Genomic DNA, 231,331 nt, shown 5'->3' on the forward strand with positions numbered 1-231,331 from the left:
AAACAGTAGATATTTCAAATTGTTACACAAACAGGGTTTCACTGTATTAACACTTAAGATGATTAATTACTGGAGATTGATTTGTTTGTTTGTTTGTTTTTATTTGTTTGCTGTTTAACGCGCATTCAGCAGTATTTCAGCTATATGACTGCGGTCTGTAAATAATCGAGTCTGGACCAGACAATCCAGTGATTGAATAAATCCAATATACTACTGAATTCAAACAGACTTTCATGGGACCGACAGACCAATGTTGTCATGGAGAGGAACATATTAACCTTGTCTGCTTCCTCTAAAGAAATAACAGAAGAATAAATGTTATTTCTGTCATCATGCTATGGTCACACTTCATCTACACTGCATGAGCTACGTTTCAAAGTATGGAAATCAAAAGTTGGAAGAAGAAATGCTCTCTTATCTATGAAGATCATGTCATTGCCACCTACTCAGAAGGCATTTGAACAGAATGCATTGAGGGCTCATATGTAAACCTGCATCTGGAAACATGCTTTAGATGAAGACCCTCGGACTCTAGATCCTCTCAAGCATGGCTGGATGAAAGACACCCTCAACCAGACTTTGCTTCCAGTGCTGCTGCCACCAGGAACGCCATCAGCTCCTGACTACATTCTCAAACTGTTGAAATGTAGCTGTGAAAACTGTGCCTCGGCAAAGTGTGGATGTGCTGTTGCTCGACTTCCATGTACAATGTTCTTTCCATGTACAATGTTCTGTGAATGTGAAGGATGTGATGATTGCTATAACCACCACACCAGAACTGCACAGAGAGTGTTAGATGAATGTGACTGATGTGACTGATCTGATGTGTCAACAGACTCAAACAAAGTAACATATAATCCATAAATCAAACAATTCAGTCATGGGATATATTATTTCCAACTTGTGCATTATATTTATATATTCATTGAAACAATAAATTAAAATACTTTTATGGATATTGTCAAAGCACTCTTTTATCCATACAATTTATTAGTAAACATCTGAAAGGTTCTCTTAAAAAAGGTTTACTTATCCTATTTTAGAGATATAAATCCAAGTAATTATTTCTTAATTCGTATTAGAACTTTCAAAATCAAATAATTGTTTTTTATCAACCGTAATACATTGATAATTCACAATTCAACAGTAACATGGTATGGTTTACATTTCGTCTGGATAAAAGAGGTCTAGAAAATCATAATTCCCTATGTTTTATTACTTAAAAGAACTTCTACCACTTGTCTGACCAAAAGTTTTAAACATATATGTTGTATATCAAGTGTATTTAACATTTATATACTCTGAAAAGTTCATTATGTGTCTACAAAAATGAAGCCGAATATAAAAATTGGGCCAATTTTTATAAATCTTTTTTTTCAAAAGCCCTCAAGGGTTCCAAAGTGGCATCCATTAGTTTTTTCATATGCAATGTCTGAACAAATGAAATCATGCAAAAACAACTGTGGGACCTAAATTGAAAGGTCATGTCAACATTCTGCTGGACTATATGTGATTCCGTGGCAGATTCAGACAGACCCATGGTGTTGAGTGGATTCCAAACTGATTTCATTTCCTTGTGTTAAATGTGTATGCAATGATTTCAGCTGTATGTGCAAATATGAGATAGCAGGCTTTTCAAAAGAGGTGGTGCGCACTATCCGAGTATAGTAGGTAGGTCCTACTGTTGCAGTGGCACTCCATAAAAAACCATACAGCGACCAAGTCAGGGATGTCAGTATTTCACTTCTTTCTCATATGAGATATCAAGATTTTGTACAGCCTCTTTAAGTACGTCAGTAAAATGTACAAGCTGTAAACACAGTTACCTGTCTGTAAATAATGATGACTCCCTGAATACAATCCAACCTCAGCAATGTCAGACAAGTCCAATTTATTTACAGGGGACTAAATCTGCTATTCTCAACATTTTCATGTTGATTATCTGCAACTTTTCTCCCAATCCTGATTGTCATACCTCTCCCCCTTTTGGATTCGATAGTTCGACCATAGCATTCATCTGCACTGTCCAGCTACATCTATGGGCTGCAACTTGCAGGGGGGGCGGTCGGGTAGCCTAGTGGTTAAAGCGTTCGCTCGTCACGCAGAACACCCGGGTTCGATTCCCGACATGGGTACAATGTGTGAAGCCCATTTCTGGTGTCCCCCGCCGTGATATTTCTGGAATATTGCTAAAAGCGGCGTTAAACCATACTCACTCACTCACTCAACTCGCAGGACACTTCCCTCTCAAAAATAACGTCCTCCAATTTACGATTCATCTCGTAGCTAACTTATATATCATGGTACAATCTCATGTCCCAGCGCACTCAGGCATACAAAAAAGTACAAATAGAAAGAGAATGTTTGAGAATTTATTTTATGTACAATATCCTTGGTTTATGTACATATCATACAGCTGGAGTTGCCTCCCTCCCTCACATAACAATAAGTACACTCTTGTTCAGTCCTCAAGAATTGCCATTTTCTTCAATTTTAACTTCTTGGGGTTTTTCCCAGTCTTCATCATTTGAATCTTCCTCTTTCTTGACTCTTTCCTCACTTCGTATTTCCTAATCTTCTTCCTGGCAGCAACGTCTGGTCTCGACACAGCCTGTGAACACACACATACAGTGTGAACATGACACATAAAGTGTGAACAGGACAAATATAGTGGGAACAGGACACATATAGTGTGAACAGGACAAATATAGTGGGAACAGGACACATATATTGTGAACAGGACACACACAGACTGAACAGGACAAATAGAGTGAACATGACACATACAGCGTAAACAGGACACATATAGTGTGAACATGACACATAGAGTGAACATGACACATAAAAAATGAACATGACACATATAGACTGAACAGGACATATATAGTGTGAACATGACACATAGAGTGAACATGACACGTAAAAAATGAACATGACACATATAGACTGAACATAACACATATAGAGTGAACAGGACATATATAGTGTGAACATGACACATAGAGTGAACATGACACATATAGAATGAACATGACACATATAGACTGATCATGACATATATAGAGTGAACAGGACACATAGAGTGGACATGACACATATAGAGTGAAAATGACACATATAGAGTGAACATGACACATATAGAGTGAACAGGACACATATGTAGTGTGAACAGGACACAGAGTGAACACACACATACAGAGTCAGGACACATATAGAGTGGACAGGACACATACAGAGTGAACATGACACATACAGAGTGAACACACACAAACAGAGTGAACAGGACACACAGTGTGAACAGGACACATATAGAGTGAACAGGACACATATAGTGTGAACAGGACATAGAGTGAACATACATACAGAGTGAACAGGACACATATAGAGTGAACACACATATAGAGTGAACACACACATACAGAGTGAACAGGACACATAGTGTAAACAGGACACATACAGAGTGAACAGGACACATATAGAGTGAACAGGACACATATAGCGTGAACAGGACATAGAGTGAACACACATACAGAGTGAACAGGACACATATAGAGTGAACACACATATATAGTGAACAGGACACATATAGAGTGAACAGGACACATACAGAGTGAAATGGACACATATAGAGTGAACACAAATATAGAGTGAACACATACAGAGTGAACAGGACACATACAGAGTGAACAGGACACATATAGAGTGAACACACATATAGAGTGAACACACATATATAGTGAACAGGACACATATAGAGTGAACATGACACATACACAGTGAAATGGACACATATAGAGTGAACACAAATATAGAGTGAACACACATACAGAGTGAACACACATATAGAGTGAACAGGACACATACAGAGTGAACAGGACACATATAGAGTGAACACACATATAGAGTGAACACACATATAGAGTGAACAGGACACATATAGAGTGAACAGGACACATATAGAGTGAACACATATAGAGTGAACAGGACACATACAGAGTGAACAGGACACATATAGAGTGAACACATGTAGAGTGAACACACATACAGAGTCAGGACACATATCTGAGTGAACACACATATAGAGTGAACAGGACACATACAGAGTGAACAGGACACATATACAGTGAACACACATATAGAGTGAACAGGACACATACAGAGTGAACAGGACACATATAGAGTGAACATACATATAGAGCGAACAGGACACATACAGAGTGAACAGGACACATATAGAGTGAACACAAATATAGAGTGAACAGGACACATACAGAGTGAACAGGACACATATCGAGTGAACACAAATATAGAGTGAACACACATACAGAGTCAGGACACATATAGAGTGAACACACATATAGAGTGAACAGGACACATACAGAGTGAACAGAACACATATAGTGTGAACAGGACAAATATAGAGTGAACACACAGAGTCAGGACACATATAGTGTGAACAGGACATATATAGAGTGAACACACACATAAAGAGTCAGGACACATATAGTGTGAACATGACACATATAGAGTGAACATGACACATACAGAAAGAACACACGCATACAGAGTGAACAGGACACATATAGTGTGAACAGGACATATATAGAGTGAACACACACATACAGAGTCAGGACACATACAGAGTGAACAGGACACATATAGAGTGAACATGACACATATAGAGTGAACACACATACAGAGTCAGGACACATATAGAGTGAACAGGACACATATTGAGTGAACATGACAAATTTAGATTGAACATGACACATATAGTGTGAACAGGACACATATAGTGTGAACACACACATACAGAGTCAGGACACATATAGAGTGAACAGGACACATACAGAGTGAACAGAACACATATAGTGTGAACATGACACATATAGTGTGAACAGGACACAGAGTGAACATGACACATATTGTTTGTTTGTTCCCACTCCTTGATCCAGGTAGTCGCCTCTTACGACAAGCATAGTTTACTGAGTGAAGACCTTTTCTTCACAGGTCAACACACATAACGAGTGAACATGATACATATAGAGTGAGGTGAGTTGAAATTGTGTTTATGGGTTTAAGGCGTGCATGCGTACGTGCATGCGTGTGTCAGTATACTGACTCCAAGCCAACCAGTCCTTGTTTTAGCCCCTTAATGTTGAGCGCCAGACAGGGTAACAACAAGAACTAGGACACACACATCTTTCGGTATGACACGGTCAAGCATCAAGATACCATACCTTGCACTCTCCGGGCGGATGCTCTACCACTAAACCACGGAACGTGTCTGACACCCTTTAGACTATTGTTAAAAGTATATCTCACCTCAACAGCTTTCATGCGTTTCTTCCCTGCTCGCTTCTCAGCCCTGGTCTGCTGCACTGTGGCGTACACCTGGGAGAACACCTCCACTCCCACCAGCCTCTTCAGCAGATCCATCACTTCCTGGGCCAGAGTCTTCAGGCTCGAGTCTGGAGCATAATCATCACAATAATAAGTGGCTGGCGTCTCGTACATTATCATCACAATAATAGGTGGCTGGCGTCTCCTACAGAATCATCACAATAACAGGTGGCTGGTGTCTCGTACATAATCATCACAATAATAAGTGGCTGGTGTCTCGTACATTATCATCACAATAATAGGTGGCTGGCATCTCGTACATAATCATCACAATAATAAGTGGCTGGTGTCTCGTACATTATCATCACAATAATAAGTGGCTGGCATCTCGTACACAATCATCACAATAATAAGTGGCTGGCGTCTCGTACATAATCATCACAATAACAGGTGGCTGGCGTCTCGTACAGAATCATCACAATAATAGGTGGCTGACGTCTCGTACACAATCATCACAATAATAAGTGGCTGGCGTCTCGTACATAATCATCACAATAACAGGTGGCTGGTGTCTCGTACATAATCATCACAATAATAAGTGGCTGGCGTCTCATATATAATCATCACAATAACAGGTGGCTGGTGTCTCGTACATAATCATCACAATAATAAGTGGCTGGTGTCTCGTACATAATCATCACAATAATAAGTGGCTGGCGTCTCGTACATAATCATCACAATAATAAGTGGCTGACGTCTCGTACATAATCATCACAATAATAAGTGGCTGGCGTCTCGTACATAATCATCACAATAATAAGTGGCTGGCGTCTCGTACATAATCATCACAATAACAGGTGGCTGACGTCTCGTACATAATCATCACAATAATAAGTGGCTGGCGTCTCGTACACAATCATCACAATAATAGGTGGCTGACGTCTCGTACATAATCATCACAATAACAGGTGGCTGGCGTCTCGTACAGAATCATCACAATAATAGGTGGCTGACGTCTCGTACACAATCATCACAATAATAGGTGGCTGGCGTCTCGTACAGAATCATCACAATAAAAGATGGCTGGCGTCTCATATATAATCATCACAATAATAAGTGGCTGGCGTCTCGTACATAATCATCACAATAATAGGTGGCTGGCGTCTCGTACATAATCATCACAATAATAGGTGGCTGACGTCTCGTACACAATCATCACAATAATAAGTGGCTGACGTCTCGTACATAATCATCACAATAATAAGTGGCTGGCGTCTCGTACATAATCATCACAATAACAGGTGGCTGGTGTCTTGTACATAATCATCACAATAATAGGTGGCTGACGTCTCGTACACAATCATCACAATAACAGGTGGCTGGTGTCTCGTACATAATCATCACAATAATAAGTGGCTGACGTCTCGTACATAACCATCACAATAATAAGTGGCTGACGTCTCGTACATAATCATCACAATAATAAGTGGCTGGCGTCTCGTACATAATCATCACAATAATAAGTGGCTGACGTCTCGTACATAATCATCACAATAATAAGTGGCTGGCGTCTCGTACATAATCATCACAATAATAGGTGGCTGACGTCTCGTACACAATCATCACAATAATAAGTGGCTGACGTCTCGTACATAATCATCACAATAATAAGTGGCTGGCGTCTCGTACACAATCATCACAATAATAAGTGGCTGACGTCTCGTACATAACCATCACAATAATAAGTGGCTGGCGTCTCGTACATAACCATCACAATAATAGGTGGCTGGCGTCTCGTACATAATCATCACAATAATAGGTGGCTGGCGTCTCGTACATAATCATCACAATAATAGGTGGCTGACGTCTCGTACACAATCATCACAATAATAGGTGGCTGGCGTCTCGTACAGAATCATCACAATAAAAGATGGCTGGCGTCTCATATATAATCATCACAATAATAGGTGGCTGACGTCTCGTACACAATCATCACAATAATAAGTGGCTGGCGTCTCGTACATAATCATCACAATAATAGGTGACTGGCGTCTCGTACCCAATCATCACAATAATAGGTGGCTGGCGTCTCGTACATAATCATCACAATAATAAGTGGCTGGCGTCTCGTACACAATCATCACAATAATAAGTGGCTGGCGTCTCGTACATAATCATCACAATAATAAGTGGCTGGCGTCTCGTACATAATCATCACAATAATAGGTGGCTGACGTCTCGTACAGAATCATCACAATAATAGGTGGCTGGCGTCTCGTACATAATCATCACAATAATAAGTGGCTGGCATCTCGTACACAATCATCACAATAATAAGTGGCTGGCATCTCGTACATAATCATCACAATAATAAGTGGCTGACGTCTCGTACATAATCATCACAATAATAGGTGGCTGACGTCTCGTACATAATCATCACAATAATAAGTGGCTGGCGTCTCGTACCCAATCATCACAATAATAAGTGGCTGGCGTCTCGTACAGAATCATCACAATAATAAGTGGTTGGCGTCTCCTACAGAATCATCACAATAATAGGTGGCTGGCATCTCGTACATTATCATCACAATAATAAGTGGCTGGCGTCTCGTACATAATCATCACAATAAAAGATGGTTGGCGTCTCGTATATAATCATCACAATAATAGGTGGCTGGCGTCTCGTACACAATCATCACAATAATAGGTGGCTGACGTCTCGTACACAATCATCACAATAATAAGTGGCTGGCGTCTCGTACACAATCATCACAATAATAGGTGGCTGATGTCTCGTACACAATCATCACAATAATAAGTGGCTGGCGTCTCGTACATAATGATCACAATAATAAGTGGCTGGCGTCTCGTACACAATCATCACAATAATAGGTGGCTGACGTCTCGTACACAATCATCACAATAATAAGTGGCTGGCGTCTCGTACATAATCATCACAATAATAAGTGGCTGGCGTCTCGTACACAATCATCACAATAATAGGTGGCTGACGTCTCGTACAGAATCATCACAATAATAAGTGGCTGGCGTCTCGTACATAATCATCACAATAATAAGTGGCTGGCATCTCGTACATAATCATCACAATAATAAGTGGCTGACGTCTCGTACACAATCATCACAATAATAAGTGGCTGACGTCTCGTACATAATCATCACAATAATAAGTGGCTGGCGTCTCGTACATAATCATCACAATAATAAGTGGCTGACGTCTCGTACACAATCATCACAATAATAAGTGGCTGACGTCTCGTACATAATCATCACAATAATAAGTGGCTGGCGTCTCGTACATAATCATCACAATAATAAGTGGCTGACGTCTCGTACACAATCATCACAATAATAAGTGGCTGGCGTCTCGTACATAATCATCACAATAATAAGTGGCTGACGTCTCGTACACAATCATCACAATAATAAGTGGCTGGCGTCTCGTACATAATCATCACAATAATAAGTGGCTGGCGTCTCGTACACAATCATCACAATAACAGGTGGCTGACGTCTCGTACACAATCATCACAATAACAGGTGGCTGGTGTCTCGTACACAATCATCACAATAATAAGTGGCTGGCGTCTCGTACATAATCATCACAATAATAAGTGGCTGGCGTCTCGTACACAATCATCACAATAATAGGTGACTGGCGTCTCGTACCCAATCATCACAATAATAGGTGGCTGACGTCTCGTACACAATCATCACAATAATAAGTGGCTGGCATCTCGTACACAATCATCACAATAATAAGTGGCTGGCGTCTCGTACATAATCATCACAATAATAAGTGGCTGGCGTCTCGTACACAATCATCACAATAACAGGTGGCTGACGTCTCGTACACAATCATCACAATAACAGGTGGCTGGTGTCTCGTACACAATCATCACAATAATAAGTGGCTGGCGTCTCGTACATAATCATCACAATAATAAGTGGCTGGCGTCTCGTACACAATCATCACAATAATAAGTGGCTGGCGTCTCGTACATAATCATCACAATAATAGGTGACTGGCGTCTCGTACCCAATCATCACAATAATAGGTGGCTGACGTCTCGTACACAATCATCACAATAATAAGTGGCTGGCATCTCGTACACAATCATCACAATAATAAGTGGCTGGCGTCTCGTACATAATCATCACAATAATAAGTGGCTGGCGTCTCGTACACAATCATCACAATAATAGGTGGCTGACGTCTCGTACACAATCATCACAATAATAAGTGGCTGGCGTCTCGTACACAATCATCACAATAATAAGTGGCTGACGTCTCGTACACAATCATCACAATAATAAGTGGCTGGCGTCTCGTACACAATCATCACAATAATAGGTGGCTGACGTCTCGTACACAATCATCACAATAATAAGTGGCTGGCGTCTCGTACATAATCATCACAATAATAAGTGGCTGGCGTCTCGTACACAATCATCACAATAATAGGTGGCTGACGTCTCGTACATAACCATCACAATAATAAGTGGCTGGCGTCTCGTACATAACCATCACAATAATAAGTGGCTGGCGTCTCGTACATAACCATCACAATAATAAGTGGCTGGCGTCTCGTACATAACCATCACAATAATAGGTGGCTGGCGTCTCGTACACAATCATCACAATAATAGGTGGCTGGTGTCTCGTACATAATCATAGTGGCTGGAGGAAGTGATAAATGAAAGTAAATAACAATCACAATGACAATAGACAATGGATTTTCTACTTGATTAACAAACTACTTGTCAAGGAGAAAAGAGTGCATCTTGATGTCAGTCTAATGTGTACTGATACATATACACTTTGTAATTTTCTGAAATAATTGGTAATCTTTATTAGCATGATATACTGTGTGGTGTACTTATGCATTGATTGCTTTAAAACAAACACCTAAAAATTAATAAACCTTCCCTCACAAGCAAAAACAAGGGGTTCAGTTAGTTATTAACTGGTTGTGGCAAGGTAAAATAACAAAACAATTACTGGCAATATAGTTTACAAAATTCGAAATACATTTCACTTAATTGTACATGTCATAATGATTATGCCAAATGTGTAATGGTTGGCAACTATTCCTTTAATGGGGGCGGTCGGGTAGCCTAGTGGTTAAAGCGTTCGCTCGTCACGCCGAAGACCTGGTTTCGATTCCCGACATGGGTACAATGTGTGAAGCCCATTTCTGGTGTCCACCGCCGTGATATTGCTGGGATATTGCTAAAAGCGGCGTAAAACATACTCACTCACTCACTTAATGTACCAGTGAGTGAGTATGGTTTTAGTAATATTCCAGCAATATCACTGTGGGGGACACCAGAAATGGGTTCACACATATACACATGTGGAGAATCGAAACCAGGTCTTTGGCATGACAAGCAAATGCTTTAACCACTAGACTACCCCAACGCCTCCAATGTACCTTGGAAGAATCTAAACTTGAAATTTGGTTATCCATTACTTGGAAACAAAGAGAACACCTCCGAACTGACCTGCATTGGCCTGAGTTGTCATCTCCCTGTGCAGCGCGGGCATGACAATACGCAGGATGTCCTGTAACCCAGACTTGTCCTGTTCCAGACACACCGCCGCCAGCCACTTGAAGATCCCCTCTCTCTGTCAAACCGATAACACTACATGACAGGAGGTTGACGAGATCCACTTCTAAACAGCTCATGATCAAACCACAATTTTTATATCCATGAAACTTGTTTTCATTTAAGAACTGACTTCAATATTTTTTTGCATTTATGGAGGTAAAAACAGCAATAACTTCACGGACTGATTATTTTAGCATTAAGACAAAACACGAAAGAACAATATGAAGTCAGTTACATCATTCACTGCAATGATGGACACGAGCCCCACCCACCCACTCTATTATCACCTATTAAGGAAACAGTAGTCCTGTAGTGGGCGTGGCCTCATTCTTTTTGTGAATGGAAAATTGTATTCATACGTGGTGTCGAAAGCTGCATTGAGTAAAATTAATTTCCCAAATGACATTATATGATAACGTGATTAGGACCCTTGTGTGTTTCTGTGCCGTAAATAGTACCAATGAAAGCCCACATAATATAATTTTTATTCCTAATGCTGGTATGATATTTACGATGCTAAGACACATCCAACTAATAATTTCTATATTTCTATACATGCATACAGAGAGATGATTTCATACACAAATTGCAAAAGAGTTCTTCATTGGATTTGTAGCTGATCCACAAACAAGGAACTGGTCATTCATTAAAAGGGGGTGGGTGGGGAGGGGAGGGTGAAGGGTAAGATTGGTGCTCAGGACAACCCCATATTTTGTTAAAACAAATTGTTAAAAATGTTAGCTACTAAAATACATCATGACTAATTTCTTTTAAAAAGCTGCATTTTGTAATTCAATAAATACCTTTAAATTGTATGTTTCACTATGTTATTACTTTTTTTAAGAGACACTTCTTTCTTTGAGAACCAGGCCTGTTCCAGACTAAGAAGAACTCCCTGAATCGTGTCCAATGTAACCCTGTACAATGTGTTGAAAACAGCAAGCCTCCTTGTGGGTTTGTACAAGTAAGGTCTACACAATAGGACCATAGAGGGTGGCGTCGTGGACTAACCCTTATAAATGACCAGTCTGTAATTCCAAACTATTGTCTTTTTGTTTGTTTGTTGTTTAATGCTGCACTTGGCAATATTACCACTATGGCATCAGTCAGTCAATAATCGAGTCTGAACCGGAAAATCCAGGGATTGACATCATGAGCATCAATCTCAACAATTGGGATATGATTACATGCATCAACCAAGTCACCGAGCCTGACCACCCGATCCCGTTAGTCGCCTCTTATGGCAAGCATGGGTTGCTGAAGACCTATTCTCTACCCGGATCTTCATTGGTCAAAACTATTGTCAGAAACCAAGCAAACAACCTATTAAATAATAACTGTGTCAAACTGTCAAAAGAAGGTTTAATGCTGGAACATTTAAGGTCAAAGTTCAACACACATCCTTGACCCTCACCTTCAAAGTGACCTTGGTGTTGTTAATGGCCTCATGGTGAGCTTCCCGCACCATACGCTTGATGATCCACTTGACTGACAGCCCTTGCTTGACCTTGGTGGACCCCCCAGATTCCTCAGGCTCTTCCTCCAGGCCTGCTGGGTCTTCCTCAGAGGAAGGCAGGAGTTTGATGACTTTCCCAACATACAGCATGTTCTTCACAATCTGCAAGGAGAAGGCAACAAGCAAATACTTAATTACTTCAGATGTTTTATATATTTTTGTTTGTTTTAACTTTAACACCATAATACTATGTGATTTCCATGTACAATAAACTGCTGACCTGAACTACTGACGGACTGACCATTATAACAAACTAATTTTTTAATCCCGGCCATTTGTTGTACATTAGCTTTATAAATGCTTATAACAAACTACGGTTATTACGAATTAAAATTAGTGGTCCCTTTGAGTTTGTACTAACCGTAGTTTACTGTATGTTGTTCTGAGAGTTTTGTTTTTGTTTATATTATTGTTTTGATGCCACACTCAGGAACGTGCTAGCGACATGGCAGCAGCCTAATCATAATCATTACGGCAAGCATGGGTTGCTGAAAACCTATATACCAGGATCATCACGGGTAGTTTGAGGTTCTGATAAAATGTTATCAACAAAATCATCACGCCTGACCACTGCACATCTTGAGTTGCCTCGTATGACCACCATAGGTTGTTTGCTTACATCTCATTATCTATACTAGATACAAGACCTGGGATTTCCTTCACTTCTCATTCAAACAAACATGTACCTGGTTGATGAGATCTTCTGTGAGATGATCGGACTGTAGTTGAGTGATGAAAGACTGAGTGAGTCCCCTCATCTGAAAGACAAGTAACATTCACATAACAGCAACAATACGTCATTCAGTATAGCTGCAACTTACTACATCACACAATCTGTGATTAAAACATTGTGGCCTATACAACCAGTTTGTTTGTTTGTTACGGAGCTATATTTTGTCTAACGAGTCTATACATAATCCAATCAAAATCATGTAATGAAATTGACATCTGGTTCGTAAACTGCCTTGCTGATTTTGGTCAATTATAATATTAGCAAAGCATGCGTACCGCCAACTCGGCATCAACAGAAATTTCATGTTTTAAATCAAGGTGCTCAAATGATTTGTTGCCCTTCGCAAAGTAAGAAACTTTTTATCAGAATATAAATTTTGGTTACCAAACAGATGGTCTTGAGTGGATGCTGCCATTTTGTTTGAAGCAAATGCAAGAGATATGAGAGGTGGTTGGTCAATAGGAGGGACATAGAAGGGACATTACTAGTAATAGCAACTGGTGGTGCTACGATCAAGCCCCAAAATTCCAGCCATGTTCAGCAAGGGTGGAAACTGGACTCAAATAGTCAGTTAACTCCCTTGCCTGGGAAAGATGTTCATTGTGTACCAAATATGTTCTTCCCAGGAACCGAAAGAGGTAGATCCTCTACCGGGCACTATGGTTAATCATCTCGTGTTCCCAAGACTCTCACCTTCTGCCTGGTATCAGTCAGCAGGTAGTCCTCCGACTGACCACTCTCCAGAAGGCTCTGGACATCATCTAGTGGCCACGCTGAGAACAGTTGACCGAACAGCTGGCAGGCGGTCAGTCGACACCAGGCATGGGGGTACAGTAGGTGGTGCTGGACATGCTCTGAAACACACAGCTTGCATATACACTGGCTATACCATGTCTGTCGCCAGAGCTAAAACGTAAACAGTATATCACTGCAGTAGGTGGTACTGGTTTGTTTGTTTGTTTGTTTGTTTTTCAATGCCACACTCAGCAATATTCCAGCTATATGAAGGTGACTGTAAATAATCGAGTCTGGACCAGACAATCCAGTGATTGATATCACGAGCATTGATCCACGAATTGGGATACGATGACATGCACCAACCAAGTCAGTGAACTTGACCACCCGATCCCGTTTGTCGCCTGTTAGGACAAGCATGGGTTGCTGAAGACCAATCCAATCCTAGATCTTCATGGGTCCGGTCCTGGACATGCTCTGAAACAAACATCTCGCACATACACTGGCTGTACCATGTCTGTCTCCAGTGAGTACAACGTGAAGATCATATCACTGCAGCCCAGTTAGTGGGTTGGTCTTAGCATTGATGAGCGAGTGAGTGAATTTTACCTATCTCTGCAGTCAGCAATATTCAGGCCACATCACTGCAACCTGTCTGTAAATAATCAAGCCTTGACCAGACAAAACTAGTGGTTGATATCATGAGCAACAATCGACAAGGTCATAGAATCTGACCACTGAATTCATTACGTCTCTAATGACAACTCTAGGTCACAAGGGATCAATGCCCTGTTCCACAAATTGATCTTAGCGCTAAGATGATCGTAACTCACATAAGACATGAATTGCTCAGGTCACTTTGTGGAACTAGACCCAGTCTTAACCTAGGTGGGTGAGTGAATGGAGTTTAATGCCGCATTGAACAGTATTCTAGTTATATCACGGCGCATCAGTTTACTGTGGGAGCAAAATCCAATGTAATGCAGGCCTCAGGCATTTACCACTTTGGTGAAACCCACAAGAATTGGTATGGTGCTGACAAACCGAGAAACATAATCGGGCAAACCGGGATTCAAACCCACAATCCTGGGTTTCTGGCAGGCCACAGGGACAATTCTGCACAGCGAATTACGTGGCCTTGGATGACTGGGCCACCTGTGCTAACATTCTAACATGGAATCTCCACAGGGAGACACAGAAGAACCTGTTTGAGTTACCCCATATTGTGTTCATGTCTTCTGTGTATTTCTTGTTGCGGAGGATGTGACAGTTGTTCAGGAGTTTGGAGATGTTGACGAGGAGGCTGTACAGACAGTGGTCCAGCTCGAACTCCCTGTCACCTTCTTTCTGTGGAACATAGTATATATGTCAAGTCATAAATAAACCATTAATAATCCCTAATTAATAATGGGATAATAACTGAATCTTGTTTACTTGTGCACCTATACATGCTTAAAATAACATGGACTGACTGAGTCATCTCCAGAGCCTCCTCTCTGCATGTGACATCCGTGCAGAACCTACCTCCACGTATCTGTCAGGGTCAGTGACATCCGTGCAGAACCTACCTCCACGTATCTGTCAGGGTCAGTGACATCCGTGCAGAACCTACCTCCACGTATCTGTCAGGGTCAGTGACATCCGTGCAGAACCTACCTCCTAGTATCTGTCAGGGTCAGTGACATCCGTGCAGAACCTACCTCCACGTATTTGTCAGGGTCAGTGACATCCGTGCAGAACCCTACCTCCACGTATCTGTCAGGGTCAGTGACATCCGTGCAGAGCCTACCTCCACGTATCTGTCAGGGTCAGTGACATCCGTGCAGAGCCTACCTCCACGTATCTGTCAGGGTCAGTGACATCTGTGCAGAGCCTACCTCCACGTATCTGTCAGGGTCAGTGACATGCGTGCAGAGCCTACCTCCACGTATCTGTCAGGGTCAGTGACATCCGTGCAGAACCTACCTCCACGTATCTGTCAGGGTCAGTGACATCCGTGCAGAACCTACCTCCACGTATCTGTCAGGGTCAGTGACATCTGTGCAGAACCTACCTCCACGTATCTGTCAGGGTCAGCTTGCTGTTGTATCAGAGGCAGGACATCCGCCAGTCGATGTTCAAAGTTGGTCTTCTCCACCTCCACAAACAACCCACAAACTTGAGATGCCAGAGTCTGATGAATCACCTGAAACACCATCCATACTCATCATCTGTAAACATCATCAGCAGACAGCCCTCAAACAACACTGTCCAACAACACTGTCCAACAACACCTTGCAAAAGCACCATTCATAAACATCACCAATAGACATCCCTCAAACAACACTGTCCATCACCACCTTGCAATAAGTTCATTCAATGACCTACCTTCTTATCCTTTATCCAGTTGGTCACAATAGAAAACAGCACATCTCGAGTAGCTGCATCCACCTGAGAATCAACAAGTCAATTAACATAACTGACATTTTCTCAACCCCTCGGGGACTCAGGTTTAGAATTGGTCCCAAGCTACCTCTGACTGTCATACAAGATGACTTAGAAGTTTGTTTGTTTGTTGTTTAACGATGCTCTCAGGAATGTTCCAGCAAAATGACAGCGGTCTGTAAATAATCAAGTCTGGACCAGACATACCAGTGATGAACATCATGAGCATCAATCTACACAATTGGGATACGATGACGTGCATGAACCAAGTCAGAGAGTCTGACCACCTGATCCTGTTAGTCGCCTCTTACAACAAGCAAAGTCACCTTTTACAAAACCTATTCTACCCCAGATCTACACAGATGGTGACTTAAATGAATCAGGTGGTCAGACTGGTGACTTGGTTGCTTGGAATCAAAGTAACATTGACTCATCGGTCATGATAGTGATCACTGCCCTTTTCTGAGCCAAACTTGGTTAATTACAGGCAGCCATCATACTGAATAGCGCTAAGTGCATCATTAAAAGAAAAAAACATATCAAAGGCAATCTAAAACATACAAAAAAGACTTGCTGAGGAATAACAAGAAGTTTGGTAGTGTTCAAAGTTTTACATCTATGCTAAATATGCTGCAGTTTAACATGAACACCCCACTAAGACACAGTACACTGACTCCGAATCGACCAGTCCTTGTTTTAGCCCCTTAAAGCCAAGGGCCAGGCAGGGTAACAACAAGTACCATCTTTTAATTTCTTTTGGTATGACACGGCCGGGGATCAAACCCTGGACCTTCCACTTTCCAGCCACTAGACAACGGAGGCGATCTCCTCATAAAGAAGAAGTCGACATCCTTAAATTCTCTTCCTAAGGATGAACATTATTATGTTGGGTTAAACATGTGACTTGTGTCACCTTTTCCAGCAGGGCCTTGATGGCCAGGGCAGTCAGCTTGCGGCACTTCTGGGACTCGTCGTTCATCAGGCTGGCCGTCATTGGCACGAAGAACAAGCCAGCAAACTGGATCAGCACTTTCTGTAGGATGTGAAAGTGAGAGAGTGAACTAGACAGAGACATATAGAGTTTACCCCTTCTGCTGCCATTGTTCACAACATCAAGTGGCAGACATGTACAAGGGATGAAGTCCATGTAAACTTGCTTTGCAGTGAGCAACTTACTGAACACTGTCTCTATCTCACATGTTCAGCAACAACTAATTAACCAAAATTTTGTTTGTTTGTTTGTTTGTTTGTTGTTTAACGTCACACTCAGCAATATTCCAGCTATATGATGGCAGTCCGTAAATACTTGAGTGTGGACCAGACAATCCAGTGATTGAAATCATGAGCATTGATCCTCGCAATTGGATACCATGACATGCATCAAGAAAGTCAGCAAGTCTGACCACTCGATCTCGTTAGTCACCTTTTACGACAGGCATAGTCACCTTTTACGGCAAGCTTGGGTTGCTGAAGACCTATTCTACCTAGGTCTTCATGGGTCTCCAATCTATGCTGACTTCAAGATTAAAGTGTTTATACATCCAGAAACAGTGCTTCTGTATTTATTCCTGCTAGGGATTCAAAGACGTCTCCCCAGGGAGGTGGAAGAAGTCTGTCAGTGTTAACATCTCGTTTACATCTCATTTGAACAACGATGAACATCAAAAAGTGTCTTTCATATGCGTAAGAACATTAGTTTCACAGTCTTGTGAACAGCCTCTCGTCCATTAGAAAATCCGTATATTGTGCAAACTTGGAATGCTGAACTCAGTGTAGTAATGGAGCAACTCACCACTGGGAAGTTGGAGAATATTGTCGCCAGCATCTCCAGCGCCGAGACTCGACCCTCCTCAAGGTCATAGGTCAGCTGGGTCACATAGTACTCCATGTGTTTAGCGAGCGTGGTGTTCTTCTGGGGGTAGTCCAACAGGTACTGCAGGAACACCTGTATTCAACAAACATTGCAGCAGAAGCTCAACACTGTTTAGTCATACATTCAGACTTGTTTGTGTGTTTGTTGTTTACGCCACACTCAGCAATATTACACCTACATGACAGCAGTCATAATCGAGTCTGGACAAGACAATCCAGTGATTGACATCATGAGCATCAATCTATGCTACTGAGACATGATGACATGTATCAACCATGAAAGCGAGCCTGACCACCCGCTCCCATTAGTCGCCTCTTACAACAAGCATGGTGAGTGAGTGAGTTTGATTTTACGCCGCTTTTAGCAATGTTCCAGCAATATAGTCAGGGGACACCACAAATGGGCTTCACACATTGTACCCATGTTGGGAATCGAACCCAGGTCTTCAGCGTGACAAGCGAACGCTGTAACCACTAGGCTACTTAACCGCCCCTCAACAAGCATGTGTTTTTGTAGATCAATTCTAACCTAGATGTTCACAGGTTACATACTGATTTGTTTGTTAGTTGCTATGCACTTCCTCACTGCAGCCCTTAAACTCTTGGCCACACACACCATGAGTTAGTAAGTATGGATTTATGCCGACTTTAGAAATATTCCAGCAATATCACAGTGGGGACCTCAGAAATGGGCTTCACACATAGTACCCATCTGAGGAATCGAACCCGGGTCTTTGGCGTGACGTGCGAATGCTTTAACCGCTAGGCTACCCGACCGCCCCAGACACGCCATGAGCATGATCATACACAACCAAGTCACTGAGCCTGACCACCATATGCAATTTAGGAAGCAGTTAAGTGTCCAGTTGAATAAAAATCTCAATTCCTTAAGTTTGGGGTGGTTATCTATTCAACAAAATAAAAATTTCAGTTTTTTAAACAGTTCAAGTTAAAACCAACACCTACCTGTCTACAGTGTAGTCTGACATGGCCGGCCGAGCTGGTGATGGACAATTCCCGAACTCTCTCCATCAAGTCATGCAGCTCTTTCACTTTCAACTTCCGGGACAAGATTGCCTGAAGACAAGACAGTCATTACATTTGAATATAAATAATAGTTGTTTCAATTGTTTCGGAAACATTCATTGACAAAAGCACTACTGTATCTAACCATTTGTGAATTTTGTTTGAATGTTATACAAGAGTCATCACGGAAATGGCTACTTATACCCTACTCTTGGTTCATTTCCATTGGATACCTTCAGTTCAGTGAAGACAAAAATAATGCAGTTCAGAATTTTTCAATATCCCCAGTCATCAAAAGGCACCACTAGACTTATCTGCGTAGCAAAAGTATCAACAAGCAATATTCCATGATGCAATAGTCAATACTGGGATACAAGGATGTGGTACAACCAAGTCAGCAAGCCTGATCACCCCATCGCATCAGTCATCTCGAACAACAAGCATGGGTTGCCGAAGACAAAACAAATATTGGTGAATAATCGTATCATTAGTGAATTACAAAGAAAGACTTGTGAGCATTTGTACCAAATGGCTGGATGATCTCAGAAAATCCAATGACATTGAGTGAATGTTCTGCCTACCCGGAGCAGGTTGAAGCCGGTGCTCTGTCTGGTGTTATCCAGCAGATCCTCCTCACAGAATGTCAGTAGAACTTGCAGCTGCTCTGTTTCCACCTGGTAGAAGTCCACGTCTCTCACCAACACCGTCACCGCCTACACAGACAACTGCAGCTGTCAGCCATCACGCTACATCATGCTACATCACATACAGACATCTTAAGGTGATGTCTGCCTCAAACACTGCAACATCCCTTGGTCACAGACAACTACAGCTGTCAGCCATCACGCTACACCACGCTACACCACATACAGACATCTCAAGGTGATTTCTGCCTCAAACACCGCAAAATCCCTTGGTCACAGACAACTAGAGCTGTCAACCATCACGCTACATCATGATACACTACATACAGACATCTTAAGGTGATGTCTGCCTCAAATACAACACCACTTGGTCACAGACAACTACAGATGTCAGCCATCACGCTACATCATGATACACTACATACAGACATTTTAAGGTGATGTCTGCCTCAAACACTGCAATATCCCTTGGTCATCGATGCCAATGTGCCTGTTCCTACCATTCCCTTTATAAAACAAGAAGATGACAAATCCAAAAGGCCCCCCAAAATATTAAAGAGAAATCTTCTGACTGTAACCTCAAGTTCACTTTGATGATGGCATGTGCATGTGTACCATCAATTGGGCGTCGACAGGTGTTTTCCCAATCTTTTTAATGATTTTAATCAATGTGCTCAAGTAACTTGATTCATTTTATGGAGTAAGACCTGTTTTATTATAATACATCTTGAATATTATTCAGATTGTCTTGACTGGGCACCGTCACTTTGTTTGAAGCGAATGCAAGTGATATGAGAGGTGGAATCTGATTGGTCATTAAGAGGGACATAGGAGGGACTTAACTTGTAATGCCCCCTGGCCGCAACGACTGAGCCACGAAATTTCAGCCTAGTTTGGCAAGGGTTGAAACTTGACTTTTATTGTCAGTTACCTCCCTTGCCTGGGAAGATGCTGGTGAAGGGTCAAGCAGTTGCCATGAAATGCTCTCACGACAAACGATAAAGAAGTTGTTCTCCATTAAAAGTTCCATTTCATCATGTTTACTGACTCCTAAATGCAAATCAAATTCATTTCTCTACACCCAACCCACTCCCCTTGCCAAGCCAGTTGTTTGATCCTACCTTGAAGCACATGATGACCAGCTCCTGGTTATCTCCCCTTGCTGCTCCAGCCGAGGCATAGTTGCTAAGCAACAGGAACATCCCTTGGGATATCTTGCTGATGTTGTTCTTCAGCGCAGGCAGAGGAAATCTCAGCATGAAAGAAAAGCATCGCAGAGCCAGGGAATTCACCTGAAATTGAGACAGATAGATATTACAATTCTGAGAGTTAATTTCTTTAAAGCAAAGAAATTACACACAATAATTGTGTTATTTGTGATATAAAATTTTATAAAAATGAACGACTTTATATTCACTTTCACAAACAAAGCATTAAGAAATTTTAAAGTGTTTTTACGAGTAGTACTCCTAAAAGATAAGGCAGTAGGAAAAGTCTTTCATTCTGCAGCTAAATCACAGCGACCAGATAGTCATAAAACCTGGAACAGGTGAGGTGAATGAGGTTTAAGGTCGTGTTTAAGGTCGTGTCCAAGATGATTGCACTTGTATAGCTACGTGCATGCAAGTGTGTGTGGGGCCGCTTGTACTAGTCTAGACTGATGCCGATTTATAGTGCCAGTCCATTGAGATACCATGCTGCAGTTTAACATGAATACACCACTCAGACACAGTATACTCCAAGCTGACCAGTCTTGTTTTAGCACTGAGCGCCAGACAGGGTAACAACAAGTACCATCTTTTAACATCTTTGGGTATGACGCAGCCAGGGTTTGAACCTGGACCAGCCACACCAGTGGTTGGTAACACGTCCCAGTTACACCAACAGGTCAGGTGACCAACCTTGACATGCTTGGAGTAGAGGCAGCGACAGAGGGGCTCCACCAGGGGGTCCATCAGCTGCCGGTGCTCGTAGTTGGAGGGCAGCAGGTGCGACCTCTTCAGACACATGTGTAACACCTGCAGACAACACCACAGCATCAGCTTACTGTTATACATCTGTTCACAGTAACAGGCCAGGAATACTGAAATGTCAACATCTTTAACACAGATACTTATTTGTTTGTTTAATTGTTGTTAAATGCCGCACTGAGCAATATTCCAACTACATGACGGTGGTCTGTACAAAATTGAGTCTGGACCAGACAATCCAGTGATTGACATCATGAACTTCGTTCTATGCAATTGCGATTCGATGTCGTGCATCAAGCAAGTCAGCAAGCATGACACATGATCCCATTAATCGCCTCTTGCGACAAGCATAGTCGCCTTTTACAGCAAGCATGAGTTGCTGTAGACCTATTCTACCCTGGATCTTCAGAGATACTTAAACATGAGACGAACCAATAGCTGGTCTCTATAAAAAGTCACATCATCTCAAATAATTTAAAATCATTCTTATCACACTGGAAACTAGAGTCATCAAAATCATTGGTTCATAAGAAATACTGAATTGAAAGAAGAAAACTAACTTTGTTTGACGTGTTGGTTGCCATCAGTTCGAATGATTAAGAATTGTGGACATGGAGCATCTATCCCTGGACTTTCCATTGTCAAAGTGTGAGGTTTTGGGACCTGGCTATACTGACCTGGAACCTCAGGGGGTTAAGGGGGTTTAAGAAAGATAAAAGGATTCGTACCTGGGCCCCAAATGCAACCATGACATGCATGTTGGTCTTGCGATGTATTTTTGGCTTCTCTCCTCCACGAGGGAGAGTTGACGGCAGGAGGAGGCAACTTTCAGGTCTTTTGCCACGCTGCGACTCTTTAGCCGTCTCAGATCCATCCTCTCTGATGGCAGGTAAAAAGCATAGCATGTCGTTAATAATACTTGTACCAGAAAACAGTATTTCTGTAGAGTTGCAATTTATAGGCTTTCATCGGCCCATGGGTCTGATCTGATTCATTTGTGAAATGTAAGAGTAGCAAGGGAGTAACAGATCCCAGCCTTGGTCAGACAAGGGTACAGCAATGACTGGTTCAACTGTCTAATCCACACATGGATCCACTCTTCTCACACACGGATCCACTCTTCTCACACACGGATCCACTCTTCTCACACATGGATCCACTCTTCTTACACACGGATACACTCTTCTCACATATGGATCCTCTCTTCTCACACATGGATCCACTCTTCTCACACACGGATCCACTCTTCTCACACATGGATCCACTCTTCTTACACACGGATCCACTCTTTTCACACGCGGATCCACTCTTCTCACACGCGCATCCACTCTTCTCACACATGGATTCACTCTTCTCACACATGCATCCACTCTTCTCACACATGCATCCACTTTTCTCACACTTTCATCCACTCTTCTCACACACGGATCCACTATTCTCACACACGGATCTACTCTTCTCACACACGGATCCACTCTTCTCACACACGGATCCACTCTTCTCACACACGGATCCACTCTTCTCACACACGGATCCACTCTTCTCACACACGGTTCCACTCATCTCACACATGCATCCACTCTACGTCCACTAAGCATCAGCTGCCTCACCTCCTCTTCTCCTCCACCTCCTCCATGTTGTCCACAATGAGTCCATGCAGCAGGGTCATGCGCACCTCCGTGGTGAGTCCGGTGTTCTCCATCAGACCACTGGTCATCCTGCGAAACACTTCCTCCACCTTCTGGGATGTCTTCTGACTGTGTGTGCTCTCAAGCAGCTGAAATGAGCAGTAACAAGAGAACTGGTTCCACTAAAAGAATTTAGAGAGATTTTACTTCTTTCAAAATCCATTTATCTTTTCCTTCATATTTCCAAGGCATTATTGTCCCAGGCAGAAGTGTATATTAAGATCATTTAGATGAAACATATTTTATTGTCCAAAACATCAATGGGATTAGGCACAAGTGCTACACTTCCTGCCGCCTCCTCCTATAGATCATACCTTGCTATACACAAGCACACTAGTACTGTATTCTATTTAAGAAATAAATGTCTCACGGTTGTTGTTTATCGTACAAGAGAACACTGCAGGGAGAATAAATCATGAAGGGCGCATAAACAATGACCATGAGTCGTTTATTTCTTGTATGAGATATCAACATTTTGTTCAGCCTTTTCAAGGATGTCAATAGAATGCTCGAGCTTTAAAAACATTTACATGTATGTAAATAATGATGACTCCCTGAATACAATCCGACCTTGGCAATGTTGAGCAAGTCCTTTTTTATATACAGTGGGGTTATGTTTTGTGTTTTCAAAATTATCATGTTGATTATCTGCAACTTTTCTCCCAAAAATGATTGTCATATCTCGCCCACGTTTGCATGCGTTCTTTCAATCATAGCATATATCTGCTTGGCACAGCTACTTCTACGGGAAACCACTCACTTGACACTTCTCTTTCAAAATTAATATCATCCAATTTACGTCATCAAGTTGCTAGCATATGTTCAAATCCTCTGAAAGGACGTCATGACAGAACAATGTTTTATTGTGTAATAAACCAAGCTTCGTTCTTTATTGTTCTTTGCAATTTATCGCGAAGCTATCTTATATATCATAAGTATCCCATGATACAGACAAGCACACTAGTGATGTAATGTAGCCCTTTATTGTGGACTGACTCTCACCTGTTTCAGGGGAGATATAAGGGTGTGGACAGATCCAACCCCGACATACTTGGCTACAATCTCGTACGAATCATAGCTCTTTGTCTCCTTGGCTTCCATGAGTTTTTTGGTGATGCCCTCAACATCCTTCTCCTCCGCTACTGTGCCGAACAACTCCTCCTTGAACACCTGAATAAACACAGCCGATGAAATATTTCCTTCCTCCAGATGCATCAGTTAAAGGTGGACCCAACCCCAGACATTCACCTGAAACTGCCTAATTGATTCTAGCTATCCTACAACCTTCTAGATCAATCTAGCACCACTTGCCTGCCATACAGATCCTACCCCTGCACTCTTTTCCACATACCAAAATCTAAGTCAGTCAATGAATTTAAACGGGAATTAGGCTTGGCCAGTTTGCCTTCATTGCCTTTCTTTCAACTCAGTTTCGGATGTATATCAATTACTCAGTTATTGGCTACCTTGGGGCCGGTAGGGTAGCCTAGTGGTTAAAGCGTTCATTCATCATGTCGAAGACCCAGGTTCGATTCCCGACATGGGTACAATGTGTGAAGTCCATTTCTGGTGTCCCCTGCTGTGATATTGCTGGAATATTGCTAAAAGCAGCGTAAAACCATGCTCACTCAATATTGTCTACCTTAATAACAATTGTTACACTATCAAAAACTTGGTCAAAAAGGACTTTGACAAAGTTTTTGTACAATTTTTTAAGCTTTTTACAGATTGGGCTCATAGACAAGGTCAACAAAGGCTAAGACACCAATACATTATTGGTGGATCTCTTTTCACATAAGTTATTGCTGGATGTTTTTTAACAGACATTATTCGATAGATACATTCAATTTTTTTCACAATCTGGGCTTATAGACAAGATCAGCAAAAGGCTAAGACACAAATTATCAATAAGTTATTGCTGGATTTCTTTTCACATACAAATTTAGGAAATCAATTCACAATGCTTGTTACCAGTTAACAGGACGTTTAAGAGTCACATCATGTGTGACAATATCTCAAATTCATGTGTGAAGAAACTGACCTCTGAGAGGTTATGTAGAGCAGGGTCAAGGTCACCCGGGTTGAGCTGCGGCTGGATGTTGATGAGGAGCCTGTTGACGGAGAATCCCAGGACATGGAGCTGCAGGCAGAGGTAATATGATATCATGACAGGGGTGAACATAAGTGGTTGTCATTAGTAAAACAAGCTGGCTCTGTTGCTCACCTGAATTAGGAAGACACATGCATGAAATACTCAGATCCCCCACCAATATGACATGACCGGTTGTGTGGAGCACTACCGCCATTTTCAATCTAAGTCAAAGTAACTTGAAAAATATGTTTTTCAAAAATTCCAAACTATCAAAAGGCACCAGTTCACCATGAGACCTATATATGTGCCAAGTTTGGTTAAGGTATCTCCATGATTTTTTAGTTCTGCTCCAGAAACGAAACATGACAGACAGAAGGATGGAAGGACGGACAGACGGACAAACGGACATCACCCATTCCTATATCCCCCTTCCACTTTGTTGCAGGGGAATTTAATGGCGACCAAGCTTAAAGTTGGATTGGAATTCTGTGTGCAAATTCTTGCGACACCATAGGTGGGATCATTCATATAAAGTTTCAGTGACATAGGTCTTGTAGTTTCAGAGATTTATAAAATGCAGCAACACTAGAAAAGCAGGGCTATGTGAAGGTCAAAAGTTTGTAGCATGCTCGAAATCAATATTACAATATGCCCCAAATCATAACATGTCATATCTTATTCTGCATACCACACACATCCTGTCATATCCTGTTCTGCATAACACATGCTTGCTTCAAATAATATTTCACAATCACACAGCACACAGAAAATGTAATGAGTGAAAGGCAAAAATGACACTTTCAACATGGCCACCATTCAATGTCAGAGAGAAATTCTATGAGCAGGTTTTAGAGAACCATTGCTGGGGTCATTCATACAAAGTTTGGGGCAGTGGGGTAGCCAAGCGGTTAAAGTGTTCGCGTGTCACGCTGAAGACCCGGTTCGATTCCCCACATTGGTGTGTGAAGCCCATTTCTGGTGGCCCCCGTCGTGATATTGCTGGAATATTGCTAAAAGCGGCGTAAAACCAAACTCACTCACTCACTCACTCATACAAAGTTTAAGCTCCATAGAACTTGTAGTTCCACAGGACATAAGCTAAAATGAGTTTAATTCAGGTGAGCTAAAATTTACATTTTCAATGTCTCAGATATGTTTAAAGTTGGATCACATTTGTGTGAGCAAGTTTTCAAGACGCCATAGCAGAGATCATTCATACACAGATTCAGATCAATAGATCTTTTAGTTAAGAAATGTAGAAAAGAAAAAGCTCACAAAGGTCAGACTACGACAACGCACAGTGCAATAAGCTCACCTGACTAAATAAAAGAACCCAACAAACAAATAATGTGAATGGAAAGTGATATAACTATGACATTCTAAGCTAAAAACGTAGGATACAAGCAGGAAAATAGAATAACATAAAATCTAAATATTTTACCTATCAAACATGTCAAAAGAACTTAATAAACGCTGAATTCTTTCATATTACTATAGTAAATCCGTCACGGTAGGTCAGGGCATTTGAAACTTCACTTTAGACAACCAGCAGTAAGGGACTCTTTATTCCTAAATGTTACAGGTTAGATACAGCTGGTTTTAATAGAGCAAGTCCATGGATTGGGGTATACATTTACACAAGCACAGCCAGACTATCACTCTACTCATGACGTAACTCAAACCACCTCGATCTTCAACATACCTGATAGCCTCTTGTGAGAGCTTCTCTCATTTCCTTCACAATGAAGTTGAAGTAGCGCAGACCTAGCGATTGACTGATACGGACGAGGGTGTCACGGGACGTCTCTCTAACTTCACGGGATCGTGACTTCAAGAAGCTGCACACCTTCATCAATATGCTGGAATAGTCAGTGAGTGAGGGGGTTATATAAATAAAGCAACACTTTCCATATCTCATAGAGATGTCTGCATAAAGCAGAGTCGATTGCACAAATCCTCTTTTATCATGAGCATGTGTTTATGAATCACTATCACGTGTTTGCAAAAAGGTGAGCGTGCCCTGCCCCAACGGTGGCACCCGTCACAAACACATACAAAGGCAAGTCAATTGTTCACCTGAAAAAACCTGGGTTCATATGGTAACACACTGGGTCAGATAAGTATCACTTATATATTACTCAAAAGAAGTTAAGGCTAAAAGAAAATAATAGTCTTCGTTCTCAGGCAAGACCACATCATCATAAAGTTCATTGCACGTTTTTGTTTCAATTTTTAAAAAAAAAATTGCATTGTGTTTAAGGATTAGGATTTTTATATTTTTTTGAAAATGGAAACAAAAACAAAATGTGTGGCTGACTTTATGATGATGCAGGTGGTGCCTGAGAACTAAGACTATTATTTTCTTTAGCCTAAAGAAAACCCTCTTTTTTCAGATGACTATAGTTAATCTGTCATGACCATGCCAGATCAACTCTCGTCTTCTGAAAAAATCAGGGGTTCTTTAACTTCTTTTGAGTAGTATATTTTGAGCAGGTCGACCAGTAGTGAAATAATTGATCAATGTGTGGGTAGGTTTACATATTGCCACTGAGGTGTCAGGGGTGTATCTAGACCTGCTGAGAGGCTAACGTGTGAGTCAAATGTCATTAACACTTCCAAAGTTTGAATTGCACATTTGTCAAGTCCTGTTATTTCAGTAGTGAGGCATGTTATCGCTGTGCAGAGGTGGCCTGCATTTCCCTGACAACAGGGCCAATGAATACAAACAGGCTTTGATGTACTCTCCGGCACAGTGGTGACTCAGCATAACACCACTGCCACAGGCTAATATGAATATCACTTGACCAGACTTTTCTCTTGTTTGAAAACAAACACGCTTTTTCAGAAATCAGTATAGAACGGACTAAAGCAAGTATTTGAGGGCGCTTTGCATATTGTTTTGCATAATTATATAGATATGCTACTACAACTGTGACAGTGAGTTGCATGACAATATATATTTATACATCAAAGTGACCGTATCGCTAGCTCTCCGTTGGGCTTTGATGACAGCACGTGGAGCCGCACAACCAATGTAAACAAAGAATAAATATGCAAAAACAAGTAGATTTTCACGTATTAGGATACTTTTTAATGAATACTTTGACATTTGTTTATGAAAATGTGTAGACTTGGCGCTGGCCTGTGGGAGAGGTACTATGCTGGCTGGCTGCCGGCCGCAAGGAACTCTGAGTAGGAGAGTGGCTTTAATGTATTGCTTTACATTTTTGTATTGACTGAAATATCTAAATACCCCTGAATTTCAGGAAAAAAAACTTTTAAGGAAATCCAAATTTTGAACAAAATCGTTTTTTTCCAATTTATCTGCCAAGGGGGCTTAGTTTGAACCCTAGATAGATCCTGCATGTCCAAACACTGTCAACAGGTTGAACACTGCCAGGTTTACATGCTATCCTTGTCTACCCATTCCATCACAAGTTGATATCTTCTGGAAGGGTTTCTGTCAGACAAGCAGCGATCCAAACGAAGCCCAGTCACCACACCTGACCACCCAATCTGTACAATAGTCAGCTGCTACAGGAAACTTAGATCTTGGGAACCTATTCTGATCTGAAAGTGAGTGAGTGACTGAGTGAGTGAGGGAGGGAGGGAGCTAGCATGTTTTTTATGCAGCTTTTAGCAATATTCCAGCAATATCATGGCGGGGGACACCTGAAATGGGCTTCACACATTGTAAACTTTGGTTTACAGATGTCTTCTGGTAAGAAATGTTCCTGATTCAGCATGACCACTTTCATAGACTACCTCACATGTACTCACCCTGGCAGCTTGTGTCGGAGTGCCCCTCGAGGCAGTGTCTGCAGCAGCTTGATCATGGCCAGGGCGATCGGCACCCGCAGAATCTCATGGTCATCTGCGAACTTCGACCTCACAGACTTGTGTTCCTCCTCCCGGTTGATCTGAAACCAGGAATCAGTTTGTTTGTTTGCTTGTTTGTTTGTTTACTGCTGCATTCAGCAGCATTCCTGCTGTATGATGGAGGCCTGAAGATAATCAAGTCTGGACCAGACAATCCAGTGATTTATATTATGAGCATCAATCCACACCTACAGGATATGATGATGCATCAACCAGCTCACACAGCCTGACCACTCCATCCATCAAGTTGCTCCTTATGACCTGCATAGTTGCTGGGGAGCTATTCTAGCCCAGAATCCCCCCAAACCAGGAATCAAACAGTCCCTGTACAATGTCACAATTAATGGAGGCATGGAGTTGGCTGGTTATCAAAAGCAAGTACCTCCAGCAAAAGTATCTTAAGCTTCTGATTCTCTATCTCCTCAACTCCTGAGTGTGATTGAGTGAGCTGGGTTTTAACGCCGCTTTGAACAGTATTCGGAGCGAACCGAACCGAAACCACGAACATAGATTTCTGGCACGCCCAAGGGACGCAACTCTGGACAGTGAATTGCAGCCCCTTAGACGACTGGGCCACCTGTGCCCCTTTCAAACTCCTGACCTTAAAACTTAAATCTCAATCGCTTACACCCAACTCCTGTGCTATTAGTCATGTCAGATGTCATAAATGAAAAACTAAAAATATTGTTTATAATGCAATCAATATCTTAATCCATAGAATGTAGTTTATAAATTGAGAACACAAACATGTTGAATGCTTCATGACTTGATTACTAACTGGGAATACATCCAAGCTAAACATTCCTACCTTCTGAGTGAGAAGTTTATGAAGTTCTGGAATGAGAATCTTTAGTACATAGGTATGGATTTTGGTGGACAGTTTAGCTGAACAGAGTTGTCTCCCATCACTGGTAAACTGAGCCTCCTCCTGGTCGACAGGAGAACTCTCTGCTGTCTCCATGGCAACTGGTGCTGCTGCTGCATCTACAGAGTCAGTTCCTGGTTTGTCAGCCTCCTCTGCAACACAGAATTAAGGATGCGACAGTTAGAGGATGAATGTGTCTCTCTTTCTTCATGGCACAAATTAATTTGGTTTACCATGCTATGTCAGACACTGCAGTGTCCCCATGTACCAATAATTAACAGTTTTTTACCGGTAAATTAAGTCTTGGACCGGTATGTCAGGTGACTGCCTGTCCTTGTGGACGGACAAATAAGGTGCCTTCTAAATCTTTGTTGTTTAACAAAACATCGGCGATATACGTATAAGTATATTTTTCGAACGAAGACAGCTTGTCTGTTATCAGGGTTTTCCCTTGTCTATTTGTAGAGGAAGGAAATAACATTTCACTTTGCTTCGAGGTTAAATATATATTTGTAGCGACTTTGTTTCAAAATATTATAACAAAGAGAAAATTGAGACTGAAGTTTGTGTGAATGACGTGTAGATCTAACAACCTTACTCCGGAGATGATGAAATTGCACTGAACATGATGTTGAAAGAATTAAAACCAGGTAAGTTTCATAAAAAGATTGTTGTTGAAAGTTGACACTGAAAAAAACTAGGTGGGACTGGTAATTTTTAGAGTTGCCAGTACACCAGGACTGTCAGTTTCAAAAGCCAGTGGGAACACCGCACTGACAACTCAGTCATTTTAACTATTTGAGTATCTGTGACTGAGTGAATGTTGTTTAATGCTGGGGTTAACATTAATGTGAATAATCATGTCTGGACCAGGCTGACAGCATGAGCAACAAGCCATGTCTTCGGCCATGATGACATGCCATCAGCAAAGTCTCAGACCAAACCAACCAATCTCAATATCTGTCAACTTTTACAACAAGCATGATTTGACTGTTTGTCCATTAAATCACCACTTAAAACCAGCACACGAACCCGGAATCCAAACAGGCTCCGCCCCACTATAAAGTCAACAACAATGATAGCAGTTTGTAGGTTTTTTGTTTTTTTGTTGAACGCCTTACTCAACAATATTCCTGCTATATGAAGGCTGACAGTCAATAACAGACTCCGGACCAGACAATCCAGTGATCAATATTGTGAGCAATGATCCACTCTGTCAGCATACTAGAACACATCATCAACATGCGTACTTGGACACATCAAACAAGTCACGGAGCCACATCACCTGATCCAGTAAGTCACTTCTTACAACCAGCACAGGTTGTTGTGGACCTATTATACTCTCAAATCACCACCGAGAAAACAAGCATGATTACTGGGGTCCTACTTTCAACACAAATCCCACGAGATAGCTTCACCATCAAGTGAGACATTAATGTTTTTATCGTCAAGGGAGAATCAACATAAATATTTTGTATTTCGGAACATTTACCTGAAAAAGTTAATCATGTTAACAAATGGCCATGAACTATTCAAGACATATCAAGGAACATTGTTTTCAGACTACGCTAAACAACTCAAGACTTGAAATGTATTGCAACCACCAAGAATCTGATGTCATAAAATGGAACAATTCTTTTTTAATTGTTCGTATTTGATTCAGGTGTGTCCCTGGTATGATGCATATCAACATCTGATCAATCTTGATGTATGAATATACGGGTGAATAGACATACCGTTATTTTGCTAATCAACAGAAGTTTAGAACCATCTGATTCTTTCATGTCACTATAGTTCATCTGTCATGCCATGATTAGAAATATGGAAGAATTAGGTGGTACTTAACTTCTTTAGAGTAGTATATTTATGCACTCCATCTATATGATGGTGGTCTGTAAACAGTCAAGACTGGACATGACAATCCAGTGACTGCCATCACAAGCATCAATCTACGAAATTGTGTTTGAATGACATGCATCAACCAACTCAGCGAGGCTGACCACCTGATCCCTTTTTAGGGACAGTCTCACCCACCTGTGCTGTGGTCGTGGTCGTGGTCGTGGTCGTCCTTCTCATCTGTCTTCACCCCTGCTGCTTCCACTAGTTTGGGGGCAGTGCTGGTGAACAGCTCACTCTTGCCGATGTCGAAGTGGAACGAGTTCAATACGGCAACCACAACCCTGAAATGGAAGATTGTTCATCATTGGAAGGCCAGAGTGCGAACTTTTTCAAGGTGTAGATAATTTACTGTGTAAAATCCTCGTGGATAGGTGATAAAAAATGAAGAAGAAATTTCAGAAGAATTGTTTTGTTATTATTTATAAAACGTTGTCATAAGAGCAGTATTTGGTTTCTGTTTAAAATACCGGTATTATAAGTTTTGTCTCATTGTTTCAACTATTGTAACCTGCATTGAGTGCTTGAGTGAGTGAGTTGGGTTTAACGCTGCTTTTAACAGTATTCCAGTTATATCACGGCGTCTCAGCTTAATGTTGGAGTTACGCCCGAAGTAATGCAGGTGTCAGACGTTTACCACTTTGGTGAAACCCACGAGCACGGGTATGGTGCTGACAAATCTTGAAATATTATAAGGATTCGAACCCTCAATCATAGGTTCTGTTCTGGTGTGTCCAATGGATGCAACTCTGCATAGCATATTGCCTGAACAACTTTATGAAAAGATTACGCTGCAGCGGTCAATTTGAATATTTGCATAACTCTCCCACTTCTTGATGCTGACAGTAGGGATTTCTGATCTATGTATGAACATTCTCGAGCAATTGGGACAACACATATTGTATGATTATTTACCTGACAAGTAGTTTCTGATTTTCAAGTTTCTTTGGTAGGAGAGACAGGTAGAAGCGGAGTTGCTGTAGATACTGTGGCCATGGTAAGAGTTTACACAAGACAGCTATGAGGTCAATGGCTGCCTCTTTCAGACCTTGGATCTTGAGGTAGGCAGGGTCAAGGACAACCATGGAGGTCAGAGGCAGGAAATAGGAGGTCAGGTGTTCACGTCGAAGAGTGGTTGTCTCCAGGAAGGTTGTCAGTTTCCGCATCGCCTTCACCCGCCTGTGGATCTGGAGAAATGAGTGAGTGGATGAGCACCGGGGTTTGCAGTAATGGAGAGAGTGAGATGGTGGAGAGAGTGAGATGGTGGAGAGAGTGAGACAGGTGGAGAGAGTGAGATGGTGGAGAGAGTGAGGTGGGTGGAGAGAGTGAGATAGGTGGAGAGAGTGAGATGGTGGAGAGAGTGAGGTGGTGGAGAGAGTGAGGTGGGTGGAGAGAGTGAGATGGTGGAGAGAGTGAGGTGGGTGGAGAGAGTGAGATGGTGGAGAGAGTGAGGTGGTGGAGAGAGTGAGGTGGTGGAGAGAGTGAGGTGGGTGGAGAGAGTGAGATGGTGGAGAGAGTGAGGTGGGTGGAGAGAGTGAGATGGTGGAGAGAGTGAGGTGGGTGGAGAGAGTGAGATGGTGGAGAGAGTGAGGTGGTGGAGAGAGTGAGATGGTGGAGAGAGTGAGGTGGTGGAGAGAGTGAGGTGGTGGAGAGAGTGAGGTGGTGGAGAGAGTGAGGTGGTGGAGAGAGTGAGATGGTGGAGAGAGTGAGATAGGTGGAGAGAGTGAGGTGGTGGAGAGAGTGAGGTGGTGGAGAGAGTGAGATGGTGGAGAGAGTGAGGTGGGTGGAGAGAGTGAGATGGTGGAGAGAGTGAGGTGGTGGAGAGAGTGAGGTGGTGGAGAGAGTGAGGTGGGTGGAGAGAGTGAGATGGTGGAGAGAGTGAGGTGGGTGGAGAGAGTGAGATGGTGGAGAGAGTGAGGTGGTGGAGAGAGTGAGGTGGTGGAGAGAGTGAGGTGGGTGGAGAGAGTGAGATGGTGGAGAGAGTGAGGTGGGTGGAGAGAGTGAGATGGTGGAGAGAGTGAGGTGGGTGGAGAGAGTGAGGTGGGTGGAGAGAGTGAGATGGTGGAGAGAGTGAGGTGGTGGAGAGAGTGAGGTGGTGGAGAGAGTGAGGTGGGTGGAGAGAGTGAGATGGTGGAGAGAGTGAGGTGGGTGGAGAGAGTGAGATGGTGGAGAGAGTGAGGTGGGTGGAGAGAGTGAGATGGTGGAGAGAGTGAGGTGGTGGAGAGAGTGAGGTGGTGGAGAGAGTGAGGTGGGTGGAGAGAGTGAGATGGTGGAGAGAGTGAGGTGGGTGGAGAGAGTGAGGTGGGTGGAGAGAGTGAGGTGGTGGAGAGAGTGAGGTGGTGGAGAGAGTGAGGTGGGTGGAGAGAGTGAGATGGTGGAGAGAGTGAGGTGGGTGGAGAGAGTGAGATGATGGAGAGAGTGAGGTGGTGGAGAGAGTGAGGTGGTGGAGAGAGTGAGATGGTGGAGAGAGTGAAATGGGTGGATAGGTCAATGGGTGAGGGAGGAGTCTCTTCAGGAATGTTTGTTTGTTTGTTGCTAAACGCTCTTACGACAAGCATGGGTTGTTTAAGACCAATTCTAACCCAGAATCTTCACCTCTGAATGAGTGAATGGATGGGTGGGTGGGTGGGTGGTTGATTCAGTTAGTGAGTGAGCGTAAAAGATGGAGTTGTTTAGGAGTGAGTGAGTGAGTATGGTTTTACGCCGCTTTTAGCAATATTCCAGCAATATCACGGCGGGGGACACCAGAAATGGGCTTCACACATTGTACCCATGTCGGGAATCAAACCCGGGTCTTCGGCGTGACGAGCGAACGCTTTAACCACTAGGCTACCCGACCGCCCCAGTTGTTTAGGAAGAAAGGTTGGGGTCTTTCAGTCAATGAGGGGGTAGAGGAATGATTGAGTGAGTGAGTGAGTGAGTGAGTGAGTGAGTGAGTGAGTGAGCGTAAAAGATGGAGTTGTTTAGGAAGAAAGGTGGGGGTCTTTGAGTCAAGGAGGGGGTAGAGGCATGATTGAGAGAGTGAAGGAAGGAGAAGTGGGTGAGTGGGGAAGGTGTGAGGGAGGGGACAGCCAAGGGAATGAAGAAATATAAGAATGGGTATGGTATTGAACATTCTCACCTGGATATGTTTGATGTTCTCGTAGAAGTCGTAATCAATCTCTTTATCACTGAGACCGATGAGACCCTCGAAGGTAGGGTGGTCCGGAAACGCTCGCACCAAGACCCCCAGCAGAGTGAGAAACTCATGTCTCACATTCTGTAACCAAGAACGATGTATGAACATAGTAACATGCTTCCATGTACATCAACCATAATCGAAAAGATTCAGTTTCATTAACATTTGAACTTAGCTTGTTCTCTACCACTATTTCTCTTGACGACAAAATTACTTGGTATGTAGTGTGGTTTTAATAAGTGACCACCTTTGTCAATTTTCGAAGCACGTGGGCACTTATGGTGACCATGGTCTGTCTGTCAGGGAATATTCCTTATATCTGCCTCACAATTACTGTCTGAAATATTTACTGAAAGTGTAACTCGTCAACTGACCTCTGACTTGTCATAGAGTCCTGACTTGACCATAGGCAGCACTCCCTGAGTGACCACTTCACGAAACACATCTTGATTGAAGTCAGTCTTCGTCAGTTGTGTAACGATGGTTATCAGACAAAATGTTGAGTTGTCCCGTAGAGACATATCTTCCACCTGGACAAGCAAAGGGAGGTCACTGTTAGTACATGTTACATATGTTCCATCCAACAGGAGTGAGTGAGTTGGGTTTAACGTCACTTTTAACAGTATTCCAGTTATATTACGGTGTGTCAGCTTAATGTGGGAGGATAGCCCGAAGTGATGCAGGTCTCAGACGTTTACCACTTCCGTGAAACCCACGCGCACGGGTATGGTGCTGAGAAACCTAGAAACAAAATCGGGCGAAATTGGATTCAAACCAATAATCATAGGTTTCTTTCCGAAGGGACGCAACTTAGCACAGTGAATTGCAGCACCTAAGAAGACTGGGCCACCCGTGCTCCCCCATCCAACAGGAAGGATACCTGATACATACTAAAGTAGTGTGCGTAGATCGATGCTCATGATGTCCAACAAACAACATATATATACAATTATATACCGCAGGTATCCAGGTACCAATATCTGCTCAAATGCGGTTTTATTTGTTCCCCAACCAGTGGATCCGTTCGCATTCCAGTTATCATTCTCAACTCCCTGGGGAGTATACAACCCAAGCTGCCAAGGGGCGCTAGAAGGTTTTAACATTCGACCTCACATATCAGGTACCCATTCCCTGCTGGGTAAACTCAGGCACATTTTAACTAAGTCACTTGCCCAGAGTGACACCACAAGTTTTGACACTTGTGTTTCGGGGGTATGTAAGTATTTGTGTTTCCACCATCTGCTCATCTTCCATTGGATGAGTTGGTTCTTGTGAGTGCACAAAATGTATACATGTACAGTACACTAAGGGTGGTGACAACACTGTAAAGACCTGTAAACATTGTTGGTCCCAAGGCTGAATAACAACCCGGTCACTAGCTGGATATGATCTCAGCACCTGGCGCTTGCTAGCCTAGTGCTTTTGACCGCTTGCCTACTCCGTCCCCATGGGAAACATGCTACAGGTTGCCATCAAACACTTATTGCATGTACTGCTTTATCCCAAATCGAGGCTTACATTCTGATGCTATCTGCAGCATGAGAGGTGTTTTCTACCCAGAAGTACTTGCATCCTATATATAAAAAATTAAAAGTCTTGGTGCTCAGGCACCACCCGCATCATCAGAAAGTCTGCCGCACTTTTTGTTTTTATTTCCATTTTTAATTTTTTGTTTAAAATGCTTATACTAAAAAAACATGCGATCCAATAGAGCAGCGCAGCTCATGTCATGGTCATGGCGGCAATAGGAGTTTGTATGCTTGATTATGTAGGGAGGCCTTTCTCAGGTGGATGGTACACATCTACATACTAGTTTGAACAAGCAACAAAAACAAAACACCGCCTGCCCATCTGCACTTTGCAAAATGCAGTGCCTGCATGCGAACTAATTCTTTCCTTTTCTTAAGCGTGATGAAAAGATCACCTTGAGGATGAAGTGACAACAGTTGTGCATGACAGGGATGAGAGCGTTGACATCGATACTGGTCATCCCGCGGACTGTGTCGTTGAACTTGTTGAAGGCCTCCAGACGTACATCGTAGTTGGGTTCCTCCGCCCGGCGTGGGTTCCAGGCGTTCAGCTGCAAGTGAACAATCAGTCATCTTTCAGAGGGAACAGTGTTACATGAGTGGGAGTGTGTGCTGCAATCTCAAATATGACGGACATTGTTAAATGGGATTCAAGCCCAAAAATCTTCTGGATTACTTGATGCAAAGGAAAATTTTTGGGATATGAGTGAGTGAGTGAGTTGGGTTTAATGCCTCTTTTATCAGTATTACAGTTATATCGCGGCGTGTCAGCTTAATGTGGGAGGAAAGCCCGAAGTGATGCATGTCTCCGACGTTAACCACTTCGGTGTAAAACCCACGAGCACGGGTATGGTGCTGACAAATCTAGAAACATAATCGGGGCGAAGCAGTATTCGAACCCACAATCATAGGTTTCTGGCGGGCCCAAGGGACGCAACTCTGCACAGTGAATTGACAGATCAAGGATCATCATCAGGGCAGAACTGGAATTTGAACTCATTACCATGAGTTCCAGCAACTTAGATGGCTGGGCCACCTGTGCACTTCACATCTTCCTGAGGCAAGGGAAATAACTGACTTTAAAAGTTTAGTTTTCATCCTTGATGAACTGTGCTGGAATTATAGAGATTATGGAGTTATATTTTGGCTGGACTAACGAGTCTATGCATAGTCCAATCAAAATCCTGTAACTATATCAACATTCGGTTCATAAACAACATCGCAACTGCCTTGCCGAATTCGTTCAATTGCAGTATTTGCAGAATATGTGTACAATCAACTGGGCGTTGACACATTTATTCCAAATCTTTTCATGTTCTTAATCAAGGTGTTCGAGTGATTTGATGCACTTCACGAGATGAACCCTGTTTTATTATCAATCAGATTGTCTTGACTGGATGCCGCCATTTTGTTTGAAGCAAGTGCAAGTGATATGAGAGATGGAATCTGATTGGTCAGTAGTGGGGACATAGAAGGGACACAACTCGTAACAGCCAAAGGTGGTGCTACGACTGGGCCACGAAATTCCAGTTCGGCAAGTTTGGAACCTGGACTCTTAAAGTCCCTTGCCTCTGGAAGATGTGCACCTCATGGACAGATCCACAGCCCTCCACTGAGAACATCTTTCACTGAACAAATAGCATTTAATTTTGAAGTTAGAAGTAACTGACAAATCTTCCACATCCCTGATGCCATTACCTGATGCCATTAAAAAACGACTATGCGTGTTGTAAGAGGCGACTAACAGGATCGGGTGGTCAGGCTCACTGACTTGGTTGATACATGTCATTGCGTGGATCGATGCTAAAGATGTCAATCACTGGATTGTCTGGTCCAGACTTGATTATTTACAGACACCGTCATATAGCTGGAATATTGCTGAGTGCGGTGTTAAACAATAAACAAACCAACCAACCTATTCTGAGACAGGTTATTGTCAAGTGTCATTCTCACCTTCTCAACAACCAGGGATATATCTCTGTACTCCGGGCACTTCTCCCCGATTGTCTGAAACAACCACCAATGTGTACACACTTCAAAACATGCAAACAAACAAACATGAAATAATAAGCTGAATTTAGCTGTTTGCTGTATTTCTGTGCTGTCCCATCAAGAATCATCTGTAACCATGGTAATACAAAGAAGAAGTCTTAACATGCTGCAAGCTAAACACATGTGACACTACTCAGCATCATAACATCACAGAGCAAGGACTTCTACAATCATCACTGAACTGGTCATGCTAAGATCATCAGGATCTCTACTCATATTACCCGTAAATAGTAAAAGATTATCAGGTTCTCTACTCATATTAAATGCTAAGATTATCAGGATCTCTATTCATATTACATGCTAAGATCATCAGGATTTCTACTCATATTACATCTTAAGATCATCAGGATCTCTACTCATATTAAATGCTAAGATTATCAGGTTCTCTACTCATATTAAACGCTAAGATTATCAGGATCTCTACTCATACTACATGCTAAGATCATCAGGATTTCTACTCATATTACATCTTAAGATCATCAGGATCTCTACTCATATTAAATGCTAAGATTATCAGGTTCTCTACTCATATTAAACGCTAAGATTATCAGGATCTCTACTCATATTACATGCTAAGATCATCAGGATTTCTACTCATATTACATCTTAAGATCATCAGGATCTCTACTCATATTACATGCTAAGATTATCAGGTTCTCTACTCATATTAAATGCTAAGATTATCAGGTTCTCTACTCATATTAAATGCTAAGATCATCAGGATCTCCACTCATATTAAATGCTAAGATCATCAGGATCTCTACTCATATTACATGCTAAGATCATCAGGATCTCTACTCATATTAAATGCTAAGATTATCAGGATATCTACTCATATTACATGCTAAGATCATCAGGATCTCTACTCATATTACATGCTAAGATTATCAGGTTCTCTACTCATATTAAATGCTAAGATCATCAGGATATCTACTCATATTAAATGCTAAGATCATCAGCATCTCTACTCATATTACATGCTAAGATCATCAGGATATCTACTCATATTACATGCTAAGATCACCATGATATCTACTCATATTACATAACTCTGGGAGTTACCTTGAGTATTGTACACAGCTGGCTCCTGGACTGTCGGTTACACAGGACAGAGAACAGTTTGGCCACCGGTCTGTAAACACAGACAACAATAACACAATCCTGTCGGTTCATGTTAACACATTGTAGTATAACTCCCTTACCATCATGACACAGGTACAAGAAGACACAGGTACTTCTAATAGAAGCTACACAAATGGATACAAACATTGATTGAAGTCACTTTTCTACTTGTAATGCATCTGTTTTATTTGTTTTACAATGATTTGGTTCAGTAAACAGATGGAGAATGTCACAGAATGTCACCATCATACACAAGTAATGTATATTATCATGAGTATGCGGACCATCCCCATCACTTACTTTACTCATTAAGTATTATTAATAAAAAAACACATATGCTACCGCCTGTAATTTGGCATTACATATAAATAGCATGATAGATAAGCCCATAACTAGCCAAGTACAGCACACACAGACTCCAGTATGATAAGGACTTGTTTCATGACCAATAAAACTAGAACTCAAAACGCTAAACCTCTTTTCTAGTTCAGCACATGAAACCCCCTCCCCTACCTCCAGTTGTTAAAGTGTTTTGTTTGTCTGTTTGTTCTTTAACGCCACACTCAGCAATATTCCAGCTATATGATGGCGGTCTGTAAATAAGTCTGGGTCAGACAACCCTGTGATTGACATCATGAGCATCGATCCACGCAATTGGAAGACGATGATATGCATCAACCAATTCAGCAAGCACGCCCACCCAATCCAATTAGTTGCCTCTTACGACAAGCATAGTCGACTTTTACGTCAACAATGGGTTGCTGAAGACCTATTCTACCCCAAATCATCACGGGTCTTGTTGAAGGGAGGGTATATAACAACCATTACCTGTAGAATTCCCTTGGAGACTGAAGCACCTTGGTCAGGTTGACAATACTGTGGAGGACATTCTCTTCAACATCCTTGCAAAAGAATTTCATATTTTAACTCCACAATTGATAAGTAATTCGGTGAAATGTATTGAACCAATCCCTAGTCCTTTTTATATATTACCGATTTTGACGTAATAAGCGCCCCGCTCTAATAAGCGCCCACGGCGATATTTGCTAATATATTGGCTTGTGAACAATCCCAATTAGCACCCCTTCTGATTGATCAATGTACACAAGACTTATTTATTCGCGTATAATACCAATCTTGTGTTATATGCAACCTTAATTATGGGCAATAAAATTCTGGAAAAATATATCTGTCATACATGAACATTTCAGGCTGTCAGCTTAAACCACGAAATTTATCTTTCAACTCTGTTTTTTTTTCACTAAAATAATATTCTAATAAGAGCCCCCTATTTTTAATTTTGAGAGCGCCCTGGGCGCTTATTACGTCGAATACGGTATGCAGATTCTTTTTTTTCTCATTTACCCAACAGCTGTTTCACATATAAGTCAAGCTTCACTATACACAAGCATAGTGTCACAGTTTCTCACACACAATTCTAGTTTCTCACACACAATTCTAGTTTCTCACAAACAATTCTAGTTTCTCACACACAATTCTAGTTTCTCACACACAATTCTAGTTTCTCACACACAATTCTAGTTTCTCACACACAATTCTAGTTTCTCACAAACAATTCTAGTTTCTCACAAACAATTCTAGTTTCTCACACACAATTCTAGTTCCTCACACACAATTCTAGTTCCTCACACACAATTCTAGTTTCTCACACACAATTCTAGTTCCTCACACACAATTCTAGTTTCTCACACACAATTCTAGTTCCTCACACACAATTCTAGTTTCACACACACAATTCTAGTTCCTCACACACAATTCTAGTTTCACACACACAATTCTAGTTCCTCACACACAATTCTAGTTTCACACACAAGTCAATTCTAGTTTCTCACAATTCTAGTTTCTCACACAAGTCAATTCTAGTTTCTCACAATTCTCACACACAATTCTCGTTTCACACACAAGTCTAGTTTCTCAGAATTCTCATTTCTGAGCCACAATACATGTACTAGTTTCACACACAATTATAGCCTCTCACACAAGTTAAGCTTCACACACACACACACACACACACACACATACATACACACACACACACACACACACACACACATCCAGTGAGTGAGGGCTGAGTATTCACCATGGTCCGCTTGACCTTCTGGTCCAGGAAGGGGAGAAGCATGGAGCAGAGGAGTGTGCACTGGTCATTGGACGTCACGTGGCAGCTCACTCTGAGAACAAAACACATCACACTGCCAGTGAATGAGGTCTTTAACCACTCATAGTCATCAAGCAGCCATTACATGCCATGTGACAAAATTTGGATAAACATTTTATGTTTTCCATCTGTAAAAAAACTAGACTATATCCTGCCAAGACAATTAAACTATAAATCCATAAAGGAAACTGTCAAAGAGCCGACAAACAGCTGCATAAAACTTAAATAAAATAAGAAACTATTACTGAAAAAGAAAACATGATATTTGAACAGGGTACAGGAACCAAATATAATATTGTGTAAGCTAAGTGCATAAACCTCAAGTTAATACAAAAAGTGAGATTTCCTCCAATGACACTTTGCCTCTCAACCTACTTGGCTAGCATCTTGAGTTCGGTGACAAAGCCTTGCTTCCTGTTGGAGAGAGCAGAACCCAAGGACTGTACGGACTTCTTGAGAAACACCAGCACATCCGGGATGAAGGGGCGGAGCAGACCAACTCCACACTCGCTGCCAGCTACATCACCAACAGATTCAGTCAATACCCTCATACATCGAGGTTGTAGATGAGAAACATTACTTACCCGGCAACTCTTTCATCTTGAAAGAAATGTTGCTGCAGTAATGAAATTCTTCAATCATATTCTTATTACAAATTAAAAAAAAGTATTTAATATTGTGGGGAAGGTTTCATCAGTCTTAGGACTGGATCATATCTTGCCGACCCCACCATTCTATGTAACATTTTTTCATGCCCCCTCCCGAAAATAAAAGACCAGTCCCTAAATAATGTTCAAATTAATAACTGTTACATTTGAAAAAATAGCACAGCCATTTTTTCATCCCATCCATATAGTTGTAATAAAGTGGCAAACCCCTCTTTCGCTTTTTCATGATCCCCGTTAATCTCACCCTCTATAATAAATGCCACGTCCCCAAGCCAGTGGTTAACGTTGTGAGCACCATACCATGCTGTATGGGTGTGATGACAATCAACCCAAAAACGGAGCCTGACCACCCAATCCAAAATATTTGCCTTTTTCAGCAAGCAACAGAGTACCCTGGGGCTATCATATCCTTGTTCTCACCTTTCCTCTGTGGAATGAAATAATCATTTCGTTCTTGTTGTGATCTAAATCCTGTTTGATTTAGCAGACAAGCAAAGATTTGTTTCAATGTAATGAATCACATCTCCAAGGACTTCCTATTGGCCTAACCCTTATTCCTCAATACCAATCGGACATAAATATGTGAAACTGAAATAAATGTCTGACAAGATGGCTATAGTCTATAAACACTTTGAAATCCTTCAAAATTATATCAGAACACTTTACCTTGTTTGCCTGACAGAAAGTTTTCCCTGTCAACCTCAGAGAGGTTCTTTAGCATTATCTCCCCTTCTTCACTCTCCTCCAAGGAGAGAAGATTGTCCACCATCTCCAGAATGAGGCTGGACACTTTTGAAGTACATCCCTTAGCGTTGAGAAGTGAAAACACAGCAGACAGGGGAGTTAACTCTGGTGCTTCTTTGGTTGGCATTGCCAGCAGATGGAAATATCTGAAGTACATGGGAACATTAGACATGTTATGTGACAAGGTGTTATGTGACAAGGTGTTATGGAGACATTTATCATGACAGTCCGCATATCCATCTATATGTACTCAAGCAGGAGGCAGAGAGACATGTCTCTCTTACGTGCAGTGACTTCACATAATGCTTGATTCTATACAGTCTGTGCCAAAGACTGTTGAGTCCACCAGCTCAAACTTAGCTCTTAGGCTAAAAATAAAATAGTCTTGGTTCTCAGGCACTGCCCGCATCATCATAAAGTCTGCCATATGTTTTGTTTTCATTTCCATTTTCAATTTTTTTTTAAAAATCTTACCTATTCCATGTCTCAAACACACGACTCCGGCAAAGAAATGCTACAATACTTAAGAACAAGATATCCCTGAAATTATTGTTAACAGAATTTGGTTACATACTTGCTTGAAAAATGAACCAAAACAAAAAAAACACTGCCCGCCCGCACTATATTTTCAAAAAACATTGCCTGAGAACCAATTCTTATATTTTTTTAAGCCTTAGCATCATTTTCAGTACATTTTAGTGTTATCATATGGAGTTTTACCAGCTGATCTTACTGGACCAAACAGAATTTTATTCGATACTGGTTTTGGACAAGTGGCTAAAGTCGCAGACTGTCAGTATTACCAAAATGCTTCAGGGTCAAACATCTCATTGAATATATAATGAATAGGAGACTCATGATGAATTCCTTTCTTCAAATTTTGGCCTGAGAATGATTTTATGAATAGAAGTATTAAAATGACTTGATAAGCCTAGAAAATGTCATTTTAATGATAACAATTGCAACAATTGAGTCAAATGTCGACATATGAAACCAAATTTCAGCTTAAATAAATGTGATTAAAGAACAAGATTTGCTGGACTGGACAAAAAACAAAAGCTTCTGTTAATATCCTGATTATCATCCCACATCACATGGGAGATTTGTGACAAAGGGAATTTCATAATAGATGTGGATGAAAGTTTTAGGGGTAGAGATCCGAGGTTTGTCGCAGTAGTTCCGCTTGTGTACGTGTGGTGTGATATGTACGAGGGGTGCCCTACCTGATGTGTCTGGTCCACACACTGAACAGCTTGAGCAGGGGCGTGGCAGAGTAGACCCCCTCAGTGACCAGTCTGTCCAGCTGAAACAGGTCAACAGGTGGTCAGCAAGACAACAGAAGTAGAAACAAGTCGTGACCAGAAACATAAATATCGTGTTTCCATGGCTTTACACAAAAGAGCAAATTGGGGCGAAATTGAAAATAGTCAGTCTTCCTGCTCATTAGAGAAAATATAAGCTTGTAAAGATTGCCTGGGCGACCATCACAGTCCTTGATTCTCTGTAGGCAATAGACATTTCCAGATGACCTGTTGAATAACAGCATTACATGCTGCTTTGTAGATCTGCGACTGTACCTTTAGTTTTGTCTTTCGCCACTGCCGTTACGCAATACGACATTGTGTTTCAGCAAGAGCAACTTTTTCGTAATACCAGGGAGTTGCTGGTCTACTAGGAATCTACTTTTGGACCACTGGTGCCTGTTGATCTGGTAGTTTGGTAAGGGAAGAGTTGTAAATTTGACAGATTTTGTCAATGTCATTTGATGAATATGAAGGCAGACCTCATTCTTCTAAGTCATTTGCAAATGCTGACATGTCCACATTCTTGATGTTGTAACACTGAACAGTGACCTTGTTCCGTGCAAGGTCATTCAGGGAAAGCTTAGTGAGTACCATGTCGTGGTCAGGAGGGCTGGCTATCAATACAGATCGTAGAGATCGATAATCGTTAACTAAATATCAATCAATTATCGATTAATAGCAGAGAAGTAACTTTGAGCACAAATTTTGAAAGAAATCAACATATTTCACTCCACTGGTGAGTGATGGCACATTTATGCAGGGATTACTTTATGGACATTTGAGATATTACAAAGACAGTTATTTTCCATCTTCAGCAACTGACATTATTGACAATAACATGTCTGTTTGGGTAAATCTAAACTTTATTTCATCACAATAGTTTATGTAAGATATTATGATATTGCACTCTATCTTAGTCACTACCCAGTCAGTTATGTGACCAGGCCGATGAGTGGGACTTCTGATGTGCAGATGTAGTCCATGTGACGTTAATGTTTGTACTTTCTTGACTTCTGTTTTCTCACATTCGTTGTAAAGTCACCAAGAAGAAGTAATTTGGCTTGTGCATAGTTTTCTAGCAGTTGAATAAAATCGGAATAAAATTAGGTTAACAGATTTGATTGCTTTTGATAGGGGTGGTCCTCTACCGATCTCATACATAAGCCGAGGTATTAACTTGGTCCTTGAAACATGTATCAAAATATTATGTGCGGTAGATAAGATGGACGTCTCATGTTTAAAGTGTTTAATTGTATATCTGGACTCAAGTTTGTAATCTACATAATCTATTTAATTAATTTCAATGAAACTTTCATTCAAGAATATTTACACTAATTTTGGTGGCCATGCAGTACTTCTGTTAGCCCCATTCCAGAATGTCTGCTATACCAACTCACCTTTATTTACAGCAACCACGATCATATAACCGCTATTGGCACCTTTAAACGAACCTTAGATGACAGAAAATGGATACATATATATCATAAGTGCCATACTTTGACTCTTAAAAAGTAGTATTTGTTGTAGTTTGAAATGTCAAAATATAGACCAGCAAATCTGATGCTGACACTGTCGCAGGAGAAATTCTGAATTCCATCAGTTCCAAAGACTGACACTGTGACGTAGGACCTACCTGTGGGGAGACAACTGCCTCAAACACGGCCTCAACCTCCCGACCAGTGAAGGCATACTTCTCAAACTCCTCAAAGAACTGAAACAAAACAAACAGCCTTAACAGCCAGACCCAGATCTTCATGGGTCTCCGCATCAGGGACATAGTGAGTAGAAAAATGAACATGAATACATTTAGAAAGCTGAAATCAGGTAGAATTAAAAAACAACTGGTTCTTTCATCTCATTGGACTAAAATTTGATCAGAGTACACCTAGGTAACCTTTTGTGAAGTCTGTCAGATCTTGACAGAGGGTATTGAACCTCAGTTAAAAACTTTCTAATGGTGGGTCTGAAAAAAAGCACACACCTCCAGCACTGCCAGTTTGACCGTCTGCCGGATGGTCTTGAGAGCAGTGACAGCACCAGGCCGCAGCTGGTCGCGCAGCTCAAAACAGGAGTTGCAGGTGGCCGCCAGCCCTAGCAGGATCCGCAGGAGTGATGGCAGGAAGTCATCCAGTAGGTGGCGCAGTTTCCCGATCACAACCATCACCGTGTGTAGCACTCTGCAGCAGGATGGACAGACAGAGTCACGCAGTGAAACAAATGTAGTGAGTGAGTGAGTTGGGTTTTAACACCGCTTTGAACAGTATTCCAGTTATATCACGGCATGTCAGCTTAATGTGGGAGGAAAGCCCGAAGTGATGCAGGTCTCAGACGTTTACCACTTTGGTGACACCCACGAGCACGGATATGGTGCTGACAAACCTAGAAACATAATCGGGTCAAACTGGAATTCAAACCCACAATCATAGGTTTCTCATCCGCCCAAAGGACACAACTCTGCACAGTGAACTGCGACGCTTAAGACCACTGGGCCACCCATGCCCCCGAAACACATATACCAAGTGGTCGATAGTGTTCATTAAGAAACAGTATTTGCTGTATTGCTACAGGGAGACAAGTGGTCAATTCTTTTTAGGTTCAAATTCATTCAAAATTAACTACTCAGGTTATAAGTAGTTCATCATTAAAGTGAGTGAGTGAGTGAGTTGGGTTTAAAGCCACTTTTAACAGTATTCCAGTTATATCACGACGTGTCAGCTTAATGTCGGAGGAAAACCTGAAGAGATGAAAGGTCTCAGACATTTACCACTTTAGTGAAACCCACAGGTATGGTGCTGACAAAACTAGAAACATAATCAGGGCAAAACAGGATTCAAATCAATGATCACAGGTTTCTGGCGTGCACAAGGGATGCAACTCTGCATGGCAAATCGCTGCACCTCAGATGACTGGGCTATCCATCTCCAATATCGTTAAAGAAGCCATTGACGCCCTCAAGGCAAGGGCACCACAGATTTATTCCAAGAGACTCATGGGGAAGTAGGAGGAATATGAGTTCATAATATGACGAATAAAATATACCATTATTACTATTGGCAATCCAGCATTCAACTTGTGAAATCCTCATGTGATTAGCTGGGCTACCATGAACTTTTACTTTTCCAGTACAATAATCCAGGACATCTTTATTTAGAAGCAGAACCTCACTCACCCTCTCATTCTCCTCAGGGGAAATATGCTCTCTACATCTAGGGTCTCTGACACCTTCTTTATCATGGCCACGGGGTCATCTGTAAAACATACACACAGAAACTTTGTTAGCTTTGACATAATTAGTAATAACCACACAAGAGGAATTTTACAAATGTTTCAAAATATTTTCCCAAACGTTTTGTAAATAAGGACATTCATGGAAAAGAAAAAAAAGGTGTGAAAGGACTAAAAATTTAGTTTCCAATATTGAAGCTGTTTCATCATACATGTTGAGATCATACACGTCACTTGAACTGAACAAACTTTGTAAAGGGGGACTGTGTCGAGCAGTCTTTATATTCCAATCTTTGTGATGAGTGCCATGTATGCAATTGAGACTCTTTCTCTGTGAAACTAACGGTAGAGCAATCACAAGCTGTTAAACATAATATGTGTGTGTGAGTTGGGTTTAACGCAGCTTTTAACAGTATTCCAGTTATATTGCGGCGTGTCAGCTTAATGTGGGAGGAAAACCCCAAGTGATGCAGGTCTGAGACGTTTACCACTTTGGTGAAACCCACGAGCACGGGTATGGTGCTGACAAAAATAGAAACATAATCGGGGCGAATCGGGATTCGAACCCACAATCATAGGTTTCTGGCGTGCCCAAGGGACGCGACTCTGCACAGCGAATCGCGGCGCCTTAGACGACTGGGCCACCCGTGCCACCCGTTAAACATAATAAAAGTAGATTTAACATACAAAATACTATTTGAATGACTCAAAGGATTGAGGCAACTTGTGCAAATTCACTTGGAACCTGTACAATCATCACTGGTGATTGGAGCTATTTCAATTACAAATGCCATATTTGAAATTTCCTCCTATAGATTTCATGAGCGTTAGAGAGCATGTGTCATGGGAGACAAGATTAGTTTGTGAAGACAGCAAACGATAATATGCTGTTAAACCCATAGTATGACATTAACTTCAAAGCCTACATTCTTGGTATTATCATTTGCTGGTTAGTTCCTTAACATCAATCAGATGATCAGATAGTTTTATACGTTTATCTAAATAACTTTTGCAAGGGCTGCAGTAAAACAATTCCCAATCGGAGATTTTTTACCCAACTCTTGAGGCCGCTAGCGGGTATCCGGGTAGGATGGGGTAGTAGAGTGTTGGGTATCCGGATAGCAAATTTGGATTTGTCCCAGCCCTACAGTCACATTAATATGGTGACACATTAAATTCATGATTTACAGTACATCGTTAGATGATACATAGATTTCAGATGAATGAGAGTCCACTACTACGACTTACCCTGTACAAAGTTGAGTAGGGGTTGGAACACTAGGTCAAGGAAGACCTTGAGTTCTGTTGTGCTGCACCCAGCCAGGAAGCGGAACACTACGGCACGTCGGACATTACTCTTGGCCTTCCCTGTCGTCTCCTTGCCGATACGGCTCTGCATCCTCCCATACAGGACCCTGCATAATACAACATTCAACATCTCATATTCCTCCTCTACCCAACCCATCACAAAACACAATAAACCTGGCCTGATCACAGTATTGATACATTGCAATTGTCACTGCTCCAGTGACAACTGACAATATATCAATGACGCAAGTAATATAGAGATTCTAGACAGATCTCCATATGGAGAATTTAGATAATATATTGAATATCATTAAGTTGGGTGAGGTGAGGTGAAAGAGGGCTTAACATTGTGTTCAAGATTATTGCACTTCTATAGCCATGTGTATGCACATACCATGCCGCAGTTTAACATGAATACCTCACTCAGACACAGTATACTGACTCTGAGCTGACCAGTCCTTGTTTTGGCCCCTTAATGCCGAGTGGCAGGTTAACAACAAGTACTATCTTTTCGTATGACGCATCTTTAGGCGGACGCTCTACCTCTAGACCACAGAGGCGGTGAAAGTGAGTTTGGGCTAGGTCGCTTTCAACATTATTCTTGGAAGTTAGTATCAAAGATTTCTGTCATGTTTAAGCAGCACAACTGTACACAGCCGCCACTGATCAAAAACATTTTCCTTGTAGTTTAATGCTCCTTAGCGATATTCCAGCAAAATGACAGCACCTTGAAAATAATAGAGTCTGGACCTGACAATCCAGTGATTGATATTATGAACCATGCCATGGGATACGATGACATACAGTCAACCAAGTCGGCACCCAATCCCTCGTCATGTAGCCGGAATATTGCTATACTGAGTATGGCAACAACAAACAAACAAACATTCCACCCTTTTGTCAGGGGATGCACTGTGTCCAGGAATATAAAATACCACAGGTTGCTACAAACAACCTACCCCATAAGCACAGGCAGGATGTTCTGTCGGTGTTCCGATTTGATCTGTGTGTTGTCGGGGTCGATGCTGAATGCTATTATTTCCTCCTTAAATGTCTTGTCATCGAGCAGACGTGAAAAGTTCTCTCTGAAACACGGAACCATTTCTGTGTTAATGATTTTGTATAACACATATATTCACATCATTTAACATTTTAGTTACACCTCTGATTTTGATGCTGTTGGTAAAAACCTTGAAACATTTCAACCACATTGTCATTCATTTCAACACTTTCTTTAAATTTCAAGAGAAAAATTAAAAAATGTTCAAAAGATAAAACAAAACACAAAAAAACAATGACTGTGTGTCAAATGAAACCTGTGAATGCATTCTCATTAGTTGTCCCAATCTTTGAAATTTGGCACTTCTGGCATTGCATAGTAGGCTCCAAACACAGTCCTGAATCATTAAGGTATCGTAATGAATGACTGGCCAAATGCTTGTAAATTATTCACATCGCACTTCCTCTTAAAAAGATCTGTTCATAAATACAACAATTTTTATACACTTGAGACAAGACTCAATATTGTGTACTTTGCCTTACAACGCTAAGTGATGAATGTCACGTGTATTTGTGAATATCAACATAAGGGTAGAATGACCATTCACAATGCTGATTGGTGATGTGAAGCCTGACTATGACATCACAGTGCTTCCTTGTTGAGAAAAATACAACATGATGTCATCTATTGTTCATGACATCACAAACTGATTACATTACATCGGAACAATATGCTACTTTCAGGGAAGTTCTCCGTAGGGTTGACATGTTTTTTCTTCATTTTCTCGTTTAAAAAGTCAGTGAGTAATATATAGAATATCCAGCAAGGGTGGAGGAATTATGGATTATCTTCCCCAGTGTATGAAAGATGTCCCTCGGCAAAGGTTCACATCTTCCCAAGGCAAGGGTGTTAACTCACTGTAAAAGTCAAGTTTCCACTCTTGCCGAACTAGGCTGCAATTATGGAGTTATATTTTAGCTGGACTGACGAGTTTATGCATAGTCCAATCAAAATCGCGTAAGAAAATTGACATCCGGTTTGTGAACAACATGGATTTCAACATGCACATTTCGGTTGCAAAAAATATAAACTGTCAATTGGGCATTGTCCGATATTTTTTCAAATCTTTACACGCTTTTAATCAAGGTGCTCACATGATTTGAAGCACTTCGCAAGGTAAGACCTGTTTTATTATATATCTTGATCATCGATCAGATCGTCTTGACTGGGCGCCACCATTTTCTTTGAAGCAAATGCATGTGATATGAGAGGTGGAATGTGATTGGTCAGTAGGAGGGAGATAGAAGGGGCATAACTCGCATTAGCCACAGGTGGCGCTACGATCAAACCTAGAAATTCCAGCCAAGGGTGGAAACAGGACTTTTAGAGTCAGTCTCAGGAAGATGAAGGTTTCGGATTTTCACCATCTATTTACTCAGGACATAATCTGTAATTCCTCGTAGCTTGTTTGTTATTCTCCAGATCTCCCCTCCTCCTCCCCGGTCCCGTCCCCCGTTGCCATGGTCACCTACCTGTATGGGTTGAGGTACTTGTGGTTGTAGGTGAGAACACAACTGAAGGCAGCTTTCTGTACAGACAGATCCTTGTGGTGGAGCAGCTGAAGACAAAAACATCACACTGATTCCATGCACCACACACTGGGTACGATGACAAACACACTGCTACAACATGCATGAGATCGAGGGGACTCGTTTGCCATGACATTCACAAGGGTTTGTTCAGATAGGAGGTAAGAGCCCTGTTTCAAACCACCGCTTCTTATAATACTGATCTGATTCTAGGGTGGAAGTAGGTCCAGCATGGAGACACCCACCTCCTGGTAGATCTTCCTCAGTTCCTGGTCTTTATGGAGGGACTTGGGACTTTTGAACTTGGAGAAAACATGCAGGTGCGACAGCAGTGATCTGAAACAATCACAGAATGCAGAGATGGTTTCAGATTAATTCATCGTCATAATGCTGCAAGATGTTAGTCTTGGAGGGGCTTACAAACTGAATGATTAACTTTGACTTATTGAGGTGAGGGGAAATGGGTTTGAACGTGTCGTCCAAGATTATTGCACTTCTATAGCAACACATGTCTGTGTGTGTGTGTCTGCTTGTACTAGTCCAATGCCGATTTATAGTGCTAGCCCACTGAGATACCATGTCAGTTTAACATGGATACCCCACTCAAACACGATATACGGACTCCGAGCCAACCAGTCCTTGTTTTAGCCCCTTAATGCTGAGCACCAGACAAGGTAGCAACAAACACCATCTTTTTTACGTCTTTTGGTATGCCACAGCTGGGAATCCCAGACCTTCCTATCTCGAGGGGGACGCTCTACCACTAGACTTACGGAATAATCCCCTTCCGTCTCTTTTTCTTCTTCTTGGAATATTTGCCCCTTGGTTGGTCGGAAGGTTCATCTTTCGGCTCATCCTCCTCATCTTCATCTTCAAACTCTGACTGGTCAGCGTGGCCATGTTTGATGGAGATGTCTTCTGTAGGGGCGGAGTTCATGTCTCGCCTATGGTACTCCTCACTGGCCACAAGTGGAAACGTATGGATTTATATCAATGTGACTGACAGCATGTTTCTTATGAAATTAAAGTAGATGACAACATTATTTACACACTAATACAGTTTGGAAAAATGACTTATCTACGTGAGTGAGTGAGTGAGTGAGTGAGTGAGTGAGTGAGTGAGTGAGTGAGTGAGTGAGTGAGTGAGTGAGTGAGTGAGTGAGTGAGTGAGTGAGTGAGTGAGTGAGTGAGTGAGGTGTAATGCCACATTGAACAGTATTCCAGTTATATTGGTGTGTCTCCTCATGTGGGAGGAAAAACCAAGTGACGCAGGTTTCCAGCACACTAAAGGGACATAACTCTGTACAGTGAATTGTGGCACTTTCAATAGATGGGCAACTTGCAGCGCTTAAACTCCCCCTCCCACTATCAAAAATCTAACATTAGTATTCATGGTAATCAAAAACAATTGCCAATAGAAAAAATATTAATTCTAATCTTGTCAAATAATTTTCTGCAATAGCCTTACTTAAATAATACAAAATAATGACGTCATTGGTCTTGTCTTTCCCTCACCTAAGAAACTTTAAGAAGATGGGCACAACCAGCTTCCCCCTGGCCTCGCACTTGTCTGGGAACAGTTCCATCGACCGCCACAGCTGCAGCCTCATGTTGATGTGGTCCGGCGCCGCACCAGTGCTGTTACTCTGGTGTCTATGGCAACTGGTGTATATTTCACTCACAGCTGTCACATCACCTGTCATACTGACATCCCCTGTGACTGACTGACTAGATACCACTGCACTGTCTTTCTCTAGAAAACAAATAAGTGATCATATTGAAGGTAACAGCAAGGAAATTAGTTTCAAAACTATTTAAATATCTAACTAAATGTGAGTGTTTGTTTATCAAAAACTACTTTGTTAAAAAAGTGGGTGACCAAAACTTTGTCATTATTGAAATGGAAGAGTGTGTATTTATTGGGAAAGAGTTTTTCACCAGTACTTCAACAAGGGTTGATTTAACTGCTGGACTGTTGGCCTGTGGCCAGTTAAAATTACAAAGGGCTTGCTGAAACAAAAAGTAGATCGCTCATCTGTCGCTAGTCAAAATTTCACCCCTTCTCCACGTATGTTTAATTTATTAAATTGGATCATCTCAGTAGAATGACAACTGGCTGCCATTTTGTAATATGTACAACAACTACTTTGTTTTCTCATAAATCGCCACAAAATTAGGCAAATAGAAAGCCAAGATTTAATCTCAGAGTGCAGGTAAGAACGATTGCAGCCTCCACCATTTAGTTGTTGGCCAGTTAGTTTGGAGAAGGGCCAGTAACTTTCAAAAGGTGTAAGCCCTGCAAAACTACCCCTGCCTCAAGCATGCCATCAGAATGTGATCAGTGCCTAAAGTGACGCAGCTTGAAGACATTTACATGAAACTGGCAGAGGTATGGAATTTAGAAACAAATTTACAGCCAATCTCAACCAAGAACCACAACTCCACACCACATGTCAAAGCTGAGCACCTTCACCAACAAGCCACCAATGCCTCCAACATGAAGAAGTCTAACTACAGTAAACTATGTTTATAATGAACACGCTTATAACGAACTGACGACAAACAAATTGTTATTTTGGTCCCGGCCATCTGCTGTATATATACTTATAATGAAGTATGGTTATAACAAACTAAACTTAGTGGACTCTTTGAGTTTGTTATAACCGTAGTTTACTGAACATGTGAGTGACGAGTTTAACAACTAACAAACAGCTCAAACAAACTTTGTCATGATTCAAAAATACTGCGGTTGAAATACATACAAGTGTGAAGGGTCTTACGCCACTTTTAGCCATATTCCAAAAACAAGTGACACCAGGCACGGGTTTCACACATTGTACGCATGTGGGGAATCAAACACCATTGAACACAGGCCTTTGGTGTGACAGGCAAACATTTTACCACTGGGTATCCCATCTCCCCTTATTGTATTGAGACCCGTGAAGATTCCGGGGTAGAATAGGTCTTCAGCAACCCATGCTTGACGTAAAAAGTGACTATGCTTGTCGTAAAAGGCGACTAACGGGATCGGGTGGTCAGGTTCGCTGACTTGGTTGATGCATGTCATCGATCCCAATTGCGTGGATTGATGCTCATGACATTAATCGCTGGATTGCCTGGTCCAGACTCGATTATTGACATACAGACCGCTGTCATATAGCTGTAATATTGCCGAGTGCGGCATTAAACAACAAACAAACATATTGTATGAACATGACAGTCTTGGTTTACAATGTGTAAGTATGCTGTCTACCTGCTCGCTCTGCTGCAATTTTGAGCTGGTCCCCCATGACTGACCAGAAGACATCCTGCTCCATTCCCACGGCGTAACTCTTGACCAGCTCCCGGACTGGCTCCCACATCAGCTTGAAGTTGACGTACAGACTGCCCAGCAGGTAGTACAGGGGCACCTGAAGCAGAGACACCTACTGTAACCATGGTAACATAGGTACATACAGATTACACACCATGTAGTACAGAGGCACCTGAAACAGAGACACCTACTGTAACCATGGTAACACAGAGACATACAGACTACACACCATGTAGTACAGAGGCACCTGAAACAGAGACACCTACTGTAACCATGGTAACACAGAGACATACAGACTACACACCGTGTAGTACAGGGGAACCTGAAACAGACACCTACTGTACCCATGGTAACACAGAGACATACAGATTACACACCATGTAGTACAGGGGCACCTGAAACAGAGACACCTACTGTAACCATGGTAACACAGGGACATACAGACTACACACCATGTAGTACAGGGGCACCTGAAACAGAGACACCTACTGTAACCATGGTAACACAGAGACATACAGATTACACACCATGTACCACAATGTACAGGGGGACCTACTGTAACCATGGTAACACAGGGACATACAGACTGCCCAGCAGGTAGTACAGAGGCACCTGAAGCAGAGACACATACTGTAACCATGGTAACGCATAGAGACATTTTTGGCTAGAAGTCAGCAGTCCCATTAACTTGGAGACATATTAATTTCCAGATTTACGGTAGTACAGGGGCACCTGAAGCACAGACACCTACTGTAACCATGGTAACACATAGAAACATACAGACTGCCCATTAGGTTGTACAGGGGCACCTAAATCAGAGACACCTACTGTAACCATGGTAACACAAAGAAACATACAGACTGCCCACTAGGTTGTACAGGGGAACCTAAATCAGAGACACCTACTGTAACCATGGTAACACACAAAGCTTGGAGAACAGGAGAAGTGAATATTAGAATTTCAATATTTCACCGTCTACATCATCTCTACTTCTGGGTACTTCTGTCCATTCAGTCTGTATAAGTAAAACAAATGAAGTAGACTGTCTCTGTCCAATCATGCCCCTCTATCAGACAGATGTGTGATCTAGTGGTTCACTCACCTTTTCAAAAGGCCCGATGGGGATGTTTGTCTGTACAAGCTTGTAGTCCAGCTTCTGCAGATGTCGGAGTCTGTCTCTGTAGTTGTAGACGTTGATGTCCACTCTCTCCGCAGCCTGACAGATGTCAAACACTCCCAACTGCTCTGTCTCCTGAAAACAATTAACTGGATGACAACTGTGAACTTATTACACAAGCAGATATCTTTAACTAAGGTCCTACTCCTTACATGGGCCAGTAAGTGAGTGAGTGCGGGTTAGTATCAAAGGCATCGCTTAGCTCAGGAAACAGGAAGTTATCATGAGTCGCAGAATTTATTTCTTTGTTTGTTTGTTTGTTTGTTTGTCTGTTGTTTAACGCCGCACTCAGCAATATTCCACCTATATGACGACGGTGTGTAAATAATTGAGTCTGGACCAGACAATCCAGTGATTGATATCATGAGCATCGATCCACGCAATTTGGATCAATCATGCATCAACCAAGTCAGCGAGCCTGACCACCCGATCCCGTTAATCGCCTCGTACGACAAGCATAGTCGCCTTTTACGGCAAGCATGGGTTGCTGAAGACCTATTCTACCCCGGAATCTTCATCGGTCAGCATTTCTTTGAGCGTCACAATTCAAAGCGTCATGACTTTTAACTGATATGACAAAAAAAACACACTATCATGACAGGGATGACAGGGATGAGGATCACAGTGCGATGAAGATCCAGGCCTGAATAGGTCTTCAGCAACCCATGATTGCCGTAACCGGCAACTATGTTTGTCGTGGGATTGGGTGGTCAGGCTCACTGACTTAATTGATGAATGTCATAGTATCCCAACTGTGTGGATGGATGCTTATGATGTCAATCCCTGAATAGTCTGGTCCGAACGCGATTATTTACAAACCACTGTCATATAGATGGAATATTGCCGAGTGCTGCGTTAAACAACAAACAGACAGACAAACAAGCTGTTACCATCTCAAGTGAGCAGCAATGACGTACCTTTTCTTCAACAGGAGGCAAATCTACAGGAAACAGTGAGAGGGTGTGCAGCGAGAGGAGACGCACCTGAAATACAGCCAGAATATAGGGGTCACTTCATGAAACAAACAGACTTGTAACTTGCTTACGGCCTCTGTCTGAGCAACTCTAGTCATGTAGATGCTTATGAAAGAAATCTTCTATACTGAGAGACTGCAATGGTCTAGCGGATGAAGCACCTGTCAAGGGATATCGTCCAAACAAATGGGTTCTTTACTAACCAATTTCGAATGGAAGTAGGGTATTTCCGCTTTAAATATATTCAAGAAAAAAGTTAACGTGTACACTTAGCCAAAACATACTGCAACAAGTCCTGTATTCAATCAAATGATGAAATAACGTGCTTAGATTTGCATAAGTAGGCAGGCGACAGGGTATGTGGATTACGAGATTTACCGATGCCGTGATAACATGGAGTCAGACAATGAACTGATTCTTACTTGACTTGACCATGATGCCAGATTGACTTGTAGCAAGGGAAGTAACTCCAACAGACATTCCTGTGACACAATGTCATCCCGAAGGTCAAGGGCACATTGACTCAAATACAAGTTGACCATTTTGAGAACATTCCCATGGTTTGGGTGTTTCCTGGAAAAGAGGAATGGTCATTCATTTTCAAACATCACAAATCAAAGTGTGTGTCCACAAACCTGTTGATTGTTCTTGAGCCAATTATATGTCATCTTTCCACAGCATTGATAGTTTCATTTCCTTCAACTTTCTTCAGAATTGTTTCGCGTAAACAAAAACCAACCAAAACAAATACTGTTAATCTTGAAATTAACGCAAGTGTGAATTAAATGTGAGAAATGCAAGTGGTCTTTGTTCGCATTAATGAAACTTTGCATTTATTTCTTCAAAATGTATTCAAACACTTAACTGGATACATTTTAACTTTGGGTTATTTTTCAATTAAGAACTGTAAGTGAATTAATTAACTAAATGTGTGGAGACTTACAGTTGGAGGATGGATGAACATAGCCAAGATTTGGAGTGTGGAGTTTTGGAAGTAGAGCACTTGTTTTAAATATATTAGAAGTTTATACAATTGCCAACCAAGGGAAGGACAAGTGAATCCTGACTTCCGTCACAAGATGTAAGCTAGAGTACTTCTGTAATGCAGACATCATATATGCCTATGGACAATGATGGAACATTTATATCAGTCACCTTGTTTGTTTGGATAGATATGTATCATTCCACTGGGGATAAGGTGGGGGGTGGCACAATTTTGGCTGGGGGTCAAAAGTCGTACTAATTTGGAGACGTGTTAATTTCAAGATTTACAGTATTCCACAATAGTAGTAATCTCAGCACATCCTTTTGGGTGCAGATGTACACAGAAATGATGGGGTGAATCAAATATCTTCAACATATACTACTCAAAAAGTGTGCATCTATTGAAAGAACCATAGACATTATTGTGGGAAGACATGTTTAATGAACCAAAGTCATGTGTCACACAATGCCAACAAACTCCATGTGACCAATCATCAGTCAGATCACCTGCCACAAAAATATTTATTGTTAAAAAAAACATTGCTGCAATTAGGAGAAACCTGTCTTCACGCTGTGTCGCGGACGCTGTCGACAACCTGCATGTCGGTGGGTAGCTGATCCAAACGTCTGGTATCGATTCCATGCCCTGCTGATCACACTGTGACTGACACGTTTGTAATGTGACGTTTGTGTTGACCCAGTTTCAAGCATGCCTATGCATCTGCCTAACTCGGTCGTCAAACGACATCTTTGACACCGAGAGGCATAAATGCATTCAATTGTTGCAATCCTCAGTTGCAAATGTTATTGTGCTCTCTGATAATGATGTGAAACAATTCTGTCACGATACATCCAAACAGGTTTTCAAATACCTTGTGCACATTGTGCCCATAACTGGCATGCATCTCCGTTTATCATGAAATTGTGGACCTATAGGGTACCCAATCATTGTGCACTGGGATATTTCAATCCTTATGTCTTGGATAATTTTTTGATATTATTAAAACTTGATCCTCAACAAACTGGGAGTAGTATATATCTAGCATACATATCGCCATTCTGAACTGCCCATTCACGTTTGTTTTCGAGAAATCAGATATGCTGCTTTAAATGCTGGCTTGTACCGATAATTTACATGCCTCAAAGCTGATAGGCTGAATAGAAAGTTCACCTGATGAGACAGCTGATGGAGAGGCTGTCAGATATTGACACACAGAGCTGTTTTCATTAGAGTAAAGATCTGATTTTAATGAGATTTGTGAAATCTCTATCAGAAATGAATGAGCAAGTGAGAAAGAGCCATATCGCTACTGATAAAGTGTCAACCTTAACTCCCCCCCCCCCCCCCCCCCCCCCCCACCTCAACCAGGGCCCCCGTCAACAGCCCCCCCCACCACACCACAACCAGTGATCTTGGTTATAACACTGTTGTCTGTCATTGGTAGTCTGGAGGTTACGATGACTTTGTGGTACAGGGCCAACCAGGGCCCGCCCCTCAACCAGGGCACCCCTCAACACACACCACCACCACCCAACCAGGGCACCCCTCAACACACACCACCACCCTCAACCAGGGCACCCCTCAACACACACCACCACCACCCAACCAGGGCACCCCTCAACACCCACCACCACCACCCAACCAGGGCACCCCTCAACACACACCACCATCCCCCAACCAGGGCACCCCTCAACACACACCACCACCACCACCCAACCAGGGCACCCCTCAACACACACCACCACCACCCAACCAGGGCACCCCTCAACACACACCACCATCCCCCAACCAGGGCACCCCCTCCACCAGGGCACCCCACCCCCTCCACCAGTGATATTGGTTAGAAGACTGGTGGTTGTCAATGGTACTGTGTGGTGGTAACAATGGGATTCTGGACCAAGACCAAGGTCACTCATGTTGCTAAACCCACCTGAGTAGAGTCTTCAAGTCTTCCCACGAGAGCCAAGTATAAATCTCTGAGTCTTCATTCATGAGTATCATTGTCATTATAACTTGTTCCATGACAAAAAGTAAGTTATCTGGAATAGAGGCAAAGACAGTTTATATAGTCAGTATCAAACTGCACTTTACATCCATCTTTGTTATCAAACTGCAGGATTACTGTAAATCGAGAAATTAATGTGTCTCCTAAAGAATGCCACCACAGGCCCATAGCCAAAAATGTGACTCAATACGAATGCGACACCCCCTTCTCTCAAGCATCAGCGGATTTATATCTCAAGAAAATGTCCTCTGTCAGGTTTACAGGAGAATCCTCACCTTAATCCAACCTTACATCAAACCAATCACACACCAAATAGCAGCGATCATTAGCGCTGAGTAGAGTACTTTCACTAAAATAATACATGCTCGCTGGCTCGTATCGGCCTATGATGCAAACACAAAGAACAAAAACACTGTATTGCGTGGGTGGTGTCTGCCTGGACTCGCAGTTGTAATCAGTGATGACACAAGCAGTGACAACTCACAAGATGTAATTAGTGTTTGAATGACATTGTTAATATACTTGTTACCAGTGCTGCTCAATAAACAGTGGTGTGGAATACCGAGTTGTTTGTTTTCAGCGTATGTCAAAGTTGGTATTTCTGCTATCAAAATTGTCTTCTCGTTGATATAAATGCGATGTTTAATAATGCAAGCAAAGACCACTCACATTTTTTGCATTTAATTCATGCTTTGCATTTCAAGATTTACAGTATTTACTTATATCTTTGTTAGTTGCATTCATATTAGTACAAGGTTTGGTGGTTACATTCACTGGTGCTATTCTGGTGAGCGAAAAAACATGTATGGAGCTAATAAGGAAATAAAAATTGTACTGATGATATTTTAAAAAAAGGAGGCAATTATCAGTAATTTATTCTATTAAATTATAAAATGTTTCACAATATGGTTCATTTGCAATACTTGCAGTAAACAATTACAATCAACTTTACATACCGGTAAAAACACATTATTGACCCTTGAAACTAGAATTGTGGCAGTTAGCTAGAACGGTGCCGGCTCCTCAAGTGACATCTCCAGGTAGTCTACTTACTACTACAGGCGGAGTCATCATCTTCGGCAGCCTCTCTCTTCAGCAGCATTGACCACACCATCCTCATCTTCTCCACAGCAGCATCTCGGTCCACTGGTCTGTTCACAGCAGGTAAACATCATCATAATAGTTTAGCATACATACAGAGTAAAAAAAAGTTCATTTGCTTGTTGTTTAATGTTTGTGTTTGTTTAATGCCGCACTCAGCAATATTCCATCTATCTGACAGCAGTCTGTAAATAATCAAGTCTTGACCAGACAATCCAGTGATTGATATCATGAGCATCAACCAATACAATTGGGATATGATGACCCACATCAATCAAGGGTATGATGATGCATAATTAACCAAGTCACGGAGCCTGACCCCCTGATCAGAATCCCCGTGGGGTTAAAGACAAGGCATAATCAGCACCCATACTCAATCTCATTAAAATCAGATCTTAGTTTTCGCTACCGCTAAACAAAGATCTGAGGACATCCCATTATGGGTCACGTCAGAACGACCTTTCGCAAATTTTGACCGACCAATGAAATAACTGACAAGAAATCGACATTAGCCAATCAAAAGGCAGCTTTCTCGAGCTTTACGACACTAGTTTCAAACTGGCGACTACACTTAGAAACATATTTTGACGTATTCTCGATTAAAAAAATTAAAACTGATAAGAAGAACATTCTGGAATGGCTTATAGATGGCCTAGTTTGTATGGATATAATCATAAAACCCGCAACTCTCGTTCTGAATACCCTCTGTTAAATATTTTGTGGTTGCATGGTTTGAAAACACATTACGACTGTCATTTTCATGATCTGGTAAGCGACGCACTGATTGGTTGGATGAAAGGTCGTTCTGACGTGACCCTGAATGGGATGTCCTCAGATCTTGTTTAGCGATAGCGAGAACAAAGATCTGATTTTAATGAGATTGCACACATACTGCACCACCAACACTGTTAGATATGTGATCACTACAAAGGTTCATTCCACCAATAACAAGGACATATTTTACCACACCTACATGTTTGGACAGGTTACAACAACAAAAGCAAAAGTAAGGTTAAAATGTGTAAAGGAAAACTGGTTTTCAGGAAGAAATTGTCTAACATTTGAACAAGGGCAAGTCTTTCTCTCTCCCCACGTCACCTAGTGTGACAAGTTTAAAAAGCATTTTCATGCAGTTAACAGTTACTAGGATGAACATTAGACTGTTCTCATATTTTCAGTTGTATTCCATGTTTGTTTGTTTGTAACTTAACGTCACACTCCAGCTTTAAGATGGTGGCATGTAAATAATCCAGTGATTGATATTATGAGCACGGGGTATAATGACATGCAATCAGCAAGGTCACCAAGCCTGACTACTAAGGCCCTGTCCCACAGACATCGTAGCACTACAGTTGTAAGCCTGTGCACTACAATCGCTTTATGGAAAGGACCCCAGGGCCCACTTGGCCAAAGCAATCTTAGCGCTAAGACTATCGTAAGCCTATGTTAAAGTATGGGAGTTACGATTATCTCAGCGCTCAGATCACTTTGTGCAAGTGGACCATGATTCATAAGTCACCTCCTATGACCAGCACTTACGTCTTGGGACCTATTCAAACCCAGAATCCCAAGAACCATGTTTATGAAACTTTGGGTTGGTAGAACTTCAAATTTAAAACCATGCTAATCTGAGATTGTTGTCCTTCCTACCTGCAGTGTGGCAGACAGACTTGTGCAGCCCACAACTTGGCCAGTGAGCTGGTGTCCGACGTCTCATCAAGACTTGTCTCCAGCATGGACAACAAGTACTCCTGGAAACACAGCTTCTTACGACTGGAAGAAATCACATGAATCTTACAGACTACTAAACACACATTAATTCATAGCTGTCCTGAAAAATCTCTTTTGGGTCACAAAAAATATGTGTAAACATGGTGATACTGGCCAAAACTTTTCCTGTGTGTCTGAACTGAACTGAACTTTATTAACACTCAGGCTACTGTCAGCGGCTTCAGAAATTATTTCAACAATATAATACATAAAAATATGGAATAGATACAAAAACATCTTTGCCAAGCATGCAATTCATAATATATAGATTCACTAGGGTAGCAATATGTGTGCAATTCAATAAGAGGACTGGACAGGTGTTACTGGACAGGTTTAAACAATGACATGATGATTTACAGAATTTAGGACAATTTTCTCAAGGTTCCTTATCATGAATTTTTGAAAAGTACATTCATTTTATACATTTTGGGTTCGATGTAGTAGAATCTGTGTCAAAATTGTGTCAAGATAGACGCTGTTTCAGTTGGCACTGTACAGGTGAGCTATCAAGCATCTGGACAAGTGCGTTCCCTGTCCTCAGCCCCGCCTCCATCTGCACGACAGACACGGGTCCCTGGGTTGTCGGCACACTAGCGACGCTCACAGGAACATCGCCAGCACTGAGTGCGCAAGGATGATGTCATCACTGGACAGGGAAATCTCGGCACATAAAACTGGGAGAGAGAAGACCTGTACTAGATCTTATATTACGATCAGTATGCTAACTTGCCAAGTCAGACATCGGGGAATATACTGTAACCATAGTAGACAACACTAACATCAAACTCCATGCTTCAACTATACTAATTAAATCACTATGACTGCGCCAAAATTTTTAAGTCTACAAGCCAGAACTGTCATTTTCAGATTCTAATGTTAAATTGAGTATTATTAGCTGAGCTGACTAAACCGAAAACAGAATTTTACTTGACTTTTTTTAACAATCCGATTGTAGAACTACAACTAGCTTAAGTCTATATTAAAGTATGGGATATACGATCGTCTTAGTGCTACGATCGCTTTGAGGAACAAAACCCTGAAGATAACCATTAGGAATGTTCATATATAATTAAAGGGAGACTAGTATACACCTGTTGTCTGCGCATCCAGACATTTGTTGATCTCGACAATTTTTACTGGTTAACAACAGCGTTTTGATTAACACTGCATATTTTTTACCTGATCATTTTTAGAGGAAGTGTTTTGATTTTCTATTTGGTAATTATTCTTGTGTGAATTCAAAGCTGTCCTCAGCCCCGCCTCCATCTACACGACAGACACGGGTCCCTAGGTTGTCGGCACACTAGCGACGTTCACAGGGACATCGCCAGCACTGAGTGCGCAAGGATGATGTCATCACTGGACAGGGAAATCTCGGCACATAAAACTGGGAGGAGAGAAGACTTGTACTGAAACTACATCTTGTTTTACAATCAGGATGCTAACTTGCCAAGTCAGACATGTATATTGATCCTATATATGTCAGGTTATACCCTTAAATTTTGTTACTCATCAAGGAATATACTGTAGCTATAGCAGAGAACACTAACATCAAACTCCATGCTTCAACAATCTTAATGAAATCACTATGACTGCGCCAGACTGTTTTAGTCTACAAGCCAGAACTGTCATTTTCAGATTCTAATGTTAAATGGAGTATTATTAGCTGGGCTGACTAAACCAAACAGAATTTTACTTGACTTTTAGAACAATCCGATTGTAGCACTACAACTAGCTTAAGTCTATATTAAAGTATGGGATATACGATCCTCTTAGTGCTACGATCGCTTTCAGGAACGAAACCCTGAAGATAACCATTAGGAATGTTTCTATACAACTAAAGGGAAACTAGTATACACCTGTTGTCTGCGCATCCAGACATTTGTTGATCTCGACAATTTTACTGGTTAACAACAGCGTTTTGATTAACACTACATATTTTTCATCTGATCATTTTTAGAGGTGGTGTTTTCATTTTCTCTTTGGAAATTATTCTTGTGTGAATTCAAAGCTGTCCTCAGCCCCGCCTCCATCAACACGACAGACACGGGTCCCTAGGTTGTCGGCACACTAGCGACGCTCACAGGAACATCGCCAGCACTGAGTGCGCAAGGATGATGTCATCACTGGACAGGGAAATCTCGAGCAGAGAGTGGGCTGAGTAGAACTTAAGCCCACTTACAGCAATATTAATAACATCAGCAATTTAGCAATATAGAAATATTAATAACTTCAGGTATTAGAAATGACAAGAATGGGCTTCATATACTGTTCTCATGTGGGGAATCAAAATTAGGCCAAACTGGACCAGAGAAAGCTTTAACCACAAAGCTATCAAACTGCCCTATAAAGGGGGATCTCACCTTTTCCCTCCAGCCCCGAAATCCAGTGTGACTGGTTTGAATCCCGACAGGTGAGAACCATCCACAGGAGCCTTGACCTTGTGTAGCACCAGGTCTGTGACCAGAGCCAGCAGCGTGTCCTTCACCTCTGACCCTTCACATCCAATGTGGGTCTGGATGTAACTGAGCAGGTTGGGCAAGACGTCCTGGAGTCAGGAAACAGATTACTCAATGGACAACAGAGCTGAGTATCGCCTGCTATCTTGCAATACGATTCGTATTGAAATACAGACTGACGGTACGACTGGCATCACGATACACCACATCAAATAGTAAGAAATAACGAAATCACTGAAATACAGCTCTAAAACCTCTTTCTTCATACATTTATTGTTATCTCAAAAACTTTAACAAACCACGGGAACAAAACAGTCTTGAATGAAGGGATCGTTATTAAATGTAACAGTTAGTCAGCCCACCCTCAATGACCACGTCCTTGTGTTCTGCCATGCTTAGACGTGGCACTACGCTACTTCTGCCAATATGAGAGGTAAGTTTACGCTTTAACTGCCGTAAGTATAGAAATTAGTTTAGTCGTAGGTCCTATACTTACGACAGTTATAGCAGATGACTGGTGTGTAGGAGTTTCTATAGGCGTAGGATTACGACCACTTTGTGAAACAGGCTTGTTTGTTGTTTAATGCCACACTCAGCAGTATTCCAGCTATACGACATTGGTCTGTAAGTAATTGAGTCTGGACCGGACAATCCAGTGATTGATGTCATGAGCATCGATCCACGCAAATGGGATACAATGACATGAATCAGCCAAGTCAGCGTGCCTGACCACCCGATCCCAATAGTTGTCTCTTACGACAAGCTGAAGATCTATTCTACCCCGGATCTGCACAGGTGTGATATCAGTAGAACTTAAGCGGTACCTTGTCAAACATGAAGAGGTCATACAACGACTTGGTGAACACACTCAGATCCTTCACAGGAAACTTCCGGATGTACACCTGGGGGAGATGAAGATACAGATGACATTCAACATTCATCTTGTCATCATTAGGAGGCAAAGTACCCAAGAATTCAAAATCATTTTCAAATGCCTAAATGTTTCATACATGTTACTCAAAGAAGTAAAAGAACACCCAATTTTTTTCATAGTTAGAACACCTGAATTTTTCTTATTACTACATTTAATCTGTCATAGTAATATGAACATGAGGAAAGAATTGGGCATTCTTTAACTTCTGTTGGGTAGTATAGAACATAGAACTTCATATTTTTTTACAATGCTTTAGATGATGGGATATGATGTGAAATAATAATATCATCATTATCTGTTGTAAAACAGCCACAGAGGACATTGTCTGACTTATCCATATTCCACTGAAGTGACTTTGCAGTAACCAAGGTTACTCCATCCCATCAGCCTACCAACATCCCATCCATTTGAATCCCACACTGTAACTAGACACTGCAAACAAACCCTAGGATTTGTCCCAAGGACTTGTCCTAAGGATTCACCCCAATGATTCGTCCCAAGGCTTTATCCCCGTCATCATTTGTCACCCTTGTTTGTGGTTTTGGTGAATCTCTGTACATGTTACTCTCAGCTACAGTGTTCCCGTTTACTGGTAATTACCGTTTTTTGTTACCGGTAAAATTAGGCTTGGATCAGTAATTCAAGTGACTGCCAGTCCCTGTTGACTGGCAAATATAATCACTTATAAATCTATGTTGTTGACCCAACAGGGTTTCTCAGTGTCTATTTTTAGTGCAAGGAAATAACATTTCGGTTCCTTCAAGGTTAAATACATATCTGTAGCAACAGCCTCAAAATCTCAACAAGAAGAGAAACCTGTGACTGAACTTTGTGTGAATGATAGTAGATCTAGCTAAGTTACTTCAGAGATGACGTCATTGCACTGAACATGATGTTGTAAGAATTAAAACCAGGTAATTTTCATTCATGTTTTTATTTGATGTAAGTTGGAATAGACAAAAATTATGGAGGACTGGTAATATTTTTAAGAGTTACCAGTCCACTAGGACTATTAGTTTCAAAAGACTGCAGGAACACTAAGCTATATAACCATGTCCTAATAAATTGTTGATCAGTCATTTCATTTTACCAGTATCTGTGCCAAAATGTCAACTTAAAAGAAGTTTACATCGATAAATCAACACTGTCTCCATCGTGATGTTGTCCTTCACCAACAGTACCTGTGCAAGGATCTTGGCTGTGACTCCCATAGTCAATCGGTCACTCAGATTGACCAGGATACTTGACACAGCAGTTAGCAGGGGCTGACCAACACACTCCGGCTGGACAGACGTCTTCAGTAGCACAGTCAAAACCTGCAGAGGTTCAACACAAACAATAAAGCTGAAGGCTTCTTGTTAAAAAGCAGTTATCAGTTTCTAAGAACATGTTTTTTTCAAAGATTTTAACACACATTCATGCCCTTCTAGCTCATATAACTGAAAGTGTAAGTGTGAAAGTTACCTACCTTCACCTTTGTAACCACATTTTGCAAAATATTGTTAATCATTTGAAATAGCCCAAAAGCTCTCAGAAATGTTCAAGATGTCAACAATACATATGGTCTTGTAAAATGTTTTTACAATATTATAGTGAGTGGGTTGGGTTTCACGCTGCTTTTAACAGTATTCCAGTTCTATCACGGCGTGTCAGCTTAATGTGCGAGTAAAGCCCGAAGTGATGCAGGCCTCAGACGTTTACCACTTCAGTGAAACCCACAAGCATGGGTATGGTGCTGACAAACCTAGAAACATAATCTGGGCGAACCAGGATTCGAACCCACAATCATAGCTTTCTGGCATGCTCAAGGGACGCAACTATGCACAGCAAATCGCGGTGCCTAAGACGACTGGGCCACCCATGCCGCCTTTCAATAGTTGTAGTACGAAATGTACATGGGGTTTAATGTGTCCCGTGTTAGGTTTTATGCCACAAGCCGGAGGCAAGTTGTATAAAACCAAACAATGGACACATAAAACCCCATGTACCCCGAGTGATCCTGCTACAACGAATTTATCTTACTGACATGATTTAATAACATTGTAAAAGAATTCAAATTCCAAAATTGATAGAAAACAGCTGTCTGAGCCGATTGAGCAAAGGTTAGCTTGCGCTAGGTTATGTGACTTTCACTGACACTGGCTTTTTGCTTTGAATAGGGGTATAAGGGATTTATTCTGTCTCTCAGAAATACACATGCAGCCTGACTTGCTCCTGGAGAGGAATTTATTCCCCTCCAAGGAGGCTTACACAGTATTTTATCAAGATCACGAGGAACAATCAGATCTCATCATTCTGACATGGCGGTATGATAATGTTTTTTAAAGCACAGGTGACAAGCTTTCGTGACGCTTTTCCCCCTGATGCACCATGTCTGAAAATATGACCACATACATACATGCATTTTAGCTGAATCTGTTAACAGGTATGTGGTTAAAGTTACATCAAACAATATAACCATAGTAATCCACACGTTCACCTCTGCTACTCGTGATGCATCACAGACAAGCGCCCCCTGGTGGTGGTCGAGCCAGACAGACGTCACACGCAGCAGCCGACACAATTGCTCAGCCTTCACCTTCTGCTTTTGACCTTTCACCTTGACACACTCTTTCTGAAGGTGTGCAAGGCAGTCCTGGAGGAGAGTGAAAACAAAAGTGAGACGTGAGGGGACGAGTATGGTGCTGACAAACCTAGAAACATAATCGGGACAAACCAGGATTCAAACCCACAATTACAGGTTTCAGGTTGCCCAAGGGAGGCAACTGTGCATCGCAAATTGCACGACCTTTGACAACTGGGCTACCAGTGCCCCCTCACCTCTTATGACATGCATGACAAGCAATAGACAGCTGGACCCACTTACACAAGGAGATCTTAGGGCTAAGATGATCGTAACTCCCATGCTTTAACCTAGGCTTAGAATAGTTGTAGTGCAAAGATCCCTTTGTGCAAGTAGACCCTGGTGAGAGGAAATTATTGCAAACTGCTCCTTGTGATATCTTCTGTCAGTAACCTGTATTGTGGTGTTAACAGAACTTGATGCTTGGGGTATATAAAACTCAGATTGCAGTCAGGAATGTAATAGTTAGAGCTTTTCTACATGCAAAGTTTGTTTGTTTGTTGTTTAACGCTGCACTCTGCAATATTCCAGCTATATGACAGCAGTCTGTAAATAATCGAGTCTGGACCAGACAATCCAGTGATGGACATCATGAGCATCGATCCACGCAATTGGGGAAAGGGCCTCCCTACAAAGATGTATTCATTGATGAGTGAAATACTGGAATACAGTATTTAAATACTTTTAAGGATTTTTAAGTTTTTCTTAAAAATGGAAATAAAACGAAACAAGCTGCCAACTTTATGATGATGGGGGCGGTGCCTGAGAACCAAGACTATTATTTTTATTAGCCTTACATGTAAAACATGTTATTTAGACACAAAAATTTATATCAATGTATAAGTGTGGCCTGACTGAGACAATCACATGCATTCTGCCTCACTCACCAGTAGGACACTCCACAACGGGGCGATGTGATCTCTGTTGGTGTGGTCAGCACAGGACTTCATCATCTGGATGAGGGACTTTTCCACCAGTTGCCATGGTAACTTGTTGGTGGAATCAGACTTTTCCATTGGCCCTAGCTTTGACAGAATGACTGGGAAAATCTGCAAAGTAAATAAATTGACAGTCTTTTCGTGTTAGATTTCCATGAGAATCTGATTTAATGATTAGAATCCTAGAACAAAACTTCACACAGTTGCTGAGAACTGAAAGCTGTTGGTTGAACAAATGTTGTTCTACATCGCAGTAAGCAATATTTTAGCTATATAACCGTGGCCTGTACACAATCAAGCCTCAGCTCCTATAGCAAGCCAGAGACAGGTGATACTGTTTGTTTGTTTGTTGCTTGACACTGTGCTCAGCAATATTCCAGCTATATGATGACGGTCTGTAAATAATCGAGTCTTGACCAGACAGTCCAGTGATTGACATCATGAGCATCGATCCACACAACTGGCATACAATGACATGCATCAACCAAGTCAGCAAGCCCTACCAGATGATCCCATTAGTCGCCTCTTACAACAAACAGCTAGCTTGAGTTGCTGAAGATTCTAAAATGGTCTGCCCAGGAATCATCACTAGTTTATAGTCTGAGAATGAGAATGACCAATGTACCAATAATCCAATGAGATTGATCAACATATCAACATCCCAATGATAATGAATAAAATGAATACAGACGTTTGAGAATAATTAAAGTACCAAGCTATAACCTTCTTAGGCTTGTGACTTGAGCATGCTGAGAATGATCAAAATTACTATAACCCTATTGGACTGATTAAACAATACAGCCCTATGAGAAGGATCAAAGTACTTATAGCAAGACAAGAAAAAGCAAAGTACCAATAGCTATACAAAAATGATCAAAATAACTATAACCCTATGAAAATGATCAAATTACATATAGCCAGCCCTATAAGAAGGATCAAAGTACCAATAGCAAAACAAGAATGATCAAAATCACTATAACCCTATTGGACTGATTAAACAATACAGCCCTATGAGAAGGATCAAAGTATCTATAGCTATACAAGAATGATCAAAATAACTATAACCCAATGAGAATGGTCAAAATACATATAGCCCAATGAGAAGGATAAAAGTACATATAGCCCTACGAGAAGGATCAAAGTACATATAGCCCTACGAGAAGGATCAAAGTACATATAGCCCTATGAGAAGGATCAAAGTACATATAGCCCTATGAGAAGGATCAAAGTACATATAGCCATATGAGAAGGATCAAAGTACATATAGCCCTATGAGAAGGATCAAAGTACATATAGCCCTATGAGAAGGATCAAAGTACATATAGCCCAATGAGAAGGATTCAAAGTACTCATAACTCTATGAGAAGGATCAAAGTACATATAGCCCAATGAGAAGGATCAAAGTACCCATAGCCCAATGAGAAGGATCAAATTACCCATAGCTCGAGTAGTGTGATCAAACAACCTAAAGCTACTGTATCATGTGTATAACAACTGAACAAGATTCAATCTCATTAAACTCTGATCATATGGTACTTGGCACTGATCACAGGACATCCACATGCAGGACACGTCAAAACAACTTTTCATCAAAGCATGTTTTCTAATCACGCAACCTCAAAAATGTTAACAAGCAACAGTACCAGTCTGTATAACTGATTCCAAATACTAGACATTATCTCTCTTTCATTTCAGTGGGATAAACATTTAAGGAAACTTTCCATAGCCATACAGTGAGAATGAACCATATTGAAACCTGGTACCCACAGCCTCGCGACAACAACGATCAAAGTACTCATAACTCTATGAGAGGGATCAAAGTACCCCTAGCACTAGGAAACAACAGTCAGCTACTGTGTGTAACAAGTGACTTTTATTGAGACCTACCTTTTCTGTTGTGCTGTGGAATTGTTTCTTCACTCCTTTGATCATTTCAAACAGCAGCTGGCCGACCCCTTCAGCTGTCTGATGGACAGATATTGACATGCTATAGACATCAATACTCTTACAAAGAAAGTATGAACATATCAACACAATCAACTAAACACCAAAACAACATGATATCAAATACTCTTAGGCATGTTCACTGACCAAACATCATGGGTTTGTTGCATACACTACACTTCTCCATCAACCTGGAATACATATGGCCATGTGTAGTGTAACAGTGATGTGCCTACTTTCAGAGAGCTGATCAAAGGAGGCCAGGTGTAACCACAGACGTCCAATGAGCCTTACACCATGTATGAATGAACTTGGTGCAACCCCCACCGCTGCCTGATATTACAGTAAACTGCAGGGCAGACGCCTGCAATGTTATAGCACATGCCGCAGATGAACTAGTGCGAGGTGCATGATTTGTGTGATGGAATCTGTGAGTAAATTTGTCTGGATTCCCTCTCAGTGGAAACGTCGATGTCTTGATCCATTTGGTGGAATTAGAGACAACATCATAAAGCAGCCATGTGCATTCACTGGAGATTGAAGAACGTTTTGTTTGATTTTTGTTTGTTGTTTAACGCCGCACTCAGCAACATTCCAGCTATATGACGGCAGTCTGTAAATAATCGGGTCTGGACCAGACAATCCAGTGATTGACATAATGATCATCAATCAACACAATTGGGATACATGACATAGATCAAACATGGGAAGTCTGACTACACGATCCCTTCAGTCGCCTCTTACGACAAGCATGGGTTGCTGAAGACCGATTCTAACCCAGGTCTTCATGGGGGGAAACAAGCATAGGTTGCTGAAGACCGATTCTAACCCAGGTCTTCATGGGGGGGAGACAAGCATGGGTTGCTGAAGACCGATTCTAACCCAGGTCTTCATGGGGGGAGACAAGCATGGGTTACTGAAGACCAATTCTAACCCAGGTCTTCATGGGGGGAGACAAGCATGGGTTGCTGAAGACCTATTCTAACCCAGGTCTTCATGGGGGGAGACAAGCATGGGTTACTGAAGACCAATTCTAACCCAGGTCTTCATGGGGGGAGACAAGCATGGGTTGCTGAAGACCAATTCTAACCCAGGTCTTCATGGCGGGAGACAAGCATGGGTTGCTGAAGACCAATTCTAACCCAGGTCTTCATGGGTGGAGACAAGCATGGGTTGCTGAAGACCAATTCTAACCCAGGTCTTCATGGGGGAGACAAGCATGGGTTGCTGAAGACCAATTCTAACCCAGGTCTTCATGGGGGGAGACAAGCATGGGTTGCTGAAGACCGATTCTAACCCAGGTCTTCATGGGGGGAGACAAGCATGGGTTGGAGAAGACCAATTCTGACCCAGGTCTTCATGGAGGGGAGACAAGCATGGGTTGGAGAAGACCAATTCTAACCCAGGTCTTCATGGCGGGAGACAAGCATGGGTTGCTGAAGACCGATTCTAACCCAGGTCTTCATGGGGGGAGACAAGCATGGGTTGCTGAAGACCAATTCTAACTCAGGTCTTCATGGGGGGAGACAAGCATGGGTTGCTGAAGACCAATTCTAACCCAGGTCTTCTAGTGAGGAGACAAGCATGGGTTGGAGAAGACCAATTCTAACCCAGGTCTTCATGGGGGAGACAAGCATGGGTTGCTTAAGCCCAATTCTAACCCAGGTCTTCATGGGAGGAGACAAGCATGGGTTGCTTAAGACCAATTCTAACCCAGGTCTTCATGGGGGGAGACAGGCATGGGTTGCTGAAGACCGATTCTAACCCAGATGTTCACAGGGGGATGGAGGAACACAGCATGTACAAAAGTCATGAAGCACTGGAGATGTAACATGTTTTGGATTATGTTTTGTAACCGTGGCAACAAGACTCACATCAGGGTGTTCCTCAAGTGTAGAAAACAGGAAATCCAGGAAACCGCTGTGATCTTTCACCTGCAGCAGAATCAAGTGAAATCATGATAATGCAGACCTGAAACATTTCACAAACCTTTTACTCAAACCTCCCTTGACAGATATCCTCTATTTATACCTATAGTCATGTTAATCTGACATGGTTAGTTGCAGATGATTATGTAGGATTAACAAGTATGTTGGATAAACGAAATTAAGTTGTATCAATGTTCGCGTTCAAAAATCGGACAACTACACAATAGATAATAACACAAACACGTAATAAAAAAATGAAAAATGAAATATTCATATTGTTGTTAGATTGGGGAGATGACCGTGGAGTACGCTGATCACTGTGTCGGATTAACGAGACTGATGAATGAGTTATTTCGGTAATTAATGGCAAATTAGGTGTGTTGGAGTCGGAGTGCAAGACTGTCAGATTAATGGGTCAAAACAGCACTGATCTAATTGGTTCCCATCATTTGTGTCCGATAAAACCGATTGTCAGATAAATGAGACTTGACTGTATAGTGTTATGCATACATTAATAAATAAATTCCAATATAACAAAAAATCCACAGCACTGTACCAAGCCTGACAACCTGATTCATTAAGTCGCCCCTTACAATTTTGTAGAATTTTCCTATTCGGAATATTCTATAAGTAATACGTTACCACTGTTATACCGAGGCTGTTGTCTCCCACAACTGCTGCTATAGCGAAATCTACCACAGAGATCTCAATTACCTCATGCAGCACGTGCGTAGCCACCTAGCTGCCATGTGACACCCTTCACTCTTGTCTCCTGCGAGAGCAAGTGCTCGGGGGACGGACGGGCGGGCAGCAGCCCAGTGGTAACGTATTACTTATAGAATATTCCAAATAGGAAAATTCTACAAATTACATTAAGTAATACGTTACCACTGTTATACCGAGGCTGACTACCACAGTAGGCGGTGGGGAGCACCTACAACCCGAATCCTGACTGCTAGCGTTCCTTCCGACCAGCGGAAGTAAACACCAAGGCGGAAGCACTCGATGCGCATGCACCTAGCTAGGCGTTACCCTATAGGAATACCAAAGCACTGTCAAGCGCATACCGTAAGGCTCAATCGTCATTGCCAAAACGATTGGTGACTCCAAACGGCCCCACTGGATAGGTATTTCATCGCCGCAGCGGATGAGAACACTGTATCCGCGTGAGCTTAATCTTAGATCAGGTTAAACAGTCGAAAAGAGGGAAATTAATTTCCTTCAGACCGTATATCCCAGAGCAAGCCTACTTAAAGTATGCATTAGGCGCGTGACCTAATTCCAGTATTCGTAAGCATGTATCACAAGGTTGGAATACACGACAGACAATTAAATGAATAATTGTCAAAATACAAATAAAGATAAAACACACAAAAAGCCGCCTCACCTGTGGTGTGAGTGCGCTGGTTTGCAGGACCCCCACTCCTGTACCCACGGCGTGGGAACATTGGAGACGACCCAGATTGACCACCGTGCAAGGACTGACGACTGCGGAGTTTGGAATTGCGCTGGACACACCCCCTAGATGACCGCTTGTGCCGCGATCAGCGGCCCAAGACGGTGCACCCCCTCCACGTCTTCATCAGAAACCTTTCTGAGGTAATGATTGGCAAAAACCGAGTCAGAACGCCAGTAACAACCTCGTAATATTCTGTGAACAGAGATATTCGAGTGTAGGGCAAATGTTGCCGCTAGCGCCCTGATCTCGTGCGGGTTTGACCCCGCTACCGGTAACCCCCGAGACCGGTACGCCAGATTGATGACAGAACGAAGCCACAACGCAATCGAGTTGCGAGTTATGTCAACCGTGCGATTAGGGTTACACGATATGAACAGACGGTCACGCCCTTGTCTACGTTCATTCGAAGCCTTAAGATAATACTTAAGGGCCCTAACCGGACACAGCGCTCTGTCCTCAGTATCAGCAGGATGTAAGATTTCTTTGAGGGATCTTACAGTGAATTCTCTCTCCGTTTGCCCGACTCTCTGATTCTTGGCGACGAAGCCCATGAGCAGGCCCAGGCGGACCGCTCCTTCGTCACCCCTATCGAATCGTACCTTGGCGACATCGAGTGCATGAATTTCGGATACACGTGCCGCCGTGGCAAAGGAGAGGAGAAATGCTGTTTTCCAAGTCACATGCCGGAACGAAGCACTATGCAAGGGTTCATACGGAGCTTCCGTAAGTGATTGCAACACTAGGGAAAGATCCCAGGCCGGTGCCCGAAGGCGGCCCTTCTTAAGATCGTGCTGTTTGAAACCCTTGATAATACCCCGTATCACCGGCTCTTTGGAGAGACTGGTACCCATAGCAACGTCCCGTACCGTAGCAACGGACGAAACATAGTTGGCAATGGAACCCCCGGAGAGTTTCCGGGTCTCTCGCAAGTGAGACATGAAACGAGCAATATCCTGCACAGATACCTTATCTGGCGAAGGAATGTGATGTTTACAACACCACTTCGTGAAAATAACCCAACGTGCATTATACACCTTCTGGGTAGAATCACGATGCATACTAACGTATGCCCGAGACGCCCGGCGAGAAAAACCTTTACTCCTCAGACGCTCGGTGACAACATCCACGCGTGCAGATTGAACTGCCCTGCGTTTGGATGAAACTGACGGGTGTGAGGGTGGATCAAGAGATCCGGTCTCACAGGCAGTGGGAGTGGCGACTGCGTGACCTGGGTCAGCAAGTCGGGGTACCACGATCTGTTCGGCCACATGGGCGCGATCAGTAACATTCGACAGCGAACTCCTCGAAGCCGGCTTAGAATGTGTGGTATCAACGCTGTCGGCGGGTAAGCATAAGCGTCCAAGCCCGTCCAGTCTAACGCGAGAGCATCGTGATCGATGGCCCTCGGGTCCGGGACTGGTGATACAAACAACGGGAGTTGATTGTTGAACCGTGTTGCGAACAGGTCGACCATCGGACGACCCAAACGTTCGCACAGCCACTGAAACACTACTGGGTTCAGCATCCACTCTGTGGGGCTCGGATCCTGAGGCCTCGATAGAGCATCGGCCAGTACGTTCCGCACACCTGGGATGTGACGGGCGCGTATCTGGCACGGGACACTGTCCACCAGAGCGTAAAACTCGAACGTGAGATCGAGTAGCGAGTGACTGTGGGTTCCCCCCAGTTTGTTCACATAGGACACTACCGTCGTGTTGTCGGTCGCCAGCATGAGCCGGGCGTCGACGAGACGATGCTTCCAGTGATTGACTGCGTTGATCACTGCCTTGAACTCGAGACAATTGATGTGAAGACCTAGTTCGTCTACGCACCACAGCCCCGAGCTCACCTCCCCCTCTAGATGGGCGCCCCAGCCCACTAGAGAGGCGTCTGTATACAGGTTCAACGTGGCCCGGTAGGGCCGCATAGAGACTCCTGATAAGACATTGTAAGGGAGCGTCCACCACTCCAGATGCGGTCGGAGCCGATCCGGGAGGGCGACGGTCGCACTGTTCACCTCCGTTGCTAACAACTGGATTAAAAACCGTTGCAGCGGGCGGAGTTGGAGACGACCCCGTTCGGTGCAGTCCTGGGCTGATACAAGTAGCCCTAACAGCTGTTCCCAAAAGTGAACAGTCTGTTGCACCGCTAAGACTTTGGCAATCATCGCCTGAATTTTGTGCCACCGGTCTGGGGGGACAAATAGGCGATGGGACACCGTGTTGAACCGACCTCCGATGAACTGCAAGTTCTGAGAAGGGGTTAACTCGCTCTTGGGGAGATTGACAATCCACCCCAATTGCTCCAAGAGCCGACGTGCGAAAACGAGATGGCGTGACAGGGTGTCCGTCATTCGATTTGCTACTAGCGAGTCGTCCAGGTACGCGAAGTACCGGACACCCCTCCGGTGGAGGAACCCCACTATGGGGGTGGTTAACCGGGTGAACAGCCAGGGAGCGGATGAAAGACCGAATGGGAGTACAACCCACTCGTAGTGCCTGCCTTGAAAGACAAACCTGAGATACTTGTGATGATCCGAGTGAATCGGAACATGCAGATAAGCATCCTTCAGGTCGATCGAAGCTAGCCAGTCGGCCGGCATGATCAGTGCTTTCAGGTCCGTCAAGCTCAACATTCTGAACTTGGGCGGCTTGCGCAGGTAGAACTCGTTGAACGATTTCAAGTTGTGAATCATTCTGAGTTCGGCACTGTCCTTCTTGGGAACGAGAAATATCCTGGAGTAAAACCCCGGTGTTATTTCTGGTAGAGCTAACTCCCGAACTGCCCTCTTCTCCACCAACCTGCCGATGGCATCGGCGAGGAAGGGAAGATCGGTTTCCGAATAGAAACCTGCCGACGGGGCAACGGTGAGCGGCGGATTCGCTTTGAGATCGAGCCGATAGCCGTACCGAATCGTGTTGACCACCCACGGGTCGTCGAACACTTGTTCCCAATTCTCCCAATAAGTCTGGAGTCTGGCTCCCACTGGGGACAGAGAGGGGGGCCGGACGGGCTGCGGCAGGCGCAACTGTCCAGGGCCAAGTGACTCGGGTTCGCCTACGGGCCAACCGAAGTTGGCGCTGTCGGCATACGAACCCCTCCAATGAGAGTCACCTGGAGGGGCCCTTGCCGTCCTTAGACGACTTGGGCTTCCCCCAGTTCCCCTTCTTCCCGCGAAAGGGCTGCTGAGAACCCTTACCGGAGCCCTCAGAGCGGGGCTTCTTCCCGGAGGAAGAAGGACCCGACCCCTTAGGCCTGCCGGACGCAGCATCCTGGGGCGCGCTCCGCTTCGGAGCGGCACCCAGGCGCCTATGCAAGGACCCCACAAGATCCAGTGTGTGCCGAGAGGCATCGGCAGACACAGCGGCCTGTTGTTCCTTCAGAACCCCAGGGATCTTGTTATTAAACAGGGTCCGAGCAGACCAAGGCTGCGAAAGGAGCACCTCCTGATTGGCAGCGTCCAACCCTGAAGCAGCCAGATACGACTGGCGCCGAAGAAAATGGCACGTGCCGGAAACAAAGGCCGAAGCCCCGGCAACGTACTCCAGGGAAGCATTCAAACCGAGCAAGCAGTTGTAAATGCGCTGGTCTCGGTCCGTAGGAGAACCTTCGACCAGACTGGCCGCTGCAGCCAGGTATGTGTCTCCGTGAGACAATGCCAGCATGGAGTGTCGAGCGAGGGTGTCCAGCTGTTGCAAGGTACCTTGTGGTACCGTGGCAACCGGTGGGGCACGGACCCCCAAACGCTCCACATGGGCTTCCGCAGAAGGACCAGCCTCGGGAAAGGCAAGGTCATGTACTGGGAAAGACCCTTTTCTCCACGACGGGGGAGGTAACGGGAGACCCCGACCGGAGGCAGCCGTGAAGGCCTTCTCCAAAGAAGGCTTAATCCCGCGCAGCAAGGTTGATGCCGGGGAAAGCCTTGTCGGACGTCTCGTCGTATACCTCGGAGGAACCCACGGAACCGTGGATTCCCCGCGGTATCGGCAGGGGCTTTGGCATGTCCTCGAAGAGGTCATACACCATGGCCACGCGGTCCTTAACCGATAGCGGAAGCAACGGTTCGGGGGAAGGACCGGTAACCACGGCAGCCGCCGCCGTACCGGTGGACCCCGCGTCCGAACCCGCGGCCACCGAAGAGGCCGGGGACGGAACAGCCAGCGGCCTATCTTGCGATAAGGCCGCCAGCTTGGAGTCCACAAGTTTCGACAACAATGCGGCGACGGAATCCCCAGACAGCCCGAGGGCCGCAAGGGGATCCGCCGCAGCCGAGGAGGTGGTACCCGCACGGGGACCCCGACCGGACGAACCGGCCACCACAGGGGTGGAGACGGACTGTACGTACAGCCGGTACCGCTCAAACTCCGCAGGCCCCAGACCTTCACACAGGGTGCACCGGGTGTCCCCGCAAGGAACCCTGCACCGCGGGCAACGATCGTGGGGATCCCGGGACGACAAAAACTTTCTGCACACCCCACAACTCCGAGGAGCAGGGGTAGAGGGGGTGGATACTGGGGACATATCCATGTCAGACATTGATTGTTTGCTATAAACAAAGAACAAAACATGGTTACAACGCACGCACCACAATGATTCACAAACGAGCATTTTCACAAGAAAATAAACGAGCAATGTGAACATATAACATACACATATAACTTTTATTAAAGAAATAAGTTATGTTAACCCCCAAAACATACAAGAACAGGGGAAACGTAAAACACAACGTGCATACGCGAACCCCGCAAGTATATAGAAAAAAGGGCGGGAAAAATTTTCCGTTTGGCGGGAAAATTATAACCAAGCGTAGCTACCGCAACGCCCCATAAAAGCACAGTTTATTAGAGAATAAACTATAATAAATATCACCAAATCTTCAGGAACGCTTCAGCAGGAGAAAACACGTCTTGCTTAGCAGACGAAAGAGACAAGAGTGAAGGGTGTCACATGGCAGCTAGGTGGCTACGCACGTGCTGCATGAGGTAATTGAGATCTCTGTGGTAGATTTCGCTATAGCAGCAGTTGTGGGAGACAACAGCCTCGGTATAACAGTGGTAACGTATTACTTAATGTAATAGCTGGGGACAAATTCAAACCAATAATCGACACAGCGTTCAAAAGAATTTCAAAGACTACTATTTTGCAACATGGTAACAGTATTCTTACTGTTGAACAAATATTTGTGCCGTTCATTTGGATTTGGCTCTGTACACCTTTAACACTGATTAACAAGTTAGAATTGATGAAGACATACCTCATGTGTTTTAAATGAGTTTTACACATAATCTTTATCTCCTGACAAATGAATGATCAGTAGATGTTTAATGTTTATACTGCATAATACATACATACATACATACATACATACATACATACATACATACATACATACATACATACATACATACATACATACATACATACATACATACATACATACATACATACATGACGCATATAACGAACTTACTTTTTGGTCCCGACTATTTGCTGTAGTTATGCTGTATATATGCTTATAACGAACTACGGTTATAACGAACTAAAATTAGTAGTCCCTTTGAGTTCGTTATAACCGTACTTTACTGTACATTACTTCATGAAAACACGCCATCAGGCACTCTTTGTTACCTTTCTCATAAGAAACGCGAAACTCTCTGCGGCGAACTTCCTGATGTATTCCTTGTAGTGTGCAGCAAGCAGGGCCGAGAACAGCCTGCAGGGGAGACAACTCATCACATGAATGCTATAAAATCAGTTTGAGATATCACCAAGCACGTTTAGCAATATCAATGCTCTTTACTTAGGTAATCCTGAAGTCCTTTTTGATGAACACTGCCCACAGCATTATTCCAGCTATATGATGGCAGCCTGTAAATAATCTAATATGTGCCAGACAATCCAGTGACTGATATCATGAGCACAATCCACGTCATCAGGGTACAGTGTCGCATTCTACCGAGTTTGACCACCTGATCCACTAAGTTGCCTCATACGACCACCATAGGTTGCCTGAGGCCTGTTCTAACACTGAGTCTTCACACAGTCTTTTACAGTTGTAAAAATTTGCCCTATATGAAAGTTTCTGTTAGCTTGGAGAGTCTAGTACCCACTTAACCTAAAAAGCATGTTAGACTATGTGTCATTCAACATGTTCAAAGTAAAATTATGTGAATTGGGATTTATAATTTCACCATTTTTTTTGTGTACAGTTTTTCCAGAGCTTGACTCAAGGCATCTTGCTTTGAGCACAAGAAGTGTGTCACATGCTTCAACGAAATCCTTTTCATATAGACTGTACCGGCTGCAACTTGCAATGTGTCGTCTTTATGATAATGATGACTCCATAAGAAAAATCTGTCACCATGCACACCATAATTCTTCCTCCACTATTCTCCATCCCCATCCCTTAAAGCGTTAGCTCGTCACGCCGAAGGCCCGGGTTCGATTCCCGACATGGGTACAATGTGTGAAGCCCATTTCTGGTGTCCCCCACCGTGATATTGCTGGAATATTGGCAAAAGCAGCGTGAAACCGAACTCACTCATTCACTCCATCCCCATCCCATTACACTCAAGGCCCCTTTACTATGAATGCGCTTCCCACTTCTCCCCCAACCCTCTGCCATCATTCCCATTCCATTCTTTCCACCCCTTCCCCCTCACTTGTACCCAACCCTCCACCCTCTCTCCTCTGCCAAACCCATCTCCTGATTCTGAAATTGTCTCTGGTATTCTTCTTAAAAAAAGATACTATCAGAAGTTTACCCATAAACCTCCTTGATGTCCTTCGCCAGGTACCGCCAGAGAAACTTGAAGAGGTAGGCGAGGCAGGTGAAGAGTTTCTCCAGGACATCCACATCCTTGCTGATGGAGTTGAGCAGCTGGACAAGGATGTGGAACAAGTCATGGAAGTGCTTGTAGAAGTCGGCCTGGAGATCTCGCGCCAGCTGCACCACAAGGCTGAGAAAGAAAGAGGCAGGGATGATAAGATGAGGTGAAATGGGGTTTAACATCATGTAAATCAGGCAGCCCAGGCCTAATGCACATTTCTTAATGCAAGCCCACTGCGCCATGCCACAGTTTTGAAATGAATACCCCACTCAGACACAGTATACCAACTCTGAGCTGACCAGTTCTTGTTATTGCCCCTTAATGCCGAGCACCAGGCAGGGTAACAACAAGTACCATATTTTGGTATGATGTGGCCGAGGATCAAAGTATCGATCTACCACTCTTGCACAGATGATTAGATGGTAGCAAAGCCACAATGAAATAACCAGTACCATGTTTTTTTAATCATGACAGTTATATTCATCAAAATATTGAATAATAACTTGATGCACAAAAAGAAACCCCCCACAAATATGCTTTTTGAAAGAGTCACACTATTCATCATATATGCTTGGTTGGTTTGTTTGTTGTTTAACGCCGCATTCAGCAATGTTCCAGCTATATGACGGCGGTCTGTAAATAATCGAGTCTGGACCAGACAATCCAGTGATTGACATCATGAGCATCGATCCACACAATTGGGATCGATGACATGCGTCAACCAAGTCAGCGCCTCTTCCACCTGATCCCGTTAGTCGCCTCTTCCACCCGATTCCGTTAGTCGCCTCTTATATGCATAACCAAGTGTGGTGAGACACCAGGATTCACATTTTGTAAATGTTTCAATGAAACTGACTGTATCCCTCAGGCACACTAGATCCTGCAGGCTACAGGAAGGGTGTTGAGTCACTAAACTGTCAGACCATGTAGTTGAGGTATAAGTATAAAATTAAAATACATTAGAGATAGCATTATCCTGTGTTATGTTCAGCACAGAGAGCTTACTCTAGTAGCGGTTCATATGCCATTGTGTTTGGAACCAGCAAATGTTTCTTCAGAGCTTCAACAATGGATTCCTGAAAGAAAATAACGATGTTGTCAAAACATAGTTTTGAATTTCACACAGTATAATGCAGCAAGATATTGCAATGACCATATGCACTGACGCATCTTAATCCTGCTTCATAGTTCGTACCTTAAACAAGGGCAACAGACTACATGCACTACCAGCTTTCAAACACATTTCCTGAGCACTGCTGAGAACCTATCACTCTTTATCATTCAAGGTCTAACATATATGTTTATTTCCAAAGGCCCAATACAATTCCACACATATAAAAACATTAATCACAGATATAAGACAGCTATGCGATAAATCGTGTGGTTTACTTAAACATTGTTCTATCATGACGTTTTATCAGCATCCCTAAAGAGGCTGCGCCCCTCATGGTTTATACTCCCTGCAGTGTTTTATTGTACAAAAAACAACTCCCAGTCGTTTTTTTCTTATGTATATAGGAACGTATAGTGTTCCCCCATCCCTGACCCAACCAGTAAATTGTTTAATGTCTAATTCTTCTTTTTATGTTGATGACACTTTCCAGGTTACTATGTTAACTTCCTAGATAGAATTAATCACACATTTATGTAGATTCCATTCCAAAGATCTACAAATCAAGTTTCATTGGCATTATTTCAAGTTCGTTACCGTCCAAGTAAACATGATGGACAATACTATAGAATACACCAGGGTTTTCTTTTACTACAAGGAAATATGAGGAAATATTTCATAATTACTCTGAGAACATGACCTTTATATTTCTTGTCAAGAGTGTTGTACAATAAATGCTGCATAATACACACCTCATTGTGGACTAGCTGTGGGAAGGTGTGAACTTTCTCTGATATTTCTTGCTGAAAATTGTCTGCAAACAAAACAGAAACTTTAAGATGAAACTGTAAATCATCTATGGAGGTGTACTGGTAGATTTACATCATGAAGATAGTAGAAATGAGTGAAAAATATATTTTTGGTCATGCATTGGTGTATTTTCTCAACATATAACCAAGAGATTTAAATAAATCACCTGTTTTCATCGATTCAGCTGTACTACTGTGCTTGATCATACCATCAGTCCCAAACTTTCAATGGTTAGAAATTTTAGAAAAAAGACTCATTGTCACTTACATGAACATTCCCATTAACTTTCAAAACAACAATTTAAACGTTACACTTTTCTTTTCAAGTTGCCTTGGACTCCATCATCGATTTCACCAAATTCAGTCTACCCAAAAGAACTCACTGAAGTGTTCTGTACAGTTCATGTCACTCCAACTGAGTAGTGCTTCCCCAAAATATGTGGACTGGTCCTGCAAATACAATTATGGAAGCTTACACATGTAATATATACTACATACATAAAACACATCCATGTACAACAGATACGGTTCAAACATAAGCTAACTTCTAATTGTTTACTTTGGCATATTACAACAATAATCAATGAATGCAGTTTTAACAATCAATAGTGTATCAGGGTTTTTGAGATTTTTGTTAGAAAGATTGCACTAGATTGTTAATGGCAAATAGCTCTTAAAGGTATCATGCTCCAGTAGCAAATACTGAAAAATACATAAATCCTGTCCTACTGCAAACAGTAGCTATTCTACACCAAGTGCATCACCTCACACAGCTTAGTATGTTGTTATACATGGTGACATGTCACAAAATCTCATTAAAATCAGATCTTAGTTCTCCCTATTGCTAAACAAAGATCTGAGGACATCCCATTACGGGTCACGTCAGAACAACCTTTTATCCGACCAATCAAAGTGTCGCTTACCAGATCATGAAAGTGACAGTCGGAACGTTTTTCTTGAACCACGCAACCTCGAAAATGTTAATACGGGGTATTCTGAACGAAAGTTACGACCCGCCCGACTGATTCCGTCAAAATTATCGCCTATCTCTCACTTCCGTGGGATAAACATTTGAACGGAGGAGGCATTGCACAGTACGTTAGAAGAACTGCCATGCAATCTCAACCATATATTAGACATTCCGAAATGTTCGTTTGTACAGTTTTCAAAATTTAACCGAGAAGTGTGTCAACATATCTTTCAAGCATAGTCTGCAATGGAAGTCGCCAGGTTGAAACGAGTGCCGTAAATCTTGAGAAAGCTGCTTTCTTATTGGCTGATGTCAACTTCTTGTTAGACATTTCAGTGGTCGGTCAAAGTTTGCAAAAAGTCGTTCTGACGTGACCCGTAATGGGATGTCCTCGTATCTTTGTTCAGCGGCAGCGAGAACTTAGATTTGATTTTAATGAGATTGCATGTCACATAGATCGATGGTTGCAGGTCTCTCATTAAGTAACAAATAAAATAACTTAACCAAATATCAATATGTGTCAAAAGTATTGAGATACAATTCAGGGACTCATCTGGACCCATTCACAAGTCCACAACAAATGTCAGCTATCTGATGAGATTGGCTAACTTCCTAAGCTGGAACTAAACAATTCCCAATTTATGATGATATTCTTTTAACTGATGCGATGGGGTTTTACTGCTTAGTTCTACATATTACATTTAAATGCACTGAATGCAATGTAAAAATACCTCTGAATTTAAGAAAATAAGAATGTTAAAAAAATGCCAGTTTTGAGTCCAAAAACATACTTTAATCCGAATGTGGATGCCAAGGGCACCCAGCATGGAATTCTCGACCAATCACTCATCACCTTATGCTGCCACACACCAAAATGATGAATACTCAGATACTATGATGTTTTGTTGCGCTCCTGGCAATCAGATGATATGTATTGAAAATATGTTTGAAACTTGTTGATATGTACATGATGAAAAGAAACATCTATGTGTATAAAACTTACCTCAACATCATCATCATGGTGTCTAATTTTGTGAATGACATCAATGTTAACTGCAGCAATTCGTTCTGCAAAAGTCTGAAACTAAAAAAACACACAATATCTTTGAACATGTTGAAAACATAAATCAAATTTACCATATTTACTGTTTGTATGCAAACAGTATCATATGCAGTGATTAGTTATTACAAACAATGGAATTAAGTGAGTGAGTGAGTGAGTGAGTATGGTTTTACGCCACTTTTAGCAATATTCCAGCAATATCACGGCGGGGGACACCAGAAATGAGCTTCACACATTGTACCCATGTCGGGAATCGAACCCGGGTCTTCGGCGTGACGAGCGAACGCTTTAACCACTAGGCTACCCGACCGCCCCCAATGGAATTAAGACCAAACATGATACTTACCATGCTAATAATAGTAATACCTGGGGTGTTTTGCAAGTTGATTGTATAACAACAAATTAACGAATATATTGATAAATGATTAGATATTTTAAAATATGATGCTGAAATGTAACATGATGTAAAGAAATATATATTTGACATGCTAAGAATTTACTTCATTTTTTTTGTTGAGTTTATGGAGTGTAAACATAAACATGATAAGAACTGATGCAAACCTTGCTGACAGAGCTTGTAAAAGTCACTTAGTCAGTGTAAACTCAGCGACAGATGACATTACGAAGGAAGGAATCATAGCTATACATGTACATGTCCCGTGAAGATCCGGGTTAGAATAGGTCTTCAGCAACCCATGCTTGACGAAAAAGGTGACTATGCTCGTCGTAAGAGGCGACTAAAGGGATCTGGTGGTCAGGCTCGCTGACTTTGTTGATGCATGTCATCTAATCCCAATTACGTGGATCGATGCTCATGATGTCAATCACTGGATTGTCTGGTCAAGATTTGATTATTTACAGACCGCCATCATATAGCTGGAATATTGCTGAGTGCGGCGTTAAACATGTTAAACAAGAAACAAACAAACAAAACATGTACATGTATTACTATTGTATAGTATCAGATCAGTGGATGTCGGGTAATAATAGATAGTAGTACATATAGCTACAATATTTATCTACAGCAGATATATCTATATGATAGGAATCTAGAGCTATCAATTGTTATTTGTTCCTCATGAGTGAATGTGGTTATTTCAAGTCACAAGAATTCGTACCAGCAGGGAATTGATTGTCTTAACCCATTTATCCTAGGGTCTATTATATCACAGACATACTGGTAACCCACCAGCTCAGACAGCTGTACATAAAGGGTCAATTATTCGAAACCGGGCTGAATATTACAAACGACATTTGGGGTTTGATATCCCCATCTGCGGACATCCTCTACCTCCACAACTGCACGCTGTCAAATATTTAGAACAGATTTGAATGGTTTTGTTGTGAATAAAGTTTCGTCATATCTTTCAGTCAAGTAATTTATCAACCGGAACTTACTCTGAAGTCATTCTCAGACTGGTGGTGCGAAGATTTAACCATTTCGGATATATCTTCTAGGTATTTCTCTCTACCTAACTGTGTGTATACATTTCCAAACACGTGTGGACATTGCGGAAGTAAACTAGCGCCACCTATATCCACATTTCTCATTACCTCCCCTGTTACGATGCATTCGGATTTTGAGACACGTTCAATCCTTAGCGATGTTCCGATTGTTTCTAGCCTATGAAAAGAATTACTGGATTTAATTTCTTATCCAAGCTTGAGTCGGAACACTGCGTGTGTTAGAGACCCAAAGACTCAAAACATTCAATGACGTTTGTCGAAGATGTGTCACCTAAATCATCCAAATCTACTCCGTATAAAATATTGTATTATACAATTCGACATAACTCCTTTACAAGAATCATAGTCACAGGAAATACAGTTGAAACGCTCGCACGGAGACTTGATAACAATTAAGTACATTTTTGTCTTCGGCTGTCCCGTACACACGTAAAACTATTAATTTGCTTACTTACACACGGATATTTCCGAGCCGTCCTGGCATTTAAATACAAAAATATATGTGACAATTATAGGATATTATTACGAACATTACTGGTTATTTACTTCATAACGTATCAACAAGAACACTGACTTTATAAACACACACACACACACACACACACACACACACACACACACACACACACACAAAAGGATTTTTTTACTTTTGTGAAAATGGACGAACAGTGAAGCCAACACAGACTTATATGTGCGCTTCTTCGAGGTTTCTGAACGTAGACATCAGTTTTATGCTCTCGTTGTTTCAAATACCAAATGTCTGTTGTGTTGAGGTAAACAATCTATAAATGACACATTTTAGACAACGATATGACGTTTACCGTACGTTGAAATGCAGATTATGTGCTAAACGCATTCACGTTTCATTTTGGAGATATTGATTGTGCCAGCAAACTTATGTACATTCGTAGTGACAACAAGATGTAACATGCTATTTATTATTAAACATACTTTATTGTCTAAAAAGACAAAGAGATTGGGCACAAGTGCAACACTTATTACCGCCTTCTCCGTATATACAGTTAATCATAATATTGCATAATGGATATGAACAATTTACAATTGAAGCTTGACATTGTGAAAACATAGTGCGCAATATATATATATATATTTACAGTGCTCATATGAAGGATATGTACAATGTGCTGGAAAGTGAAAACAGTGTGTATCTCATCCATATGCAAATATTATACATTTTAGGGTTTAAATATAGATTTAACAATATTAATTATTAACAATTTGGAAACAATGATATGCTAGCTACTGAATCTGTTAGTCGTTTCTATAAATTTGTGTACAGACAAGAATATTTTTGTATTCAGAAAAACATTTAGGTTTGGGTCACCAAAAAGAATACTGTGTAGAGTTTTTTGGCCTCCAAGATTATCGATAGCTGTCAGTAACTGGATGTTCAGTGTTTGTCTTTGTTTATAATGGTGTTATTACGGCTGTCTAAAAACGTCATGTGTTTGGTCATATGATGACAAAACTTCCAAATATATGTGTACAAATAAGCTAATTTAAGTATATACACTCGTAGACATCCCTTCTGATTGATCTATTTTAGTCGATACCAGTTAAGGAAATGCCGTGTTGTTTAAAGCCCGATTTCGTCCATAGTATCGTGTAATAAATGTCATATATATAGAATTCTGTACTTTCCCTAAGTATGAAGTAGAATACCTTTGAATTCTGATCTTATATCTGTCAGTGGCACATAATATTTTACAAAGGAAAGAATGTCATTCCCTAACACAGTAAGTGGTTCCACGTGAATGTTCTATTTACCGATGTATGGGGGCGGTTGGGTAGCCTAGTGGTTAAAGCGTCCGCTCGTCACGCTGAAGACCCTGGTTCGATTTCCCACATGGGTACAATGTGTGAAGCCCATTTCTGGTGTCCTCCGCCGTGATGTTGCTGGAATATTGCTAAAAGCGGCGTAAAACCATACTCACTCACTCATTCACAATTTACCGATATGAGAAGTAATGTGCGCACCAACCAATGTTGCGGTCGCTGTCATCAGACAACTTCTTGGTTGGGAATTCGGTATCGTTGGTTGGTTTCAATTCCACACATGGATTTAATATATCAATGCAATGCTCGGGTCATAGACGATTCATTCACAAGGGACTGGCAACCTTCCATTCCTCGTAGACCTGCAGAACAAACAGGAGCCACAGAGTAGCACGATGTGACCGACTGTCGACCATGTTTATACATATTCTAGTTGTTTTCGGATTAAATTAGTAATAAAGTTGTTACTGTGAGGTTTAGTCAGAAATGTACAATTTAGTTTGACCGACGCATCTGTGATAACGGTGTTGACGTCATACCAATCAACGTGACGCTCCCGGCCTTGATGTACGGCACCCAGCTGGCGGAGGAAGGAGTGATCACGTGCTGTATACGGGGCTTTGATTACCAAAAGTTCTTCGAAATTTGGCAGTGGCCAAAGATAAAAATGGAAGTGGCGGTGAGGATATCAGAAAGTAGATTTGTACATTTCATGTCACCAGTACATCGTCCACGTGGCTCACTTTGAGTGGCTACTTTTATATGGCTAATGACCGGTGCTTGCCCCGAGAGGCGAATTACATGTGGATTGGGTGGCAACATTGTGTAACCTGCTTGATTGTCATGACACGTTACTCTGAAGCTACCATATTTCCAAATTAGATATTTTATTTATTGTTGTTCATCGCTGCACTCAGCAAAATTCCAGCTGTATGACGGCGGTCTCTGAGTAATGGAATCTGGACCCCACAATCCTGTGATTGATATCATGAGCATCGATCCAATGTATCAACCAAGTCAGCTCGAAGTTAAAGGTATATTATTGTAGATTTAAACATATCAGTTTATACACAACAAGGTATATCAAAAGAGGTACCTGTCTTTAGCCGATCACAAAATTCTCTGAAGTAATGGTTGACAGCAAATACCTTTTTTACCAGGATTTTGGACACGGTGACATCCTAGACCCAGTTCCATGGGAAGGTGGTTCAAAAAATGTATTGCATTTAAATATTCTTTCGATGTCTTTAACAACTTTAATTATTTATCAAGGAGAGGACGTTATCTTTGAGATAATTGTGAATTTCTCTATGAGTGATTTCCGCCGCTTTTAGCAATATTCAAAGGATATAACGGCGCTTCACACATTGTACCTATGTGGGGAATAGAATTGCCATGCCATCTACTCCCGCAAGAGTGTGTGAGTATGGTTTTACGCGGCTTTTAGCAATATTCCAGCAATATCACGGCGGGGGACACCAGAAATGGGCATCAGACATTGTACCCATGTCCGGAATCGAAACCGGGTCTTCGGCGTGACGAGCGAGGTAGGCATTTGTTTTTGTCTTATTTGGTTTTTTTTTTAATAAATTTTCTTTCCTTACCTTTTGTATGTTTTATGGTTTCTCAAAATCTTAGATATTTTTCCTGGAACGATAGTGAATCGGGTTTTAGTTTCGGATTGATCAGGAGCAGTCGCTTTGATCTGTGTCAGCGGCCACATCTGAGCAGGGTGCGACATTGTTTTCAATGGTGCTAGATTCCTGTCATTTCCGAAAACAAGGCATCAAAGTCAATATCGCTCAATAAATCAATTTCGTTCACCTCAGTAATTTTACAGAATTCATTTTCTTCACTTCCGTTATTAGTATTGATAGATCAAGCCATTCCATATTCAAATCACCGTAGGGACAGTCCATTTTGTTTCATCTAGAAGCTAGACGACATTAAACACCAGAACCAAAGCATTTATTTAATTTTAAGTCAGATGAAATGTTACAAGACCAGGAAAAATACTAAATTATTTATATTCCTGATAAATTCAGGGATTAAAAAGAAAACAGAAAAACGAGTTTATTGTGAACACCGATCGAGAATTCGGGGAAAGTAGTTCCGGCAAAAGTTCACACAATCAATTTCACAAAAAAACTGTTCACATCGTGTGAACTTTTCAGTCCGTTCACAGGGGTGCGAACTCCAAATATCAGATCACGTGTCTACCCATTCAGCCAATCAGCATGAAAGAAACAGTGTAAACTTTAAAGTATGAAATTATTAAACCATGAACAAATATACAAATTGATTAGCTGAGCAACTGTATAACAGTTATCACAAAAGATAGCTAAGACAACATTTTGACAAGACAATCAGCAAGACCATAGACAGCTAGTTAAGCTGGATGTGACCAGTTAACACCTGGGAGTTAATTAGCTCAACGCTCGACTGCATGAGTGAGTGAGTGAGTATGGTTTTACGCCGCTTTTAGCAATATTCCAGCAACATCACGGCGGGGGACACCAGAAATGGGCTTCACACATTGTACCCATGTCGGGAATAGAACCCGAATGTTCAGCGTGACGATCGAACGCTTTAACCACTAGGCTATCCGACCGCCCCTCGACTGCATGAATAACCTCGGCCTGGTTAGACAGGGAGAAATGGGCACTGCGGACCTATCTCTGAACTATATCTCTTATGTCACGCGTAAATACATGCAAGTTTAGCCTTACAGGCTATAGCCGCTTGGACTAAAAAAAGGAAACACTTGACTTCCAGAAGATACATGAACTTAACCAACAGAGGATCTAGACTCACAACAATAAAAAGATACTTGACCTGAAGAGTAACTTGACTTACAACCATAAACAGATACTTGACCTAAACTAGGCAATCCCGTGAAAATTAGTTATCAATTATAAGATATAATACCCTATCCAATATATCTAGCTCAGTAACACCAAGAGTAAGTCAGTACAAGGTCAAAACTGACCCATAATTACCAAATGGCGAAACTTAGTTCGAAGGATCACTCAGTAACAGAGCGACCGTGAAAGGTCTAGCGACCCCTTGCAATGGTTACGCTCGAAAGCATTGAGGTTCTGAAAACAGGACGCGCGGACCTCGGAGACGACAAATGGCTATAAATACAAGTGAACTGTCTACATAGTACGAGTTTATCTCGCTTCTGCGTGAAAATCAAAAATTACTGAAACACTTTCGATACATGAATATGCATGCATACATACATGAAATAACATATAATAACTCAATACATGATAAAAGTATGAGATTAAACTTCTAGGGAAGAACATTTACAGACAAAAAAATCTCTAACAATATCTCGTAAGAGGCGACTAACGGATCGGGTGGTCAGCCTCGCTGACATGGTTGATGCATGTCATCGTATTCCAATTGATGCTCATGATGTCAATTACTAGATCGTCTGGTCCAGATTGGATTATTTACAGACCTACGTCATATAGCTGCAATATTGCAGAATGCGGCGTTAAACAATATACAAATAAACACACAAACAAACAATCAAACAATACCCAAATGAGCATAAAGACACCGAGCTATGGTGAGCGACGCAACAGTTACGAGTCGGTTGGCTCTTTGATCACAGGACCGTGACGAGCTTGGTTTTACGATCTGGTGACACAGACAGACAGACAGACAGACAGACAGACAGACAGATTGTTTATTTGAGTCAGAGACACAGAGATATGGCTATCTGAATTAATGGGCACATGATGTCAGTGTTTGTACTAATATCTATACGAAAACATGCAAATTACTTTCTCAACTTCCCCTTTAATGGCCTCTGATAAGAACTAATAAATCTGAGAGAACTTGTAGTTCAGATAATCCAGGCATGAGATGGGTTCATATTTGTCTGAACCATCCAGACATTTAATGATGGTGGCATCATCTGGGTTGATAAAAAACGCAAGAGACTGTCGTGTCTGATGTTTCTTTAGTTCCGATTCAGGAATCAGGACCCGGTGTTTCTGAAAATCACAAACATTCATGACATACACAGAAAAAACGATCGTTTAGCGATTAAACGGTAAACTAAACGGCAAAATGTCTCCACTTTTAAAACGCGTTTAGCGTTTTGTTTCTGAACACTACTTGTTAGTTTCTAAACACCAACGTTTAGGTTTCTAAATATGCATGTTTAGTTACTAAACACCTTGTATTAAACACTATGCGTTTAGAAAACTAAACGCTGAAATGTCTCCACTTTTAAAACGCGTTTAGCGTTTAGGCCCGTTTAATGCCTAAACGGTCGCCTGTTTAACTGAATTAATATACTTGACACACTTGTGAACACTTAGCCTTCCGGATGGCTCCACTCTGAAGAGCAAGCGCATTGGTCAAGTCCATTCAAATACTGTTGATACTGTCAACAGTATTCAACCAGCATTGTCATGCAATATAAGGTATATGATGTACGCCCGGTCCTCCAGCGCCTACCAGGGGCACGGGTGGCCCAGTCGTCTAAGGCGCCGTGATTCGCTGTGCAGAGTTGCGTCCCTTGGGCACGCAAGCAACCTATGATTGTTGGTTCGAATCCCGGTTCCCGATTATGTTTCCAGGTTTGTCCGCACCATACCCGTGCTCGTGGGTATCACCGAAGTGGTAAACGTCTGAGACCTGCATCACATCAGGCTTTCCTCCCACATTAAGCCGACACGCCGCGATATGACTGGAATACTGTTAAAAGCGGCGTTAAACACAACTTACTCATTTACTCTACTGCCTGCCTGTTTGTGTTGGTATGCTGGTGCTAACCTATACTTGGAAGTACTTCATTCAAAGCGGAGGTCACTTCTTAAAATAATTTATGATGTCAGTTGTCCAAGGTTTTACATGGACTCAAACAAAAAGTGGTCTCGACAGATCCGATACCTAATACAATATACCTTAAAACAGATGATATGCCTCAAAGGATTTTTTGTTGTTGTTGTTGTTGTTGTTGTTGTTCAGATATTGATGCATAAAAGTGGTTTCAAATACCCACTTCACCCGCTACATAGCACGAAATACCCACTTCACCCGCTATATATACTGAACCGCAAAAGAAACGCCACCCCAAATAACACTGCATGATGATATGTGATTTAAACATCTAGGTCATTTTTGTCAAAGTTTCTAATATGTAACATTACCTTGTCCGGAAAAATGAAATTTGATGATAAAAAAAACAAACGCATCACGACAACGGCCATGGTAACCCGATGCACGTGAGTTCCGTGCAAATTGAAATGCACATGCGTTCCCCCATTTCTTGCCCCATAAAAATCCACCCAGATCGGATAACATTCATTGCTACCACATACCAAGATTGACAAGAAATCAAGGACACCAAGCCCTGAACGATTGCAAGCTGGACAAACCGCCCGGCAAGTAGCCAATGCATTTCCCCGTAAGGACCTTATACAGGCTCCAGCAACGGTACCAGACCACCAACACTACTGATGACCAACCACATGGTGGAAGACCAAGGGTCACCACCCGACGTCAGGATCGTCAGATTTTGCGACAGCATCTTCAAAATCGCCTTGTTACTGCTGCGGAAACTGCTCGACAGACCATGGGGACACACCAGCGACACATTAGTGCGGACACCGTGCGTCGACGATTGACCAGCAGACACAACAAGTGTTGTGGCATTGTGGCACGGCGTCATCGCCGGGACCGTCTTCAGCGGGCAACACAACACCAGCATTGGCGCCACCAGCTGTGGAAAAGAGTCCTCTTATCAGACGAGAGCCCTTATTTTTATCTCAACAGCAGATGGCAGAGAGAGAGTCTGACGCCGCCGTGGGGAACGTTATTCGGATGCTTGTGTTGTCGAGAGAGACTCGTGGGGTGGTCCGAGCATCAGGGTGTGGGGTGGAATTGGTCTTGCACAGAGGGTCGGCCCTATGGTCTTCCAGAACGTTGGTCCGGTGAGAAGCAATGGTGTCACAGCAGCTGGGTACATTGATCAAGTCTTGAGACCACACGCAATACCTCATTTGGCACGTGGGACGAGATTCAAAGAAGGCTGAATGACGTCCGACCAAGGCCGACAACTGCAGCTGAACTGCGACAGGCGTTCCTCAGAGTGTGCCTATGGCTTTCAAGTGCCTATGGCTTTAATCAACCGCCTCATCCATTCCATGTATCGACGTTGCACGGCAGTCATCAATGCACATGACGGACACACGAGTTACTGACTTGTGATGCCATTTTCTCAGAGACGAGTGTTGTGTAACAGTAAAAGTTTCACTTTAAGAACATTTGACACTTTAACTTCAACCTTGATGATCAGTTTTGCCAAATTTCATCTTTTTAATATCCCTCAAAGTATGTTTACAGTGTTGCGACAAATAAGGTTTCTCATATATCCATCCATGGTGACGTTTCTTTTGCGGTTCAGCATATTTTAAACACGAAATACCCACTTCACCCGCTATATATTTTAAACACGAAATACGCATTTCAACCGCTATATATTTTAAACACGAAATACGCATTTCACCCGCTATATATTTTAAACAAGAAATACCCCCTTCACACCTATATATTTTAAACACGAAATACCCACTTCAACCCTATATATTTTAAACACGAAATACCCACTTCGAGCCTATAGATTTTAAACACGAAATACCAAATTCACCCCTATACATTTTAAACACGAAATACCCACTTCACCCCTATATATTTTAAACACGAAATACCCACATCACCCCTATATATTTTAAAAACGAAATACCCACTTCACCCCTATATATTTTAAACACGGAATACCAAATTCACCCCTATATATTTTAAAAACGAAATACCAAATTCACCCGCTAAAACAACTTGATGTATGACGACATTGAATAGCATCTTCATTTTGAATAAATATTCTCAACAAAATTTACAACAGAGAATTTTCTAATGGTATCTGGAAACCTTTTCAATAACATTTCATATCATTGTAAATTATCAAAAGCGTATTTCGAGAAGAAACTATTGTTACTCGCTCCTGACTTTGTACATGTTTTCCAACTTAAATTACTTGTCGAATCACCAATGAGAACGGGAACTGTATCGTTGGCTTACTGCTGCTCTGAGTTTATCTCCAGTCCATCGCTGCATGAGGTCACCAATGTTAACCACGATGGCGCCGGGCACAGGCTGGGCCGGAACATACACGTCGTCAGTATTCATCACCTGAAACATGTCATACCACATACATGTCATCCGTATTCATCACCTGAAACATGTCATACCACATTCACGTCGTCAGTATTCATCACCTGAAACATGTCATACCACATACATGTCATCCGTATTCATCACCTGAAACATGTCATACCACATTCACGTCGTCAGTATTCATCACCTGAAACATGTCATGCCACATACATGTCGTCAGTATTCATCACCTTAAACATGTCATACCACATTCATGCTGTCAGTGTTCATGACCTGAAACATGTCATACCACATACATATCATCAGTATTCACCACCTGAAACATGTCATCAGTATTCATCACCTGAAACATGTCATCAGTATTCATCACCTGAAATATGTCATACCACATTCACGTCGTCAGTATTCATTTCCTGAAACATGTCATACCACATTCACGTCGTCAGTATCAACATAGTGAGACAACTTCAGCTTTTAAGTCATATATCAATGACATTTTGGATGGTGACAAGGGCATTTGAACTTCATTATGACTAAAACACATTTCGAAAGTATAGACATGTGAACACATATTTTCAAAATGGTGAAAAATAAACATAACAAGATCCTTCATTTAATTCTGTCATGTCATTTTTTCGTTTCCGTCTAGTCCTGAAACTCAATGAAACTGAAACTAACCTCTAAGCCCCCAACGTCATCTTGGAATAGCAGTGTCAGTGTGCCATAGTCCGAGTGTTCTCCACAGCGAACTTGACCTGGCTTCACGGCTGTAACAGCAGATAAATTCATTCATTTGTTCTTATTTCATTCATTCGTTCATTTATCATAAGGAAAACCCCACGCCCATCCCCCCCCCCCCCCCCCCCCCCCCCCCCACACACACACCCCAACACCCCACCCCGTGTGTGCTCTGGTCTCAATATTCGAACAGGAATATAAAATGGCCAACATAGCTCACTTCCGGCCAGAGGGGGGTAGTAGAGGCTTCTGAGCGTGGTGATGTTCCCCTTGTTTCCTATCAGACTGTGACACTCTCGAAGGAAGTTGCGATCCTGAAACACAGGACACTGGCAGCCTCAAACACAGAAACAACCTCTTGTGTGAGTGAGTTACAAACACAGCACATTATTGTCACGAAGCATGGAAATATATACATGTGCATCGTGTGTCTTTCAAAAAGCAGCAACATCCGAATTGCTTCCTCTTTTGAGGTTTCCTAAGTACAAGCCAGCGTTTACAGTTTAGCCATCAGCCATCTTGACTGATCACCCTGTCTTCTTCTTCAGTCACTCCGTGATATAACTGGAATACTGTTAAAAGCGGCGTTAAACCCAACTCGCTCACATTCTTAATTGCGAGCGCCAGGCAGGGAAACAACAATTAACAAATACCACCTTGACACTAATGACAAGCATGGATACTTGCGTGTATAGGTAATTTGCCACGTGTGTGTGTGTGTGTGCGTGTGTGCGTGCGTGCGTGTGTGAGTGCGTGTGCGTCTGCATGTGTGTATGTGTTCAACAAATTTTATAATTTAACTTAACTTTAATCATTGCATGGTATATGTCTTAATTTATCTTGTCCGGAACATGACGTAATACATATGATTATATATCTAGTGTCTCGTAAGCCATACCTGGTCGGATGTTATATTTTATTGTTTGTGTACATGTATTGGTCTGAAGTGTATATAACATGTGAAACTATTATAAACATTATTCTGTCTCTCTAACGACCAATTTGCCCTATGAAGCTATCATTAAGGTCAGGCAAGAAGATTGAGGCCAATCGACAGAATACCATAACTACAGCTTCTGCCCCTTTTCACTACGACCACGAATATCCCGAATCGGAAACTTTCGAAATTCGTGATGATTCGGCCAATAATGCAAACTTTCCTGGCTAATCGGGTTGAAAAATATGAATAATGCCAGGAATTGGTTAAGAAACATGTACGAATTACAAGATTCATGTACGGATCATGCACGAATTGTAAGAATCACCTACGACTAAGTTATGAATATGCATATGCCGAATGTTGTTCTTACTTAATTCTTACATGATTCGTAGTTGACTCGGGACATTTGTGGCTGTTTCGGGATGTTTTCGGGTTGAAGACAAGAAATTTTGGGAGCCACGAATCGATAAGAATAGCCATGAATGCAAAAGAATCGATTACGAAGCTGTTACGGAACATAAGAATTAATTACGAATGGATTACGATACAGCCACGGAATTGCAATTCGGGGACCCTTCCACGAAAGTCTTTGACAAACAAAAACGTTCTTGCCGATTCGACTAACTCCGGCGAACTGTACGAATGTTTGGGAATTTCCTATTCGGGGTGATTCGGGATATTCGTGGTCGTAATGAAATGGGGGAACAAAACAGCACGTCACCACAAGAATCAACATCCAAGGTCCTGTCTGAAGTTTGAGGTCGATAGACAGGACATCATGGACCCGCTCTGTCAGCGGTTTATACCTGCAGTTTCCAACAACACACCAACATTCACCCCATGAAGCTACTAACAAGGTCCTACCTGAAGTTTGAGGCCGATAGACAGGACATCAAGGAATCGCTCTGTCAGCCTTTTGCATTCGTCAAAGAAAGAGAAGAAAGTTGACTTAAATTGGGGAACATCCGCCGGCCACGCCTGTAATAGACCAACATTATATTGTTGTCACCTGGCAACTGGACAAGACTTAATTACTTGCTTTCTTGTATTTGACTTGGTATGATTTGTACGTAAAGACTGCGCCAACACGCTGACATTTACCAAAAGATTCAACTCTAAAGCTTGATGAAAGGATGCATATTTGCCATTCATGTTCGTCCCACCCGACTGCTAGTGGTTCCTTGGGCTGAACACACTGAAACATGGCAGGTTTTGTTTGTTTGTTTGTTGTTAAACGCCGCAATCAGCAATATTCCAGCTATATGACGGCGGTCTGTAAATAATCGAGTCTGGACCAGACAATCCAGTGATTGACATCATGAGCATCGATCCACGCAATTGGGATCGATGACATGTATCAACCAAGTCAGCGAGCCTGACCACCCGATCCCGTTAGTCGCCTTTTACGACAAGCATAGTCGCCTTTTACGGCAAGCATGCATACGACCTATTCTACCCCGGAATCGTCACGGGTCGAAATATGGCAGGTAGTGCCGAGCATTAACATAAAAATATTCCCGCTGATAAATTAGTGAGTGGTTTGGTTCACGAAGCAGGAAGCGATGTGGCAGCTATATCACAGCAGCCTGTAAATAACTGATGGAAACAAGTGACCGAAAGCATGAGCACACACGCACTACATCGGTGTACGATAACATGCAATCAGCCGAGTCTCCGAACCTGACCATCCGATCTTTTATAGGCACCTGCACCTCTTCGACAAGCATATTGGGATTCAGGTTTATCCTGAAGGTAAACAATTACAATACCCCATCATCTTTTGGTGTAAAGTTGAACGCTTCCTTGAGGTCTGCAGACTGTCGCTCGGGATTCAACCTTTGGGGAAATACAAAAGAAGATTGAAACAAACGTTTAGAGACAGTGAGGATTTCAGGATGCAGGAAGAAAGCCTGAAGTGACGAAGTTTACCACCAAGGTGAGTGAGTGAGTGAGTGAGTTTGGTTTAACGCCGCTTTTAACAGTATTCCAGTTATATCACGGCGTGTCAGCTTAATGTGGGAGGAAAGCCCGAAGTGATGCAGGTCTCAGACGTTTACCACTTCGGTGAAACCCACGAGCACGGGTATGGTGCTGACAAACCTAGAAACATAATCGGGGCGAACCGGGATTCGAACCCACAATCATAGGTTTCTGGCGTGCCTAAGGGACGCAACTCTGCACAGCGAATCGCGGCGCCTTAGATGACTGGGCCACCCGTGCCCCCACCACCAAGGTGAAACCCATGAGCACGAGAATTGTTGTGACATTAGGATCAGACCCTCAACCAGCGGATCCTGACACGACCAAGGGATGCAACTCGGACAACACTTAAGTTCACTGGGCCACACGTGAGTAGCATAAATATTAAATGTTTGAGTGAGTGCATGTTGGTTTACATATAAGTATCAATATTCATCTACGCCATGGTTGCCTGTAACTAATCCAGTCCAGATCAGACAGACCCAGAGCAATAGAACTATTCATTCAACTACTGACAACCCACTCTCGTATATTCTCGTAGAACAGGGAATAATGTACAGCGAGAGCATAAATTCATATCGAGCAAAACAAGGCCCAAGTACTTGCACGCCCGTACGTGTGCAAAAATACAAAATTATCATAACACTCAAAACAAATTCAAAACACTGGATATATATATATATATACATATATCGGTGTTTACCTTGACATCAAAACGTCACACCTAACTGGAGTGTTAGTAGCAAATTAGATCCACTCCACGTGCTTAAGTTGCCTCAGAGACGTTTCACTGGTGTTCCAGTCACGGGCGTGATTTCTTTTCCAACAGGGGTGCAGAAATCGGACAAATATTGTCATGTACTTGTTAGGAACAGAGACAGTTATATTCTGTCTGCGTTTGTACGAAAGTGTTATGAGAGGCATTTAGAAGTTGGGAGTACTAAGAAAGGATAAGATATATGGAGGAACAATTTCATGATTACAATTAGGAGCTTCACCGGTCAATATGTTTTACCCTTCTGTGCTTCTCCACTCCAGAGTAACTGCATCTTAAACTACTCAACTGTATAAACACAGCCTCCTATCCCATAAATACTTGTCAACCATACTCTGTACATCACTTGCTTGATAACGGTGTTAGAACCTACACATAAAGGTCGCTCCCAACTGTAATATAAAAGTTGTTCATCGATATATCTTATCCTTACTTACGTTTCAGTGACTTTATCCGAAGGCAGAGAAGAAGAGAGCCCCCCATCTTCCCGAGGCAAGTGAGTTAACTGACTATAAAAGTCCAGTTTCCACCCTTGCCGAACTAGGCTGGTATTATGGAGTTACATTTTGGCTGGACTAACGAGTCTATGCATAGTCCAATCAAAATCGCGCACCGAAATCGAATTTCCGTTCGAAAATTGTCATGCAGATTTCGGCCAACTGCAGGATTTGCAAAGCATGTGCACCGCTAACTCGTTGTCAACATATATTTTCCAAATCATTTCATGTTTTTAATCAAGGTGCTCACGTGATTTGATGCGATGTAAGATTCGCGATTGTGTGTTTTATCACAATATAGATCTTGATTATAGTTCAGATCGTCATGACTGGGCGCCACCGTTTTGTTTGAAGCAAATGCAAGTGATACGAGAGGTTGAATCTGATTGGTCAATAGGAGAGGCATAGAAAGGACATAACTCGTAAAAGCCACCAGTGGCGCTACGATCGAACCCAGGAATTCCAACCTAGATCGGCAAGGGTGGAAACTGGACTTTCAAGTCAGTTAACTCTCTTGCCTCGGGAGGATGAGAGGCCCCGAGGCCTTGGGAGATCTAGTGGCTTTCCCGAAACAGGGAATTGTTAGCAGCTATATAATCCTTTTAATTATCATTGTTGAATTTTGAAACTATCATCTACTTACATACTTGAATGTATGAAATATGCCGTAGTGGCATAGTAACCACTAAACACAGATATTACCTTGGCAACTCACGTTTCGCTCTCTAAGGCAACATAGCCATGATAATGTTTACCCTGGACTCGAGCACACTTCCTCTTCTCCTCCACAGGTTGATCAAAGAAGGACTTGGACGCCGTGAACATGTCATCCACCTGGAATAACAACAGTACAATAACCCTCCATGGCTCACCAAGTGACACTGTGAACATGTCATCCACCTGGAATAACAACAGTACAATAACCCTCCATGGCTCACCGAGTGACACTGTGAACATGCCATCCACCTGGAATGACAATAGTACAATAACCCTCCATGGCTCACCGAGTGACACTGTGAACATGTCATCCACCTGGAATAACAATAATATATTGTGAATTAAAATGACATTGCTACGATACAAACTCTAAAAAATATGTTTGTTAATGTTTTTATCCGGTATAGTAAAAACGGAAAGGAATTTAAGGGTATTTGAGATGACAAACACGAACCAAGATCAGCGCGAGCCCACTCATCACGATTAAGGGACATAACACTGCAGAGAAAAGAGCGATACCTCAGACAAGTGGCCAATCTCATTAAACTCAGATATTTTACTCCCATAGGATTCTCTCTGGGTGAAGATTGGCAACACCGCCAGAGAAGGTAGGGGTATCGCGTCAGTTTTGAGTGACCAACAATGAACGATTCACATTTCAACCTAATATGGCAATAATATTTTGATATTGTCCCTGACCCATATACAAACATGATATGTCGTTACCTTCCTTTGCTCAACGCCATGATTGATCAGGTACACAAAGCCAATTGTACTGAAGGCATCATATATCTCCCTGGCCGTTGTCTCCAAAACTTCACTCGCCACGGATGTAGGGTCCGCTACATTCAGTCCGTACTTCTGGAAATCAACAACTGGAATAGCAGACGCCGCCATTGTTACATATTATAGGTCACGAATCGATGATGTCACATGGTTATATGTGTGTGGTGTGACAAAAGAGGTTGAGCATGTAACTTGAGTATAGAGCGACTGGATGAGAACGGCGGCTCTGTCGTCAACCTATACTTGTTAGTGTGCCATATATGAAATAGGTGAGGTGAAATGGGGTTTAACGTCGCGTCCAAGATTATTGCACTTATATAGCGACGTGCATGTACGTGTGTGTTTGTGTGGCTGCTTGTACTAGTCCGGACTGATGCCGATTTATAGTGCTAGCTCACTGAGATACCATGCCGCAGTTTAACATGAATACCCCACTCAGATACAGTATACTGACTCCGAGCCGACCAATCCTTGTTTTAGCCCCTTAATGCCGAGCGCCAGACAGGGTAACCACAAATACCATCTTTTAACGTCTTATGGTATGGGGCGGTCGGGGATAGAACTCAGGACCAGACGATCTACCACTAGACCACTGAGGCTGTCGATATTATATAGGAGAATATATGAAATAACCGACAGCTGAGCTTACTACGCTTTATAATCAGCATGCTTGATGAGTATTTGGATTATAATAAAAGTAACGGAGCCTTTTCCAGAATTATAAGAACCATCTACAAAAACAGAGTGCATTGTACGATTCCGACTCTTTCATAAGCATGTATTAATGAACCAATATCACATTATAATGGTACCAGGTGTTCGCGACGTTATGATCTATATTCCCGGTATGTTGGTACAAAGAAATATTGTCTAAGTTTAGAATATTTGAGGTCTACACGATTCCTCAGTTGTATCATGATCAATGAAAGTTTTCACTTTCAGCCAACAATTCTTTCGAGTAAACGTTTACCTCAAAATAAAATAAATGTTCGCTTACTCATGAATGTACAGTAGCATCAAGTATTATAGAAGCAATATCCGCTTCTCGGAAATGAATACTATTGAAGATATCACACCTTCATGATATTATACACCGATGGCTGTGTCAACAAAGGCAACTTGTGGTACTATTCTGCGTCCATCTATTAAATTTTCTTTAGCTAAAACTGGTGATAAATTAAAAGCTACTAGTCCTGACTATTCTGCAAAATTCTAAAAGATTACTACTCATTTTTAGTTCGAATAAATGAAATTTGGATTTGTATACAGGCATGATTGTTTATGCGAAATATCGCTCCAGGAAAACAATAGCTGGAAAATAAATATGTTATTGGTAAACATGATTACATTACCATTCATACAATCCAATCCGCAGATGTGGTTTGTGGTGGCTGGAAAAGAACTATTGATATTTCAAATTCGAATTAAAGGTCACGTAACTAACTAAAGGCCTCCGATTGAGAGTGAAGGTGTGTTGATCTTTGAAATTTGGACCCTTAAACACAAAGACCAAGGTTTATTTATGCCATCCGTTCGCTTCGTCAACGCCAGACAATAACCAGTCTCGATTAAATGCAGAAGCTGATTCCATGGGGTGTGATTGTTGATTCCATGGGGTGTGATTGTTGATTCCATGGGGTGTGATTGTTGATTCCATGGGGTGTGATTGTTGATTCCATGGGGTGTGATTGTTGATTCAATGGGGTGTGATTGTTGATTCCATGGGGTGTGATTGTTGATTCAATGGGGTGTGATTGTTGATTCCATGGGGCGTGAGGGACCGCCCCTATGATATTCAGGGGTTATTAAAAAAAACGAAAAAAATAAATTAGGCTTCCGACCTTTAAACAAGACATTGCCTGCCACATAAATTACATTGTTGCAAGGTGTTATCCTTTTAAAAGTATCAGGCTCATAATTGTTTAAACAAATATCTTGTTTCGCAGCTGTAGCTGATATCTAATATCTAATGGCCATACAAATCGAAAACTGTGCTTTTATATAATAGAGGGATGTCTCACATACCAAGAAGCAGTGGATGTACTGAGAGAAGGTGTGAAGCACATCCACTGCTTCTTGGTGTGTCAGACATCCCTTATATGCAGCACAGTTTTCACAACACCTTCTCTCAGTACATCCACTGCTTCTTGGTATGTGAGACATCCCTTATATGCAGCACAGTTTTCACAACACCTTCTCTCAGTACATCCACTGCTTCTTGGTATGTGAGACATCCCTTATATGCAGCACAGTTTTCACAATACGTTCTCTCAGTACATCCGCTGCTTCTCGGTATGTGAGACATCCCTTATATACAGCACAGTTTTCACTACACCTTCTCTCAGTACATCCACTGCTTCTTGGTATGTGAGACATCCCTTATATGCAGCACAGTTTTCACAACACCTTATCTCAGTACATCCACTGCTTCTTGGTATGTGAGACAGCCCTTATATACAGCACAGTTTTTACAACACGTCCTCTCAGTACATCAACTGCTTCTTGGTGTGTGTGACATCCCTTATATGCAGCACAGTTTTCACAACACCTTCTCTCAGTACATCCACTGCTTCTTGGTATGTGAGACATCCCTTATATGCAGCACAGTTTTCACAATATGTTCTCTCAGTACATCCACTGCTTCTTGGTATGTGAGACATCCCTTATATACAGCACAGTTTTCACTACACCTTCTCTCAGTACATCCACTGCTTCTTGGTATGTGAGACATCCCTTATATGCAGCACAGTTTTCACAAAACGTTCTCTCAGTACATCCACTGCTTCTTGGTATGTGAGACATCACTTATATGCAGCACAGTTTTCACTACACGTCCTCTCAGTACATCAACTGCTTCTTGGTGTGTGAGACATCCCTTATATGCAGCACAATTTTCACAACACCTTCTCTCAGTACATCCACTGCTTCTTGGTATGTGAGACATCCCTTATATACAGCACAGTTTTCACTACACCTTCTCTCAGTACATCCACTGCTTCTTGGTATGTGAGACATCCCTTATATGCAGCACAGTTTTCACAAAACGTTCTCTCAGTACATCCACTGCTTCTTGGTATGTGAGACATCCCTTATATGCAGCACAATTTTCACAACACCTTCTCTCAGTACATCCACTGCTTCTTGGTTTGTGAGACATCCCTTATATGCAGCACAGTTTTCACAAAACGTTCTCTCAGTACATCCACTGCTTCTTGGTATGTGAGACATCACTTATATGCAGCACAGTTTTCACTACACGTCCTCTCAGTACATCCACTGCTTCTTGGTGTGTGAGACATCCCTTATATGCAGCACAATTTTCACAACACCTTCTCTCAGTACATCCACTGCTTCTTGGTATGTGAGACATCCCTTATATACAGCACAGTTTTCACAACACCTTCTCTCAGTACATCCACTGCTTCTTGGTATGTGAGACATCCCTTATATACAGCACAGTTTTCACAACACCTTATCTCAGTACATCCACTGCTTCTTGGTATGTGAGACATCCCTTATATGCAGCACAGTTTTCACAAAACGTTCTCTCAGTACATCCACTGCTTCTTGGTATGTGAGACATCCCTTATATACAGCACAGTTTTCACTACACGTCCTCTCAGTACATCAACTGCTTCTTGGTGTGTGTGACATCCCTTATATGCAGCACAGTTTTCACAACACCTTCTCTCAGTACATCCACTGCTTCTTGGTATGTGAGACATCCCTTATATGCAGCACAGTTTTCACAACACCTTCTCTCAGTACATCCACTGCTTCTTGGTATGTGAGACATCCCTTATATACAGCACAGATTTCACTGACCAGCTCCCAACATCCCTATGGCTTGGTTCCTCAGTGCGTTGCTTAACCATGGCATCGTGAATATGCATGATACCCTGCCCGCACTGTATTTTTTAATAGGGTCCAAGTCCCCATTTTGTACGTGCATCATGACTTTTTTCTTCCTGATTTCCCACATTTCACTTTCATGGTTGCGTTTTAGTCGTCGAGCCACTGCGTTCATGTCAGTTGGGATTCAAACTCAAACATTTGATGTTCGCCATTGCTCCGTATACCCCTTCACTTCATATCGGTTGTTGGACACACAGACACAGATAACGCCGACTTTTAGCATGATAATGGGTGTGCGTTTTTAATGCCTCTCAGTATATAACAGTGATATCGTTAGAGGTTTATAAAGTCAGTTGACGTCCTTGCCTCTGGAAGATGTACCTATTCTAGCTACCACAGATAATCATATTTTCTGATTACAATAGCTAAACTGACGTCCAAAAGAAACTTTACCAACTGAAAATATAAATTTCAGACAAAGTATAAATTTTGTTTCGATGAAGTCTATCTAAAACACATAACCGAAATACAACAATAGTGTATGCAGAAAATGTTAATCGTCTGTAACATGTTTGCGAGATAACACGCGAAAAAGTAAAAAACACGTGCACCACGGACAACTGCAAATGTACGTGCGGGTAAGGGTATAAAACGATTGCAACGGCAAGTCAGACATCCACAGGGATAAAAAAACGCAAAAGAAATGCCACGACTCACAGTCGAACAACGTGAACAAGCCTTGGGCATGGTACAGACGGGAGCCACCCACGCCCATATTGCACGAACCTTCGGTTGCTCCCGTGTTGCCGTTACCAACTTGATGCAACGTTACAGACAGACAGGGCGGACCGCTGACAGGCCAAGAACAGGCAGACCCAGGGTGACCACGCCCCATGATGACCGGTACTTGCGTACCTTGCACCTCCGAAATCACTTCCTGACTGTGACGTCATCGGCGACAAATGCCTTAGGTCACAGGGTTAGTCGACAGACAGTGGACAGGAGACTCAGGGCTCATGGAATCAGGGCTTTTAGACCATACAGAGGACAGCTATTGACAGCGCAACATCGTCGTCTGCGATTGAGATGGGCCCGGACTGTACGACGTTGGCAACGACGTGACTGGCACCGCTGGTCATCGTTGACGGAAACTTGACAGCTCAGCGTTACATGGATAACATTCTTCGTCCAGTTGTCCTACCAATTCTGAAACAGCAGCCACGTGGTGTCATTTATCAGCATGACAACGCTAGAGTCCATACAGCCAGAATTGTCACTAACTTCCTCGCAGCCAACAACGTCAACGCCCTGCCGTGGCCTGCACGCTCACCCAACATGTCCCCCATAGAACACCTCTGGGACTTGATGGATCGTCGTGTTCGACAACGACCACACTCTCCATCCAACCGGAAAGAACTGATCTTGGCTCTCCAAGAAGAATGGCGTCAAATCCAACGTGACCTCATCAGACGACTGACTTTTTCTGTGCGTCGAAGAGTTTTTGCGTGTATTGAGGCATTTGGTGGTCACACACGCTACTAATGACTTGTTATTGAACGTGAGCGATTGTTTATGTACTCTGCCTATTGTCAACGATTCTGAAAGCTCGAGTTTTGTACCACACCCAACTTTGGGGCGCTCTGACGTCATTCTCGGTCGTGGTATGATTGTCATTTTCAGTGTTGATCATGTTGATATATTGATCTTGTCAATACACTTTACTTCATGCATGTATGTTTTGATGTTTTTGAGCAAGAGTGATTTCAAACTCTGGTAAAGTTTCTTTTGGACGTCAGTTTATAAAATTGTTATTGTGAACATTAGTAACGGTATCTCGACAGAATTGCATAATTTAGTTTGACCGAGGCATTGGTGATAAAGGTGTTTACAAATGAGATTTAGTATGAAGAAGAATTGCTGGCCAAATGCGTGTATGCCACGGTTATATAACTGGTACGTGCTGACATGACCGTACATACAGATCAAGGTTTTAACGTCTTAAGTGTGTTTGCCTAACTCTATCTGACCAGCACAAGAGATACTGGTCCTGGACTATGTCCGAAACACGGTATCAAGGTGACCCATTGGTTTTCAACATTTTTATGGTTTCAAAATTACATCAAATTTATCATAATTTACGAATTGAAACGGGTAAAAAACGAAGGCATTGTCAGAAATGAGAGATTATGTCCATATTATATATCGGGTTACATTGAGGATGAGGGGGTGAGGGAGAGGTGTAGCGTATTGGTTAAATCGTTTGCTCGTCACGCCGAAGGCCCGGGTTCGATTCCCCACATTGGTACAATAAGTGAAACCCATTTCTGGTGTTCTGATATTGCTGGAATATTGCTAAAAGCGGCATTCACATGAGGATGAGTATAAGCTCATGCGTGTCTGCACAGTATACTCGGACGAAAGACAAAAGTATATGCTTTAAAACATGTAACTATGCCATCATTGAATATGTTTAATATATTAAAGTCAACTAAGTTTAATATATAGTATTCATGATATCGGCTTGTATTTCTGTAATTCAAAAAGTTATTATGGTGTACAGATGTTACTGTGGACCATATCCCTGTATATATATATATGGGCCGATGTCCCACTCTCGGATAAATGAGGATTTATTGTTCTCAGTTTGACAAGCCCTGTGTGGCAATGACATGTAGACACACGCAGTCTTTCCTACCATCAGTTACACCTTAATTAAGGTACACGGGTGCATAGAAGGGATGAGGTCCTTCTTACAGGGCTTCGTCTTGATATTGTGGAGTCAATGAACATATTATCAATACTGGACATCTCCCAAATTGACAGGTTGTAAAAAAAACCCATTCCCCATCTTTCTTCGTGGTAACCAATGACGTCACAATTGTCTGCAAAGGTTTGTGATACAATTTCATTGCAGCGATATCGCCCAAGCGATATCTCCTGTTTCATTGCAGCGATATCGCCCAAGCGATATCTCCTGTGGAGGCCAGTTTTGGATGATAGATTGGGGGCATATATTTTTATTTACTGACCAATTATTTACAGACCAATAACGAGTTCCTGTGGTCACAAGAGGGCCAATGAATAATACGGACAAAAAAACAAACCCATTTATGTTGCTGTGAATAATACATGCTTACACAATTTCCTTTAATTATAGATAATATACGAACTATCTAAAAACTGTATACATGTCTTGGATTAGGCGATGCACACGACACGGAGTACCCACACGAGGCAGGCCCAATCAGTTTTTACGGCTGGGCTCCGTCTCCACGCACATATGACACCGCGCACAGAGATCAAGAGCAGACAGCGGAGGTCCAGGTTGTCAAGATGACAGATGCTGTTATTCCCATCGTGGACTTCGGAACGTACGGGTTGCATGTCGCTAATCCAGGTTCAGTGAAAAGAGAAGTTTTAGAAGATACAGCTACGGAGATATGCAGTGCTCTCAGCACTATTGGATTTGTTTACCTGATTAATCATGGTATTGAACAGAGCAAAGTAAGTCATGCACTCACGTAAGGTTGAGCATAATATTTAGTTTACGAAAATGTGCGCTCTGATACAGCAAGTTTTACAATATTGTTCTGTGCATGAACATCCTTTAGTTGTGTGGGATGTTGTCCGTCTCTCTGCTAGCGATCGACCAGTCATGGCCGAGGTGGTACATATACTGACCACCAAAAGAAATGCGAACCATAGAAACATAGAAAGAAGTATAGTATGTTGAGAAGGGTGCAGGCTAAAACGGGCACCTCAGCAAAACGTCACCGATCTCTCTGGCGAAAACAGCATTGCATTTGGCGAAAACGGTTACTATATGTCGGGCGAAAACGGCACCTCTATTTTTAATAATGATAAGAACGATTTTTGTAGTAATATATATGGTTTATTTACATGGTCACAGTTATCACATGATACAGCATGTTGTTGTTTTCTTACATTCTTCTCGCATGCAACGCATCGAAAGGCCATTGTGAATAATTGTGATCTGACAGGAGCATGTTAGGCCTCTTAAATACAGTTTCAGCTTAAATTGAGTAAAGCTACTTAAAACTTCAAAGTGTATTGTGTTTTCACAATAAGTTAACTGCATGTGATTTCCATGCTCTATACATTAGGGATGTCCCGATTCACCGATTGTACCGATGCATCGGTAGATAATTCTCCCGATACGATATACATGTAAATTTATATCGATACAAAATTTTATTGAAATCGGTATACATTTGTTCACATATTGATAGATTTTTCTTTTCGAATCAAAATGTCATCATATATTCTGAATTTGACACATACGAAAACTTGTTAGTGTCTGACACTAAAAAATTGTTTGAATAAACAGAATCAACCTTTTCTCAGTATTATTATATTACAAAATAATCTACTGATAGTGTTTCAAACACATAATTGTGAATGTGATATGTAATTAAAAAGTTTGCTTCCAAATGTACGCATAAAAGGTCGGTATTTCTGTATCAAGATACATATCGTATCTTGACCTCAAAATCGAGATACGTATCATATGGTACCTGTATCATGAGACCCCTACTATACATGATAATCCTGCACGTGATAAATGGTGCATTTTGAGTCATGGATCTATGACGTCATGTGATGCATTCATGAATGTCGGTTCATACGACATGACAGTATGTTCGTTTGTGCACCAAACCAATCTAATATCTCTTAAATGGAGTGATTCTGTATATATTAACCGGGGGCACGGGTGGCCCAGTCGTCTAAGGCGCTGCAATTCACTGTGCAGATTTGTGTCCCTTGGCCTATGATTGCGGGTTCAAATCCTGGTTTGCCCCAATTATGTTTCTAGGTTTGTCAGGGCCATGCCCATGCTCATGGGTTTCACCGAAGTGGTAAACGGCTGAAACCTGCATCACATATCAGGCTTTCCTCCCACATTAAGCTGAGACGCTGTGATATAACTGGAATAATGTTAAAAGCGGCGTTTAACGCAACTCACTCCCTGGCTAATATATAAACCAACATGTATGGTATTCGCATTTATTTTGTTGATGAATATATTTAATTTACTTACAAATTGTCCCTAATGAGTTCTTGTGCCCAGCCACCACACAAAACACTTTCGGACCATGTCAATGAAGAGGACAATAAATAATTTTATTAGGTCAGAAGTCAAGATTACTAGATAAGAACTGCTTACTAAAGTGTTTGGTAACATTCCGTCTTAAATAGGGCTGGGACGAGTCCAAATATATTATCGGGTACCCACCCCACTATGCCTTGACCCTACCCTGGTACCCGCTATAGGCCTAAAGAGATCAGCACAAACTGTGTGATTGGGAAATGTTTGACCGTAGCCCTGGCGAAATGTAATTAGGTACAATCATGAATTCATGTATACAACGATAGGTTATGCATACACTGAAAAGTTTTATCTTTAACTGAAGACTGAAGTTTTATCTTTATTCAAACATGTAAAATTCAGAAGGAATAGGAGCATTGTCAGGAAGAAATGTGAACATAAGTGACTTGTTGCGTAACCATAGAGTTTTGGTTAATTTTTGTCATTAAACAATATATTACTTGACTAACCACGGGTTCGGGTAGTCCTGTGGGTATCTTTGGATCATAGGTTTTCGGACATCATACACTTTTGGACAGCCATGTTTATCGAGATTACTTGTGCTATTACAGGGGTGTAGCATTACACAGACATTGTAAATACTCAGATGATGACTTGTTTTAAAGAGAAAGTTGTCTTCTAAAAGTGTATGAGATGTGTTTCAGTTGTTAATGTGATTAGAAAGAAAACTATGAATGTTTCTTAAGCGTCTGAAAACCCATAATATGGGGATACCCAGGTCCTACTCAGTACCCAGCTGACCCGAGTAACCGAGTTACCCGTCCCAGCCCTAGTCCTAAAGTAGTCATGTTTACATCACTAGACTTGGTATACAGCATCATATTGGCTTTAAAAAAATAGACATTATTATATGAGCATGTGTGTCATACTAATTTTATGAAACAAGTGTCAGAATTCTTGTATTTCCTGAGGGTATGCTTGAATTCTTACACAAGTTTCATCAAATTAATATGACTATGGGAGTGTCATGATTTTTATATTACCGAGTATTTCATATTCCTTTTGAGATGTTTAAGAAAAATGTACTGATCACAACCACCATCTTAGAAAACCACAATTGTTGAATGACATCAACTGTCTTCGGCTAATATGTTGTTAGTGTGACGTCGTTCCCACTTTACGTCACTATAACGTTTAAGGACGTCAACAATGCTGTCAGGATGACGTAAACAATACACTGGTGCACATGAACATGATGAAGTGATATTTGCACAAGTTCACATACAACTTTTATGAATTAGGTTATTTCTGACCTGGTGGGTAATCACTTCCTATATGCAAAAGTTTTGGTTCAAATTAGTTGATAGGCGAGGAATATCCTAGTGGTTAAAGTGTTCGCTCGTCACACCTAAGACCTAGGTTAGATTCTCCACATGGGTTACAATGTGTGAAGCCCATTTCTGGTGTCCCCTGCAGTGATATTGCTGGAATATTGCTAAAAGTGGCGTAAAACCACACTCACTCACTCAAATTAGTTGATAGACGGGGCTGGTTCCGTATTCCCCAGTGTATCAATCATTTCCAGTCTCTAAATGTTTGTCTCAGTCTTGTGGTTAAAGCGTTCTCTCGTCAAACCAAAGGTCCTGATTCCTCACATGGGTTACAATGTGGGAAGCTCATTCCTGGTGTCCCTTGCCGTGATATTGCTGGAATAAGCATTGTGAAACCTCACTCACTCACTCACTCACTCTCTCACTCAACTTTCAGATTGATGATATGTTCCAATCATCTAAAAACTTTTTTACTCAACCACTGGAAGTGAAAGAAACATGTGCTCGAGACAAAAGTGTTGGCAATCATGGATGGGTCGGTTTGGAGGTAGAAAAGTAAGTATGACAACAAATAATGCCTTAGTGACTGACCATGTGATATTCTTTTATTAATTTTTCTTTTAAACATTTTCGGGAACAGTATATTTATTTCGATAGAATCCTAGGCACCCACACCAGAATATGATATGGTTGGCCCCTAGGCAAAACTACAAATTTGCGTGTTTCCAGCTTCCTAACCCTAATTTGGAGTACCAGACACCATAACGTTTTTTTCTCAAGATGGCTTTTCCGTGTTTTGTTGCCACTGGTGTATGTTTATTTTTATTTGTTTGTTTGTTGTTTAACGCCGCACTTAGGAATGTTCCAGCTATATGACGGCGATCTGTAAATAATCGAGTCTGGACCAGACAATCCAGTGATTGACATCATGAGCATGGATATACACAATGGGGATACAATGACATGCATCAGCCATGTGACTGAGCCTGATACCCGATCATGTACAACAAGGGGTTGCTGAAGGTCAGTTGTGACCCGGATCTTATTCAACAGGCTGCCACTGGTGTACATTTGTTGAGTTTCACTGTGGATAAACCTATCGTTAACTTCAATGTCGACACTTTCCTGGAATTTATGAGCAGGCATTGATTAATATAGTGGAAATTGCCATGTTTGAAACAGAACAAAAGGTAGTTTTTTTATAAACTGTGGATAAACCTAGTGTTATCTTCAATTTCGACACTTAACTGGAATTTATGAACAGGCGTTAATTGATATAGTGCAAATTGCCCTTTTTTATACAGAACAAAGGGTAATTTTTTAATATTTATAACGAGCTACATAACCTATTTTTGAATGGGCTGAACAGGAAACGCATATACACTTGTGTTTTGCTTCATTTAGTCTGGTGAGTGAATGAGATGCATTTTGCGACTTTCTCCAATATGTTCTGCAGGCAAGGCAAGTTTCAACATGCTCATGACAGTAACTTACGGAATGCAGACATAAGTTTATGTAGGTGTCAACCAGTGACCTTATAAGACCACAGCTCATTGATCTGCTTATGCAATATTGGTGCATGGGTAACGGATCTCAGTCTCAGTGAACCGACATGGGACTTCATCAGTGTGGCCTGGCATATCAGACAATGATTACCTCTCAGCATCAGTTTCTTGTTGCAAAGTTTGGATATTTGTTCACCTGGACATGTTGAGAGGTTTGTGGTGGTTTTAGCAAGGGTTCAGCATGTTCAGTGAATGTGTCTGTGTATGTTTGTGTTAGTTTTGTCTGTTGATTCTGTCTGTATGTTAGTGTAAGTTGTGTTTGTATGTTTGTGTGAGTTGTGTTTGTATGTGTGTGAGTTGTGTCTGTTGATTCTGTCTGTATGTAAGTTTGTGTGTGTTGTGTTTGTATGTCTGTGAGTGCTTGCGTCTGTTAATTCTCTCTTTATGTTTGTGTGAGCTGTGTTTGTATGTCTGTTAGTGCTTGTGTCTATTGATTCTGTCTGTCTGTATGTTTGTGTGTGTTGTGTTTGTATGTCTGTGAGTGCTAGTGTCTGTTGATTCTGTCTGTCTGTATGTTTGCGTGTGTTGTGTTTGTATGTCTGTGAGTGCTTGCGTCTATTGATTCTGTCTGTATGTATGTTTGTGTGAGTTGTGTTTGTATATCTGTGAGTGCTTGTGTCTGTTGATTCTGTCTGTATGTTTGTGTGTGTTGTGTTTGTATATCTGTGAGTGCTTGCGTCTGTTGATTCTGTCTGTATGTATGTTTGTGTGAGTTGTGTTTGTATATCTGTAAGTGCTTGTGTCTGTTGATTCTGTCTGTATGTATGTTTGTGTGTGTTGTGTTTGTATATCTGTGTGTGCTTGCGTCTGTTGATTCTGTCTGTATGTTTGTGTGTGTTGTGTTTGTATATCTGTGAGTGCTTGCGTCTGTTGATTCTGTCTGTATGTTTGTGTGAGCTGTGTTTGTATGTCTGTGAGTGCTTGCGTCTGTTGATTCAGTCTGTATGTTTGTGTGTGTTGTGTTTGTATGTCTGTGAGTGCTTGCGTCTGTTGATTCTGTCTGTATGTTTGTGTGAGCTGTGTTTGTATGTTTGCGTGTGTTTGTATGTTTGTGAGAACTTGTGTCTGTTGATTCTGTCTGTATGTTAGTGTGTGTTGTGTTTGGATGTTTGTGTGAGTTGTGTCTGTTGATTCTGTCTGTATGTTTGTGTGTGTTGTGTTTGTATGTCTGTGAGAACTTGTGTCTGTTGATTCTGTCTGTACGTTTGTGTGTGTTATGTTTGTATGTCTGAGTGCTTGTGTCTGTTGATTCTGTCTGTATGTTTGTGTGAGCTGTGTTTGTATGTCTGTGAGTGCTTGTGTCTGTTGATTCTGTATGTTTGTGTGAGCTGTGTTTGTATGTCTGAGTGCTTGTGTGTTGATTCTGTCTGTATGTTTGTGTGTGTTGTGTTTGTATGTCTGTGAGTGCTTGTGTCTGTTGATTCTGTCTGTATGTTTGTGTGAGATGTGTTTGTATGTCTGTGAGTGCTAGTGTCTGTTGATTCTGTCTGTCTGTATGCTTGTGTGAGCTGTGTTTGTATGTCTGTGAGTGCTAGTGTCTGTTGATTCTGTCTGTATGTTTGTGTGAGTTGTGTTTGTATGTCTGTGAGAATTGTGTCTATTGATTCTGTCTGTCTGTATGTTTGCGTGTGTTGTGTTTGTATGTCTGTGAGTGCTAGTGTCTGTTGATTCTGTCTGTATGTTTGTGTGAGTTGTGTTTGTATGTCTGTGAGAATTGTGTCTATTGATTCTGTCTGTCTGTATGTTTGCGTGTGTTGTGTTTGTATGTCTGTGAGTGCTTGTGTCTGTTGATTCTGTCTGTCTGTATGTTTGCGTGTGTTGTGTTTGTATGTCTGTGAGTGTTAGTGTCTATTGATTCTGTCTGTATGTTTTTGTGAGTTGTGTTTGTATGTCTGTGAGTGCTTGTGTCTGTTGATTCTGTCTGTCTGTATGTTTGTGTGAGTTGTGTTTGTATGTCTGTGAGAACTGCGTCTATTGATTCTGTCTGTATGCTAGTGTGAGCTGTGTTAGGATATTTGTAAGTGCTTGTGTCTGTTGATTTGATATCCACATTATTAACTTCACAGACAGCATATTTTGTCATTTACACACAAAGAAATATTGAAAATACTAGGAAATAAAGCACTCGGTTCCAAATTAAAATAAGCGGTATCTGTAATCTACAATCCATTGGGACTTCATCAAATTTCAGTTTATCTCCTAAATGACCGTATTGTATGTGGAGACAGGATCCCAAATATACTCTGACCTAGTTCGCTGATGTTGGATGACACATGTTTGTGGTATCTCCAATCAGAAATGTTGAATTCAAAGGTGTCAGGTGTCTCTTGTAGCAGTCTGACATGTTGAGCCAGCCAGCCACTACTCAGGTTACTGGTGAAGCTGTTGATTATTACCTACACTCTACCTTCACTGTGTACATGGTGCTAGATAGCCATGGAGATCCGGGGTAGAATAGATCTTCACTAACCAAAGCTTGCCGTATAAAGAAGTGACTGTGCTTGTCGTAAGAGGCAACTAACAGAATCGTGTTGTCAGGCTCACTGACCTGGTTTATGTGTGTCATCATATTCCAATTGCATAGACCAATGCTCATGGTCCCAATTGCGTGGATCGGTGCTCATGATATCAATCACTGGATTGTCTGGTCCAGACTCGATTATTTACAGACCGTAGTCATATAGCTGGAATATTGTAAGTGCTGCATTAAACAAACAAACAAACAAACAAAAAACAAATAGTGGTATTATTTACAGGCTGAACCCAGACAGACCGGCAGGGGACCTGAAAGAAGCTTTCAACTTTTCACCACATGAGGATGGGGTGAGGATACATGTTCATGATGGGTCTGTTTAAAGTGAACATTCATGTAATGTATATTTCTAGCACAAGAAGCTTCAAGTTACTGGATCTTTGATTGACTGAAGTTTCAGTGTGTCGTGGGGAGGGGTGGGTTGGCATGCTTCAATGTGAATGATTGAGACAGTGAGTTTGATTTGTGCTGCTTTGCATAAGATTTTAGTAACATGCTTACATTGTCAGAAATAACTGCCCCTCTGCCTGCCTGTGGCTGGTAACTATTGTGTCAGGCTGCATGAGTGAGTGAGTGAGTATGATTCTACGTTGCTTTCCAGCAATATCACGGCGGGGGACACCAGAAATTGGCTTCCCACATTGTATCCATATCGGGAATCGAACCCGGGTCTTCGGCGTGACGAGCGAATGCTTTACCCACTAGGCTACCCGACCGTCTTCAGGCTGCATGAAATTTTCCTCCAACTGTGGGCAGATGATTTTAAGACTACTTTTGTATTCAGTATTATTATAACTCCTTGTAGATTCTCAAGTAATTGTTTGCATTATTTCTGCTGAATCAAGACATGATTTGTCTCTTAGTTTTTGTGATTTTTTAATATTTATGATGCCTTAACGCAGGCAGGTATTTTTGAAGATGAGCAGGCAACACTTATAGATCACCTGCCCAACTGTCTTGTTGGGTTTTAAAATTATTTTGAACACTGCATAGTTACAGCATGGTGTGCCAGCTTGATGTCTGGGAAAAGTGATGAGGTGTTCGATGTTTACCTCTATGTTTAAACCCACAAAACACGGTATGGTGCTGAAACACCTAGAGACAATGACAATTAGAGACAATGTCAGGGTAAACCTGGGATTCAAACGTAGGATCATGGGTTTCTTGCCTGGGTCGCACCTCTGCACAATAAATTGTGGCGCCTTGGACATGTTCGACGACTGGGCCACAGTGCACCAGAGGGAATGTTTCTGCGTATCAGAGGGCATGTTTCAGTCTAACAGAGGGTATGTTTCAGTGTATCAGAGGGTATGTTTCAGTGTATCAGAGGGTATGTTTCAGTGTATCAGAGGGTATTTTTCAGTGTATCAGAGGGTGTGTTTCAGTGTATCAGACGGTATGTTTCAGTCTATCAGACGGTATGTTTCAGTGTATCAGAGGGTATGTTTCAGTGTATCAGAGGGTATGTTTCAGTCTATCAGACGGTATGTTTCAGTCTATCAGAGGGTATGTTTCAGTGTATTAGACGGTATGTCTCAGTCTATCAGAGGGTATGTTTCAGTGTATCAGAGGGTAGGTTTCAGTGTAACAGAGGGTAGGTTTCAGTGTATCAGAGGGTAGGTTTCAGTGTATCAGAGGGTATGTTTCAGTCTATCAGACGGTATGTTTCAGTGTATCAGAGGGTGTGTTTCAGTCTATCAGACGGTATGTTTCAGTGTATCATAGGCTGTATGTTAATGATTCATTGGCTAATGTTTCAATATTTCATGGGCCATGTTTCAATGTGTCAGAGAATAAATGCTTCAATGTTTCAGGAGGTGTGTTTTAATGTTTCAGTCCTGGCCATCAGATACCTTCAGGTCAACCTTTTTCACCTTCTTCAATGAGTGTAAGCAGTTGACCATGCGAGTTCTGGACATGTTGTCCATTGGTCTCCAGCTGGAGGTGTGTATGTGTCATGTAAACTGGAGGTGTGTATGTGTCATGTATGTACTGACATGTTGTCCATTGGTCTCCAACTGGAGGTGTGTATGTGCCATGTAAACTGGAGGTGTGTATGTGCCATGTAAACTGGAGGTGTGTATGTGTCATGTAAAATAGAGGTATGTATGTGCCATGTAAACTGGAGGTGTGTATGTGCCATGTAACCTGGAGGTGTGTATGTGCCATGTAAACTGGAGGTGTGTATGTGTCATGTAAACTGGAGGTGTGTATGTGCCATGTAACCTGGAGGTGTGTATGTGCCATGTAAACTGGAGGTGTGTATGTGTCATGTAAACTGGAGGTGTGTATGTGCCATGTAAACTGGAGGTGTGTATGTGTCATGTAAACTGGAGGTGTGTATGTGTCATGTAAACTGGAGGTGTGTATGTGCCATGTTTGTACTGACAAGTTGTCCATTGGTTTCCAACTGGAGGTGTGTATGTGCCATGTAAACTTGAGTTGTGTATGTGCCATGTAAACTGGAGGTGTGTATGTGCCATGCCATGTCTGTGTTTCATGAGGATATAATTCGGTTTTTCCACATGTTTCATGATCACAGATACATATTTTCCCCATGTTTCAGGATAAGAATTTAAATTCTCCCCATGTTTCAGGATAAGAATTTCCTGCGTGAGTGTCACAACCTGATAGGCAAGAAGGGCTGCGCCACCACACTCAGAAGCCTCTACTACCCCCCTTTGTCTGGATGTGAGACCTTCTTTTTTGATTATTTAAAAAAATAAAATTTAAACAAAGTTTAGACCCTTGAAATTTGTTAATATTCAAGTGAAATATGTGAATAATTATAGCACTTACATGAGAACAGTCACACACTGGCTCGGAGTCCAAGTGTAGCTCTGGTAATCATCATGGCTTCTCCTCATACTCTGAGCCTATGACAGGCAGGGAATTAGTTTGTGACGTTTTTTCACAAGTGTGATTACAGTACGCCTCCATAATAACAAAAGCTGTAAAAAATTGGTTCTCAGGCAATGGCTGAAAATATGGTGTGGGCAGGCGGTGTTTTTTTCATAGTTTTTTTAATAGTTTTTTGGGTTGTTCAAAACAAATAAACAGTTGTGTAACCAAATAAACAGTTGTGTAACCAAATAAACAGTTGTGTAACCAAATAAACAGTTGTTGGAAAGGGCCTCCCTACATGAATGTATTCCTTGATGAGTCAAATACTGTTTTCCAGTATTTTACTCATCCAGTATTTTACTCATCAAGGAATACATTTTATGTACCTGGTGCCGCCCTACATAAATGTATTCCTTGATGAGTCAAATACTGGAATACAGTATTTGTCTACCGTTGGACTTTTAAATATTTAAGGATTGTTTTGTCTTTAATAAGATGCAAATAAAAATGAAACGTGCAGTGAACTTTGTGATGATGCGGGTGGTGTTTGAGGACCAAGACTATTTTTTTTTTTTGCCTAAAACTAGAATTATATATTTTCCAGTTTCCTCAAATTTAGGGTTAGCAGATCTATAAACAATGTCATGAACACGAAGATACCTCAGCTAGTAAACCCTGTTTTGCTCCATCACATCGACTTCCTCAAATCTGCCACAGCAAATTGTATTTTCTTCCAACATCACATTTCCATACATATGGATTAAAAACGTGAGAAATTGAATATGGAATCATGCAAAGGTTGATAGTTTTGCCACATTAAGTTTCACCTAATTTTCTGCTCAGTGCTGCCAGTCAGGCAATCAGTTTATCTACAGTTGAGTTTCGATACACTTGTGCTGTTACAGCTGTTAAGCCTGGCCAGGTACGCTGTGGTGAACACTCCGACTATGGTACAGTCACTCTGTTGTTCCAAGATGGTATTGGGGGCTTGGAGGTAGGTGTTCATCAAATATTACCTCAACTGGGCAAAGACCTTGGGGCTTGACAACCAAGTGTGTGTTCCATTTAAGAAATTATCCTGAATGTGTTTCTGGTTTGTCAACACCATAATGAAACTGATTGCTGGAATAGAACTGATATTCAGTTCAAAGCAGCGTTGAATAAAACACACGCATACACGCAAGCACACTAAACCAAACCACACTCATGCATGGATACCCTCAGTCATCCACCAATCCACCCACCCACTTGCTCACTCACTCTGTCCTTAGGGAGTCTGGGTTAGAATTGGTCCTCAGCAACCTATGTATGAACACAGATTCAGTGTGTGTGTTATAACATGCTTCAGGTGATGAACACAGATTCAGTGTGTGTGTTATAACATGCTTAAGGTGATGAACACAGATTCAGTGTGTGTGGTATAACATGTTTCAGGGGATGAACACAGATTCAGTGTGTGTGTTATAACATGCTTCAGGTGATGAACACAGATCCAGTGTGTGTGTTATAACATGCTTCAGGTGATGAACGCAGATTCATTGTGTGTCGTATAACATGTTTCAGGGGATGAACACAGATTCAGTGTGTGTGGTATAACATGTTTCAGGTGATGAACACAAAATTCAGTGTGTGTGTTATAACATGTTTCAGGTGATGAACACAGATTCAGTGTGTGTGGTATAACATGCTTCAGGTGATGAACACAGATTCAGTGTGTGTGGTATAACATGTTTCAGGTGATGAACACAAAATTCAGTGTGTGTGGTATAACATGTTTCAGGTGATGAACACAGATTCAGTGTGTGTTATAACATGCTTCAGGTGATGAACACAGATTCAGTGTGTGTGGTATAACATGTTTCAGGTGATGAACACAAAATTCAGTGTGTGTGGTATAACATGTTTCAGGTGATGAACACAGATTCAGTGTGTGTTATAACATGCTTCAGGTGATGAACACAGATTCAGTGTGTGTGTTATAACATGCTTCAGATGATGAACACAGATTCAGTGTGTGTGGTATAACATGCTTCAGGTGATGAACACAGATTCAGTGTGTGTTATAACATGCTTCAGGTAATGAACACAGATTCAGTGTGTGTATGTCTAAGATGTTTCAGCATGTTGAGGTTATGGAAACAGATTCAGTGTGTGTGGTATAATGTGCTTCAGGTGATAAACACAGATTTATTGTATGTGATATGACTACTGATGGCATGTATGTGGTATGACATGTTTCAGGTGATGAATACTGATGACATGGCTGGGTATGACATGTTTCAGGTGATGAATACTGACGACGTATATGTTCCGGCCCAGCCTGTCCCTGGCGCCATCGTTGTCAACATTGGTGACCTAATGCAGCGATGGACGGCAGACAAGCTTAAAGCCACAGTGAGCATACTGTACTTTGATAGAAACACTCTTGTAGGAACCTGATGAAGTATGAACAGAGTTTTGAAACCAGGACTCTTAGGTTCCTAAGGTTCAGTGTCATTAGCTCCATAAGCTGGGTAAATGATTGACTCGAAATGGCCAGTCATGAGAGGTGGGCAAAGTTATCACAGAAAAGGTTGTCAGTTGCACATGTCTGCTGTATGCTTCAGGACTGGGGTGGTAACACTGTGTGACCGGGCATCTCATCATACCTTCATGGATTGTTGCTCATGCTGTGTGGCTGCACTGGTGGGCCTGGTCCAGACTCCGCTGTTTCCTTGTTGCTGTGATGTGGCTGGAATATTGCTGACTGCATTATTAAGCAACATACACAAAGACCGTCACTCACTTAAGCCATGATGTTGTATGATGATGACATGTCACATGACTTGACAATACTTACAGCGAATAGATACAAGTTTGCTGATGCAGTGTTAAACTATCACTCAATCACTCAGTCACTCACTCGCATAAGTAACACTGCTGACTGCATTATTCCCCAGGCCATGTTACACTGCTGACTGCATTATTCCCCAGGCCATGTTACACTGCTGACTGCATTATGGCCCAAGCCATGTTACACTGCTGACTTCATTATGGCCCAAGCCATGTTACACTGCTGACTGCATTATGGCCCAAGCCATGTTACACTGCTGACTGCATTATTCCCCAGGCCAAACAACACTGCTGACTGCATTATTCCCAAGGCCAAACAACACTGCTGACTGCATTATTCCCAAGGCCAAACAACACTGCTGACTGCATTATGGCCCAAGCCATGTTACACTGCTGACTGCATTATTCCCCAGGCCAAACAACACTGCTGACTGCATTATTCCCCAGGCCAAACAACACTGCTGACTGCTTCATGTCCCAAGGTTTTCACCTCCAGTCTCACTTCATCTCTGCCGTCCTATAGGCTGAATGTCAGTCAGAAGTTCTTCCTTAAGCAGCAAAGTCAATTTTGTTTCTTATTTTCAGAAACACCGTGTTCTGATTCCTGAGGCAGAACTGAGGAAGCATCAGAGTCGACAGTCAGTGGCGTTTTTTGTGCACCCAAATGATGAAACAATTATAAGATGCCTTGACGGTTCAGATAAATATGAACCCATCTCAAGTATTGATTATCTGAACTACAGGTTCAGTTTGACTTACTGAGGATGATCTCAGATATCGTGGGAGATAAGAAATATCCCTGTCAAAGGTGGAGTAGTATAGTTACAATTTCTGTATATCAGAGTATGTAAAGAGTATGTTTGTTTCATTGCTATGCAATATTTACATGCATTCCATGCATTCATCACCTTCATGCTTATGTGTAATTTTTGGTCTTCAGCAGCCCATGCTTGCCGTAAAAGGCGACCATGCTTGTGGTAAGAAGGGACCATGCTTGTCGTAAGAAGGGACCATGCTTGTCGTAAGAAGCGACTAATGGGATTGGGTGGTCAGGCTCGCTGACTTGGTTGATGCATGTCATCATATACCAATTGTGTGGATTGATGCAAATGATGTCAATCACTGGATTGTCTGGTCCAGACTCGATTATTTTCAGAGCACTGTTAAACAACAAACAAACAAATCATTATTTAGATAAACTAGAAACCACAGTTTAATGTATGTGTGTTCTTTTCTAAGTTTTCATGATGTATTTGCAATTTCCTGTAAACTACCTCACAGTAAGATTTCACATCAAGCAAATGGAAAATCCAAGGTAGTATCTTTAATGTTAGCATTTAATGTAAGAAATGTTGACATGAAGGTGAATAATTAATTACATTTGTAAGCTGAGATATTCTTTCTGAAAAATACATATTTTTAGTGCGAGTGATACGCAGTGGAAGTCTAAAATTATAACTCAACAAAACTTAAAGTTAATGTCTGTTTAATAAGTAAAATACAAATTTACCCCATATTTGAACTGACCGACGATTTCAGAAACAATTTCTAAAATAACTATTTACTATGATTTGTCCTTATTTGACTATATTTCAGTCCTTATTTGACTATATTTCAGTCCTTATTTGACTACGAAAAAACCCTTATTTGGTTTTATTAAAGTCTTTATTTGACTTTAATTCCGACCATTGTGCCCTGATTTGACACTGTCAGAGGCAGCCACCGTCTACATGGCTGCTCTCTACCAAGCATGACTGTACAAGTGACAAGGCTAGGGACAGAGTTCCCCGCCGCACACATTTGCGCATGCAGCCCGTGCTGTCCAGAACACCACACTTTAACAAGTGGTGCGTTCGCGCTAATGTTTCTGAATGATTTGTCATCCTTCTGTTCATTTCCCCCCACTATGATAGTCCAATGTCTATCATAATTCTACAATAATCATCATAACACAATTTTCAAGCAATAAACATTGACAACAATCACACGTTAATGTTCAATTTTCTGAAAAATAAACATTTCAAAGTTCAATTAAAGTTCATCCTGAAAAAGAAACACTTTTTAATCGCACGATCACAAATGTAATCTGAAGTCCTTGAGAAACACAAACATTTTCCTGTAAATGTCAATAATCAGAATGTCCTTTTCACTCACGTGTGTCCTTGTTCCTCTTCTGTATCTGTTTTCTTTTGATTTCTTCATCCTCTTCTGTTCGTCGCATCCTCTTCACCCTTTTCTGTCTTTTGTTCCCGTCTGTCGCCTTGTGTCCATTCCAGAGGACAAACTTTTGTGACTGGTCTCGTTATTATAGTTTTGTCTGTTTTAATGTCCACAACTCTCACATGACCATCTGTGCCTGGATATGTCCTCGTGATGATCCCGAGCTTCCAGCTTCCCCGAGGTGCTTCTGGTGATATGATGATAACCACGTCATCCACTTGTAGATCCCGACTGGGTGAAAACCATTTCTTTCTTGTCTGAAGTGAAGGCAACCATTCCTTCATCCAGCGTTTCCAGACATGACGTACAAGTTCCTGTACTCTTCTCCATCTTCTTCTTGGATTAAAAGGAGTAACATCTACAGAATCTGGAGCAAAGATTCCACCCATTTGACCATGTAGAAAATGGTTTGGCGTCAAAGGCACTTCATCATTTGGGTGAGCACTTTGATATGTCAAAGGGCGAGAATTTATAAGTCCTTCAGCACCAACAAAGGATGTCATCAATTCCTCATCTGTTATATCTCCAGATCCAAGAATGGCATATATTGCTCGCTTCGCAGCCCGAACCATTGATTCAAAAACTCCACCAAAGTTTGGAGCATGAGGAGGATTAAATTTCCAGATCACACCTCTGTTCGCCAGAGATGACTTCACAGTATCTGTATCTAGTTTGGCAACAAGTTGTTTCAGCTCATTTGTAGCTCCAACAAAATTAGTGCCATTATCCGATAGGATTTCCTTGGGTAGCCCTCGTCTGCTCGCCATTCTGTAGAATGCGTTAAGAAACGAATCACTGTCTAGAGCATATGACATCTCCAAATGTACTGCTCGTGTTGCTAAGCAAGTGAAGAGGCACAAATAACGTTTTTCTCTGGATTTTCCACGTCCCTGAATCGTTAGAAATGGCCCAGCATAGTCAACACCTGCCTGCTCAAAAGCTCTAAGAGAGTACCTCAAACGAATCTTTGGAAGTGGCGCCATTATTTGAGCTGCTGGCTTTGCCTTTTGTCGACGACAATGTGAACACTCTCGTTCCCATTCACGAATTTCTTCACGACCGGCAATTATCCAAAAACGAGAGGATAAAACAGCAAGCACTTGGTTTGTTCCAAGAACATGATTGCCATCTTCATGATGCTTCTTGACAATCAGCTTCGTTACCCAGTGTTTTCTAGGCAGAATAATTGGGAATTTTGTTTGGAACGGCAAATAATCTGCATGTTTGAGTCTGCCACCAGACCTAAGGAGACCATCATCATCCACAACAGGATGAAGATTAATGAGTTTGCTACCTTTGTAAACATGCTTTCCATTTGTTATCGCCAAATAATCTTTTGAGAATGCATCTTTTTGTGCATTACAAATGATGTGCTTTTCAGCATCAGCAATTTCTTCTGTAGTTAAGCAACCCAACTGTCTTTCATCTGATTTAACAGAAGCATTGTTGATGAATCTGTACACCCATGCTGTACTGCGTGTAAGCCTTTTCCAGTCGGAAAATCTTGAAGGTTCCAGTAACCAAACTGAATCAACAAATGTGACTAGGGATACAGATTGTTTTGTATCTTTCTTTTTCATTTCAGATTCATGCGATGTCCTGAAATTCACAGTTTGTTCAGGCCATTTGCTTTCATCACAATGCAGAAATTCTGGTCCATATATCCAAGATGCAGTGGACAATTTCTGAACTGATGTTCCTCTGGTGATAATATCTGCAGCATTTAGTTCTGATGGAACATGCTTCCACTGAGAGGTATCAGTATGCTCCTGTATGAAAGCAATACGGTTGGCTACAAATGACTTGAAATAACGGCTGTGATTTTTGATCCAACACAGCACATTAAGACTATCAGTCCATAGTACTGAAGTGGAAATACTAATTTCAAAGGCATGCGAAACAGCCAACATCAACCGAACTCCTAACACAGCTGCCATTAACTCAAGTCGAGGGATGGTTACACACTTCAAAGGAGCAACCCGACTTTTAGCTGCTACCAGCTGGCTTGAATTGTCACCGTTTTCATTAGTATTGACAGAATATAAGACTGCACCATATGCATCCTCAGATGCATCAACAAATACATGTAGTTTTGTTGTTCTGTCATCAAGGTTCAAACACCTGGAAAACCGTAATCCATCTAACTGACTTCTCTCTGTGAGCCATTGTGATGCTTCCTTTTTGAGATCATGTTCAACCACTTCATCCCAGTCCATACCTGACAACCACAGTTTCTGCATTGTAATTTTTGCCCTGATGTGAAATGGAGCAAGAAAACCAAGGGGATCAAACAATTTTGCTATCTCTCTAAGAAACCCTCTCTTGGTAAGTATCAAGTTATCTCCCACCCTAGGACTGTGAAAGCAGAAATCATCATCTTGAGCTAGCCAGACAAGACCTAGTGTTTTTGCTGACGGTAACTCATCCTGTATCAAGTTGACCTCGGATGCTCTATCTTCAACTGGTATGTGTCTGAGGACCTCTGGAGAATTTGATAACCATTTCCTGGATCGCATTCCCGCTTTTCCCCACAAGGCTGTAAGTTGTTTGTACAATTCAATACCATCATCCACTTCTGGAACAGAATCCATACCATCGTCCATGTACGTGGATTTACAAACAGTGTTTGCAGCTTTTGGGAAGAGATGCTCAAACCTCCTTGCATTTTCCCTAGAAATGTATTGTGCCAGAAAAGGAGAAGCATTCATGCCAAAGACCACTCTCTGGAATTCATATATCTGTGGTATTTCTGATTGTTTTAATGATCTCCACAAGAACCTAAAGTATGAACGGTCATTGGATGGAATTCCTATTTGTAAATACATTTCAGCAATGTCACAAACCAAAGCTATTTTGTATTTGCGGAATCGAAGAAGTATCTCAAACAAATCACCCTGAAGTTTTGGTCCCTGGTGTATGATATCATTCAATGATATACCCTGACATTTCGCTGAAGCATCAAAAACAACCCTGATTTTGGTTGTACTTCTATCTGGCCGTACTACAGGAAAGTGTGGTAAGAGCCACTGACTGCAAGAGGTATCTTCATTTGCAGTTACAATCCGAATATAACCCTTTGCAAGGTAGTCTGAAATAGTCTGATCATATGCTTCAGCTACAGCTTTGTCTTTTGACAACTTCTTCTCTGTATTACAGAGGCGTTTATAGGCCACGTTGTAATTGTCAGGAAGACACTTGAAATCTGCTTTCCAAGGTATACCTATCTGGTATTGTCCATTGTCATAAATGACAGATTGTTGCACAAACTCAACAATCGATTCATCTTGCTTTGTCAAGACTGGTTCTGATGACTGAAACTCTTCTACTTCCCAAAACTTGTGAAGCATATAGTTTAGTTCAAGTTCTTTGTCATTTGAGAAGTAAGTGCTATAAGATCTCTGATGTCCCGAATCTCCAGGAATACATCCAACACATGTCCACCCAAGAGGAGTGAGTCTGGCTATTGGTTCTCCATCACAACCTGGAACATCCTCATAAGATCGATGTAATTCCACGTAATCCATTCCAATGAGTAAATCTACAATGTGAGGGGCTTTCACCTTTGGGAACTGAATATGTTGCAAATGTGACCACCGCTTGCAATGTTTTTGCCAATTGACAACTTGCATTTGACCCGTGACGCGAGTAGTAGTTAACGCAGACATTGTCATATCCACTGACCCATCCATACTTTCAAGACCAAATCGAACAGCTGTGGTCTGAAATTTCTCACTTTGTCCATTTAGGACATTGACAGAGACATCTTGCCTTTTACCTACTAACCCCAACTGTGAAGCTACATCTTCATTAATGTAGGTTTGTGTACTTGCATCGTCCAACAATGCATTTACAACAATTCTGTTTGGTCCATTTTTAATAACAACAGGTACAGTCCGAAGTGAAAGGAGCGTAGACTTATCAGATTTTGTGGACGACATTGTTGTGACCTTTGGAACTTCATGTTCTGAACTCGTTTCAAATTGCAGTGATGTTTGAGTATTGTCACTATTACTATAAGCTACACTTCTTTTTGAATGAAGTAATTGATTATGTAATGCAGGACAGTTATCAATACCACACTTGGTGTTGCGTCTACAGGTTCTGCCATAGTGACTGAAACCAAAACAACGGAAGCAAAGGTTTAACTGCTTGACAGTTTCCCATCTCCTGGGAACTGTCATCGATTTAAACTTCCTACATGTCACAATGTCATGGTTGTCCATGTGACACAACTGACATCTGTGATCTCTTTCAGACTGTTTGTTACCAAAGAACGACCCAGATTTGTTTGGACCTTTATGGTATATTGTCTTTCCTTTAACAGCTAACCCATTGATGGTTTCTGAAGCAATGATCTGGAATTCTGCTTCCATTAAAACCCATTCACGCAATGCTTCAACGGACTCTTGTCGTTGAGTTTCAAATATCCATCTTTGGTATTGACTGATCATGGATTCCGTCATTTTCTTCAGAATCTGTACATACAAAGATCCATTGCCTAACTCTTCTAACCTATCAGACTCCCTTAGGTTTACCACCACAACATCCAGCATATCAGCAAACCGTTCAAAGTCTTTTGCATTACCAGGTCGCACTGGCTTGAAGGATGAAATATCTTCCAATTGGAGAGCAATATGACGTCTCACTCCTCCAAATTTACGTTCCAGTCTCTCAAGAGCTACACTATAGGCTGCTGCGCTGTGACCTAAGTCTTGAATGACCTTCATTGCATCACCACTAACATACTGGCGCAACTGAAGCAACTTATATTCTGGTGTGGCAGGTGCTTTGTCTATACAAGCAATAAATGCAGCCTTCCAGGCTTCATATGATTTGACATCTCCAGTAAAGACAGGGATAGACACACGCTTCAACTGTTTCCACATGTCCTGACCAATATCATAACTGTGTGAAAGTGTAGGTGCCCTACGATTGTAACAACTATCTGAATGCTGCCTCACCATCTGAACTGGTTCATGATGTGGTTCTACTTGATAACCTGATTGCCCACCGACTGATTTCGTATTACAAGAAGCGTTTTTTACAGGAACATCTTTCACTTCTACCTTCTTTTCAGAATTAAACATTTGTGACAGACAATATTTGGAAATAGCATCAGACCTATTTCTGAGATAGTCCTGTGCATCGTCTTGAGCTTTAGTACCTACCTCTTCTAATAATTCACCTTCCTGTGTAACCTTGACCATATTGTTTTTATCACCAACAGCTTCAAACAGTTCTGACAGGTTCACAATAACTTCTAAAGCCTTTAGCTGGCAACTGTTTAATTTGTCTATAGCTTCCCGAACTTCCATTCGTGATGGAATATCTCCTTGATCAACTAGCTTCTCCAAAGCATTTTTTGATTTTGTGAAAGCTGATTTAACTATCATTTTTTTCCTCTTCAGAGAGTTCATTGTAGATTCATAATCTGTTTTGTTTGAAATACCATCAGACTCAGGCAGAGGTATGTCTGCAATTGTGTCAAGTGTAAGCTCTGTTTTGTCCATTTTCCCCTTTATGAGAGAGATTACACTAGTATGGGACATGTTTGTAAGCTAACACGTGATCAAGTTTTCTGATACAAATTCAACATAATACCCAACGCAAATGTACACGGTTAAACATACAGTGTATAAATACTATGGTAACGGTTGTTGGATAAACACTACAAATTACGACCTGTGCTTTATCATACAACCAATTTCCAGTTGACTATGCTATATCGAAACTATGTACAATGAAACTAAACTGTCTGTTCAAATCACATCAACATGTGATTTATCAACGATTGGTATGGTAACCACGCTCTGCTACCATTTTGATACGCAGTGGAAGTCTAAAATTATAACTCAACAAAACTTAAAGTTAATGTCTGTTTAATAAGTAAAATACAAATTTACCCCATATTTGAACTGACCCACGATTTCAGAAACAATTTCTAAAATAACTATTTACTATGATTTGTCCTTATTTGACTATATTTCAGTCCTTATTTGACTATATTTCAGTCCTTATTTGACTACGAAAAAACCCTTATTTGGTTTTATTAAAGTCTTTATTTGACTTTAATTCCGACCATTGTGCCCTGATTTGACACTGTCAGAGGCAGCCACCGTCTACATGGCTGCTCTCTACCAAGCATGACTGTACAAGTGACAAGGCTAGGGACAGAGTTCCCCGCCGCACACATTTGCGCATGCAGCCCGTGCTGTCCAGAACACCACACTTTAACAAGTGGTGCGTTCGCGCTAATGTTTCTGAATGATTTGTCATCCTTCTGTTCAGCGAGGGAGTTTGGTTGGTTGGTTTGTTGTTTAAAGCAGCACTCAGCAATATTCCAGCTGTGTGATGGAGGTCTGTAAATAATCAGGTTTAGACCAGACAATCCAGTGATTGATATCATGAGCATTGACCCATGCAATTGGGATCGATGACATGCTTCAACCAAGTCAGTGAGCCTGACTACCCTGTTTCGTTGGAAAATGACATTCACATGTTGCATAATTATTGTTGAAGAATGATTGGAACTGTGTTACATTGTTTCTGTAGACATTCGGTAGACAGCAGTGATTACTAGTCAGGAATGTAGTACTATTTAATGTAAGCAGTCATCAGGAAGTTACTATATTTAGATGCTAGTGTGATATGTAAACTTCCAGCATACCATGGACTCATGCAGAATGTTCTGTAATGTTCTAGTGCCACTAGACTGGTTAGGGCACTGTGTGGAAATTTCCAGTAGCCAGTTAGGCTGTGTAGATTTAAGGTGAAAAGAGTGTGTTACTTTCACACATATTTATCTGAGATTACATCAAGACCAGCTTTCATGTGAAGATCACACCGGAATCCCTGCCTTTGCCCAATCTCGGAAGCTTGACCATCGTCGCAACTGATTATACTGTTATTACCAACTTTTGCTCGGTATTTTTGTATTTGATGCTGACCACTGCCATCATATGACATACCCTAACTGAATATTTAACTATTAATCAATTGTGTACTGCCATTGTAATTGCTGTGCAATTGTTGTGCAGTAAATTGTGTTGACTTGTAACCTAGTTAATTTTGTAATACAATTGTTAATTGTATATCATTTGTTGGCTCAAGTTTTTTACGTACACATTTTTGGGTTAACATATTGTTTCAATTTAGGAATCAACACGTAACAGTGTGGCTGAAGAATCTTATCGGTGTAACATTGTGCTGTAAAGTTCGCCAGAACTTGCACCAACTCGGTTCTACCAGTGTAGGAGATGGCTGCCCTCATAATCACATAAAGGGTGTACACACGTTGTGCACGTGCAGGTCATGACGATGAAATTGACTTTGCTCCCGTGGACACACGTGTTGCTCATAAGACTATAAAGAGGCGTGTGTGACAATGACAAGTTGATACAAGAATTCTCTAAAAGTCATTTAACAGAAGTTAAAGTACAAACAAATATCATAAACAATCACACAGGATTATTTAATATAAGGAGTATGTCATTGAGTCAACTATCAATATGTTAAGGACTCAACTTTCACAATCATTTCATGAATAACATGACACTGTTGCTCTCTAGGGTAAACATAGTATTCCACTTTTACAGCATAATATATAATATACAATTATTTCTAATCAGGTCTCTTCATTTCATGTGCACAGTATAGTATTTAGTGTGCACACTGTACCACAGCATACATATAGATATCTTGTCTCCTATTCACGTCCGTTGAGCACTTCTGTATTGGTGTGTCCATGTACAGGACAAAAAAAGTTAGGGACAATGAATATTTGGGGGGGATATTTGTAGTGAAGACACAATTTATAAAATAATTCCACACCATTTCATAAAAACAGTGTGAAGCCCATTTCTGGTGTCCCCCGTCGTGATATTGCTGGAATATTGCTAAAAGCGGCGTAAAACCATATTCACTCACTCACTCATAAAAACATCCCGCAAAGTATTTATGATCCCAAACTATTTATGTTCCGTTTTGTATCATAAGTGAACGCTGACAAAAAGTCAGATGTGTTGAAAATTACTCTCATTCCACCATTGCTTTGACACAAGCATGGCTGAAAAGAAGACATAAAAGGAGATTATTTTCTGTATGATTTTATTGCTCCAATGTATATACTTAATCATAATGTACAGTGTAATAAGATCTACATCTGGGCTAACGTTTCCACCTTGGGTCTGTGAATTTGTCTTGTGTAGGCATGTTAGTGGATTCCTGTCATATCGGACATGTCATTATCACAGACCTTGAAACTAGATGCTGCAGTTAGTAGCAGATAAAACACCCATCTTCACATGCTGTCAATAACATGCCTCTGTTGCATGTCAGAAACTGAAGTTAAAAAATATATTTCCATAGCTGACTTTGAAACTATACTACTCAACATTAGATAAGAATACAGAGATGAGACCTGATTCTTCGTGACAATAATTCATCAAAATGTGAACCAATGCTGACACGAAGCCGAAAAATGCCAGTTCCAAGAAAACGTCAAATACCATACCACTCAACCATTGTTAAGAACCACACCTTTGACTAAAGATGACCATTTTGGTTCTTAGCAAATATTGAGCAGTACATACTATGTACTATTCAGACCTCACATGAACTCGAATATTCCTATCAAATGTTGAGTAGCATAATTCAGAACAAGGATAAAATACATTGTTTTTCCCCATTCACTTGCTTAAAGACTTCAAGTCATGCAACGTTTGAAATTTTCTATAAATAATTCAACATTCCTGAAAATTGTTTTTGAGATATATATTCTCCCATAGGTTCAGTTCCACTCATTATGTGCTATTTTGCAAGAAGAGCACTTACACATTCAATGAAAATTTAAAGTTATTTTACTCCTTAAATATTTCCATTGCTAAACCCTGGAAGGGTGAAAGGTACTTGCGGAGGACGGCCAGAGTTAAGATTCACAACCAAAATATCAATGTTGTATCACAATATCATTGGGAACATTATTAGAAAATTACACTCTGATTTGTAAACGTTATCACTGAGGTGCTTGGATGGATGTCATTAGTAAAGGCACTGCCTAAAACATCATGGACTCACTGCATAGAAACCTCACAACCAGCTGGCGATATGTCAACAAATGGCCTACATCAGCTTTGCATATCTTCATCAGTACAATGATACATGACTTCATTACGGAAACTACACAGGAAACTGGATGATGTGAGGGACTGCGTCCCATCAATTCAACAATGTGTCTAATGAAATGAAACATATACCACTCAAAAAAAGTAAAGGACCAACCAATTCTTTCCAATTACAATAGTTGATCTGTCACAACAGAATCGGGTGTTACTTAACTTTCTTTTAGTAGTACCTATATGTTTCCTTTTGTAAATCTTGGGTTGAAACATGAAATGATACATCAACGAGAAATATTTTGGCCTGCTTATCAACATGTAATTTGACAAAGAATACTCTGATGACGTCTGTTGAAAGCAATCTCCTAGCACGCTCGTATCAACGATGAAGATATGCAGAGTTAATCGCAGCAGCCATGACATGATTAGATGACAAAAATAGATGGAGCAGGGCGGCCCCTGCTGAGGCATACACACATTATATGGACAAAATACAGAAAATCTATAAAACACTTCCGCAAGAACTATAATGTTAGCACAGAAACTATTTTCAAAGATATAAAAGTTGGGTAGTAAAAATAGTAAATTTAAAATGTTCCCTAAATGAATACATATTGTACAAACAATGCACCACAAGAAGGAATGACGCCTGTGTATGTACACTATACACTCGACAACTGACAAACAAATATGATATATATCTATATATGTACGAAATGAGCAAAACATGTTTAATATGCTTGTCTGTGATCAGTCACCTTTCTCCCTCTTAAACAGATTTCACTTTTACTCATATCTTTGTACAAGTCTTGTAATAGTGAAATCATCTACCTTATGTGAAATCATTTCTGAATGCCTTCGTGTCATGATTTCTGAATAAAAAAGGTCGTCAAGTTAACATTTGTATCGTTTTTCATAAATGAGGGAAATAAAATGATAACATGTTATCGATGGAATGCTACAACGTCTAATGGCAAGTTATTTCAGTTTGCTAAAGTCTTCGTCTTCTCTTCAGACATATCTCATCAATGTACACGATTCAAAGCACTATTGCTTCAGGAAGCAATATATTAGATATATTTTCTCAGCACTGAGGAACGGTACACTGAAGTCAGCCTCAACAAAGAGCTGCTTCGTACAACTAATTCCATGTATTTCCTCCCAGCCTCCCATTACCAGCCACATGCGTCCGGCCCATCGTCAACCTGAGAAGAATATTTACATACAGCTTTAACACCAGGGCACAAATACCACATGGACCTCTTCCGTCGGCCAACTCTCTTTTCATCCATCCTCATGAATTTGTCACTCCATGCACTGAAACTATTGGCCATTTAACTGAGATTCAATGGTTCTTAAAGTCTTGGAAGCTTTTGGTTTCAATTTAATGGTGTCTTCACCAGCCTCAGTAGCAAAATACTTCATCTTGTCTCTGAATGACATTCTTTCCGCGCCTGGCCTTTTGATAGAGTTTGCTGCTTTTTGTGCCGCGATCCGTTGTCGGGGGTCTCTGTAGATCTCCTGGGCACCAACAACATTAGGCGTTCCGCCAGCAACATACGTGATATCATGATTGATGTTGTTTTGCGGCGGTGATGCAAACACATCGTTTGAGTCATGAGGCATTCCAGGATGGTCCATGAATTGATGATCCGTTGATTCTGACTGGGAGCCTTGCGAGGAACGATACGACGACACAGATGGGTGGGATTCCCCGCTGACACTTCCCACGCTGTATGTATTCAGTTGCTCTAGCTGAGTATTGAATGACACTGACTTCTTGCCTGTGGTAGCAGGTGCAGTGGTCTCTGGACCCATCCTCCTGACTGGCTGGGGCTGATCACGAAAATTGGACCCCTGATAGTCTGAATTTCGCATGCTACCTCTCTGAATCATATTAAAGGAACTGTTTCTCTCCGGAGGTTGTGGCACATCCCTGTTGGGCTGGGCAGGTGGGAGATTAGCGTAGGGCTGATGATCGAATCCAGGAGCCCGGTTCTGTTCCTGCATGGACTCGATCCTCTGTCTCTCGGACGACACACGTATCTCTCGCTGCTGCTCCAGACGGAGCTGTTTCTGTTTCTCCAGACGTTTCCGGGAATACTCCTCCTCCTGTTGCCGAATCTGTGCCCGGAGTGTGGCCTCCTCAATTTCTCTTGCTGCCTGCATCTCCTGCAACTGTTCTCGCTCCTGAAAGATAAGAACAAAGGTTAAAAGCTCTTGTCAATATTAACCACCTAGCGTTGTTATAATGCTTTCCAGTGCAATGGAAGATCAGTAAAATCTAAATATCTTTTACATGGGTATACATATCCTGCATTACTCTTTACTGCTTCCCTTACGACAAAGAAGACAGTGCATTCACGATGGTCCCGGGTAAGAAAAGAGTGTTGTTTCCATCTCAAGTCTAATTTTTTTGCAGAGCCCACTGCCGCTGTCATGTGACAGACTGTGACGTCACAACCAATTCACATTCCTGCTCATCTTCTTTGTCGAAAGTTAAGCAGTAGATGCATCAAGAAGTAATGCAGGATAAGTAAAAAATTAACGTAATAATCTTTCCATGACATGATTACGGGGGTCACTGATTCAACAGGACAAGAATACCTTCACGTTCATTCTCTGTACCAAACAAGTGTCATCACTATTGATCTAGCTCAGAGCCCAAGAGCCCAAGAGCCAATGTAACCTTTTGTATTTGTAGAATATCAGCAAATAAATCTACCTTAGAGTAATTTTGTGAATATCTGTCCACATTAAGTTCAACATCTGAGCCTAAACTATACTATTCAAAAGAAGTTACAGAACACCAATACTTTATTGTGTCATGACTGCAGGTATTGCACCACACAGCTTCCAACTGTGGGTGTTCTTTAACTTGTTTTGATCTAAATGTAATCATCTCCTTCAAATGAGTGAGTGAGTGAGTTGGGTTTAACGCCGCTTTTAACAGTATTCCAGTTATATCGCGGCGTGTCAGCTTAATGTGGGAGGAAACCCGAAGTGATGCAGGTCTCAGACGTTTACCACTTCGGTGAAACCCACGAGCACGGGTATGGTGCTGACAAACCTAGAATCATAATCGGGGCAAACCGGAATTTGAACCCACAATCATAGGTTTCTGGCGTGGCCAAGGGACGCAACTCTGCACAGCGAATCGCGGCGCCTTAGACGACTGGGCCACCTGTGCCCCCTCCTTCAAATGAAAGGAGCAGTTGGATAGTAGCCTTGTGGATAAAGTCTTTGGTCATCACGGCCTATAAACTACATACATATTGCTTCCTCTTGGCCAGTTCTTCCTCCCTCCTCTGTCGCATCTTCTCTTCCTCCATCATCATCAGACGCTTCTGTTCCTCAAACCGCTGACGCTGATTGTCTCTTAACTCCTAAAACATTACGCACAGACCATTTAAAATCAAATCAAACTGTCATCTTCAAATAAACCTTTGTCAACATAAAGAGTACATTTACAAATGATTCTGTTCATCTGAGGATGAATTTAAATGATACAAAAGTGGACAAAGCCACACAAGGCTGAGTTCTGTACAATGAAGTGCGGAATGTAAATTGCACAAATTCAAACAACTGCAGGAAAAGTCATCTCCAATCTCTCCAAATGGAACTCTGATCGCATTCCCAAATGTCACCAAATAAAACATATGAAAAACTTGATTAAAAACTTCCTAATTAACTCCCAGACCAGCCTCCCACCAACTACAAAAAAGAATCCCATGAGTGACCAACATCCATTTAAAGATGGACTCCTAATTACCCTGCAACCCTCCTCTATGGACGACTACAATCCACCCCGATGGACTCCTATGACCTACCAACCACCTCTGTGGACAACCACAATCCCCCCAGATGGACTCCTATTACCAACCTGTGTCGACTCATCCCTTTCCATGCACTCCCATGACCTACCACCCTCCTCTGTGGACAACCACAATCCCCCCAGATGGACTCCAATGACCTACCAACCACCTCTGTGGACAACCACAAACCCCCCAGATGGACTCCTATGACCTACCAACCACCCCTGTGGACAACCACAATCCCCCCAGATGGACTCCTATTACCAACCTGTGTCGACTCATCCCTTTCCATGCACTACCATGACCTACCACCCTGTTGCCCATCAGCTAACCCAATCCTCACCCTCTGTCTCCGGAGCTGCTCTTCATGATCCTTCTGTCTCTTCTCCTGCCTCTTCATGATCCTCAGTTTGTGATCCTCTCTGTCCTTCTCAAACTGTTCCAGGCGACGCTCTAACCTACACACACGAACATACTCACACTTAATAATCAATCACCACACATTCATCTCACAATGTCCCAAACACAAAACAATAAATGCGGGCAGCATTGTCATCTTTGCAGAGTGAGTGAGTTTGGTTTAACGCCGCTTTTAACAGTATTCCAGTTATATCATGGCGTGTCAGCTTAATGTGGGTGGAAAGCCTGAAGTGATGCAGGTTTCAGACGTTTACCACGTCGGTGAAACCCACAAACACGGGTATGGTGTGGCAAACCTAGAAACATAATCTGGGTGAACCGGGATTCAAACCCACAATCATAGGTTTCTGGTGTGAAACAGGGAATGACGGCACCTTAGACGACTTGGACACCCGTGTCCCCCATCTTTGCAGACGAAAGGACAGCTGACTTCAGCTATGGTTAACACAGCAGTGAGCGAGCTCGTCAAGTTATCAGTATGTCCTAAAGTGTTGGTTTCAACAATGTCACCTACCTCATTAACCGATCTTTCTCAGCTTCAAATTCATCTATCATTCGTTTCCTCTCCAGGTCAATTAAACGATTCCGTGACTTGTCCAGATCATCTTTCATGGCCTGAATCATCCGTTCTCGAGACTGAAATGTATAGTTCAAGAAAAGTAGAGAATGCATTGTTTGATTGATATGATTTGTTTGTTTGTTGTTTAACACCACATTCAGCAATATTCCAGCTATATGAAGAACATCGGTAAAGAATGGAGCAAGGAACAGATCAGTGATCGATATTGTGAAAATCAATCCACGCCAGGATACAAAGAGTCACCAATCTGACCACCCGATCCATTTGGTCATCTCTTACGACTAGCATCGATTGATGGGGACCAATTCTAACCAGGAATTCTCACAGGATGATTGATACACAAGATTTGAATGGCAGCCTCACAGACAGACTAACCAACATCCAATGGGTAGATTACTCCAAGCTGTCTAGGTTATGATGTCTGAGAAGAGTACCTTAGAATAAGCATTCTTATTTACCTCTTTAGCACCCATCTTAATCATATCCACTATTTACCCCATTTAGTCACCAAAGTGTTCTACCATGGATCACATGAACACTAACAGTAGACTGTACAAGACAAGGAGGCTAAAAGTTGTCAGGTTCTTTAGGATACAAACAGCAAAAATGTCCTCAAACTGGAAAAGAAAAACAATTGAATAAGATCTCTACAACAATGCAACGCCCACTCACATAGAGCCTCTCTGAAAGCTCTGTATCAGAGTCCTCATCTTCATCTTTGTCCATCGTCTCCCTCACCCGCCGCTGAAACTCCTGCTCCAGCCGCAGCTTCCGAAGTCGCTCCTGCTCCTGTGGGTTGAGGTACTGTTTTGATTCTAGCCCGGCTATCTCCATCTCCCTCATCTTGGACAAGTCTTCCTCATACCTCTCTTGCTCTCTCTCCTTCTCCTCTCTATCCCAGGGGGAGGCTCCCACGTTGTACTCCTCCTTTACGGTTAAGTGCATGGCACCAGCTTGGTGAGGTGGCTGCATTTCCGACCTCTGCGTTTCGTATTGTTCGTACACATTATGCTCAGGAGGCTGTGGAATAGGAGGTGGCTGGGTCTCGGGACCACCGAAGCTGATGTTCTGATAATTGGGATGAATGTTGTTCTGCTGGTTACCTGGTAATTGTCTATCAGTATGTCCTTGACCAGCACGATTCCGGTCAGGGAACTGGCCTTGCTGACCATCAAACTCATTCCGGCCATATCCAGCAGGTCCACCAAACCGAGGATCGGAGTTAAAATTCCTCTGCTGACCCATCTGGTTCATCATGCGTCTTTGTTCGTCTTGCAGTTGTTGTTCAAGCACATACTCCTGTGATGGAGGAGGGGGAAGGGGTGGAGAGTTCTCGTGGAGGTCATCATTAGATGGGGGTGGGGGTAACTCGGGGGCATATTCATCTTGAGGGGGAGGAGGCATATCTTCCTGGTCTCTATACCCATATGGACCAGGTTGCCTCTCGGGAGAAATTTTCTTCTGTCCAAACGAAGCCCGAGGGTCCTGTCTAGGTGTCTGGAACTGTTGTTTCCCTGCATGAGGATTATAGAAGTTGGGAGACTCCTGTGGAGATGACTTAGGATCGAAAAACTGGGGCTGTGACAACCGATTATCAACTTGTGTGAATGGAATTTCTGTGGGAGTGACTCTTGGCTGCGTGGGCTTTGCTGCAGGCTTGGGTTTGACAGGTGGTTTGGGTTTCTCGTCATTCTGCTTCGGAAGCTGATGGAAGGGAGGAACAGCTTCTTGTGACGGACCTGTGTTTTCATAGAAATTGGGCTGCCGAGGATGATTGTTGACTGTCAGTTTTGGAATGTCTTGGATATTTCGGGCATCGTTCACATCCCTTCCAGGATTATAATGAGGAGAATGGTGATCAGGATGAAGGTTGTTCTGGAATGGCTGTGTGCGAGGATCCTCCAATTTCTCCTGCCACTCCCGTATCTTGTTGGGAGTGATTTCGTCTGACTTGGGTCTCAATTGACCAAAGTCCTCTCTATTCTGGCCATCATAATATGCAGACTGGGGTCTGTTGTCACGGTTACTGTTAGATGAAGTCCTCGAGGACACAGATGAGCGATCGTTAGATCGTTGTGGATGAAGATAAGGCTGACTATGATGGTGAGAGGGTTTTGTGGGCATGTTGTTTTGATTGATGTCTGTAAAGCTTCGAACTGGTTTTACAGGCTCATTCCTTTCTGGGGGCAAGCTGTTCAACTGCGGTTGGTTTTCGTAGTCATTTGGTTTGCGACCAAAATTTGGAGGGTAAGGATGACCTTGAGGGCCAGGACCAAGGGCAGCAACTGAGGCAGCAGGTTTCATAACATTTGGATCAGGACGATCATATGAAGTGTCCATATTTAGGTTAGATGTTGACTTAGAGCGAGGATCTTGTTCATGGGGGTCCCGTCTGTGCGTGCTGGGATCATATGGCGCTTGGTTAGGTTGAAAGCGTCCATTATTTAGGTTGCCCATAGATGGAGCTCGAAAACGGTCATCCTCTGCAAAGTATCAAGTTAAAGTTTAATAAATCACAAAATCTGCTTTAAAATACTGCCATGTTTCAAAATCACCCATAACAATGGACAAGTATAAACAAAATCAAACCGAATCAAACAGAACAATAAGGCCTGGTTTCAACCAGAGCAAGCGAATAACCACAGTATCTTTTCGTGAAGATTGAACACACAATTTCATCCCCCCCCCAACTTTTGCTGATCCCAAACTTTTTTGTTCGGAATAGTATTGTAACCTTGTTTCAGGGAATTGATAAATGTTCTTTTGTAACTGTTTAATGGAACAGGTTACTATAAAGACATGTTCTCAGCTACTGACTATGTGGCTGGTCCATGTGGGGTGATCTGCCAGCTTGGTGGGGTGGCATCCTGGGGCTCTCCTGTCCCCTGCCCCCCATACCGTTGAAGAGGCGGGGGTCAGTGCGGTTGGTGCGGGGGTCAGAGGGGGACTCAGTGTACGGTGGAGGCCCCTCCTCATGGTTCAGCTTTATTCGGTTGTTCTGTTGTCCTGGACGATTGTTCTGTGGCTGTGAGGCAGCTGCAACCAAGGCAAAACAGGATAAGAATAAGCTAAATCTTGTCTTTCATCAGTTCCCTTTGGTTCAAGTTGAAATTAGGTGTACATTGTCTGAAGGTACTCTTGGAAGTGTGAACACTCCAAAAATGACTTTATTATGGCCTTTTTCATGACCTTTGGAGGCTACACACAGGACAAACATCCTAGCCAGACTATTGCAAGACAACTATTGCAGCCAGATGCTCTGAAAGTATCTGCAGGACAACTATTGCAGACAGATGCTCTGAAAGTATCTGCAGGACAACTATTGCAGCCAGATGCTCTGAAAGTATCTGCAGGACAACTATTGCAGACAGATGCTCTGAAAGTATCTGCAGGACAACTATTGCAGACAGATGCTCTGAAAGTATCTGCAGGACAACTATTGCAGACAGATGCTCTGAAAGTATCTGCAGGACAACTATTGCAGACAGATGCTCTGAAAGTATCTGCAGGACAACTATTGCAGCCAGATGCTCTGAAAGTATCTGCAGGACAACTATTGCAGCCAGATGCTCTGAAAGTATCTGCAGGACAACTATTGTAGCCAGATGCTCTGTAAGTATCTGCAGGACAACTATTGCAGCCAGGTGATCTGAAAGTATCTGCAGGACAACTATTGTAGCCAGATGCTCTGAAAGTATCTGCAGGACAACTATTGTAGCCAGATGCTCTGAAAGCATCTGCAGGACAACTATTGCAGCCATATGCTCTGAAAGTATCTGCAGGACAACTATTGTAGCCAGATGCTCTGAAAGTATCTGCAGGACAACTATTGTAGCCAGATGCTCTGAAAGCAGGACAACTATTGCAGCCATGTGCTCGAAAGTATCTACAGGACAACAATTGTAGCTAGACATTCTGAAACTATCTCTTGGACAACTATTGTAGCTAGACATTCTGAAAGTATCTCTCGGACAACTATTGTAGCTTGACATTCTGAAAGTATCACTTGAACAACTGTTGTAGCTAGACATTCTGAAAGTATCTCTAAGACAAGTACAGCAGAGTGACATTCTGAAAGCTCTAAGACAACTATTGCAGCTAGACATTCTGAAAGTATCTCCAGGACAACTATGGCAGAGGGACATTCTGAAAGTATCTCTAGGGCATGTAGTGTAGCCAGACATTATGAAAGTATCTATAGGACAACTATGGCAGAGTGACAAACTGATCGTGTTTCCAGGACAACTACAGCAGAGTGACATTCAGAATGTATCTCAAGACAAGGTATCTCTAGGATGCGCTCACCTCTCTGCATGGTGGGTGAGGGCTGACTCAGCAGGGTGGCCAGACCATGGTAGATAGCTCCCTGCTTGGCAACCTTCAGGGTAACAGTGTGCCCAGTCTGTGTCATCAGCTCTGCGGCTCTGAGGGGAAAACCACATTGTACACTGGTTGTATAAGCATATACATAGAAAAGCCTACATAAGTAAAAGGTTAATCTTATCATACTGCCGCCAAATATCAGTTGAGTTTTAATTATTTAGGAACCAAAATCTCCACCGATTTCACTGACGTGAAGGCAGTGCAGACAAAAGAGACGATGTTGTTATACACAACAAGCAATATCTTAGTAAAATCTAAATATTTTTTACATTTGTATACTTATCCTGCATTACTCCCTAAAGCATTTACTGTTTACCTTACCACAAAAGAGACAGTGCCTAGCGATGGTCCTTCGACAAGGAAGGAAGTGTAAGCAGTAAATGCATTAAGGGGTAATGCAGGATAAGCAAAACATTATGTGATAGGTAAATAGTGACGCCTGGAGCTGACAAACAGGATAGCGCTTACTTGTCCTGGGAGAGTCCAACAAGGCTCCGGCCATCCACCTCCAGCAGCTGATCTCCAGCCTGTAGACGGCCATCCTGCAACATTCAAAACATGACTCATCCATAATGAACAAACTCATCAACCGATTCCAACATCTGGCTGTCATCAGTTTCATAATCTAGGTCCTGTCATCACTGATCTATTTTTTGTTGAAAATTCTGTTTAAAACTTCAAGTTCATTATCAAATGCTGAAAACTTCAAGAGATTCAACACCAATTGTATAACTACTGTCACATATGCCTTGAGTTTGTTTGTTGTTTATCGCCGCACTGTGCAATATTCCACCTATATGATGGTGATCTGTATATAATTGAGTCTGGATCAGACAATCCAGTGATTGATATCATGATCATCAATCCATGCAATTGGAATAAGATGACATACATCAACCATGTCAGCAAGTCTGACCACCTGATCCCGTTAGTGGCCTCTTACGACAAGTATAGTTGCCTTTTATGGCAAGCATGGGCATGCCTCCAAGACTTGATGTTACTAATGGCTGTTATAATTTATCAGTTGACCACAAATGATTTTCTGTAGACAACACAGTGACAGTAGTATAATCTCCTGCTAGGCAGCTAGACTCACCAGGGCGGCGGCACCATTGGGAACTACCGACTTGATGTAGATACCTCTTTCCCTCTGACCTTCACCCTGTAACAAACATTCCACACACATAGTAAACATGTTCAGACTCAAATTAACTTCAAAATCACAAACAGATCTCCAAATATGAGAGGATCAGTTTGTATGGCTACATCAGATGTTAACAGGGATCAAAGCCCTGACCGTCTGCTTCTTAACCGCACTGTCACACCATGGTCCACCACGGTCTGTAAACATGTTTTGTTTGGTTGTTAAACGCCTCACTCAGCAATATTCCAGCTATATGACAGTGGTCTGTAAATAAATAATTAAATCTGGACCAGAAAATCCAGTGATTAACATCATGAGCATCAATCCACGCAATTGGGATTTGATGACATGCATCAACCAAGTCAGCGAATATGACCACCTGAATAGTCACCTCTTACAACAAGCTTTTTCACATAGTCACTTTTTACGGCAAGCATGGGTTGCTGAAGACCTATTCTATCCCATTCCGGATCTTCACCGGTCCTTTCAACATGAAGCTGATGCACAGGGCCTATGGTCTTATATGATCTAAACATGCTGCTCGGATGATTCACGACCCAGAATGTTTGTGGATGAAAATCTTAAACCAGACATAACTTTTATCTATTGATTTATTTAATTTAATTTGAAATTTACAACATGGTTTTACTTACCATGGCAGCAACAATGCTGAGTCCCATACTGCCGTTGACCTTCTTGAAGATGACCACCATGACCTCTGGTTGTCGGGGGAGATTGTTGGGGGGCTGGACACTCTGGGGTGGTGGACCTTTTGGAGGGGTGTTCTGAATATAATCAATAACACATCTATAGGCCTGGTCTTAATGACATTGGTAGTAAAAGGAAATAGTTTCAGATAGAAACATCCTTCTGAATGAACATGAAGACAAAAGACCAACAATCAAAGCTTGCTTTGACACATTTGGTCTGTTAAAGTTTCATTCCAACTGATCTTTATGTGCTTAATAAAATCCACTACTCGATATATATGCAGAACCATTATTGGCACCATAGTATAATATTTGCATGATGGTCTTAAATTACCACCCTGACGCAATACTGGTGCCATGGTCGTATATTGCCACCCTGAAGGAATACTGGTACCATAGTCGTAAAGTGGCACCATGGTATAATGCTTTCATCATGGTCAGATATTGGCACCAAGGTTGCATATTGGCAACATGGTTGAACATTGTTATAGTGGTTGAATATTGGCACCATTGTTAAATATTTGAATCATGGAAACTCTCCTTATTAACGAGGTTTCTCTGCAGTTAAATGTTAAATGCAGACTTCCTGCACTATCCATACCTCCAAGCTTCTCCCTCCTCCGTCTCCCATGTAGATAGTCCAGCTGCCACTAGACCCATTGTTCAGGACAATCTGGCAAATACCTGAAACAAAATAACAAAGGCTTAACTTTTCACATCATCTTACACTTAGACCACATACATTAGTCTTGGCAGACATTAAACAGACAGCCATAGGGCTTATCCTAAATGACAGACACACACCTGCAGCAGTCATGGGTTTGATGAACTCCGGCAGCCCAGTAGGGACCCCCCTGATGGTGTCACAGGAGTAGCCATCCTCTGGGAGCAGGAAGGGAAGATGCAGATCCTGATCCTCCTCCAGCCGAACTTCCCGGCCGTCTGTCCGTGTCAGCTCATCAGCCATGTTCTTGCCGATGGTCACCACCTTCTCGATGAATCCCCGTGTGACGGGCGGCTCCCTGGGTTCTGGGATGTATCTCACCAGGAGCGTGTGGAGCTGGAGTGAGTTCAACTTGAAGCAGGTGGAGCTGATGTTGGTGATGTCGTCACCGGACACCTTCGGCGTCTGCAGCAGGTGTGCAGCCTGTGGGCAGAAGGGAGGACGTTACACATCAGCCCTTCTAACACTGGCTACGTCAGCTTTGATGCAAGTGAATCAACAAACTCAGGGCTTCAGGAGGCAGATAACAACATAGTTACAGTACCTTACAGGGATTCCAAACTGAAAGTCTCACATTGCCCAAATATCCTTAATGCCAGAAAATGATGAGGTTATATCAGTGTGAGTGAGTGAGTGAGTTGGGTTTAACGCTGCTTTAAACAGTATTCCAGTCATATCGCAGCATGTCAGCTTAATGTGGGAGGAAAGCCCGAGGTGAAGCAAGTCTCAGACTTTTACCCCATTGGAGAAACCCACGAGAATGGGTATGGTGCTGACTAACCTAGAAACATTATCAATGCGAACCCCATATTTCATTACAGACACAAACCAGAAGATATCAGCATTGTACTATTCAATGAAAAAGAAAGCGTCTGTCCATAAGTAGGGTGGTAGTCACCTGTATTATGCGACACAGATGACAGTCGGCAGCCAGCTCCAGACCCTGCTTCTCTGCCCACGCCTCGATGCGTCCAAGTCTCCGTTTGAGTCGGATTCCCCATGACCTTGTGTACAGCTGCAGCTGTGGTTCTGTCACCAGGATGTTGAACAGCCACATGTTGATGAAGTGGAACAGCTGAGAGAACAGCTGGATGGTGAGAGCAGCGTTGACCCGGCAACGTCGCAGTAACGTCATGGCTGCCGACAGTGTGTTGAGGACATCGGTCAGGCTGGGCTTGGCATACTGGGTATCTGTGGAGGGAGACACCAAACAGCTCTCAAATTACTGCCACAAAACAGGAATTATGTCCACCGAACAAAAATGTTAGGGATCATAACTATATTGAGGAATGTTTTTTTATGAAATTATGTGCTCAGTCTTCACTACAAAAAATATTGTTAAAAATATCAAACAAATTGTTTTGATGTTCTGTATATAATTCAGTGGGTTCTTCTGCATTCTTCACATTCATACTATCAACTTGTTATTCACATTCACTATAATCAAATGTTCGCATTAACCAAGAATTCACATATCAATTAAACTATTCGCTATACATGACTATCAACTACATCTAACTATACACAATAACAAATTGTTCAATCCCACCAACAATTTCCTATTTTGTGAAATATTGAAAATCTGCCAAATCTGACTTCACAATGTGACTGTACATGATTCCTAAATCAATTTCTAATGACACCTATCAGTCCAGCAGCTCAATATTCAAAATAAAATCTTATTGTCATGAACCCCAAAAAATTTTGCTTAGGAACAGTCACATGGAACTTCAGTCTCCCAAGCAGCTCCTCAGCATCGGTCTCTATGCAAGTCACATGACACCCACCTTTCCTCTCCTCCTCGTCTTCTAAGTCACTTGCATCCAGGAAGGCGGGCATGACGCGCTGCAAGTCCACCTGCAGACATCGCACCAGGTGCTGGAACGCCATCTGCACGGCCTCTGCAAGCAGCTCCTGGGCGTCGTGGCTGAAAGGCTGGACATCATGGTCTTGTTTGAAGAAATGCAGGACCTCAGAGGCATTGGCCATCCAGAACGCCAGAGCTGTAGGGTCGTTGTGGTGTTCCTGAAATATACAAGTCATTTTAGTTCTAGATGTAATTCATAACTGCTAATGCATTAATTTGTTTATAGAGAGACATGATTTTTTTTTCTAATTTGTGCCAACTAAAAATGTAATAAAACTACTGAATTCATTTTTTAAATAACAAAAAAATATTTCCTTACTTTGATTTTATATAACATTTATTGTTCAAGATGATCAATTCAATACTTCTTGGATGCAAAATATAACAGTACTTTACCCTAGTGCACTGAATGTTTACTTCTGTTCAATCAAATAAGTCTGCTAACCTGTATGGCTTTCTGTACCATCCGGGCAATCCTGTTAACATAGTCAGCTAGTCTCTGGACCCGCTGCTGTGGCACCAACTGGGGGAATATGTGTGGGGACAAGCAGTGCCGAATACCCAAATAGAGTGTGTACGTCGGTGCTAACTTGAACTGAACACTCCGGCTGTTTACGGACAAAATCACATCTCGCAGCATGCTACTTTCATCTGAAAGAGAGAAACAAAGTAGAATTATCACATGTAATCTCAAAACGCAAACAAACCAAATCTGTATTAAAATGAGTTGAATTAGTAACACTAACATCAACTCCATGATTAAAGGGAGACTACTATTCAAATAACATGAGTTATCTCCCTTGCATTAGCATGTTTGGTTTGACTCTGCTTTTAGCAACATTCCAACAATATCACAGCAGGGAACACCAGAAAATGGACTTCACACATTTTACCCATGTGGGGAATCGAACCCGGGTCTTTGGCGTGACGAGCAAACGCTTCAACTCCCATCGCCCCATCTCCCTTAAAGCGTATGAGGTGAATGAAAAAAGAGTTTGTGTCACATCTTACCATTATTTCTGAATTCTAATGATGCTGGAAGTTGATCTCCAGAATCAATGTCAGGAGGACCTTGATGCAAATCTGGTGCTGACCTGAAATAACAAAGAAGAGTCATACAGGGCACTTGGAATGAATATCAGAAGTCTGGTTTAACCGCAACTCACAACAAAGACAAACAAAAACGTGACCTAAACTATAATAAAAAACCCTCCATATTAAGCCCACACAAAATCTAAATTTGCCAACAAATATGCGTCACTGACCTCCTGTGCATCTCCCATTCTTGGTGTGGCGTGTGTCCAGGGCTGCGCGGAGATGACCCACTGCCCGGCATCGTCTCAACATGACCATCCAGGTCAAAGTTGGTCTCCTGAGGTCGTTCATTAAACTGGGGGTGAGGCTGCTTCTGCATACTTCTGTCATGTCCGCCTGGTCGCCGGGGCTGTTGAAACACATGACAATATTCTCACATAAATACTGTAATCAAATTTAGCAATGTTCAGAGTCTTGTTACACAAATAAATCATTATGTGAAGACATTCATAATCCCATACTTTAACCTAGACTTATGACAATTGTAGCGCTGAGATCACTTTGTACAAGAAGGCTCTGGTCAGAAATCAAAGAGTAGCCTTTAAAGGTTGATTTTTCTGACGTAGTTACCTGTTATGTCTTGGTTACCAAATGCAATATATAACAGTAGAACATTCAAAACCTCACCTCATCAAATCTTGGGTCACAGAAACGAAATACGAAAGCTTTCCCAAATTGAACAGACATGCCATCTTTCAACATGGTCGTCTCGTAGATGCGCTGATGCTCTACGTAGGTTTCTGCATCTCTGCTGGTGGGGGTCACAGTGACGATGCCCTCCGTGTGGGCGATCACGCAGTGGCGGGGTTTGATGTCGTTCCCCAGCAGCTGCCACCACAACCAAGCAGAAGATATTCATCAGTCAAATTCATTTAAAAAAAGTTGGAGGGATATTTGTAAAAAATGTTGTGCATATCGCTTTATAAGTTTTAACTCTATAAATGCAAAATCATATCAAAGTCAATTCTTAGAAATAAATAAATAAATCAACAATAATAACTGAACTGACTGTTAATTTAATCATTTAATACACAAGCCCCACCCATTCTATTATCAGCCAATCAGGAGCTGTGTGCACTCGGCAATACGACTTCAGCCTGTAAATTAACTAGTCAGGATCAGACAATCCAATGACAATATTGTGAGCAACTATCCACCCCATCAGGGTATGATGACAGGCAATCAACCAAATCACCGAGCCTGACCAGTCATTCCATTAAGTTGCCTCTTACGACCAGTTAAGTTGCTGAGGACCAAATCTAACTGACCTACCTGTAGGTACTGGCTGCTATTGGACACGGATCTCTCGCTGCCAACTTCCGTTACATTCAGAGGCAGGAGATGGCGTTTGGTCTTACCACCTGCACGTGTAATGAACTTAGTTAGGAATTGTTTTCAGGAAATGTACTGTCACACTACCATTCTTACAATTTTGGAAAAAATCTGAAGACCAAGAGATAAAAGACAAAGTAGTCTTACAAAATGACAATCATAAACACTGTGCAGTATTTAGAAACCCTTGACATCATATGCATTCATTGAGCAATACATGTTCATACAAAGAGGTTCACCATATGTTTAGGAGTTGCCTCCCTTTGAACACAGAAGACATCAGAGTCACCAAAGTTACATTATCAATGCAAAACTGTCAGTCTATGATTCTCAATGCATCAAGGCTAGGAAGTGAGTGAGTTGTGTTTAACGCCGCTTTGAACAGTATTCCGGTTATATCACAGCGTGTCAGCTTAATATGGAAGGAAAACCCAAAGTGACACAGGTCACTTTGGTGAAACCCACAAGTACAGACACGGTGCTAACAAACCTAGAAACATTTTCAGGGCGAACCAGGATTTGAACCCGCGATCATAGATTCCTGGTATGCCCAAAGGCCGCAACACTGCATTAGCAAATTGCGGGCCACCCGATCCCCCAACAGCATGTAAAGTGGCCAACCTCTAGGATCCATCTCAAGCAGGAAAGGGAGATCCTCTGCATTGATGTTCTTGGTATCTTGTGAATATCGAAGGTCATTATGGGACAGAGCTTTCTGGGGTCTCTTCATGGTTGGTTGACTGCCGTCATCTGTTCTCACTCGTAGTTGGAATATGACTTGACCTGTAATCAAAAATATGGTTCAATATTTCAACACTTTATTGCTATAAATAAGTGATTGTTGTCATACAGGAATACTTGTCAGCAAACTTTTCATCATCACCAATGGTCAATTCCATTTGAAGAATAAATATACATACAGACATCAAAGGAGTTTTTCTGTTCTTTTTTTCCTATCAGACATAATAAACTGCATGCGACTCATTGAACAACTGTAACCAAAGTCATTAACTGTAACCAGCGCAGTTTACATTTCAATTGTAACCAGTTAACGAGACATACCAATATTGGCACCAGGTTGTGTTGTACTGGATTAAGTAACCTTGTTATCATTTTAGCTCAGTCCCAGACCAACCACATTAACAGGAACTCACCTCTACTTTTGGGGAATTGTGCAAATATCAGGAGTGGACACTCGTCTTCCCCCAGAATCCGCTCCTCCCCTATCTGTCCCCCGTGGTACTCCACTCTTCCAGGCGGCAGCACCATCTATGACAAGGAGAACCATGTAATGTACACTACTTTCTCACCAAGTAAAATGAAGTATTTCTTTGGTAAGACAATGTGGTGCCATGTCATTTCTATTATACAATCTCCTCATTGGACAAATTCATAGTAGTTTCCAAAGGAAACCTATCTCCATTGAAGACAGGATGCACAAAATTTGAGAATATGTAGCAAAGGGATTAACTTTGGAAAAACATAATTCATGGCACCAATTCATTAACTTAATCTTGATGAGTATCTCATAGATAAGCTTTTCAAAGTTTCATTTATATAACTTCAGTAACACTTGTCCCCACTGGAGACACAATGCAGTAAGTAAAATACCATGGATCAAGGGCCATAACTCTGCAAAAAATGAATTAGACACCAATTTTCAAACTCTTTGAGATCATGACTAGTAACATCAGTGTGTAAAATTTCATTTCTCAACTTAAATAGTTTTTGAGAAAACGGGTCCTCATAGAAAACCGGAGGGGTGTCTGAATCCCCCACCCCATTTCTTGCAAAGGAGTAGTTAATGTCCATTTCTAATGTGTGAGATTCCATTCACCAAGTGAATGCTCATAATGCTACATTCACCATTGTTTGCCTGTACCAATGTCGTGTATTCTGCTCCACGTTTCCTGTACTTTCACTGCAGTATCAAGTGGGTCAGAGTGCAGAGATTAGCAAAATCAACTTTTTATTCTCATATTTGTGTTGTTTGAGTGTATTTCAAAAGTACATTTTTATTATTTTTCTGGAAGTTTGGTTTCTGTATTTTTGTAATTCTTTCATAAATCCTTCATGAATATCAGGAGGCCTCAGGCTGTTCATGGAAGTCTTTTTCATTATAAATTTTTGATTTTGCATTTACATTAAACACCAATAGTAACTTGTCCAGGGACAATAATAATGGACTTTTTTATTTTTTAAAAGGCATTTTTGAAAGTTCACAAAAAAGTGCCTTGTATTTCAATCAAATTGCAATTAATTCTTAATTCTTTATCTGACTCCAAATATGAAACCTACCCCCTAGAAAACAACATCACATGGTACATTTTTGCTGACTTTAATGTAGCATATAATGGTCTTAACACAGGAAATGCAGTAGAGCTTTTCTCTGCACTTACAGAACCCCAAACCATTTCATGGTATTTGTTTAATGTGGCCAATCACTCCAGCTGCCGCCATGTGCCACTAATGCCTAGCAGTTGTAGTGTGTCCGTCCAGTCAGGCCAAGCTGGCCACCAGCACAACACTGACCACATGCCGGACCTTTAGACAACCTCTGGACCTGTGTATACTGCTGGTCAGGACAGCTGAACAAATCACTCCAGACACTCATCAACATACACATATTGCACAGGCAAAAGAGATGCACTGTTTTGGGCACACAAGGCAGAAACCTTGAAAATCTGAATAATCCTTTTTGTTTTGGAAGGATACAAACTGGATGACAAGGGAAGCTCTTGAGTGTTGTTCTTATCTGAGGTTATTCATCACACAGGTGTTTCAGTTTAAAACTTTACTGTGTGATATAACAGTCGTGTTCTCATCCAGCATAACACTGGCATCAGAGCATGGGGCATTGTTGTTGAGGCAAGACTCAGAGGAAGGGGTCAGACCCAATTAACAGGGATTTAAGTTCTTGCTTTTGAACATTGCTGATTTTGAATAACAAACACATGCATAATATACTGATTGAAGCTGAGAAATTCTCCCATAACTAGGATGTGCAGGGTTCTCATCCAACAAAATAAACTTTTCTGGGTCTTCACAATAACAGCTTAAATTGCAGAGGTGCCTACCCTATATAAGCCCTGTCCGGAATATTTGGATAAAATAGGAGTAATTTTAGTATTTTTTCTTTTTTTCTCTCCGTAATGACCCCAGCAATACTCTCAATGTTAGTTTGTCAGTTTTTGGTTTTGCATTTCAATGGTTAGGATTTTGTGGAAAGTGTTTTTTTAATCCTACATTGAACTTTTGAAATGTTGACTAACTGTACCCACCTGAGCCAGACAGTATCTGGAGGGATCCTCCTTCTCAATGCCATATTTCTGCATTGCCTCTCGGATGACAGAGTTGGTGCGGTCCGACGTGGACAGTAGCAACGTCTTGTACGGAACATCAGGGCAGATAGCTTGGCCATAGATCTTCAGAATTCCACCTGGCACACAAGCAGGGTATATACATTCAGATTTTATGGACAATCAGTCAGGTAAATTCAATCACTCAGGGAGCCTAAAATATTCCCAACACTGTCAGCAATATTACAGTTGCTACATAATGGCATGCTGGACAACACAAACCAGTGGTTAATCAAATAAATACAATCCACAGCAAGGCCACACCTTGTAGCCACCAGATCCCTGTTTTAGATGTGTCTGAACACACCCCTTTATAACCTACTGCAGAGACCATATACCGATATATGGTCTCTGACATAATTCTGTCCCTATGATAAGCAAGATATACAAGCCGACAGTCAAAGGACACCAGTCATTAATAGTGACAACTTGTTCTTTTCATTCCTATAGTACGGACCAAAACAAATTCTCACACAAATTTATCATGTGTATTATTTGATCTCCATCACAATATTTAGGGTCCAATTAAATACAAATCAATTTGAATTGTTCCTCTGATCTGGTCCTGTGGAGCATCTGCAGGAGACGTGAGTCCTGAGATAAAGCAAAGTACCGCAAAGTGTTTAATTGGGCACTTGTGGACCACCGGTATCTGAAGTACCAACACCTGGGAATGACCATTCTGCCCCGGGATCAAGAGGGTCTTCCTTGTTATCTTTCATAATGGCCCAGGACCAACCAGCCAGCCAGACCAAGTCAGCCTGCCGGCCGTCTTAACCCATGGATGACAAGATGTGTGTATACAGGGGTGGCAAGGTAGCCTATGGTCTTCATCTCAGCCTCCAAACAGATGACCATGGTTCAGTTAACAGATAGGTCACATTTAAAAAAAAAAAATGTGCATATCTGTTTTGATCTCAGAGTGAGTGAGTTTGGTTTAACGCCTCTTTGAACAGTATTGATATATTACTGTGAAACCAACTATTTTTTAATCTGGAAACATAATTGGGTTGAACCTGGAATTGAACCCACCATAACAAATTTCTGGAGTGCCCAAGGGAAGCAACTGTGCACAGTGAATTGTTGCACCTTAAGACGACTGGGCCATGTGTGAGCCCAACGATATTTTTTTCAGTACATATCAAAAAATTATATTTAATCCCTTGAATAGATCCCCTTAACAAGACAAAGACAAACTCATTTCCACACCATAAAATGTAGCGCTAAGGTAGCTCATATGACTGAAGCTTAGGTGATAATAAACAGTACATTTTTTCAAGTAATACCTCAATAAAATACTTCATTCTAAGGTTTCATCACATCTAAACTTTTCAATGGAAAAAAAATGATCCCGCACCATATTTAGAAAGAACACTTGTCAATTTCTCTTCCCAAATCCTTGTTACCAAAACACTAATTAACCTTGACCTTGTATGTCATGAGTCAGCCATGGGGTTAACGACATTCAACATCACCTCTACCCTGCTGATGGTGGCTGAGGGAAGTTCCCCTAGTTCTCTCTATTCACCCCCTGACCTGTGTAAGATGACACTGCAGCAACATTAGACTGCGTCCTCTACACAACTCTGTCTCATGTCACCTCATGATATATAGAAATGTTTATTTACTATGAAGGAAAATAATATGTAATATCTCTATATATAATGTAGATTATGTACATCAAACTCTCGTGTCTATAATTATATTTGGTTGTTTGTTGTTTAATGCCGCACTCAGCAATATTCCAGCTACTTGACAGAGGTCTGTAAATAATCCGAGTCTGGACCGGACAATCCAGTGATTAAGGTAATAAGCATACACAGTTGGCATCGATGACACGCATCAACCAAGTCAGCCAGTCTGACCACCCAATCCTGTCAGTTGCCTTTTACGACAAGCATAATTACCTTTTATGGCACATATGGGTTGCTGAAGACCAATTCTAACCCGGATCCATTCAAATAATTTCAACACTACTCCGGATGTTGCCGTTCATATTTATATTATAACTCACTCACTCATTCACACACTGATGGATCTTGTCATGCACGCAAGAATCATATAAACAAAGGACAAGCACACACCAAGCTCCTGATTAGCTGCTCAAAGATTCCAGCTCTGCTTCAAGTCTTTTGATGTGTAATAAACAATGCAGGATCTGCTTTATCTGGACAAAACCCCATTCCACTGATAAACCTGATCCCACCAGACTCATAGGCCCTGTGATCCCCACTCTCAAGGTGGGCATAAACCCTTGTAATATTATTTTGAACTATCCTCTTCAAAGGACCTTGCAGCCAATTATACTTCCACCACAGAGGAACAATGTTAACATTAGTTTTGCTATCCCAAGCCACATTTCTGCCCTCTGGCATCAATGGTACAGCCCTGGTATTTATTAAGCCTCATCCCTTTGTCTTGACCAAGTGATGAATCAGCTCCCAGTCCCTCCTGCACTCCAGTCCCAGGATCCCGGCACAACTGGCTGCTATCAGGTTATTCCTGGTGTGACACAATTAATTGGCGGGACATCCAGGGAACAATTAGACAAGGTGATAGGGTCTGTGGGAGGTCACCCATAATGCAATGTCTGGTATGTGATAGGGACAGAGAAGGGGTAGGGCTGACTGCCATTTTATTTTCCATCTGACTTGATTGGCTATGATTTAGTGCACAAACAAACCTTGTTACATTGGACTTTCAGAAAGCCTCAATGAGAATACATTACTTAGTTATCTACGAAACGTAAAACAGTAGAATATGAACTCCTGATAACTCATTCCTCTTGGGCCCCGTGGGCAAATGATATGTTTATTGTTTTTAGTTCGATTACCATGGCCATATCAGTGAGTGAGTGAGTATGGTTTTACGCCGCTTTTAGCAATATTCCAGGAATATCACTGCGGGGGACACCAGATCTGGGCTTCACACATTGTACCCAGGTCGGGAATAGAACCCGGGTCTTAGGCCATATCAGTACAACCACTGAGTGCTTCCGCTGCATATATAACATACATTTCTTTTACCTTGAAAATAATTAAAGCATACTCCTCACTATAATATAGTCAGGATTAGCAGAAAATCGGATGATGGCAATGAAGAGAAAAATAGGATTTTTCATGTTTAACAAGTAGCTTAGAACCTGCTCATTCACTTGAAAACAATCCTGTTTTACTTCAATACAAGAATATTTGTAAACAATTTAAACTTAATGTCAAATAACAACAGGTTTGACAACACCCCTTACATAATATCCCTTGCAAATATAGTTTGTAGAAACATTAGCCAACATATTTCTAAATTCAAAACCTGAAATAGCAATGTTTTCTAAGAAAATCCACTAATCAAAATCAAACTTTGCACTGCACCTCTCCTATTAAGAAGGAAACTGTTCCCTAAATTTGAAAAGTATCCATGCCATAGTTTTTAAGTTGAAGGTCACACAAATGTATAAGTAAAAATATTCTTAGTAAAAAAATTGAAATTTTCTATGAAATTACAAATGTTGATATCAAACTTTGCTCTGCACCCCTCTATAGGTATAAAAAGTGTTCACAAAGATTGAAAAGAATTTATATAGTAGCTAACAGGTTAAACGTCACACAAACAAATCTCCTTGGAAGGAAGTCCTTGGTATAACTATACCCGCCGTTTTAGGTAGATGTAAGTACAAAATCTGTCAATCATTATGAAGCTTGGGGCCAGAACCGATTGTTTCTGACTACTTTCAACTGTAAACGGAACTCGTTCCATGCACTGCACAGCCCAAGCTGCTGTCTGTGGGGGGTATTCTCCCCGCACACCCTGGTGCTACAGAGCCTGGGAAGACACTGCACACTTGAGTCCAGGTCTATAAATTCACATGTACATGACTTCTCTGCCCCACCAACTACAAGGTACATAGGGTCTGGGAACGAAACACAGTGGTTTTCTTCAGCTCACGCTCCTGTTACTAGTCCACAGTGGTTGTCTTCAACTCACGCTCCTGTTACTGTTATCTTCGACTTACATTTAGTCCAAGAAATAAAGTTATCTTTCTTAAAAATGTATATCTATAAAATAAAAAGTAAAATCCAAATGGAGTACACAACAAACAGCCGAAGCAATCTAGAAATGCCACATCATTCCGGACTTGAGTTTGATTTTTGAAATTTATTTAAAACTACTGTAATTGAAGAGTTCTGAACAATTTGAAAACAATTTCAGTAACATCAAAGCTGCTGGAAACAACTGTAATGTCAAGGACGTCAAGAAAGTGTTAAGTCAAGGTCAAGACTTGTAGGGCCAGTTGAGATGTCAAAAAAGTGTTAAGTCAAGGTACCTACAAAACAGTCAAGACTTGTAGGGCCAGTTGAGATGTCAAGAAAGTGTTAAGTCAAGGTCAAGACTTGTAGGGCCAGTTGAGATGTCAAGAAAGTGTTAAGTCAAGGTACCTACAAAACAGTCAAGACTTGTAGGGCCAGTTGAGATGTCAAGAAAGTGTTAAGTCAAGGTACCTACAAAACAGTCAAGACTTGTAGGGCCAGTTGAGATGTCAAGAAAGTGTTAAGTCAAGGTACCTACAAAACAGTCAAGACTTGTAGGTACAGTAAACTTCGTCTATAACGAACACACGGATATATGCTGTGCATATATTTGTATTCTATTGTGTATTCAATGTTTAATTAGTCATGTTCATGTTATGTACCCTGCCCCCTGTGGGAGTTTATGTACAATAAATAGTCCTCTTCTTCTTCATGCTTATTCCAAACTATGGTTATAACAAACTAAAATTAGTGATCCATTTGGGTTCGAAATAACCGTAGTTTACTGTATGTGTGAAGACTTCCAGAAAAGGCTTCTGTGAGGCAGCCACTTTAGTGTCATCTAGCCAAGATAGGACACGATAGTGTGAGCAGTACCTGAACCGGTCTGGATCTGACAGCAGAGGAAACCAGCCAGGTCACAACAGAAAGACTTTGTGGAGATCACGGTTAAAACTGGTCTTCAGCAAGAGGATCTGGTGGTCAGGCTCCCTGACTAGGTTGATGCATATCATCAAATCCCAGTTGAGTAAATCAAAGCTCATGATGTCAATCACTGGTTTGTCTGGTCCAGACACGATTTACAAACCACCATGATATTAGATGGAATTATTGGTGAGTGCATCATAAACAACAAATGAAACACTGCTGAAAGTGCCAGATGACCTGTCATTCAAGAAATGACTAGTCAGCAACTTGAAGCATGGCACACTGAGGACATTCTGCCCAGGTATCCAAACAGCCAAAGTGTATTCCATGTGAAGCAAATAAGTGAATAACACAAGATAGACATATTTCTGCCAGTCAAGAGGATGTGATTGTATGTCCGAACCATTATCTGCGTATTCCTTTCCTCCCTGTTGATCACCTGGAGCACAGCGCCCCTGGAATCCATCAGGTGTAAACTCACATGGTACATGCATGTTTCACAAGCAGGACACAACAGGTACAAGTCAGGTAGGATTACATGCTTGTCTGCAGGCATCCCACAGGTCCAGTGAATACAAATACAAGGAACAAATGGCCATACCATGCACAGGCTGTTAACAAGATGATGAACTGGTACCTGGGCCAGCAAGTACATAGTCACAGGGGAGGTTCATCTGAGGCAAGGGGTGTGCACGATGTGTTCAGCTGAAGCAGGGTGTGCACGATGTGTTCAGCTGAAGCAAGGTGTGCACGATGTGTTCAGCTGAAGCAGGGTGTGCACGATGTGTTCAGCTGAAGCAAGGTGTGCACGATGTGTTCAGCTGAAGCAGGGTGTGCACGATGTGTTCAGCTGAAGCAAGGTGTGCACGATGTGTTCAGCTGAAGCAGGGTGTGCACGATGTGTTCAGCTGAAGCAGGGTGTGCACGATGTGTTCAGCTGTAGCAGGGTGTGCAAGATGTGTTCAGCTGAAGCAGTGTGTGCACGATGTGTTCAGCTGAAGCAGGGTGTGCACGATGTGTTCAGCTGAAGCAAGGTGTGCACGATGTGTTCAGCTGAAGCAGGGTGTGCATGATGTGTTCAGCTGAGGCAAGGTGCACGATGTGTTCAGCTGAAGCAGGGTGTGCGCGATGTGTTCAGCTGAGGCAAGGTGCATGATGTGTTCAGCTGAAGCAAGGTGCATGATCTGTTCAGCTAAAATTCATATCATTCATATCAATTAATATTCTCATATCAATGGCAGTTTGCATGCGTACCATTCATAATACTCACTATCAACAAATAATGCCTCAAGAATGCACATAATCCTGTCATAATTTCCTCATAATGACCATGATAATGGCACTTTGTCCTCTAATGTATTTCACCCCAGACCTCAGTATCTGGTCCAGTCTGTTGGCTCTTTGAAGTGAGTTCTTCACCAGTACCTGCCATCCCTGTGGCCGGCCACACAAACACAGACAACAAACACTGTCTCCACACTCGCAGTGGGATGCAGTGACCAAACAACACTGTGCTGCTAAAATCCACCATTAACAGCACTCAAGGAGCAGAGCAAGCACACAGTCTCTTGCCAACAGAGCGACATGAAGCAGGGACACATTATTCTTTATTATCATTTTCATATATCAGTTTTTAGGAACTGTTTTCTTTCTGCTTTTTACTCTTTACTGTTGCACCCAGAATTAACAAGTTGATCAGCACCTACACAATTACATGCTATTAACAGTAATTCAATTTAATACAGTGGGTATCAATGAGTTGAGAGAGATTTATATTTACCAGTAAACCAATGATAATAAATTGTTCCCTAGTCCTAACTGGTATCCTTTACCATTCAGAGACACCAATTTAGAAAACAATTCGACTACAGACAATACAAATATGGTGAAACACCTCATTTAAAAAATCCTCCAAAACTCTCTTGTAAAGAAATCTCAGTAAATTCATTTCTGATAGTCAAAATATCCACATGATCAGGCATCACATGTTAATTTACAAAATTTAATATATATATTCCATAAAAACGATAAAAACCACTTCGAAAACTAATTCCCAAGTGTGGGGGTCCTGTCTGGCTAGCCACAAAGTAGCACTAGTGCACGGGGCATGACACATCATTGCATGCAGGGCTTCCAGTTGCCGCTGTAAGCTCCTGATCTATGGCCAAGACATGCCACCTTGCCCTGCGAATACTTTCATACAGTCATGTTAAATTGTTGCAACAACAACTGAATAGGACCAAGTTTTACAAATGCCTCCATGTGAGAATAACTGGAATTACTTTGCTGAGTTGACATTTCGGACATGATTGGGGCATAAAGGGTCCTGTTACCACAGGGCTGTGTGGGACAGGGAACTATGTCATTTCCAGTTCTCACTGAGATTAAGTGCCCTAGTGGCAGGCTCAAAGGATTGAATATCATGCTTATTGTCATTTTATGAATGTTCTTGAAATGGACTGTAACAAAATTCGGGTGTAACACCTAGCTGTAATACCATTGACAGGTATATTGAGATCTTTATCAAAATCAACACCTTCTCTTGGGCATCTGGATCTTTATCCAGTAGTGAAGAAGTGCATATCTGTGGCTTGTGTCTACTTCGTCATTCGTCAACTGCTAAGAAATGCCTATCAAGCAATCTTAATCCAGTATTTATTGAAAACATTTCTGTTTCTCTTGCATCAGTTTTATATACTCATGTCAATGGTGATGATACATGTTCAAATTGCTGAAGACTTGGATTAGGCACTCTTCAAGAGTCAATATGGCACACACAAACCTCTCTTAAAGACTGAAGACAGCATACTGATAATGTCAGAGGTTGGCGTATGCTGACATACTAAACCGGCCACTTGAGAGCCGAAAACTCAACAATCTTCGCCCACACAAAGAAACCATTTTGACCATCAAAGACTCACTGCAATCATCACCAACCAAACCAGACTATTTCGCCTTGACATAAGAGTGAGTCAGTGAGTAGGAACGGTTTAGTGCCAAATTTAGCCATGTTCCAGCCATATCACAGCAAGGGGATACTGGAAATGGGCTTCGCACAGTGTACCCATGTGGCAATCAAACTCGTCATGAAATATGGGCTGCCCCATCACCCTAGGAACATTTGTTTGTTTTTTTAAGCCAAACTCAGCAATATTCCAGCTAAATGTTAGCAGCCAAATAATCAAGTTTGGACCACACACTCAAGTGATTGACATCATGGGCATCAATCTAAGCAATTGGGATACGATGACAGGTATCAAACAAGCCAGCGAGCCAGACCACCTAATCTTATGACAAGCATGGGTTGTTGAAGATCAGTTCTACCCTGGATGATCACAGGGGCGACCTCTGAGCGTGTGAACAGCAGTGAACACTTCCTGAGTTGATTCTCACCTGAGTCACTGGTGCCATCATTCCCCTGCATCTGCTGCAGCTTCTTTTCCAACTTCTGCTGGCGCCGGCGCCGCATGACGGCCTCAGGGTTGGAGATGCTCCTGGTGAAGCTGTTCTCTGGGAGCTCATTGTACAGTCTCTCCGCCACACTGCTGTCATTCTTGTCCAAATTCTCCTTGTTCTTATCTTTCTCTCGTTTCTTCTTTTCTTTCTTCTCTCGTTTCGAAAGCTTCCGTTTGAAGCCCTGGTCAACAGCTGCTTTCTCCTGTTCAGGCCAATCTCCTGTGGCCTGGAAATAATCGCAGAAAACAAACTTTGAAATATAGTCATACGAAACAAAGATGGTCAATAAAAAACGTTTCATCAGATGGTATCTATTTTAACTATCAGGGACATAACAAATACAATATATGTTGGCTTAAATAAAGTCATTCCCAAAATGAGAATCATATTATCATGGTATGCTGTCTTTGTGTCTAGAGTGAGCGAGTGAGTTGGGGTTTAACACTGCTTTGAACAGTATTCCAGTTATCCACAGCATGTCAGCTTAATGTTGAGAATTGAAAGCCCAAAGTGATGCAGGTCTCTTACATTCACCACTTTTGTGAATTTTCCACGAACATGGGTATGGTTCTGACAAAATCAAGGCGAACTTGGATTCGAACCCATAATCATAGGTTCCTGGTTTGTCCAAGGGACGCAATTCGGCAAAACATCATGTATTGTCATAATACTGAAGTATTAATACAAAATTCACAGAAAATGTTTATGAAGTTATGAAAGGCACACAGAAGATAGCTCATCACTTAAATTCACAGCGTTCCTGGCTCTTGCGGTGTCGTAATATCAGGAGAGAAAAAACAGATAAGTTACAAGGGATGATCAACCTAACCACCCAACTGTAACATCTGATACATCTCATCTTTGTAACAAAGAACAGTGAAGGTTCTGTAACCTAAACCAAAATTCCATATACCATTTCATTTAATACAATCCTTAATCAATAAACATTTTAAGCAAACCCAACTACATATACATACTCGCTACTACAAAAGTGTTTCCCATCACATCACTTGTTATTCAGGAAGTACTCAGCACTTCCAGCCAGTGTTACAAGTGGAAGCAATAATCCACCAATAGTTATGTAATACATTACCACCTTATCATAAACCACCCCCATCGCCCAGCACTTTCTTACCACCAACACAACATTATGATATCTTGACCTCAGCTATCGCCATCAGGATACGTCAATTTCATGAATGGGCATTCATTTCCCTACTCAGGCAGCGATAACGACTGTGGAACAAACTCGTGCCACATGTCCCCACCAACACCCACCGCACATGGACAAGGCAGGCAAATGCTTAGACTCATAAAATAAATAATCTTAGAAACCAGCAACTACATATGAATTGAAAAGAAGTCCCAAACCCGAAGGAAATGTGGACTTCTTTATTTAGGGCTATAGAATTAAGTGAGTGAGTAGGGTTTAATGCAGCTTTTTAAGCAATATTCCAGCAATATCACAATGATCTACACCAGAAATGGGCTTCACACATTGTATCCATGTTGGGAATCGAACCCTGGTCTTTTCGGCTTGACGAGCAAAAGGGGAGAAAAGAGCCCTCAGTCTTTGGCGTGATGAGCGAACGCATTAACCACTAGGCTACAACACTGCTCCCTAAAGCATTCGAGTGAGTGAGTGAGTGAGTGAGTGAGTGAGTCGTCAGTCAGTCAGTGAGTCATCAGTGAGTCAGTCAGTCAGTCAGTCAGTCAGTCAGTCAGTCAGTCAGTGTTTTACGCTGCTTTTAGCAATAGTCCAGCAATATCACGGCAAGGAAAATCAGAATTTGGCTTCACACATTGTACCCATGTGGGGAATCAAATCAAGGTTTTTGGTGTGAAACTTTAACCACAAGGATGTAACCCCACTGCTACCTATGGGCAATCCCACTACTCCCCATAGGCTACCCCACTGCTCCCCATAGCCTACCCCACTGCTCCCCATAGCCTACCCCACTGCTCCCCGTAGCCTACCCCACTGCTCCCCGTAGCCTACCCCACTGCTTCCCGTAGCCTACCCCACTGCTCCCCTAGCCTACCCCACTGCTTCCCGTAGCCTACCCCACTGCTCCCCATAGCCTACCCCACTGCTCCCCATAGCCTACCCCACTGCTCCCCGTAGCCTACCCCACTGCTTCCCGTAGGCTACCCCACTGCTCCCCATAGCCTACCCCACTGCTTCCCGTAGCCTACCCCACTGCTCCCCATAGCCTACCCCACTGCTCCCCATAGCCTACCCCACTGCTTCCCGTAGCCTACCCCACTGCTCCCCATAGCCTACCCCACTGCTCCCCATAGCCTACCCCACTGCTCCCCGTAGCCTACCCCACTGCTCCCCATAGCCTACCCCACTGCTCCCCATAGCCTACCCCACTGCTCCCCATAAAGTACCCCACTGCTCCCCGTAGGCTACCCCACTGCTCCCCATAGGCTACCCCACTGCTCCCTGTAGGTTACCTCACTGCACCCCATAGGCTACCTCACTGCACCCCATAGGCTACCCCACTGCTCCCCATAGGCTACCCCACTGCTCCCCATAGCCTACCCCACTGCTTCCCGTAGCCTACCCCACTGCTCCCCATAAAGTACCCCACTGCTCCCCATAAAGTACCCCACTGCTCCCCATAGCCTACCCCACTGCTCCCCGTAGCCTACCCCACTGCTCCCCATGGGCTAAACCTCCTGATGCAAGGTTGATACATGTGACCTGCATCCAGCAACAAAGATGGCCTACACTGTCCCACTAATGAAGTCATGCTTGATCAACAAACCAGACCTAATTCCAGTCATGTCTTGTAATAAAACCGTCTATCATTAATATATTATGTACCTGTCCCAAGAAGTTGATTGTTCTGGGAGTTCAACTATGTCTTGCGTTGGTGCTGGACTGTATTGAAACCAGCTCACCTGGATCTGACTCCAGTATGTCGGCACACGCTGCTAATTAACGTAATTGACAACTATACTACCATGCAATGAATGTTAGGAAACTCATAGTATTATGAGGTGCAGGCTCGATGCAGTGTTACAGTGTAGAAATGGACTGAGCTGCATACTGTATTAGATAATGTGCCATGGGCCAATGGTAGTATGTCAACTATGCAGACATATTACTTCAAAGATCCTATTACCATATTTAATCAAAATAATTCCCTACATCCTTGTTCATGTAATATGAAATATATATAGACATGGTTATTTCAAGAAGCCTAATCCGTTATCTGATTCAACATAGTGTTTGATAATCCATCAGGTAAAAACTTGTTAGGGGTTTAGCCACTAGTTGGAAGCCTGAATCTTGTAAAATTCTGACATTGTTGGAATATTCCTAAAGGCGGCATAAAAACACTCACTCACTCACTGATCGTAAAATGTTCACAATCATGTTCACTTGGCATTAAATAAGTCCAAGTGAATATCACAATTTAAATCACATCAAACATGACAGTTACTTCATCTGAATTACATTGATCATGAAATTCCATTCCAGAGCCCCATTCCACAAAGTGATCTTAGCGCTACTATTGTCGTAACTCTATGTTAAAATATGGGAGTTACGATCATCTTATCGCTAAGATCGCTTTATAGCACGGGGCCCTGGTCACTCAGGACACAGGGACCAACTTTAGTTATACACACACCTTTAATCCCTGGGCACTTTGCATGTCAAGTTCCCTCCAAAACAATTTACCAACATGACTATTTTCATAATATTGTACCTTCAAAACAAAAAATTGATGTGGAGAATATTAACATCTTTTCACATAGCTCAGTTGACAATTTCCTGAATCCACCTCGAGGTGACAACAGTCATCAATCAGATATTCACCCCAGGCAAGCTAGGCAGGCCCCACGTTAGCCGAACATGACCTCGCACATGATACATACCTACCCTACACCACCCTGCTGCACTGGTGAGGACAGGGAGAATTCCCGTCAAATCCAGGCATTGATAACAAGGGGCATTTTGTCTGACTTAACAGGGGGCAATTACTTTACACCACAATAACCATAAAAGCCAATGATCCTTCTCGGAGATTTAGGTCTGAAACGGATGCAATTGATGTTGGCCTGAGATCTGATGTCAACACAGTATAGATTTATATAGGTCTAGAGTGGATGTCGTTATTATTAGCTGTCATGCCATCGATCGGTATGTGACGACCATCTTCTGTCTGCTAGATGTTTCATGAAGTCACATCTATCAGAATAGATATATCAGTAACAACAAATTACCAGCAGGACTGAGTTTTATAAAGACTTGCAAAAGAATATAAGGAAATGATTATTAGTTTAAATCATAATTTCTAGATTTTATATATAATAAAAACAAGTTATTCCTATAAAAGAATGGCATCCTTCGAGTGTCCACTAATCTAGACTTGCCAATCATAAGAACAGAGTTACTGTACATCCATGGACTCATTCAGTACAGCCCTGGGGAAAGCCTACCAGGCAGCCAGTAAAGGTAAATACCCATGAACACAGCAACACCCAGTACAGGGGACAAAGTAGTCCTGCACCATGACCGTGGAATATATTTATTTTATGAAAAAATAATAATCTAGAAATGCATACAAAAGCAAGTCTAGCCAGCTCAAGCTAGCTCTATTCCAGCATAGGGAATTTTTTTATTTTTAGAGTCAAGAAGGATATTGTGTAATATAAGATTTCAGAGACTAAATGTTAGTCTAGGGACAAAGTCCCAAAGGGAATCACAAGAGTGAGTGAGTGAGTGAGTGAGTGAGTGAGTGAGTGAGTGAGTGAGTGAGTGAGAGAGAGAGAGAGAGAGAGAGAGGTTTTACGCCGCTCTCAGCACTAACACTTCAGGAAACACATTGTAAGCATGGAGGAACTCAAACCTGGACCTTCCCCATGACCAGGAAATGCTGTAACCACTAGACTACCCTACCTCCATGAATCACAACAGATATAATAATATCTGCAGTCATTAAACAAGTGGCTGGCTGAAGAACACCCACACTATTGCAATAAAGTACACAGAACATAAACACATCCCACCTACCCCACCACCTACCAAAAACCCATGTCAAATGATCACAGCAGGTCATTGACTGTTGCAATTAATAACGTCAGGTGATATAAAAAGCAACTAAATTACAAATTTTGGAAATAAAAAGGTATATCTACTATAATACCCAGAAAGATATCTTAAAAAAATATCCACTACACCATTTGACTGTGGCCTAACTATTCAGAATTTCATATTTCTACCAAACAACTTTCATAATCAGTTGTCGCCATAAACCAGTCTCAATGTCTTCCAGCCAACAACATAGTACATCCTTGTACAATAGCGGAAGAAGCTAAGTGGTGATTACAACATTCTTTTCACACACAAAAAACACTTTCGAGTTTGAGCGTAACTGAGTCAAAGGGTTCTCCTCCTGCGGTGAACAATGTTGGAGGACTTAACAGCCCCCATCAACATTGACTTGCTATGTGGTACATGAGGCTGGCGTTTGATGCCTCATTTGGGAAGATTAGCAGCCAAGCTGAGGACCATACCTCATTTTACCTCCATCACTGAAGGTCAGAGGTGAGATGTGCAGGAGCATCTTATCTTGCAACACAAAAGCTTAAGGCTACAGATTATAGCTCCAGAAGAACAGCTTGTGACGGACTTGGTAATTGGTGTCAATTTGTATAGAACATTAAATGATGACTAACCCTTTGAAGACACTTCTACATTGAGCTGCAAACAGCACAGATGGTGTCTTGTATGGTCATAATGTTGATTTGATTGAATCTTGCTCATCAAATTAATACCTTCCATCAATTAATCATCTACCTAAAATAACAATTTCCATATTAAAGGAGCATTAACCTGAAATCATACCGGGGATTTAACTAGATCTGCTTGACGGACAATATTCGGCTCCACATCTGCAGTAAATATAAGCAGACATTCCCAAAATGACATTTCCCTATTTATGCTGGTATAGATATAACTAATGGTATGTCATGTTTATAAGTATCTTTATTCCCATGTTCAGATAGTTTGTACCCTGTTCTATTCTGTACAATAAACGTCTGTGATTCTTCCTCGTAATAACAAGACCAATATAGAGGAAGAGGCATGATGCTTAGTTTAACATTACTGCATTGAATGCTATGTTCAAATTCAATGTTAAAATACATCTGAACTTCAGAAAATAACCACATTAAAACAAATTACTATTGCCAACAAAATAACATTTTTCCAATTTGCCTGCCATAGGCACTTAGTGTAGACTCCTAGATGAATCCCTGCATAAAAATATGTCTCAATCTAAATTTCTAATTTACTAGCCCCGAGATATGGGAAAAAAACATTTCTAATACTGATGAAAGCATTCAAAAATAAATTACCCAAACATAGAATATTTTTAATAAATCCTTCCACTCGCTTATTCCATCTTTACCTATCCACAAGTGGCTTTGAAATGAAATACCAAGGGCCTATATCTATGTGTGGTTGTGGAATGGTGGCCTTTCTTAACAACGGTAACTCAAGCCCCGTCATGAGATAACTGCCATTGTTATTGGCCCAAGCTGATTAGCTGGGGAAGAGACAAGCATGTACTGCCATTCCTGGAAGGATTGTAGGGGTCAGGCATGAGGAGGGAGGGACATGTTCTGGGGAAGCAAGGGGGGATTGAAGTGAGGCAAGACTTATGTTTTTATCCAGATGCAACAGTGGCAGATCTTGTCCAGCAGTGGAGACTTTCTGGAAGAATGTTTCAGGATATTATTGTATGTGTTTTAGCATTTCTGGAGAATGTTTTATGAAGAATGTCTACGATCCAGAAAGATAAAGTACACATGAAACATGAACACATTTCATTGAAGTATCATGTTTGTTCCCACGGCAACAGCATTGACATGATGAGCTGAATCTTAATTTAAACTGAACAAACTACATCAGCTTTTTGTTTCCAGCAAGACACAACTGTTTTATTGTCTCAGCATCTTGTATGTAACTTCTGTTTCAAATTATTTGATCAAGTCTAAAATATCTCGAGAGATTTACCTCGACCTGCTTAGAAGTTGCCCCAAATCTGAAGTAAATGTCACTTAAATGTCCCAAATTTAAATTAACACTTTGCCAATCATGTTATTATAGTAAAAACAATGTTTAATCATAGTTTTTCAAATACGACTTTCATTTCACCGACAACAGGACCAATAAACATGTTTAATGTTTAGCCTTACATTTTTGCATCGAAGGAAATATTAGAATACCACTGAATTTAAGGAAACAAGGACTTATAAGAAAAAACACATTTTGAACAAAAGTATTTTTTCCCTCGATTTGTCTGCCAAGGGTACTTTGGAATTGTTGATAAATCCCTGGTACGTTTACAATGAAACTGAATGAAACCAACACTGACATTATCTGATGAAACCGAGCCTCTGAAACCATGCAGGCATCCAATTGTTCCAGCATCTCATGTACAGATAGTCTTACACATGATCTCCATGTACACAAAGGTATGCATGGGCTGGGTATATGAGGGAACCAGTGACAGAAATGGCAAGCTGACACAAGAGCACTGTAGGTGTTACCCAATACCTAACATGATAGCCTGCAGTTCAGCACACCATCAGTGTCCAATGGCTTAATAGACCTGCTCATGTTACAATGGATACTGATAAATTAGTGATTTAAAATATTTTGTGACAAGATGTTCACTTGAGACTATTCAGTTTCATGAAGATGTTGAGCTGGTTGTGTAGACTAACATCTAGTCTCTGAAATGATACTGCAGTAATCTAGACTCGCCAAACATTATAGACTTGCATGGGCTGTATTTGGTATATATTTGTATCAGGGTCTGTAAGACAGACTACTGGTTGTGCAGTGCAGATCATTCCTGAACATCACTTCCAGTTCCAAATTCAATCGGTCCCAGTAAAAATTGAAGCTGATTTTAAGTTATTTCAGTGCATCTCGCTGACTTAACCTCTTCAAGAGGCTAAAAGGTTATCTCCCCATGGCCATCTGCACTGGTTGTAGGTTCTAGTCTGTGGTTCAGTAGTTTCACTTAACTCAACTAATCATTGTCGACGACCTCTAAACAAGATCTCATGACATTCTCTGCAGCAACAAGATTCCAAATTAAGTGCCTTTACTAAGCAGGCAAATAGGAAACAAAAATTATTTTTGCGCAAAATTGGGATTTAGTTTTTATTTTCTTAACTTCAGAGGCATAGTAAGATCGCATTCAATACAACAATGCCAATTGTCTTTACTGAACCTGCCATCAGTAAAGTGGAAGTCGCAATACAAAGCCATAATTATTAGTAATACCTACATGAACATGATTTGGCAATTTGTACTTCCAATGTGGAATTTGTACTGGCATTTACAGCAGACTTAGGGTTGAATATAGGCCTCAGAGCAAGTTATATAAATGTTGTTCTTTGTTGTAAACACCCTCCTGGTTACATTCATAATCCCACGCATGCAATGATGTAGCACCATCCCCTATTGTCTTCCCTAATATTCACTGCCAATTCACTGGATCCTATCATCTAATCCAGATCGTCTCAACAAGTGCAACCTTGCACCTCTTTTATGTTCACTGAAACTTGTCCCTAATACAGATAACTTCTTTCCAACCTTGGCGTCAACGTCCTTAATGGAGTTTTGTTATCAACACACACTTCAAGCAGTATCTCAAACCAAGTTATCCCCTGAACATGTCCTTTAGCAAACTTAGCTTCCTCCTTACTAAACATGATACTGCGTCCTCGTTGACTGTCATCCCTTCCTCTTCCTGGTGGTGCCACTTCATATCTGTCATAATGTCACACACCCTCCTTTTGAGGGGCTTCATCTTCAGAGCCATGCCAACCTATCAGACCTGTCTACTGGAGGAGCATCTTGTCCTTGTTTGACCCGCCACCTTACTGCAGCCTCACTCCCCCTATCAGGATATACCCCTAACCCGACCCTCAAATCCCACAGGCTTTTTGCAGAGGCATATCCTGTTGGGATATTACTCCTCTCCCAGTCCTCACTGAGACCTCACTTCACGTGTTGGGATCGTCAGTCCTCACTGAGACCTCACTTCATGTGTTGGGATCATCAGTCTTCACTGCAACCTCATTCCACGTGTTGGGATCATCAGTCTTCACTGAGACCTCACTCCACGTGTTGGGATCACTCCTACCCCAGACCTCACTGAGACCTCATTCCACGTGTTGGGATCACTCCTACCCCAGGCCTCACTGAGACCTCATTCCACGTGTTGGGATCACTCCTACCCCAGACCTCACTGAGACCTCATTCCACGTGTTGGGATCACTCCTACCCCAGACCTCACTGAGACCTCATTCCACGTGTTGGGATCACTCCTACCCCAGACCTCACTGAGACCTCACTCCACGTGTTGGGATCACTCCTACCCCAGACCTCACTGAAACCTCACTCCACGTGTTGGGATCACTCCTACCCCAGACCTCACTGAGACCTCACTCCACGTGTTGGGATCACTCCTACCCCAGACCTCACTGAGACCTCACTCCACGTGTTGGGATCACTCCTAACTAGCCCCAACTTGCCTCCCCTTTGTGACTCAGCCATGTCCCCATCCATGTCACTCACCCCCTTTCTGGTGACCTCATCCACCCTCTTGAGCAGGAAGCGCCCCTCTCGGACATCCTTGCCCCAATTGAGCTGCACCCACAGGGGCTTCTCATCCTCCAGCAGCTGCCTCTCCTCTGCAACACAAACAGCGATGTCAGACAAGGAACAATCATCAACATAATGATCAATATCAACATCTATTGTCACAACAAACATACATGGTGCAATGAGATCCTCCTATCAGTCAGCTGAATCGACCAATGGCCTTGTCAGATACACATACATCCATGTTTTTATTCTGCCGCTGTGGCCTAGCAAGGATGATGGCACTGAACCAAAAATATTTAAGTTCCTGACAAGCACATTCCTTCTCTTCATTCCATTTCTTCAGCAATAGTAACGAACAGTGACATCATGGATCATGGATCCAAGCCATCACCAGGTAGTCTGTCTCATTCCCTGAACAATCATTTTCTATTCAACCCAGCGCTCTGTAATGCAAAAGCCCGAAATGAAGCCAATCTAGATTTCCAGCTTCTGAATCTCCCATCTCACTGGGGCTCCTTTTCAAGTTAAATGGAGTTATTTGATTCTATCAAAAATATATTTTTTCAGAGCTTAAGCGATAGTCTACCATCACAGTACAATTACACACAACAAAGTGATACCTATCATAGTCAGCTCTAATGAATAAAGAGAGGTAATGGGGATCTATTGTGCAGGTAACAGGAGCCAAAATTTAAGTTAAAAGGGTATCTTCAGGTGGTTTGAATCCATGGCTTGTATATGGTGATGATTAACAGTCATGACCTGTATAAGTTACATAACCTGAGACAACTTGCCAATGCACTCGTACCTCCGCAAAGTAAACTGACATTTTCATGATATCCTAATTTTTCATTTGTATCAAGTTTGCTGTGTAATTTATTTTTTACCCAACACTTCTCATTGGGTAACAAATAAGAAAAATGCATACAAGTTCTGAAATTTGGCTGGCCTTGAGTATGGCCATAAACACTACAACAGTCACCGTATTTCAGCCCATGTCCTCCACTATATACATCAGCAGACCGCAGAGCTCCAGATAAGCTGCGTATCTGCATGAAATATGCATCAGAAATGCAGAAATACTCAGTAAAATATAATCCAAGCGTATCAAATACGCAACGAACATTACAGATACGCTACAAAAATAAAACTTGTGCATATCATCAAAATATTGTGAAGTAACCCTGCGTATTCGATTAGCAAATCAGCAACTTATTTGAATTATAAACGGGCATTCCGTCAACCTTGCCAAACTCCACGATGACAGTTACATCATGATCATTTGCCATCACACTTTCTTGTGGAAGTATCGTGGTATTTTTGAGTCCTATAAAGCTCTCGAACCCACACGACACCAGTTTGCAGGGACTAGATGAATAGTGTTTTTAAATATTTAACTTAAATACCCACATCTGTAAAAACTAGTGGGTAACAGGAATTTGAATACGCAGATTGAATTACTGATACCCAATGATTTTAAAATGCATGGGTAAAATACCCACAACACCAAAAGCTTATCTAGAGCTCTGAGACCATTATTGTTTGATAGGCATTTCCTAGAAGTTAACGGATGGCAAGGTAGACACAATTTATGGATAAGAACTTCTTTTTTTTACTGTAAAGGTGATGTTTTCGGTATAGATCCTTATACCACTGTCAAGCGGACCAGTATTTTCAGTGGGATGGCAACACCGAAATAACTCAGACAGAAATATTTTAATGAAACAACAATAGAAAGACAGCAACTTTTGGGGCATTCCAGCAACTTACAAAACATGACAATGTGTGACGGCAAGTTCTGGGAGTGTATGTCTGTGACACTGTCTCATGTTGTGACCCTATGTCTCGCTATGCCTATTGTTTGAGGAGAGATTGTTACATCTTAGACACAACATCGGGGCTCTCATCACAGCCTGCATTCCTCCTCCTTAAATAACTCCCCACACCACCACCTCAGTGTAAGGAGACTGTCTATGTCAGACACATTTAAACCAGGATTAGTGAGAAAGATATTTTTTGTCAAAGTGTATTCTTGAGGAAAATGTTTGTGACAGAAAAGAAGTTGACTTCACCTTAAACGAGGAATGTTTCTCAGTATGTTTTTTCAAGGCAGGTATGTCAAGACAGTTACGAGAAGGAACATATACTCAGACACCTGTAATGTCTATTTCGATATGTCAATCGCTGTGGATCATAAACCAAAATTTAATAGCTTATTATGGACCTGTTGAAAACATACCTGCAGTGCCTTTTTCAACATGTACTTTCCCCAGTGAGTATCAATTACGACCATGGGCCCAAAACACACAAAATATGATAACTCCATGTGGATCAGTAGATGATAGAACAGCATTGTACTCCTCTTTAATGACCTCAAATACATAAACTGCAGCATTTCATGATTCATGAAACATAATAAAGTCAGTCATGCAGAAAATGTAAAAATGCAATATTGCTGATGCTGCTATTTGGAAAATCAATATATGACAAAGAAGGGAAACATTCCAATCCTTTCAATCTCTCTACATTCAACATGAGGCCTTCCTTAACATCAGTCATGCAATCAGGAGAGTAACTTCAGAAATGTTGCTGTACACAGTTGCGTCCCTTGGGCATGGGACACCTATGATTGTCAGGGTTCAAATCCTGGTTCTCCAACATTATATTTCTAGTTTTGTCAGCACCACGCCGATGATCACAGGATCCACCAAAGTGGTAAATATCTAAGACATGCATCAGTTGGGTTTTTCTCCCACATCAAATATACTCTTTTGAAAATTATCCACACAAAATATAAATGTAAATGTCCACAGTCGCGAAAACAAATTACTTCATTACATCCTGTCAAATAATGAAGCCATCAATATCAACTGCATATGTTTCCATGTCTATCATTTCAAACAATAAATACACCATCTTAATTAACCATTGACATTTTATGTAAAATACATGTAATATCATCAAATATGTAATATTGATTGTTTTTTTGTGTCTACAGGAATGTAAATTATGTATGTGCGTATATGTGTATATATATGAATCATAATGTTTTGTCTTTAAAAAATTCCATCTGTCCTGTAATGGAATGTTTTTGCAGTAAATCTTATCTTATCTTATCTTATCATCAAGCTGTCACACTGTGATGTAACTGCCATACTGTTCAAATCAGCGCTGAACTCAACTCACACACTACGCCAGAAGTAAGCTCAATTTCCTCTTATTTACATGCACCACCATCGACAACCTGACGTAATACGACTAAAACAAGCTACATTTGATGTTTCACTCACTCACTCAAACTTATTTCTCCGAAATAAAACCACAGTTCCCATGCCATAACAAGCTGCAAGCACCGAAACTCAAGCTTATTTCCCTTCATCCAAACACTTTCTCCCCATACGTAAGTTTACTTCCCTAAATCAAAACACTTTTTCCTTTTCCCCCATCACCAAGTATATCCAAACATCCTCTCCCCATACCCAAGTTTATTTTCCCTACATCCCAATGTTCTCTCCCCACCCCAAACTTATTTCCCTACATCCCAATGCTCTATCCCCACCCTAAACTTATTTCCCTACATCCCAATGTTCTATCCCCACCCCAAACTTATTTCCCTACATCCCAATACTCTATCCCCACCCTAAACTTATTTCCCTACATCCCAATGTTCTCTCCCCACCCCAAACTTATTTCCCTACATCCCAATGCTCTATCCCCACCCTAAACTTATTTCCCTACATCCCAATGTTCTATCCCCATCCCAAACTTATTTCCCTACATCCCAATGCTCTATCCCCACCCTAAACTTATTTCCCTACATCCCAATGTTCTATCCCCACCCCAAACTTATTTCCCTACATCCCAATGCTCTATCCCCACCCTAAACTTATTTCCCTACATCCCAATGCTCTATCCCCACCCCAAACTTATATCTCTACATCCCAATGCTCTATCCCCACCCTAAACTTATTTCCCTACATCCCAATGCTCTATCCCCACCCCAAACTTATTTCCCTACATCCCAATGCTCTATCCCCACCCCAAACTTATTTCCCTACATCCCAATGCTCTATCCCCACCCTAAACTTATTTCCCTACATCCCAATGCTCTATCCCCACCCCAAACTTATTTCCCTACATCCCAATGCTCTATCCCCACCCCAAACTTATTTCCCTACATCCCAATGCTCTATCCCCACCCCAAACTTATTTCCCTACATCCCAATGCTCTATCCCCACCCTAAACTTATTTCCCTACATCCCAATGCTCTATCCCCACCCCAAACTTATTTCCCTACATCCCAATGCTCTATCCCCACCCTAAACTTATTTCCCTACATCCCAATGCTCTATCCCCACCCTAAACTTATTTCCCTACATCCCAATGCTCTCTCCCCACCCCAAACTTATTTCCCTACATCCCAATGCTCTATCCCCACCCCAAACTTATTTCCCTACATCCCAATGCTCTATCCCCACCCCAAACTTATTTCCCTACAACCCAACACCTTCTCCCCACTCCCAAACAATTTCTCCTTTTCCCCACCCCAAGTATATTTCCCAACATCCAAACACCCTCTCGCCACTCCCAAGTATATTTCACTATATTTAAACACACAACCCTGCAACCCGCAGCCAGTCAACAACCAGGAAGATGTTACTGTCATTTTGCAAACTTGAACTGCAAGGGTGGAGTTTGTTAGAATTGATAACCGTTATTGACACAAGTGGGTGCAGTTACACTATATATCATGCACTAAGCACATACATGTTCTTGTATGTAGGAACATGCATGGAAGGCAAATTATCACTCACAGATTTAATCCCAGTTCAAAAGGTGAATATGATGTCAGCAAGCTCCAGTTGAAGTAATAAATCACAAGAAATAAACCTGTTTTACATGTGTTAGAGAGAGATACGCATACAGAGAAGTGGCCATTTGTAAGAGAAATTCAGCCGACAATTTCATAATGTGATCGTGTAATTTTTTTCAGTGAATGATTAACATGTACAAGTAAAAACAATATCAATATTTCAATGACACAAATGTTTAAATTCTACTTGAGATGAAACCTGCTGGTCCCAATCTGTTCATTCTTCGTAAAAAAGAAACATATCTTTAAAACAGAATGTTTCATATAAACAATAACGACACATATGTATTTCATTTTACCATGGATTATATATCTGCAGTAACCAAAATATTGTGACACACGTCCATTTTAACCACTGACTTTATAAATATTCAATGGCTATTAGAAAATACTTTACTTATAAAATGTAATCTCAATTATAACACATATTTTATTATCTTTTTCAACTTTACCAAGGAATCAATAAAATAGGCAAGTAGCAACATAAATGACAAGACTAACTTCTAGTCTCTGAAATGAACATATTTTACAGAAAAAAACAGTTGTTAAATTATATTTATGAAAATAGAATAAAAAGGAGTTCAGAGATTCTTCATTTTCAGTAATCTAGACTTGCCAATTATTATAGGCTTGCATGGGCTGTATTGGATATAGGTGTTTCAGGGTCTGAATGACAGACTAATAAATGACCAACAAGTCAATTCATGCGAATGTTTAGGAAGCTGTTTCCGATATATACTTCATACAGTATTCTGCCTGTTCTAAATTATCCCCATGACTTCCCATCAGTATCACCTCATCTCAACGGACTATCCGATGCTGAGCTCTTAAACTATTTTATCAACAATCTTATCACAAACCAAAGAGACAACAGCCTTAACTACAAGTGACAGATTTCAAGTCAACTGTCTTTGTGGCAGACAAGGTGTTATCTTGGCTTATCTTGGACCTGCCATGGAAGTTTGGACAGGACTGTTACACCTGCACCATGACAGACAAAACAAAGCAGCGTAAACATGACCATGTCACCTGACCATGCCCCACAGAGGTCAAGTGTCACGTGACATGCTGACCTTTAGGCTCCACATTCAGGAGATAGCATCTTCCACATACTCAAGCCAAACCTATGCATCTCAGTCAGCATGTTGTCAACACATGATTTGGAGTAGGAAGTTGATGTGTGACTTTTTGTGTGTAGCCATAACAATAACAAGTGACCTTTTTCAGCATATTTCCTGTTGCCGACATTATGCATGAAGAACATTTTTGTGCAATATTGAGTAAAAAAGTGAGTGAGTGAGTGAGTATGGTTTAACGCCGCTTTTAGCAATATTCCAGCAATATCATGGTGGGGAACGCCAGAAATGGGCTTCACACATTCTACCCATGTCAGGAATCGAACCCGGGTCTTTTGAGTGACGAGAGAATGAGGAGCAAAAGACTGCAGTGCATCATTCATAGTTTCTACCATCAGAATCAATCTCTGTATGCAAGATACAAGTAACGTGTATTTATTATGCAAAAGATCCACGTAGAAACAATATCAATATTCTACAAACTATAAACATATACAGTAAACTACTGTTATAACTGACTCAACTTTTAGGCACCACTAATTTTAGTTTGTTCTAATCGTAGTTCGTTATAGGCATATATACAGCATATATACAGCAAATGGCTGAGACAGAAAGACCATTTTGTTATATCTGTTAGTTCGTTATAAGCATGTTCGTTATAAACCTAGTTTACGGTACATGATAATAGCAATAACAATAAAAGTATCCGAACAAAATATCATATTTTATAGCCTAAGATTTTCTATAAAGACCATTTACTTGCAGTTGTATAAATGACAGCAGTTGATTTCTAAGTTACCTGTTTCATTACTTGAAAAAAAAGTAAGCTCATATTTCTGTGAGGGTAAAAGTTCTCAAAATACTTCTTTTTTGAAGAAAGAGAATTAATTAGGGCGGGCCTTACATCTGAATATTTACAAGACATGAAATATTGTCTGCCATCTACAAGAGATGTTCAATCACTGTCTTAAAGATTGGTTAAACCATTACCAGGTAATCTGAGCAAACTTTATCTGTTACTCTGAAATAGAACGGTTCATTATCTAGCCTCATATTATATGTAAGCAATGTTTACACGAGGTTGTGTGACCTGACTAAAACTCAGAGATCGCTCACTCAGGATCGCAATCATGTAAAACATGACATAACTGCCTTAGTTCCCACTGATTTCCACACACGCAACACTGACACCTTATATACGACTCTTTATTGAAGCCATTCATATAGAAAAATTGTATATCCTGCTTGGTGATCTAAATCTGTGCATACACCTGCACGAAGAAAATATATCTATGATATTTGCAGCTGTATGAGGTGGCTGAGCCGGTTGAAGAATGTTGTTTGTTGTTAGATGGCTGATGGCAGCAGTGATAGCAAAGGGGTGATGGATCTTCTGATGAAGGATTAATCAGGCGAAGGAGATCTGTGGCCTTACATCATGGTTTACTAACACTGGCATTTCTTACGTCATCAGGCAACAACAAAGTCACGCAGTGTGAAGCCTGGGAACAAGTGTTCCTGACTGTTTAACTGCTTGCTGGAGAGGTTTACTGCTGTGCATGTTAACACTAAGCACCAGAATCTGAAGCAAGATTATTTGACTGGTAAGAAGTCTAAGAGGAATGACTTTACTTATGGAAATCACACGGGCGTTGTACAGTAGGGTGGAGGGGGTGTTTCACTTCAGGTGTAATACTTTCTTTATTAATACTACCCACTTTGGAATTTCATTTTTTCAGGTGTCCCTTGGTTGCCCATTGTTCTCCTGAGTATATCCTGTGATTTCATATGGCATTAGTAGTTTAACTCTTTTTCTTTGGAAACACTCAATGACATGAAGGTATCCAAAGTGCCGTATTTGGTGTCCCTCCTGATTATCTTTAGCATGGCCCCCGAATGAACCACTTCCATTTTGTCCCCTAAATCAACCACTTACATTTTGTCCACTGAATAAATCACTTTCATTTTGTCCCTTGAATGAACCATTGCAATTTGTCCCCTAAATCAACCACTTTCATTATCCCCTGAATGAACCATTCCATTTTGTCCCTTTAATGAACCACTTTCACCATTTGTTCCCTGAATCAACCACTTTCATTTTGTTCCCTGAATCAACCGCTTTCATTTTGTTCCCTGAATCAACCACTTTCATTTTGTTCCCTGAATCAACCACTTTCATTTTGTCCCCTGAAAGAACCACTTTTGTTATGTCCCCTAAATGAACCACTTTCATTTGGCCCCTGACTGAACAGTTTCCATTTCCCTAAATGGACCTTTTTCATTTTGTCCACCTGGAAAAAAGCACTTTCATATTCATGTATTGTCAGGTCCCTCAATGAAGTACTTCCAAGTCGTTCTCTGGATGAAACACCTCCCTTCTTATTCCCCTGAACGAAACACAGAATTCAGAATAACAAGAAGAAAGAGTTTCTATTAGAGAACATATCCAAATGCCATTGATTAAATATTAATATCTCACATGAGAACATACTATTTATTGCACTTCTATTCCTTTAATGAGTCTGACATATATTGTCTTTCACACTTTTCATACAATCAGGTGTACGTGAAGCTACATTCATATTCACTCACACTTAATACATAATAACTCTACATAATAACCTAAAAAATACATTTCCAAGTGGATGAAGAAATTACTGGAAATTATTTTCCCAATATAACTACCCCAGAATAGTATAACCATTTCAGCCAATTCTCAAAATGACCAGCAAAATGTACATCCCTTCGTCTACATACAGATCTTCAGACAAATTCATTTGTCAGCAATCCAAAGCAGTCAGCTAAATACCAATTCAGAAACTGACATCTGAACTTTTCACGCATATTTCAAATTTTACAAACTTCACATAAAAGAAATTCGAGCCATGAATGTCAAGCGTGAGGATGCAAAAAAACAGACCTATAATTCTGGCATTTCCTCAATGTCACCGCAATGAATCCAGTGACCCATGCTAGGTGGAGCCCTCAATTAACAAGGTCTGGAAAATATTCTTTGAGCTCTGTTGTCAGTGTTCTGCTCAGCTGATGATGATGGTGGCTTTCATAGGGCGACTTAGCCCATGTTTACATCCCTTAGCCCAGCAATCACCTATACACATAGGCTGTGAGGAAATCTCCTACTGATGCCAGTATTTACTGAAACATTCACCCCAATTCCACTCTTGTCAGCTCTAGCACCTATTATATTTCAACTCTGAAATTAAGAGACTTGGGGTCTCCATCATGGAATTATTTAACCCTACACATAACTTTAGCGACTATAAGTAAGCGGTAGGGTGAGGCGAGCTGAAATGGAGTTTAACGTCACATCCAAAGTTTTTGCACTTATATAGCGTGTGTGTGCATGCGTGCATGCGTGCATGCGTGCAATTGACTAATGCTGATATTATAGTGCTAGCCCACTGAGACTGGTCAGCTCGGAGGTGTCAAATAGTAATCTCAGACTAAGCTTATAAACTTTCAATCAAACGACTTGTTATCAGTACAAGTGTCGCAAATCAATTTGCAGTTTGTCAAATCTCTACTTTTGCTCTCAGATTTGTATATTAATGTGTGAAATTCCTACTTCAATTCCAGCTGCTAGCCAGTGCACTGCCCGTTTTCCACCAGCCTTCCATACACAGAAGTGTGCAACAGCCAGTTCATCAATCAAGAACACAGGATGAAATTTTAATTTTTAATTTATAACATTACTTTTAAATGCTTGTGTAGAACAGAACACTTGTTTGATGGTAAAAAATGAAGCCAGATGACGTAATCCCTGTAATTACAGTAAGCCCTTGATGTATTTCATAGCAGTGAAACCATACCGCAACAAAGTATCCTATACAATACGAGGCCCACAATACATCAATTTACAACCCCTGTATTGCAATACATACAATATTTACATTACATAAGTAACATTGGTTTATAGCCATCATATGGCTGAAATTTTGCTGAGTGCGGCGTTATACAACAACCAACCAACATGTTAATAATAACAGAAACTGTTCAACAACCAGCTTAAAGCAGATTATCTAGTATTTTCTGGTTGGCATTATTAGCATAACAGTCACAGTGCCCTCTAGCCTATGTTTCTGCATTACAATATCCCATCTTTGATCTCTGAAATTCAAAAACAAATGATTCAAAGAGAAATATCAACCTATGAAATAAAAGTACTCTGTTTGGGATACAAAGCATATCGCCCCTAAAGTATTGGGATACGAATTGAATAGTACAATAGTATTGGGATATTTATCCACTGTATCAGGGGACCTCTAGTATTCACCCATATGGCAAAGTGAGGAACTAAAAATGAACATTTAAATTTAGCAACCATGAGGAGAATGAAGCCCTAGTCTCTGGCTTGACAAGTGACAACTTTACAATTAGACCATCCCACTGCCAAATATGCCAAAACACAACATACAAAGGCCATACAAAACTTTTAAACATATATTCAATCCCTAAATCAACCCACTCAACTGTCAGTCTCAACTTCAGAAATGACTTCCGTCAACAAGTGTCAGTCAAAACTTCTGAAATGATGTCAATCAATCCTCTCCCAAACCACTGTCAGCCTCAACTTCAGAAATGATGTCAGTCAACAAGTGTCAGTCGAAACTTCAATAATGACGTCAGTCAACCCTCTCAACAACTGTCACTGTCAACTTCAGAAATGATGTCAATCAACCCTTTCCCAAAAATCTCAGACTAAGCTTATAAACTTTCGATCAAACGACTTGTTATCAGTACAAGTGTCGCAAATCAATTTGCAGTTTGTCAAATCTCTACTTTTGCTCTCAGATTTGTATATTAATGTGTGAAATTCCTACTTCAATTCCAGCTGCTAGCCAGTGCACTGCCCGTTTTCCACCAGCCTTCCATACACAGAAGTGTGCAACAGCCAGTTCATCAATCAAGAACACAGGATGAAATTTTAATTTTTAATTTATAACATTACTTTTAAATGCTTGTGTAGAACAGAACACTTGTTTGATGGTAAAAAATGAAGCCAGATGACGTAATCACTGTAATTACAGTAAGCCCTTGATGTATTTCATAGCAGTGAAACCATACCGCAACAAAGTATCCTATACAATACGAGGCCCACAATACATCAATTTACAACCCCTGTATTGCAATACATACAATATTTACATTACATAAGTAACATTGGTTTATAGCCATCATATGGCTGAAATTTTGCTGAGTGCGGCGTTATACAACAACCAACCAACATGTTAATAATAACAGAAAGTGTTCAACAACCAGCTTAAAGCAGATTTTCTAGTATTTTCTGGTTGGCATTATTAGCATAACAGTCACAGTGCCCTCTAGCCTATGTTTCTGCATTACAATATCCCATCTTTGATCTCTGAAATTCAAAAACAAATGATTCAAAGAGAAATATCAACCTATGAAATAAAAGTACTCTGTTTGGGATACAAAGCATATCGCCCCTAAAGTATTGGGATACGAATTGAATAGTACAGATAGTATTGGGATATTTATCCACTGTATCAGGGGACCTCTAGTATTCACCCATATGGCAAAGTGAGGAACTAAAAATGAACATTTAAATTTAGCAACCATGAGGAGAATGAAGCCCTAGTCTCTGGCTTGACAAGTGACAACTTTACAATTAGACCATCCCACTGCCAAATATGCCAAAACACAACATACAAAGGCCATACAAAACTTTTAAACATATATTCAATCCCTAAATCAACCCACTCAACTGTCAGTCTCAACTTCAGAAATGACTTCCGTCAACAAGTGTCAATCAAAACTTCTGAAATGATGTCAATCAATCCTCTCACAAACCACTGTCAGCCTCAACTTCAGAAATGATGTCAGTCAACAAGTGTCATTCGAAACTTCAAAAATGACGTCAGTCAACCCTCTCAACAACTGTCACTGTCAACTTCAGAAATGATGTCAATCAACCCTTTCCCAAAAAACTGCCTAAACCTCTGAAATGACGTCGGTCAACTATCTCAGTCTCAACTTATCACATCAATTCTTTAATCATCCCAAAGATACAGGGTCTTAAACCAGCAAGTGTTGCAGGTAAGTTAATCAGGAAGAACTAGGAGGCTACCAGGTGAGGGGGGCTGGTCATGCCGGTCTGCCCCCCAGGTAATCATCAGCTGGAAGGAATCACAGTGTAGGAAGGAAAAGCTCAACAGGAAGCTGGAAGTTTACATAGGTTAATCTGCCATCACTGCATGTCTGTCACCCACCTATATACACTGTTGGTGTGGGTTATGAAGAAGCTAGGTGGCTGCAACAGCTATTTGTTTTTTGCTAATCTCTTAGGGACCTCTGAGCATATATTTAAAAAACAATCACCTCTCAGCTCCATCACTCTATACACAAGGACTGTATGTAAATCTATACTAAATAAACAACAGTTAGGATATTTTGGGCATATGTTTTTGTAGTGAAGTCTGAGCACACAATTTCATAAAAAGTATCCCCCAAAATATTCATGATCCCTTGTTCAGTATAGTTTATTGCATTCATGGCAACTAAGGAGAATTTTGCTTTACACAAATGTTTTGTTTGTTTGTTTGTTTGTTTGTTGTTTAATGCTGCACTCAGCAATATTCCAGTAATCCAGCTATATGACGGCTGTCTGTAAATAATCAAGTCTGGACCAGACAATCCAGTGATTGACATCATGAGCATCAATCCACGCAGTTGACATACAATGACATGCATCAACCAAGTCAACGAGCCTGACCACACGATCCCATTTGTCGCCTCTTACTTCAAGCATAGTCGCCTTTAACAGCAAGAATGGGTAGCTGAAGACCTATTCTACCCCGGATCTCACACAAATGTCAACTCTATAATAACGACTATTGATGTTTAAGAGGTAAGTAGGAAGTGTTTCATCCCTTCTAAAAAATACTGCAGCCTGTTCAAAGCAGGGGATATCTAGATTGGCCTCCACAAATAACAACATTGGAAATCAATCCCTTTTTTCATTGACCAGCAAATGAATTGTATTTGGTACATCAGTATGTTTTACCAGTTGTTGCCCCCTGGGGTTTCCAGGTCAGAATAGGTTTTCATTAACCAATGCTTCTTGCAAGAGCTGAACAAACCAAGGATTGGTTGGTTACAATGTGTGACCTGGCTGTGTGTGATCGTACCCTAACAGCATGCTCCATGCTATCAGCCACTATTTTTTATTGGTTTGTTCCAGCTATATGACGGTGGTCTGTAAATAATCAGGTCTGAACCAGACAATCCAGTGATTGTTATCATGAGCATTGATCCACACAATTGGGATCGATGACATGCATCAACCAAGTTAGCGAGTGTGACCACCCGATTCCGTTAGTCGCTCTTACGACAAGCAAAGTCGCCTTTTACGGTAAGCATGGATTGCTGAAGACCTATTCTAGCCCGGATCTTCAAGGGTCCTATCAGCCACTGACCCTGGATGTGTTGATGTTGCTGAGTACACAAACACAACCAAATCACACTATGTGGAATGTACCTATGTGTTTTGTACTTGTGCATATATTTGGTTTTTGTTTGTTTAACGCAGCACTCAGCAATTTTTCAGCAATATGACGCAGTCTGTAAATAATTGTGCCTGAACTAGACAATCCAGTGATTAATATCATGAGCATCTTGCAAAAAAACAAATTGGGATACAATGACATGCATCAACCAAATCAATGAGTCTGACAACCAAATCCCGTTAGTTGCCTCTTACATAGTTTGTAGAATACTGTTTCTTCATGGAATGTTGTGCAATAAATATCTTATCTTACCTATTTGTTAAAATAAAAAAAGAATAATTTCTATCCAAGAAATATTTTGACATGAAATTCGAAGTTATTCAAATTGAAACAACCACCTTCATATTCATTTAATCCAACCTCCATCACCTGTTGAAGTTATAAACGAACACCCTGGGGAGGACTGTATTCACACCCAAAGGTTACCTCCAGTTCATGAGATGCACATGGTATAACAAATAAGCATTGGTCTATTTACAGCTAATGTCAAAGCTCGTGCAAGTGTTTAGATTAATCGGATGTACAACTTGACGTTCCCTCTGCAATTCCACATGGGAGTCTTCTGTCTGTAGATAGGGTTGTCAAAACACACCCAGGTCTTCCTGAACTGCGAGGAGGTCAACCGAGGACCTCAAAACAATCCCTGGGTCGCCAGGACGTGTCAAGTGTCATATCTGTCCATCAATCACACTGCCAGCAGGACTGTCTACACACTGTGATGTGTATGTAGGGTATAGAACATAGATAAGGAAGGTTAGTATTACAGATTCAAACCATTAGGTATTGTTTTGCTGTCCACAGAAATGAAATTCTTTTCATAAAAATAAAATAACATTTGAAATTGCCAGGCACGAGTATGAAAATGTTGACATAGAAATGAAATGTTTCAAAATCAACATAAAGAGTGTGTCATTATCCTACAGATGACTTTCCACAATGTTCCAGGGTTGAGTGAGCTTGTGAGTTGGGTTTAACGATGATCTGAACAGTATTCCAGTTTTGGACACAGCATGTCTGCTTAATGTGGGAAGAAAACCTGAAATGATGCAGGTTTAAGACATTTACCACTGAAAGCCATGAGCTCAGGTATGGTGCTGACAAACCTAGAAATATATTCAGGGTGAGCCAGGATTCGAACCCACAATCACAGGTTTCTAGTGTGCCCAAGGGTTGCAACTCTGCACACCTAATCACGGCACCTTAGACGACTGGGCCACTCGTGCCCCCCTCCCCTTAAGTGTTAGAAAAGTGAATAGAAAACCAGAATGTGAAATAGATAATATTACCACCTCCTACACCTAATTGTAGCAAAACTACTTGTTTGTGAGCAAGATGAATGGTGATATGATATGGCAAATGTTTGACAAACCAGCACCAGTTTCATCACAGACCCAGAACCAAACCGCTACAATTGCTCAAGTGCCAAACACTGGAGTTTGTTTTCTCAATCAGTAGATGAAAATAGCTGTGTGTCTGTGCCTCAACATGTTCAAAGCAGACCCGTTCACTATTTGATATATACCTACAGGCATCTGTGCTATCAGAATGGGTGTACCTACCACACTCCTGGCAGAAACTGGGGATTTATAGGGCAGGGTGAAGGGGGCTTGGGTGTGGGGAGGTTGGTCACAATGTTGGGAGGTTGGTTGTGGTGTGGGGAGGCTGGTTGTGAAGTAGGGAGGCTGGTTGTGAAGTAGGGAGGCTGGTTGTGAAGTAGGGAGGCTGGTTGTGAAGTAGGGAGGCTGGTTGTGGTGTGTGGACGCTGGTTGTGGTGTGTGGACGCTGGTTGTGGAGTGAGAGGGGGGGTTGAATGGGGGAGGCTGGTTGAATGTGGGAGGCTGGTTGTGATGTAGGGAGGCTGGTTGTGGTGTGGGGAGGCTGGTTGTGGTGTGGGGAGGCTGGTTGTGATGTGTAGAGGCTGGTTGTGATGTTGAAAGGCTGGTTGTGTTGTTGAAAGGCTGGTTGTGTTGTTGAAAGGCTGGTTGTGTTGTTGAAAGGCTGGTTGTGTTGTGGGAAGGCTGAATGTGGGAGGCTTGTAGTGTTGTGGGGAGGCTGGTTGTGATGTAGGGAGGCTGGTTGTGTTGTTGAAAGGCTTGTAGTGTTGTGGGGAGGCTGGGAGGGAAGAGTTCAGTCCTCTGCTAGGTCACAGTTGAGAGGATGCTTAACAGAATCTCACTAACCATACCTAGCAACCAGTGTGCTGTGCATGCCTATCCTTACCTCACAAAACTTTTACAACATACTTTTATTGTTTACAGATGCTAATGCAATCAGTTTGTCAAAACCTGCTGACCTTTACAGACTAGTGAAAATAAAACTTAGTTTCTAACTCTGACATCTCATACATACATTTCAAATATACTTCTTCAAGACTCAGCATGTTCTGAAACAGTTACACAGTTATTCACAACCAAATGTTTCTGTCCTGATCCATCCAATACGAAAGAGCCATTTCAATTCATCATCCAGCCACTTAGATAAGAGCAGAAACCACACAGCTATTTAGTCTCTCTGCAAATACACTGGTCAGTAAACGTACAAGTCTTTTCATGTAGATCCCGCCACTTTGCCCGATAAGAACGTCAATATCAGTGTTTCCTGTACAGCACAAAGAAACCTAATGGGAAAAACACTTGTCCATTTCACAGTTCATGTTGCACATATCATGTCCTGCAGTTAATGAGAGATACATCATTGGTCAGCTTCAGAGATAACACCCACAAAGAATCAGGCACTGGACAGTGATCAATTGAAAAACGAGCCGCTTCCTGACAAACAATGGTCCTCTCTGCCAAAGAAAGGTCGTTATTTTGATGTAGTGTAGATGGGTACCTTCTGAGCCATATAAGTACAAGGAATAAACACAGGTATTGAGTATAAACAACACTGGTGAAAGATGTAGTCGTATCGCTTGTTTATCTTGATCTCCAGGTTGGGTGGTGATAAAGAGATCTAAAGTAGTCGTGTCCAAAGCAAGCAGGGCTCTAGGTGTAAGCTGCCGGGAGCTGGTATTCCTGGAGAAGTCGTATAATTCTGACACCCTTACATAAATCAGAGCTCTATTATCCCCACTCGTAAAACAAATGTTAACAAACCATTGTAAAATTTACTGTAACCATGACCAAGCTCTCTTGAATATAAAGTAACCATAAACAATGGATCTAATTAAATGGTATGAATCAAAAATTGACTAAATAGTTAAAAATTCCAATCACATAACAGTGGTGTGCATGGTGATAAAGCCTCTGAGTAAGTAAGTGAGTGAGTGAGTGAGTGGGTGGGTGCGTGCGTGAGTGAGTGAGTGAGTGAGGGTTTACGCCACTTTTAGCAATATTCCAGCTATGTCACAGCCGGGGACACCGCAAATGGGATTTGCACATTGTACCCATGTTGGGAATCGAAACTGGGTCTTCAGCATGACGAGCAAACGCATTAACCACTAGGCTACCGACCGCCGCCCCTCTGTATAAGTGAAGATCATCCCTTCGTAATATCAAAGTGATTTCAAAGGTGAGAATAGAACAGAAAAGCAGCATCAAAAACAAGGGAGGGAGGAAGCACTTTAATTGAAACAAAAGTGGTAAGGGAGGGACCCTCTTTATTTTTCCCACTGAGAAAACCAACAAACACAACTGGACTCTCCCTGAACTCGGCTCTTTATTACAATGCCAGTTGCCAAGCATGGACAACAAAAACTGCTTCATGTGATGCAGAAAAAGATAAATATTTTCTGTGACTGGCAATAGCCTATAAATGTCTGATTTACAGGATTTACAGTTCAGCGCCAATGCCCAAGAAACATTTCCTTCCAGCCAACTAAGATTTGAAAAAAACATCAAGCAAAGTAAATCTACAGTATATTCTTTTTGAAGAGTATGACAGATTTCGACTTGCTTTTTTTTGATCACATCATTGCATATATTAAGAAGAAACACCTGTATCTTACAAACTGCTGAACGCAAAATACATCTTATCAAGATTACTTCTACTTGAATGACTTCAGGTTATTTGACAGACGTCCAAGAAAAGCTAAGCACCGACATAACAACCTTGCATAACTCCAGCATGTGTGGCAAAGAGGAATTGTACCAATCCTCATGTGTAATGAAACTTCCGGAAGCACTGCCAATGCCAAATCTACGTAAGGCTCATATGAATATCATGACATTAATACAGGATCAAATTTAGTGATTGAATTATTTTTTATGTAATAGAGCGATGATAATCTTTTTTCCCCTCCTGCCCTCAGGGATAAAAAATCTGAAACACAAATAAATGAACTGATTTGGCCTTATGTGGAAGACCACTATCGGAAAATGCCTTCCAAGGTACATACCTCCATTAACGTGAACTTCATAGAGAGCATATCTACACTGCTGCAGCATTCTCATGTCAGGCCGGAACTTCTCAATGAGGACATCGATGACCTCCATGGTGGTGGCATCACTTGCCACGCGGATGCACTTCGTGATGACGTTGGCGCCACCGCCTTGGAAAAAGAAACGGACGACTCCATGGAACTGGTTATTCTGAAAAAATATAATTACGATTTACAATTCTGAAATGTTAACATCATCAGGATACAGTGCTGCAATCTACCTAGCATTTTATCATTCAATGTGATGTAGATTGCCATAACTGTACTTCAGTTAACACACAATACAACTGGTATGAGAAGATATTGTACATGAACAGTCAGGTAGTCGATACGACTTGAACAAATGATCTACTTTGTATGTTTTTAACAACTAGTTTAGGTCTTAATGAATTGATTACCAGATTCACACGTTTAAATTGCCAAAGCTGCAATGATATATTTCAACAAAAAAATTCAAGGCATCTGTAAAGATTAACTCACAATGTGAGTCACAAGGAGCATCAATGTTTGGTTGGCCTACCCACACTACCGGATGGTGTATTATTTGTAAAGAACAAAGGAGTCACTTATGACAAGTTATTAGATTTGTCTGAAGTTACCTGGGGACAAAAACATGGAGGCAGGGGTGTTTGGTAGAGAGGAGCATGAGACAAAAATCAAATATTTAAAGTATTATGGCCTCAGCAGATAATGATAGTTTACATTCGTCTGAAAGATTATCTTTATCTCAGCAGTGAGTTATAACGAGTATATTTCTTATAGCCTGTTGTGTTGTAGCTATTTGGCTGCATTCTTCAACTGCCCTCTTACGTCTCATGAAACATCCTACCTGGTAAAATGTTGGATTTATCTACCGCTTTAGTTATTTCCCTGACTGAATGGCACCAAGCCAGTATTCCAAGTATTAAACTTCACTTAAATCATAAGAAAACAGGTCTGGAAAATACAGCTCATGCTAACATGATATGTGATGTTATTCAACCTTCTCACATGTCTCGAGTATTAGACAAAAAGACAAAGTTTTAAGAGATTACAAGGTGAGATTCCCTGCTCTAAACAAATTTTCAAAATTTTCACAGTGGCCATTTTGAAAATCAGATTCGAACCTCTTGAGAAAATTCAGGTGCAATGACTGGTTGGAACGAGCATATGAAGTCTCAGCCAAGAGCTCATTTTGAGAGAAAAAAGCAAAGGTCAAACGCAGTTAAAAATCTACAATGATGCAAAAAAACTGAACATATGTGTTGAGCTCCATCACTAGCTACACCTATACCAAATCTCATCTGCATAACTATAGATGCTGTGGCGGCCATATTGAAACATGAATCAAACACCTTGAGCACATACAGGTGTAATCATTGGTGGGAACAAGCATGTGAAGTTTCAGCGTCATTGGTCCAGTGGGGGCGGTCTGGTAGCCTGGTGGTTAAAGCGTTCGCTCGTCATGACGAAGACCCAACATGTGTACAATGTGTGAAGCCCATTTCTTGTGTCCCCCGATGTGATATTGCTGGAATATTGCTAAAAGCAGCATAAAACCAAACTCACTCACTCATTGGTCCAGTGGTTTCTGAGGAGATGAAAGACTGTACCATGCCATGAGATACGTTCACTTTCAGTCCGGTGAGCCAAAAAGGAATTTCTGACATTTCTTGTGTTCTTCACAGGGATATTTATGTTCATCAAGCTGGTTCTATTGGTCTTGCAGTTTAACAAACTGGGCGCATATTTCTTTTTTGTCAACAATTCAGGTATAAAATTGGTGAAGTACATTGAAACATCTGCAGATCCACAAACCAAATGAAATATTAAGAGTAGTGCCTCAATGTCTGAGTCAATGTTATGTCTTTTCATGGAGCTGACATGGTGAGGAAAGAATTAACAGTTATTCATTGATTAACATGGGACTTAAAATCATGAAATCTTCAAAACAATCAACTTACACAAAAAAACTAAAATATGTACATCACATAGTTCAAGAAAATATTTATCCAACTTCCATGAACAACCCACATTCAAAATGTTCATGACAAAAATACATAAATCCTTTAAATAATTCCAGCCAATGACAGGACAATATCATTTTCCTATGTATGCCAAGTATGTCAAATATGACATAGCGATGTATCAAATTGCATCATAATTAAAGGCATAATATGCCCCAAACAATACGTTCGAGTCCCCGAATATTTCATTCCAACTATCAAGCAACATTAATCATAGGTACTGGTTGCAGACTAGAGGATCATCTGCCCCATTTCTTCCATTGTTGCACAGAGAACAGCGGTACACGTCATTAGTCATGTTGACATAGAGAATATACAGGGTCACGTGATGCCAGGCCTGCTCACTACATTTACACGCAATTCTGACAGTTGATCTCACTGTGAGATTCACATCAAAACATGTTGCATTCATCCCTAAACAATTTTAAGGTAGACCTGGTACAATATGGTCGACAAACCATTTGCATATCATCTGAATAATCAAAGATCACGATCATATATAATTATGTGCATAACATATGAAGTTTTTCTTGCTGACTGCTTGTCTGCTGATCTGCAAATATCACCGGTTAATTCTGAAATCATTTGTGTGTGACTATCAAAGACCTTTAGAACTGTATTGTGTTTTCTGAATCATTCATGTTTTTCTATTAACCATGTTATCATTGTCAATGCCAAGTATCAGATCATCTTAAATTTTCACTTCTTCAAAGTTTAAAGGTACAATATCATCAGTGTTCCCAGACCAAATGAATCAAGGTGTCCTTAAACTCGCAATAGAATGAGTGCCAAACCAGTCCTCCAGCAGCACTCGTTAGTCAGAAATACTATGTTTCTCAAGTTTATTGAACCAATAAACATGCCAACAGTCCATCAATGTACATAAAATATATCTCACAACTCAACATATTTAGATGAAGATACTGCCTATAAATCAACATGGCTAGCTCCGTAGTTTGAGATCCAAATTAGTGTCAACAAAAATGGTACCAATTGACTTAAACAGCACAAACTTCTAACCCATGTGTGACCACATGTTGGTCTGATATCCAGCAATAACTGGAGTGACATTCTCTGACATTTACCTCCAGTGATTACTGTGGCCTGTGTTTGTGTACTGTACAACATGATCTGACATAGGAGCTGAATTGTATGAAGAGGGTGCAGGTTTTTGTTGATTCAAAAAGAAAACGCTGCATCAGCATTTGCAAACAGACAAATTTGTAAACATGATCGATCGTGAAAACAGTTTCTTCGTACCCTTTGAATTTGTATGAATGCATGATGTGTTTGAACATATGATCTGTCATCATCATCTCAGCTTACGTAAACATCACTTCAAACATGTCACCCTGGACAATTAGGATCAACAATTAGAAACAATTCAGCATGTTAAATGGAGGTTAATAACTATCACAATTCAAGATATTGTTTGACACAAACTAAACTTGAAGGAATGATTCTGATGAAAACTGAACAGTCTTAACTAAACTAGCAAGCAGGCTCTCTATTGTCAACCATTTTGGTCACAATGTGACCAACAGCAAATTCTACATTTGGCAGCCATGGGCAATCATGAAAATGACTAAGTGTTTAATCAAAACTGACTCATATCAAAACCAATTGGAGATGAAACTTACTTCATGATCTGCCTCAGGTATTGGCTGAATAAACAAAAACTAGTGAGTGAGTGAGTGAGTGATTGAGTATGGTTTTATGCCGCTTTTAGCAATATTCCAGCAACATCACGGCGGGGGACACCAGAAATGGGCTTCACACATTGTACCGATGTCGGGAATCGAACCCGGGTCTTCGGAGTGACGGGCAAACCCTTTAACCACTTGGCTACCCGACCGCCCCAAAACAAAAACTAGTCAGTGCAGATTAGCTACCCTTTCAAGACCAGGAAATCCAGGTTTTCAAATTCCAAGTTTGTCTTACGTCCCATAATATAATAAGATGAAGTGCTTTGACATAGGTAACAACGTGAAGCCTCTGTCACATTGTTTTCCTTCACTTAATGTGTTTGGCTCCTTGTGAAATTGTTTTTGTTCTTGCAATATTACGTTTGGTAGTCAAAAAAATAATACGAGCCAGGGCTACCTTGGAAAAAACAACTTTCTGAATGTCTGTATGAGTGTTCCCTTACTGTATGCATATTAAGGAATAGAATTTATCATTCACCTGATGAAGGAGTAAGCATATACTTCGAAACGTTGTGTTCTTCATAATAAAGAAGTTGACATCCATAAATTCTCCTCCTTGGGTGTACCACTTCTAAATGCCTTTCAAAGACCTGTATGCATGTTGTGGACACAGCCTCCCATTCATGTCCGCCACTGTGTTCAGCTGACCCTAACTCCTTCTGGCTAGTCTCTATTTACCAACATCTAAATGTGTCCTAATGCATTTCATTCTTAGGATAACTGGAGGACGTTCTTACCATCCAGACTACTTATACCATTGGGGGTTACCAAGCCATATATATAAAACTCTGTTGTACTTTGTTGTACAAGGTTGTTTACAAGTCACAAATCACTGTAATTTAGTAAATGATGTGAAAATAACAACAGTAGGAAAATGTAAACATAAAAGTCATAGGTTATATGTTTCAATACAATAAAACATTTAATATAATTTAAATTATTTTTAAACTTACTGATAACATAAACAAGTTTCATTTTTGTTTTCACTTGAGTGTTGCAGAAAATAAAAAAACGCTGTTTAGTACAATTATAATCCATTCCAAATCCATCTCTAATCTGTCATCCTTTGATCCAAGTGATAATCTTCATTTGAGCTATTCTTTCTCAAACGTTTTTACACTCCATTTTATGACGTAGACCATTGAGCATGTTAAGAGCCTCTCCCATAACTGCACTGTCCACCTACATGTCCGACTCCACCTCATCGGCAGAATCTTCTACTTTCTCAAAGCCTGTAGTTTGAAAAATGACCCGACCTCTCCGAGATTGTCATTCAAACAGGATAAGTTTCCCAGATTCAAATCGCGAGTTGACCTACTTGTGGTGGATTGTCAACCATATAGCAGGTAGATGTGGATGGGATAATTAACTTGCAGGTATGTAGGCCTCAAGCCAGTGTCCTGTAATTGGACAAGCTCCATCGTGGCATGTGGTTGGAATGTATGAGGGTGAGAAGGAAGAAGGAAGAGTCGGAGAAGATGCATTAGAGAGAGTGAGGGGATAAAATAAGCATGAGTGATGTGCGAGTGAGATCAAGCCAAATGGTCTCATCCCCAAACCCAACCACCACACCATCCTATTTTCTAGCCATGATATATTCTAGTCTACATTATCAATCCCAGTAGCTCAAAGTGCACCATGTCCCCTGAAGAAGCTGTTTGACTACCTGCCAACTGTTGAAAGAAAAATCGTTCTGTAACTGCCACGTGGGTCGTCTCCAAAGGTAGACAAGATACATTCATCTTAGTGGCTGTGTTGTAGGACAAACAGGTGGCAAATAATGTCTGAACATTCTTCATCACTGATACTGTGTACTGCCAAGTATCACATTCAACCATTTTAACAATCCGTCACTGGTGACAGTGTGTACTGCCAAGTGTCACATTCAACCATTTTAACAATCCGTCACTGGTGACAGTGTGTACTGCCAAGTGTCACATTCAACCATTTTAACAATCCGTCACTGGTGACAGTATGTACTGCCAAGTGTCACATTCAACCATTTTAACAATCCGTCACTGGTGACAGTGTGTACTGCCAAGTATCACATTCAACCATTTTAACAATCCGTCACTGGTGACAGTGTGTACTGCCAAGTGTCACATTCAACCATTTTAACAATCCGTCACTGGTGACAGTGTGTACTGCTAAGTATCACATTCAACCATTTTAACAATCCGTCACTGGTGACAGTGTGTACTGCCAAGTGTCACATTCAACCATTTTAACAATCCGTCACTGGTGACAGTGTGTACTGCTAAGTATCACATTCAACCATTTTAACAATCCGTCACTGGTGACAGTGTGTACTGCCAAGTGTCACATTCAACCATTTTAACAATCCGTCACTGGTGACAGTGTGTACTGCCAAGTGTCACATTCAACCATTTTAACAATCCGTCACTGGTGACAGTGTGTACTGCCAAGTGACACATTTAACCATTTTAACAATCCTTCACTGGTGACAGTGTGTACTGCCAAGTGACACATTTAACCATTTTAACAATCCGTCACTGGTGACAGTGTGTACTGCCAAGTGTCACATTAAATCATTTTAACACTTTGTACTACCAAGTATCACATTCAACCATTTTAACAATCCGTCACTGGTGACAGTGTGTACTGCCAAGTGACACATTTAACCATTTTAACAATCCGTCACTGGTGACAGTGTGTACTGCCAAGAATCACATTCAACCATTTTAACAATCCGTCACTGGTGACAGTGTGTACTGCCAAGTATCACATTCAACCATTTTAACACTTTGTACTACCAAGTATCACATTCAACCATTTTAACAATCCGTCACTGGTGACAGTGTGTACTGCCAAGAATCACATTCAACCATTTTAACAATCCGTCACTAGTGACAGTGTGTACTGCCAAGTGTCACATTCAACCATTTTAACACTTTGTACTACCAAGTATCACATTCAACCATTTTAACAATCCGTCACTGGTGACAGTGTGTATCGCCAAGAATCACATTCAACCATTTTAACAATCCGTCACTGGTGACAGTGTGTACTGCCAAGTGTCACATTCAACCATTTTAACAATCCGTCACTGGTGACAGTGTGTACTGCCAAGTGTCACATTCAACCATTTTAACACTTTGTACTGCCAAGTATCACATTCAACCATTTTAACAACCCTTCATGGATGACATTGTTACATTTTCTATTTAGTTAGAAGAAATCCTTCATCAATGACTCTGTGTTGCGAAGTCAGGATTGAACTTGTTGAGAGTGTACTTGGAAGGTCTCATCAATCTTTCAACATTGAATGTGAAAAGTGTAAAACTGAGCTTCCTGCACGTCATCCCTGGCCAGTTACCTTTCAGGTAGACAGGTAATCATTCACATCTCCCTTCCTACCTGGCCAGTGATCTATTTCATACCTATTCCTCACATCCTGGGTCAGAATGGGTCCACAATATCCCATGCATATTAATATTGTGCAGGTGAGGTGATCGAAATGGGTTAAATATCGCGTTTAAGATTATTGTACTTATATATCGATGTGCATGTGTGTGACTGTTTGTATAAGTCCAAAGTTACCATGTTTACCGGAAACATGGTTATATCTTTAAGGTAATTCAAACAAGGGCAACTAATATACATACGTACTTCTAAAAAGAAGTTAAGGAACACTCGATTCTTTCATATTATGTCAACCTGTGAAGATCCGGGGTAGATTGGTCTTCACCAACCCATGCTTGTAGTAAGAGGCGACTAACAGGATCGGGTGGACTGAGGCTTGCTGACGTGGTTGATGCAAGTGTGTGGATCGATGCTCATGATGTCAATCATTGGATTGTCAAGTCCAGACTCGATTATTAAAAGACCACGGTCAAAAAGCTTGAATATCACTGTGTGTAGCGTTAAACAACAAACAAACAAACATATTATGTCATGACAGATTATCTATAGTAATATGAAAGAATCAGGTTTCTTTTACTTATATTGAGTAGTATACTGTGCATGATGCACAGAATTTACACACAACTAATATTATTATCATAATTAAGATCCTCAGATAGACATGAAAAATCAATAAGAAACAAAATCTACATTACACCTAGTTACAATGATAAACCTTTAAAGATCATACTTCCTTATTTCTGAAGGAAGAGCATCGTCAAATCAACTAACTGGACTGAAATACTTATTCACATTTCATCTAATGTGCCGTCTTGTCTTATTTATTACTTCAGGAACTCACTGTATCCTCAATCCAGAGAATCTCCGGCTCTTCCCTCTCAACAACACAAACTAGCAGCCAATCTTAAACTCCTTACAGGCAAAAACATCCCATGGTACACAATACTTTTTTGTCAGACATGACCCATTTGTAGTAGCTGTGCTGAACAAGCTACCTTTGATGATATGGATAAGAATAGAGCTAGTCGGAGGGATCTAAGGGGAAAACACTTCAACAAGCACCCCTGCAAACCAAGCATGAAGCATACTACTACTAAAGAATGTCGCTTTCTATGGCCAGGTAGTTTAAATTGGTCCACTCCTTGTTTGACCTAGGGCGCGTTTCGACTGGGAATAACTGTTATCACTTGTCAAAGATGTGTGCTTGTCATCACTTGCAGCTAAACATCCAAGGCATGGCCGCCACTCTAAATGCTAACATACAATGTGAGAAGGAAGTTTTTAAAGATGGGATTATGTAACAAATTTTACCATGTTTAGTGAATGAGTCTCAGCACTTATTTCAGCAGTGTCCCCACGATATCTTAAGTAGTCCGTCTTACAGACCCTGATACAAATATATATCAAATACAGCCCATGCAAGTCTATAATGTTTGGCAAGTCTAGATTACTGCAGTATCAGGTCTGGGCTCCCTTTTATTATATTTTTATTAAGATAACTGAACATCTGTTTTTTCTGTTCGATATGTTCATTTCAGAGACTAGATGTTAGTCTATATCTTAAGCAATATCCAAGCTGTATCTTCAGCATTATCCAAGCCATCATTGCAGGGGATTGTTGTAAGAGGTAACTGACAGGATTGGGTGGTCAGGCTAATCATCGTATCCTTGTAGTTTAGGTGAATAAATGGATTGGGTGGACAGGCTTGGTGACCTGGTTGACTGTGTGTCATTGTACACCAATGGATCGTTGCTCAACATCAACAACATCAGTGCGTTGAAACAAAATAGATGTTTTACCAAAGCATTCCTTCATTTTGGATTAACATAATCAATAACTGGTTTATGTAGTTTATGAACATATATGTCATGCATTTGCCATAATAAACACCGAGGGGGCTGAGAAAAATAACAAAATGAAAACAATTATTAAAAACACAACAAGTTAAATTTGTTGTAGGCGATCGCGCTGTAGTGAACAAACTTTGTTCAACATCAATGAAACAAACCTGTTTCATAATACAGTCAAGCTCTGTTCTGTCGAAATAACGGTTGTCTTGAAGTAAAAGCTTGGTCCCTGCGTAATCATTCTATATACATCATTTTTGGGTTGTGTCGAACCTCAGAAAACTCCAAGTAGATCCCTTCAACTTCAACAAACCGGTGTTTGACTGTAGTTACTTGCCAATCACATACCCACCCATGTTATACTGCTGTGTTTAATCTAAAACATTGGTAATATATGCATGAAAATAGGGACTCTATAGTAAATGTTCGGAGTTAGTACAGGACACTCTTAAAGAAAGAAGTTGGTCAGAGTTGATCGAGTGGGTGCTTAATAGGACAATTATGGTAAGTAGATATATATGTCGTCGGCAACATAAGGCAACAGGTCCAGTGTCACGTCAGCTGGCCTATATTTGCAAACATTAAATGGAACCACTGCAACCAAACATACAATATACAAACAGTGTACAGCTGCAGTGTCCTGTGAATCGTAGTCATTGACATCAAATTCCAATTTCCAGCAATAAACCTGTCCCCCTCTGAAAAACCTGGTCTTGAATTTCTGGCTAACCAATGTGAACATTATATGTTGATGTAAATAGCCCAGTGAACAGGTGCTTGCTTCACACCTCTGTCACACAGCGCACCGTGACTCAACATACGGAGCAATCAGATGATGTTTACAAAGGCCCGGACTGAAATGAATCACGCTTTAAACACCGTATTGCCCGTCACATACATTGAAGCATAGGACTACACTGGTATTGGTATACTGCAATACGCTTTTAAAATGATACGTATTGCAATATTTTTTCTGTGTTCCGGTACATTGCATAAAAATAATAAAGTAAATAAAATACGCAATTGTAATAAATAATAACGAAAGCAATTATAGCAAGCTAATAGCTGTAAAGAACTGTTTTATGGTCCCGTCCATTTTTTGTATATATTTGTTGTATAACTAATATTAGTGGTCCGTTTCAGTTTGTTATAACGATAGTTTACTGTTAAACAAGTTTCGGTATTATTTACATCATATAACCTAAAAACTACATAGAAATTCATTCTAATGCAGTTTCCCTTCAGAATTAACTGACCAAAACGGCAAATGACCATGCTGACTTTGCCATTGTAACATTGTGTGTACAATCAGTGTTTATCACATTATACTGCAATACAATTTTAAGGCCAATACACAGCCCTATTGAAATCTAGGAAGACTACGCTCTGCTGTGGTGCAGATGTGCATTGCATTAAAGTGCCAACTGATATATAACACAGAAATGAACAGAACTGTCCTCAAAGTAAAAACACAGCAGCATGACTGTGAACCTGCTTTGAAATATGAGCCCAAACTATAATAGCACCTTTACTATGATGCCACTGACATGTCAGAGATCTGAACTAGATTCCTGGGGATCCGTATTGTATTAAGAGCTTAATCTATATTATTATTGTACACCACCTGTGAGTACACAACAATGCACACACGCCTTCACACATGCCCACACTCTCCCTCACTCACTCCAGGTCTGCCAGCAAATTTCAATTGCATTTTGTTAATGTTTCTAGTCACTGTCACACAGGAGAGAAAAAGTATGGAATTTACATGTGACGAAAAGACGCGTGTCTCATAGGCAATCATGCAGGATATTGTATATTAATGACTTTATGCTTGTTTTTATCTGTCATGCAATAAGACACAAAAACATTCATCTTCTCATATTAGACAAGCATTTCAAAGCTAAACCACGAACCTGGGTAGCATGTCCACAACATTGAGTAACACATTCATGACAATATTCCCGTCCTCCCTCAATACCTCTGTCTGTATAGCATGTGGTCAGTACACCAGCTCCCTACCTGTCTCACAGATCAGTGACAACAGTCACAGATCATTGCCTCCATAATTCTGTGATCATGTCTCTCTGATAAGCTGTTAATTGTGCTAGAATTGGGTGGTCCGAGGTGCCTACTGAGTTATTGTCTGGTCAGTGTATATATGTGTATACAGAGCACCATGGACAGGATTACCATCATTATCATACCCACAGACAAGCTGCTGGGCAATGACTTGCCAGTGTCCACTCCCACTTAACCCAGTGTGCTCATCTACAATAAAGAGGCATGGCATGTAGAGAGTGATTGAATGCTTGGTGTTAAGACCCATGAAGATCCGGTGTAGAATAGGTCTTCACCAACCCATTCTTGCCCTACAAGGTTGACTATGCATGTCGTAAGAGGCGACTCACAGGATCAGGTGGTCAGGCTTGCTGACTTGGTTGATTCATGTCATCGTATTCCAATTGTGTAGATCAATGCTCATGATGTCAATCACTGGATTGTCTGATTCAGACTTGATTATTTACAGACCGACATCATATAGCTGGAATATTGCAGAGTGCAGTGTAAAGCACCAAACAAACAAAGCTTGCTGTTAACAACCAAATCTGATATCCACATATTCCATCAAATCATAGAAAATAGAACACATTCTTAATTACAGCAACGACATAAGCCAGTAAATGCCCTTGGCTAGGATATTGGGACAATATCGTGACTGAATTAATTTATTCAATTTTTATTATCTTAATTTTGAAATATTCTGAAGAATTAGGAAATTTTAAATCAAAATTGGGAATTTATACTATTATTGACTTCAGACTTGGGCCAGAAATCAGCCTCTATGCATGTCTAAATACATTTTGGAAACATGCCGGTAGTGTAAATGCAATCAAATAAATGACCATAATTATCACATTCTTGCTTTAACCAAATTGTTATGGACCCAAACAATCCCCTTGAGGTAAACTCTTAAACATCAAAACATCTTTTATCCAATGTCAAAATATTTACATTCCATAGAAGCCTTTTTCGCCTTATATGCTCATGTAAGCAAATGGAATTTACATTACATAAAACCTTGCTTGGAAAGGTTACAGCGTAAACACGTCAGCATGTCCTTAGGTAGAAATTAGGGAAGTAATAGCCAAACACCTACAGCATTGCTAAGGCTAACTATTATTAACTAGCGAGTTTCCTTACTGATTTAGTGAATGAACATGGCACCCCCAGGCTAGGCAATAGGCTTATAACAAGGTTTCACACACTAGGGGGTAATGTGAACAATATGAACTAGGGCTTAAAATAACCAGTTGTAGTAAACACAACTGAGAGAAAATACACCGCTTAGTTGCAGTAGTCTGAAACATCAGGCCTCTCAATAATGGCTGGAGGAACACTTCTTTTACTTTTGTACCATAAATTCTTGATCTGTTACCTGTCTACAGTTTTCATGTCAAGGAATCTGTTAATTTTGTTAATTTATTTATAACAAGTGACTTCAATAATTATACTTTAGAGTTATAATTATGGATTTTATTATTCAAAGGAATAGACTGTACCGGTAATATACATTACACCTATGGAGGTATCAAGCTATTGCACACTGATTTATATGTCAATGCCTCCAGAAATGCAAAAAACATGAAAGTCATATATCTTTCAAACTGTGTAATTTTGCTCATTTATTCGTACTACTGGGATAAATATTTAACAGGATGGTTCCAAAGCAGGCACATGGTGTATACCATTCCAACAATGCTTGTCTGAATAACCAAGACTGATATTTCTGAAATTAGGAAAAACTGTACATGAAATAATGATCCTAGTTGAGATAAAATCATTTCCTTATGGGAAAAATCATCAAACCATTGCTTTCCCATGGAAGATAAGTATGTTTAATAAATGACGCTTATTTATATCAAGCCATTGATTTCTAACACAACAGAGCTCGTAAAACAGCTCTCATCACAGAAACATTATATCATACAGCACAGCGTCTAAAATACATGTCTGCACGACTGACTGCCACTGTCTGCTTTTGCCTGGGATTGTCAAACACCCAATGGCCAGACAGATATTTTTTTAGATTTAGTTCATAAAGTAAAGGACGTGAACTGTTATTGTGAGTGACAGTTAGAAAATGACCCGATGTTAATAGGATTCGCACAAACAAATTATTCCACACAGATCAACAAAGAATGGCCAGCTAGTGATACTTGAGTGAGTGAGCTGGGTTTAATGCTGCTTTTAACAGTATTCCAGTTATATCCGGCATGTCAGATTAATGTGGGAGGAAAGCCCGAAGTGATCCAGGTCTCAGACGTTTACCACTTCGGTGAAACCCATGAGCACGGGTATGGTGCTGACAAACCTAGAAACATATAGACCCAGTAATCTAGAACCTGAATTGGCACGTGTCCATCTAGAGTCGCAATGGCATAATCAACAATAATTAGTCTTGATTATCACAGACCATGGATACACATATTCCAGATTGGAAAAAGGCAAACCACATTAAGTCGTATTATTCACACTATAATATACATAACAAATCTTCAAACTATCAAAGAAGAGCATGAATGCCTTCCTGAGATTAATCAGAAATAAAAAAGGGAAATGGACTCAAATGTTCCCCACTGTAAACACTTAGGGAACCTATAGACATGTCAGTGGCTGTGGTTTCAGTGTGTCTGAAGAATGAGACTCTCTCTATCAGTGTATAGGCCTTCACACTGGCTCCTATGTACCGGAAATACCATGTATTCACCAACATTTCTACTTCTTCTGAGACCTGAATGAATTGGACTAGGGGTCAGCCACACAATACATTCACAGCTTGACTGTTGTGAGATGTACTAGTGCAACAATAAAAAGGAAATCAGATGTTTCTAGATTATCACACATACCGCATGATGTTTATTGAGGTTAGAAATCAACAAGTCTGAACCTATTCACTTACCTACTAAACAAGCTTGTTGATACTGTTTTATCCATGTCTGAATGCGTTTGAAAGGCGAACAAATTGTTGGCATAGAACCACAGTTTAATTCCTCAATCAGTTCTTTCATTGAGTTGATGATATAATTGGACATGCATTTACAACTGAACTGTATGAAAGACGGCTTTGTTGAACGGGGTCCAGAAACCCAAGCCAAACTAAAGCAAGGACATTGGTATAAGTGCGGTGAGGAATTATCACAGTATCACAAATAATCATCACAGTATGACAAACATATACAGATGGTTTGACAGAAAAGATGGATACGACCCTATTTGCGGATCTCCAACACAGGTGCTTGAGGTTCATGTTACTTTCAGTCTGTAATTCTTGATCAGAGGTGTGTTTACTCATACAAGTTTTTATTCTTGTTTAATGCTGCACTCTGCAATATTCCAGCTTCATGATGACAGCCTGTAATAGTTAAGTCTGGACCATACACTCTATTCAATCATACCATAAGCAACATCCCTGGCCATCACAGCAATCATCCAATCCACCCAAACCACTAAACCACCTTGGATGACCTGAGCTTCGCCATCAGGGTACGATGACATGCAATCAACCAAGTCACTGAGTCTGGCCACCCAATCCACTAAGGCACCTTTGGATGACCAGCATAGGTTCATGTGATCAAGTCTGACCCACAATCTCCACTGGGGTAATGCTACTTTTAACAGTATTTCAGTCATGTAATAGTGAATTTGCTTATGTGACCTACACAATGTGAAGAGGTCTACCATTACATTCAAGATTATTGCATTTAAATAGCATCATCGATGTGGGTGTGGCTTCCTTTACCAGTCGGTTTCATAGTGCAAGCCCTCTTGAGATACCCTCCGCAGATTAACATGGAAAACTGACGCCAAGCAGCCCAATACTAATGCTGGTTTTATAGTGTAGCCCATTGGGATACCATGCCACAGTTTAATATGGATACCCCACTCAGACACAGTATACCGACTCTTAGCTGACCACAATTACCATATTTCAGCATCTTTTAGTATGATGTGGCCAGGGATCTAACAACTTACATTTACTTACAAATTTCTTACTTCTAGTGAGTGAGTTGGGCTTAAATGCTACCTAGAACAGTATCCCAGTTGTATCACAGCGTGTCAGTTTGGTGGGGGAGAAAAGTCTGAAGTAATGCAGGTCTTTGCACTTAACCACTGTGTTGAAACCCACAAGCATTGGTATGGTGCTGACAAACAGAATATAATCAGGGCGAACCGGGATTCAAACCCACAATCAGGGATTCCTGGCATGCCTAAGGGATGGAACACTTACTTGTACAAATGTGACATACAGTATGCAAGATATGTTTCATTTGTTCATGCAGCATCTACATACACTAAACGGGGCGGTCGGGTAGACTAGAGGTTAAAGCGTTTGCTTGTCACGCCGAAGACCCAGGTTCGATTCCCGACATGGGTACAATGTGTGAAGCCCATTTCTGGTGCCCACCGCCGTGATATTGCTGGAATATTGCTAAAAGCGGCGTAAAACCGTACTCACTCACTCACTCACTCACATACACTAAACAAAAGACACATGGAAAATCTGTATCAAATGCTTCCTTATTTAGGAGGAGTCACCAGGCTTTAACATGACGCAGAAATGTGCGTCCAATACAAACAAATTTTTAGAATGAGAGCACAATAATATTCATAGTATCAAGTCCTTGACAAGAAAAATGAAGTTCCGGTCAGTCAAGTTATCATTGCATCTTATAGTACAGTACACTGTACCATTTCATTACTTTACAGGACCCTCATATTTTCTGTAAGGACCATTGAAATTAGTAATTGGCGGTTCTCTGGACCCCTTGTATAGAAGGTCAATGTAAAACCCTGTGTCACATATCTCCATCTCATCTTTCTGCATCTTTCTGCATTGTTTAGCTGGAGATGGGCAACGTACTCCTGCCATGCAGAACAGTGCTTGTGACATGGCAATTACCACCGCTAATCACCAGCATGTGGTGCACACTTGATATACTGACAGTAACATGTATATCAGGCTCTTTTCCTGATGACTTCATCTGTACTGAGAGTGTGAATGAGTTGTGTTTAACACAGCATTAAACACAATCCCAGTTATATCACGGCCTGTCAGCTTAATGTGGGAGGAAAGCCAAAGTGATGCAGGTCTCAGACGTTAACCACTTCGGTGAAAATTCACTGGCATGGGTACGGTGCAGACAAACTAGAGACGTTATCAGGGCAAACCATGATTCAAACCCATTATCATAAATTTCTGGCATGCCAAAGGGACGCAACTCTGCACAGTTAATTGCAGCGCCTTAGACAACAGGGCCACCATGCCTCTTATCCATGACAGCGATAAAAGCAGGGATAGCCACAGCCACAGCCACTTGTCTGCTAGTCTGAGACTAGTAAAAAGCTAGAAGGACTAGTTTTTCTCTCAAAATCTACTCATTTCAGGGATCTATCTGGACCTGCATGATCTGCTCCAAGTTAGCAGCAAACGTGTGTAAAATTTCTCAAATTTGTAATTCCACATTTCCAAAATCATGCAATAATAGTTATAACTAATGTTTTAGTGACTTCTTTTTCACCAATAACAGGTCCAATAAAGAGGAAGAGGCTAGCTGGCTTAACGTTATTTTTTACATAGAATGCAATGTTAAAATGCCTCTCAAACAAGAGGACTTAGTTTGGAATCCTGGATAAAACTCTAATTTACATAAACCACTTGACCAAAATGAGCTGTGCACCAGTTGGATATGACCAACGTCGTCTGACCTTGTAAATGGAAGGAGACATTTGACATTGCCATATCTTTAGCCGAAATTTGTGGTAGTGACAATAAATAAATAGGTCTCATGGAACACCACACCCTTGCCACATAATTTAACTTGAGACACTGCTTTGCAGCATTGTCTTGAAGGAGTTGTTAGGAAAGCCCTTTAACCCATGTTTAAACAGTCAGACTGTCGTGAGTTCTCATTAACCAACTGACAGACTGCACTAACAATTGACAGTAAAAGTGTCAAGATTATGAATGATACTGGCAGGTTAATTACATGGCTGAAAGCTAACAAATGATACAAATACTGAATTCACCTCAAGACACATGTATGGTAGGTGCGTTTGTTGGGTTCAATCACAATTTTGAACAAGATGATGATTTCCCCCAAATGTGCTGGACATGGGCACCAAGTTAAAAATCATAGATAAATCCCTGGGGTTAGAATCGATCTTCAGCAACAAACCAGATCGGATGGTCAGGCTTGCTGAGTGAGTGAGTGAGTTGGGTTTAACGCCGCTTTTAACAGTATTCCAGTTATATCACGGCGTGTCAGCTTAATGTGGGAGGAAAGCCCGAAGTGATGCAGGTCTCAGACGTATACCACTTCGGTGAAACCCACGAACACGGGTATGGTGCTGACAAACCTAGAAACATAATCGGGGCGAACCGGGACTCGAACCCACAATCATAGGTTTCTGGCGTGCCCAAGGGACGCAACTCTGCACAGCGAATCGCGGCGCCTTAGACGACTGGGCCACCCGTGCCACCTCAGGCTTGCTGACTTGGTTGCTTCATGTCATTGTATTTCAATTGCATTGATCGATGTCCATGGTATCAGTCACTGGATTGTCTGGTCCGGACTTGATTGTTTACAGACTGCGATCATATAGCTGGAATATTTCTTAGGGTGGCATTTAACAACAAACAAACAAATGGGATTTGAACACCTGATCAGCGGATTCTAGCAACTAACCATGGTATGTAACTCTGCAATGTAAATTGCACAATATGCCACTTGTTAAAGTCAACCAATGTAAAATGAATAAGGGCATGGATCCAAGTTGATCTGTAGCAGTTGGGTCTCATCAAGCAAAGCAACTGTCCAAAAATCTTCTGGAAATAAAACAACTGACATTTGCCAAGAAACATATGACAATATTAACACACAAATTCACATGATCAGCACCACACATACATCTTAAAATACAATTAAAAAGAAGGTAGTGCATTTTGTTCTGTAAATACGGTACAAATCAAATCCACAGGAAAACAACGCTGAGATTTTTCCCTGTGCGCTGACTAGATCGAGACACTGACAAATGTTTGTAAGCAGAGCAAGCTGTTCGTTCATCTAGCAGTTAGAATTACATACACCATTGTCTGTTACAACATGAACAACTATCTCAGATCATCGGGATGTATAGTGTTAGCCGTCTTAGCTTATTCTATTTCTCTGATAAACGCCACACGAGCCAAGTCAAGACAATGGTTAAGGTATTCTGACCCACATTTAGATTCATAAACAATTGTGCAGGGGCGCAACCTTTATATTAAAGGAGTTGCACTTTGGACATGCTGGAAATAACTAGAACTAAATTTGTACTTTTTCATTACAATTTATGGTATTTGTTTACCTCCCATGCAACTGGGTAACCAATACCTGCAGCTTAGCGTCTTTTTCAAGAGTGTTTATCTTACAGCAGGGAAGATCCTTCTTGTGAGAGAGCTATGAACAAAACGGTTACCGTAATGAATGTAGTAACCGCCCTGGGCCCAAACGAAACCAGAAGCCAAGGTAGGCATTCCGTTTATGGTATCATGGTGATGAAGGCAGTCATTTTTCGGAGAAGCACTTACTGGTTGATTGTGGCTCCATAAAGACAGCTATGGAATATGTAAGTTTGAAAACAGTTTTCCAGTACGTTTCAGAATTAAAAACCTCTCGGTATGATTTAGGATCAACACTCCAGAACCAGACAAGAAAACAGATTTAGTCTGGTATACTGATGAGAGTATTAAAACCCTAGCATCAGATTCAGTCTGGTATGTATATTGGTGAGAGTATTAACACACTGGCATCAAATTCCTGACATAGCCATGTTAATACATCTGATGAAAACTTCATTCAAAAGGAATAAGTACATTTTCATATTTGGACAATTGAAGGTTGCTACTTTGAGCTTGTTATTAGAAAAGCATTTTGAGCATACAATTATCCACTGACCCCATCATGACCATTTTGAGGAATTCCTTGGCAAAGTAGGTCCCACACATTGTTCATATGCTGAAGCAATCTATCTCTGGTTTGAATTGTCCAGATTCAATTATTTGACATAGATGGACATTGTTCAGTCTGCAGTGTGCAACTTTCACTCACTACACATTGCAAGCCATAAAGTAAACAATGTCTGAAAATATGATTGTTGTTTATATGCTGCATAACCAAAATGTGACCAACTAGCATCCATGCGTAAACTACAATATGCCCTCTGCTGAAAATGCTGCATTACCAATTCACATTACACTGTGCACACCTAATCTTGTGCGTTGTGGTTTGTTGTTATTTAACGCTGCACTCAGAAATATTCCAGCCATATGACTGCAGTCTGTAAACCATCAAGTGTGGTCCAGATAATCCAGTGATTGGCATCACAGGGCTTGATCTTAGCAACTTGAGTTAACTTGCACCAGATGCATGTTGACATGAAAACTAAGTTGCTCCAAACAAAACTAGGTTGCACTCTGGTCCCATAATTTACCAAAATTGAAACATTGGCCGGCCTACTGCCAGTGTCACACAAATTAATCAAACTACTGTAAAAGGAATGTGTTCACATAATTTTGAAATACACACAATCAGAAGACGTCAAGCCATACAAACCATGACAAATTACATGCAACACAAGGATTAGTGATGTAGTATGACAAATAAACTTGAGAGGTGTTGAATGTGTTCGATGGTCAATGTAGTCCGTCACAAATTTTTAATTTATGTACATGCAGTGTAATATGTTTTATATAGCCAAATCAAGCCTTGCATCATGAGCACTGATCTACAGAATTGGGATACTATGACAAGCATCAACTTAGTCAGCAAGCCTGACCACCCTGATATTAGTCGCCACTTATTGCAAGCATAGGTTGCTGAAGATGCATTCGAACCAGAATCTCCACTGGATTGTGTTATTTTCAGCCTTACCCCACAGTCCGTAATATTCTAGCAATATCATGTAGGCCTGTAAACAACCACGTCTTGACCAGGCAAACCAGTGACTGAAAACATGAGCAATGATCCACGCCATCAGGGCACGATGATCCACACCATCAGGGCACGATGATCCACGCCATCAGGGCACAATGATCCACACAATCAGGGCACGATGATCCACACCATCAAGACACGATGATCCATGCCATCAGGGTACGATGATCCACGCCGTCATGGCACGATGATCCATGCCGTCAGGGCACGATGATCCATGCCACCAGGGCACGATGATCCATGCCATCAGGGCACGATGATCCATGCCACCAGGGCACGATGATCCATGCCACAAGGACACAATGATCCATGCCATCAGGGCACAATGATCCATTCCACCAGGGCACAATGATCCATGCCACCAGGACACAATGATCCATGCCATCAGGGCACAATGATCCATTCCGTCAGGGCACAATGATCCATGCCATCAGGGCACAATGATCCATGCCATCAGAGCACAATGATCCACTCCATCAGGGCACAATGATCCATGCCGTCAGGGCACGATGATCCATGCCGTCAGGACACAATGATCCATGCCATCAGGGCACAATGATCCATGCCATCAGGACACAATGATCCATGCTATCAGGGCACAATGATCCATTCCGTCAGGGCACAATGATCCATGTCATCAGGGCACAATGATCCATGCCATCAGGGCACAATGATCCACGCCATCAGGGCACAATGATCCACACCATCAGGGCACGATGATCCATGCCATCAGGGCACGATGACCCATGCCATCAGGGCAAGATGACCCATGCCATCAGGGCACAATGATCCATGCCATCAGGGCACAATGATCCATGCCATCAGGACACAATGATCCATGCCATCAGGGCACAATGATCCATTCCGTCAGGGCACAATGATCCATGCCATCAGGGCACAATGATCCACGCCATCAGGGCACAATGATCCACGCCATCAGGGCACGATGATCCATGGCATCAGGGCACGATGACCCATGCCATCAGGGCAAGATGATCCATGCCATCAGGGCACAATCATCCACGCCATCAGGGCACAATGATCCATGTCATCAGGGCACAATCATCCATGCAATCAGGGCACAATGATCCACGCCATCAGGGCACAATGATCCACGCCATCAGGGCACGATGATACATGCCATCAGGGCACGATGATCCATGCCGTCAGGGCACGATGATCCATGCCGTCAGGGCACGATGATCCGTGCCGTCAGAGCACAATGATCCACGCCATCAGGGCACAATGAGCAGAAGTCACTGAGCAGAAGCATCATTCTAGTTATCAAAAAGTTATTTTTTGGCTTGAATGCTATTGACACCTTGTCCCACTGAACTAGAATCTGGACCAGTTTTGTTATTAATATACATGCAGCAGTCATATATATGTGTAATATATATCACGCTTGTTCACAGCTTGTCAATGTGATATCATAATGAGCTAAGTGAAAAGATTTCACACTGAAAATATAGTTTTTATTCACAATACAAAATATTTATCATTGTCAATACTACCTCACACTTATTCATCATTTCAATACCATGACCTCGAAATATATAAAAACATTTGGTGTTGTTATGGGATTTATTTTTTCAATTCAATGGGACCAGTGTGTCGAGGCTACCGTATTTCCTCGATTATACACCGTGCCCGGAATAAATGCTGGGATCCCGTTGAAATGCTGGGCTTCAATTAAACGCAAGTTAGTTTTTATACACCAAATTCTACCCATTATAATTTTTGCAATTAAACATCAGGGGTTAGAAGTGTCTGAAAGAAAGATACTCCTGGACGTTTAATCAAGGAAATATGGTAGGTTTGTAGTTAAAACAAATTTCAAGTACTGAGAGAAATAAGACGTTTATCACCACAGGAAAAGCATCAATGTTACATTTTAAGTCACTATCACTAGAATGTTATATTCTTGTCTTACTTCAACAATGTATGTATGGTATGTAACAAGCTTATTACACATCCCACAGCAATATACCTACTTTTAACACATTGTTCAGTTAACATTGGATAGTTTAATACATTGTGTACATACGTATCCAACACATGTTGAAAGGAAACAGATTAATAACACTTTCACTACACTAATCTCACATAAGTGAGTGAGTATGGTTTTTCGATGCTTTTAGCAATATTCCAGCAATATCACAACGGGGGACACCAGAAATGGGCTTCACATATTGTACCCATGTCAGGAAACGAACCCGTGACTTTGGCGTGACGAGCGAACGCTTTAACCCCATCGCCGGAATAATCTCTCATAAAATAACATACAACATTAATATTCTGGTCTTGATAAATTGGCATTAATGTTTTTTTCAAGTATATAATCCTCTGATTGGATACTGTCAGAGTATTTACAGTGCTTACTCAAAATAAATCAATACCTAAGATAAACAATATTAATTCGTCTATTTCATTTGAAAAACAGGTAAGACAAAATGTTTAATAATTTGGGAGCGAAAACCGAAATAGTGAACACATATGAGGAAGTACTAATGCTTGACCTGTCAACGCCTGAATAACCTACTAAACGTCCATTGTGTACAACTATCAAAACATACCTGGCCACATTTCAATACAGGTACACAACGGTGACAATTAAAGGTCACTATTTGAAATTGCAATTAAAGGTGTATATTGAGAGATCACGGACGGAAACGAGAGGGAGTGACACGCCTACTGGTTGCAATACACATCCTCGCATTCCAAATGTCACACACGAAAGCGGTGAATCACCACTCTGAAATTCCGGAATTCCGACGACGCATTTTGAACTTTTACCTGTTACGCTTGATCATAGAAACGTTGTAAAAACTTAACTTTTGTACCTTGCTCTTAGAGAACGGTTAAAATACTCGAGTCTGGCAAGGCTCGACTTCACGGCGATCTATGTTGGCCAGCTCAAGGTCGCCATTTTGGATTATTGTTGACGCGAAAATCGTGTCACCTGTAGACGCAGGTACAAGGTGTGCTAAGGTGTGCAATTAACGTTCAAATGCACTCACAAACATGGATGATATGGTCATGTAACGCTAACATATTGTCGGTATTTCTCATATTATGCATCACTTACCTCATCTGGTTGACTTAATTCGAAAATGTCGTAATGGTCTATATTCCACATAGAAATAAGTTTTACTAGATGTTGCTTCTCGGCTCTTTTATCCAATTGAGCCATTTTGCCGGTTCGGAAACGTCCACCGGAATTAAAATCCACGTTATTTTGATTATTTCGGTCACATTTGCACTTTGTCTTGTCACGGACACAACTCTCCCGACGTAAAGTATCCAATTGTCAAGTTTGTACCTCGGACGTTCGCTCGCTTCTATTTCTAATACAATCCCCAACGGCCTGAGAACTATCAAGCGTAGAGCGCATGCGCAGAATCGATTTGGTTTTACCGTATTCTTCTAAATTTATCCCGTGTCTTGGACGCTCCCTGTCAGTGGACTGAACGAAGTACTCCCCGGCGTTAATTGTTCTCACACTCTTAATACACATATAGTACTTAATCGTGTTTTGTTATTTTAACATCCATTACTGACTAACAAGCTCAAAGGATCATTTAGTAGGCCCTAATTTGATCGTGTTCACGCGCCAACGAACTGGAAAGCCATTCAACCAAGTTATTAACCTTTTGACACAAGGATTTTCAAACTAAGTCAGAACGTAACCCGTTCTACAATAAATATGCTATTTAATACCAACGGCGACAACAACAAACCAGTGCAGTAGGGAATAGAATTTTAATTGACATCTTCAACGCGGGGTGCATATTACGGTATATACACCTGTATATAAGCGCATATCGAGCAATGTATAAGTTTATCCCTGCCTCCAATGTATATGAAAGCGCATTCACCCAGGGAACACTCTTAAAACATTCTCGGCGTGGGAAAATCTCGCTTTCTTTCATTGTATGAATGCATTATTCAATTTTAAGTTTATTCGGGATATGAACGTCACTGAAGTATTAAACTAGATGTGTATACATACAAGGTCGTCATTTTTGTGCTTGATACGGTGGCTGAAGTAGGAGAGGATGTTTGCCAAGTCCTTATTGTAAATAACTTTCGATATGCTGTTGGGCTTAATTCGTCAATTTGTACAAACGTTACCATATGGATTTAGTGGATGTGTAAATATACTAAGTAAAGTATTACCTACTTACATTGTTTGTAGGTGGGAACCTTGCAGACTACGTTGATTTTCGTTCATTGTGAATTTACCTCGATGTAATCGTCAAACATTCGCTATATTTAGTATGAGCTGCCGGGCACAAGAAAGTATGTACCACGTTGGATGGTGGCTAAAAATGAAACAAAGAAGAAATGGTTATTTGATGTTGTTTGTTTGTGTGTTGTTTAACGCCGCACTCAGCAATATTCCAGCTATATGACGACGGTCTGTAATTAATCGAGTCTGGACAGACAATCTAGTGATTGACATCATGAACACCAATCCACGCAATAGGGATACGATGACATGCATCAACCAAGTCAGCGAGTCCGACCACCCGATCCCGTTAGTCGCCTCTTACGACAAGCAAAGTCGCCTTTTGCGACAAGCATGGGTTGCTGAAGACCTATTCTACCCCTGATCTTCACGGGTCTATTTGATGTTGATGTATTTTATACGGTTATGTTTTACCTTTGCAGTGTTTTCAGCCTAGTAACGTGTTGATACCACCACCCACCACCCCCACCTTCCCACCCACACTTGAGTAAGAAATGGCCCAGGAGGACCCCGACTTTTTAAAAATCCAAAATCCGCCCGTATAACGTTAGTAGAATTTTGATAAAATCCAGTTTTCACGAGTATACTTTCTGCGGCCCGGCAGTTTATAAATAGAACTTTCAAAATATTTTGATTGAGTAGAATATTTGATACATAACACTGACCGAAGACGACAATGATGAAACAAATTGTGAAAATGATAAGCATGGTTGAAGTGGTAATAAAATGTCAAAACTATTTTAATACTCTTGTTAATAATATGATTTATAAAGATGAAAATGCTTAGTATGTCAGCTTAACGTTATCCACATTGTATAACCACAATCACGATTTTCAGTATACCACAAGCGTATCGGAAGTTAAATTTAATACCTGGGCAGGTGATTCTGTATTTAAGATTCCGGATTATAATAGGTCCTAGCAACATATTCTTGTCTCACGAGGCGACTAAATGAAGCGGGTTGCTAGACTCGGTAACTTGGTTGATCGTATGTCACTGTACTCCGACGTCATGGGACGGTGTTCTTAACGTCAATCACAGGTTTGTCTTGCCCTGACTGACATATTTACGGACCGCCGTCATGTAGCTGGAATATTGATAATTACAACACACAAAATAAAATCTGAAAATTGTCACAAAAAACCCGTTAAACATGTTAAACACTAAAATATTTACAATATTAAAAAACAACCACCCAAACCCACCCATGCTATAACATACCTAAGCTATTACATCATCTACCATTAGTTATGTTATTTTACCAAATCTACGGTAACCACGTATCGCTGTGGCTGGCTGTTCGACCGGTTGTACATGGTAAGGTCTTGTACGACCGCTTCACTTACTTTGTACACCTTGCTAGTGGTCCTATATCTCAATCGCAAAGTGAGGTGTTTGTTTATTTGTTGTTTAATGCCGCACTCAGCAATATTCCAGCTATATGACGGCAGTCTGTAAATAATCGAGTCTGGACCAGACAATCCAGTGATTGACATCATGAGCATCGATCTACGCAATTGAGATACGATGACATGCATCGACCCAGTAAGCGAGCCTGATCACCCGATCCCGTTAGTCGACTCTTACGACAAGCATAGTCGCCTTTCACGGCAAGCATGGGCTGCTGAAGACCTATTCTACCCGGATCTTCACGGGTCGCGAAGTGAAGGGAGGTGCACGTGAATGGGCTTTAACATCGCGTTCAAGATTAGTTTACTTATACAGCGGCGTGCATGCACGTATGTGTGTGCCTGCTTGTACTAGTCCGGACTAATGCCGGTTATATAAAGCTAGCCCACTGAAACACCATGTAACAGTTTAGCACGAATACTCCACCCAGACACTGTATACGGACTCCAACCAGTCCTTGTTTTTTGTTCCCTTTATCCCGAGCACCAGGCAGGGGAACAACAAATACCATCATTTAACGTCTTTGGTATGACCACAGACGTTCAGGTCTCCGGGCAGGCGATCTATCCATTAGGCCACGAAGGCGGTCAAAAACAAGGTACGCTGACTGTACGCAACATACCACCCGTCAATACAGAGTTGGGTAGTTGATGATGTCACGCGAAATGGTAATCATGAGCAACGTTTTAGCTTCAAACTGCTTTACCCCAATTTGGGAAGGAAAATAACCATACTTTCCACATTTATTCGTGTGAAGGACTCTAAAATATCTTGGTAGAATTTCTAAGATGAAAATTAAACATTGTGAGAATATCTATAGGATCCATCTTCAGTGCAACGAAACCCAAGTAGACAGCAGTAGACAACAGTAGACAACAGAAGACAATATTCCAATGAAATGTGTTTTAAGTCACGTGATTTAAACAAATCAGAACAGGATCAACATTCAGGAGGACGATTTTGGATTTGATTGAGATTGTATTTAAAAAGAATCGTGTCACGATTTTATGTCAAGTTTCTGCTCTGGTATATTTGTTAGGCAAGGGTTTTGATGTCAGGTGTCGTTTCCTATACGAAATATGAAAAGTACACCAAATGTCAAAACAATTGTTTTATAAATTACATAGTTGAATATTTCGAAACGAAATCTCCCACGAAGTACGCTAAATAATAACAGCGTCTGAAGGTTAACATTACATAATTAATGACGTTGCATAGTAACTGTGTGTTCGACAACGAGGTAGACTTACTTTTAGTCTCTGAATTGATTTGTTAATGGTTTTGCATGGGTAGTTTGATAATATTGGAAGAAGACCCGAGAATCTCCTCATTTAAGATGGAGAAGCTAGACTTTCATCGGGAAGTTTTGTAGACATACCTGGGATGTTTTAGGAGCTGTATTTGAGACCAGACATTTGGCTTCAAAGTGAGATTAAAAGTGGGTTTGTTTCAAGATGAGCTTTTGCATAATTCCAACATTTTCGCGAAGGGAGATTTTGAAGTCATGATATCGCTTCGTGGCAAAACTCGTTTCGTCATGCATTTACACAGAGAAAGAAAATTTGAATGAATGTAATTATCCCACGAAACACCTACGGACTTGTCATTGTGACGTTTTTACTCGATGCCTGCCTGGGATTTCTCCATCAGGAAACGTAAGGTTCTATTTTATATGATTATGATGATGATTGTACGTATGATGTATTTCTGGAGAGGGTCCACTAAGCAAGATGTGCTTTTCCAAGTCCAGATATTCCATCTATATGATCGTCTGTAATAAATCTACGCAAATGGGATATGATGACAGGCGTCAAACCAAGTCAGCAAGCTTGCGTGATAGAAATGGACATTGTTGACTTTTTTAAACATTTTACGTTTACTTAAGGTAAAGATTAATAAATTTTGTTTTTGTAAATGAGACAAAGTTATAAAAAATGAATCTGAACGAAATAAAAAACACTAAAACACATTGGAAGGCTGACAAAATGTACCAGCCATTCAAGAAATATATTTTGCTGCTTAAAATTGAGAGCTTATTTCAGATTTAATTTGGAAAAGCACTCGTCTCAAACCAGTTTGGTCATTTCAGAGAAACTTTGAAATCTTCATGTATGTACAACTTTCCGTTTGAATTTGAAGTCCAAAAGAAAACGTGTTTTCGCGCCAGTAATTAGGTAACATACTAAATTCTCTCCATCGTTGATGCCAGCAAGTGTCAAGGGAATGAATGTATCGATTTGTATAGGTTTGACATGCTTCGCAAATTACTCAATCGTCAATAAATCAATCAGGTATTAGCGTCTTCGACTTGTTTCAGTAATTAATCGATTACGCGGGAAGTGCCGCGAGCGAGCTCCCGCCAAGTCCTTACCCGCGGGTGTACTGCTGCATGTCACTACGTGCTGTAAGATGCACATTAAAAGCGAGAGCAGTCATTGTGCAGATAATATATATAAGAGCAGTCTAGTAAAGGCTTGAGTTTGCGTGGCTTGGAAAATAAACGTTAGTACTCATTCAAGCGGAACTATTTCGTTATATTAGAGAGTTTTTTGTATATGTGGTTTTTAACAAATTTAATTAGCACGCTGCTAGTTATTTGCATCTTGTGATTTCTGCTGTGTATGTTTGTGTTAATGTGTCTAGTAAGCCACTGGTAACGCACATCTTTGATGTTTGATATTGTATGTTGTGATATAAGCTTGTTAAAGCGACACACAAATAAACCTCTTTGATTTTGCTCTATTTTATTTGCTTCACCAAATTTAAATTGCCATAAAAATTTAATTCCAGTTTCCAGTTAAGTGCAGATCAAAATCACACTTTAAATGGTTGAAAATACCAATGCTTGCATGTACTATTTTCATGTAAAAAAAACGCTGATTGGATGATCAGTCTTTCTCAATGTATTTTTACTACTACTACTACTACTACTACTACAACTACTACTACTTGTAGCGGTACTAGTTTTAAGGACGACATACGTGACCGTGTGTTAGAATTGGTCTTCAGCAACCAAAAAAGACGATTTACGAGATCGGGTGATCAGGTTCGCCGACTTGGTTGATGCATGTCATCGTACCCCAACTGCGTAGATCGATGCTCATGCTGTCAAATTGTCATTCACCGGATTGTCTGGTCCAGACTCGATTATTTACAGACTACCGTAATATAGCCTGAACATGCTGAGTGCGTCATTAAACAACAAACCAAATACTACTACTACTACTACTACTACTACTACTTCTATACGTGATCTTACCTATAGCTGTGCATGTGCCTGTTGTATGCACATAGTTGGTAATAATGTATAGATAAGTAAAACAATCACAAGTGGTCGGATAAGCCTATTCCTTATCAGTTCCGTGCACTATGCATACATATCATGCATATGCACATAAAGATGGAATACATTTCTAAACGTGCTGACATTGAATACGGAGTCAGGTCACGTAAGTAACAGCTTACTCGCTCTCTGCATCCGACAAGCTGTCACCTGGAGACACTTGGTCTAACAGTAAAAGCACATAGGTGTCCTGTGATAAACTGAGCCTATATAGTATAGTATAGTTTATTAAAGGCCAAATACAAATAATATTTTCACGTGTCTGCCTGTATGTCAGAGGAGATCTCTATTTTAGAAATACATTGCTATACATTATAACTTGTCTATCTGTCACAATATTTATGCTTTTTAAATAAGGCCTTCCCACAGAAACATGTTATTATTGGCGAGTATGTTTTTACGCCGCTTTGTGCAATATTCCAACAATATCACGGCGGAGGACTATTGTTATTATTATTATTAGTAGTACTACTAGTAGTAGTAGTAGTAGCACGCCGCACTTAGCAATATACCAGCTATATGACTGAGGCCTGTAGATAATCGAGTGTGGACAAGACATTCCAGTGATTGACGTCATGAGTATCGATCAATGCAATTGTGATACACGATATGAATCAACCAAGTCAGCGAGCCTGACCACCCGATCCCGTTAGTCGCCTCTTACGGCAAGCATGGGCTGCTTAAGATCAAGTCTAATCCGGATCTTCACGGGTAGTAGTAGTAGTAGTAGTAGTCACCCGTGAAGATAGGAATATTGCAGTGTGCGGCGTAGAACAAACATTATTATTATTATTATTAGTAGTAGTAGTAGTAGTTGTAGTAAGGTAGTAGTGGTAGTAGAAGTAAAAGTAGAAGTAGTAGTAAGGTAGAAGTAGTAGTGGTAGTGGTATAGGTAGTGGTGGTGGTAGTAGTAGTAGTAGTAGTAGTATAGTAGTTGTAGTAGTAGTGGTAGTGAAAGTAGAAGTAGTAGTAAGGTAGTAGTAGTAGTAGAAGTAAAAGTAGAAGAAGTAGTAGTAGTGGTATAGGTAGTTGTGGTGGTAGTAGTAGTAGTAGTAGTAGTAGTAGTAGTAAGGTAGTAGTGGTAGTAGAAGTAGAAGTAGTAGTAATAGTAAGGTAGAAGTAGTAGTGGTAGTGGTAGTGGTATAGGTAGTGGTGGTGGTAGTAGTAGTAGTGGTAGTAGTAGTAGTAGTAGTACTAGAAGTAGTAGTAGTAGTAGTAGTAGATATAATGATATATTATTATAATTATTATTATCATTTATTTTTTTAGTATTTGGTCTCTGGTTATGGAAACGCGCTGAAGTGTTACAACTTATTCAACTCTGCAACATAACATTTTTAATTCAGTCGCCCATTAACATGTAACTCACACCCTTAAATGCAATATGCAAGCTCATGTACAGTTATTTGAACTTTGACTTTTGCCCAGATCGAAATTCGTTGTTGCTGCACATGCATCGCCATATAATGAAGACAGCGTTTCCCTATAATTACAAGTCTGGGGCTCTTGTCAAGTCGTTGCGGTATTTCACCGACCCACGGTAACTGTGATGGGGCGGGAGGATGTCTCCCCTCCGTTAGTCATATCTTCGTTTGGGTAACTCCCACTTCAGATTAAACATTTAGTTAGGAGGTAAACACAGATAGCATCACCTGCACACCCGGTCCTTGTAATGAGAAACAGCTATTTATTTCGCGGCCGTGTACTTTAGCCAGGCTGCGTTGATGTTTTCGGTGTAAACGAAAATTAAATGGAAATATATTTCAGTGACATCTTACAACGTTACAAATACCAGATATATCGCTAATCACTCGCTCGCCTGTGCATTCATTTGCTTACACGCACTTTAGATCTGTGTGTAGAATGACGCATAGTTTCTGAATATAAAATAATATGAACAAACAATTCCATTTGGATTGAATAAGAGACCAAGTGAGGTGGGAGATTCAGAACCTTGAACGTGTGGAAAATGTAGACTTGCTTCATTAAGGGCTACAGCATTACAGTTGGGGCCGAGAGGAAGGGTAAATATAATATGGTTCAGGGACTGTGAGGCAGACTCATCTGTACTTTTTATTGTATGTTTGTTTGTAAACACGCCGAACCCATTATTATTCAAGCTTTAGGACGGCGGTCTATAAATAATCGTGTCTGGACCGGACAATCCAGTGATTGACATCATCAGCATAGATCCACGAAATTGGGATAGATAACATGTATTAACCAAGTCAGCGAGTCTGACCACCCGATCCCGTTAGTCGCCTTAAAAAATGTCAGAGATCCTGAATATTTTGCAGGGTACTTTTTGTAGTGAAGACAGCACACACTTTCACAAAATTACACCCCAAAACACTCCTGATGTTTAACTCTTTTCATTCAGTATATATATGGATATACATACGGTTAATTGTCAAATACAATTTGGTTTCAGCATAAATCAAACGGCGCTCTAATCGGAGTCTAAATATCAACCTGTGCTGACAGCGTTGATATCAGAAAACAGACCCTGTTTTCCAGATTGACGACCATACGTTCTTAGTCGGTATAAGCAGCCATAGGCGAACGACGTGATCAATCACGATTAGAGCTGGTAGCGGAAGACGGATGGTCATTGTATCCCCGGCACTGGTCACAGCAAGGAATGCAAGGTGTGCGAGCTTCACGTGCCGGTGTTGCCCGTGAAATGTACAACAGATAACGCGTTTCCGCACAGCTTCACCCACACCTGATCGCACGATACATATGTACGTGCTATATATACGTAGCTATCCCGCTACTCCCATGACATGTGTCGGGCTAGTTCGACTGGACTTTTTGGATACGATTGGGTTTGAAATTATATTTGTCTCTTAAAACCCCTATAAGACAATACATTGTGTGATGCGTAGATATAAACACCTAAATATAGTTTCTGATAAATATGTCATTTCTTGCGAAGAACACGGATTCTAGGTCCGTGCACAGGCATAATCCCGTGCATAGAGCATTCCGCACCACGAGATCAAGTTCAAGCGCGTGCATGAATTACACGTGCAATACATGCATACATTGGTGGGATAACACACGCTCTTCCTGCATTCTTGTGTCAAGGTAAATTAACGTTGTTTAGCAAGACTTAGTGTAAAAAGTATACATATAGTTTTTGCACTGAGTTTTCATTTTTTGTACACACACATTTGATCGAGTTTATTTTATACATGTATATATATAAAATGGTAATATTGGCTAATGTACAATGGCACACACACACACACACACATACATATACATATATATCTCAAAATATTGCCACGACACGAATTGTTCTACATGTTTTAGTCAAATGTTCAGGGAGAAGTTCATGTATACGAAATTACTTTTTAAGTCGCAAATACAAGAGGTGGTGAACCGTTCCTGTGTGTTAGGTAGGGAGAATTTGTAATGAAATAATTTCATCTTTCCTACGTACTCCCTGAATGTCTTCTGCTGGTTATACGGGTGGTGACGAATGGTACGTCTTTCCTGCGGTCTTCAGCAACCCCTGGCTTTGCGTGAACTCGACTAATGGGATCGGATGGTCAGGCTCATTGACTTAATTGATTCATGTTATCGTATACAAGTGCGTAGGTCGATGCTCATGATGTCAATCACTACATACATAACACCTATATCGTCTGCCAAATTTTCTGATACGCAATCCTCGCGTTCAGTAATAAGACATCACTGCTTCATCAATCATGTATATATGTTATATGTATCTCTTTTGTTTATACCGTTGGTTGTGGGTCGATATGTATTATCAGTAGATGTCACCGTCTGTGGAAGAGACGATTTGGTGCTTTTGCGTTAATTAAAGGCGCATTTTTCCTCTCAATCAATAGTGTCAGAGATAGGTTTCACATCAGTATGAGTCGTCTATTTTTAAGTCCCGCATTTTACCAATGGCGGCGCCATGCGCGGGGTGACAGATGAGGTACTAATCTTTATATACTCTATAAATTTATGATGATAATCTTCAAGCCGAGTGTGTATTTCGGTAAATACTGATAACGATCACATGGTGTCACCATGACCGCTTTTCCAGGCGAATAGATAATTTACTGATAATTATAATCGTTGTGTGTATCAGTAAATCCTGATATTGTAACGTTCAAAGTCCTGCTTGTTTGCGGGTGGAAAGGTTACACGTCACCATGTGAGATACTCAGCTGACGTGATTTGGTCTTTGTCATAACAGGTTACGACTGATGCTCCCAAAGGGATTGGGGGTTGGGGGTTGCGGTGCATTGGGGGTTGGGGACGGGGCCGGTACACCTTACACATCCACCTATGTTATAGTTTGATCACAGCATGGCTTGGGTTAGTATGCTACCCCTCCTTTTCTCAAAATCCCGAATCTGCCTTGGGTGTGGAGCAGGTTGAGAGATGGAGGGTTAGGAAGGGCCTTGGGGGTGAATGGTGGTCTTTGGGTGAGAAGTGACTAGATAGGGTTGGTTGTATGTGGGATGGGGTGTGGGGTTTAGGGGGTTAGTCTGAGGAACAGGCCCCTGGGTGATTATAGAGACAAGTGTCTGAGGCGCCGCGTTTCGCTGTGCAGAGTTGCGTCCCTTGGGCACGCCAGAAAACTATGAATGTGGGTTCGAATCCTGGTTCGCCCCAATTATGTTTCTAGGTTTGTCAGCACCATACCCGTACTGGTGGGTTTCAACGAAGCGGTAAACGTCTGAGATCTGCATCACTTCGGGCTTTCCTCCCACATTAAGCTGACACGCCGCGATATAACTGGAATACTGTTAAAAGCGGCGTTAAACCCAACTCACTCACTCACTCTTGTATATGGATTTTACTCGTGGTTATAGTACTATTACTGAATGAATTAGTTAAGTCCCCTGTGGCGTATATCCCTGCGCATACATAAACTAGTATAGAAGAAGAGTTTAATTAAACAATATATATGTACAAAATAAACAAAATCAAATCAAAGTGGAGCCAGAACTGAGGCAATCGAGACTTGCCAAGTCATTCCAGACTCGAGATGGACTCCTTTTTCAATATATTCTCTAGTGGTTACTTTCAGATATGGTTTAAATTGGAATTTGTCTCCTGTTGTCCCTAAGTGTTTGAGCTTATGTGGTTTAGGTGATGGAGCTTGGTCAGTTTCTGTAAGGTATATGGAGTTGAACTTTCCATGCTTAAACTTCCAGAAGAGATGTTATTGTGAGCCAGATCAGAGAAAGTGAGTGAAAGAGTGAGTTTGGTTTTACGCCGCTTTTAGCAATATTCCAGCAATATCACGGCGGGGGACACCAGAAATGGGCTTCACACATTGTACCCATGTCGGGAATCGAACCCGGGTCTTCGGCATGATGAGCGAACGCTTTAACCACTAGGCTACCCGACCGCCCAGATCAGAGAAAGGATAGTTTAGTTAAATGCATATTGAAGAGGTCCATGAATTCATTTTTTTCAGTGGGTAATCTGTCATCCTTCAATCTATTAGCCGAAGGTAATAGTTGTACATTGATATGAATATTGAAATGTTAAGGGGATAAAGTCCAAGTTCTGTCAGATAGCCGATGTTACTTGTTCTCCGAGGGACTTCTAAAATACTCTTTGCAGTGTTGATGGTTGATGAATTTACTTGCTATTTAGACCAGTGTTGTAGAACTTCTTGGTGTTTGACGAGTTATGTGACTAATAGATGAAGAAGAATCTTTTGTAATATTAGTTTTGATCTTATGCCACGCTCTTATGGATTTAGTTTTCAAATTCTTTATTGCATGCCCGAGGGAATCACTTCTGTGGAATATACTTCCGAGATAATTATAACATTCACAAATCCCAACTGGTTCAGTCATGAGAAGGAAGCATCTCTTCTTATCAGAAGATTGCCTCCCAAAGATGACTATCTTAGTTTTTGACGTGTATATTCATTTTCCAGTCCTTGGTAAATTGATATAGACTCTTTAGATTGTTTTTAAATCCCTTCGCAGTGGTTGATAACAAGACCAGATCATCTGTAAACAGTAAGTGGGTGATGGTTTTGTCAGATAATGTTGGAGGGTTTCCGTGCCTTGATGCTTTAAGGTAATCTCGTAAGTCATTCATACAGATACTGAACAAAGTAGGAGTGAATGTACAACCTTGTTGTACACCAAAATACGAAGGAACTGGCTGTGATGTCCCCTTTGAAGCTTTTATAACATAATGTATATTTGAGTACATTTTACTGACCAGATGAACACCTTGCCGTTTATACCTTGTTGCAAGAGCTTGTAACGTAAACCGTCTCTCCAGAAGGAACCATATGCTTTGATAAAGTTAAGGGGATAAAACAAACCTGCATATAGTTTCTTCTTTAGCTGTTGAGACTTTTGTATGATGGGTTTTAGTTTGAAGATATCGTCAGTGATTTTGTGATCTGATCTAAATCCAGCTCGTGCTTTGTCAAATCCGTCGTTTGGTTTGATAGATGATATAATTCATGAGGTAATTATAGATAATAACAGTTTTGAGGGGCAGCTACGTAGGGCAATACCTGTATAGTTATTTGTGTCACCTTCGTCGCCTTTCTTATGAATTAGTACAATGCAGGAGGAGTGCCAATAGGTTGGGTGTTTTTCCTTTGTCCAAAGTAAGATTAAATCATTTCAGGTCGTCAGCTGTGTAATAACTGGTTGAAGCCCGTATCACATCATTTAAGATGAGGTCGGTCCCACCTGACTTCCCGTGATTCAGCTTTCTTATAGCTGTCCATTGATCTTCAGCGGTGATATATTTATTGATATTTTTGTCATGTATATATGATTTTGTTTGTTTGTTGTTTAACGCCGCATTCAGCAATATTTCAGCTATATGACGGCAGTCTGTAAATAATCGAGTCTGGACAAGACAATCTGCCATGCATCAACCAAGTCAGCGAGCCTGACCACCCGATCCTGTTAATCGCGTCTTGCGACAAGCATAGTTCGCCCCGATTATGGTATTAGGTTTGTCAGCACCATACCCGTGCTCGTGGGTTTCACCGAAGTGGTAAACGTCTGAGACCTGCATCACTTCGGGCTTTCCTCCCACATTAAGCTGACACGCCGCAATATAGCTGGAATACTGTTAAAAGCGGCGTTAGAACCAACTCACTCACTCACTCACTCTTTCATTTGTATGGATCGATGGTCATGGTGTCAATCACTGAAATATCTGTTCCAGACTCGATTATTTACAGACCGTCGTCATATAGCTGGCTGAGTTCGGTGATAAACAACAAACAAAACCAATCAAACGTACATATTCGAACGATTATTAGGAAAGGCTTGCATGTTTTACCAACGTCTAAGACCTACAAAACCTTTGGATTTCCTCGCACAGTAAGCTGACTTCCCGTGAGATTACCGAAATATATTGCCGGTCAAAAGAAAGTATACACTTGAAAATTGGATTTGACCAATTTCAAACGTTATCAAAACGTTACCAGGTAGAAAACAGTTGCCGAAACACTCCTAAACAAATCCGTGATACCCGTATATAATACGTCATCGAATAAACTCTCTTTGTGTTTTTTATTTAAGCATGGCTGTATACTTTCTTTGCCTGTTAGTTTACCATCCTAAAGCCGTTTCCGTATAGAACGTCAAGGAATTATTGAACAACTTGAAAAAATTAGGCAATGCTTTGTGAGATGTTAATTTCAAATAATTATTTCACACTAACATTTCATCAAACTGTAATTCCTCGATGTGCTTCATGCAAAGCCCCGAGGGCGCCGATCTGCTGACATCATAGTATTCGCTGGTGGCCATTGGAGATTATAGGTAATCAATCAACGCCGGTCTGATCAATCTGGATATGTCGTTCGGCTATGTCAATGGGGTATCAAAGATAATGTCCACTGCAAATCAATAATATCACACGGACAGGGATTGGACTCTGTGTAAGATCATTGTCTATGTCACGGTATTCTGAGAGGGTCGATCAGCTGACAGTGAGTAGATGAATGCCCATCTTTTGTTGCTGCTATCGACCATATCGAATGTTGTGCTGTGAGGAGTCGTTTAAAGAGGGAATCGACCACCTTTACAGATTAATTACATGGATTCGTGTTTCTGTGTGACACAATAGGGGTCCCGGTCCTAGATTAAACTGCATGTTTGTCATATGATTGCTTCTTACAAAATGCGACTAAAGCGTTGAAGATGGCCACAATGGCTGTCATATGGACAATCATTACAAATGGTCACAGTGTTGGTGGATGTTCACACTATCGATCACCGGTTGGCATGGTCCAGGCTTCATTACCATGTTCACATTTACCTCTTTCGACAATCATACTCGCCTTTTACGGCAAGCATGGGTTGCTGAAGACCTATTCTACCCCGGATGTTCACGACTAGCTTGTCTTGAGAGGCGACTAACGGGATCGGGTGGCCAGTTTCACTGACTTTGTTGATGCATGTCATCGTATCCCAATTGCATGGATCGATGTTCACGATGCCAATTACTCGATTGTCCGGTCCACACTTGATTATTTACAGACCGCCGTCATATAGCTGGAATATTGCTGAATGCGACGGTAAACAACAAACAAACAAAACACAAGTTCTGCATATTTCCCAGGACAACTCTTCTATAATGGATTTTTGAAGTAATACAAATTCAAGCTTTCTGAAAGAGAGCTCCCATCTCGACGTGTGAAAAGGGGCATAGTAATATTATGTAAATCAGGTAACACTAGCTTGGCTTCTTAACGCTACTGTGAGTCAGCATTATGGACACAGCGGAAGTTATCAAACGTGCGGTAGTTGAGTTAGGACAGGTGATAGCCACGGGTCACCACGCATAGACAGGACGCTGAGCCTCTTACGATGTGAGATTTCCTTCTCTGTTAGAAACTGGGTCATGAAACCAACGTTGCCTGTTTGCATTGTACTACTCAACATTTGGGAGGGATACTGGGCTGTTTCATACTGTTAAGTAACATCAGCTGGTGTACTTGAATTGTGAACTTACTTTTATTAACATTGAATTAAATGATGGCAATATATTATTTGTTGACACGATCTCCAAACACCCAAACACGCTTTACAGGTCCCACAATAAGAGTATCCTTATCAAATGTTGAGGACTATATATTTCTCACTTCTGTCCCGCCCTCCCTTCATATACATGGTACCCGTGAAGATCCGAGGTCTTCAACAACCCATGCTTGCCGTAACAGGCGACTATGCTTGTCCTTAGAGGCGACTAACGGGATCGGGTGGTCAGGCTCACTGACTTGGTTGATGCATGTCATCATATCCTAATTGCGTGGGTCGATGCTCATGATGTCAATCACTGGACTGCCTGGTCCAGACTCGATTATTTACAGAGGGATGTCATATAGATGGACTGTTGCTGAGTGTGGCGTTAAACAACAAACAAACAAACATAACATATTTAAAATACCAAGTACATTCATTGAACACATATGAAGTGTTGGGTGGGATGAACTTCACTTCTCATTTATGTTAATGGGTAGAACGTATTGTTAAATTTGTTAGTTGCCATAAATATGAGCACACGCGCCAGCATTTGTTGGAAAAATGGAGATTTTAGAGCATCACCAGACACAAGTATCCCCAAGACGCTAAGAGTAACCTCCCCTCACACACAGCACAAAACTGTCTGGCCATTCGTCACACCTCGTATCTTTCCGCAACCTCCAATTCGGCTTGTCCCGGAATGGGACGAGTTGGTTACGATTGAGTGTCTGGCAAGCTCGCTTCATTGTTGTTCACTTAACATCGAGCTTTCAGCGTTTAGACATTGATCTTCATCGAAAGGTATATATGTATTGGTTGGTTGTTGGTTGGTTTGTTGTTTAACGCCGCACTCAGCAATATTTCAGCTATATAACGGCGGTCTGTAAATAATCTAGACCAGACAATCCAGTGACTGACATCATGAACAATGATCCACGTAATTGGGATACGAAGACATGTATCAACCAGGTCAGCGAGCCTTACCACCGATCCCGTTAGTCGCCTCTTACATAGTCGCCTTTACGGCAAGCATGGGTTGCTGAAGACCTTTTCTTCCACGGATCGGTTTGTCTGAAAATCATTTATGATTGTATGCCTTGTATTGTAGTGAAACGAATAATGTGCCTTTTTCAGACAAGTGTCCAAAGTATACCGTTCATTATGTCAGTTATTTAAAATAATTGCACACCTATTCTACCCCGGATCTTCACGGGCCATATGTATCGGTACGCACATAGATAAATAGAGAATCAAAAGACACATGGCTACATTCCATCTAAAGTCATTATTCTGACTGTATCAGTTTGTAACAGTATTAACCAGTGTTTTGAGTGTAAAAAGTGAACCGCCGTCATATAGTTAGAAAATTCCTGAGTGCGGCGTTAAACAACAAATCAATGTGAAAAGTGAAGCTGACCAGCCACAGTGGCAGAGATAAATGGTCTGCAAAGCATTGTGATGCAATTTCTTTTTGTCGCGATATCTCCCGTGGAAGCCAGTGTGGGAAGGCAAATGTGAACAGCCGTGACATAAGGGACCTTATGAGTGACAAATCCCATTTTGACTTTTCATTATACTTCATTATATACACTTTTCATTATATACTAAGCTACAGCATCTTCAGAAACACAAAAATACAATGCACAAGCTTCAATTAATATTTATTACAGAGATACATGACATCACACATGGCTGTCTTCACTGTAGTAAGTTGACGTTTTTGGTTTGTTGTTTTACGCCGCACTAGGCAATATTACAGCTATATGACGGCGGTCTGTAAATAATCGAGTCTGAACCAGTCCAGTGATTGACATTATGAACACCGATCCACGCAATTGGGATAGGATGACATGCATCAACCAAGTCAGCGAGCCTGGCCACCCGATCCAGTTTTTCGCCTCTTACGACATGTATTGTCGCCTTTCACGGCAGGTTGCTGAAGACCTTTTCTACCTCGGATCGGTTTTACTTTTTCGTTTGTAGTGAAACGAATAATGTGCCTTTTCCCAGACAAGTGTCCAAAGTATAAAGTTCATTATGTCTTTTTATTTAAAATAATTGCGCACCTAAACATTAAAAATAAAATGCTATCTCCAGCCCCTACCTGAAAACACAAATAGCTGTTCCCTTGATGTTTAAACATGCTGTGTGATAACAGGTGTAAAGTAAGTGCGACAAAATTTGTATCGTAAATTGCGACAGATGTTCATGCTATAAACTACATATCATAAAAGCATAATATTCTTATTTTTTTGCAAACCATATAAATGCAATCATCGGGTAGCAACTCGTCATGAAGTCAGTGCGTTGTTGTTGATACGTCTGTACTTGGAGAAACGTCATATTGCAGACTTGCACTGTCATTGAGAATCATCGGAACATGCTGACTTGTTGATTATCTGTTCTTATCAACACGTCAACATGATATGACGTAAAAGCCTGGCACGTATTAACGAACATTCCAGGACAGGGTCGTGAAAAAAAAGTAAACAGCAATTTTGGAAGTTGATGAAAACCATTAACAATATTACTATTATCAATAGTATTTGCGTGCTTATACTGCTAAAAATTCTTTTTCACTGCTGCCATTGCCTATACAAATTAAACACTCAACGTCCAAAGAAAGACACTTCCGTCCCTTCCTCTATCAATTGGGGTGGGTGAAGGTGTTTAAAAATGTTTTATGGGGTGGGGGGTGGGCTGGGGCTAGGTGGAAGTCTTTGAACATCGTTTCGTGGTTTCGTGCCAAGAAGTGATAGTCATACGTTTACCCTGAAAATGAACAGCGTTACAATAATACGTAATCTGTGCTGAAATACAAGACTGTGACAGTTAAAACACTTTCCCCGTGTGCTGGTGGTGTGAATTAATTGTTTTATCCGTCATCGAACCTTGGATCTGCTCCTGCATGGCATAACACGCTGACGGTGTGGTTCCCTGCTTGAGGGGACAGGACATAACTGTTTGGGCGGAACAAGCGTCTCCTCTCCAATTCCAGATCTTCACATACTCGACATCACCAGCACTGAAACAATGATGTGATGAAATATTGCTGAGACAATGTCATACATTTTCGATTTTTTTTCTCCAAAACATCCGGGTTTTTTTTCATAGGAATCCGGAAT

The 231,331-nt window shown here is 41.3% G+C and overlaps 5 protein-coding genes and 1 pseudogene across 6 annotated transcripts; 1 reads left to right on the top strand and 5 right to left on the bottom strand.

The window, feature by feature from the left end:
- Positions 1-2,387: 2,387 nt before the first annotated feature.
- Positions 2,388-88,107, bottom strand: LOC139474007 (small subunit processome component 20 homolog). Its single transcript, XM_071256866.1, has 64 exons — positions 88,004-88,107; positions 86,546-86,626; positions 84,956-85,022; positions 84,516-84,577; positions 83,658-83,728; positions 82,587-82,781; positions 81,451-81,535; positions 74,310-74,369; positions 72,379-72,456; positions 70,441-70,602; positions 69,410-69,565; positions 68,112-68,246; positions 66,821-66,898; positions 65,901-66,085; positions 63,418-63,540; positions 61,720-61,817; positions 60,592-60,700; positions 58,099-58,249; positions 57,620-57,685; positions 56,628-56,777; positions 55,466-55,622; positions 53,728-53,965; positions 52,986-53,171; positions 52,458-52,548; positions 52,156-52,241; positions 50,583-50,708; positions 49,564-49,730; positions 48,260-48,338; positions 47,072-47,267; positions 46,724-46,801; positions 45,010-45,089; positions 43,709-43,932; positions 42,750-42,891; positions 42,297-42,387; positions 41,024-41,097; positions 40,136-40,205; positions 38,975-39,028; positions 37,417-37,572; positions 35,867-36,022; positions 35,436-35,573; positions 33,230-33,501; positions 32,453-32,598; positions 30,362-30,570; positions 29,455-29,594; positions 27,377-27,533; positions 25,624-25,722; positions 24,585-24,752; positions 23,505-23,671; positions 22,623-22,773; positions 21,826-21,942; positions 21,046-21,216; positions 19,862-19,993; positions 19,221-19,331; positions 18,175-18,327; positions 17,296-17,415; positions 16,326-16,388; positions 16,012-16,143; positions 15,176-15,305; positions 13,917-14,077; positions 13,177-13,248; positions 12,389-12,592; positions 10,867-10,990; positions 5,326-5,471; positions 2,388-2,611 (listed from the first exon to the last, which is right to left on the bottom strand). Exons 1-64 carry the CDS (start codon positions 88,043-88,045, stop codon positions 2,462-2,464), a joined length of 8,238 nt encoding a protein of 2,745 aa, XP_071112967.1. The 5' UTR covers positions 88,046-88,107; the 3' UTR covers positions 2,388-2,461.
- LOC139474478 (uncharacterized) lies at positions 78,837-80,702 on the bottom strand (annotated as a pseudogene).
- Positions 88,108-91,829: 3,722 nt separating the features above from the next.
- Positions 91,830-103,613, bottom strand: LOC139474384 (uncharacterized). Its single transcript, XM_071257371.1, has 8 exons — positions 103,443-103,613; positions 102,715-102,833; positions 100,517-100,583; positions 99,612-99,725; positions 98,028-98,121; positions 97,748-97,836; positions 96,974-97,084; positions 91,830-93,879 (listed from the first exon to the last, which is right to left on the bottom strand). Exons 1-8 carry the CDS (start codon positions 103,611-103,613, stop codon positions 93,703-93,705), a joined length of 942 nt encoding a protein of 313 aa, XP_071113472.1. The 3' UTR covers positions 91,830-93,702.
- Positions 103,614-110,690: 7,077 nt separating this feature from the next.
- On the top strand, positions 110,691-124,310 carry LOC139475074 (uncharacterized). 2 transcript variants are annotated; one of them, XM_071258304.1, is made up of 8 exons: positions 110,691-110,861; positions 114,193-114,311; positions 118,078-118,144; positions 119,691-119,798; positions 120,452-120,545; positions 121,604-121,692; positions 122,940-123,092; positions 124,116-124,310. In XM_071258304.1, the coding sequence occupies exons 1-8, from the start codon at positions 110,691-110,693 to the stop codon at positions 124,290-124,292; spliced, it is 978 nt and encodes a 325-aa protein (XP_071114405.1). In that variant the 3' UTR covers positions 124,293-124,310. The 2 variants fall into 2 exon arrangements, with proteins under 2 accessions (XP_071114405.1, XP_071114406.1); XM_071258305.1 differs by having other exon boundaries at positions 122,982-123,092.
- A 1,418-nt stretch (positions 124,311-125,728) lies between these two features.
- On the bottom strand, positions 125,729-126,517 carry LOC139475665 (uncharacterized). The gene has a single exon (XM_071258853.1). The coding sequence runs from the start codon at positions 126,515-126,517 to the stop codon at positions 125,729-125,731; it is 789 nt and encodes a 262-aa protein (XP_071114954.1).
- A 7,337-nt stretch (positions 126,518-133,854) lies between these two features.
- LOC139475903 (afadin-like) lies at positions 133,855-213,558 on the bottom strand. Its single transcript, XM_071259120.1, has 26 exons — positions 213,296-213,558; positions 190,183-190,375; positions 172,320-172,435; positions 162,641-162,929; positions 154,218-154,375; positions 152,091-152,205; positions 151,558-151,719; positions 150,877-150,965; positions 150,232-150,432; positions 149,775-149,953; positions 149,521-149,603; positions 148,955-149,160; positions 148,430-148,667; positions 147,541-147,833; positions 146,723-147,065; positions 146,520-146,602; positions 145,862-145,993; positions 145,161-145,226; positions 144,533-144,606; positions 143,987-144,105; positions 142,499-142,717; positions 140,354-142,164; positions 139,616-139,737; positions 139,025-139,139; positions 138,139-138,252; positions 133,855-137,056 (listed from the first exon to the last, which is right to left on the bottom strand). Exons 1-26 carry the CDS (start codon positions 213,398-213,400, stop codon positions 136,190-136,192), a joined length of 6,492 nt encoding a protein of 2,163 aa, XP_071115221.1. The 5' UTR covers positions 213,401-213,558; the 3' UTR covers positions 133,855-136,189.
- Positions 213,559-231,331: the final 17,773 nt, after the last annotated feature.

Source organism: Haliotis cracherodii, unplaced genomic scaffold (assembly GCF_022045235.1).
Source record: "Haliotis cracherodii isolate W230 unplaced genomic scaffold, xgHalCrac1.p SCAF_3, whole genome shotgun sequence".
In the NCBI taxonomy this organism is placed as follows: Eukaryota; Metazoa; Mollusca; class Gastropoda; order Lepetellida; family Haliotidae; genus Haliotis; species Haliotis cracherodii.

What these genes read in the sequence shown, in the direction of transcription:
- LOC139474007 (XM_071256866.1), bottom strand. Translation starts at nt 88,045, where the DNA reads ATGGTTAAATCTTCGCACCACCAGTCTGAGAATGACTTCAGA. An exon ending in CCATCGGGCCTTTTGAAAAG is followed by an intron (nt 55,623 to 56,627) that starts GTGAGTGAACCA and finishes TCTCTGCTTCAG; the next exon opens with GTGCCCCTGTACTACCTGCT. An exon ending in AAGTACCTCAACCCATACAG is followed by an intron (nt 50,709 to 52,155) that starts GTAGGTGACCAT and finishes TCCGTGTTTCAG; the next exon opens with AGAGAACTTTTCACGTCTGC.
- LOC139474384 (XM_071257371.1), bottom strand. Translation starts at nt 103,613, where the DNA reads ATGGCGGCGTCTGCTATTCCAGTTGTTGATTTCCAGAAGTACGGACTG. An exon ending in ATGACGTTGGGGGCTTAGAG is followed by an intron (nt 97,085 to 97,747) that starts GTTAGTTTCAGT and finishes GACATGTTTCAG; the next exon opens with GTGATGAATACTGACGACGT. An exon ending in GAGATAAACTCAGAGCAGCA is followed by an intron (nt 93,880 to 96,973) that starts GTAAGCCAACGA and finishes TGTGATTTTCAG; the next exon opens with AAACACCGGGTCCTGATTCC.
- LOC139475074 (XM_071258304.1), top strand. Translation starts at nt 110,691, where the DNA reads ATGACAGATGCTGTTATTCCCATCGTGGACTTCGGAACGTACGGGTTG. An exon ending in CTACCCCCCTTTGTCTGGAT is followed by an intron (nt 120,546 to 121,603) that starts GTGAGACCTTCT and finishes GTGCTGTTACAG; the next exon opens with CTGTTAAGCCTGGCCAGGTA. An exon ending in ATGGTATTGGGGGCTTGGAG is followed by an intron (nt 121,693 to 122,939) that starts GTAGGTGTTCAT and finishes GACATGTTTCAG; the next exon opens with GTGATGAATACTGATGACAT.
- LOC139475665 (XM_071258853.1), bottom strand. Translation starts at nt 126,517, where the DNA reads ATGGCGAGCAGACGAGGGCTACCCAAGGAAATCCTATCGGATAATGGC.
- LOC139475903 (XM_071259120.1), bottom strand. Translation starts at nt 213,400, where the DNA reads ATGGCTCAATTGGATAAAAGAGCCGAGAAGCAACATCTAGTAAAACTT. An exon ending in CCACATGGACCAGCCACATA is followed by an intron (nt 142,165 to 142,498) that starts GTCAGTAGCTGA and finishes GATACTTTGCAG; the next exon opens with AGGATGACCGTTTTCGAGCT. An exon ending in AGCAGCTCCGGAGACAGAGG is followed by an intron (nt 138,253 to 139,024) that starts GTGAGGATTGGG and finishes GTAATGTTTTAG; the next exon opens with GAGTTAAGAGACAATCAGCG.